Source organism: Aythya fuligula, chromosome 27 (assembly GCF_009819795.1).
Source record: "Aythya fuligula isolate bAytFul2 chromosome 27, bAytFul2.pri, whole genome shotgun sequence".
NCBI lineage: Eukaryota > Metazoa > Chordata > Aves > Anseriformes > Anatidae > Aythya > Aythya fuligula.
Genome location: NC_045585.1, coordinates 3336676 through 3566411, shown reverse-complemented (window position 1 = coordinate 3566411; position 229736 = coordinate 3336676). Strand labels below are relative to the sequence as shown.

At 59.8% G+C, this 229736-nt stretch overlaps 12 protein-coding genes across 16 annotated transcripts in view; 8 read left to right on the top strand and 4 right to left on the bottom strand.

The window, feature by feature from the left end:
- The window catches only part of BMP1 (bone morphogenetic protein 1), an 18229-nt gene extending 1295 nt beyond the window's left edge, over positions 1–16934 (top strand). Inside the window, exons 2-20 of the mRNA XM_032204190.1 lie at positions 5852–5965; positions 6049–6171; positions 6262–6379; positions 7123–7301; positions 7411–7516; positions 7838–7962; positions 9409–9524; positions 9736–9838; positions 10259–10375; positions 10450–10595; positions 11326–11521; positions 11613–11738; positions 11831–11991; positions 12156–12336; positions 15525–15650; positions 15758–15885; positions 15963–16176; positions 16303–16553; positions 16767–16934. Of these exons, the coding sequence (XP_032060081.1) occupies positions 5852–5965; positions 6049–6171; positions 6262–6379; positions 7123–7301; positions 7411–7516; positions 7838–7962; positions 9409–9524; positions 9736–9838; positions 10259–10375; positions 10450–10595; positions 11326–11521; positions 11613–11738; positions 11831–11991; positions 12156–12336; positions 15525–15650; positions 15758–15885; positions 15963–16176; positions 16303–16553; positions 16767–16901 (2765 nt within the window). The 3' untranslated portion in view covers positions 16902–16934. The remainder of the gene's footprint in view (positions 1–5851; positions 5966–6048; positions 6172–6261; positions 6380–7122; positions 7302–7410; positions 7517–7837; positions 7963–9408; positions 9525–9735; positions 9839–10258; positions 10376–10449; positions 10596–11325; positions 11522–11612; positions 11739–11830; positions 11992–12155; positions 12337–15524; positions 15651–15757; positions 15886–15962; positions 16177–16302; positions 16554–16766) is intronic.
- Positions 16935–18939: 2005 nt separating this feature from the next.
- PHYHIP (phytanoyl-CoA 2-hydroxylase interacting protein) lies at positions 18940–22191 on the bottom strand. The gene is made up of 5 exons (XM_032204163.1): positions 22136–22191; positions 20972–21169; positions 20008–20182; positions 19621–19738; positions 18940–19474 (listed from the first exon to the last, which is right to left on the bottom strand). Exons 2-5 carry the CDS (start codon positions 21134–21136, stop codon positions 18940–18942), a joined length of 993 nt encoding a protein of 330 aa, XP_032060054.1. The 5' UTR covers positions 21137–21169; positions 22136–22191.
- Positions 22192–23137: 946 nt separating this feature from the next.
- Positions 23138–27411, top strand: POLR3D (RNA polymerase III subunit D). Of its 2 annotated transcripts, none has more exons than XM_032204107.1 (9): positions 23138–23160; positions 24154–24316; positions 25303–25346; positions 25473–25624; positions 25714–25841; positions 25943–26108; positions 26221–26474; positions 26646–26798; positions 26992–27411. In XM_032204107.1, exons 2-9 carry the CDS (start codon positions 24155–24157, stop codon positions 27112–27114), a joined length of 1182 nt encoding a protein of 393 aa, XP_032059998.1. In that variant the 5' UTR covers positions 23138–23160; position 24154; the 3' UTR covers positions 27115–27411. The 2 variants fall into 2 exon arrangements, with proteins under 2 accessions (XP_032059998.1, XP_032059999.1); XM_032204108.1 differs by having other exon boundaries at positions 23145–23160; positions 24113–24316.
- Positions 27412–28305: 894 nt separating this feature from the next.
- PIWIL2 (piwi like RNA-mediated gene silencing 2) lies at positions 28306–35459 on the top strand. Its single transcript, XM_032204006.1, has 19 exons — positions 28306–28370; positions 29146–29256; positions 29529–29646; positions 29789–29913; positions 29992–30072; positions 30495–30608; positions 30742–30930; positions 31051–31135; positions 31216–31302; positions 31396–31536; positions 31634–31747; positions 32085–32273; positions 32382–32483; positions 32586–32705; positions 33050–33132; positions 33318–33423; positions 34366–34619; positions 34709–34816; positions 35303–35459. The coding sequence occupies exons 1-19, from the start codon at positions 28306–28308 to the stop codon at positions 35457–35459; spliced, it is 2349 nt and encodes a 782-aa protein (XP_032059897.1).
- Positions 35460–40315: 4856 nt separating this feature from the next.
- SLC39A14 (solute carrier family 39 member 14) lies at positions 40316–45657 on the top strand. The gene is made up of 8 exons (XM_032204005.1): positions 40316–40579; positions 40669–40855; positions 42775–42944; positions 43419–43541; positions 43858–44043; positions 44277–44484; positions 45062–45246; positions 45482–45657. The coding sequence occupies exons 1-8, from the start codon at positions 40316–40318 to the stop codon at positions 45626–45628; spliced, it is 1470 nt and encodes a 489-aa protein (XP_032059896.1). The 3' UTR covers positions 45629–45657.
- Positions 45658–50918: 5261 nt separating this feature from the next.
- PPP3CC (protein phosphatase 3 catalytic subunit gamma) lies at positions 50919–74519 on the top strand. 2 transcript variants are annotated; one of them, XM_032204152.1, is made up of 15 exons: positions 50919–51108; positions 60301–60498; positions 60740–60864; positions 64452–64563; positions 66044–66189; positions 66549–66688; positions 67239–67316; positions 67403–67497; positions 68165–68290; positions 69206–69283; positions 70085–70111; positions 71054–71135; positions 71463–71560; positions 73047–73076; positions 74255–74519. In XM_032204152.1, the coding sequence occupies exons 1-15, from the start codon at positions 51057–51059 to the stop codon at positions 74431–74433; spliced, it is 1566 nt and encodes a 521-aa protein (XP_032060043.1). In that variant the 5' UTR covers positions 50919–51056; the 3' UTR covers positions 74434–74519. The 2 variants fall into 2 exon arrangements, with proteins under 2 accessions (XP_032060043.1, XP_032060044.1); XM_032204153.1 differs by lacking the exon at positions 70085–70111.
- Positions 74520–79478: 4959 nt separating this feature from the next.
- On the top strand, positions 79479–86404 carry SORBS3 (sorbin and SH3 domain containing 3). Its single transcript, XM_032204111.1, has 19 exons — positions 79479–79627; positions 80953–81052; positions 81174–81418; positions 81495–81558; positions 81638–81670; positions 81770–81830; positions 81939–82032; positions 82136–82177; positions 82306–82392; positions 82878–82933; positions 83567–83694; positions 83816–83892; positions 83964–84010; positions 84138–84252; positions 84339–84464; positions 85182–85283; positions 85675–85754; positions 85826–85932; positions 86011–86404. The coding sequence occupies exons 1-19, from the start codon at positions 79589–79591 to the stop codon at positions 86070–86072; spliced, it is 1665 nt and encodes a 554-aa protein (XP_032060002.1). The 5' UTR covers positions 79479–79588; the 3' UTR covers positions 86073–86404.
- Positions 86405–87239: 835 nt separating this feature from the next.
- On the top strand, positions 87240–93366 carry PDLIM2 (PDZ and LIM domain 2). Its single transcript, XM_032204119.1, has 10 exons — positions 87240–87283; positions 88785–88891; positions 89293–89444; positions 89947–90016; positions 90102–90229; positions 90303–90360; positions 92005–92138; positions 92380–92525; positions 92624–92729; positions 92853–93366. The coding sequence occupies exons 2-10, from the start codon at positions 88799–88801 to the stop codon at positions 93028–93030; spliced, it is 1065 nt and encodes a 354-aa protein (XP_032060010.1). The 5' UTR covers positions 87240–87283; positions 88785–88798; the 3' UTR covers positions 93031–93366.
- A 6969-nt stretch (positions 93367–100335) lies between these two features.
- On the bottom strand, positions 100336–132159 carry BIN3 (bridging integrator 3). Its single transcript, XM_032204200.1, has 9 exons — positions 132109–132159; positions 123663–123711; positions 117338–117378; positions 116656–116717; positions 113497–113633; positions 113193–113233; positions 105239–105380; positions 103714–103848; positions 100336–101109 (listed from the first exon to the last, which is right to left on the bottom strand). The coding sequence occupies exons 1-9, from the start codon at positions 132114–132116 to the stop codon at positions 100963–100965; spliced, it is 762 nt and encodes a 253-aa protein (XP_032060091.1). The 5' UTR covers positions 132117–132159; the 3' UTR covers positions 100336–100962.
- A 6004-nt stretch (positions 132160–138163) lies between these two features.
- On the bottom strand, positions 138164–140766 carry EGR3 (early growth response 3). The gene is made up of 2 exons (XM_032204144.1): positions 140560–140766; positions 138164–139439 (listed from the first exon to the last, which is right to left on the bottom strand). Exons 1-2 carry the CDS (start codon positions 140711–140713, stop codon positions 138397–138399), a joined length of 1197 nt encoding a protein of 398 aa, XP_032060035.1. The 5' UTR covers positions 140714–140766; the 3' UTR covers positions 138164–138396.
- Positions 140767–153584: 12818 nt separating this feature from the next.
- PEBP4 (phosphatidylethanolamine binding protein 4) lies at positions 153585–209126 on the bottom strand. The gene is made up of 6 exons (XM_032203964.1): positions 208987–209126; positions 207704–207836; positions 185283–185381; positions 160556–160601; positions 159402–159518; positions 153585–153676 (listed from the first exon to the last, which is right to left on the bottom strand). Exons 1-6 carry the CDS (start codon positions 209124–209126, stop codon positions 153585–153587), a joined length of 627 nt encoding a protein of 208 aa, XP_032059855.1.
- Positions 209127–218266: 9140 nt separating this feature from the next.
- RHOBTB2 (Rho related BTB domain containing 2) lies at positions 218267–227806 on the top strand. Of its 3 annotated transcripts, none has more exons than XM_032204233.1 (10): positions 218267–218321; positions 223853–224054; positions 224193–224296; positions 224397–224582; positions 224683–225707; positions 226465–226583; positions 226675–226825; positions 226918–227006; positions 227144–227249; positions 227334–227806. In XM_032204233.1, exons 1-10 carry the CDS (start codon positions 218299–218301, stop codon positions 227570–227572), a joined length of 2244 nt encoding a protein of 747 aa, XP_032060124.1. In that variant the 5' UTR covers positions 218267–218298; the 3' UTR covers positions 227573–227806. The 3 variants fall into 3 exon arrangements, with proteins under 3 accessions (XP_032060124.1, XP_032060125.1, XP_032060126.1); XM_032204234.1 differs by lacking the exon at positions 218267–218321 and adding an exon at positions 219492–219717; XM_032204235.1 differs by lacking the exon at positions 218267–218321 and adding an exon at positions 221172–221227.
- The last annotated feature ends 1930 nt before the right edge of the window (positions 227807–229736 follow it).

The following is a 229736-nucleotide window of genomic DNA, read 5'->3' as shown; positions in this document are numbered from 1 at the left end:
CTGCCTTTACGAGCTCCTTATGTGCCTAATTCAACCCCGGAGCCTTTCCCCGGGGGGCCCTGGGTGGGATTGGGCACGGCAGGGGGAGAATTTGGGGAGAATTGGGGTGGGCGCCGCGTCCCCCCCCCCTCCCGGCATCCCCGGGATGTTTTTCCCTCGGGGATTTGGGCAGCGCCGGAAACAGCTGAGTGCCAAGGCCTCGTCCCGTGTCAGGGGAAGCAGCACCAGGAGAGGGATTTGGGGTTTTTCTGCACGTTTTTACACCAAGGGGGATCCTGAGGCCGCTCGTGCCCGCAGCCGCCCCCGGGGCGATGCCACCAGCTCGGTGCCAGCACCTCAGGTGCCCAAATGGGACAGCGGGGAGCCACGGCCCTTGGGGAAAGGGATTTAGCCGTGGCCCTGCTTCCAAAGCCAGCGGGATATCTGCGGTGTGGGGGGGTCCAACACCGGGGTCGCATCCTGCCCCTGGTCCCAGCGGGATGCCCGGGGATGGCACCGGTGTCGCTGCCCCTGGAGGAGCTGCTCCAGTTGTTTTTGCTGACCCCCCAGGAGCACCAACCAAACCCACCCAGCCCTGATGGCCGCGCTCGGCTACCCCCCAGGGACCCCCCCAGCACCCACAGAGCGGGGGCAGCGTGGGGGGGACTCGGCTAACCGCGACCTCCTGCCCCCTCTCATTGGGGTGGGGGCTCAGAGGGGCACGGGCACGGCACTGCCAGCCCGCGGGGTGACAGCAGAGCCTCGGGATGGGGGCATTGGGGTGATTTTGGGGGGGGTCACAGCACCGGGACGGGGGTCTCGAGCTTCCCAGCCGTGCCTGGAGCGCTCTGGCTGCGTCCGCCTGGGGTTTCACCTAGATTACACTTTCCAGGCGTAGTCAGCGGAGGCTACTGGTTGCAGTCACACTTGTCAGGGTGCCCGAGAATATTTTCCAGCCGTTATATGTCACTTATTCAGGCCGGCTAAAATCCACCCGCAGAGCCGGGGCCGGCGGGAGGCCTGGGCTTTGGGGCCGGGGGCGGCGCGGAGACCTTGTAAATCTCAGCCCGGTGCCGGGCTCGGCTTTATCCTTGTGCAGTCACCCGTTCGGAGAGGCGGCGGGGGGCCGGGGGTGTGCTGGAGGGGGGGGGGTTTAGGGGGCTGCAGCCCCCCTTGGGAAAGCCTCCCGCTGCTGGTTCACGTGGCGGGAGCTTCCCAAACGGGTCCGGATTCGGGGCTGGGGGGCACAGGGCTGTAGGGTGGGCGAATCCCACGTGGGGATGGCGAGGGGAGAAGCGCAGGAGGCGGCGAGCTCGGGTTCAGCTCGGGAAGGGGTTCAGGGGAGGCTGGGCTCCGTCCCGGAGGCTCTGACACGCTGGAGGTTTTAGGATTCGCCGAGCCCCGGAGGAGGCTTTCTCCTCGGCTCGCTGTCACGGAAGAGGAGCAGGAGGAAAATCTTCCCCTGCAGCGATCCGACCGTGCCTCCCGCTCCCAACCTGCCCCCAAACCCTCACGAGCTGTGTTTAGAAGGGGCCAGGCTCCCCCCGGAGCTCCTCAGGACCCCTTGCTCCGGGCTGTGCCGGCCCCATCAGCGCCCAGCCCCTTGGAGAGGGGTGCTGTGCCCGGGCAGGATGCGCTTCGCCCTGCTTCTCCCCTTCCTATGGGTGCTGAGCCCGGGGATGGCTCGGTGGCTTGGTGTCCTGCTGGCCCTACAGCATCCCCACCACCCCGGGGGGCTGCAGGAGGAGAGCCTGTGTCCCCCCCGTGCCTCAGTTTCCCCCCTGGCCACCGCGGGGCCGTGCTCTGGCCGGGCTCCCGGCGTGGCTGCGAGGCTGAATTCCCGTATTGTGCCCGCTGCGCTCTAGGAAGGTGCTCTGGGAAAGCAAATAATCCTCCCCCCGCCGCCTGCTTGGCCGGGGGGCACCGGGAGAGGGGCTGAGCACCATGCCCAGAGGGGACTCAAGGCTCAGGATCCGTCCCCCTGGGGTCCCTGCGGGGTCAGGGGGTGGCGATGAGGGGTGCAGGATGAGGCCTCGACCCCCCCCACCGTGGTGCTGCGCTCCCGGGGATGCTCAGCACCTCTCCCCTTCCCCCCGGCTACCCCAGCAGGATGAGACCCCGAGGCGAGGGGGTCCCGGGAGGGTCCCGAGGGGGTCCCGGGGGGGGGTCCGAGCGTGGCGCCCGCTCCTCCTGCCGCGGCCCCGGCGTGTTTTGCTGCTCGCTGCGGGTGCAGCTGGGCTGGCGCGAGGCAGCGAGGGGGAGGCGCGAGGAGCATTCCTCACATATTTAACGGCTCCGCCGAGCCAGTGGGATGCTGCCCCGGTGACTCCGAGGCTTTACGACCCCGGAGGCTTGGCCCAGGCCCGGGATGCACCTTTTGAAACCTCACTCCTCCGGCCGTGCCCCGGTGACGCCTCCGTGCGTGGCCGGGGCAGCGCGGCTCGCTCCCTGCCTCCGAGCCCGCTCCCAATTTGGTCCCCGAATGGCCCCGGAGCGATGCTCGTGGTCCACAAGGACTTGGAGGCAATGGGATGGCCGGGCTGAGCCTGCTCCTTGCTCCTGAGCACGGGCTGATTGATGCCCAACACGCCGGATCCGTGGCTCTCCGTGCACCGAGGGGAGCCCGGCCTCGCCGGACTCTTTTGGGGGCTTTTCGGAGCCGGGGCGCAGCGCACGGAGCCTGGTTTGCCCCAGACTGCCCTGAAACATGATCCCGTCCTGTTTATCTGCACGCCCTCCCCTGCCAAGGTTTCTCCCCGTCGATCTGTTTGCTTTTGCGCGCTCGCCAGAACATCGCGTTCGCGCCCCGGGCTCGCGGGGCTCCTCCGCAGGTTGGGTTGTGCCTGCAAAAACCTGGGGCTCGTCCCGAAATCTTGGTGATGCCAGCCCTTTGTTGGAAGGCCAGGGGGACCCCTTCCTTCTCCCAGCCTCGAATACGAAGGATGCTGAGCGCCTGCATCCCTAGAGAGGGGTGGTGAGGGGACGGGGGACCCTCGGGGATGACCACGGAGCCGTGCGCACGGGGAGGGGATCGTGCCCGCGGCGTCAGGATGGGGGGCAGAGGGGGCTGGCCCGCGTCCCAACGTCAAACTTTGTTTGTCTCGCTCGTCCCCGGGCTTACGTCACCCTCGCAGGAACCCAAAACCAAAAACACAGCGCAAAAAAAAAGTCAAACAACAGGGGCTGAGTTAGCTCCCCGCGAGGATCTGGCCCCGCCAGGGTGTGCGGGAGGCTGGGATAAGCAGATTGGGGGATTTTTTTTGGGGTGCTTGCTGTGGCACGGGGGGGAACGCCACCTTCTTGGTCTCCCCAGCAATAATATGAGGGGTGTGGGGTGCGTGGGGGGTGCCTGATGGGGACACCGAGGCTCAGGGCTGGGGACACGATGCTGGGGACACGGCGACACCTTGCAGGGGTGCCGGGGAGCTCGGTGAGACCCTCTCTGGCAGGTCCCAAAGGGTTTGGGAGCAGCAGGGACGTGCAGGGCCGGCCCTTTCCCTGCTCCCACCCCCGGGGACGAGGCTGGGGACATGACACCCCGAGCGTCCCCGTGGCCGGCGCACGGCCTTGGAGCCAACGCTCCCTCTGGCACCGCCGCGGCTCAGGACCTTGCCCCGAATTCTGCAACCCGGGGCGGCCCCCGCGGCACAACCACAACCTCCCGGGCTGGGGACGGAACCGGGGACACCCCGAGAGGTCCCCAAACCCTCGGGGGCCACGGCGGGGCGAGGGGGCGAGGGCGAGGGCGCCGTGCTGCAGCTCCCCGTTCCCCCAGCTCCTACGTGAGCCGCGCCGAACCTTGGCAGCTCCTCGCCGCCCGCGGCGCTGGGCTGGGGCCGGGCTGACTCAGGGACCTCTCCTGCCCCGTCAGCCCCGGCACGGCGCCTTCGCCCCCGCATTTATTTATTTTATTTATTTTTTTTGGGGGGGGGGGGGGGAAAGGAACAAGGAACAAGTCTCAGCGGCGGCCCCTCGGAGGGGTTAACGGGGAGTTTTGGCACCGCGGCGAGCCCCCTCAGCGAAGGGGCCACTGGGGACGGGGGGGGGGGGAGGGATGGGGTTGCCTTTTGGGATGGGCCCTGGGGAGCGCTGGGCTCGGCCCCGGCGGGGAGGAAGCGCCCAAACCCTCAAACCAACGTGGACGTTTCTAAAAGCAACGCTTTGGGCTGGCCCTAACGTGGCCTTAAAGGGATCGCGGCCGGGCCACCTCCACTCGCTCCTCCAGCCCCGGGGCGGAGACGGCCCCGAGTGGGAAGCCGCTTTTTCCCCCGGCCGGGAAGGGAATTTGGGGGGGGAAAATCTGGGGAATTTCAGTGGCTGTGGCTTTTTTTTCGAGCTCTGTCCAGGTCCAGCAAGCATCCGGGCTGCCTCGCGCCGGCTCGGAGAGCAGCCCCACGGCCCCTGCGCTCGCCTGCCCGGCTCTCTCACGTATCCCAAATCCCTCACATATGGTTTCTATATCACTTGGCTCCGCCGGCGCTTGCTCCGCCGTAAGCGAGCTTACTTTCCCTTGTCTTTCCATGCGCCTCTTGGCACGGGCTGCTCGTCCCTCGCGCGCCCCGGGGCCTCCCCGTGCAGCCCCCTCGGACACGGGTCCCCCCCCCGGCCCCGGATCCTCTCCGGGGCTCTCCAGGAGATCGGGAGATCTGCCCCTGGGCGAGGGGTTCCTTCTGTTGGGATGCTCCTACCGGCTGGCCAGGGGTGGAAATAGACCCAAAATGTGCCTCTTTCACCCCAAAGCGCTCCGTGCCGTCTCCAGGGAGGGGTTTGGGCAGGGTTGGGGTGTCGGGGCTCATCCCCTCGCCTCCCCGTGCCGGTGGCCGTCGCTTCCGACCTCTCCGCGCTCTCCTAATTGTCCCGCCTGGCTTTTGTAATTAGTGGCTCTTTTGGGATCCACTTGTTAATTGCTCGGAGCGCGAACTTGGCACCGCTCCCCCCCGGCCAGCGAGCTGCTCCAGCACCCAATTTCCCCCCCCTTTATCTCCCATTCCCCTACCCTCAACCCCTTCCCTTTGGGGGGACGCTACCAAGGGCAGGGGGTGCCCGAAGCCCCCCGCGTGCCCCCGCTGCGGCACGGCCCCGACCAGGATCCCGTTTCCACCTCTCCACCCTCATCCAGAGCCTGGCAGGGCGCACGCCGTGACCTCAGCCAGCCCTCGCGCCCGGGCCGTGGCGTTTCCGAAAAAGCTGGGTCCCTTGGGAGGGGGGGGGCAGTGCCGGCCAAATGCTGATGCCGGGGCCGCATCCTGCAGCGTTGACTCACGGCGAGGCCGCGGCGAGCAGGAGGGCTCTGAGGAGGAGGAGGAGGAGGAGGGGGAGGAAGGGCTGCGTCCTCCAAGCGGTGCTCCCCGAATTGCCGGTGCGGGCAGAGCTCTGCGCCCACGGGTGCCGGGGAGGCGCTGGAAGGACGCACGGCCCCGGCAGATGGCCGGACAGACGGACGCCTCTCGGGCAGGTCCGCTCCTGCCGGCGCTGCGGCTCGCCCCGTGCCAGGGCGCAAGCGGGGCCAGATGGTTTCACCGGGCCCTGGCAGATGCCCCGGAGGTTGTGCCGGCGTCCCGGGGCTGTGGCAGCTCGCCGGGGCTCCCAGGAGCAGCCTGGGGTTGGAGCCGTTCCATGAAGCAAAAAAAAATTAAAAAAAATAATCGTAGAAAGCCTAAAAAGTCCGGGCCTGGGCTTTATGGGAAGCAGATGTCGGCGTGGGGCTGGCTCCAGCTGCTGGGAGCGTCGGCACCGTGGGGAGCAGGGGAGCCCGGCCGGCACCACGCTCGCTTTGCAGTTAAAGGAGAAGGAGGAGGAGGAGGAAGAGGAGGAGGAGGAGGAAGATGCTCCCCCCTCGTGCCCCCTAACCCCTTGTGTCCCCCCCCCCCAGCCGCCTTCCTGGGAGACATCGCCCTGGACGAGGAGGACCTGCGGCTCTTCCAGGTGGAGCGGGTGGTGGACCTGGTGCACCGCACCATCACCCGCCTGCCCACCAACTCCTCAGGTACCCCCCGCAGCCCCTCACGGCCCCGTTCCTCATGTTTGGGGGGGGAAAAACCCATCCTCACCCCCTCCCCATCCCCGCAGGGAGCCCCCAGGCACGGAGCCGGGGCCGGCAGCGGGCACGGAGCCGCCGCGCCGCCACCTCGCGCCCCGAGCGAGTGTGGCCGGACGGGGTCATCCCCTACGTGATCAGCGGCAACTTCAGCGGTGAGTGCTGGCGCCAGGGCACTTGGGGGGGGCTCGGCGTGCCTCAGTTTCCCCCCCCAAAACACCTTGCTGACGGCTCCCCCCCCGCAGGCAGCCAGCGAGCCATCTTCCGGCAGGCCATGCGGCACTGGGAGAAGCACACGTGTGTCACCTTCCTGGAGCGCAACGATGAGGACAGTTACATCGTCTTCACCTACAGACCCTGCGGGTGAGCGTCGGGGGTCCCAGCACCCAGTCCTGCACCCCCCTGGGGTCCCCAACCCAAGCCCATCCCCGCGGCGGGGGTCCCTTGGGTGGCACCGGGGCGAGCAGCCGGTGCGCACACAAAAGGGGGCTCGTGCAGGGCTAATTAAAGGGGCTGGTTAATGAGATTTGTCACCCAGCTGCCCACGCAGCCCTTCGCCTGGGTGGTCACAACCCCTCGGAGGCTGCCGGGATGGGGCTGAGGGCTGTGGCACTGCCCCAGCCCCGGCACACGCCAAAGGAAACAGGGGTTTGGAAGAGAGCGCCGTCCTCACGCGGCCAAGCAGCTGGTGCCGAGGAGGCTTCCCCGTGCAGCAGGCTGCGGGTTTCGGCTCGGGGGTGGTGGTTTTCCCCCCTCCCAGGGCACAAATCCTGAGCCCGGTGTGGTAGATGGGGTTGGAAGTGCCGAGATGCTTGGGCTGGAGCCCACCGGGGGGCAGCCAGGGTGCCGTGCCGTGCCGTGCCGTGCCGTGCCGGTCTCCAGGCAGAGCTGAGGTTTCGAGGCAGCTCTGGAGCTCCAACGTGGGCAGGAGGAGGCAGGAGCAGGCAGAAGCTCCCGTGGAGGCTGCGGGGATTATTTCCAGATGCTCCGTGCCCAGCACGGGGGAAGCTGAGGCACCCACGTCCTTACCCAGAGGGGCCCCGGGCTGCGTGGGGCTCACCCAGGGTCCCCCCTTTTTTTTTTTTTTTCCCCCTCTCCCTCCCCAGGTGCTGCTCCTACGTGGGCCGCAGGGGCGGGGGGCCGCAGGCCATCTCCATCGGCAAAAACTGCGACAAATTCGGCATCGTGGTGCACGAGCTGGGCCACGTCATCGGCTTCTGGCACGAGCACACGCGCCCCGACCGCGACGACCACGTCTCCATCGTGCGCGAGAACATCCAGCCAGGTAGGGAGCAGCCTTCCTCCTCCTCCTCCTCCTCCTCTTTTTCTTCTCCAAGGGGGCACACGGATGAAGTGGGGGGGGCCTCACCATCCTGCCTGCCCCCCCCTTGCAGGGCAGGAGTACAACTTCTTGAAGATGGAGCCGGAGGAGGTGGAGTCGCTGGGCGAGACGTACGATTTCGACAGCATCATGCACTACGCCAGGAACACCTTCTCCAGGTGCGTGCGCCCGGGGTTCTTCCCCCCCTCTAAACAAGGCATGGCGACACCGGGACCCTGCCCTAAAAAATTCAGGCTCCCTCCCACCCGTGCCAACCCCTCACTGCCCCCCTGCACCCCCTCATTTCGCCCCCTGCTCCGTCCCATCCCTTGGGCAGCTCCGGATCCCTCGGGACAGGGCCGGGGCCACATCCTGCGCCCTGCGGCGCACGGCCCCGCTGACTCACCCCTTACTTCTTGCAGCCTTTTAATCACCCCCCCAGGCTGTTTTTAGCAGCCCGGTGCTTTCCAGCTCAGCCTCTCCCTGCTCTCTCTCCCCAGGGGCATTTTCCTCGACACCATCCTGCCCAAATATGATGTGAACGGGGTCCGGCCAGCCATCGGCCAGCGCACGAGGCTGAGCAAAGGAGACATCGCCCAGGCCCGCAAGCTGTACCGCTGCCCCTGTGAGCACCCCACGGGGTCTCAGGGGGGCTTCACCGGGGTGGGGGGCGCGGGGGGGGAGCGTGCACGGGGCTGTGTGGGGTGGGGGTGGCTCTGCTTTCACCCCGAGCCTCGATGAAGGAAGGGGTGCTGGTGGGGAGATGCTCTCCGGGGTTGTTTTCCCCATCTAGAGAGTGCAAAAATTGTTCTCTGAATGCAGTGGATTTTTTTTTTTGCGGGGGGGGGTGTAAGCAGGAGGAAAATGTGGGATCACTCCTCTTCCTGCCCGCTCCTCTGAGAGCATCCTCCAAGGAAAGAGCATCCCGAAAGAGCAGGGCATTCCCTGAGAGCAGAGCATCCCCAAAATCAGAGCATCCCTGAGAGGAGAGCATCCCCAGAATCAGAACATCCCCCAAAATCAGAGCACCCCCCAAGAACAGAGCATCCCCTAAAGAACAGAGCATTCCCCCAAAATCAGAGCATCCCCAAAATCAGAGCATCCCCCAAAATCAGACATCCCCCAAGGAACAGAGCATCCCCCAAAATCAGAGCATCCCTGAGAGGAGAGCATCCCAAAATCAGACATCCCCAAAATCAGAGCATCCCCCAAGAGCAGAGCATCCCAAAAGTGCAGAGCATCCCCTAAATCAGACATCCCCCAAATCAGAGCCCCCTGCTCCCCGGGTCCCCCAGCTCCGGGGGCTGCAACATCTGCCAGGAGTTTGGCGCCCCGCTTAATTCCAGCGACTAATTAGCAGCCTGGAAGAGGGACGCCTTGGTGAGAGGCCCCGGCAGCCAGCCCTGCCGCGGGAGCTCCTGCTCGGGGGCTGCGAGCTCCTCGCTCCAGCCGAGCAGGAAAAGTGATTAGTTCTTATTTTTTTGGGGAAAAAAAAAAAAAAAAGCTAAAAAAGCACCTCCGCAGCTTTCCCTTCCCTTTGTTTCCACTGCGAAGCTCGGAGGGGAAAAAAGGCAGCGAGCCCAGCTTTCGAGCCTCTTTTCCTCTCCGTTTCACCTCTAATCTCGCGCCCCCAGTGCCCCCCCCCCCCGAGCCCCGATGTGATGGGGAGGAGAGGGGGGGGGGTCCCGCTTTGGCCCCGCGACAGCGCACGGCGGCCGCGGCACCATGTGGCTTCCAGATGGCAGCGCTGGGCTGCAGCCAGCCCTACAGACCTGCTCCGAGCCCGGGCTGCGAGCCGGGCCCCCCCCCTGCATCGTGGCAGGGCGTGGGGGGGGGGGGGGGGCCCCGAGATGGTTCCCGGGGGGGGGGACGTGGCTCGTGCCGGGGTGCCCGGAGCGTCGCCAGCCACCGCCGGCACCTCCTGCGCGCACAGCGTGGGGGTTTTGTGGGGTGGGGGAAAGGATGGGGGGGGTTGTGTCCCGTGGGGGCTCGTCCTGATGCTGGGGGGGGGGCTCCCCCTGGTTTGCTCGGGGGGCTGATCCCATCCCTGCCTCCCCCCCCCTTCTCGCAGCCTGCGGGGAGACGCTCCAGGACAGCCAGGGCAACTTCTCCTCGCCCCAGTTCCCCAACGGGTACTCTGCCCACATGCACTGCGTCTGGAGGATCTCCGTCACCCCCGGAGAGAAGGTAGCACCCCGCTTCCCCCTGCGCCCCCCCCTCCTCCACCACCCCCCAGCTCCCAAATTTGGGGTCCCCCTGCCTTGCCGTGCCCCGCAGCAGCAGGATGCTCGCGGCGAGGTCCCGGTGCCGCCGCCGGCACCGCCGCACGGAGCGGGTGTGTGTGGGGGGGGGGGGGCTCACGCCACGCTTTCCTCTCCCCCCCCTCCCTCGACCTCAGATCATCCTGAATTTCACCACCCTGGACCTCTACCGAAGCCGGCTGTGCTGGTACGACTACGTGGAGGTGAGAGACGGGTTCTGGAGAAAGGCCACGCTGCGAGGTAACCGGGGCGAGGGGCTCCCCCTGCCCGTACCCCCTGCCCGGCCGCCACGTGCCATTGCCCCCCAGGGAGGGGGTGGTGGGGAAAAGCCGGCCCCCCGGGGGGGGGTTTATTGCAGCAAATTTGGGGCGTTTGGGCTCCCAGCTCGTTAGCCTGCGCTAATTAAACCAGCGTGGACGATCCGGCTGGCTGGCGCACCCCATCACGCGCCGGATGTTCCCCAGCACCCCTCCTCCCAAGCGATCTCCACCGATTTTTCCCCCCAAAAAAAAACTAAAAAAAGCATCGGAGAGGGTGGGGAGAAGCAGCTCTTTCCCTTTTTTTTTTTTTTTTGGGGGTGGGGGGAAGCAGCCCTGGGCCCCCCGGGTGTGTTGGCGGAGGGCGCGCGGCCGCGGCAGCCCAGCACCCCTTCGTCCCCAGGCAGGTTCTGCGGCAACAAGCTGCCCGAGCCCATCGTCTCCACCGACAGCCGCCTCTGGGTCGAGTTCCGCAGCAGCAGCAACTGGGTGGGCAAAGGCTTTTTCGCCGTCTACGAAGGTAAAGGAAAGGGTTTTTGGGGGTCCCCTGGGGATGCCGCGGGGTGCTCAGTGAGGGTTCGCCCGCCCTTGCAGCCATCTGCGGGGGGGACGTGAAGAAGGACAACGGGCACATCCAGTCCCCCAACTACCCCGACGACTACCGGCCCAGCAAGGTGTGCGTCTGGAAGATCACCGTCTCCGAGGGCTTCCACGTGGGCCTCACCTTCCAGTCCTTCGAGGTGGGTGAGCCAAAAGCCCCCGGGAAGGGCCAAATCCCCCCCCTGGAAGCGCCTCGATGCGGCGCGTGGGGCAGCCTCCGAGCTGCCATGGGGGTGTCCCTGCCCCTTTTGGGTGCCCAAATCATTTTGTGGTCCTTCTGGGTGCCCAAATCCTTTTGGGGTCCCTCCAGGTGCCCAAATCCTTTCGGGGTCCCTCCAGGTGCCCAAATCATTTTGTGGTCCCTCCAGGTGCCCAAATCCTTTCGTGGTCCTTCTGGGTGCCCAAATCCTTTTGTGGTTCCCCTGGGTGCCCAAATCCTTTCAGGATCCCTCTGGGTGCCCAAATCCTTTTGGGGTCCTTCTGGGTGCCCAAATTCCTGTGTGGTCCCTCCTGGTACCCAAATCCTTTTGTGGTCCCTCTGGGTGCCCAAATCCTTTTGGGGTCCCTCCTGGTGCCCAAATCCTTTTGTGGTCCCTCTGGGTGCCCAAATCCTTTTGGGGTCCCTCCTGGTGCCCAAATCCTTTCGTGGTCCCCCTGGGTGCACGAATCCTTTCGTGGTCCCTCTGGGTGCCCAAATCCTCTCCTGGCCTCGCCGTGCCTCAGTTTCCCCCAGTGGAAGAACCTTTCCTGGTAGCGCCCGGGTGCGGGAACAGGGTGGGAGAAACTCACAGGACATCGGGGGGAGGCAGAGCGTTTTGGGGACGCAACGTGCCCAAAAACCGACACCCCGGGGGCCTCCCTCCCGCCAAGATCGAGCGCCACGACAGCTGCGCCTACGACTACCTGGAGATCCGGGACGGCAGCAGCGAGGCCAGCAGCCTGATCGGCCGCTACTGCGGCTACGACAAGCCGGATGACATCAAGAGCACCTCCAACAAGCTCTGGATGAAGTTCGTCTCCGACGGCTCCATCAACAAAGCCGGCTTTGCCGTCAATTTCTTCAAAGGTAGGCGTCCAAACGAGGCGGGGGGGAGCCCAAAAAGTCGGGGGGGGGCATCAGCCTTGCCCACCCGCTCAGCCCCCGTCCCCGTGCCCAGAGGTGGACGAGTGCTCGCGGCCGAACAACGGCGGGTGCGAGCAGCGCTGCGTCAACACCTTGGGGAGCTACAAGTGCGCCTGCGACCCCGGCTACGAGCTGGCCTCCGACAAACGCCGCTGTGAGGGTGAGTGTCCAACCCTCCCAGTGCCTCCCAGTGCCTCCCAGTGCCTCCCAGTACGCGTGCCGGGAGGGTGACCCGTGCCTCCCGCCCTGCAGCCGCCTGCGGGGGGTTCCTCACCAAGCTCAACGGCTCCATCACCAGCCCCGGCTGGCCCAAGGAGTACCCCCCCAACAAGAACTGCATCTGGCAGCTGGTGGCCCCCACCCAGTACCGCATCTCCCTGCAGTTCGACTTCTTCGAGACCGAGGGCAACGACGTGAGCGAGCCCTGGGGGGGTCCCCACGCCTGCTGCTGCGCCCCCCCCCCCCCCCCGGCTGGCCGAGGAGGGTGGCTGGGTGGCACGGGCACGCCACCAGCCCCGTGCCCCCCCCCCCCCCCCGTTTTTTCCCTCTTTTCCCCCCCCAAATTCTTCCCTGGTAGGTCTGCAAGTACGACTTCGTGGAGGTGCGCAGCGGGCTGACGGCCGACTCCAAGCTCCACGGCAAGTTCTGCGGCGCCGAGAAGCCGGACGTCATCACCTCCCAGTACAACAACATGAGGATCGAGTTCAAGTCCGACAACACCGTCTCCAAGAAGGGCTTCAAAGCCCATTTCTTCTCAGGTAGAGCCCCCCCTGCGCTCCCCCCGCCCGCCCGCCTCCCCCTTTGCGCCCCCGCATCGCCGCTAACGCCCGCCCGCGGGGTGCAGTCCCCGCTCCACCCGGCCCGGGGAGGTGCTGAGGCTGTGCCCCGCGGGGTGCAATTCCCCGGGGGGGTCCCCGCAGCCCCCAGCTGGCTCGCCCCGAGCCCACACCCAGCCTCACAACACCTTTTGCTGCCCCCCCGAGCTTATTCTATTTCTTGGGTACCCTCGCCGTGCCCAAAATCCGGAGGGTGCCGGGCTCCGGCTGCAGCAGCAGAGGCCGGGGACAAGCTCAGCTTTTTTTTGGGGAGCACCAGCACTCCGGGACGGGCACTGCACCCTGGGGGCTCCGTTGCTGCACCCCCCCGCTACGCTGCACGGCCGCGGGCTTGCTCCGCTTCTGCCCCTGCGCCGCCAGCACCCTTGTGGCCCTCGTCCCGCTGCCACCACGACGCCTCGGGTGCCCTCCTGGAAACCATTCCCTGCTCCCTCCTCTCCGTTCTGTCCTCCTCTCTCCTCTCCCGGCGCCACCCCGCCAGGAATTTGTGTCCCCAGAGCCGGGTTTTGGGGAGGGAGGGACGGGGACGCGGAGCAAACGGCGTCGCCAAAGCCTCACCGCCCGCCCCGGGGCTGGGGGCTTCTGTGGGACCCTCGGGCAAGAGAGGGTCCCCCCCCTCAGCACGGCACCACCGAGGGCACCTCGGGGACCGAGCCGTGCGCTCGAGACGGGAGCCCAGGACCTCCTGCTGCTTTTTGGCCCCCGGCGAGGCCGTTCGGAGGGGCGGCACGGACGGTGGCCCCCCCCCCCCGCGGGGCTGGGGTACGGTTATCTTTGCTTTATTTTGTGATTAAAACCAAGGCAAACGAGGTTAGCCCAGCCTTCGGGAGCCGCCGCCGCCCTCCGGCAAAGAGACACCTCGGGGACGCCCAGCAGCCGAGCGGGACCGCGGGGCAGCCGGGTGAGTCCCCCCCCCTCCGCATTTTGGGCTCCTTCCCTCCCCCAGGGGGGGTCTCTCCACCTTTTCCAACCTCCTTTGGGGCTCGTGGCGCTTCCCCAGGGCTTGTCCCACCCCCTGGGGGCTTCCCCTGTCACCTCCGTGCCACCAAAATCTCCGTCTCCATCCAGGTCTCGGGCTTTCCCGGCGGCAGGACCGTGCTGCAGGACCCCCCCCCCCCAAAAAAAAAGGGTCTCTCGCAGCTCCGGGGCGCAGCATCCCCGCTGCGGCTCCTTTTTAACCACGGAGGTGTGTGTGGGGGGGGGGGTCCCTGCCCTCCGGCCACCCCGAGCCCCTCGGGGCCACCCTCGGGGGCAGCGCTCGGCTGGCGCGTTACGGAAGCGGTCGCCGGGGGGGTCCGCCACGGTGCCGGCACCAGGTAGGTCCCTGGTCCTTGGTGCATGCCCAGGTGGGTGTTTTTTTGGTGCTGGGGGGGGGGGCAGGCTGGGATAAAGGACTGCTGAGGACTCGGAGCCAGCGGGCTTCTTCCCTCTCTCGCTCTTGTCTCGCCCGCCCAGGCTCCCTCCGTCCTTCCTGCAGGGCAGTGCTGCGCGCGCTCCCCCCTTTTGCTGGAGCTGCTCTCGTCCCGCCCGGCCCACCAGAAGCCCCCCCCTCCCACCCCCCAAAAAAAAAACAAAAAAAAACACAAAAAAACACACAAAAAACGGGGCTATTCCGCCTCGCTTCCTCGCCCAGAAGCTGGGAGACGGCGGGTTCCAGGCGTCACCGCAGGGCTCAGGGGCGCGCGCACGGCTCCCGATGGGTGGGGGGCCAGCTTGGGGCAGGACCCCCCCCCCCCCCACCTCATCCACCGGCTCTGGGAGGGATGCGCCCCCCCCCCCACGGCATTGCCAACACCCTCGGGGAGCTCGGCACGAGCTCGGCACGGGGCTCAGGTGGCCGGCACCGTGGGCGAGGAGGGGGCTGTGACACCCGACCCCCCCCTTGGCCGGACCCCAAATCCGGCTACCGTGGTGCTGGGCAAGCTGTGGGACGGTGACCGAGCCCTCGGGCGGGTGGTGGCCACCGGGAGGTAAGTACGGCCAGCCCGGGGAGCTGCCCAAAACCCTCCCCGGCATCCCCACGCCCCCCCCCCCGAGCCCCCAGGCAGCGAGGAAGCCGACCAAAACCCATCCTCATCCTCCCCAAGCCTCCTTCATCTCCTCCTCCTCCTCCTCCCCGCAGCCCTTGGGCGCACGAGGGGCTCGCGGGTCCCCTTCGGGTGCCCCCCCCGTTCCCCGCCTGCTTGCCCGGCTGGCCGCTCTGCATGCCCACCCCCCCCCGCCCCGGTGCCCGCCGTGCCCCCCCGTCGCATCCCCTTTCCCCACGTCTCATTGCAGAGAAGAAGCAGCAGCTGCAGCCCCCGAAATCTCGCCTGCCCGGCCTGAAGTTTCGCCTCCAGAAGCGGCCGCGGGGCCCCTCCTGAGCCGCGCCGTCCTCGCCACCTTTCTCAGGAACGCCGCGGCCCCCGGGCACCCTGCGGGGGCCGAGCAGAGCCCCCCACCCTCGGGCCGGCCCCGGCAGCCCCTTGCTTGACAGAACTGGTCGTTGGCCTTATTTTTATTATTTTTTTTTTTTTTTTGGGGGGGGGTGGTTTAAGCCCCTACCCTACCCCACCGCGCCGCCCCGGTCCCGTCGTTTTTTCGCCTCCTCCGGTTCGTGGCTGAGCGGCTGACCTGGGGTTGTGTTTTTTGTTTTTTGTTTTTTTTTTTTTCTCCCCCCCCCCCCCTTTTCCCCGTTTTTATCGTGTCTGTGACATTTCCTGTCGATGAGTAAAGAGGGACTCCCGCGTCCTGGTCTTTTCTTGTGCATCTTTGGTTGTCACTGTGTGTTTTTCTGCCTCCCCCGTCTGTGCCAGCAGCAGGTAACGGTGGTGCCCGTGCGCGAGCCCGGGAGAGGAGGACCCCCCCCCTCCCTTTAACACCCCCTGGAAAGGACGCCCCCAACCCGCTTGCTGCTGCCTTGCTTGGCTGCCCGCAGCCCCCCCAACCCATCCTTGGCCGGGTTTCCTGGATGGGCAGCAACATTTCGGGGCTCACCGGTGCTTCGGGCACGGCCACGCGGCACAGGGACCCCCTCCCTCGCTCTCTGCAGCCCCCCCCCCTGTTTTTACCGGGCTGCCCCCTCGTTGTGCGCCCCGCTCAGCCCGCGGCACCCTCTGCTCTCTCCGCAGACAAGGACGAGTGCTCCAAGAACAACGGCGGCTGCCAGCACGAGTGCCTCAACTCCTTCGGCAGCTACGAGTGCCAGTGCCGCAGCGGCTTCGTGCTGCACGACAACAAGCACGACTGCAAGGAAGGTGGGTTTGCGCCCCCCCCCCCAAAAAAAAAAAAAAAACACAAAAAAAAAACAACAAAAAAAACAAATCCATGCGCCCACCCTGAACCTCCCCGCTCTCCCCCGCAGCCGGCTGCAACCACAAGGTGACGTCCACCTCGGGGACCATCACCAGCCCCAACTGGCCCGATAAATACCCCAGCAAGAAGGAGTGCACGTGGGCCATCAGCACCACGGCCGGCCACCGGGTCAAGCTGGTAGGGGCCGCGGGATGGGGGCGGCACCGGGGCCGTGCCGTGCGCCGCCCCGCTGAGCCCCCCACCCCGTGCCGCAGACCTTCACCGAGCTGGACATCGAGGCGCAGCAGGAGTGCACCTACGACCACCTGGAGGTCTACAACGGCAAGGACGCCAAAGCCCCGGTGCTGGGCAGGTTCTGCGGGGCCAAAGAGCCCGAGCCCATCGTCTCCTCGGGCAATAAGATGTTCCTCAAGTTCGTCTCCGACAACTCGGTCCAGAAGAAGGGCTTCGAGGCCACGCACTCCACCGGTACCGGCCGCGGGCTTGGGGAAGCCTCCTTGGTTTTGGTTTTGGTTTTGGTTTTGGGGAGGTTTGGGGGGTGCCGTGCGGGGCCGGGGGCCCTCCTAACCCCCCCGCTGTTGGCTTCTCCCCAAGTGTGCGGGGGCCAGATGCGTGCCGAGGTGAAGACCAAGGACTTGTATTCGCACGCGCAGTTCGGGGACAACAACTACCCGGGCGGCTCCGACTGCGAGTGGGTGATCATGGCCGAGGAGGGCTACGGCGTGGAGCTCATCTTCCAGACCTTTGAGATCGAGGAGGAGGCCGACTGCGGCTACGACTACATGGAGCTCTTCGACGGCTACGACGGGACGGCCCCGCGCCTCGGCCGCTTCTGCGGGTCCGGGGTGAGCTCGGGGAGACGGGGTATGGGAGAGGTGAGGGCGCACGCAGCCAGCTCAGCTCCCCAGGGGGGTTTTTTGGGGTTTTAAACGAGTTTCAAACCCCCTGTGCGTGGTGGGAAGGAGGCACTGCGATGCTTTTGCGCCTCCTGGTCGTGAATCCCAGCACCTCCCCGGGATGCTGGTGGTGCTGAGCGCTCCTCTCCCCCCTCCTGGCAGCCCCCGGAGGAGATCTACTCGGCCGGAGACTCGGTGATGATCCGCTTCCACTCGGACGACACCATCAACAAGAAGGGTTTCCACCTTCGCTACACCAGCACCAAGTTCCAGGACACGCTGCACACGAGGAAATGAGAGCCGGCGGCCCCGGCCCCCGCGCGGGCAGGGCAGGAGGAGGAGGAGGAGGAGGAGGAGGAGGAGGGCAGGGAGGAAGGCAGGGGCAGCGTCGCCACGCACAGACTGCACGGAGGAGCACACAGGCAACCTCAGCACTCAGACACGCGCGCACGGGGCGCCGGGGCTCGGGCGCCCGCGGGCACAAGGGCAAGGGGGGGGTCCCCTGTGCCGGTGGCCGTCCCCCGGGGGCCGTTCCCCTCCCTCGGGCCGGCCGCAGCTCTCTGAATGTACAAACCAGTAACCAGGAAGAGCCCGCCACGCAGAAGGTGCTGTCTCTCTCTTGTAACGATGAAATAAATACTCTTGTACGTGGACACGGGGCCGGCCCCAGCCTCTTTGCATCCCCAGTCCTCCCAGTTCTCCCAGTTGGATTTTCACGGGGTGCCGGCTGCTGGAAGAAGCCGACCCGAGCGCCGTGGCCGGACCCTTGCGCTGCATGGCCATCCGTGGGGCCATCTGCCGGATCCGGCACCGGCGGGTGCCACCGGTGCCGGCAGCTCCTCCGCCCAGCCTGGGCGCACCCGGCAGCACACCCACGGCCCCACCAAGCCCTGGCTCCTTCTGCGGGGAGGCCGGGGCCGTGTGGAGCCCCCCCCCCCCCGTACCCAAACCAGATGGCTGGTGGGGGCGGCACGGCCCCCGCGCCCGCCTCGCGCTCCCTCGTGCCTCGGCGCTGCGGCTCCAGGAAGGCAACCTGAAAGCGCGCCCCGGCGTCATGTGCTTGCTGCAAGAGGGGGGGGGTGGTGGTGGTGGCAGCAGGGGCTGCGAATTTCAGCTTGTGATGGGCACGAGGACGTCAGCTCCCGGAAGGTTTTGGAGAGGGGGACGCCCCGAAGCGCCGAGCCCCAAGGGCAGCGGGGTGCCGTCCCCGCGTGCCACCCCGGAGCCGCACGGGGCTCTCCGCAACCCTTCCTCCTGCCCTGCCCGCGGGCACAGAGAGGCGAGACACGGCCCCGTGGCGAGCGCACACAGTTTATTGATACACCGCCAGCACAGCACAGGGTTGCTCGGGGTCTGGGGGTTGTTCTCTTCTACCGTTACAGCGTGCATCGGGTACACAGAGACCGGGGAGCGGGCCGGCACGCGAGCGCCATGCTGCCGACGGCTCATGCTTGCTGGGGGCGGCAAATAGGGGGTGTGGAGGGGGACGGGGGCGCACGGATTTCCCCCCCACGCACCCCGAGCACCGGCCCCCCGGCTCCTCCGGCTGCCTCCCGGGCTGTGGGGCCGGGGTTTGGGGCGGCAGAGCGAGGGCTGGGGCACAGAGCGAACACGGCACAGCGCTGCACGACACCACTGCGGACAGGCGGATCACGGCTGCGCCCCCCACCCCCCCCCCAGCAAAGCCCCCTTATCCCCCCGGCTGATTTAGCGAGGGTTCCACTTCTCTGGCTGCAGGGTGAAGGCGGCTGGAGAGTCCCCGAGGCGCTCAGCACCCCCACGGGGGAGCTCAGCCGGGTCCGGGGGTCCGGGCGAGGGGCCGGGGTCCCCTTGTGCTTTTTGTCGGGAGCAAGGAGCAGTTCGAATCCGGGGCGCGCTTGGAGCCTTCGTGCCGGAGCTGCCGCCCTCCCCGGCGGGGTGACAGCGTGGGGCTGGGCTGGGCAGGGCCCCCCCCGCGGGCGGGAGGCAGGGCTGGGGCTCCCCAGGAGCTGCGGCGTGGGCTGGGGAGCCCCGGAGCCGGTGGGAGGGGGGGGGGGCTCCCCAAAATGAGGGCAGAGCTCGTGCCAACGAGGACGAGGATGGTCGGCCAGTCCGGGAGACGAAGGCTCCCTCCCTCGGGGCTCGGCTGGGGGGGGCCCTCCCCAAAAAGAAGCGGGTGCCGCCGGGTCCCCCGCAGCTCCATCCGGCCCCGTCCTCCCCCATGAGCAGCGTCCTTCGCAGAAGCACCCTGGGGTGCGGGTGGGCGCCGCGCTCCCCGTGCGCCCCCCACGCGCCCCCCATGCGCCCCCCATGCTCCAGCCCTGCCCGTAGCCGGCCCCCCCACCCCACCCCCAGCTTAACGCCCCACGCTGATGTTGCACGTCTTGCAGCTGGGGTCCTTTTTGGCGTTGGCGGTGGAGAGGCTCATGAGCTGGTGGCCGCTGATCTCCCCCAGCACGCCGAGGCTGAGGTCCACGGGCTCGGTGTAAATCACCTCCAGGATGCTGTCCTGGGCATGGCGGTACACCAGCTCGCCCTCCTCCACGCAGCACGTCAGGAACTTGTTGGAGGAAATGTCCAGCTGGGGCAGGCGCTCCCGGCAGAAGAGGTCCCCCGAGGAGCCCTTGGGTGCCAGGACCAGGACGACGTAGTGGTAGGCGGTGTACATGCAGTAGAAGTCCGCGAAGTAGAGGTTGGTGTTGGGGTTGAAGAGGCGCTGGGCCGGGATCTGGAAGCGGTAGCGGCCGTAGGGGGAGTCCTGGGGGGGCTGCCCGGTGTTGAACTCGGTGTTGCAGCTGAAGAAGATGCCGTGCAGCATGCCGCTGGTGGGCGAGCCGTGGCTGCCGCTGTTGTCCTTCAGCGACGGCTTCATCACGTTCCCGCAGTGCATCCTGCAGGGGGCACGGGGTTGGGGGCGGCGGGGGGCGCACACGCACGCACGCACGCACACGCATACAAGCAGGGTCAAGGGGATAACGGGATAACGGCCTTTGTGGGGGGGTACCGAGGTGTTTTGGGGACTTTTTTTTTGGGGTACCTGACGTGCTGGAAGTACTCCTTGTGCTGGTTGCGGTAGAAGACGGAGAAGCGCAGCATGCGCCCGGCGATCAGCTCGGCTTTCTCCTGCAGCTGGGCCAGGTGCTCCTTGGCGTAATCTGGCAGCGGGGACGCACCGCGGGGGGGGGACAAAAGATATCAAGGAACGACCCCCCCAACCCATGTTTCCCCCCTCCTTTCTCCTTTCTCCTCTCTCTCTCTCTCTCTGCGCCCGTCCCTGCTCGCAGCTCGCGCTTCCCACGCCGCCAACCTCCCACTCGCCAGCTGCCGCTCCGACCGGCCCAGCTTGTGCGAGCTCGCGGCTTCGCCCCCGTCCTCCTCGTCCTCCCCAAATCTTTCTGAGCCCCCCCCGGGTGTCCGTGCTCACCCCCGGTGCAGAACTCCACCGTCTCGCTCCAGCCGGACACCAGGTACTCGCCGTCGCTCTGCTTGACGGCCGTCTGCACCGCCACGCTGTACTCGGTGCGGGGGCTCAGGAACCAGTGCCCCCGCACCGTCATGGGCAGCGGCACCGCCTTGGCCACCAGCTTGGTGGGGACGTCCTGCGCCGAGGGGACAGGGCACAGCGTCACCTGGGTGCCCCCCCCTCGTCCCTATTTCCCTCCCTCCTCAGTGTCCCCGCAAAATGTCCCCGATGCGGCTGCCGGGGACGCGGCACCGCGCTCGCCACCCGGCTGCTGGCTTCCCAACCCCAATTCCACCGCGCTTCCCGGTGACCCCCCCGCGTCCCCCTCCTCGTATTCGCAACGAAAGCCCCCCCCGGGGGTGTCGGGGACCCCCATTCCCAGAGGATGCCGGCTGTGCCAAGAGGCCAGCGAGCGGCACCGCAGTGCAGAGCCGTTTCTGTGGCAACGGCAGATGCTGAAGTCGGGAGACACGAGAGGGGGGGGAGGAAAGGAAAAAAAAAAATAAAAAATATAGATATAAAAAAAAAAATAGCTTATTATCGGGGAGGAGAGAAAAAAAAAAAAAATGTTAAACATTAAATAGCGTCGCCGTGGCAACCGTGCTGCTAAAAGCGTCCTGAATTAGTGACTCGGAGCCCGAGGGAGGAGGAGCGCGGGCGGCTTGCGCCTCGGCTCCTCCGCGGGGGCTCGGGGGGACCCCGGTCCCAATCCCGGTCCCAATCCCGGTCCCAATCCCGGTCCCAATCCCAGTCCTCTGCACATCCCAGCTGGCAGGATCCGGGTCGTGTCCCAAACAATTCATTTTTGACCCCAAACCATCACGGGAGCAGGATTTATCGCGGTTCTCCCCCCAAAAAAAACCGTGGGTGGAAGGAGAGCGGGGTCCCGGCGCCCCGTAGCCCCCCTCCCCAAACCCCGTCTCACCCGGTGCTTGAACTTGTTGGAGTTCTTGTTCTCCTTCTTATTGAGGTCGATGAAGTAGTGGGTGACCCTCTCCAGGTCCCCCTTGTCCATGGCCCAGGAGATGCGGAAGGAGTCGCAGGTGATGTTGTTGATCTCGATGTTTTTTGGGGTGGAAAGCAGCTCCATGGCCGGCGGAGGTTTGGGGAGGGGGCCGAGCTCCTAAGGGGCGCAGCACCGGGGAGAGGGGGGGGGGCACGTTTGAGCACGGGGGGAGACGGTGGCACAGATGGCAGGGGGGAGGGGAAAAAAAAAAAAAAAAAAAAGCCCAAAAAAGCCAGGAATAGGCAGCGGGGAGCAAATAGGGGAGGGGGGGGGGGAAAAAAAAAAACCCGGCCGCTCCCCGGGACGCCGCGGGGGCCCCGGCCGAACGCCAGCGGGTGGGTCCGGGGTTTGCTCAACACCGGGTGGGGAGAAGAAAAACAAGGGGGGAGAGGAGGGAGGGGAGGGTTGGGATAATTGCACGCAAGAAGCTGGCACCGGAAAAGCTGGATCCGCCTTTGCCCTCGCCCGCGGCGGCGCCGTGCCTCAGTTTCCCCCCGAAAAAAATGTTGATTCGCCCCCAAAATGCCCAAAATGTAGACCCGCCGCTCGCCGCCTTTAGGGTAGCTTTAGGGGTGCGCCAAGGTGGTTTGGGGTGGACGCAGCCCCCGTGCCACACAAAATTCCCCCCCCCCCCGAAGGGGCACAGTGCTGGGCGCATTTTTGGGGAGGACAGGGGGACCCCGCTGTGCGCCGCGGGGTGGGGGCACGTGCCGCCAGCCCCCACCCGCACCCCGCAGCACCTCGCCCACAAACAGCCCCGAAACCCCCCCAAAACGCCCCCTCCCCAGCTCGGCACCCACGTGGGGGGGCACCCACGTCCACGCCCCCCCCCCCCCTCCCCACCCCCTTTCTCTTTGCGCTCCGCTTGCCCCCGCATCCCCACGGCGATCCCACCCTGCCACCCCCCCACCACCCCCATGGGACCCCCCCAGCCCCATGGGACCCCCAAAGCCCTCCAAAAATCATTAATTGGGGGGGGGCAAAGGGATAAATGCCCACCGCCCGGTGAGGGGGGGGGGCACGGTGGGTGCCCGCGCATCGCCGTGACCCCAAAATGCTGGGGATGGGGGGAGAGGCCCTTACCTGGCCGTGCCTGGGGGGGGGGCTGCGAGGTGCCAAGGGGAGGGGGTCCAAATGGAAAGGGGAAGGGGGGGGGGGGGGTCCGCAGGATGCCCCCAAAAAGGGCTGGGAGGGGAGCGGGAGCTGAGCCGGGGCTGCTCTGCGCCTCCGATCCTCCCAGGCGGCTCGGAAATAGCAAACACCCCTACGGAGGGGAGGGAGAAAAAAAAAAAAAAAAAAAAAAAAAAAAGGAGAGAAATGGGTAAAAAAAAAAAAATTAAAAAAAAATAATAAAATAAATCAAAGCGGCGTGGAGGAGAAAATGAGGGGGGGGGGGAACCAATGGGGCCGCGAAGCGTCAGGCGCCGAGCCCCCCGCGTGTGCCCACGTAAAAGGGGGGGGCGTGCGCGGGCACACGCGTGTGCAGGGCCGTGGGGGGGTGTGCACGGCCCCCCCCCGGGCATTATAGGGCTGGGGGCACCCCCGGGGGTGGTTTTTTTTGGGGGGGCTGCGCCCACCCCAAGATATGTGTGGTCCCCCGGTGGTCCCCGAAAGGGGTGTGGGGGGTGATTTGTGGGGTGAATTGGCTTTTTTTATTTTTTTGGGGGGTGAGGATTTTTAGGGGGGGGTCTGCAGCCCCCCCCCATAGCCCCCCATAGCCCCCCAGCACCCCCCATATGTGGGGACCCCGGGGTGGGGGGGCACCCCTGGCTCCCTGGTGCTACTGGGGGGCACTGGGAGGCACTGGGAGGCGAGGGTAAAACGAGGGGGGGGGCAGCGACCCCCTCCCCAAATTCCCCCCCCCTCCTTTTTTCCCCATCACTGCCCCCTATGAGCCCAAAGGCCGGGCACTGCCCGCCCCCAAGATGGCGCCGCCGCCTTCAGCGCACAGCCGGGCAGCGCCAGGCACAAAGATGGCGGCCCCCATAGCGGCCGGTTGTGACCATAACAAAGATGGCGGCGGCGGCTTCCTGCCGGGGACGCCAGGCGGCGCGACGCGCAGGCGCAGTAGGGAAAGGGGGGGGCAGCGCCGGCGGTGCCCGGGCTGGGTAAGGGCCGGCGTGGAGGGGGGGGGGGGCGGATTTTGGGGTACGGGGGGGGTGGGGGGGGGCTGGATGGGGCCTTTTGGGGGCTCAGCACCCGATTTGGGGTCAGGATGGGGCTTTTTGGGGCGTGGGGAGGGCTGGGGGAGGGGAATGGGTGCGTTTTGGGGGGGTCTCGGGGCACCCTGGGGTGGGTGGGGGGGGTTTTGGGGGGATTTTTGGGGTGGGGGGGGCAGGGGGGGGGTGTGGGAGTGGATGGGGGGACCTGGTTTGGGGTGGGGGGGTGGGGGGCTTAGGGTGTGGGGCTGAGCACCCTGGGGGGGGGGCAGTGGTTGGGGGGGCCTGGGGGGGGGGGCTCCTTGGGGTGGGGGTGCATGGGGGGGGCTGAGCACCTTGGGGTGCTGGAGGAACTTTTGGGGGGGGTTTTGGGGGGCACCTGGGGTGGGGGTACAGGGGGTCACTGATTGGGGGTGTATGGGGGGGGCTGAGCACCCTGGGGTGGGGGTGCAGGGGGGTCACTGATTGGGGGCGCATTTATGGGGTACAGGGGGTCCCTGTTTTGGGGGTGCATGGGGGGGGCTGAGCACCTTGGGGTGCAGGGTGTCCCTGTTTGGGGGCGCATTTATGGGGCGCAGGGGGTCCCTGTTTTGGGTGCATGGGGGGGGCTGAGCACCCTGGGGTGGGGGGTGCAGGGGGTCCCTGTTTTGGGGTGCATGGGGGGCTGAGCACCTTGGGGTGCATCGTGTCCCTATTGGGGGCACATTTATGGGGTGCAGGGGATCCCTTTTGGGGGTGCATGGTGTGTTTGGGGTGCATGGGGGGCTGAGCCCCCTGGTCTGGGGGTGCCGGGTGTCCCTGTTTGGGGCGCATTTATGGGTGCAGGGTGTGCATGGGGGGGGTGCTGAGCACCCTGGGGCGCAGGATATCCCTATCGGGGGCTCATTTATGGGGTCCCCAGCAGGGTCTCCGTGCGCTCACCCCATCCGTCCCCTCTGGCAGGATGGCAGAGGGCAGCTCGGGGGACGCGGGCGCACCGGGCAGCCTGCGGCCGGGGCTCCCGGGGGCACGGGGGCTGCTGGGGAGGCGCCCGGCCCCCCCCCTCAGCCCCGGCCGCCTGCCCTCCATCCGCTCCCGGGACCTCACCTTGGGAGGCGTAAAAAAGGCAAGTGCCAGGTTTCCCAAAACCTCTCTTTTTTATTTTTTATTTTTTATTTTTAGGGGGAGGGGGAGGCGCGCGCGCACCCCCCCGGGGGCAGCAGCGTGGGCATTTTAGGGGTGTGGGCACCCCAAAACGTGGGTGGCTCTGGTGGAGCTGGCAATGCGACCCGACCGGTCCTGCCCCGGCGTCCCGCTCCCGGGGACGGGGACACGGGGATGGGGACGGGGACGGGGCATTCCCGGGGGTCCACGGTGGTTTTGGGGGCTTTTTAGGGACAGGGCGCCCCCGGGGGAGCTTGGTAGTTAGGGGACTTTTTGGGGATGGCGCACCCTCGGGGGCGCACGGCGGTTTGGGGAGCTTTTAGGGGTGGGGTGCACAGGTTTGGGGAACTTTTGGGGATGTGGAAAGGATGGGGAACCCCCAGGGGTGCACAGGAGTTTGGGGACTGTTTGGGGACCTTTTGGGGACGAGGCTCCCCCAGGGGTGTACAGTGGTTTGGGGACAGGACACCCCTGGGGGGCATGGCAATTTTTTGGGGACGTTTTGGGGACGGGGCACCCTGGGGGCTCATGGAGGTTTGGGGTCCTTTTTGGGAACCTTTTGGGGACCTTTTGGGGGTGGGGCACCCCTGGACGTGCACAGGAGTTTGGGGACCTTTTGGGGATGTGGCAAGGACAGGGCACACCTGGGGGGTGCAGAGGAGTTTGGGGACTTTTTGGGGACCTTTTGGGGACAGGACACCCCCGGGGGCGCACAGCACTTTAGGAACCTTTTGGAGACAGGGCACCCTTGGGGGCACACAGCATTTTGGGGACTTTTTGGGGACGTGACACGGACGGGACACCCCTGGAGGCGCAGGGCGCTTTGGGAACCTTTTGGGGACGCGCCGAGAGCCCCGGGCTCGCCCTGCAGCCCCGCCACCCGCACGGTTTCTGCGGCTTTCTCTCGGCTCCTGCCTCGTGCCGTGACTTGTCCGCTCTCGCCCGCAGAAAACCTTCACCCCCAACATAATCAGCAGGAAGATCAAGGAAGAGTAAGTGGCATCGTAAGCACTTCCCTGCCTTCCCCGGCCCCGTTTGGCGTGCCGAACGTGCCCGGAGAGGGAGCCACGGTGCCGAGGGGGGGCTGTAGGGTAAATCTGGCCCCCTCCCGTGCCCAGACCCAGAGAGGATGTCACCGTCAAGAAGGAGAAGAAGGAGCGGGAGCGGGACCGGCAGCGCGATGGGCACGGCCGGGGCCGGGGCCGGCCCGAGGTCATCCAGTCCCACTCCATTTTCGAGCAGGGCCCGGCCGAAATGATGAAGAAGAAAGGTAGCGGGAGATGAGGTTTTCCCCAGGGAGGGGTTTTAGGGGATCCCAGGCGGCGTGGGGTGAGCCCAAAGGGGTTCCCTGCTCCCCAGCGGGCTCCTGGGACAAGGCGGTGGACGTGTCGGACTTCGGCCCCTCGCACATCATCAACATCAAGAAGGAGAAGAGGGAGACGGACGAGGAGACGAAGCAGATCCTGCGCCGGCTGCAGAAGGACGACGTGAGCGGGGGGTTTTTTTTTTTTTTTAGGGGGACGGGGCATCCCCGAGGTGCTGGGGCTGGCGCTGAGCTCCGTCCCCGTCCCCTCTCCCCACCCCGCAGTTCCTGGACGACCCGGGGCTGAAGAACGACATCCGCAACAAGCCGGTGCAGCTGCCCCTCGCCCACTCGGGATGGCTCTTCAAGGAGGATGCCGCGGAGGAGCAGGAGGACGCGCAGCCCTGGCTGCCCAAAGAGGACAAGACAGATCCGGATCCCCCCCTCAAAGGTGCTTGTGGGTCCCGTGGGCACACCAGGGGGGTCCCATGGGCGCAGGCGTGCCGAGACGGGGCCGCTGCCCCTCTCCTCGCGCCCACCCTGCTCCTCTCACCCCGTGGCAGTGAAGGAAGAGCCGTGCGACGAGGACCCCCCGGGTGCCACCAAACCCGCACGGGGCCCCCCCGGCTTCCCGCGGGACATCCCGGTGGCCGAGCTGCTGCAGCGGCTGAGCCTGGCGGCCGAGGACGAGCTGCTGTTCCTACAGCTGCCCGACACGCTGCCCGGCCAGCCGCCCACCCAGGACACCAAACCCGTCAAGACGGAGCTGCAGACCGAGGAAGGGCAGGTGGTGGTGGTGAAGCAGGAGAAGAGCCAGGTGATAGGGGCGGTTTTGGGTTTTTTTGGGGTGGTTCGGGGGGTTTTGCGGTGATTTTGTGGGTTTTTGGGGGTGGTTTTGGGGTGATTTTGTGGGTTTTGGGGGTGGTTTTGTGGTTTTTGGGGTGGGTTTTGGGGGTGGCAGCATGGTGATGGTGTTTCTCGGTGGCAGGAGGCGAGGCAGGCGGAGAACACGTGCACCCTGGCCGACCTCCCCGAGGGGCAGGTGGGGAAGCTGCTGGTCCGCAAGTCGGGGAAGGTGCAGCTGGTGCTGGGCAAGGTGACCTTGGACGTGACCATGGGGACCCCCTGCTCCTTCCTGCAGGTACTGGGGGGCGCGGGGATGGGATTTATGGGGCTGCACCTAAATGGGCACCTCGGTGACCCCGCTGGAGCATTCCCACACCCTACAACGGGGCAAAGGAGCCTTCCCCCGGGCCCTTTTTCCACCCTAAACCTGAAGAAGGGTTTTGGCCGCCCCGCTGGGCCACCCATGGGTGCTTCTCCCTCCCGGCAAGGAGCTGGTGTCGGTCGGCATCGGGGACAGCCGCACGGGCGAGATGATCGTCCTGGGCCACATCAAGCACAAGCTGGTTTGCTCCCCGGACTTCGAGGCCCTGCTGGAGCACCGCCACCGGTAGCCCCATGGCAGGGGGGGGGCGACGAGCCAAAGGTGCCCCCCCCCTGCCTGCAGTGCCCCCCCCGAGGGCTGTGGAGAGGGGTCTTCGGCAGCCGGATCCGACCTCGGTGCTGTGCGCCCCGCGGGGGAGCAGCGGAGGGGATGGGGGGTGCAGCTCTGCACCCCCCCCCCTCCAAAAAGAAGAGGGTTTGTGGGGTGGGGGATTTGGGGTCCCCCCTCCCCGGGCTCTGTGTGCGCCCTGGGGGCGGCGGGATGCTTGTTTTTGGGGAGAAATGCAATAAAAATGGCTTTCCTCCTGCGGGGGGGTCCTCGGTGTGGTCCCCCCTGACCCCAGCCCCCAGCTTACCCCATCTGGCCCCAGGGGGTGCGCTGGGGGGGCACAGCCGGGGGCAGCACCGTGGGGTGGAGCTGGGGAGCCCCCTACAACTGCCCCTGCCACGTGTAGTTGCCCCCTGCGCCATGTACTTACCCCTTGCAATTGCCCCCAGCCCCCTCCAGTTGCCCCCTGCCCTGCGCAATTGCCCCCTGGCATCACCTGGTGTAACTGCCCCCAGCCCTTTATAGTTGCCCCCTGGAATTGCCCCATGTAACTGCCCCCAGCCCCTTGCAATTACCCCCTGGAACTGCCCCCAGCCTCTTGTACTTGCCCCCCTCAATTGCCCCTATGCAATTACCCCATGCCCTTTCCAAATAACCCCTGTACTTGACCCCTGCCCCACATAATTGCCCCTCCAATTACCCCCCCCCGCCCCCTGTTCTTGCCCCCCTAATTGCCCCCAGCCCCTTACAATTGCCCCCAGCCCCTTACAATTGCCCCCAGCCCCTTACAATTGTCCCCAGCCCCCTGTTCTTACCCCTCTAATTACCCCCAGCCCCTCAAAGTTGCCCCCTGTACTTGCCCCCTGCCCCATGCATTTGCCCCTAGCCTCCTTTACTTGCCCCTCCAATTGCCCCCAGCCCCCTATAACTGCCCCCGTACCTCCCCCCCAGTTACCCCCCAGCCCCGACCCCCCGCCCCCTTTCCCGTAGCTCGCCGCGTGGCCTTTCCGCGCCGGCGCGCCGACCGCGGACCAATCGCGTGGCGGCTCGGCGGGTGCGCGGCCAATGAGAAGCGAGCGCGGGGCGCGCCGGCGCGCCCCGAGAGCTGAACCGCGTGCGGGGCGGCCTCGCCTCGCCCGGGGGCGGCCTCGCCATGGAGCCCCCGCCGCCTTTCAGCCGCCCCCCCGGCCGCATGAGGGGGACCCCGGCCCTCAGCCCGTCCTGGGCTCGGGGACAGCCGGGGCTCGGCAGCCCACGAAGCCCCGGGAGACCCCGGAGCCCCCCGAGCCTCCCCGGAGAGCCTGCGGTGCCCCCAGCCTCCGCGGTGCCCCCAGCCTCCGCCGTGCCTCCCGCGTCTCTCTCCTCGCTTTTTTGGAGCCTGGGTTTCGGCACGCAGCCCAGCCCCTCGCAGGAACCGGGGGGTTCACCCCTCGGTAGGTCACCGTGCCTCGAGGGTTTTGGGGGGTGGCGGAGGTCTGCCCGGCCTCCCTGAGCCTCCCCCTTTCCAGCCTCGCTCCTTCCCCGCAGGCCGTGGTGCTGCCAGCGCGGTGAAGGCTGCGGAGGGTTCCCCAGTACAGCCCAGTCCGGCGGTGGGTGCCGGCGATGGGGAGCTGGTGCTGCCCACGCGGGGCCGGTGAGTCGGGAGGACTGGGTGCCCGGCCTCCAAATTCATTGCGGGGGGTGTACAGCAAATTGGGGGGGCTGTGGCAGCGCCCCTCAGCCTCTCCCCACATTTTCTGGGGGGGCGGCACAGGATCCTTTACCGAGGCAGAGGGGACGCGCCACCCGCCGCCCCCCCCGGCAGAGCCACCGTGCTGCCCCTCACCAAGCCCACCCTGCGCCCACCCGGCCCCTTGTCCTCTCCGGAGCCCCCCCCGGCCACCAGCAGACAGTAAGTGACTGGCGTGGAGCCCCCCCCTCGGGGGGCAACCTCCCCCCACCCCTCCCCAGGACCTCGCTCGCCCTCCTGCCTCTGCGCCCTCCTCTCTCCTAGGGCACCCGGAGCGAAGGCGGCGGCGAGGGGCACGGCGGTGCCCGTGGGGCTGAACTCGGTGCGGATCCACTGCCAGAACGAGGCCGTCTACCAGTACCACGTCACCTTCAGGTAGCAGCAGCACTCAGGGTGGGGATAATTAATTAAACGCCACGGTTAATTAGCAGCCCCCCCACCCCCGGGACACCCGGCTATCCCCACCGCTAGATGGAGCGGCCGGCGCGGCCACGGCGCGCGGGCAGGGAGCGCCGCAGAGGGTTGGCTCCGGTTTTTCTCCCCTCGCCGGGTTCCCAAAGCCTTGGCAGGGGGCAGGGGGTGAGGGAAGAGGCCGGGGAAGGCGAGCAGAGGCTGGGTGGTGCAGTGCTGCCTCCCCGTGTCCGCAGCCCCGAGGTGGAGTGCAGGAGCACGCGCTTCGCCATGCTGAAGGAGCAGCGCTCGGTGACCGGAGACGTGACCGCCTTCGACGGCTCCATCCTCTACCTGCCCATCCTGCTGCCTCAGGTATCATTCTGGAGCTGTCACACCCCCCAGGAGGTTATTTTCCCCCAAATTGTAGGCTCGGGGATGTCTCCAACCTCCAACCCTTGTGTTGGGGCGCCGAGCATCCCTCCTGCCCAACTCTAAGCATCCTCTCACCCCGCAGCCGGTCAGCCTGAAGGCTCGGAGGAGGGCGGACGGGGAGGAGGTCAGCATCACCATCCAGCTCACCAAGGTCCTGGAGCCCAGCTCCGACCTCTGCATCCCCTTCTACAACGTGGTGTTCCGCAGGTGAGGCCGGGCGGCCGCGCTCCTCGAGCCCCAGCCAGCTCCCGTGGCCCAAAATTGCCTCATTTTCCCCCTTTTTAGGGTGATGAGGATCTTGGACATGAAGCTGGTGGGGAGAAACTTCTTTGACCCTTCCCAGGCCAGCATGTTACAGCATTACAGGTGGGTGCTGGACACGTTTTTTTGGGGGATTTCATGCTGATTTGGGGCCGTCCCTGTCCCTAGAGAGAAACACCACCCTGGACACGGCGCCGAGGGCTCCTGAGGAGCATCCTTGGGTTGGGGCTGTGGGAATTTTTCTTTGGGGTCTCACACCCGTCCATACAGCCCTGCAGACAGCTCTGCTGCGGCAGCACGTGGCTGGGAAGCCGGGAGCAGGGCAGCTCTGACCCTGCTCTTGGCCAGCTCTGGCGAGTGTGACCTCAGAGCGCCGCTTTCAGGGGTTATTAGCTGAGAGCTGGCAGCCAGCTGGGAAATTATTCGTGTGTGTGTGTGTGTTTGAGCACTCTTTGGCCAGCAGCACGGCCTCTGGCTCTGCTCTGGGTGTAACCCGGGTGCTGCTGTGCTGCTTCCCTTCGGCTCAGGCTGCAGGTTTGGCCGGGCTACTCGGTCAGCATCCGCCGGAGGGACGGCGGGCTCTTCCTGCAAGTGGACACCGTGCACAAGGTGATCCGCAGCGACTCCGTCCTGGCTTCCATGTAAGATTAAAAAAAAAAAAAAACAGATGGTGGGGAAAAAAACACCTTTCCAGGAGCCACGAGCCACCATCTGGCTCCCCGTGGCTCGTTTTTGAGTGCACGGCCCCGGGGCTCCTGCTCCTCCCCGCCGCAGGCACGCCATCTACAAGCAGAGCGCCGCCGGCTTCCAGGACGAGTGCACCAAGCAGCTGGTGGGCAGCGTGGTCATCACCCGCTACAACAACCGCACCTACCGCATCGACGACATCGACTGGGACAGGACCCCCAGGGACAGCTTCACGCTGGCCAGCGGCGAGGAGATCACCTTCGTGGACTACTACAGGTGGGGAGCCTCGGGACGCGCCGCCTTGGGGTGGCGAGGTGGTTTTTCTCGGTTTGGTGAGCAGCAAGGAAACCTTTTTTTTATGATTAATTTTATTATTTTTGCTGGTTTTTCCTTTAGCAAGACGTACGGGATCACGGTGAGGGAGCTGGACCAGCCGCTGCTCATCCACAGGCCCAAGGAGAAGAGGATGCCAGGGAGGAAGGTGAGCCTGGCACACAGGGATTTGGGCAGGGAGCTGGTGACGTGTTCCTGCCCCGTGGCACAGCCTGGCTTCTCTCACAGCCCCAGGTGGAGATGATCCTGCTGGTGCCGGAGCTCACCTTCCTGACCGGCGTCACGGAGATCAAGAAGGACACCCGGATGCTGAAGGTCAGCCTCGGGGAAGGGGGATCAGACCCCGATCTCACACGGGGCGGTGGGCGCAGCGCCGTGACCCCCGGCTTTACCACCCCGTGCCCGCAGGACGTGATGCGTGAGATGCTGCAGAGCCCCCAGCAGCACTACGAGTGCCTCTGCAGCCTCCTGCGACGGATCCAGGAGAGCCAGGAGGCCTCGCACGAGCTCATGTGCTGGGGTCTGGTGCTGGGCCAGGACATCCACAGGGTAAGGGCTTCTCCACGGCCACGGCGAGCGGCACGGCTCCGGGCACCCCCTGGAGCACCCCCTGGAGCTGCCCCCGTTGTCTTCTGCTCCCCCCCAGACCCAGGGACGCGTCCTGCCCACGGAGAGGATCAACCTGAGGCACAGCTCCTTCTTCCCCGCCGAGGACCTGAGCTGGAGCAAGGAGGTGTCCCGGGAGGCCTCCATCTCCACGGTGAGCGCACGCGCCCCGCGGAACAGCCTGCCTTTTGTTTTGGGAGCTGGGATGGGTCCTCGTGGCGCTGGCACCCCGCTGCTCCCGGCCTGTCTGGACACGGCGCCGCGTTCCAGCTGAAAACCTCGGCTTGTTTTTTTTGGCTTTGCCTCCTGGCCTCTTTTTTTATTTTTTTTTTGGAGGAGGTTGGATGGAGCAGCTGCTCTCCCTCCTCCTCCTCCTCCTCCTCGTCGGCTGCAGCAGCGCCCAGGGGACGCTCTCCCCATCCCCAAATTCCCCGTGGGAGAGGCAGGGCCGTGTTTGGGGATCCGTGCCTCTGTCCCTGCCTCTCCTGTAGGTTGCCATGAACTACTGGCTGCTCGTCTACCCGCGGCGCCTGCAGGACCTGATGAAGGAGCTGGTGGCTGCCATGAAGAGCGGCTGCGGCCCCATCGGCATGCACGTCAACTCCCCAGCCCTGGTGGAGCTGAAGGATGACCGCATCGAGACCTACATCAGGACCATCCGAGGCCTTTTGGGCAGCGAGGTGGGACCCGGGGATGGGGTCCGCCAAGGGTTGGGGAGCCCCTCGAAGAAGGAGGGGGGGTCCCCGGGGGGGTGCTCAGGGCGCTCCCCGCGCTGTGCCCCGCTGCAGGACAAGGTGCAGCTGCTGCTCTGCATCACCACCAAGAGCAAGGAGGATTTGTACAGCGCCATCAAGAAGCTGTGCTGCGTGCAGTCCCCCGTGCCCTCGCAGGTGGGTGCAGGACGGAGCAACCCCAGCCCCCGGGGCGGCTCCTCCAACCTCTTTTTTTTTTTTTTTTGCCTTTTTTCCCCCCCTTTCCTCCTCTTCTTGCAGGTCATCAACGTGCAGTCCCTGACGGGCCAGCCCAGCAGGCTGAGGAGCATCGTCCAGAAGGTTTTGCTGCAGATCAACTGCAAGCTGGGGGGCGAGCTCTGGGGGATCGACGTCCCCCTGGTGAGGCGCACGGCGGTGCCGGGGGGGGACCCTCGGTGCGCGTGGGGAGCGTGCAGGAGGCGTGCAGGCAGCGGGGCCGTGCGCCTGGGCTGTGTTTCGCCTGCCTGGCACGTGCGTGCACAGCAGCTCCCTTGTTCCCTGGAGTGAAAGGGGCATTCAGTCCCTCCCCGATGCCTTTGTGTAGGGCGAGGGGATGGGATTCCCTTGGGGAACGTGGATAAACCATCCACAGAGCTGGCCTGGCACGTTTTGTGCATTCAGCTTGGGGCTGGGGGCTCAGGCAGACACCAAAAGCGAGGCGCAGTGCTCATGCCTGACCTTTTTTTTTGTTTTTTCCCCCCCAGAAGCAGCTGATGGTCATCGGGATGGACGTCAGCCACGGCAGGGGGACGCGCTCCGTCATCGGCTTCGTCGCCAGCATCAACCAGTACGTGGTGCCCTCACCCCATCACCTCTTTTCCTTCCCTGGAGGGGGGAAAAAAAATAAATAGCGTGGCACCAGCGGTGCCAAATCCCTTGGCACCGGCTCGGGCTGGGGAAAAAAGGCTCCGTGCCCCCGTGCTGGGCTGGGTGGTGGCACAACCGCCCCGGATTTTGGCTCGCTGCCCGCAGGGTCCTGACCAAGTGGTACTCGAGGGTGGTTTTCCAGATGCCCCAGCAGGAGATCGCCGACAGCCTGCGGCTCTGCCTGGCCGATGCCCTGCAGCGCTTCCACGAGGTGAGGGCGAAACCGGGGGCCGGCTCCCCAAAAAGCCCCGAGGATTTCGGTGCCAAAACGCCTGAAATTGTCCAACCTGAATTAATTTTTGAGCGAGCAAACAGCCTCGGGGCAGCCTTTGGACTGGAGGTGACCTCTGCAGGAGGCTCGCCTTATCTCGGGGCCGTGCGGACCTGCCCACGGGATCGCTTTGCACCGGGGCGAGTGCCACGTTGGTGCTTTTGGTGCCACCGAGCCCCGTCCTGGTCCCCAGCGGGGGCAAACGGGGGAATCAGAGCGGCTCCCGGGGCTGCAGGGGGGTTTTGGCAGCCGGGCTCTGCCAGCTCTTGGTGTTTTCTGCCCCTCTGCAAGTGCTGGAGAAAAACCCCAAAGCTGAGGTTGCTGCCCGTGGGCAGTGCTGGTGCAGGCGGTGCGTCTTTCTGCCCCGCAAACCTCTCCGAAATCTGCTAGGAAATGGGGAAAGGAATGGGGAAATCTGCTTGGAAATGGGGGAAATCTGCTTGGAAATGGGGGAAATCTGCTTGGAAATGGGGAAATCTGCTAGGAAATGGGGAAAGAAATGGGGAAGGAAATGGGGAAATGTGCTAGGAAGTGGGGGAAGGAATGGGGAAATGTGCTAGGAAGTGGGGGAAGGAATGGGAAAATGTGCTAAGAAATGGGGAAAGGAATGGGGGAAATGTGCCTGGAAATGGGGGAAATCTGCTTGGAAATGAGGAAAGAAATGGGGAAATCTGCTCAGAAATGGGGTTGCCGAGGCCGAATGCCGCTGGTGCTCCAACCCAGGTCGAGGGCGATGGGTGGAACTGGCAGGGTGGCAGAAATTCATCCTCCTGGGGGCCGGTTGGGCGTCGAGCACCCAATTTCTGGCTGGATTTATGCCTGCCCCTGCCCCACCTTGTGCCGGGGGCGATGGGGTGACCCCTGCGCCCCCCCCCCCCTCAGATGAACCACTGCCTGCCCAAGAAGATCGTGGTGTACCGGGACGGCGTCTCGGACGGGCAGCTGGACACGGTGGTCAAATACGAGATCCCCCAGCTGCAGAAATGCTTCGACACCTTCGAGAATTACCAGCCCAGCATGGTGGTGGTGGTGGTGCAGAAGCAAATCAGCACCAACTTCTACACCGACACCTCGGAGAGGCTGGCGTGCCCCCCGGCGGGGACGGTCATCGACCACACCATCACCAGTACAGACTGGTGAGTACTGGGAGGGCCGTGCTGGGCGTTTTGGGATGGTTTTGCCTCTCGCAGACCTCTTTTTTTTTTTAATTTTCCTCCCCTTGCAGGCAGGATTTCTACCTGCTGGCTCACCGTGCCCGCCAGGGCTGCGGCGTCCCCACGCGCTACGTCTGCGTGCTCAACACGGCCAACCTCAGCGCTGAGCACCTGCAGAGGTAAGGACAGCCCTCCCGCAGCCAAAACCAAGGATTTTGGGGAAAAAATCCCGTGGGAAGGCAACGAGGGCCTGGCTGGGGCTCAATTGTCATTGTCATTTGGCTGGGACACCAATGCCATTTGATGTGATGGGCAGCGAGGGGGCGAGGAGGATTGGAGCCGTTTTGCTTCACCTCCAGGCAAGAAATGGGTTATAAATGGGGGTAAAAAGCTGCCTGGGGTGGTGTTGGGGGGGAGCTGCCGTGGTTTCAGAAGTGGCCCAAGCAGCAGGCGTGTAATTAACGCAATCAGGAGCTGGCAGAGCTCAGGCAGAGCCCGACCTTGCACCCGTGCGCTCGGGCGAAACGGCGCGGAGCGGCCACCCGGCACGGCTGGCGGCACCCCTCCTTGCCTCTTGATGCAGGGCTGGTTTTGGGAAAAAAAAAGGGAAAAAAAGGGGAAAAAAAGCTAAACGAGCACCGACGCGTCCTCCTTGCCGTCCCCAGGCTGACCTTCAAGCTGTGTCACCTCTACTGGAACTGGCCGGGCACCATCCGCGTGCCGGCGCCCTGCAAGTACGCGCACAAGCTGGCGTTCCTGGCGGGGCAGGTGCTGCACCACGAGCCGGCCCCCCAGCTCTGCGACAGGCTCTTCTTCCTCTGAGCCCCCCCTCCGACCCCAAAAGGGCTTCAGGGTTTGGTTTTGGGGCTTTTTGGGGTGGTTTTTTGTGTTTTTTTTTTTTTTTTTCCACACGCTGCTGGTTTCGTCCGTTCCTTTCCGTCGTTGCGCTCACGGCACTCGTCTTGGGGAAGCTTCTGGTTTTGGGGAGAAAAAGGGGGGTTTTCGGCCACGGAGAGGCTCCAGCCTCCGCTCTACTTCCGGCCTTACTGGTGAGCACTGGGACAAACCACCCCGTGCCCAGTTTGGTGCTGGGCACCAACCCCCAACCTCCATTTATTTCCCTCAGCTCCTGCCTGTGCCCCACGAAGCAGCTGCTGCTTTTTATTTTTTTTGCCCCATTTCTTTATTTTTTTTTCCTTCTTTTTGCTCCTCTTTAACAAATCCCGTTCCAGTTCGGCTGCTTAATGAGCCCCCCTATTTATTTATTTACTCCATTTATTTATTTTGTTTATCATATTTATTTTAGTCTGTACCCAAAATTTCAGCCGCCGGGCTGCTAGGAGAGCTCCAAAAATATCCCCAAAACCCAAAATTTGAGCATTTCAGCTCTTCCAGCCCCTCCCTCCCCGTGGCAGGAGCAAAGCGGGAGCCCTTTGAGCCTGAATCTGTTGGGGACCCCCCCAAAAAAACCCTCCCAATTTCACCCTGAGCCTGCCTGACCGCCCCCCCCCCCTTGAGCAAACAGGGGCAGGATGAGAGCAGGCACCAGCCCCCCCTCCCCCTCCCTCCGCCCTTCGTTCAGAGTTTGGAAAAGGAAAAAAAAGAAGAAGAAGAGAAAAAAAAAAAGCTATTTATTTTTCCTTTTTTTGGCTGTAATCGCAGGTTTCCCTTCGCTTCAATAAAGCTGTTCCTGGCAGCACCTCGGTGTTGGGGCTGGGGGGGGGCGCGGAGGGGCGCAGCGCCGTCACCTCTCCAAAGGGGGGTCCCCGCCTTCCTCCTGGCCAGGGGATTTTGGGGACAAAACCACCGATTTGGGGACAAACCCACCAGCTTTGGGGACACTTTGGGGACCGTGCCAGCACCCCCTGTGCTCTGCCCTTCTCCATCCCTTTCCAAAACCCTTTGAGCAAATATTTAGGTTCTGGGTGAGTGCTGGCGGTGCCTGGGGGGGCCAACCTTTTTTTTTTTTTTTTTTTTGGGGTGGGGGCTCGGGGTAGGTGCCCCCCCCAGTCCTGCCCCGTGTTTTTTTTTCCGCTTCGTTAATGATTTATCCTCATTCCCGGACTTTGGCAGCCCGGGCAGGCGGCAGCTGGTGCGTGGCAGGGTTTTATTATTTATCTTTTTTTTTTGGGGGGGGGGTGAATGGGTGCGTGGGACCCCCCCTTTGTCCCCCAGCTGTAATAGGGGGGCTGCCCCCCATCCCCTCCGGAGCCTCCCGGCCTTAAATTATAACCCGCTGGCTTTAATGAAGCGGCGTTAATTAGTGGTGGGAGCTGAAAGGCTCGCTTGTCCTTTGCTGGGGGGGGAAAAGGGGGGGGGTGAGGGGGCCCTGCCCCTTTTTTGGGGGGGGTCAATGGGGTGCCCCGTGTCCCCAGGGGATGTTTTTTGGGGTCTGGGGGTGTCCTGCGCCTTTTTTTGGGGGGGTTATTGGGATTTGGGGGTGTCCTGCCCCTTTTTGGGGGGGTTATTGGGGTGTCCTATGCCCCCAGGGGATATTTTTGGGGGTCGGGGGGGGGGGTCATTGGGGTGTTCCATACCCTTAGGGGATATTTTTTAGGGTCGGGGGGGTGCCTTGCCCCTTTTTTGGGGGGTTTATTGGGGTGCCCCATGCCCCACGTGATGTTTATTGGGGTCTGGGGGGGTCATTGGGGTGCCCCATACCCTTAGGGGCTGTTTATTGGGGTCTGGGGGTGTCCTGCCCCTTTTGGGGGGGGTCAGTGGGGTACCCCATGCCTTAGGGGCTGCTTGGGGGGGGGTCTAGGGGGCACCCTGCCCGTTTTGGGAGGTCTGGGGGTGCCCAGCCAATTTTGGGGGGGTTTAGGGGTGCTTTGTCCCTTCGGGGGGGGTCAACGGGGTACCCTGCCCCTTTTTTTTGGGGGGGGGGGTCTGGGGGTGCCCAACCCCTTTTGGGGGTGCTCAATGGGGTCCCCCATATCCCCAAGGGATGCTTAGGGGGGTTGCGCCCTGCCCCTTTTTTTTTTTGGGGTGGGGGTCAATGGGGGTGCCCTGCCCCCTTTTTTTTTTTGGGGGGGGGGTTCCGGGGGGTCCCCACCCCCTGGTGGGGGGGGTCGGGGGGGGGGGTCCGCGCCCCCCAGGGTTATGGGGCCGGGGGATGCTCCGCGCCCCCCCCTCCCGGTGCCACGTGTTTGGGGGGGGGGGAAATGGGATCGGGGGGGGGGAAAATGGGACCGGGGGGGGGCAGGGGGCGGGGCAAGGGGCGGGGCTTGCGGTGACGTCAGTGGAGCCTGCGCCGTGCTGGGGAGGGGGGGGGAGGAGGAGGAGGAGGAGGAGGAGAGGTAGGGATGGGGGCACGGGGATGGGGTGGGATTGGGGGGGGATTGGGGGGGAACTGGGCTGGGAAGGGGGAAATCGGGATGGGAAGGGGGGTTGGGATTGGGATTAGGATGGGGCTGGGATGGGGATGGGGTTAAAATGGGATTGGGATGGGATTAGGATGGGGGTACAGGGACCGGCACCCCATCAGGCTGCGCACAGCCGTGCGCCCCCCCCCCCAAAAAAAAAGCCGCTGCCCGGTTTCGCGATGCCCAAATGCAGGATTTTGGGGCTCACCCCCCCCGTGGGATTTTGTGGGTTTTGTTTTTTTTTTGGGGGTCTTTGTTGGGTTTTTGGGGGTTTGGGGTCATCCCCGCGCAGGGTGCCGGGAAGCGAGGCCTTGGAGGGGGGGGGGGGTTGCAATCGGGGTCGATGAATTTGGGGCGTGAATTTAGGGGAAATGAGAGGGGAGAGGGGATTTGCCCCCCCCCCCATCCCGTTATCCACCCGTGGGGCTTGGGGGGGCTCCGTGCCAGCCCCCCCAGAGGCTGTCCCCATGGGTTGGGGGGCCGGGACCCCAAGCAAAAAACCCCAAACCCCCGAGGGCGCCCATGAAGGTCACCAGAGGTGGGGGCACCGGGGGGGGGGTCCCTGTTTGCCACCCCCCCCCTGCCTTTTGTAGGGCAGCTGGGGGAAAATTTGGGGTCGGGAGGGTTTGGGGTGATGGCAGAGACCCCCTAAGGGGTCTCTTTGAGCCCTGGGGGTGGCACCGGGTGGCCCCATACCTTTTTTGGGGGGAAGCACCCACCCCAAAGCAGGGTTTGGGTCAGGAACGAGGGCGTTTGGTTCTTGTTGAGGGTTTAGAGTTTGGGATTTTTTTTTGGGTACCTCCGCGGAGGCACCGCCAGGCTGGGGAATTCGCCCCCCCTCCCTGTTTTGGGGTGGAGAAGGGGTTAAGCGAAGGCATCCAGGCTAAGCCTTGGCAGGAGGAGACCAAAAGCTCCTGGGCAGAGCTTGTAGGGGAGAACAAAGCCCCAAAACCCCATAAAACCCCATAAAACCCCCAGGAATGTGGGTGCCGGGGCGGAGGCGCCAGCCCCCGGTGGGGACGGGGACCCCGCGTGGCTCCGAGGCTCCCCCCGGGCTCGTCCTCGGCCCCGTGGCAGCCCCGTGCCCGGCAGCCCCGTCCCGATCCTACTATTTTCGGAAACAATTGTGGGGCCAGGCTGCGGCAACGCCTCGGGCCTGGGTTTTTTTGGAGGACACCGAGCCCCCGGCGGCGTGGCTGGAGCTGCGCTCGGGGCACTCGGTGCAGAAACCCCCCCAGGTGGGTCCCTTTCCCCTGTCCCCTGCTGGAATGGGGTCAAAGTTTAAAGTTGTGGGGTGGGAAAACCCTCACCCTACAGCCCTGTGGTGTTTATCGCCCTGCTGCTGCTGGCAAAAAACCCCAAAAAGGATCCGGGACCCCGGTGGGCGCACGGGGGCGGCGGATGCTGAATCCCAGGCTCGGCGCGGGGAGGGCAGAGCTGTTATTTTTTTTTTTTTTTTTTAATTTTGGGGCACTTTCATGAATCCCAAATCCGCCGTCCAGCTTCCAGAAGAGTTTTTCCAAGAAGGGGGCCGTGCCTGGCCCCCGTGCACCCGGCGGGTGCCAGAGGGCGAACCCCGGGCTCCTTTTATTGACCCTCGGCGCGGATGAAAGGGAGCAGCAAGGGCACGGGCTGGGTCCCCGCAGATATCCGAAAGGGCTCCTGCAGTTTGGGCTCGGAAGGAGCAGGGTTCGGGGTAATTAGCGGGGTTAAAGTACAACCTTAATGGGTTCGCCACCCCTGACCCCGTTCCTGGACCCTTTTTGGGTTGGCCGCCGGTCTCCTCGCCCAGCCCGGGGCTGTGGGAGCCGGGAGGAGCTGGCGGAGGGCGTTTGGCACCGGGGGATTTGCTGCTTGCTGAGCCACTCTGTGTAGGACCGGGCCCTTTCTGACCCTTTTCCTTCTCTCCCTGTAGGGCCCCCAAAGTGCTGCGGAGCTGGGGAGCCCCCGGGAGCCGTGTCCCAGCCCTCGGCACGCGGCTGCGGTGAGTGGGGGGCGCAGGGTGCTGGGGAGGTGGGCTCGGAGGGGTGGGAAGCAGCAGCAGCAGCGAACACCCAGCACCCGGTCCCTCCTCGGAGCCTTTGGGTGCTGTTTGTGCAGAATTTTCCCCCCTTCAGCCCTGGTTTTTGGGCAGAAATCTGCTGTCCTCTGCTGCCACCTCCTGCTGGAGCCGCGGGGCAGGAGGCTGCGTGCGCGCCCCTCTTTTTGGGGGAACCCGGCCAGCAGGAGGACCCCATTTTCAGGGCTCCCAACACAATTTGGGGCTGCTAAAGCTAACGCCAGCCCTCTCCTTCCCTTCCAGCCCCCCCCAGCACCATGAGCTGCCCCTCAACCCTACGGGGCTGCTGCCTGCTGGCGCTGCTCTGCCTCCTCCCGGCCCCTCGGGCGCTCGCTGGCGGCGATGCCGCGGCCCCCCCGGCCCTTTCGGCCTCCTCCTTCCTTCAGGACCTCCTGCGGCGCTACGGCGAGGGCGAAACCCTGAGCCTGAAGCAGCTCAAAGCCCTCCTCAACCGCCTGGACGTGGGAGTGGGGCACGCCAACGCCTCCCAGCCCCCCCAGCAGCGCGCCAACCTCTCCAGGGTAAGGAAAGAGCTTCGGGGACCCCCCCTTTCCGAGGTGGCCACCCCCGAGGGGGCTCGAGGCAACCTCTGTGTCTCCTTCCTCGGCAGTGTTTCAGCTCCTCGGAGCTTTTTGCCATCCACAACCTGAGCGAGGGCTCGGCCGTGGGGCGCAGCGAGCTGCAGGAGTTCTGCCCCAGCGTCCTGCAGCAGCTGGAGTCGGGGGCGTGCGCGGCGGAGAACCTGGAGAACGAGGAGAACGAGCAGACGGAGGAGAGCAGGCCCAGCTCGGCCGAAGGTGAGCAAGGAGCCCGAGGACACGAGGTGCCCGAGCTTCCCTTTTTGGGGCTCTTGACCGCAGCTGGGAGTCTCCACGTGGTTTTGGTCCTGTTGCATGCTCGAGCTGCGAGCTCTGCGGCTCGGCGTTGTCCCCGGTCGCACGCGGTGCGGGTCGGAGCCGTGCTTGTAACGCAGTTCCCCGGGGTAGCTCGAGGAAGGGGGCATCGCCGCGAGCCCCCGGGGGCTGCTTGGCAATTTTGGGACCTGCTGCCCTCCAGCCACCTCCTGGTGCTGCCCCACGCTCATTTTTCCCCCCCACAAGGCTGGGAAAACCTTTTCCAAGCAGCTCAGAGGCAGGGCAGGTTGGTGGTGGCTTCGTTTTCCCCCAACCCCGCACCAAAACCCAGGGTTTGTGTCGCAGTGGAAGCATCCGGAGCAAAAGGGAGAGATGCTCGGGTGCCGTGAGGCCGGCGCGAGCCCTTCCCACCCGCCCGGCTCGGGGGGCTCCGGACCCTCCCCGTCTCCCCTCGCCGAGAGCCTCGGTAATGTCTGGCCCTCGTTTCTTCTCGTTCCGCAGTTTGGGGCTTTGGTTTTCTCAGTGTGTCAATGATTAACGTGGCCTCCCTGCTCGGACTCTTCATCGTCCCGTGCACCCAGAAGGCGTTTTTCCGCCGGGTCCTCACGTTTTTCATCGCCCTCTCCATCGGCACGCTGCTCTCTAACGCGCTCTTCCAGCTCATCCCAGAGGTGCGGTAGAAAGTCCCTGCCTCCCTCCTCTCTCCGAGGGTGGCTCTCTCTGCCTCCACCCCGCCGAATCCAATCGACCCCTCCGTCCTCCGAGGCTGAGGGCTTGCCTCTGTCCCTGCACAGGGCTCCGCAGGGTTTTCCTCGCCCCTCCGAGCACCAGGAAACGCTCTGAGCGCGCACATCGGGGCGTGAGAGCACACGGAACAGCCCGGCGAAACGCCACCTTCACCCTCAACCCGAGGGCGTTTAAAAAAAAAACCTAATTGCCTCCTTTTGTTCTCCTTTTTTTTTTTTTTTTTTTTTTTTTCCCCAACGTCGGTTTACGAGAGCAACGTTCCCAGGAGGATTTGTGCTTACGCGAGGTTTCCTGGTGCTCCGACGGGCCCGACAGGCACATTGCGGGTTAATTGTGGCGTAATTAATTGCACGGTCCCGGAGTTGAAGCAGGCAGGCGGCTCTCACGCTGGGTACCCCCAAAAGCCTCGTGCTCCACGTTTCCAGAGCTGAGCCCACCCAAACTCCTGGAGATCCACCCCCAGAGCTCTGCGCTTGAGCTGCTCCCCGAGCAGAGCGCCCTTTGCTCTGCCGCGGGTTTGTTCTTGGGTTTGCTTTGCCCGTGCTGGCCGCCTGCCTGCCGGACCAGGAGCTGCTTTTCGAGGCTCCTTTTCGACTCCAGAACCGCCGCTTTTGTTTGCTGAGCCTCAAAGCCGAGCGCTGCCTTCGCTGCCGGGGGTGCCGAGTGCCGCGGTGCCGAGGCTGGAGCGCGCGAGATGCTCGGGGACCCCGGGGCTCTGTGGCACTGGAGGGACCCCCCCCTGTCCCATTGGGGGGGGGTTCAAGGATTGGGGACGGGTTTCTGGCCCGGAAAAGGGCGAGCTGTTTGCCCTGGGGGGGGGGGGGGGGGCAGAGATTCAATTTGGGGTTTTTTGGGTTTCGCTCCGGACCCTTCCCAAAAAGCCAACAAATCATTTCCAGAGCCACTCAGCGCCGGGTTCCCCGCTCTTGAACCAATTCCGGATGAACAAGCAATCACTAATGAATGTCCTCTTCTCTCCCCCCCCCTTCCTCTCTCTTTTCCTTTCGGCGGGGATCCCTTTCTCCCCTCCGCCCCTTCCCCGCGTTGATCTCCTTCCCCTTCTCCCCATTTCCCCCGGGGTGGGGTATTTTTTTTTTTTGGCCCGGCCGCCTCAGTCTGGGGTTACGGTTTCCTCTGCGTCACCGTCATCTCCCTCTGCTCGCTGGTGGGAGCCAGCGTGGTGCCCTTCATGAAGAAGACCTTTTACAAGCGGCTGCTCCTCTACTTCATAGCTCTGGCGATTGGAACTCTCTACTCCAACGCCCTCTTCCAGCTCATTCCCGAGGTACGGTGAGGACCGTCGGGTCTCTCCTCTTCTCCCTCTCTCTCTTTCTCTTTCTTTCTCTTTTTTTTTTGGGGCTTTTTCCTCTCTCTGGGCGCTCGCTGGAGGGGGAGCCGGCGGAGTCGGAGGGGAGCCAAGAGCGTGGAGAGCGAGGTACGGAGGCTGGAAGCCCCTGGGGATGGCGGCCAGAGCTGGGATTTCGTAGCCGTGAGCCCTCCTTCAGCAGGGAATCGCTCCCTCGGCTCTGCCTTGAGGTTTTTTGAGCCTGCTTTTAGCAGCCCTGCCCCAGAGCCGAGGTCTTGGGGTGCAGCCGGCTTGGCTGGAGGGTTAAGGGGGGAGCAGAGGTGCAGGATGCTGATTTTGGAGCCCCCGAAGCCAGGTAGGGAGAGGTCAGAAAGCAGCAGGATGGTCCCGGAGGCAAGGCAGAGGCAGAGGGGGGGATGCTGCTGGCCCCTCACTCGCCTCCGTTACCCGCAGGCCTTTGGCTTCAACCCCCAAGAAGATTACTACGTTTCCAAATCCGCCGTGGTGTTCGGGGGCTTCTACCTCTTCTTCTTCACCGAGAAGATCCTGAAGATGCTCCTGAAGCAGAAGGACCAGGTGAGGCCGGGCTGGGGCTGCTCGGAGCGATGTCCCCACCCTGAGCACGGGGCTGAAACCCCCAAATCCCCCCCCTTGTGCCCCCAGCTCTCCGCTGGGCACAAAAAATAAAACCTTCGCTTGCCAAAACCAACTTAGTTAGATGGAGAAATGGGATGCTCGTGCGATTTTTTGACAGTGCTCTCTCACATCCCAGCAATTTGGGTTTCCCCCTTTCGGCAAAATTAGTTAAATCGGCGTGATTTACACATTTTGGGTGGGAAAGAGCGGGGCCAGCCGGGGTGGCTGACCCCTGCGGATGCCCCCCACCCCGCAGCACCACCACGGGCACAGCCACTACAGCCCCGAGGCGCTGCCCTCCAAAAAGGACCAGGAGGAGGGGGTGACGGAGAAGCTGCAGAACGGGGACCTGGACCATATGATCCCCCACATCGGCAGCGAGCTGGACTGCAAGAGCCCCCCCGGGGATGAAAAAGTCGTCGTGGGCTCCCTGTCCGTCCAGGTGGGTGCCTCATTCGGGGAATATCCCGAGCTGGAAAGGGACCCGTGAGGATTATTTAATGGGGAGAGGGTTTGGGGAGAGGTCTCCGCGGCCACCCCTGGCTGAGCGGGTGGAAAAATTGCTTGTAAAACAAAAAATTGGTGGAAATCCAGCGGGATTTAAGCCGGCGAGGAGAGGGGGATGTGGGATGGAGAGCAGGGTGCTGAGCCCTGTAGTGTGGGTGCCCGTGGCAGGACCTGCAGGCGTCCCAAAGCGCGTGCTACTGGCTGAAGGAGGTGAGGTACTCCGACATCGGCACGCTGGCGTGGATGATCACCCTGAGCGACGGCCTCCACAACTTCATCGACGGGCTGGCCATCGGCGCCTCCTTCACCGTCTCCGTCTTCCAAGGGATCAGCACCTCCGTGGCCATCCTCTGCGAGGAGTTCCCGCATGAGCTGGGTACGTGGGTCCTCGGGGGAGAGGCCCCAAGGTGCTCTCAGGGCTCTCCTGCCCCTTTTTTAAGGCTCTCCCTGATTTTTTTTACGTGGTCCGGAAAATTTCCCGTTGATTTTTCGAGGAGGGTTTGTGGTGGGGTGGAATGAACGGTGCTGACGGGGAGGGGGGGGAGGCGAGGTGGTGAGTAATCGCGGGGCTAAAAATACCAAGGTAATATGATGTCTGAGCTTTAATTTTAGAGGGAGGCATCTGAAGGAAAACAACAACACCGCTGGGGAGGGCTGGGGAGGGCGGTTTTGGGGTTTGGGTGCTGGGGTTTGCGCCGGGAGCTGGCTCGGCCGTGGGCAGAGCTTGGCATCGGTGCTCGGTGGCCGCCCGCGGTGCTGAGCAGGGCAGGATTTTGAGGGATCCTCGTCATCCCCTGGGCTGTAGCGGCTCTGGAGCACGAGCAGGGGTGCCAAATCCTTGCTCGAGTGCCAAGCCGGGTCACCGGGGAAGCTCGGGGGGAATTTGGAGCAAAAAAAAGCTCCTCGGTGCCGTGCCGCGTGGTGACGGCGCTCCCTGTCCTGGTGTCGTTCAGGGGATTTTGTCATCCTGCTGAACGCGGGGATGACCATCCGCCAGGCCCTCTTCTTCAACTTCATCTCGGCCTGCTGCTGCTACGTGGGCTTGGCCTTCGGCATCGTGGCTGGCAGCCACTTCTCTGCCAACTGGATCTTCGCTCTGGCCGGGGGGATGTTCCTCTACATCGCGCTGGCTGACATGGTGCGTGCGGGTCAGGACCCCGAGGAGGGGGTTGTGTTTGGTTTTTTTGATGTGGGAGCTTCAGTTTGGCCTCAAAAAAGGCATGGGGGGGGGTGCTTGATCGCCTAGGACCCTAGGGTGTTCGGCTCAGCTCCGCTTCTCCTCCTGGGCTGGGGGTGCTGAGGACCCCGGGATGGGTGGGGAGCACTGGTGGGGTGATGCCATCCCCCTGACCCTCACTCTTTCCCCCCCCCAGTTCCCCGAAATGAACGAGGTGAGCCGGGAGGACGAGCAGAACGGCAGCACCCTGATCGCCTTCGCCATCCAGAACGCGGGGCTGCTGACGGGCTTCACCATCATGGTGCTGCTCACCATGTACTCCGGCCAGATCCAGATCGGGTAGGACCAGCCCATCCGGAGCCCTGTGCCAGTTTTCCCCCTTCTATTTTTTTTTTTTTTGTTTTTTTGGGGGGCGGGAAGGGTTTTTTTTTTTTTTTTTTTTTTTTCTTTTCCTGCTGCAAGCATACGACTACCAGTGCGGGCACGAAGCACTACAGCAGAGGCATTGCTTCCAAAGCTATTCCACAAACTTCATCTTATTTCGACTCGAGGCGGAGCGGGGCGACGTCCCCCCTCGCCGTAGGACCGAACTTGACCAGAGGATCTCCTTCCCTCCTCTCCTCACATCTCCCGGGAAGGACGGATTTGGGGACAGGAGCTCCTCCAGCTGTGCTGCTCCCCTCCTTGTTTTCGGAGAGGCGGGATGGGACAAAATGCTCCCCGAGCCTTTTTGGCAAGGGGGTGTGATGGGGCTGCGGGGACGGGGCTAGCGCTGGACGCCAGCTGCCTCCTGCTCACCTACAAGGGATGGATGCGTGGGGGCAACAAACCCCACCGTGCGTGGAAGGGGAACGCCTGGGGAGCTTCTGCTTCTTGGGGAGCACAAAGAGACCACGACAAAGCTGGCTGCTTCTCGGGGAGCTGATGGAGCTCACAGTTTGAGCAGCGTCCTCAACCTCTTCAGAAGCACATCTCTGGGGCCACGGCCGTTCCTGCTCCTCGTGTGACGGACGAGGAGGATGGAGAGGTTTTAAGCACACTGCGGGTGTCAGCGCTCGGAGCAGAGGACACCAAAGCTCACCCCGAGGCACGGGCTGCGTCGGGGGAAGGCTGGCAGGACGCCGTTGCCTCTTCGAGGCTCCCTGCTGCTGTAAGGAAAAACAAAAATCCATTTTGAGGGCGGCAGTGCTGGCAAGAAGGGCACAAGAGCAGGGACGGCCAGCCCTTAGCCCGGCCACAAGCTGCCCAGCCAGGGAAGAAGAAATCCTTGCACTGTGACCAAGCTCACGCAGACCCCTGGGCACGGACACCCGTTTTTAAACGCTGCTGCTGCCGAGGTGCAGAGGTTCAGGGTGGGGAGGGGAGGGTGGTGTTTGTTGTTTTTTTTTTTTTAAAAAAAAAAAAAGAAAAATAAGAAAAAAGAGACTGTGAACCTCTTTAGGTTGTGTGTTTGCAGCCTTTGGGAGTAGCCAGAGAAGGGTGTCGCAGGCACTTCCCAGCTCTGCTTCTGGGCTGGCTTTCCCCAGATTCACTAGGTGAATTGACTTATTATCATATTGATAATGTTGCCCACCCCGCCAGTGTCCCTTGAGGTTCCCCGCACCCCTTTTTCCCCTCTGCTTCCCCCAAACCTTGTCCCGCACCCGGCAGCCTTGAGTTCGTGGCCACGCTGGCACCGGGGAGCCGAGGCGGGCGGCTTACCCTCGTGGGTATGGCATCGGATGGGGGGGCCAAAGTGGTGCTGGTGGCTCTGAGCGGTGCTTTGGGGCACACATCCTCACCTTCCCTTCCACCCCAGGTGGCAGATAAAATGTGGGGTGCCAGGTATTTGGGCTGCCACCTCGGCCCCTGTGAGTGCAGGCAGAGCCAGCAGCACCCGGCAGCACCGTGACCTGGTTTGGTCGCTGGCTAATTAGTTCCTAATTGCCTCAGGTAAAAGCTGGGTGATGTTGCTGCTCTGCTCCTAATCGTTGTCAGCGAGTCCCAAGGTCTCTGCTGGTACCCTCGTGGATCAGCACCTCTGCTCTTGGGGGCTTTGGCTAGGCCGGTCCTTGACTGTGGGCTTCATCCCGAATCCCAAAGGTGAAATATCTGCACATGGAGGAGCAGGGAGCCCTTTTGGCATCCTCGAGGTGGTGTGGGTGCTGTGAGACACCGGGATCACCGATTGTTGTCCCGTGTGGCAGCTTCCCAGGACAAATTCTGGGCTGTGATTCAGAAACAAAGCTCCGATATTGATATCGGAAGGGAAGGCTTCTGCCTTTTCCCTGCTGAGAGAGCTGCAGCCTCATCTGAGAGACGATGTGGAAGAATTGGATTTTGGGGACGGTGTCCCATTTGGGGAAGGCCGTGTGTGGGGCTGGCGGCTTTCCATGGGGCACAGGGCAGTGCAAGCATTGCCAGGGCTAAGTCACGTTTGGCAGGAGGGTTTCAGCAATGTGCACGGATGGAAAAGCCTTTGGGCTGGGGGCGAGGGGGGAATATCCTTTGGCTGTCCCTTGGGGACCACAATGCGCTCACAGGCTGTGGCTAGGAGGTCCTCTGCGTCCTAGAGAGTGTAAAATGGGGTAAAAACCAGAGCTGGGCTTCCAGGGCTGGTCCAGACCCCTTGACACGCTATGAGGATGGTGAATCCGTGTTCTTGTTTCAACTTAACCCTGTTTTTTTTGCCGGCTGAATCAACCACAAGAAACGTGCAATGCAGAGAGCTGGGGGGAAGCCCGCAAAAAGGGTCCTCAAAAAGGGTTGCTGTGGGGTTTATAGGGCAGGAGACCTCCTCTCACCAAAGGTGGGAGAGGGCTCCAGCTTCAGGCAGGTTGGCACCAGGTCAGGGATGGGAGATCGAGGAGGGAAAGTGACCGAAATCGAGCTTTTATGTGTTTTTGTTTTTGTTTTAATCCGTCTTTCCCTTTCCGTGTCCGTTTAGAAGCTCACGTTCCATCTCAGTATTTTTTAATAACTCAGGTGTTGTAAGAAATACTTGTCGAAACAACGAGCGTAACTTATGTCACGTGGATTGTAAACTTATTTGTAAAATGCCATAAATAAAATATATTCTGTAATGATGGAGGACGGCAGGCGTGCCCCGTGCGGTATCCCCGGCCGACGTCGAGCAGCCCTGGAAACCTCCCCACAGCACGAGCTATTTCGGGACCAGACTCCCTGGGGAAGGGGTGGAAGCTTTGCTAATTCATGTTTTTTTTAAGGGGATGGGTTAAAGCCAACACGGGCACGGGCTACGGGGCGATGCCATCGGGCCCTTCCAGTGGCGATGTCCCCGTGCCAGGCAGGAGGTGGCACTGACACCCCTGGCTGTCCCCACGCTCCCACCTGTGTGGCTCCTGGGCTTGTTTTTGGGACAAAAAGCCTCCTTGCTCTATTTTTTATTCCCTCAAACACCAGCATTTTGCAGGAGGGAGGCTTAACGCTTTGGAGGTTTGCAGGATGTGGTGTTCCTCTCCGGCTCGCATGAGGGAGCCTGACTCAGAGCTGCAGCATTTGTGTCCTTGCTTCCCCCGCCTGGAGGAAATTAAAAACCATACTTTGCTTTTCTCCTCCACTTCCCAGGCCTTTTTTCTACTGCTGGCCTCGAGCTGCCAGCTCTGAGTGGCAGGCACAATTTTTAGAAAGCCCGTCCCAGCTCCGGCAAACAAACCCTGAAATTCTGCGGTCGTCTTTAAATATAAAAACGCTCCCCCAGCAAAGAAAGGTCGCCGAGTAAACCCTGCCTTGCTATTTATCCTCCTCAGCGCCGCCGCCGATGATTGAGCGCTGTTAGCAGGGCTGTCAGGCAGCGGCCCTACACGAGGCTTAGGTTTCCCTCTCCTCCCATCTGCTGCAGGAATACCCCACATTTTAATTTTTTGCCGCAAAATCCTCATTTTGATGCTCCCGTGCCACCTTGGGGCCCAACCGAAGCCAAGGGGTGAAGCAAAAGCGGTGCTACCCGGGGTCACCCTCGTCCCTGAGCCCAGCTCGAGCGTTTTGTGCTATTTATTCTGAGCGCCAGCAATTTTATTTAGGCACCCATCTGCTGGGGCCGCCGCGAGCTGCTGGGCTGCGCCGACTTCTCCCCGCGCCCCATTTCCCAAGCTGTGCCGCTGGGAGGGCGTGGTGGAGGTTTATTTTTATTTTATTTTATTTTTACCCCCTTCTGGTTTGTATTTTGTAGAGATTTTTACCCCTTTCCAGAATATTTGTATTTTTTTCTAGAGATTTTTACCCCCTTTGGTTTATTTTCATGTTACTTTTACAGAGATTTTTCACCATTCCCATTTTTTTTTAATAGAGATTTTTAACCGCTTCCCCTCTCAAAGCCAGGAAGGAGCACCCAGTTTATTTTTATTTTAATTTATTTTTACATATATTTTTATCCCTTTCATTTATTTTTATTTTATATTTATAGAGATCATTACCCCTTTCCAGTTCATTTTTTTACAGAGATTTTGACCCCTTTCCCCTCAAAGCCAGGAAGCAGCACCCGATTCATTTTATTTTTAAAGGCTCATTTTTATTTCCATTTTATTTTCACACAGCCTTCCACCCCTTTCCCCTCCAACCCAGGAAGCAGCACCCGGTTCATTCTTATTCCATTTTCACACAGATTTCCACCCCCTTCCCCTCAAAAAAAAGGAACCAACACCCAGTTCATTTTTTATTTCCACATTATTTCCATTTTATTTCCATTTCCATTTTATTTTCCCAGCCTTCCACCCCCTTCCCCTCCAACCTAGGAAGCAGCACCTGGTCCATTTTTATTCCATTTTCACAGATTTCCATCCCCTTCCCCTCAAAAAAAAAAAAAAAAAAAAAAGGAAGCATCACCCACTTTATTTCAATTTCCATTTTTTTTTTTCCCTTTCCATTTTATTTTCACACAGCCTTTCACCCCTTTCCCATCCAACCTAGGAAGCAGCACACGGTTCACTTTTATTCCATTTTCACACACAGATTTCCATCCCCTTCCCCTAAAAAGCAGGAAGCAGCCCTTGGATTATTCATATTTCCATTTTATTTCCACTTCCACTTTATTCTCCCATCCTTCCACCCCCTTCCCCTCCAACCCAGGAAGCAGCACCCAGTCCATTTTTATTTCCTTTTTATTTCCACACAGATTTCCATCCCCTTCCCCTCAAGAAAAAAAAAAAAAAAAGGAAAAAAAAAAAAAAGGAAGCAGCACCCTTTTCATTCTTTATTTCCATTTTATTTCCACTTTATTCTCCCATCCTTCCACCCCCTTCCCCTCTAAGTCAGGAAGCAGCACCTGGTCCATTTTTATTCCATTTTCACAGATTTCCATCCCCTTCCCCTCAAAAAAAAAAAAAAAAGGAAGCAGCACCCACTTTATTTCAATTTCCATTTTATTTCCATTTTATTTCAATTTCCACTTTATTTCCACTTTATCCTTCCACCCCCTTTCCCCTCCAACCCCCCCCCCCCCCGTCCATAATGGCGGGCCGCGTCTCCTTAGCAACGCCCCCTTCCCCTCCAAGATGGCGGCAGGAAGGGAGGGCGAGCCGCGCGCCCACGTGACCCCGCCCTCCGCGCAAGCGCAGTAGGGGCGGCGGCGGCGGCGGCGGCGGTGGCGGCCGGGGGGGGGGGAAGCGCCGCGGAGCCGCCGCCCGGGGCCGGAGCCGGGAGCGAGGCCGGGACCGGGACGCGATCGTTTGGCGGCGTCGGGAGGGGGGAGGCCGGCACCGGGACCCCCCCTCCCTGCCCCCCCGGGGTCCTCTTCATCCTCCGTGAGCCCCCCCCGCCCCCCCCCCGGCACCATGTCCGGGCGCGGCCACGCCAAGCTGCCGACCACCGAGCGCATCGTTAAGGGTGAGGAGGGGGGGGGGGAGTGCGTTTTGGGGCGATTTTTAGGGTTTTTGGTTGTTTTTTTTTTTTGGGGGGGGGCGGAGGGGAGAAGGAGGGGGTTTGGGGAAGCCTCGTTTTTTTTTTGTTTTTTTTTGGGGGGGGGTCTTGATGGTTTTTCTGGGGGGTTTTGTTTTGGGGGAAATCCGCGTGGTTTTGGGGGCGACGGGTTGATGGGAATCCTATATTTTTTTTTTTCGGGGGGGCCTCTCGATGGGGATCCTCGTGTTTTGGGGGGAATCCTCGTATTTTAGGGGCACCTTATCGTTTTTTGGGACCCTCTTGATGGTGCCCCTCTTTCTTGGGAGGAAATCCTCATTTTTTGGGGTCTACCCTCTTTTTTGGGGGGGAAAATCCTCATTTTTAGTGGGATCCCCTCTTTTTGGGGAGGAATCCTCTCTTTTTGGGGGTGACCCTCTTGATTTTGGGGGAAACCTTCTTGTTTTTTTGGGGGGGAGCCCCTCATGCTTTGGGGGAACCTGATCATTTTGGGGTGAATTGTATCGTTTTAGGGCAACCTGATTGCTTTGGGGGAACCTTATTTTTGGGGGGACGACCCCAGTTTTAGGGGAGCCACGGGGGGGGCTCTTGGTGTGTGGGGAGCCCCCCTCAAGGGGGTTTTGGGGAGATTTCCCCTTCTATGGCCAAACTGGGGGGGCTGCTCGTTTTGGGGGGGGGGGCACCTGGTTTTGGGGGGGCACCCCTGATTTTGGGGGATTTCACATTAGGGAGATTCCCCCCCCAAAAAAAACCACTATGGGGGTTGGGGGCAGCGTTTGTGGGACAGAATCCGTTGTGGAGGACCTGGGGGGGGGGGCTAGATTTGGGGGGGGAGGGCTCCATTTTTTGGGGTCTGAGCAGCGTCCCCCTAATTTTTTTTATAGGATTTGCTCCTTGTGGTGTGAGCTGGGGGGGGCAGGATCATATAGGGAGCCCCCAGCCCTATAACGAGAGCAGGGGGGGAGGTAATAGGGACAAGGGGGACAGCTGGAAGGGAATGACCCCATATTTTTGGGGTTTTTGGGTTTTTTTTTTTTGGGGGGTGTCGTGGCCGTGCTGGGAGGGGAACCCCCCCCCCCTTTTGGGGTCGTCCCCAGCCCGTGCTCCCTGCGAGGGATTTTTTTAGCCCGTCATGCGGCCGGTCACATGCGGCGCGTTAATGACCGGGGGCCCCAAACGAAGGGGAAAAGGGGACCGGAGGGTGGCTTTTTGGGGGCTTTTCAGGATCCCTTTGTGCTGCTTGGGGGTTTTTAGGTTTGATCCGTCAAAACCGAGCCCAGATCCCTAAAAAAAGCTGCAGGGTTTGGGGAATCGGGGTCTCCCACAGCAGGGTTTTGTCATTTAGGGCTCGCCGGCAGCCCTGCAAATCCCCTAAATCCCGGCCTCGTAACATCCCCGCAGCCTTTAGGATCCTCCCGGCTCCCCCACCCCGACCCTCCCCGGCATCAGGATGGCAGATTTGGCCCCAAATCCCTTTGAACGACGCTGGGGGTGCTCGGTTTGCCCCCCAATCCCTTTTGGGATTTGCTCGAGATCCCCTCGAAACCTCCCCGGGAAACCTCGGGGGCTGTGATTAGGGCCGGAGGGTGCTGACACGGTTATTAAAAACCGAAATTGGGAGAGAAAAGGCAATTTTCCCTCAACGGAGGGCGCCTGCAATTAGGTAGGACCGCCTTTACCCTATATATTTACATCTCCGGGGCCCTGCGGGAATGGGAACTCTAATTAAGGGGAAAAAATGATTTTTTTTTTTTTTTTCCTGTTTGCAGCGGTTTGATGTTTATCGATTTTTATCATTTTTCTGCGTAAAAGTGGATTTGGGTAACTCCTGATCCTGAAAATGCTCGTTTTTGGGGTGCGCTGAGGGGTTGTTCTCAATCCCCCGGTGCCTGGTTTTAACCAAAATCCTTCATTTTGGTTAAAAATGAAGGAGGTGGGGGGTGGTTTTTGTTACCCGTGTTGCCCAAAAAGCTCCAATTTTGGGGGGATTTGCGTATTTTTAGCATGATGCCCCAAAACTGGGGCTGGGTGTTATTTGGGTGTTATTTGGGTGTTATTTGGGTGTTATTTGGGTGTTATTTGGGTGTTATTTGGGTGTTATTTGGGTGTTATTTGGGTGTTATTTGGGTGTTATTTGGGCGTCGTCTTTCCGTGAGCCCCTTGGCTTTTTCAGGCTCATTTCTGCACATCCAACTTGGCTTTTTTTGCTTGTTTTTCCCCCAAAAATGATGCTTCCATGGAGCATCTTTAAGTGGGGAAGAAATAAAGACCCTGATGCTTTCCCAGTCCGTGCTATCCCATCCCCATTCCTGGGCTGCCTCCGGTTGAAACAACCCCTAAATACCGGGAAATTGGGGTTATTGAGAAAAATAAACATTTCTGAGCTGGAAATGGGGTGTTTTTGGGGGTCCTGCCCTGCGTCGGGGCTGCAGCGCGGGCGCTGGTTTGGCCACGTCGTGTCCTTTGGGTTTTATTTTTTATTTTTTTGGTGTTTCCCCTGAGAATAGCAGCAGGTGCTTTGGGTCGGAGCCGGGAAGGGTCGCTGGGTTTTGTGCAAATTGATTTTTTTTTCTCCCAGATATGAACCCGGGGAAGGTCAACCCCATTCCCTGCCTTCGAGGCCGTGCCTGCTGCTCGGAGACCCCCTTCTGCAGCAATTAGAGCAAACGAACCCCCATAATTGAGCATTGCCCCGTCCATAAGAGCTATTTAGGTAAATTTTGGGGTCTCTCTGGGGGCAGAGCCACCCTAAAAGCTCAAAATATTCCCCCCAGACCTATATTGCTCCGGGCTGCTTTTCCAGGTGTGGCTTTCCCAATGAGTCCCACAGTGGCCGTGCGGCGTTAGGATGGAATTAGGGCTCGTTAACGAGGGAACAAACGACCTGGAGGCATCAGCATTATCCTATAAGGCAGGGATCGGGGCCGGGCTGGTGGTGCCAGGCAGGACGGTGGCTCCAGAGGGGAGCTGCTCGTCTGGGCTGTGCTTGGACTCGAAGCTGGTGGAGCAAAACCTGGCAAAAATTCATCCTGGGACACAAATCCAAAGCGTTTTCCCCACCCTGACCTGATTCTGGTGGAAGCACGGGGATGAAATTCCTCTTAAATGGGGGATTCGGGCTCGGTTTCCTGCCAGCTGAGCTCTCTCCCAGCAGCCTGGCTCCGGGAGGAGCCTCCAGTTCCCTCGCCTTGCCCTAGAAAACGCTCCCTCCTACGAATTGCTGAAGAAAAGGGTTTTTTTTGGAGCAGCAGGAGGACGCTGAGGATCCCCATCCCCAGCTCCTGGACGAGGACCCCAAGCACGGAGGACGGGCGCCGCTGCGATAACACAACCGGCGATGCACCAAGCTCTGCAATAAGGCTTGAATTTATATTTTCAGCCCCATTTTAACATCCAGGATGACTTTACACCCGGCTCGAGGTCTTTTTGGAGCTTGGAGAAGCCCATCCACGGGGCTGCTCCCCTGGGCATCGCGTGCCCACCGGGCAGGTCCCATCACTGCCAACACCCAACGCTGCGCTCAACCCCTTCCAATTTTATTCCCCGTAGCTTTAGGACTACAATTTTGGGGTTTTTCCCCCTCGAAAAGAGCTGCTCCGTGCCCAAAGGGAGCCGGTAAATATTAGGGTGACCCCTCGGGGTGGCTGGAAGGGGGGGGAGCTGGTTTTACAGCTCCCAGCAGGTGGGGAATTCGCCTCGGCCACAAAGCCCCCGCTGTTCCCCCATTAATGAGCTATTAGTGGAGCCGCTGTCAGCTCGCTAACCTCCTGCAAACAGGTGGCGAGCTTCCCTGCCTGCTGACATCTAGGAATCCCCCTCTTGTCTCCTTGGGTGAGCTCCCTTTTTATTTATTTATTTTTATTTTTTTTTATAAGTCGCTGCAGCTGTTTGCTGGAGACCTCGGGCTTTTTTTCTCCTCCTCTTTCCATTAATTTTTAATTTTTTTTTTTTTTTTTACTCCACAACCCCTTCGGAGCCAGTGAGAGGAAAGTGCCAGCTCTGCGGTGCGACTGGAAGGTCTGTAGGGCTCGAGGGCCTCCAAAGGACCCTTTTTTTTCCTTTTTTTCCCTCTTTTCAGGCCACTTTTGGGCGCTCTTTTTGCCACGAGGCGGGTGCTGGCCGGAGCCCTTGGCTCGGGGGGCAGGTTGTCTCAATGACAACCCCAGGCAAATCCACGCCGAGGCACGGAGCTGGGGAACCTGGCACGGCTCAAACACCCTCCTTGATCCCAAAGAGGCCGCCGAAATAGGTCGAGCACGGGGGCTCCTGGAGGACAGGCACCCGGCTCCCCCGACGGGGAAATCCCCCGGGATGAGCAGGGCCGGCTTTAAGTCGCCTCTGCTCCACTTAAACACCCCTGGCTTTAATCCCCACCAGCTCCTCGGAGGTGTGTCGGAAACCTCCTTGAGTCCCCGCAGTTTACTTTGGCCAAAAACCACCTTTTTTTCCCCTTTCCCAGCCCGATAACGCTATTTAGATTCCTTGTTTTACCAGCGGAATAGCCGAAGGATAATTACGCCCTACCTGATTAATTAGGAGGTGCTGAGCACGGCTCCGAAGGGCAGCTGTAAGGCTTCCCAAGCCTTGTGGCCTCCACAAGGCACACGTGGAGTTGGTTTTGGGTAGATTTGATTATTTTCTAGCCTCCTGGCGCTGCGCTCAGCTTTGGACGGGGCTGGGTTGTGCCCCTGTTGGCACCCGGTAGCTCTCTGGGTTGTATTTCCTTGCCCAGGGCTGGCACTTGGAGGGTTTTTTATTTGGATTTTAATGCACCTGGCTTCTGCACAGCCCAAACGTGCCAGGTTTTGGTAACTGGGAGGATGCACGGCCTCAAAATTTGGGTGTCACTCCTGGAATTGCTGAAGGGCAGAGACAAATTCGCCGCGGCCGATCGCTGTCTCCATTTCTCTCGACTCTGATACCATGATGACTGCTCCTCCTCTCTCCCCCTTCGAAGAAATCATTTTATTTGGTAGGATTTGCCATACAATGCAGGTATTTTTAGGGCACGTCGCTGTCCTATAAAAAATAAATGGTTCAAGGTAGGGAGCTGAGCGCATTTTCTGAGCCAGGAGGCTGGCGTCAGCTCCAGCAGCGCGCTCTGGCTAATTTTGGGGAAAACTTTGGAGCTCCAAACCCCTGCAATTAATCCTACAGGCTCCTGTGATTAATCCTTTGTGTGCAAAGACTGATATTTCCTCGAATACGAGACCCTAATATTGAGGAGGGGGGGACCCAAAGCCCCGTGTGCCAGGCAGGGCTGCGCACCGTGGGTGCACGGCCACGGCTCCGTCTTTTGGTCTTTTGAGAAGCAAAACTCATTTCTTGCTCCGTTTTTGAGTGCTCAGAGCCTCGGAAAGCCGCGTCTCTTATTCAGAACGAAAAAGGAAGATCGCTGCCATTGGAAGAGCAGAAAGAACATGCAAAAATTTGGAGGAAAAACACAAAAATGGTGCGAATAATCGCTCCTGCCTCTCGCTGCCTTTACGCAAGGAAGGCGTTCGCTTGACTTGGTGACTTCTGAGCTACTAACGCTACTTCTGATGGCACAAACCGGTGTCGAGGGGACAAATTAAGTATTTTTTCAATTTTTCAGAGGCTGGAGGAGCGATTTATTGGCTCTGCTTGGTGGTGGCTGGGTTGCCACGCTGCTCCTGCAGCCGGCTCGGGACGGCCGTGCCAGCGCTGCTGCTGCTGCCTCCTGAGAAATGGCACAGATAATTCGTCAGGGCTCGGGCCAGGCTCTGAAAACTCGGCGTGGAGCACACATCTGTTTCTGCAGGCTCTCGTGTAAACGTGCCCGGAGGCGCCCTAGGGGAGGGAGAATTTCCTGCAGACCAGCTCGGGGATTCGTGCGGCGGAGACGGCGTGGCGTGCTCTCCCCAGGAACGTGTCTGGATCCCCAAAAATGGGGATTATTCCCTAGGAAATCAGTTTTTAATAGCTACTAGGACTCAGAAAAAGTTCAAAACTGGCTTATTTCAGCTTCTGAGCCTCAACCTGTCCTTGCTTTTGGGCACTTGAGGCCCTTTTAAAACCCGGTGGCTTCTGCAGGACCTGGTGCCGTGGCTGGGTTCTGATTTTTCCTCTCACTCAGCCCCCGTGCAGAGCTTTCACCTCCAATTTCTCCCCCTCTGGCAGCAGGATCCCACCCTCCGGGTGCCGCGGCTGCGAGACGGCTTCTGCTTGCGCTCAGCTTTTTCCTGAGCTGTGCTGCCTGCTGCAGAATGCCCCAAAACGGACTTTTTCCTCCCCAAAAATACATCTGTAACCATCTGTTCCACTGTAAGACTCGTTTGACAGAGAGCGAGCGGAGAAGGTTTGTGCGTGGAGTGCCCCTTGGATGCGCTCCCATCCCTTTTGGGAGCTTCTGGGCACTTTGTGTTGAAAATCTTTATTTTTGGGGGCATTTTCTGGACTCAAATCCCTGTGGATGCACCCAAAAAGCCCGGCTGGAAAGGGAGTGCTTTGACCACGCAGCGCTGGCTCCTTTTTCACCAAGGATCTCTCCTTGCTCAGCCTATAAATGACATCCTGAGGCTCTCCGTGGAGGTGCAGGGGTGGCAGGACCCCCGTCCTCCCCTCTCCATCCCCTCTCGGAGAGCTCCCAGCGCCTCCCCGCTCCTCCTCTCGCAGCCGTGCCCCGCAGCGAGCAGAGCTGTGACCCTCCTCTGCCTTTTCCTGAGCTCCTTCGAGCGCAGCCGACCTTTTAATCCGTTTTACTCCTCAAAAGTTCACTTCCATGGGTGCCCTCTGGCACGCGCCGTGCGTCCTGTCGGCAGGGCGAGAAGCGCGGCGCTTTTTTCCGTGTCGGATACCCTCATGAAACAACACCCCAGACCTCAAATTTCCACTTTTGGACCCATTTTAACCCAGCCTGGATGCTCTGCGTGCAAAAGGAAGGTGGCACGGAGGTCGCAGCCCACGAGGAGCTGGATGTTGGGAGCGTTTTCTGTGCGATTTACCCAAATTTTCGCACAGGGAAGGGTGCCCAAGGGCGCAAGGCTTCGGCACCGCTTCTTGCCCCCCCCCTGGCTGCACTGAGGATAAAATTGAGACCTTAAAGAAAAAAAAGAGCGGATATTTATGTCAGCTGCTTGCAGCCGCTCGCCTAAAGCCCTTACACAAGTTCTGCTGGCTAACAGGATTACTGGCTGGGACAACACTAATGACTTAAGTCTGTGTCCTCGTCCCCGGCTGCGGGGGGTTCGGGCGGCTTCTGGGGCAGGGAGGATTTCTCCTGCAGCCCCCACGAGGCTTTTGAAGCCAGATTGGAGAGCCAAAAAGCCCTTTTTTTTTTGGGATGGGTCAGCAGGAGGTGTAGAAAACGGGATTACTCCACACCTCCCATGTGTAAGGCGGTGTCCGTGCGGGGTGCGTGCGTCCCCGGCACGGTGCCGGTGTCTCTGGCTGCTCCAGAGCAGGGATTTCTCCCCAAATCCTTCTCCTGCCACTCCTGGCTCCACGCTGCTTCCTTCCCCTGCTCCTCGTGGGATCGGAGCCACGCGAAGCCAGCGAGGGAACTTACATAAAACCTCCGGGCTGCTCGCATCGGCGCGGCCCCGGGTTTTATCTTGCATAACTCCACTCGCACGGGCTACCAAGGAAAAAAAAAAAAAAAAAAAAAGGCAAGGCAGAGCAGTTTTCAGAGCAGTGCCAGCACTTTTCTCGTGGCTCTGCTCTGAATTGTGACGGGCAGCACTGCTCCTGTGGTCCCACACCTTTTTTTTTTTCAGGCTCAGTCCCAGCTCCTGGCCGTGGGGGTCTCTCTGTGCCCGGTGGCCGCGTTTTAGGGTCTGGAAACGGAGCCGCGCGGTTCCCATTTCTCTCTCTCTCCTCTTCCTTCTGAACCGTTTGACCTTCAGATGCTCCCTGGCTTCCTTGGGAGTCAGCTGCCAGGCGCTCGGACAACTGCCCGCTCCCCAGAAGGATTTACGAGCCCTTCCCCTGGCGCTGCAGCCCCAAAACCCTCCGAGTCCCCAAAACCCCCGGAGCCCCCTGGAAGCGCTTGCCCCCAGCTCCTCCACGTGCCCCCTTCCCTTTGCTGTGCAAATCCAGAGAGCGTGGCATGAAATTCCCTAAATTCCCTTAAATGCAGAGGGTTTTTTTTTTGGGGAAACCGAAGAGGTCACCCAATTTTTCCCCCCCCCCCTTAAGCTGCAGAGGTGCGTAATGGGGGCGCTCGGAGCTGCGTCCAGCCCCTGTCGGTGCAGGCGGGGGTCCTGCCAAAACCTCGTTAATTAGGGGCTGCTCGGCGTTAATTGGGGGCTGCTCAGCGTGGGGGCCCTTTCGTCGCCTCCGCTGCTGTCCTACATTCGCCGTGCTTCAGACCTGAGGTTGGGAGCAGAGGAGCTCTGGTGGCTCTGGGCTTTTTCTCTCCCTGCCCCGTTTGCATTTCAGAGAGACACAAATCCACAGGGCTAAAATCCGATCAGACAATGGGAGGTGCAGAGGATGTGACAGCTTAAAAATCTTTGCAAAATTGCTCCAAAACTGCTCCAAAATTCCTCCTCCATTCCCCTTCCCTCTCCGGGGGGATGCCCTGAGCTGATCTCCATCCCCATCCCCGCGCTGGGCTCTTTCTCCAGCTCCTCTCCTCTCCTTTCCCAGCACCCTGACCTTCCAGGAATCGATGCCACGCAGCATCCCGTAGCTATTACACAAATCTCATGTTTTCTCCTTTTTTTTTTCTGGCTGTTTAGGCAGTCCTGGGACGAGGTAGCTGAGGAAGGCAGATGGACCTGGTGCTTATTTCTGCTCCGCGCGCTTCCTTTCTGCTGGGGGTTATCTCCCCCTGCAAGCAGCACAAATTGGCCAACCTGAACACAATCAGGTTGTGCTTTTTGCCCTCTTTTCCCCCATTTTCGCGTGCAGTCCTGCTTTTGGGCAGCCTCCTGGCCACGACTCTCCTTGCTGAGCTCGGGGGCAGCCTCGGTGCCCGCGGTTTCTCCGGCTGCGGGTGGCATCTTGCCTTCACGGGGCATCTTTTTAAGCACTTTAAGTTTTTTTTTCACTCTCTCTGGCAGCTCAGCTTCCCACCCTTCAGGATCCCAGAGCAAAATTTCCCCCGGAGCAAGCTCGGAGCCTCCTGCCTCGAATCCCGCGGCTCCTTCCCCATAATTTGTGCCGTTTTCCTAACGCCTCCCCTTCCTTTTCCAGCCGTCCCCTTCCCTCCCACGCAGAGGCTCACCCTGAAGGAGGTGTTTGAGGACGGCAAACCTCGCCTCGACGTCCTGAAGAGCCACTTGGTGAAGGAAGGGCGCCTGGAGGAGGACGCGGCGCTGAAAATCATCAACGATGGGGCCGCCATCCTGCGGCACGAGAAGACCATGATCGAGGTGGAGGCTCCCATCACAGGTCAGAGAGCCTCCTGCCCCCTTTGTTTCACCCCGTAGCAGATTTTCAGCCTCTTTTTTTTTCCAACAGGGAGGTTTTGGAGTTGTTTTAGCTCTCGGAAAAGAGGGTTTGGCACAGGCTGGGTGTGAAGCGGGGGTGGCTGGGGGCAGAGCACAGCCGTGCTCCTCGGTGCTGTCGCGACCTTTCTTTTCTTAGCACGTAACTCTGCCTCTCTTCTGTGCTCTTTTTCCCCCCCCTGCAGTGTGCGGTGACATTCACGGGCAGTTCTTTGACCTGATGAAGCTGTTTGAAGTGGGAGGCTCACCCAACAACACCCGCTACCTCTTCCTGGGAGACTACGTGGACAGAGGCTACTTCAGTATAGAGGTGACAAACAAAAGCTGAACCTGGGGGGTGCTAATGCTAAGCCAGCGGACCTAAAAGCTTACAAACTCGCAGGATTCAGCTTAGCAGGGAAAAAAAAAAGCAGCACTTTGCAACCGAGCCATCGCTTCCTCGCTGTCCCCTGAAATTATCCACCGTGCGGTGCCAGAGATGGGGTCAGGAGGGAAGGGAAAATGAATTTTGGGGCCCAAAAGGTTGGAGCAGAGGCATTTAATGATGCGTTTAGCTGTGCTGTGCCTGTCTGAGTGCCTGCCTTGTCCCCTGGGAGGGACATGTGGTGGAACATCACGCACCCCATTAGGGTTTTGCAGCTCAGTGGGGTGCCAGGAGCTGGGGGGCACTGGGAGCTGCTGGTCTTAAAGGGTAAAGGGATCACCAAAAAGCCATGAGTGACACAGGCAACGAGGGAGAGTGGTTAGGAAATGCTGCAAAGCCCCAAACCTGCTGGAAAAGGAGCACTTGTCCCAGCTGGAGGTGACATCTGGGGACACGGCGGCACGAAAGCCATCAAGCTGGGTGATGGAGTTAAGGCAGGAGGAGCTGCGAAATCATTTCGGTTTCTGTTTGAGGAGGAAGGGTGCTACCACAGCGGGGCTAAACCAGGGGAAATTTTCTGTTCAGGACTCGTTAAATTTTGGGGAGGAGCTCTCAAGGCCAAGAACAGAGGCAGAGGCTTCTCTGAAGGCTCCTGCAGAGGGTTTGGGAGGCTCCTGCCACCAGCTTGTGCTTTGGCACCTCTCCGCCTCGTGCCCAGCCCTGTGCTTTGGTGTGTTCCTAAACACTGCCTGCGAGCCCAGGGCTGACAAGGAGCTGGTTTTGGGGCTGCTGGATTTGGGGTGGTGCTGGCAGGAGGAGCCCGGCAGCCCCTGGGGTGGAAGGGGACGAGCGGAGCCTTCGGCTGCACGGCTGCTGGGGGTGCAGTTTGGGTGCATTTACCTGGAAAAGAGGCTCATAGAAATGACACAACCACATGGCGAGTTGTTTCAAGGTGAGAAGTGGACTTTTTTTGGTGTTAAACCTTCAGGTGAGGTGGGTTGTACCTTCTGTCTAGGTGCAAATTTACAGATCCCAGGTGATGGATGCTGATCCCACTCAGAAGGGAGCACCGAGTTTGGGACCAGAGCCCTCATCTCTCCGTTCCCTGCTAGACTCCCAGGGACATGGATGAGTCTGGAGAGCAGATTTGGTGGGCAGAGGAGTTTCTTTTGTGGCTTTTCCCTCCCAAGAAGGACTCCAGCGAGCCCTCACCGGTCTGCACTGAGCCCTGCAGCAGAGCACCGTGGGCTGAGGACGGTTTTTGGGCTGAGAGCCTTTGGTTATCCCATGTCAGGAGGCTGTGAGCATACAAATCTCATTTTCTGCTGCTCTCAACCCTCCTCCTTCCCCTTTTTTCCCCTCATGCCTGCGGAGAGGAAAACCCCCGAGCGCTCTCCGAGCCCGCGATCGCATCGATGTCTCACGATTCGGGGTGGGCTTTGATGAGCACACGCGGGGGCTGATCCAAATGTCACCGATCAAGCAGCATCTGGAAGGTTTCACCCCCTTGTTCCTCTCGACGTGTGCCTTTTCTTCCCACCTTCTGCTGCCTGTGTGCTCCAAGAGGTTCCCACCTGGGCGTGCAGCAGCCGGCTCGGAGGATTTCTCCGAGCAAGGAGCCGGCAGCCCCAGATGTGAGACTTTTGCTTCATTTTTTTGGGGAGGATTTTTGCTCCCTAACAAAACTGGGGGGGCCGAGGAGGCGTTCAGGCAAACCGTGCCCCTTTTGAGCAGCCCAGCTCACCCTTGGGAGCCCTCCCCGTTGCTCCGTTGGGTTGTCAGGGTAAAAGGAGCAGTTTCTAGCTCAGATAAACCCTAAAAAAAAAAACAAAAATGAAAAAACCCCTGAAAGCCTCCGTTCATCAGCTCAGCTGGACGCCTTCAACAAATTATTTCTGGGTTTCTGGCTTGGGGAAGTTCTCATTTAGCAACATCAGTTCCCAGTGAGCGTAATGAGGCCGTGAAGAGTGTGGGGTTTTATTTTTTTGGGGTCCCTCTCCTGTTTAGTTGCTGTTTTTCAGAGGCAGGTAAGAGCCTGGCGAGGCAGCTGCCAGCTTCGTTTGGAGTTAATCCACGGGCTCAAACGAGGGGGCTGACAGGCAGCGAGGAAACGGGGCTAAATACCTCCGTTTTGGGATGCTGGTGAGCCAGCAGCTCGAGGAAGGGTTCCCTCCTTGGTCTCCGAGGGGGCACATTACACCAGGAATATGATCTGTGGAAAGAGCTTGTTAAGGACAGGGTGATCGCTGTCTAATTAGGAATTGCACACACCATAGTTTTCCAGGCTCAAACGTGATTTTTATCCAGAATAATTAAATATAAATTCAAAAGAGAGCTTAGAAATTAAAAGGGAGCTGCCTGTGCCGCTTCCCTTGGCTCTGCACCGCTGTGGTTTGGTCGCCACGTGCCCAGAAGGAGCCCTGGTGCCGAGTTTAACTTTAAAACACTTTGAATCCTGTCTTAAATAACTCTTAACTGTCTTAAATAAAGGGGCTGGCTGCTTTCCCCGATGCTTTGCCAGTCGTTGGTTTCATTTCTGGGGGCTTTCCCTTCCCATTTCTCCTGCTGGCTCAGGAACGTGACACTAAGGCTGCAAACGTGGGGGACTAAAGCTTTAAATCACAAAATAATTAGGAATATTTTTGTCGGGGGCACTTCTCCTGTTAGTGGATGTAACGAAACATTATTTTTGCTAGCCCTAAGTGCAGCTTGCATTACCTGCCACCGTCTCTGGCCCCATTTCTGCTCAGATGTAAAATTCAGGAGGTGTTATCAGGTTTTTTTCTGTGGGGTTGAGCTGTGTTGGGTGCAGCCGGGTGCTCTGCAGCTCCATGGGGTCCCCGCGTGTCGTTGGAAGGACTGATTTAGAGCTTACCATGGGTATTGTGGCATTAAAACACCGAGCCCCCAAGGTTATCGGTGGTGGAAACCAACCCAAAATGAAATCATTTCGCTCCTGGGGGCTGTTCCCATGCTCCTGGAGATCTGCACACCACATCAGTGACGTTTTCAGGATCCAGCACTCCCCTTTTCCACGGAGCCTCCGCCGTGCAATATTTCGGGCTCCTTTCGGTGCAGCATCTCTTGGCACGACCTCTTTACAGGTGTCAGGGCGAGGGGATGTGGGAAGCCCTCTTCAAAGCCAGCCAGGTTTCACCAACTTATTTTTTTGGCCAGGGTTTTCCTGTTTTGAACTCAAACTTCACGTGACAGTAGCGTAAGCAGCAAACCGGGTGCTGTGCAGGGAGGAGAAGCTGCCCCCACCCATCCCAGCACCGAATTGCGACCTCATTTGTCACTTCTCCAGCTCGGCCCTAATATAGAGAAATGCTCGGGGTGGCTTTTCCCCCCCCCCCAGCTGCCAAGGTTGGCCAAGATAAGATCTGCTGCCGATTATGGAGCTGGGTTTCTATCAGGGTTCCTCACGCAGCTTTTTGGGTGTCTTCCCAGAAACACTTCGGGAAGCCCGTGGTTGATGGGTGCCCTATAAAAGGTTGTCATTACACGCCGTCTCCTCCTTCCCTCTCTTGCAGTGCGTGCTGTATTTATGGAGCTTAAAGATAAATCATCCCAAAACGTTGTTCCTCCTTCGAGGGAACCACGAGTGCAGGCACCTCACAGAGTACTTCACCTTCAAACAGGAGTGTAAGTATCACCCGGGTAAGGATTTAAATCTGTTCACATCTTGCCCCCTTTTGGGGGCTTATTTTGGGGTGGGAGGCGACCACGAGTGATACCAGGTAGGTCTGGAGCTGTAAAAAAACCACATCTTTGTATCCTGTGTAGGCTGCATTTCTCCTGTTTCAGCTCTTGATAAAAACCAAACCCATTTTGAAGTCCCATGAAGTTCTGGGTGCCTTCTGGCTGCAAAGCTCCCTGGCTGGAGGGACCACGAGCACATCTCCCCTGCCTCCATGAGGCTGCACGCATCCCCCTCCCTGACTTTTTCAGCCCCAGCACCATATAATTACTGCCAAATGACTTTCAGCTCCAGCTTGTGCAGCTGGGATCGGTGATTACAACGGGAAGCAAATAAAGGATTTGCTCCTCGGTGTTTGCACTGGGGAGAATCATCACCTTTCAGACGATTTTACTGGAGTTAAGGAGAGTTTGGGGGCTGCGTTTACATATTTTGAAACTACAACTGATGAGAGGCTGGGGGATGACCCCTCTCCCCCGAGGCTGATGGTCATTATACTAACGAAGCAATAATCATCAAGGTCTGACCCAGCCTTGAGGAGTAGCTACGGGCACGGCACAAGCCCAAGCTTCAGCCCTGCAGCTCGGGATGCTGCTGGACAGGGTGAGGCTGATGTAGGCACTGAGATAACGAGGTCTGGTTGCCCAAAAATGAGCTGGAAAGCATCTGCCAGCTCTGCTGGATGCCGTAGCCATCAGGAGGTGGGAGATGAGCTCAGATAAAAATGTGTTTGATATCATTAATGGGGTTTTCTCCAAGATCTGCCTGTGTTAACACACTGCTGCCTTGCACGAGGACACACCTGATGAGCAGTGATCCTGTCCTGTGCTCTAAGGGAGGCATGGAGAGATGTTTGGAGGCTTGCTGTGAAAGCTGAGCTGCTTTTGGATTTTGGAGAGGCCACGTTGGCTCCTCGCTGTACAGGAACACAGGATTCGGGAGGTGCAGTGTGTGTAGGAAACCCTGGGATGACTTTGGCATCCCAAATTTCCTATCACAGCAGCACCCAGCGAGCTCCTTTTCTGGCTTAATCTTAGTGCAAGCCTTCTAGAAAATATCTCGAAAGGAAATCAATATTCCTGACCACGTCCAGACTTGGAGCCTTTTTATTTTCGTGCCCAATAAGCGTTTTTCCAAAGCATTTTCACCAATGCACGGGTGCAAAGTTTGCCTCGCTGGGGCACAGCCTCAAAATTCCCCCATCACCTCGGGTATTAAGCTCCCCAAACTTATTTATCAGCGCTTCAGCTGATCAAAGCTCTCCTTAATGCTTCTCACATCGTGTGGGTTGGGATACATGAATGACTCCCTGAAAAAGAAGAAGAAAAAAATTAAAGAAAGCTCTGCTTTCAACCTGAGCAGCCTTTGTTGTGCAAATTAATTCACTTTTCCCCTCTCTTCCTCCCCGTGCCCCCACCCCAACAGGTCGAATCAAGTATTCGGAGCGAGTGTACGATGCGTGCATGGATACCTTTGACTGTCTTCCTCTTGCTGCCCTCTTAAACCAGCAATTCCTGTGCGTTCATGGGGGACTGTCTCCAGAAATCACGTGTCTAGATGACATTAGGAAAGTAAGTAACCTCCACGACCTTTTAATGTTTTTGGGGTGTGTTGGGCATCCCAGCTGGGGTTCAGCTCCTTCTCGCAGCCCGTTTGCTGCTCCTGGTTGGCACACGTGGTAAAACTCTGGCTTTTTGGGGTGGTTAGGAGGGGAGCACAGCTTGGGATTAATGGTTTGGTTCATGGCAAGCTGGATTCACACCCGGGCTTCCAGGTTGAGGCTCCTGTGCTCTGCGTATCCACGCCGTGTGCCGCTTCTGGTGTGCACTGAGAGGAGGCTTAAACCTCGGGAAAAATAACCACAGGGCTAAGCTGGAGGCTGTCTCCAAACCTCAGCGTGTGCTGTCCTGACGTGGTGCACGTTTTTCAGTTAGACAGGTTCAAGGAGCCTCCAGCCTTCGGCCCGATGTGCGACCTGCTCTGGTCCGATCCGTCGGAGGATTACGGCAACGAGAAGACAGTGGAGCATTTCGCCCACAACACCGTCCGAGGCTGCTCCTATTTCTACAGGTAAGCAGTGTTTTAGGGGGCTGATAGACCTGAGGGTTTCATCTCCTTGTGCTGAGGTGTAAAGGGAGATGAATTGCCATTCAGATCTCTCTGTGGGACTCCACAGCGCGCCTGGCTCTGCAGCAGTCTTCTGTTGGCTCTAATGGACAAAATCTTGTTCCCTCCTGCAATATTCAGCTCTCTTTGGATCTGCTGCTCTGTGAAATTGTGATATCGGACAGCAGAGATGCTTCTGCTTGTTGGCAGCCTGCCCTTTGAGTGGTTTTCAGGCACTGGACAGTACCGGGAGCTCTAGGAAATAATCCTTTCCTGGCTAAAAGAGGAGCGTTTGTGCTGACAGACCACTTGTAGCCTGGCTGATAGGGAGGATTTGGCACCAGGGGGCTGTTCAACAGAGTGCTTCGCAATTAATTTTTGGGTGATGCAATAGATGCTGGCCTCGTTTGGGGATGCTGGGCACAAACTGAGCAGATGCTGAAAGTGGAAACCGAGACCTCGGGCGCTACCTCTTCTCTCTTGCTCCGTGCTAACGCGTGTTTTTGTTTTGCAGTTACCCTGCAGTTTGTGATTTTTTGCAGAACAATAGTTTGTTATCTGTAATCCGAGCTCACGAAGCCCAGGACGCTGGGTAAGTGCCCGAGCAGCCTCCCCGTTGCCTCCCCACCAGCCGCGCGGAGCAGGAGCGGCGCGTTTAACGCTTGACCTGCTTTCCAGGTACCGAATGTACAGGAAGAGCCAGACAACAGGCTTTCCGTCGTTAATCACAATCTTCTCTGCACCAAATTACCTAGATGTCTATAACAACAAGGGTAAGGCTGGCAGGGCCAGGGCTGGGCTGCTCTTGGGCTGTCGGTGCTGGCGTCACGCTCCCAGGAAATCCCTCTCCATCTTCTGCCCTCTCCTCTGCTTGCGTTTGCGTGCCTGAAACAAAAAAAAAAAAAGAGCTTTCTGTGCTAACCCGATGGCAGCTGGGGAGCTGGAAGTGGCTGGCTTCTCTGACTCAAAGATCTCAGCCGTTACTGTGGCAATTAACTGTCAAGTGAGAGCCTGGAATAATGCTCTCGTTCCCAGCCACATGACAGCCGAGCGCTCCTGATGAACGCTGCCATAAAAGAGAAGCTGCTTGTACAGGCAAGCTGTAACTTCCCCGTTCCCCTGGTACCGTGTACGTACTATGGGGAACTTCCCTAAAATGTATTTTTTTTACCCCTCCCTTTGGATCTTGGCTCTGTGCACAGCACTTCTGCGTCGATTTTAACAGCGTGGTTAAATTCACCTTCGTTATTATTACGAGTTTTTGATAGATCATCTGAAAAACACTGCTTAAGCTCTGGTTTTGGGTAGCTGGTGGTTTGATTCTGCATGAGTTCAGCCTCTTGTTGCTGTTGGTAATGAAGTTTTAATTAGCAGAGGTGCAACTCCCTGAGGCTGACAGCTCCTTTGGGCTCGTCTTGTGTCTCCTTGCTCTCTTCCCAGCTGCTGTACTGAAATACGAAAACAACGTCATGAACATCAGGCAGTTCAACTGCTCCCCTCATCCCTACTGGCTTCCAAACTTCATGGATGTCTTCACATGGTCTCTGCCTTTCGTGGGAGAGAAGGGTAAGAGCTGTTTGGATTGATTTTTTGGGGTTGGTCACAGGTTTGAACCCCCGAGTGTGCAGAACCCGTGCCACGAGCTAAGTGTGTTGGGACAGTGCCACAACTTGTAGCAGATACCACAGGGAGAAGTGCTCAGGTTCAAGGAGAGCCACGTGTTACTGGCTGAAGCTTTAAAATAATCATCGATACCTGCTTTAGAAAGCTTTTTCCAACAAAACAACCCCTTTTTCCTAATTCTGCCTGGCCGGTGGAGCCAGTCTCGGTGGGTATAGCCCTGCCTGGGGATTTGGAGACGTTTTCCCTCGCTCCTCGTGTGCAGCAGAGGAATGAAAATCTCCTGCTGGCTGGTGGCCAGAAAGGAAGCATTCACTTGGATGTAAAGGCTTAGTTCATTTTGAAGGAGGTGAGGCTGCTTAAAATACATCCGAGGCTTCGCCTCGCTTTCTGGGCGAAGGAATCTTTTACACCTCCTGGCGGCTTTTAAATTCCCCAGCGGAGCCGTGGGTTTCGAGGACGACTTTAAAGGCCCCAGCCAAAGGATTTTTGACTTTGAGGGAGCCCAGGGTTGAATTCCCCGCAGACCTGAGGCTCTCGGAGCCAGGTGGCTCGGAGCTGTGCAGGTTTGGGGTGGGGAGGCAGCGATGCTGGCACCCCGCTCCCCACGGCTGCTTCATCTGTGCTGTGCTTGGACCACAGCCACCTCCTTGGCAGAAGGTGCAGAGGATGTCGTCTGCTCTGGGTACTGCTGCGAGGCACCAGCAGCGAGCAGCTAAAAAAGTGGCTTTGGGCTCCCACTTCCAGAGGGAAAAACGACCTTGAAATCGCTCCTGTGTCCAGCTCGTCCTCCCGATCCCTCCTCCTGCCAAACGCGCGCGCACCAGGCCTCTCTAACCTTCCTGTCTCTGCTTCTTGCAGTCACAGAAATGCTCGTTAACATCCTCAACATATGCTCCGATGATGAGTTGATTTCAGACGGCGATGAGACATTGGAAGGTAAAAAAAAAAACTGCTGGGACTGAGCTGGTAACGGGGAGGGGAGGGGGTGACGGTGGGGACAGGTCTGGGACGCTAGCTGCAGAGTGCTCAGCACCTGATTTATGGCTGCCTGCCCTGCCAGGGGCTCCAGATCCTTTTTGGCCAGCCCTTGTGCAGCCAGGGGTGGGAAATTTTTTTCTTTTTTTCCCTTTGCTGCTCAATGACAGCAGAATTGAGTTATATTCCCTGTGACAGACGCTTCTTGCCAGCTCCTCTGGAGAACGGTTTCCTGCTCCTTGCAGAGACTGCTTCCCGAGCTGGTATTTTATTTTTTTTTCCCCCCCGAATCTAAATTTGCTACAGCAGAACATCCACCCAGTCTGCTCATCTGTTGCACCAAACTCCTCTCAAGTGGCTCCTTGTGGCAGCCCAGAAATGTAGCTCACAGCTTTCGGCCCTGCTTTTAAGCTGTGCGTCAAAAGGGAAAAAAGGCAGAGCCTCGGTGGCAGCTTGTGTCGGGGGGGTGGCAGGGACATCGTGGGGGTCTCGGGGGGGTGCTGCTGGCACAGACCTGCACAGGGTGGAGTAAAATCAGTAAAATCAGTCCCGCAGGGAAGCAGAACACCACGGGGCTCTAAAAAAAGGCGCCGCTTCGGCCGACAGGTTGACTTTAACCCGCTTCTCCCATTTGCATTTCGTTTTGGTTTTGGTTTTGTTTTTTTGGTTTTGTTTTTCTTTCTCCCTCCCATGAAAAATTAAATTTGTTTCTTCTATCTCTGTCTTCATCTACTTGTTTCTTGGTGTCTCCTCTCCCTGAAGATCACTACATTTCAAGCTATCAGAAAGGTACCCAGCTAGAATTTGCTACCGGCTTAATTTTTCACTGCCTGTGCCACCAGATTCCTTGGAGTGGATTTGAATAGCTGACTAGTTGGGCAGTCTCTTCATCCCCTTTTCAGTTTTAACATAAGCGCCGTGTGTTTTTTAACCCTTCTGCGTTCCTCCAGGAGCTCGAGGAACGGGGTTCACGTTTCTATCTGACTTCTGAATGCAGCCACCTAGTGCATGGCTGGGCCATCGGTGCATGCTAGACCTCCGGTTTGGCTTGTCCTGTCCTGATGTGTACTTGGGCCATGTGAAGAATCTCAGCCGAGAGGAGATGTGTCTTGTTACCTCGTTTACCTTGGTTTCTGTTTGTTTCCAGTTACCCTCCGTGCTTTTTCTCCCACGTTTGGTCTGTGTAGGGGCGAGGGGAGCTCACCTCTCTCACTCTGTGTGCGCGCGGGGCTCCGGCCAGCCCTTCGCTGCGTGCCTGGGATGCCCGAGCTGGTGCTTGCCTTGACACCTCTCCCCGCGGCGAGCACAGCCCCGGCGTCCTGCAGTGTCCATCAGCACTCAGCCCCATCCACGTTCTGCCTTGCACACCCCATGGCTGAGCCATTTGTGTCCCATCCCGTGTAGTGTGAGCCGACCCGGTGAGCTTCCGACGGCGCCTGTCCGAGCCCCTTCCCTTTGGTGGTTCTTTACTCTCAGACCTCTCGAGTCCGTGTGTCATCCTGTCGGTGTTGCCCTCCTCACTGCCATCCTGGGCGCTGTTCTCTCGAGAGCCTAGCTGTGAAATCTGCAAACCGTGATTTTATTTGATTTTATTTTATTTATTTTTTATTTTTTTTTTTTTCTTTCCCCGGAGTTCAGGCAGGGGCTTGGCGCTGCCGTTGCGCCTCCGAGGGGGAAACCTTAACCATGCCGGTGGTGTTTTGTTTTTGTTTGTTTGTTTTTCTCCCCAAGGTGGGACAACAGTCCGTAAAGAGATCATCAGGAATAAGATTAGAGCCATTGGGAAGATGGCACGGGTCTTCTCGGTGCTTCGGTAAGGGCGCAGCACGGTGCGTGGCGGCGACTCCTGTCTCGCTCCGGGTCTGGCGGTGCACGCGCGGTCCAGGCTGCTGCTTTAGGGCAGGTGGCAGAGGCTGTGGGTGCTCTCAGGCTTCTAAAAAAAAAAAAAACCTTGGCTGAGCTGTGCATGGCCCTCGTGGTGCTGGGATGTGTTTGCTGTGGCGGCGGAGGCAGAGGTGCTGCGCTCAGGAGGCAGGGTCGTGCTCGTTGCCAAATATCAGCTCCCCGCTCGTTGCATGGACCCGTCCCAACCCCGTGTTCATCTCTCAGTAACCCCTTCTGTATTTTTTTTTCTTCGCAGAGAGGAAAGCGAGAGCGTGCTGACCCTCAAAGGCCTGACTCCCACAGGTACCCTGCCCCTGGGAGTGCTCTCAGGGGGGAGGCAGACCCTGCAGACGGGTGAGTACGAGCCCGGCACGCTCCGTGCCGCGCCACCCCCGGCCCCTAGCTCTGCATCTGGCCCCCAGCTGTCCTGGAAACTGCTCCATCGCTTTCCTTAGGCATGCCTCGGGGGCCCGGGGGACCTGAGGGATGCTTCAGGCCCCCAGGGAGGAAGGATTCCCAGGCAGCAAGCAGCAGCAGAGGTGGGGGTGTGCAGAGCCTTCCGTGCACCCCGGAGGAAGGGAATACGAGGAAGAACAGCCAGCAAACAGCACCCAGCCCAGAGCACGCCTGTTCCTTTATTTTTTTAAAGATATTTCTGCAACAATCAGGCATTTCCCTTCTAACCCTGCCTCCTCAGCATCCTCTGCTTCAGCTCTCCCTGGCTGCTTCCATCTGAGGGCAGCGACAAACCCCACGCCTGCTCGTTTGTCCTTGGCTACCCAACCCCTCCTGGGCGGGACCCGAGGAAATCGTGCAGCCGGGCAGAGGAAGCTGAGGTTTAGCCCAAGCATCCAGACCCTCCGGGCCTCTGATGTTTCCTATTAAGACTCCTTTAGGCCCCGTGGTTTGGGCTGCTTTGGGATTTTTTTCTCTGCGCTCTGGCTTTCGTTGCTCCCACCCTCGCCAGCGCTCTGTGCCCAGAGTCAGGGAGGGAGTTCTCGCACCAACACGTGTCCCCGGGGGGGGGAATCCTGTAATTTTGAGGGTTTTAATCCTTTCCTGCCGCCAGCCTTTTGAGTGCTGGCATGGAAGCAGCCCGCTTTCCCCCTTCTGACCAGCACCAGGTGGTTTCCTAAGGGCTCGGAGGAGCTTTTGCTCCGGGATGGCCTCCGTGAAATAGTTTGCAAGGGAGGAACGTGGCAGCTCCATCCCTCTGCTTTAGCTGCAGCAGGGTCTCCTCCTCCCTCCCTCCTGCAGCACGGCGTGGCAGAACTGTGCCGCTTCCTTCCTCCTCCTCCTCCTCCTCCTCCTTTTTTAGCCTCTCGAGGACCGCGTGGCCTTCGCGTTGCGGCCAGTGCCAAACCGGCAACGTTTTGGGGCTGAAAGCGGGGGATCTGGTCAAGGAAAAGAAATGCCTGCTCCCAGATGTCGAGGCAGGGACTCGATCCAAACTTCTCAGCCTGCAGCAGCCCCGGCGAGGGCGGATAGAGGGGGGGATATTGCTCAGCTCCGTGGTGCTGTGGTTGCCTGGGGACACTTTGGGGCTCGGAGCAGGATTTGAAGCATCAGCCAGGTTTTGGTGGTGGAATTTAGGCCAGCTCCCTGCTTCTGCCTTCCTTCCCCTGGGGTTTATCCCCGTGCTGGCACCCAGGGAGCCCCCTCTCTGCCCCCAGCTCCTGTCCCCTTCCTTCTCCACCGCTCGGTTTCGGCTGCCTCCACCGGGGTTGGGTGGCTGCGGGCTCTGCACCCGCGGCGCTGATGTCGGATCACTCACTCTCACTCTTTTTTCTTTTTTTTTTCTGTCTCCATTTTTGCATGCCACTCTTCTTCTGTATTACAGCCACAGTAGAAGCGGTAGAGGCACGGGAAGGTATGGCTAGAACCCGGCGAGAGACTCAAATCATCTCCGTGTGTGTGTGTGCGCTGATTTTAACCAGCTTTGTCGGCCTCGTGGACGCTCTTTTTTCACTCTTGCATCACCAGAAGGGAGGGAGGAGACCCTGCTGGGAGGCAAAAAGCACACAGAGGGCTGGGGCAGGGCGATTTTAGCCTTTGTTCATACAGTCCCCGAGCCCACCCTGTCCCCTGGAGTCTTTGAGACCCCGGTGCCGGGGTCCTGCAACCTCGTGGCTGAGCTCACCCCCTGGAAAACTCAATCCTACAACAGCTTGACCCAAATCCTTAGGGTTCAGCAGGTCGCTGATGTCATTTTTGCCTTCCCCCAGGTGGGCCAAGACGCTCCCGGGGTGGAGGAGCAATTTTTCCCTGCTGTTCTTGCAGAAAGAAAGGCTCGGTCAGCTTTCTGCCCGGGGAGCTTCTCCCCTCCGTAGCTCCGATGAATGGGGCCACACATCTGCGGCCGGCTTGCCAGAGGAAGTTTATTTGCAAACCAGCCAAATCCTTGCGGAACAATTTGGCTCCAAACCCCCTTTTTTTTTTTTTTTTTTTCAACTTTATAAGTTGAACATTTGGCCTGTGTCATCACCGTGAGGGTCCCGGGCTCTGCTTGGTGGCGGTGACCCAGGTGTGCGCCCGTCCCCGGGGATGATTTTCATCCCCCGGGTGTCTCCTGGTCATGCAAGAAGCACTGCGCTCGTCATCCGAGGCCTTTTTCTGTGGTTTGTGCTGGAGTTTGAAGCCTTGCGGTGGTGTCCTCGTTGGTGTGGTGTGTGGTGTTGTTTTTATTTTAGTTATTTTTTAGCAGCGTGGGGTTTTTTTTTTTTTTTTTTTCAGCTTTTGAAAGTCCCCTGACGTTTCGCCGTCCGGGGCCGTTGAGCACTTGTCTGGTCTCCGAGCTCCTTCTCCTAAATCAGATGCCACCGGGGAGCAGAGCCAGGCCCTGCCGCCCCAACTGGCGCTGCTGGCGGCCCAGTTTGCCTCCCAAACTGGGAGAAACTGGGCGATACCCAACACAGAGCCCCAGACACGTGCTTTCGGCCGCCCCGGCGGCGCTCTGTGCGCCTTGCCGCGCGCCGCGGGGCTCCCGGAGGGGGGACCCCATTCCTCATCCCTTTTAACCCTTTTTCTCTCCCCTTTTTTCCCCCGCAGCCATCCGTGGGTTTTCGCCCCAGCACAAGATCCGCAGCTTCGAGGAAGCCCGAGGGCTCGACCGCATCAACGAGCGCATGCCGCCGCGCAAAGATTCGATGCACTCGGACGGGCCGGTGAACTTGGTAACCTCAACAAACTCTGCGGACAAGAACGGCACGGGGAAGAAAGCCCAGTAACGGGGCCGAGCGCCCGGTCTGCACCACTAAAGGATCCAAAACTTAATGAATTTTATTTATTTATTATTGGGGGGTTGGGGGCGGGGGCGGGGGAGAAAACCAACTTCACCTGGAGGCACGTTCATAATCCAGTTTGCATCCGTTCTGTAAGAGAGGTGACCATTTTGTAATTTTTTTATTTATGTTCGGTATATATATATAAAAAAAACTCCATCTTTTTTTTTTTTTTTAATTTAGAAACCAATCTAACTGCTAGAGCATTGTCCCGAGTGTGTTGTGCTGCGCAGCTCACCTCCGGGGGAGGCAAACCTCGGCAGAGAGGGGGGGGTCACCCCGAAACAAACCCAGTCCCAGGCAACTTGGGTCGTCCACTCCGGTACAAATCTCGGTCAGGCTGTGCTTTCCCAAGCAGCTCCTTTTAAAATAGGGTTGGTTTGGTTGGTTCTTTTTCTTTTTTTTCTTCTTTTTTTTTTTGTTCACGGCTGTCTTCTTCCCAGAGTTTGCTGTTTTCTTCGGCTTCTTCCCCACGCTGCGAGCGGCTCGGGTCCGGCCCCGTGCTTCAGAGGTGATTTCCCAGAGCGTGTTCCCAAAGCCTCGGGTGTCTCGTGGCACCTTTTCCTTCGGTAATTCCGTTTTTAGGCCAGCAGATCCCAAAACAAAAAGCAGCCTCTGGTTAGGATCAGGGGGGGGGGCAGGCGCATCCTTCCAGCCCTGGCTCTCCGACCCCACGTGGCTGCGGTCCCTTTGGGACTCCTCTGATTCACAGCAGAGGAATTATCTCCGGGAAACATGCGTGGCCCAAATTTTTAAGGGAAAAGAGGGTGATTTTTGACTCGTGGATAGAAAAACCCCTCTGCTGCCACCAGCACGTACCGTGGGGCCGGCGGCACGCTCCCCCACCCCAGAGCCAGAATCCCTCCCGGCCACCCTAGGTGAATTTTTTGGGGGTCTTTCACACGATGGGGGCTCGGGGAAGGGCTGAGCCGTGGTGCTGCTGGTTTCTGTGGAGGGATTTTGACTTGGAGAGGCTTTGCAGGAAGCTTTGAAATCCCTCCCTCGGCTGCGGCGCAGGGAGGGTTTGGCAGCAGGTAGAGGAACCCAGGGGATCCAGAGAGGTTTTTTGGGGGGCTGTTTGTGCTGGAGAGCCCCCCCCAAGGTGAAAAGAGGGCTGTGAGGGAACCAGAAGGGTTTGCAAACCCTCTCGGAGGGTTTTGAGGCTTGGCTGTGTGCGCAGAGCCTCGTTCTTTCGCTTAAACTTTGACCCGCAGCAAGTGTTGGGAAAGGCTTTAGCCAGGCGCCGGCGGGTCCCTCCCTTCCCCGCGTGCCACTCGAGCTGCAGCAGCTTTTGGGGCCGGCTTTCACTTCTCCTCCTCCAACTTTCTGCCTCTTGTGGCTTTCCCCGAGCAGGGCGAGAGGGTTTTGCCTCTCTGGGGAGCACGGCCAGAGGGTTTTGCCTCTCCGGGGGCTCTTTGCCGGGCACCTTTTGGCCCCCCAGGAGCCAAAAACCACGGAGGAGAGCAGCAACTTTGCAGGGAGCTTTCATCCCGCCCCGTGCACCACGTTTAACTTCACGCCAGCTCTTTAGGAAGCAGCACCCGTGAGCAGACCCCCGGGTTTTTTCACGAGAGACTTCGAGTCTCCGTGCCTCCACTTCTTCTCTTTTTTTTTTTTTTTCTTTTCTACACGCCCACTGCTTTGCAAAAAGTGCGAGATGTTTTGAGCAAGCTTCTCTAAACCCCATACGAGGCGTGGGGCCAATTGCCTTTGTCTGTGAGTATCTCTCGATTATTTTTTTTCTTTCTTTTTCCTTTTTTTTTTAATTTTGATGGCATCCTTTCCGAATCGCAGTGAGCCCATGTGTGGTATCTTCCTCCGAGAGCGCAAAAAAAACCGTGGCAAAGGTGCTGCCCGTGCATGTTTTTAGGGCATGTTGTTCTCACCCAGGCTGGGATCTCGCCCCAGCAGCAGTTTTGGGGTTTTTGGGGACGGGGACACGGCCCCTTAGGGGAGGGGATCCCCTCGTGCTCCTCCTGGGGCCTGCAGCAGTTTGGGGGTGGCAGGATCGGGTGGCACGCATGGATGGTCCCCATCCCCTCGCCACCATGATGGGGCGTGGGTGCTAATTACCCCCTCGATTATCACTCATTAAGCCCGGAGGAGCAGCTGGAGAGGGGTGGGCAGCGTTTTTGCGCCCCCCCTTTGCACCCAGCTGGGGCGCAGCCTCTCCTCCTGGCCACATTTTGGGGACGCAGCCGGCGAGGTGGGGCGAAAAAAACGTAAAAAAATCCAATTTCCACCCAATTTCCACCCAATTTCCACCAAATTTCCACCTCTGGCCGGCGCCTGGGAGCTGTGCGCATCCCAAAAGCCCTCATCTCAGATCTCCTCCCCGGCCAGCCCCCCCAAAAAATTAAAAACCAGTGAGCACGAGGGGAAGCCCAGCCCGGGGCTCGCTCCTTTGCAGGCTGACCTCGCAGCCTGGGTTGTTTTTTTTTGTTTTTTTTTTGCATGTTTAGAGCAAAGGTGCATGAAACAAGGAGGGGAGGCAGCGCCGCGTCGGGCACGGGGTTTGGTGGGAGAAGCCCTCGCCCCCCCCGTGCCAGCCCCCCCAGGGGAGGCCCCAAAACCCCCCCAAAAAGGGGCTGCGTGCTGGGATGGTGATTTATTATTTTAGGGTTCTCGATGCTTGAAGGATCTTTCAACGCCCGTTGCCTGGAGACTGCCTCCTTTATTTTATTTTATTTTATTTTAATATTATTTTATTTTATTTTTTTGTTTCTCGCTTTTTTTTTTTTTTTTTTTTTATTTACGTTTAAAGGAAAAAAAAAAATTACTGGTGAAAATGTTATTTATTGGCAGAAATTATTTAATATAATTTCTTTTTTTTTTTTTTTTTGTGAACAAGGAATGAATTTGTTAGAACTGTCTTAATGTAAATCGGAAGTCATCTTTAAGGAGAAAAAAAAAAAAGAAAAAAAAGAAAAAAAAAAGAAAAAAAAAGTTTAAAAAATCGACGCAGTCGCTCGGCTCCGCTGTGGTTCCTTGGGGGCAGCCCTGGGGGCTTGGGGAGGGAGGGGATGGGGGATTTTGGGGTTTGGGGACCCCTTTTTGGGCCCAAAAAAGGGACAAGGCGCCGTGCTGGTGCCTCCGGTGCTGCTGCTGCGCCTCGGCGCTTGGCCTCACCTCCTTGGAGAGCCCTCAGCCTCCTCTCCTCGCCCTTAAAATGGGTAAATAACGAAATAACGCTCTTTTTGGGGCCGGGGGGGGGATGCTGGCTCCTTCTTTTACCCTCAACATCCTTCTCCTTTCTCTCCAAGGCTCGTTGGAGGAGCGGAGGCGCTGCCTCCCGCTGTCGAGGCCACCTCTCCATGCGCTCTCCCACCTCTCCGACCCCCTCATCACCCCAATCACCCTTTTTTTTTCCCTTTCACCCCTTTTTTTTTCCCCTTCACCCCCTTCCAGAACCTCATCCCACCACCACCTCCTCCCCAACCTTCCCCCTGTTTGGGGTCAGCCTCCGGCCTCGCTCCCCTTCGGGGGTCTCCCCTTTGGCCTCGCCGTCCCGTGGCCGTCCCCCGGCCTCGCGGCGCGCTCCCGGCTGGCATCGCCGCGCTGAGCAAACAGGAAACACTCGCCCTTTGTTAATCCTGGCCCGGGCTGCGCGTTAAATATTTATCTGCCCGCGGAGGCTGGTGCTGGGAGCGGGGCGGGGGGAGGCTGGGACAGAGGCCGGTGGCACGGGGACGCAGCCCGGAGGCTGCCGAGGTGAGCGCGGCACCGACAGCGCACGGAAATGGGTCCGAAAAGGGGGTTTTTGGTGATGGTGAGGGGTCACGGGGGGGGTTTTCTGCGCTTGGAGGGCTGTGCAGGGGGAGGCTGTGACCTTTGGGGGACCTCTGGGTGGCACTGGGGACGTGGCGGGGTGAGCGGGGCGAGGACGGGATGGAGTCGCCAGCACCGCGGGGTGCGCCGCCTGCACCCCTAATTGCAGCCCTATAAATTGCTACCCCCTAATTGCTACCCCCCTAATTGTTGCCCCCCTAATTGTTGCCCCCCTAATTGCTCCTGTGCTGCCTCCCCGGGGCCGGACTCCGTTCCCTTTGGGGTTCCACGTCCTCCAGGAGCGAGGAGGGTGCCCTCTCCCATCACCTTTGTCCCTTGGGTGCCCCCACGCCCTGCGCCTTCGTCCCCAGCTGCGGCTTCTCGGTGGGGGAGGCCGGCACCGAAGCCTCCCTCCCGCTCAGCCTCCGCTCCTGGCGGGGGGGAGGCCGGGCCTCACGTGAGGAGCACGGGGCAGGGAAGGGCCGGGGCTGCCCGGTTTCGGGGCCGTCAGCAGTTTTGGGGAGCGGCGAAACTGGGAAGCGAGCGTGGTGGTGGGGAGCACCCGGAGGGAATGAGGTGGGCTCGGGGGGCGCGCGCCCACCCTGGGGCATCGGGGAGTTGGGGTGTCCAACGGGGGGGTCCCCAAATCCTGCCCCCCCAAAAAAAAAGGGATAGGAGGTCACTGTAGGAAACCAGGCAGCAGTGGGGACGGGGATTGCGTTGTCCGTGCGCCCCCGTTGAGGGGTTGTAGGGCAGCACGGAGCCCCTCTCCGCACCCCAGACCCCAACCGAGCCATTTTCTCCCCAAAACCCCCTTCCAGAAGCCCCCCTCGGGCCAGCAGGGAGGACCCCACGGGGGGTGCCTGCAGCGGGGAGCCGTCGGCGCCGGGCTTGGCCCCGTGTCGTCAGCGGGAAGGCGTGCGCGGGGCGTGGGATGAGTTCAGCCTCTTGGCTCTGCTCCCTGGATCCCGTTCCTGGAAATGTCACTGGAAACTCTGAATGGGCCGGCCCTGCTCCAGAGCGGGGCGCACTGGGGGTGGGGGGGGGGACACAAACGTGCCCCAGTGGGGGGGGGGGACCAGGGCACGCGGGCACCCGCCGGAGAGCTCGGGATCATCCGCGGGGCTTGGGGCTGCTGCTGGAGAGAGGGGGGGGCTCGGGGATGCTGCAGGGGGTCTGGGCTTGGGGGGCCTCTCCCCGCCACCCACCCGCTGCGTGCTGAGCTCGCGGAGAAACATCTCGGGCCGCTCGTTCCTCGCCCCTGCCTGCTGCTCCCCGCTCCCCCCGCCGCCCACCGCCTCCGTCCCGCACCCCGCGGGGCTCCACGGGCCCCATGCGCGGCCCCGCTGCCCGCGGGCCCCCCGCCGGGGAGGTAAGAGGGGGCTCCAAGGGGGTGCAGGGGGGCTGCAGGGGTCGGATGGGGTGCAGGGGGTGTGGGTGCCTGCACCCGGCTTTGCTCGCCTTAGGGTGAATGTTTCTCGGGGTGTTAATCCCGTTAATTACTGGTGGGTTCAGTGCGGAGCTGGCAGTGGTGGGACTTGGGGGGCCGGGGGTCCCACGTAGGTGACGTGCGGGGTGCCAGGGGTGAAAACGCACCCGGGAGGGGCTCCTCAGCCAGCTGGCTTTTTGAGGAGGGGTCTGCGAGGTGCTTGGGGCCCTGCCAGGATCCCCCGAGGCGCCCAAGACCCCACGCCGAGGGGTCCCACGGGTGAGGGGCGCAACGCGGCGCCGCCGTGCCCGGTGCGCACGGTGATGCTCGGGGGACTCCTGGGCAGGGGGTGAGCAGGACACGGGTGCTGACAGCACCCCAAAGGGCCCCCATCGTGCAGGAGCCACCCCAAAGTGGGGGAACAAGGGGGTTAAGGGGACGGGGAGGGGGTCCCATCCCCATCCTGGTGCGCCCCCGCCCCGTGCTGCAGCCCTGGCAGCGCGCTGCGGCGGTGACTCATGAGCTGCGCCTCTGCCGCCGTTCCCACTCCTCCCGCTGCTGCTCTCCTCTCCTCTCCTCCTGCTTCTCCTCCTCCCCTCCCTGTTTGCTCGGCAGGGTGGGGAAAAATACTTTTTGGACTTTCTGTTTCGTTGCTCGGCCCCGGGGGGGAGGCTGCGCCCGCTCTCCCCCCCCCCTCTGCCCCCACATGCCCGGGCGCGCTTCGCCCGGCGGCTCCCGGCACGGCACGGCGAGGACGTGGCTGGCACCAGGATGCCAGGATGATGTGCCACCACTTGGCCACCACGCCAGCCCTCCCCTGGGTGTCTTTTTTTTTCCCTTAAAAGGCTCACGGGGATTTTGTGGGCCCCCAGGCAGAGCCCCCCGAGTGGAGCTGGTGGAGCCGGGGGGCATGGGGCCGCCTGTGGGGGGGGGATGTGGGTTTGGGTGGGGGGTTCCCAAAGGTGGTGCCAAGCCTGGGGGGGCTGGATCCGTCCGTGGCCACGTGGAGAACAAGTGGGGGAGCCCCAAGGGGGCTGGGGGGGCACGGACCCACCGTGAGGGGTCCTATAGGGACCCATGGGGGGCCCTATCCTGCCTCTGAGCCCGGAGGCTGTGCCCCTGTGCCCCCCAGCAGGGTTATGGGGACCCCCCCCAGCACGTGGTGATGTGACTGAGTGGGGCTGGGGGCTGCGGGACCCCTGTGCCTGTCGAGGGGGGATTTGGGGAGCCGCTCCTCAACCCCCCCCGTTCGCCCCGTCCTCGTGCAGCAGGTGCCCGTCATCCGCCACCGCGGCTCCAACACGCTGAATTTCGACTTCCACGACCCCTCCCCAGCTGAGCACGCCCGAGCTGCCCCCAGAACCCCAGGTACCTGCCCCCAGCCCCCCTGGAGCCCCTGCCCTGCACCCTTGGGACCCAGCAGCTGCCCCCACGCGCTGCTCAGCGACACCCAGGGGCGTCACCACCCTCCCCATCACCTCGTCCCCAGCCAACGACTGGTACCAGACCTGGCCGGCCAAGGAGGCGAAGGCTCCCAGCACCCCAACACCCTCTCAGGACCCCATGCAGGGCCCGGGGGCTGCCGCACCCCCAAATCCCACCCCCAGTTGCCCAAGGCCACCGGGCTGGTCGGCCACATGGACCAAGGACAGCAAGCGGCGCGAGCGGCGCTGGGTGAAGTACGACGGCATCGGGCCGGTGGACGAGACGGGGATGCCCATTGCCTCGCGCTCGGTGAGTCGGGGGCGTGGGGCCGGGCTCTGCCACCCCTTTGGGACCCTTCCTCACCATCCCCACCGTGTCCCTGCAGAGCGTTGACCGCCCCCGGGACTGGTACCGCAGCATGTTCCAGCAGATCCACCGCAAGCTGCCCGGTGAGTCCCGGTGCCGCCGGTGCCACCGGTGCCGTGGCGCGGCACGGTGCCCGCTCAACCTCCTTCTCCTTCCCCACAGAGCCAGACTGGGATGCCCAGCACTGCCCCACAGGTAGGCGCTGCCTGGGGACGGCACCGCAGGGCTGGGGACCCCCAGGACCCCCCCCAGGAGCCCCAGCTCAATGTGGTGTCTCCGTGTCCCCCCCCTCAGAGCCGCGGAGGAAAGGGCTGCCAAAAACCGAGCGTCCCGGTGTGCCCAACGGGACGGACTGGTGAGTGTGGTGGCATGGGGTGGCATCGCCATGGGGGCACGGGGACGCTGTCCCCAGCACGGTGCCCGCATGGCACAGGGGGGCTCAGCTCCCCCCGGCTCCCCGCAGGGCCCAGTGGGGTGACCCCGGTGCCGACGCAGAGCCCGGCAGCATTTTTGACTACGAACCGGGGAAATCCTCGGTGCTGGAGCAGCCTGGGCAGGTAAAATGGGGGAAATTCCTCCTGAAACAGCACAAAGCCCCTCGGGGGGTGCCCACGGGCACTGCGGGGTGCCCAGAAATAACAGCCCCGTGCCCTTTTACAGCCCCCAGCTGCAGTGCCCCCAGCACGAGCTCAGCCCATCGAGGTAAGCTGCTGAACCCAAAGCCCTGGTGGCTGCGGGTGGCTGGGGGGGGACTGGGGGTGGCAGCGGGGGTCCCGCTGGCACAGGGCAGTGCCCAGGTCACACCCCACAGCCCCGTCCTGCCCACGCAGGTGCTGCTGCAGCAGGAGCTGGAGCAGCTGAGCGAGGAGCTGGACAAGGACATGAGGGCCATGGAGACGCGCCAGCAGCCCCGCAAGGTACCCCACACCCCTGCCACCCCCCTTTGGGGGTGACGGAAGCTGTCTGAGCACCCCGATGTGCACCCATCCGGATGCGTGCGCCCACCCAGAGGTGCACCAAACCCAGACGTGCACCCAATCCAGCTGTGCGCCCAGCCAGACGTGCGCCCACCCGGCTGGGCGTGCGCCCAGCGGACCCCGGCGGCGCACCAAGGGGGGCGCACACCCAGCCCTGATGCGCAACCCAGCAGGATGGGCGCACACAGCTGGAGCCCTGCACATCTGGACGGGCGCACACAGCTGGCCACCAGGACGTGCCCGTGGCCGTGGTGCCGTGGCCGTGGCGCCGTGGAAGCTAGGACCCAGCCCGGCGGCGCCGTCCGGCTGGCTGCCGCTGGCTGTGCGCAGCCGGAGCTGGACTCCCTCGCTTCCCGCGGAGACTCGGCCTCTCGGATGATTAATTTTTCTCTCTCCCACCCCCTTCCCGCTCCTCTCTCCGGCAGAGCTCGGCGGCTGCTCCCACCGCTCGCTCCCCTGCTCCGGCCTCTCCGGCGGCTCAGTGAGTACGGCCACCCGCTCCCCAAAACCCCCAGCCCCAAATCCCACAGCCCCAAATCCCACAGCCCCAAATCCCCCAGCCCCAAATCCCGCAGCCCCCAGCCCCTCTCCACCCATGGGATCACAGCGGGACGGGACCCCATTTGTGGCTGGCTCACTCCTCGCAGAGATTTGGCTACTTTGGGGTGCCCACCCTGACGTCCCCGCTCATCCCCACGTCCCCCCCACCACCACCCCGAGCCCCCCGTGGCTCCGCTGGCTGCGCCCTCCCCACGGCCGGACACGGGTGGGGAGCTCGGAGCCCGGAGCAGCTCCGGGGCTGGGCTGGCTGCCCGCTGGGTGGGACGGGGCTGGGACGAGGCTGACCCTTTCCCCTGTCCGGCCCGCGCGGGGACACCGTGTCCCGGCGCTTGGCTCAGCCCCAGGGGAGGTGCCGGGCGCTGGCTTCCCACGCCGCGGGGAGGGGACACCGGTGACAACAGCCCCTGGGGGTCGGGGCGACCACCCACACCTCCAGGACCCCCCCCCCCCCCCATGCACCAGGACCCCGGGGTTCAATACTGGGGGGTCTGTCCCCGAGCTGCGCCCCAGGATGGAACATTTTTGGTGGCACGTCACCCGCTGTCACCCGCAGGAGCCCGCTGCTGTCCCCCCGCCGGCTGCAGAGCCCCCCCGGTGCCCCCCACCCGCCCGCCAGCCCCAGCATGGAGAGGGGGGGGCTGGGGCTGGCTGGGGAGCGGAGCCGTGCGGCCCCCAGCAGAGGTGAGACCCCCCCCATAATTTAAGCCCAGATTTGGGGCACCCCATGCACCCTTTCCCTGCCTCCTGGTGACCCCCCCCACGCCGTGACACCCCCCCCAAAGTGACACCCCCCTCCTTGCAGACCTCAGGCCCGGCACCCTCCCCAGCCTGTCGGATTTTGGGGACCCCGCAGAGGCTGTCAAGAGGGAGGAGAAGAAGGTGAGGCCCCTTCCTGGGGGGGGTCAGGGATGGCCAGGGAGGGGCCCCCCCTTAACCCACTCTCCCCCCAGATGAAAGCTGCCCGCCTCAAATTCGACTTCCGAGCTGAGTCCCCCAAGTAAGTGATGACGTCCCCGTGTCCCCAAGGGTCCTTGCAGGGGGGGGGACACCAGATCTAAGGGGGGGGACACACGCCGGTGTCCCCCCCCCCCGGGGCTGGCGTCGCTGAGGGCTGCTGCTGGCAGGGAGCTGACGCTGCAGAAGGGGGACATCGTCTACATCCACAAGGAGGTGGACAGGAACTGGCTGGAGGGCGAGCACCACGGCCGCGTGGGCATCTTCCCCTCCAACTACGTGGAGGTGAGCCTGGGGGTGCCGGGGGGTTTTGGGGGGGATTTTGGGGAGCCTGGAGATGATTTCCACCCCCCTGTGTCCCCATCCCATAGGTGCTGCCCCCCACCGAGGTGCCCAAGCCCATCAAGGCGCCCAGCATCCAGGTGCTGGAGTACGGCGAGGCCCTGGCGCTCTACAACTTCCGCGGGGAGCTGCCCGTCGAGCTCTCCTTTCGTAAGGTATTGATGTGCCGAGCCGTGCCGGGCTGTGCCGAGCCGTGCCAGGCTGTGCTGGGTTGTGCTGAGCCATGCCGAGCCGTGCCGAGCCGTGCTGGGCTGTGCCGAGCCGTATTGAGCTGTGCCAAGCTGTGCTAAGTTGTGCCAGGCTGTGCCAAACTATGCTGAGCCATGCCGAGCTGCACTGAGCCGTGCCAAGCTATGCCAAGCCAAGCTGAGCTGTGCTGAGCCATGCCGAGCCATTCTGAGCCATGCCAAGCCGTGCTGAGCTGTGCCAAACTCTGCCGAGCTGTGCTGAGCTATGCTGAGCCATGCTGAGTCGTGCTGAGCTATGTTGAGCCATGCTGAGCTGTGCCGAACTGTGCCAAACTGTGCTGAGCTGTGCCAAGCTGCACCGAGCTGTGCCGAGCTATGCTGAACCATGCTGAGCTGTGCCGAGCCGTGCCAAAATATGCAGAGCCGTGCTGAGCCGTGCCGAGCTGTGCTGAGCTGAGCTGTGCCGAGCCATGCTGAGCCATGCTGAGCCATGCCAAGCTATGCCAAGCCGTGCCAAGCTGTGCCGAGCTGTGCCGAGCCGTGCCGAGCTGTGCCGAGCCATGCCAAACTATGCAGAGCCGTGCCAAGCCGTGCCAAGTTGAGCTGTGCCGAGCCATGCCGAGCCATGCTGAGCCATGCTGAGCCGTGCCGAGCCGTGCTAACCCACGTTCCCCCCCCCAACAGGGCGAGCGGGTCTGCCTGGTGCGCAGGGTGGACGAGCACTGGTACGAGGGGCGCATCTCGGGCACCAGCCGCCAGGGCATCTTCCCCGCCAGCTACGTGCAGGTGCTGAAGGAGCCGAGGGTCAAAGCCTCGCCCGACGACTTCCCACCCTCGCCCACCCCCGCCAGCCCCCGGCTCCCCGCCGTGGCCCCCTCCCCGCAGCACTCCCCCGGCCCCCGTGGCCCCCAGCTCCCCGCCGGCTCCCCCGGGACCCCTCGGCGGGTGCCGGAGCGGGGTCCCGGTGACCCCGGTGGGTGCCCGTCCTCCCCTCACCCCCTCGGGTTCGCCTTTCCCCCCTCCCCAAAGCTGCCCCGTGCTGGAGCCCCGGCCCCCAGCCCCTCACCAGCCCTCGCCTGGCCCCCCGAGCAGGTGAGTTGCCCCCATCCCCATCCCGTAACCCTATTAGGGCCGCGGGTGCTGCCCCATAACACCTCTCCCTTTCTCCCCCCCGCAGCGCCCAGCCGTGGGGGCACCCGCCAGCACCCCCCCTACCCCTTCCCCATCCTACAACGGCTCCGAAATCCAATGGACCCCGTAAGTAGGGCCGGGAAGGTCCCGGTGTCCCCGTGTAGGGCCAGCAGCCCCCTCACCACGGCACCCCACAGGTACCGGGCTCTCTACCAGTACCGACCCCAAAACGCCGACGAGCTGGAGCTGCAGGAAGGGGACCGCGTGGACGTGATGCAGCAGTGCGACGACGGCTGGTTCGTGGGTGCGTGGCCGACGGGGACGGGATGGGGACACCGCGGGGGGGTCACCGCCGGCCTCACCGCCTCGCCTTTCTCCCCAGGGGTGTCCCGGAGGACGCAGAAATTCGGCACTTTCCCCGGCAATTACGTGGCGCCCGTGTGAGCGGAGGAGCCACGACCCCACAACCCCCCCCCCTGCGGCCACCCACGGGGGCACGAAGCCCCCCCAGCTCCTGCCGCCCCTATGGGGTGCCTGTAACAGGGACCAATCCTCCACCCGGTGCCTTAACCCGACCCTTTTTTCGCTCTGCCCGGTGCCTTATCGCCCACAACCCGGTGGCCGTGCCTCTCCTTCCCTCTCCGGGTGGTGCCGGGGGGGGGTCCCCGGGGGTTCCCCGGCCCGGCCGTGACGGCTGCGACCCGAGACGCCGGCCCCGGGGCCGTGCCACGCGTGCCTTTGCTTCTTGTCCAGCATTAAAACTCAGCTCAGCCCCACCTGAGGCCCTGCCTGGTGATGTGGGGATGGGGATGGAGCCGGTGGGGAGGTGCCCATATGGGATTTGTGGGGGTAGAGACCCTGGGGGCTGCGTGGCGGGGACGGCGAGTGGCCCTATGGGGTCAGGGGCGATGCTGCGTGGGGTTGCAGTGGGGTGTGTGGGGCTGCGGTGGTGCTGGGGGGGGGTTAAATGGTGTTTGTGGGACTTGCAGCGGTGCATGGGGTGCGCCGTGGTGCTTGTGGGGCTGCAGGGGTGCTTGTGGGGTTTTTTGGTGATGCTTTTGGGGACGTGCAGCCGTGCTCACGAGGCCTTGCAAAGGCGCATGGGGGGGTTGCAGTGGTGCAGGGGGGGTTGCAGTGATGCAGGGGGGTGCATAAAGATGCATGAGGGGGTTGCAGGGGTGCATGGGGGGGTTGCAGTGGTGCATGGGGGGCTGTAAAGGTGCATGGGGGGGTTGTAAAGGTGCACGGGGGGGTCGCAGTGGTGCAATGGGGCTGTAGGGCGGGGGCTGCATTTATTCTCAGGGCACATCCCCGATGCTGCGGGGGGGGGGGGGGGATGACGGCCCCACGGGGCAGCGACTTGTGGGGTCGCAGTGCCTCCCCCACCCCTCCCCAAAAAAAAAAAAAAAAAAAAAAAAAAAAAAAAGGGAAAAAAGGGGGCAGGGTCCTCGGGCACCCCCCTCTCCACCGCCCCCCCACACCGTGCGCCCCGTCGGGGCTGCCGTGCCCCACAGACGGCGCTGCGGAGCCGCCCCCTCCCGGCCCGGCCCGGCCCCGCCGGGCTCCGCCGGCCCCTTCCGAGGGGGCGGCGCCGCCACCGGGGCCCCGCTCGGTTCCTCAGCCCCACGGGGCCCCCCCGGGCTCGGCCACCGCCGGTGAGTGCGCCCGGAACGGGGGGCGCACGGGGGGGGAGCGCACGGAGAGGCTGGGGACGGCGTGGAGAGGGGCAGAGGGGTCGGGGGGCTGAGGGGTCGGGGGGCTGAGGGGTCGGGGGTTGTGGGGTCGGGGGGCGCAGGGCGCGGGGGGGTGCGGGGAGCCGGTGCCGGGGTGCTGCGGGGCAGCCGTCGGGGTCCCGCTGGCACCGGCCCCGTCGGGGGGTGCTGGTGCCGGGGGGACCCCGGGGTTTTTGGCGTCGCCCCCCCAAGTGGGCTGCGGGCAGGGGGTCCCGCAGGTGTGTCCCGTTGCCCCCCATGTCCCTCTTTCATCTCCTGTCACCCCCTGGCGTCTCCTGTCACCCGCTGTCCCCCCCCCGGGTGGCACCGCCAGGCGCTGCGGCCACAAAGGCAGCGCTGTGCCGGCGGGGTGCGGGGGGTGGGAGGGGGTAACGGGATCGGATTTGGGGTGAAGGGGATGGATTTGGGATGAAGGGGATGGATTTGGGGTGAAAAGGACGGATTTGGGGTGGAGGGGACGGAGGGGGGCTCGGGGGCTGCGCGCGGACGGGTGATGGGCACGGCCTCGGGGATGCTGCCCCCCAGGCTGGGCTTGGGGAGGGGGGTTTGGGGTTTCCTCCCGCCGCCGCTGCTAAAGCCCAGCCCAGGAAATTCTTCCGGGCAGCCTCTCAAGCCCCTCTTTGTGAGCCTGGGATTTTTAAAATGCCTTCCCCGGCGGTTGCGGACGCGGTGCCCGGCTCCCGGGGCTGCTTTGGGACTAGGGGACGACGGGGACGGGGCAGGGAACGGGGCCGCCAGACCCAACCTTTAGGGCAGGGGCTGCCCCCATCCCACTGAAGCCACCAAACCCGAGGGTTTCCATGCTCCCTGCGCACCCCTCAGCATCCTCCAGCACCCGTTGGGCTGCAGGGGACCGGGTTCGGGTCTCCTGGGGTTTGGGTTCGTGCCTCCTTCCCCAGCTGGCCGTAATTTCCCCTCCAAACCCTGTTGGCTTGGCCCTGCTGCGTCGGCCTCGGTGCCAAGATCCCGATTTTCTGCCTCGCACGAGGCCCCTGGGGTGACCTTTACCAGGGATTGGGGTGCTGGGATGCGGGGTAAAGGCTTTAAACCAAGAGCAGGGAGATTGGGGTTGGAGATTGGGAATGGGTCCCTTCCAACCCAACCCATCCCATGTTTTTTTAGCCCCGTGATTCCTCCCCAAACTGATCCCCTGACCCCACAGCCCCACGAGCACACAGCTTGGGGTCCCCCTCGTCCCCACGGGGCCGCGGTGGGGAGGAAGCCACCGGCTTCATCCGGGGCTGGGGGGGCGGTGAGAGGAAGCGACGGCGCGAAGGCGCGGGTCCCCTCCCCGGAAGGAAGGCGCTTTTGGGGCCCAGCACCCCGCTACCGGGACCCCTGCGGCGTGGGGCCGGGGGTTCCCCTCTCCCCTATCCCTTTGGCACCCCAAATTTCCCCACGCCGCCGTCCCCTCTCCGCGCAGAGCCGCCCGCTGCCATGCCGCTGAGCGTGACCTTGGCCGGCCCGGCCCCGTGGGGCTTCCGCATCACGGGGGGAAGAGATTTTGGGAAACCCATCACCGTCTCCAAGGTAGGAGCTCCCCTCCGGGCCGGGGTGCTGGGCGGGTGCTGAGCGGGGCTGCCCGACTGGAGCAGGATCCTGTTTGCCCTCCTCGAGGGTTTGCGCTCTGTGGGAACGGCCGCCGGCCCCACACGGGTTGGGTTGGTGCCGGGGGGGGCCCGTCTGTCCTCGTCCTTTGCACCCCACAGTGGCGTTGGTGCTGTTTTGGGAGGGCTAGGGGTGAAGGGAGGCTGTGGGTAAAAGGGATTTGGGGCCGGATTTGGGTGGATTTGGGGTGGATTTGGGGCCGGGGCCGGCCCTGGAGTGCGCACCTTGGCCGCGGAGGTGCACGAGGGGCGCGGAGCCGCTGCCCGGCTGCTCGGTGGCTCTGATCCCGGTGGCTTTGTCCCCGTGTCCCCTTCTCCTCGGAGGTGATGGAGCAGGGGAAGGCGGCCGCCGGCGACCTCCGCCCGGGGGATATCATCGTCTCCATCAACGGGGAGAGCGCGGCCGAGATGCTCAACGTGGAGGCGCAGAACAAGATCAAGCAGAGCCCCGGGGAGCTCCGGCTGCAGGTGGAGAGGTGGGCGAGGGGACGGGGAGGGGAAGGGTCCCCAAGGCACGGCACAGCAGCGTCCCCACCCCGTGCCTCGGTGTCCCCTTGGGGGGGTTTTTGGGGTTGTTTTTCCCCTCTGGCATCCCCCGGGGCTGCGCCATCCCTGCGGGGAGCCCGTCGCAGCTCTCTAATTAAAGCGTCAGGCGCTAACGAAGCCGGGCAGCCCTGGCAGCCGTTACCTGGCCGACCGGTGCTGCCTCTCCCCGGGGAGATGGGGGGGGCATTTGGGAGGGGTACGGGCACATTTGGGGGCTCCCCATCCCCGTGCCCCCCTTCTCTCGCCCCTCTCCAGCAGGGTGGGGAAGCGCCGAGGGCTTTGGCCACCACCCAAACGCCACAACCCCGGCGGCATTCCTCTCATACCGCTCCCCCCGGGGCGCTCGCCAGCCCCTGAGCGACTCTTTCAGGGCGTGGGGGGGGGGGTCCTTGGGAAGGTGCAGGACCCCTCCCCACTCTGCCCCCTCCCCAGGCTCCCGCCGCCCTCTCCCAGCCACACCAACGGGGACAGCTCTCCGGACAGGCTGGCTGTGCGCTTCCAGGTGAGACCCAAGGAGTCCCCAAATATTGTGTCCCCCCCCCCCGGGGGTTATTTCCAGCTGCCAGCATCTCCCCTTCCCTCCCCAGGACACCGTGAGGATGCGGGAGGAAGGCTCCTGGAGACCCCCACCCTTCGCCCCCCAGCCCTCCAGCCCCATCTCCCCCATCCCAAGGCTCGCTGATGGCCGGGGCGAGCTTGGGCTCGGTGGCCACGGGTAAGGCTGGGGGTCACGGGCGGGATCTGGCCAGGATCGGCCCCCCCCTGATGGCCCCGTGCTGTCCCCACAGCTCCCAGTCCCTGCCCAGTGCGCCCGAGGAGCTGCCACCACGGCCCAGCCTGCCCCAGGTGAGCGGGGAGCTGGGGGGGCTTCGGGGGGCAGGGGAAAGGTGCTTGGGAGGTTGCTTGGGGTGAATCTGGGTGCTGGCAGGCTTTGCAGCCCCAAATCTTAGCTCTTTGCAGCCCCAAATCTTGGCCCTCTGCAGCCCCACACCATCATCCCTTGCAGCCCCTCACACGCCCCTTTGCAGCCCCAAATCTTAGCTCTTTGCACCCCCAAATCTCACCTCTTCGCAGCCCCAAACCATTGCCCTCTGCATCCCCACCCCGTGCCCCTTTCCAGCTCCAAACCATCGCTCCTGGCAGCCCCAAATTTTATCTCCTTATAGCCCTAAACCGTTGCCATCTTACAGCCCCACCCCCTGCCCCTTCACCTCCCCAAATCTTTGCCCTTTGCAGCCCCACCCATGCCCATTTACACCCCAAATCTGCCCTTTGCATCCCACCCCGTGCCCATTTACACCCCAAATCTTTGCCCTCTGCACCCGCCGTGCCCCCACACAGCCCCGTGCCCACCTTATTGCCCAGCCCCTCTCTCCCCCAGGGCCCCGCCGCCGGTGCCGCCGGCACCCCCAGCCCCTTGGGCACCGGCGCGCCGCCCTGGGATGTTTTCCTCTCTCCTACCCGGCATTTTTGGCAGCAGCACCGAGGCTGGGGAGGCCAAACCAGTTTGGGGAGGGCTTGTGGGGGGGGTGCCGGGGCGTTGGTTGGCAGGGGAGGGACCCGGTGCGCCCCCGGCTGCGTGCCGGGTGCCGCCTGGGTGCCCGGGGTGGGGGCTGTGGTGTCTCTCCCCCGCCTCCCCGACCGGTCTTAGGGTGCCCACGTCCCCCCAGCCCTCCTCCCCGATGTGGTTTCGGGAGGTTTTGCCTCCCCGCCTTCCCTTCCCCTCTGTCCCGGGGATGTTTTCCAAGCCCAAATCGGGAAGCGCGGTGGCCCCGAGCGCCGCCCGTTCCAGCTGCCTTTGGCCGCGGCCCCGGCCGCCCCTTGGCTCCCGCAGCCCTCCCGCTCCCTCCTTCCCCCCCCCTTGCTCTTTATTTGCTTTGGAGGGACCCCACGGGGTCCCTCCCTGCCCCAAAACCACCCCGAGGTGGCTGGGGCAGAGCATCCCGCAGCTGGGGTGCCCCTGGAAGCGCCGGGACCCCAAAGCTGCGGCGAGGGGCGAAGCCTCCCTCGGATCCTGCCTCGCCTCGCACCCTTGGCGCTGGGTTCCTCGGATGAGGCCAAGGCACCCAGCTCCACCCGGGCCTAATTTTAGCTCCTTCTTCACCCTCCCGTGGCCCTGAGGAGCCTCGGTGTCGCCTCTCTCCATCCCCACGGGGTCCGGGCAGGGAGCAGCGAGCGGGGCCGTGCGGGGTTTTCCTCGTCCCCGTCCCCGCGGGTTCCTGCTGGGGGTTTTGCAGCTGCTGCGTGGCGGCTGCTCCCGGGAACGTCGGGAACATCGGCTTCCACTTATCGGGGCTGTGCCTTTCCTGCCTCGCCGCTAAGCAGGAGCAGATGCCGGGGAGGGGAATGGGCACAGGCATAGGGTTACGGCACGGGGAGCAGCCCCGCACCCAGCCACGTGGCTGGGGGGGCGCACGGGCTGGAGCAGGGCTCCTACAGCACCCCCCGTGCCCCCTCGGTGCTCTCACAACCCCTCTCTCCCCGTGCCAGGAGCCAAGAAGCCACCACAACAGCTCCCCGGGGCCTCTCCTGCCTCCTTCCCCCCGGCCACCGTCGCCACCGCACCCCTGGGAGACGGGCAGGGAGCAGCGCCCGCCTTCGCCCTCCCCTGGCCCCCGCAGCAGGTACAGAGCAGGGGGGGTTTTTGGGGCCAGGACAGAGGCAGGAAAGCCCCCAGCCCACCCGGAGCGGGCTCAAACCTCTCCGAGGGAGCCCTGCAAAGAGTTAACGCACCTGCGAGGCAGGTCGGGGTGTGGGAGGATTTTTGGGCAGGCTGGGGCAGGTGCGGGCAGCGGGTGCAGCGCGGCCGATTCGGGTGCCCGGAGCGCCCCCCAGGTCCCTTCCTCACGGTGTTGTTCCCCCCAGCCCGGGCCCCGAACCGGCCATGAGGCGCTTGGAGGAGGACTCGGAGGTGTACAAGATGCTGCAGGAGAACCGGGAGCTGCGGGCGGCCCCGCGGCAATCCAGCACCTTCCGCCTGCTGCAGGAGGCTCTGGAGGACGAGGGCGGAGGTGAGGGGCGCGGGGAGAAAACGGGGAGCTTGGGAGGTGTGGGGGGAGCTGGAAAAAGGGGTTGGCAGCAGCACCCTGATGGTTTCGTGTCCCCGCAGCCGGCCCTGCAGCCCCCTTCCCCAGCCGGCTCTCGCCCAGCGCCCGCAAGCCGGTGGCCGGCGTCCAGAAGCTGCACACGTGCGAGAAGTGCGGCAGCAGCATCGCGTGAGTTGGGGGGCTCTAAGAGGGGGTTGGAAGGAGGCAGGGACGGACAGACGGATGGAACAAGCTCGGGGGGGACACGTGGGGTGACCCCAAGCCACCGCCTGCCCCCCACCTTTCCCCCAGGACGCAAGCGGTGAGGATCCAGGAAGGTCGCTACCGGCACCCGGCCTGCTACGCCTGCTCCGACTGCGGCCTCAACCTGAAGATGCGGGGACACTTCTGGGTGGGCGACGAGCTGTACTGCGAGAAGCACGCCCGCCTGCGCTACCAGGGTGCCCCCGCAGCCCCCACCCCATCCTGAGCCCCCCCACCACCACCCGCGTCCCCTGCATCCGCGGGGAGCAGAGGGCACCCGCGGCACCCCGGTGGCCCCGCTGCTTTGGTGGGGAGGGGGCGCCTGGGGGGGCATGGCCAGGTTGGGCGTGCGATGAGCGGGGTCGGGTCTCAGCCTGGCTGGGCCGTGGGGTCCCTCGCTGGCACCGCTGGCACCCACGGGGACGTGGGGGACACGGGGGACACGGGGACGCTTGAGCACGCAGGCACCGGAGAGGGGGCTGGCACCGCTTCGCACCCTGCCTTCGAAGGGCTGCTCCGAGGAATTAAAGCAGATCTCTATATAAATATAATATATACCTGCTCCACGCCCCTGTCCGGTCTGTGTGGGGCAGCTGGGGGGAGGGACACGCCTCTCTCCGGGCCCCCCCCGGGGGTTTATCGGCGTTTTATTGCTGTTATCAGAGGCCTTTGTCCCGCCGAGGATCCCGGAGCTCTTATCTCTGCCCCACGTGCCTGTTTGCACGGAGGGGGCTTTGCTCTCCCCGCCCCGTGCCAAAACCCCAAAGCGCTCCCATAGCTGGGATGCGGCACGGGCAGGGGGCGGCCAAACCCCCCCACACCCCTCCTGGCCGCCCCCGCCCCGCCCCGGGGCCGTGCCGCCCCACAGCCCGGCCCCATAAAGAGGCCGAGGAGCGGTGGGGCTGGCCCCTCTGCCCTCCCCCCGTGCGCCCACCCCCGGTGCGCCCACCCCCGGTGCGCCCTGCCCGGTGCCAGGGATGCTTCGGCGCCGCGGAGCTTTCAGCGTGGAGCCGCTCCGGGGGCGCGGTGAGCTTCTGGGGGAGGGTCCCCGATGTGCCGAGGTCCTGCCGGAGGGGGCCCTCGCTGAGTTATCGGCGCTGGGGAGGGACCCTGAGGGTTCCCAGCAGCTCCAAATTACGGTGTCTGTGCTGGGTGGGTGTTCTAGGGGATCCGACAGCACTAATTTGTGCTGGGTGGGTGTCCTGGGGGCCCCCAGCAACCCTAATTTGAGGTGTCTGTGCAGGCGGGGGGGGCCTCAGGGTGTTGGCTGAGCTGGGAGTTTGCCTTCAAGCCCGCAGTGCTGGGGTCAAGGTCAACGCCTCCCCCACGCTGGGCGAGGTCTCGCACCCCCAGCCCATCTCTGCATCCCAAAGGACCCCTCCCACAGAGCCGGTGGCGGGGGCACGATCCCCTTTTAAAGCTTCCCGGCGGGGGGGGGTGCTCAGGGGCTGGGCAGGTGCCCACGCAGTGCGCCGGGAGCCCGTGGAAGTCGGGCGCGTGGGAGCGGCATTGCTGGGATGCGCGTGGGCCTCGGGGGCTGCTGAAAGGCAGGATTGTCCCCAAGGCCACCGCCGTGTCCCCAGCGCCCTGCCGAGCCCCGAGGGACCCGCGGTGAGTGGACGTGGGGCAGGAGAGAGCCCCGGGACCAGGCGGAGAGGGCAGGGAGGTGGCGAGGTTCCCCCGGCACCCGGCTGTCTGCCTGCAGCCTTGAAGTGCCCAAATCAGCCTCTCGCCTCCCCGTCTGGGATGGGGAGGGAGCCCTAACCACCGGCCCAGCCAGTATCACCCAGCCCAGATCCCGAAAGGGAACCAGTTGGGAACCAGTCCGGTAATGAGGTGCCTCTGGATACAGGGCTCCTGCTCCGGCTGGGGCGGGTATAAAAGGCAGCGCCGGGGACGTGCGCCCGGCACTCGGCTCTCGGCGATGTGGGGTGGCTCCCGCGCCGTCTGGAAGAGGAGGTGCAGCTGCTGTGAGTGCGTGGGGGGGCTGGCGGGGGGTTGGGCAGCTCCACACCCCAATTTGGGTGCACGGAGATGGGGGGGGGAAGAGCAGAGGCTTCGCTCCCCACCTCCCCGAGCCCTGCGCCGGGTCCCGGTGGGAAGGGAGGCGCGGGCTGAGGCTGCCGTCGTGTCCTGGGGTGCAGGGTGGTGGCCGCAGGATGCGGCCCAGCTGGGGCTGAGCATGTAGGGCGAGGAGTTGGAGGTGCCTGGAGCCGTCCTGCAGCGGGGGAAGCCAGCCCTGCAGTCCAGCAGGGTGCTGATGTCGGCTGAACCCCCCCCCCGGTGCCACCCAGGGGCTCCCTCTGGAGAGGGGTCCCCAGGTGGCGACGTCTCCAGCAGCCTCAGGGCAGGGCATGGGGCCGGTGGCCACGATGGGAGCGGTGCTAGCCCACACCCAGCCGCGTGCACCCCTTCTGTGGGGTCAGCTGGCGCCGTGCCCTGCGTGTGGTGCCCCCCAGGGACCCCCATCCGACGCCCTCGCCCCCGCAGATGGTCCCTGGGAGACGGCGGAGAGCTGCGTGGTGCGCACGTCCGCCAGCGTCTACCGTCGGCTGCACGAGAGCCCCCGGAGCCCCCCAGCAGGGATGAGCGGCGAGGAATCGGGCTCTTGGGACCCCCCCCAGCCCCTGCCAGCCCCGGGCAGCCCCCAGGCGAGCGGGCGGCTCCTCAAATCGGAGTCAGAGGACTCCGGGGTGGAGATGGCGAGCAACGAGAACTCGCCCTCCACCCCGCTGGGCTCCGAGAGCAGCTTCTCCCTCGACGGCTTCCAGCAGCCAGCCCACGGGGACCCTCCGAAGAGCCCCCCAGGAGGGGAGCGTGGTGCTGAGCCCCCCCGGCCCTTCCGCAGCCGCTCGGCCAGCAGGAAGCCGGGGCAGCAGCGCAGCAGGAGGCAGCGGCAGCTCAGCCAGCGCAGCACCAGCGCCGGGGACCCCCGGGAGCTCAGCGCCGAGGAGCCCGAAGCAGCCGGGGTGTGTGCCGGGGAGCAACGGAGGGGGGGAAAAACAAGGGGGTGCCTCGGCCCCCACGCATCCCTGGAGCTTTTTTCTCACCCCCAGGTGGACGCAGCGGTGCCGGGGCAGGGGCTGCGGTACCTGGAGCACATCTGCCAGATGCTGGAGCGCGTGGCGAGGCTGCAGCAGGACAACCGGCTGCTCCGGCAGCAAGCGGCGGGCGCCCGGCGCGCCGGCAGCGTGGTGAGGGTTGGGGCTGAAGGATGGGGACTTGTGGGGTTTGTGGGGTGTGAGGAGGGGGTCCCTGCTCATGCTCTCTGCCTCTCCTCGCACACAGCCCCACAGGGAGCAGGATCCGGCCCCGTGGAGGGGTGAGAGGTTCCGGGCGCGCTCGTGCTCCGACAGCCATGCGCCAGGTGAGGGGGGCAGGTGTGGGGGTGACACCGGGTTCTGTTCCCATTTTGGGGGCTCTGTCCCTGACCCTCTCTCTGTCCCCAATGTGTGGGTTCTGTCCCTGACCCCATTTCTGTCCCTGTTTTCAGTTCTGTCCCTGACACCGTCTCTGTTGGGGACAACCCATGTTGGGGACCCCATCAATGTCCCCAGTGTGTGGGTTCTGTCCCCAATATACGGGTTCTGTCCCCAGTGGGGGCTCTGCCCCTGACCCCATCAATGTCCCCAACATGTGGGTCCTGTCCCCAATACACGGGCTCTGTCCCCAACCCCACCTCCATCCCCCCGCAGCCCCCGACCCCGCGCCGTGCCGCAGGAGATGGGTGCACTCCGCCAGCTCCCCCAGCCTGCTGGAGCCCTCCGAGAGCGGGTCGGGCACCCCCTCCCCAGACAAGGTAAGGGCTTTGGGGGCGGGTTTGGGGTCCCCTGAGCCCCCCCCCAATCCATCCACCCCCCTGGTGACCTCCACCTCCCCCCGCAGGACGGGCGCTCGCACTGGGGGCGCGTCAAGGTGCTGCTCACCCGCCTGGCCCGGCGCTCCCTGCGGGGTGGCCGCTGCCGGTAGGATCGGGGACCACCCCCCCACACCCCTCCCACTCGACCCCTGGATGACATCACACCCCGCCGGATGACGTCACGCCCCACTGGATGACGTCACACCCTGCCAGATGACTTCACACCCCTCCAAATCACGTCACGCCGCACCGGGGCTGGTCCCCGTCCAGGCGCACCCCCCCCCTCCCCTTCTCCCTAATTTTTTTTCCTAATAAAAAGCTTTTTCCACGATTTCTCCGCCCGGTTGCTGTGTTGTCGCTTGATGACGTCACACCTCCCCCTTTCCCCCCCCCTCCCCTACCGTGACGTCACGCCGGAGCTCTCGCCCCCTGGCGTCACATCCGGTGGTGTGCTCCGGCGGGCGGCTCGGGCTGCGCCGTTTCCGCCCCATTTGTCTGTGCCCCCCCCGCCCCAAAATCCACTCACACCCCCCTCCCATCCCCTGACCCCACTCCCTTTACCCCCTGACCCCAAAAATGACCCAATTAAAGTGGCAGCCACCCCCCAAAGGGCCCCTTTCCAGGTGCGCAGCGGTGATTTTTGGAGAGGTTTTGGGGACCCCCCAAAATTTTGGCTGAACCCCCCCTTCCTATAGGGCCCCCCCACTCATCCTCCTTGCTGGGGCCACCGCTGACCCCCCCGGTGCCTGCCGAGCTGCTGCAGGGCGCACGGCACCTGCAGGAGGGTGCGTGGATTTTTGGAGAGGTGGGGGGGACCCTCCCCAAAAATGAGCTCCCCCTCCCCAAAATGAGCCCCCCCCCGGGCACGAGGGTCTCCTCAGGTGGGTGAGAAGCAGCGGGGTCTTCATCGGGGTCGCCAGCAGCCTGCACGAGTGCTTCGGGGTGGTGGATGAAGAGGTCTACAGCCCCGGGCGGGCGGTGCCATGGAAGGCGCTCAAGGTGCAGACGCTCTCCAAGCAGGTACCCGCGGTGAGACCCCCCCGGGGGCTGCTCTATCACCCCCCTGCTTGTCCCCGACCCCGTGTCCCACCTGGTCCTGGTGATGCTCCAGGTGTCACGGGTGTTTTGGGCACCTCAGGTTGTCCTGGTGATGCTCTGGGTGTCACGGGTGTCCCCGAGCATCACAGATTGCCCTGGTGCCCCTACCTCCTCTCAAATCCCCCCCCCGACAAGGGGCTGCTGCAGACCTTTAGGTTTTCTGGGGACAGAACCTCTCCGCCACCTCTTCCTATTCCTGTTTTTCCCCCCCAGCAGTGAACTTCTTCCCGTTGCCCCCTCCATTCCCCTGAGCCACCTGGGGAGGCAGCCGGGGCGAGGAGCAAAGGGTGCAGGAGCGACTGCCTTCAGTGCCAAGGTGAGGTCACTGTGGGATGGTACCCCAAAAAAAAAACCACAGAGATGCTGCGGGGCTCGGTGCCCAGCTCGGCCCTCGAGGTGGTGACAGCCCCGATGTCCCCGGGGTGTCTGCTGTGCCCCCAGGTGCTGCTGCTGTCCTCCCCGGGCTTGCAAAAAATCTGGGGGTTCTGCAAAAAATCTGGGGATGGGGGCTTTGGGGAGGAAGGGGGGAGGTCACGATGCAGCCCATGCTCAGCGCCTGCCTTTTCCTTGTTCCTGCTGGAGAGGAAGGAGGACGAAGCTGTGCTCATCGAGGCCGACCCCGTGCGCTGAGCGGGTTCACCAAGTGGTGAGTGGCAGCAGCGATCAAGGAGCGCAGTGTGGGGTTAAATCTCCCTGTCCTGGGAGTTCTTTCAGCTTTGGGATCTGGAGGGTGGTGCAAGAAACCAGCAGGAACCCGCTGCTGCTGTGGGAAACGGGGCCCTCCTGCCCAGCCCCGTGCCGGGAGCGCGCCGGGCGCATCCCTGCAAGTGCGCAAACGCCGCGTGGCGAGCAGCTGCTGGCACTTTGGTGGTGTTTTTTTGGGATCATCCCCAGAAGCAGGGGGCTTACGATGCCTCCTGGGACCCCACTGCTGTGTGGAGGGCGAGGGGCAGCACTCAGCTCTCTCCTGGGCTGTCCCAGTGCCCGTGCAAAAAAAAAAATAGTGTGGCCCTCGCCCGGCTGCGTCGGCTCGGCTCGCCGCACCGCGGATATATTTTCTATATTTTTCTCTCTCTCTATATATATAGCAGTCCTGCTCCGGGTAACCGTGGCAACTGATTTTATTTTGCTTAAACCTGGCCCGGCATGTGATGCGGTGGGGAAGGAACAGCTGAGGGGGGGAGAGGGAGAGCTCGGTGCCGGGGGGAGGCTTGGCGCGGTCCCAGCCGCGCTCTGGCTTGGAGCCGTGGCGCAGGCTGGGCTGCGAGCGCCACGAGGTTGGGCTCTGTGTCCCCCAAAATGAGGACATCAGGTGGCCTTCGTGAGGCCGGGCAGGGTCTGTAGGATCTCTCCTGGGGCTGCGTGGTGTCCCTGGAGCAGTGGGAAGCCTCTGGCCAGCTCAGGGAGGAGAAGGGGAGCTCGCTGCCTCCGTCACCGGAGGACAAAGCCGCGATGGTGAGGCTGTGCCATGGGTTGAGCTGCCAGGGTTGCAGCTCGGATGTCCCCAGAGGTGGCTTTTCCTGTGGGTGGCCACGTTTTGGCATTTTGGAGAAGGCAAGAGGCCTGCCCAGCTGGCAGCCTCTTCATTTCCACCTAACCAGGGCCTTTTTTTTAGCAGATGGAGACCCCCAAACAGCACACAGACCTCGTGGCACTGAGCTTTGTCACCATCTCCTGCCCCATCTCACCATCTCCTGCCCCTCCAAAAGAGGAAGCCGAGGAGCTGGTGGGCAGCGAGGTGGCCACAGCCGGCGAGGAGCAGGAGAGGGCTAAAAACAAGGGCAAAGCAGAGCCCAAGGTCTCTCCAGATGAGCTGTGTGTGCTCCTGGCCTTCATCTCCTTCGACTGGAATTTCTGGGGCTGCCTCCACCGCCGGGACCTGGAGAGGATCCTCCTGGCGCCAGGGCATTGGAGCCCCCGGAGGGAGCCCTCCAACAGCTATCCCAAACCCAGCTCCCTCCAGGGAAGCTTGGGTGTTGGGGAAGAGGGGTGTTAGGGCAAAGAGAAAGCCCTCAACTCCGGATTTAATTCAGTTTCAGGCTGTAAAAGTGGCAGCAGCACCTTGTGTTTAACCGGGGATGGTTCCTGGAGCCCCTTCAGGTTTCACCCCGTGGCTGTTCCATCCCCTTTTCCCTCTCCAACCCCTCTCCAGCTCAGCGCAGCCCCTCTCTACCCCTTAAAACCACAACCCCTCGATAAATTTGGTCAATTTTGGGGCAGTGACAGCTCCGTGTCCCCCTCCCGGCCCCGCAGTGCTGCCTGCTGGCAGCAGAGGGCGGCAGCAGCCCGGCGCAGCGGCACCGTGCGCCCCGGTGCCTGCCCTGCAAAAAAACTTTTGGGAAGCCTCCCTCTGCTCCAACACCCCCCTCTGCTGCTCCGGGACCCTCTGTGCCCCCTGCTCCCTGCCCATTTTCCCTGGATTTGATGTTTTTCGCCCTCTTTTCATTTTTTTGCACGTTTTCAGCCCCGGGGTTTTGCGCTCCCAGCTTGGCACGGGGCCCCCCCAGCTCCAGGGCGAGCGATCCTCCAGCTGTAGGGTGGCCCCATGGAAATCAGCAGCCCCAGCACGGTGACTGGATTTAATCTCTCATGGATTTAATCTCTCCCGTCCATAATCTCTTTCCTTTAACAGTGTTTGGTCGGGTGAGGGCTCCACCGAGGCACTTTGCACGGCTCCTGCAGGGAACGGGCTGCATTCAGCAGGGAACCCCTCACCCTCTGGGCAGGACCCACGGTCCTCGAATGCTCAGCTCCCCAAAAATGCATCCCACGGGAATCTGAATGCTTCTGCCCTCCCCTTGGGGGCACCGGGCTCCTCTTAAGGCACCAAACCAACACCCTACAGGCAAGGAGCCTGGGCTGGATCCTGGCACGGGGAGCCAGCAGGGTGCTGGGTCAGGGCAAGAGGGCGCAGCCTGCTCCTTTTTCCATCTGAGCTGCCCCACAACCACCTATTTAACGAGAAACCGGGCTCCCCAAAATTAGGAGGGCAGAAATGGGATCAGGATGCCCACGGCCACCCCATCCTGCAGCCTCGTAGCGGCTGGGGGGGGGGCCGTGCTCTGCAGGAGCCCCCGTGGCAGAGCTTTAAACCCTCCACCATCCATCCCTGCACCCCGGGACAAGGCAGGGAGGGGGCTCAGGAGCTGGGGGGCTCCGTCCCCAGCCCCGTTACGGGTCCCCCCCTGCCCTCCCCATCCCTCAGTCGTCGGCCACGATGGAGAGAGCCCTCAGCTCGCTCAGCTTGGCTTCGTTCTCCCGCTCCCTCTGCTCGTCGCTCAGCCCGGGCTGGTCGATCTGCGCCGAGAGGTCCCCGAAAATTTTGTGCATCTCCGTGTAGTAGACAACCTGGGGGAGAAAAAAAAAAAAAAAGGGGTCAAGTGAGCAAAGCTGGGGGTCCCCCCTGTGTTAATGGGGTCCCTCCCGTGTTAATGGGGTCCCCCTGCATCCAGCTGGGATGTCCCCTCCCCTGCACTGGTGGCACTGTCCCCAAAACCTCTGGGGGACCCCACATCTCCGCCAGCAGGGCGCACGATGCCACGGGGTCAAATAAAGCTCGGGCAAATATTTTGGGTGCTGTTCCCCCACCCCAAATGAGGCTCTCCATGCAGGAGGCGCCGTTTCTCCGGGTCCCCTCAGGGAAATGCCTCTTCCAGTAGGACCTGGAGCCTTCCCAGTAGGGATTTGTGGGGTGGCTGCCTCGAACGGGGTCCTGGCCATCTGGGGGGGGCTACGGGGGGACACGAGCCCCCGGAGCATCACCAGAACCCTCTGGTGGCCCCGTACCTGCTGCCTGCTGGCGGCTCAGTACTTTTCCAGCCCTGGCTGCCCGAAGCTCCGGCCACATCCCCTCGAATCCCATCCCCAGCTCGCATTTGAGACGGAGCCAAAGGCCCCGAGCACACCTGTCTTGAACTAATTCTGTTTCGGGACACCGTGTTCTCCCCATTTTCTATAGATCCTATTTACAACGCGGCGGCGGCGCGCGCGTTACTGTAGGTCCTGCACCAAACAAAGCCCCGGGGCTGCTGCCAAAGGCCCCAAGCCCACCGTGGCCATACAGCCAGGCTCCAAATCCCCGTTTAATTCCCAGCTCCGCCACGAAGCCGGAGCAGGATCGCATCTAGCTGGAAAACAAAGCACGGCGAGGGGAGGAAGTGTTCCTCCAGCCGCCGGCGGGGCACCGGCGCTCCCCCTTTCATCTCCACGGGGCCACTTCAAAGCCCCCAGGCGGGGAAATATTTGTCTCCGTCGGCTCAGCCCGGGCACGTGGGTGGACAGAAGCATTTGGTGGGGGGTGTTGGAGGCTCTGCGCCCTCGCGGCACGCCGTCAGGGCACACCCGGCTCCGAGCTGTGCCATGGGAACCCAAGCGCCTGGCACGACGGCCCCGGAGGGGCTGCTGAGGGTCAAAACCCTACAGCTGCTGCTCTGGGGCTGTTTTTTTTTCCCTTTCTTGTAGGGGAGAAGCTTAGCAGCCAGTCCTTGTTCCCAGTCCCTGTTCCTAATCCCTGTTCCCAGTCCCTGATCCCAGTCCCTGATCCCAGTCCCTGTTCCTCATCCCCATTCCCAGCCCATCACCGTCTAATTTCAGCCCCGTACTTTTTCCAGGGCCATAAATAAAAGGAAAACTCAGCAGTTTCACACCAGATCTGCCTCCACGTGGCAGTTTTGCCCCGGGGATGAGGTCTCCGAGCACCACGGGGCCCGGCACACCCTGGTTCCTTGAGAGCTTTGGCCCCACAGGGCAGCCCCCGTGGGCTGTGCTCCTCGAGCGATCGCTGCTAGAGGTAGGGGCAGGGGTGGGGATGAAAATAGAAATTGCACCGAGCAATGAAAAAGCCCCAAAAAGCTGCTCAGTGAGGCGTGGAGGCAGAGCTCAGCCCCGGGATGGGATGGGATGGGATGGGATGGGATGGGATGGGGATGGAATGGGGACGGAATTGGGATGGAATGGGTTCAGGGATGGGTTTAGGGATGGGTTTAGGGATGGGGCCACGGTCCCAGCACCCCTGCCACCATCCCCCTGGCCAGGCCCCTGCAGGTGAGCAGTGACTCAGGGCTCCCGGGTGCTATTCCTGGCTCGCCACTGACTCATTAAGTTACCTTGGGCAAGCCACTTCCCTTTTCTTTTTTTTTTTGCCTTTTTTGCCTTTTTTTTTCAGCCATCTGCAGCAGGGGAAACGCTGCGCAGCCCCTGATGGGGTGAGGAACGGGGTGGGAGGGACAAATGAGGCTTGTGGGAGCAGCAGGGTGGGGGCAGCCCCGTGTTGGGTGCTGGGGTACCCTACACCTTGCTCTGGGCACCCTGCTTGGGGCACCCCAGCATCCACACTGGGCTCCCGACGAGCAGGAGGCAGAAAAAAAACAAGGAGGCAGGGACATTTGGGACATTTTGGGCAAGGCTGCTCTCCGGGGAAAGCGCCAGCAGCTCCCTCGCTGCCCAGACAGGGCAGGAGGCCGTTTGGGTTTCAAGGTCTGGGCCAAACGAGCCACCCACAAACGAGCGGCCGGGGAGGGTTGGCGTAGCTTGGCAGGGGGGAAAGGCCGGCGAAATTTGGCCGTGGCTCCAGGGAGTCTGCTCGTTTCAGCTGCCACGGCTGGAACACGGGGCCCCCTGCTCCCGATTGTGAAGGGAACGGTGAAAATGTGAAGGGAACGGTGAAAACAGCATCCCCAGCACCCAGCCAGGCGGCGGCAGGGCGAATGGGAGCCATCCCCAGGAGCAGCAGCCGGGATTTCGGGGATTTCGCCGCCTCCTGGTGCTCGGCACACGCTCGTGGCCGAGGGTCAGCCCTTCCCAAAGCTCCTGCAGCGGGGGAGAAGGGGTTCTGTCCCTGCCAAAATGTGCCAGCTCTGGTTGCCAGAGGACGGCTACGTGGTGCTCAGCTCGACAAAGTGGCTTTTTTAAGGGCAATTTGGGCCCAGGGGGGGTCCCTGGAGCTCATCTCACCTGCGCCCGGACCAGGGACTCGAAGCTGGGCTTGAAGTAATCGATGCGGCTGCTGTAAAATTTGGGCATCTCCTCCAGGAGCTGCTTGTTTTTGGCCTCAAAGTCCTCCTTCACCGGCCGCAGCTCCTCACGGGCCTGAAAAACGAGACGGGAGGGGGGTCAAAAAGCTGGGGAAAGCCCTGACTGGGCAGAGCCGCGAGGATGGTGACCAAAAAAACCAAATTTTGGGCCTCAGCTCTGCCCCAGGCCATCGGGAAAACCCAGGGCTGTGTCCCCCAGGGCTGTGTCCCCCCATCCTCACCCCCTGTCACCCCCAAGAGCATCGCCAGCTTCTCCCCCCCCCAACTCTCCTCTTTCGCCCGTGACCTTCAGCTGAGCGAGCCCACCCGGCTTCTTTAAACAGAAGCGTGGGGAGAAAGGGAAATGTCTCCGGGATGGTGTGGAAAAGGGCAGGAGGGGGTGGGCAGTGAAATCTTAGACCCGGCCAAGTCTGCCGCTTAATCCTGCCGCAATTCCGACGGGCGGGGGGGCACCGGGGTGCCAAAAAACCCATGCACGATGCCGGGTGGAAAGGAGAAAATTTGGGGTCGGGGAGGAACGGGGCAGAAAGGCTGGGACGGGGAGTGTTTTAATTCAGTGGGGAGGAGGGTTTGAACTCGTCCAGCGTCGAGCAGCATCACGTTTTGGGCTCAAAAAGGCACAAAACTCAACGGTGAGCCCTTGTTGAGATTCCCCGATTTGCCACCAAACTCGGGGACACGAATTTGGGGTTTCTGGAGAGCAGTGGGCGCCTGAGCTCACGCCGCGGTGAGCTGTCTTTGCAGAAGGGGGGGGAATTATATCACAGGGAAGTTCATTAGGGGGAAAAAAAAAAAAAAACACGAAATAACTAAAACCTGCTTAATCACCAGGACAAAAGCACTCGCAGTTTTCCAGCCGCAGCTTTAGGCACCGGGGCTAAGCAAAGTAAGCGGCTTACGGCTAAAGCTGAGGTCTCTTTTGTCAGCGCCGCCGGGGCTGTTCTTTAACACAAAACTTCATTTTTTTGCCATCAGAAAAATCCACGCTCTTTGGGCTCCCGGGAAAGCCACCCGGCTCCTTTTCAGCATCCCGCAAACCTTCTGCGGGAGCAGGGGTTGGGGCGAGAATTTCCGGAGAAAATCAGGGCGATCCTGCTCAGATTTGGGAGAGAAAAAGGGGAATCTGGCGAAGCTGCCTGGTGACCGATTACTGCGATTTTCCAGGACGAATTTTTTCTTTTTCTTTTTTTTTTGTGCAACAGGTGGCAAGCACCACGGCTCGGGAGGCTCTGCTCCCTGCCTCCAGCTGCTCGGGCAGGCGCGGAGGGCGAGGGGAATTCCTCCTGCTCATCCCAGCCTTTTTCCTTTTTTTATTTTTGATTTCCCTTCATTTTAAAACCAGAAAGCTCAGCGTGGCTTTGGAAGAGATCCACCCGAACCCATCGGGGCTCCCAAGCGGCCACGAAACTCGTGGCCAAGGTTGTCCCAAGGCTTCGGGGCCGTACCTGGTGCAGCTTGGCGAGGACGGGGCCGGTTCTCTCCTTCTCCTCGTACTTCTCCACCTTGGACTGCAGGCGCTTGTAGTCCTGCAGGGCTTGCTCGCGGCGCTTCACTGCCATGTTCAGGCTGGGGAAAACGCTGCTGAACCTGCCGGGGAGAAGAGCACGGGACGGGGTTGAGCGGGGACGAGGCACCGAGGACAACCTGCCACCCCAAAGCCTCCCCGGGGAATGTGCCACCCCAAAAACCCCCGGGGAAATGTGCCACCCCAAAGCCCCCCGGGGGAATCTGCCACCCCAAAGCCCCCCAGATTGCAAAGGGGTCGCTCGGTGGCCCCGCTGCTGTCCCTACAGGCCGGTGGGAACTGGGGAAAAAGTGCCCCTAAATCCCCACTCGGTCACGCGCCGTCGTTGTGCTACAAAGCCCTTCAGATCTCCCGCAGCTCCTTCCAACAGCTGCACCACGACGGGCCAGGAGAAGCCAACGAAGCCCTGGGAGGTGCTGAGAGGGCTCAGGATACGGCCCTGGCATGGCAAAATGCAGGGGATGGAGGAAGAGGAAAGCCGGGAGCTGCAATCCCTGCTCTGCCCTCGCACCGCCGGCCCCGTTCCTGTCCAAAATTCAGCCCCGTGCAGGGTCAGGATTGAGAAAATGCTGAATAAAAACACCCAGGGGGGTCAGCACAGCCCGGCCCCAACCCCAAAACTTTCCTTAGGTTCCTCCAGGAGGCTGGAAGAAAGGTTGACCTTATACACATACACGATTTGTGAGTCCTTGCCAAGGTTTTGGGGTTTTTGTTAGGGTCCATCCTCGTGTTTCGGGGTGCGTTTTTCAACAACTATTAGAAAAAAATCTCGCCCGATTTGGGAAGCCTGGTAAAAGCGCTCGGAAGCTCCCAACCTGCTTCTGGGCTTGCCTGCCAGCCCTTCTGGTTTTACCATTAATTCCTTATTTTTAACAGCTTTCCCCCTCTCTCCCAAAGCTGCCTTATCTGGGACAGGGACGGAAGCTGCCCCGGAGAACAATGCTGTTAATTCGGGCGAGCAAAGCAAAGAGGAAAAAAAAAAATTGCACTTTTTCCCCGTTTCCTCGTGCGTGCGCAGCTAGCTAACGTGTTTTTGTTTTTTTTTTTCCCCAATATTTTGCTTCGAAAAGCAAAAAGCAGGCACGAAGTGTTTAGGAACGTCCCTGCGTGGTGAAGGTGAAGGGAGCAGGAGAAAGATTCCCTGCTACGCCTCCCGTCTCCTATATGGCAGGGCTGGAGTCCTTCTGTTTGGGGCTACCCACCCCAAATGGGAGGACTGCGATGTGCCAGGCTAGGGGAAGCCTCCTGTTATTAAAAGGTGTCACAAATCGAGGGAATGGGAACATCTGACAGCAAGGACGGGGCCCCGATGGCTGAGGACGCCCACGCTGCCGCGCGCTCACCCCGCTGGCGTCCCCGCTCCCTGCAAAGCCACAAAATGCCCCCAAGCTGCTCCCAAAAACCCCCGAGAGCTGCTCCCAAACACCCCGACCTCCCCGGGCACCCCCTTGAGGACATCCCACGGGGGCAGCGGTCCCCAAAACCACCCGTGGGGGCAGCCCCCCTCGTCCTGGCAGCAGGAACGGGGGTGCCACCCGCTGCGTGTCCGTGGCAGGAGGCGCAGCTGGGAGCTGAATTTACGGCCCCGTGCAACCTGCAAAAGTCATCAGGGAGCAGGAGGCCGGCCGGGTGTCACCCTGCCATCCAGCTGGCCCCCCGAGTGTCAGATGCTGCTGCCCCGAGATGGCTTTTTATGGTAAACCTCACATCGGGATGCCACCAGCAGCCTGCGGGGGCTCCCGGCTGCGCAGGGCTCCGAGCTCAGCCTCACCGTCCCATGGGCTGCGGGGATAATTCCTCCTCCTTTTTCCGCATGGTGCCCCAAAACGTGCCCAAAAAGGGCTGGGAAGTGAAGGATGTGGCACGGGAACAAGGGGCTGCATGGAAAGAGGGGTTGGGGTGCCCAGGTTTCGAGGTGGACACGGTGCAAAGGCGCACGCGCTCGGTGCCGGCAGCACGACCTTGTCAGCAGCTCCTGGCTGCAGTTTCGGGAGAAATAATCCTAATTATTAATTAGCTGGTAATGGGGACGAGCAGTGCCATCAGGCCACGGGGCCACGTCTTGATTTTTGGGGTAATTCCCCAACGGGGGGCGCAGAACCTTGAACCACCGGGTGCCTCCCCGGTGCCGACGGGGTGGCCTCAACCCTACAAACCCAGCTGCTTCCCCGCGATGTATGGGGCAGGAGAAGCCAGAAATAGGGTTGGGAATGGTCCCGTCACCAGCTTGTGGGGTGGCAGAGCACCAAAAGCCACCTCCGGGGCTGCCAAGCATCGCGTCAGCACCACGCACAGGGTTTTAAACAGCGATTTTCCCCTCTTTTGAGAGCTTTCCCAAGCTTTTTCGGCACTTCCCCGCTGCTCACACATGAAAAGAGGCACCGAGAGGAGCGGAGAATTAGCGTGCAGCCCTTTTACATCCGACAAGCCCCGTCCCGCAGGGCGAGAGCAAAGCCTTTGGCTCCGAAACGCAGCGAGGGAGAAGGCAGGAGACCATCGGCGACATAGTTTCCACGCGCTTTGAAGTTAAATCTGGTTTGAAAGCGAAAAAGGCTGGATCGTTTTCTGGTCCCTAGCATCCACTTGATCATTTTTTTCCCCTTTTTTTTTGTCCCTAGCATCAACTCAATCGTTTTTTTTCCCCTTTTTTTGTCCCTAGCATCGACTCGGTGAGGTTTTGCAGCCGGTAACGGGCGGCCACCGTACTCCGGTGGTGCTTTAAAAAAATAAAACGGAGCTGCTGAAGCTGAAGCTCGAGGCTGTCGCCATGTAGGCACAGCAGCCACCGTCTCCCAGGGCCTTTTAATGCACGGATTATTTCTGCGTTTCATGGAGAGGGAGGTTTTGCACCTGTGACGCACCATGCCAGCTCCTCAACCCCTAACCACCGGGTCGTGGGGCTGAATAAAAGCCACCAAAACCCTGCTGGGTGCCAGCGTGGCTGGTGGCACCTCCGGCTGTGTTTCAGCGAGGTTTTTCTTCTCCCTGGCAGGAGCAGGAGGAGCTGGGTCCCCCTGGTGCACCCCGGACACCTCGGCGAGCTCATCCCGTGCCGGAGATGCTCACAGAGGGTGGCTGAGCCTCCTGGCTTCGTTTTTCCCTTGGATCTGATCAGCTCAGGCAGGGGAGCCTGATCCGCAGCGAGTCGAGGCTGCCCCTCGAAGGAATTCCTCCAAATGAATGCCCCAAAACCCGTGAGCGCTGAGATTCACCCGAAGGTCGGGGAGAATTGGGTTTCTTTGCCACCTTGGAGCCCTGCCCGGGTTTTTTCCTCCTTTTTCAGGAGGGAGCCGCGTACAGAAATGATCTCAAGAGAACGCCAGGGGTGGGAAACACAAGCAGAGGGCGAGGGGAGGATCCCTGCGCCTGCCAAATTATTCCCAGGACGTAACCAAAGGGTGAGTGGCCGCACAAACATCCCATGTGTTAATCACAAACCCTCCTGGTGGAAAGCCTGGCAGCCAAAAAAGCCCCCAAAAGCCCCCAGCACGTCCCCCTGCCTCCCAATCCCTGCCCCAACAACCCCGTGAGCATCCCAAATCTTTTCCCAAGTGCTTCGGAGAGCCAAAAACACGCCCAGACCCCAGCCTCTTGCTCCGTGCCCCGCTTTGAACACAAAGCAGCCAAAATTGGGGCTGGCTCCGAAAAAATTTAACGGGTACGGCGCTGAAAACACAGGGGAGGGGAGGTGAAACAGCAGCAGCACGGGGCATTAGGGCCCCGGCCACGAAAGCAGCTTGCAGAATAAGCTGCCGCCGCTCCTTGTCACTTTTTAGGCAGCGGATTACGGCGCAGGCAGCTTAGGAGGAGCAGGTGAGGGGAGATAGGAGGGGATAACCAAAAGGAAATCCGAATTCCTGCCTCCCCGCTGCCCGCCAGGGTGAGCTCCTCTTCGGGTGGCGGTTTAACCCTGAAAAAATAATGTATTTTTAATTTATTTTTAAGGAAAAAAATAAGAAATCACCCCGTTCTCTGGATTATAAATACCCTTGCCACCTCGGCTCCGCTCCAGCCTCCCGTAATTAAAATTGAGAAAAGGGCTCGAGGCGCAGGGAAAAAGGATGCTAAAATTTATTTTTCCTCCCTGTTTTGCAGGTGCCCCGAGCACGACCAGGCTGGCACGCACGGGCGCTCATCCTTGGGGCTTGGGAAATAAAAATCAAAAGCAATTGTGCAGGGGTAGCACCGGGTACGGGGGAAGAAAGAGCTACGGAGATGGAGAAGGGCTGGAGGAGGAGGAGGAGGAGGGCCGGAGAGGCACGAGGAAGGCTCAGCGAGGCCGAAGCATGCGGGCTATGCTGGGGGATGCCTGCCATGCCTCAACCCGTGCCCACGCCGTCCGTCGTGGGCCCGTCCGCCCACCAGGAAGGGGAAATGAAAAGCAGCCCTTCCGAGCCAGAAAAAAAATATATAAAATAAAATAAAATGAAAATAAAAATACCCCAAGCGGGCTGGGGATTTAGGCTAAGAGCCATGGGTTGTTGTGGGGGGTGTTGGGCAGCCGTGTGGCTAGCTTTGTGCGTGAAATCCTCATTAGGGGCTCGTAAGGACACGAAAGCTGCTTTTCCTTTTCCGGTCCCTGGCACCCCTGGGGCTCCTCGAGGCCGGCGAGCGCCGCTGCTGCCAGGGGGGGACGTGCAGGGCGAGGGCTCAGGGGGGCTGGAGGGGTGAGGAGCCCCCAGACCCTCGTTTGTGCATGGCCATGGGGGCTTGGCTGCTCCCCTCGGGGTGGTTTTTGCCTCCCCGGATGGGATTTGGGGGCGAAATGCTGGGTTTTAGGACCGGTGTGTCTGGCTTTAAGGGAATTGCTGCAGCAGGGGGATGGGGACAGGGGGATGGTGGCACCGTGGTGACACCGTGGCCGCTGCTCAGACGGATGGAGCTGGTTAAAGCGAGAGGCTGGGGGAATAAAAGCGGCTCCCAGCGCCAAAGGCATTAAAGGCTGGGGATCTCCAAACCACCTGGCCCCCCTAAGCCGCTTCCTTCCTCAGAAGGGACACCGAGGTGACGGCACGCGGTCTGCCCCCGGCCCCAAAGGCACCTCGCTGGGAACAGGGAGAGGGAAGCAAAAATCCATCTGCTTTCTGCCCGCCGTGCCCCAAAAGATGCCAATTCGGCGTGAATTTGGGCTGCAGGAGGGGTGCGGATCCCCCCTGACCTCCCCCAGCTCCCCCTTTCCCACCCTGAGCCCCCTTTAAATCCGCTGCTGCTTCCTTCTGCGTGGTTTAACCTAATATATTTCCCCCAAACCTACCAGCAGAGTGGAGCCTGCGCTGCACATGTGCCTCTGATTACAGCCCGGCTAATTGCTTGGCTTCTACTTATCTGTGTCTTTGGCTAATAAACCACAGAAGACCACCAGTGAAGCCCTAATAAAGCACAGCTGGCGGAGCAGAGCCCGTTTCTAGGTCAAAGCCAGTTTGGGAGAGGCTGGGGAGAGCCGTCTCGGAGCGGGGTAAGCCCTACCTAGCTGGAAATCAGAGCTCCCCGAGGCAGCTTGCATTAATCCCAAACTTTTATCCCCGAAACGTCGCCGGGTTTTCTCCGGCAGCGGGACAAGGGGAGGCGCAAGCTTTGCGTTTCTCTCCTGCTTCTCATCAGCCTCCGAAAGGACCCTTGGGCTCCTCAGAAATGTTCCTGGCTCGTCCACGCACGTACCTATGCTGCTGGAGGTTCAGAAAGGAGGGAAAAGGGAACAATTTTGGGTTCGTTTTCTGTTCGGCACCGAGGCGCAGCCTCTGCAGGCGGGGGGGCGGGAGCTGTTTAAGAGCACGCAGCAACCGCTCGCAGGTGCCAAAGGGCAGGAAAAGGGAAAAAAAAAACCACCACAGTGGAGTCGAATGGAAATTTAGGAAGTTGGAGAGGATTGCCAGGGCTGGAAAGGAGCCAGGGAGCTGAAGTAAACACCCTCATGTCCATTTAACCGAGGATGGGGCTGATAAAAGGCGACCTGAGTGCAAGAAAACCTCCCAGCGAAGCTCCGTGCCACGCTCAGGCCAACCAGCCCCGTGTCCTGCAAGGCCCTGACATTCCCCTGGTGTTTCCCTAGGGCAGGAACAACACGGCGTGACCCTACAGGGATGCCCCCAAAGGGGTTTTGCCCCTCCTGCGCCTCCGCCCCGAGCCCAACGACAGCGGCGACGCAGGAGCGGCTTCGGCACCTCGAGCTGAAGCTTGGCTGGGGTTTAAAACACAAGGCGAGGTTTGCAGGGAAAAAAAATAAAAGGTATTCTTGTTCAGTTGGGGGAAAAAAAATGAAAAAAAAAAGGGAAGATTTCAGACGCACGAGCCCTTCTTCCAATTTTAACAGAATGCTGGAAGAAGAAGTTAATGTATCTTTCATGAGGACAATCTAGATAATAAGCAACACAATTCCACAGCACAAGCCTGTGTTGTTTTTTTTTTTTTCTTTTATCTTCATGTGTGTTTTTTTTTCCCTAAATAACCGAGAATTTCTGGCCGTCGATGGGGGACCAGGGCGATGCTTGAGTCACCAAACATCCCCCGACCGGCGGCGCGGCGTAACCTCACGCACGGAGCGCTAACGCAGGGATTTTTACTTTCAGATTTGGGCAGAAACAACAACTTTAAGAAAAAAAAAAAAACAACAAAACACGCATAAAAAAACCTCAGCCTGTGTCAAAGCTAAACTAAAATTGTTATTCAGCAATTTGCAACACTTACTGTCATATTAAAGTCATTTTATTTTATTTTCGCTCGCCTGCTCCGTTCCCCCTAACAAAAGCAGCAGAGCTCTGGGTTTCAGGAGCTGTTTGGTGCAGCGGCGACCCTAAAATGTTTGGGGGGGACAGCCTGCGACACCGACACCGCTCAGGGCTGCCAGCACTGCTGGAAATCGGGCAGGCGGAGGTGAATTTTTTGTCAACAACCCGATTTTTTGTCAACTGGGTGGCAAAACCACTGCGGCGCCGAGGCACGAGCGAGCCGTGACGCACCGCGCGGCTGAAGTGAGCTCCTGATGGCAGGGAGGGAAAGGGGGAAAGGGGGAAAGGGGAAAGCTGCTCCCGGAGCAATGGGGTCAGCAGCTTCAGCTCGCACGCCCCGCTAAGGTTTTAGTTCCAAAACTGGGGATGGGCACGGTTTGGAGAGGGATCCGGCACCGAGCCTGGCTGGAGATGTATTGCCTGGGGAAACCCCAAAGCCCCCAGCCCCAAAGCCCTAAATCTCTGCAGCCCCAAAGCCCTGAAGCCCCCAGCCCCAAAGCACAGGGAGCACGCTCCTCCTGGCAGGGGGCTCCCTGCATGCCTGCAGTTTCAGAAGCATTTAAAGCATCGTGCAGAGGGCTGCGAGATGCTTTCCAGGGTCTCGGATATCCCAACCCTTCACCAGTTATTAGCCGGGGACTGGGAACGCCACTGGGTTTTCTGTCCCTATTCCCCACCTGCCCTTTGCCTAGCTACGCTGGCACTACGATGACTCTTCCCTTGGATATGCTACAAAAACACGGAGCAGCTTTCCCTTAAAGCAAATTAAAAACATTTCTGTGCTTTAATAAAACCCTTTCTATGCTTATTTTTTTAATAGAAAACCTGCAGAGGAACGGAGCTCGCTCAAACACTCGGTGCCCGCAGCGCTGGGCTGGGCCACCCCACCCCTACCCGCTGCCCATTTTGCTTTTTTAACCAGAAAAAAAAAGGTTGGAAGTCACCAACACACCTCTGGATGACCCAACGCACTCGTTACCACTCCTCCCAGGTGTCCTTGAAAGCACGGATAAATAAATTTGGCGCTAGGGCACGAGCTCTGCGCCTTCGCCACCAAGGGGGCCGCCGGTTTGTCCCGGGGGTGTGCACGGGGCAGCCTTAAAAAGGGGCACGGGTGTGACGAACCCCCGAGGAGAGGCTGGTACTTACTTTTTCAAAGGCTCTATGACTGTTTTCTGGATCTGATTCACCTGTGGGAAGGAAGAGGGAGGATTAGACGCCAGGCTGGTTGGAAAAAGGGTTTGCGCAGTGCCCGCTGTGCCCTTTACCCAAAATCAAGCAATTTGCCTCCCGTGTCCTAAAACCCCCGGCACAGGGTCAGAAAAAGCATTTGTGGAGATTTTGGTGGGGAAAACCCACCTCGGAGGCGAGGATAAAAAGGGAAGGATGGGGCTGGAAGGGGCAGAGCCACCCCCGAGCACCCCCGGTGCCTCCTCCCCAAAGCCACCCTCACCTTCTCCTGGTTGAAGGAGTCCATCCTCTTCATCGCCGTGTCGAAGGCCGTGACCATCTCCAGGAAGCCGGGCTCCTGCTCGCACAGGGGGTTGGAGAGCAGGTCCGAAGAGATTTTCACGGCCGATTTGGACATGGCTGAGCGTGGCCGGGGCCGGGGGCGTGCGGAGGGAAGCAGAGAGGGACAGGTCTGAGCGGCTGGAGCTGCACACCCCCGGGGAACCCAGCCCAAACCCTGCACGGGGACGGATTCGGGGACCTCTGCACATCAGCACAACCCTCCTGGGGGCATTCAGCACCGGGTGAGGGATGAAAAGGGAAAAAAAATAGCCCTTCATTCATGTAAACACCCCGAGAACTGTTTTTATATAAGTTAAGCCTGCACCACTTTGATGTACGGCTTGTGATGCTGCCAGAAATAATACCAGACTAACAAAACCGCTGCTCTTTTTTTAAAAAAAACAAAATGTAGATGTTTTTTTTTTAATGTCTTTTCTTGACAGACTATTAAGTGTCACTCTCAGGCTCACTACAGCTCTTCCACAATGAGAAAAATCACAGTCCATTAAGTCTTTCAAACAGCTTTACAAAAATATATATCTGAAGTGGATTTAGTGCCGGTGGAAAAGGACCAGACTGACAGGACTGGAAGACGAGGTTTCTCTCTTTTCCTCTCAAAATAGGCACTACACCAAGCGGCAGAGACACAAGCTTGCTAAGCACTTTCCCTCGATGAGCCTCATTTTTCTGCCCGTGGAAACGGACTCCAAAAGCGAGAGGAAAATGCAAAGACCCCGAGACGGCCACCAGGAAATCCAGGGCGCAGTCTGAGGGGCTTCGGTTCCTGCCCTGCCGAGCCCTTTTTTGCTTGTTTTCCATCAGACAAATCCGTCCTCCTTTAATTAAAGAAAATTAACCCCCCCCCATGATGGGGCTACCGGTGAAACAACCGAGGTACGGAAGGGGAAAAGATGAGCAAAAAGGCAAGCGTCGACGTGAAATGAAGAAGAAAAAAAAAGTCAATGCTACTAAAAAAAAAAGTAAAAATCGGTCTCTTTCGTCAGCACCGCTGCTGGAAGTTATTCAGTTGAAGATCAGAAAGCCAGATGCTTGAGCTGAGCTCTGGAAGGGCTCCTACTGTACGGGCTGAGATAGAGAAAGTTAAAGTCGGCTGAATAATGGGGCTTAAGATCATAAATCAGGGGGTTAAGCGTTCTGATTTAAAGGTTACACACAATTATCCGCAGCTCAGAAGCCGAACGGCCGGGCAGCTCGCTGCGGAGTAACAAAGCTCCCGTCCATCACCCCAACATGAAGGCTTTAGGCATTTCAGCCTTGAAGCAGAGGGGCTCTAATCCGTGTGTGCGACCACATCTGAGGAAGGATTTGTGCCAGGATGGGCTGGAGCTGAGCGCGGCCGAACTCCCTCGGCTGGAAGACAAATGAGTTTCCCTTCCCCGACCGTGTGCTGCAGCAGTACTTGGGGTAAAACATCCCTGACCTCACCTGCATGGCCCCAAAAAGGCAGCCAGGGGGTGGCGATGCCCCTGCTTATTTATTTCACCCATCTGCTGGGGACTCCATTTCCCAAGGAGAGCTTTGGTGTCCAATTTACGATCTTCCTCTGCTCCTTAAGACCCTATTTATTTCTTTTTTTTTGCAAAAAGGGGGTTATTGATCAATAGCCACAGCACCGAGTGCTGCTAATAACCCGTACCCTTTCCCCGGGCACGCTGAGCAGGAAAAATTTGGCACAGGAGGAGGAATCGGCCTCGCTGGGAGCTCTTTTGGCACAAGGAGGAGACTCCGGCCACCAGGTCCAGCCTGCTGGGGAGGGTTTGCAGGCAGTGAATAATCAGCCCCCTCGGCGCAGAGGTAGAATGGAAGAAATAAGACACTCGGGGGAGCACACAAAGCTGATGCACTGCTGCTTTGCTCGGGCACGGGGGCTAAATGTTAGCTGAGCAAGCAGGGCATCCCCTCCGGGCAGCCCGCAGCGCTCCATCAGATTTGTCTCCTGTTCCTGTGGCCGTCCTTCCTCGGGCTGCCTTCAAAACCTTCCCTTACGCTCATGATTTCATGCCTTTAAATGAGAAATCAGATCTTACTGGAGCTGGCCAAGGCTCGTTTTGTGCCTCTGCCATGTAGCAGAACGGAAAAAGAAAGTCCTCCCACAGCTCCTCCGGGACTTGAAATGCTCCATATAAACAACGCCCACTGCAAGGGAGGGGAGGGGAATCCTTCACAAGGAAAAACTTACCATGGAGCCCTGACAATGACCAGAGTCCCCAAAAAGGGCACTTTTCACCCTGGAAAGGACTCGTCCGGGTTACTGCTGCCTCTCCCAGTGCTGTGCTGGGAAGGGTGGGAGAGCACGGGCAAGAGCAGGGATTTGTGCTCATCTCTGGCTGAGCGCATACACAAAGGGGAGAGCCTCTGCTATGGGAAAACCCCAAATTTGCCATCCCTCCTGCTGGCACAGTGCCCTCTGGGGCTCCTGCCCGCTCCTCCAGCCCTCCGTGAGCCCAGCTCCCCGGAGATGTGCAGGACCAGTCCAGCCCACACCTGGATGCTGCTGCATCTGCCCCAGCTCCTGGGGCTGTGGGGGCCCAGGACAAACAGGGACGACCCCAAAGACCCACTGAGAAAAGCCAGCTGTGTTTAAAACAGCTCCTTGCTGCGTCTCAGCAAGCTGCCCTGCTCGTTTTGATGCCCAACACCCTCTGGATCCACTCCTCCAGCTGCCGTGGCTTTTTTTTTGGCTTCAGCTGGCACGAGATGCCTTCAGCTGAAGCACCTAACCGGGCACTGCTCAACTCTACAGGCTCCTCCTGCCTGCCCGACACGAGAACTGGAATCATTTCTCCTGGTTTTCAGTCCTAGAAACTGAGGCAAAGGAAAGAAAGCGACTCGTCCAAGGCCACACAGCAAGGCACAGCCCCAGAGGCACGGCCCCAGCCCCTAACACGCTGCCAGCTCCCTTGGTTGAGTCGCTGCTCGGCAGCCCTCGTGCAGATGGCCTTGTAACTAAGAAAACTGAGTGGGACTGAGATCTAGATTTGTTTTCCAGGCTTGTCACAGATTACTCATGTGATCTCGAGAAAGTCACTTCATCTCTTTGTGGCCAAGTTCACAGTCTATGTATCCTCCAGTCACATACCCAAGTCTGCATCTGTGCTTTTCTTCATATCCTTCTGAAGTTTTTTGGTCTGATCTTCCAATCTGAAAGATGGAAGAAGAAGGCAAAGTCTGAAAACTTGGAAAGAAACAAACCGGAGCGTATCATGCATGCAACAAATCATTTACGTGCTGAATGTGCTGGCTTCTGTCGGGAGTTAAAAATATCCAGGCAGGGCTCTGCGAAGTTCAGCGCTGCCCAACCTTTTCTGGTTACTGTCAGATGGTTTTCACCCTTTTTCGTTTGGTGATCTCTGGTTCAAAGCCACGTATTTTCCTAAGTCCTTACGATTTCTTACAGAGCAGCAAAGCCAAATGCTTCCAGATGATAGCTGCGAGCTTACGTGCCACGGTCAGCGTGGTAAAAACAATCCCTGTCCTCGGAGGTGTCGGGCTCTTTGGTAAGCCTCCAGCATCCCGGGAATTTTACACCCTCTGCTTCACAGCCGCCCTAATCTGCAAACCTCAACCCCACTGCAAAGACGGCTTAGGACACCTTTGGCCACCCAGCCAGGAGAGAAACCCCGAACAATTAGAAATTACAGGGCAGGGAACGAGTGGCTGGGAAGAGCGTAAGCGGCTAACATTTCCTGGGCAGATGCAAGGAGAGGGCAGAGAGGGAGGTATGCTGCTCGTCTTGTCGTACCGGTACGCTTCATACTTACTGCTGCAGCTTCCCATATTCCCTTTCAAAGTCTCTCTCCACCTGGGGGAAGAAGAACAGAAGGAAATCAGCTAAGAAATACCGCGGGGGGGGGGCAGCGACCTGCCTGCTCTGTGCCTGTGCCTCGGGAAATGCCCACGAGGACCCGGAGAGGCATCGGCTGTAAGGGGAGCTACGAGTCCGAAATAAATCGAGTCTTTTTTTTTTCCCTTTTTCCCCAGACTATCTCAGAGCAGAAGACACCGCCACCGGCTGCGTCAGCCCAGTCCAAGGACGTGCTCCAGCACACGAGCTGGGAGCTGGCGGCGGCAGCAGGAATGCCTTGAAAGCAGGGAGGTGGCGACGGCGCTGGCGCTCACACGGGAGCTCGGCTCCTGCACCCCCTGAGCTGCTCCGTGCTCATGGGCTGAGCCCGATTCCCTCTTCCAGAAATCCAAATCTCAATTCCAAATCTCCCCAAAGCAGCGAGGACCTCCTCCCCTCTGCCAGCATCGTGCTAAGAACCACGGCACCCAGCAGCCAGACCCCAGTAGCCGCTCGCTCCTTCCCCCTCCACTCCAGGACAACTTTTTCCCCCAAAAAAAACCCTCAATCCGCTCCCGAGCCCTCCAATCCCCCGGACTGCATCCTCCGAGGTGCCCCTAGGTATGCTCCTAGGACCTTTTCCTCCGTGCTCCTGCAGCAATTCCCTGCCACGAGCTCCTCCAGCTGCAGCAGGGCTCCCCGCAGCGCAGCTCAGCCTTCTCCCCGCGCTGCGTCGCCGGCGGCTTCCTCCTCCTTGCTAGCTGGCAGCGGCTCTCCAGCGACACGAGATATTTTAAGGAGCTTTCCTGCCATGCTCTCTGCTTGAACACGCGCTGAAACGTGCGCTCCCCACACCTCACAAGCTTTGGATGGGCCAGCCGAGGGGGAGCGCGCGCGCTGGGGTCGCCGTGGGACGGGCAGCGGGGTCGTTTGCCTTCTCAAGCTGCCCTGCTAGGAAGGAAATCAAGGAAATCCAAGCAGTAGGACACCGGCAGGACCTAAAAATTTGCTCCCAGCCCTCGCCCTGCCCTGAGGGTTTCAAACCCAGGCTAACAGAGGGGTGTGAGAGCAGACCACTTAGCACGGATATTTATTTGCTTTCGGATCAGAACTGCGCTAAGACCGATATTTTAAGAGGGAGCCCAGCAATCTTTGTCTTAAAACCTTCTTTCTGCAGCATCTTTTTTTGCTCTTTTCAAACCCTCAGGGTTTTCAAAACCACGGGGTGAAGTGTTTATCCCCGTGCCCAGCAGCCAGCTGTCCTCGCCATCCTCTCCCACCATCCCAGGGACGCAGGCTGGCTCTCCCCGCTGCCAAAAGAGCTCCGCCGAGCCCCAAATCCCCTCGGTGCTGCTCAAAACCCTCGCTGGAGAGCGGGCACGGGGCGCTGTGGGGGCAGCTCCCACCACGGCTCGGCGGTTCGGCAGCAGCTGGTGCCTGGAGGTCAGGTACCCGGCTTCCAAAATTAAAAAAACAAAAATCAATCACCCTCGGTTTTCTACGGCTGTTCCGGCTGCGAAAATACCCGCCGAGTATTGAGCTCTATTTATACGTCCTAGGTGTGAATTGTTGGGGTTGCGAAGCAGCGAGGGGTCAGGCGTGACTCAGAGAGATGTCCTCTGAAGGCTGCCCGTGTCCCTTCCCCGGCACGGAGCTCCAGCCCCCGACCCGAGGGGCCTCCTCGTGCCAGCCCCTCAAAAAAGCCGAGGTTTGGGCCGTGAAATGAGATGAAATGGAAAAAAAACACAGCCTCTGCCCTGTCCCTTTTGCTGCTCCCTTCCCTTCTTGCTGTGGAGAGGAATGAGAGTGAAGGCACCGAAAGGACGGGAAGGAGACCTCGATATCCGCACCCTGCCGAATCCAGGACCCCAAAAATTCCCCCAAAACACCCAACCCACTTTGCCTGCCTCCCTTCCACACAGGACCGAGGTGAACGTCCCTGGCAGCTCCTCAGCTGCCCGGCCTGCCTCCCGTCTCCAGCTCCATCTCTGCGGAGACAGCTGCCCGAGGACTGCTCTTTATTTTTCACGCCCACAGGAGCAACTGGCTGCCCGTCTGCGCGCTGCCGCGGCCCCCCCCGAGCCATCAGGAGCCCAGGGGATGCTCCAGGGGCAGCGAGGAGCAAGGTCCCCAAGGTGCTGCTTGGGTAAAAGCTGCTTTTATCACACAGATTTGTGGAAGGCAACAAGTGATGGGGGAGAGGCACATGGAGAGAGCGAGGAGGAGCGAGCCGAGCCATCAGCCGTGGCCGCGCAGCCCCGACACTCCCGGCAAAGGGCTACGGATAGGATTAGCACGTGAAGGGTAACGAGAAGAAGAAGCAGCAGAGGCATGAAAATTGCAATATCCCGAAGGGAAGTTGCTGTGGTGTTAAAATAATCCCACTTCTCTGCCGCCTCTTTCTGAAACCTCCAAATCGAAACGCGTTTCTGGACCCGACGCTGTTTCTTCCAGGCACCGCGGGCTCCTTGATGCAGAATTGCTTTCTCTGGCTTTTCCTTTTAAATCTTTTTAATTTTCTTTTAAAGGAATGATGAGTTCTTAAAAGCACTGAAGGGAAACGGGGCTCGGCTTTCTCACCCACTTATTTTTGGTTTGCAGACACCTGCGATAACCTCCCTCCGCTCCCAGGGCACTTTCCGAATCCACACCACGGTTACGAGGCGACGAAGCGAGCCCAAAGCCAACACTACAAAGAGATGGAAATAAGGGACTGTGAGGAACCTCCTCGCTCCCCTGAGGTTAATTTCTCTTCCCGGAGGAGGAGGACTAGCTGATTTCTACATGTTCCAGTGGTCTCAGCCTTTTCACGGGCCTTGGGAGAAAGCAGGAAGCAAAAGCTTCCTCCTCCCTCCTCTCCGAAAGAAGAAAGCCACAGAATTAGGGCACGAATTCTGCCATGACCTGGAACTTCTGCTGAGCTTTTGTCGTGTCATCAAACAAGGGGAGAACCAGGGCAGGATCCGTGCGAGCACCACGGGGGGATGTTCTCTGCAGAGCCCTGAGCCAAAGCGATGCCCCGGGCAGGGTCTGGGCGTACCTGGGACTCCAAGGGCTCTCCAAATCCTCCATCCAGCGAGCTGGAGGAGTGCACAGAGCTCCCAGGAAACGCTGGGAACGGTAAAAGGGGAAAAAAGCAGCAGCTCCACCTGCAGAGGTGGGTCACATCCTGCCGAAGATTGAATGAAAAGCGTGAAAAGGAGCAAAACGCTTGAACTCGTGTCCCTGGGTTTCACCCCACCGCCGTTCCCTCTGTTCTTTTTTGGAGATTTCCAGCTCTCTGGTGGGGCCCCGATGGAAAGAGGCAGCCGGCAGGCAGCTGCAGGCAGCGGAATCCTCCTGCTCCTGCTCCTGCTCCGCCACCCCTGGGGAGCCCAGCGCTGCCGGGATGAGTCAAGGCTGGGAGGCTTGGCAGGCTGGAGGGCTCAGCTCCGCTCCCTGCCAAGCTGACTCACCCCAGGTTAGCTCTCCAGCTGAGTCAGGCCGGGGTAAAAACCGGGTGAGACAGAGGGGGCTTCGTCCCCGCTCTGACCTCCCCCATCCCGAGCGGGGACGAAGCCCCCGGCTCATCCCCGGCCGTGGGTGGGATGCGGCGGAGCCGTCTCCGTGCCCCACAGGGACACGAGGCCAGCTCCTTCTCCCATCCAGCTGCCTGCTCGCATCACCCAGACCCCGGTGAGGAGCAGGGGACAACCTGGGGGTGACAGCGGTGAACTTCAGCCAGCCGGAGCCGCAGCGGAGCTCGGGCGACAGCCGCGGCTCCGGCGTAACCTCGGCGCGGATGGAAAGCGGCCTGGGGGAGGGCAGGGAGACCAGCTCTGCCCTAAGAGGCTTCAGCTTTACGTTGGGTTGGAGCGAGGGATGTTATGCACAAAGATCCAGCTCTAACAGGTTCAAGTCCTCTCGCTGGGCACGGGTTGAACCGGGCCGTGGCACCACGTCCCCTGCGCCCCTGCGCATTAAGAGCCCCCGCGCCCCGGTGACAGCTGCTCTTTGCAGGGGAGAGGAGGGGAGAGATTACGCTGTCTGCCCGTGGATTTGCCCAGGTTAAGGTGGAAAGGAGGCAGGGGCAGGGCTGGGGGGGGGGCTGGGAGAGCACTTCAGTTCACCAGCCGCCCGCTTTCCACCAGGGGTTTCCTTCCACCTGAAGAGCTGAGCCGCGGCTGACACCGTGCCCTTCTCCGGAGGATCAGAAGCGAGTGGGCACAGGGAGTCATGACTAATCCCCTCGGCAGCCCAGACAAATTGCCTTTCAGTACTACTACCGGCCTAGATCTGACACCAACCCCGGCAGCGTTTCATCAGAAAAAAAAAAAAGAAACAGAAAAAAAGAGAAAAAAAAATAAAAATGCTTGCTGGTGAGCTCAGCCTCTCTCGCAGAGCGATCCTCCCCTCTCCTGCGCTCAAGCTACGGAGAGCCAAATAAGTTAGATGCTAATAAATGCTGTTGTTTTTTCTTTTTCCTCTTCTTCTTTTCTTCATCCTCTTCTTTTGTGGCCCGATCTCCGTGAGTGGGAGATCTTCTCCCCGCAACCACTTCCCCTCGGACCGGCTCGGGACGCGGCGCTGGCGGTGCCGCACCTTCCCACTTCCTGCAGCGGGCTCCGGAGGCCGACATCTGGAACATCACAGGCCACGAAACCAGAGCTCGCCTGCCACACCGCCGCTCCCCCAGGCCCCCCAGGCAGATGGAGAAACCTCTCAGCCTGCAGCCGGGAGCTAAAACCCGGGGGCCTCGAGGTGGCTGAAAGCCGTGGAGCAGCCCCGACGCTTCCACGCCACGGAGCTGGTGCTGAGCGCCTCCTTCCCGGGGCGATGGGAGGTTTCCTGCCGTTTGTTCTCCTTGGAAGGGCTGCACTTTGCACTTACTGCGAGGTTACCAGGCTCTGGGCTTCCTATTTTCAGCTCTCCGAGGATCTGCTGCCTGTCGAGGATCGGCGTGATCCATAAACGGGGGGCACATCAAAACCGGCGCCCGGCTGGCACGAAAATTGCTGCTTTGGGGAAGGGAAGGAAAAGGCCTGGAAAAGCTGGTGCTGCCGAATGAACCCCTGCCTGCCGGATATTCTGGGCTGTTCTATTTAATACACACACATGTATATATATCTATATCTATATCTATAAGCAACGCCTGCCAACTGCCTCCCAACAGCGCACGGCAGCGGCTCGGGGGAAAGCAAGCTCCCCGAGGGGCTCGCGTGGCAGGGAAAAAACAGAAAAAAAAAACAGAGAAAAAGCCAAAGTCAAATAGGATGGGATGGAGACGTCTGAGGAAGATGTCCAGGTCACCCCGAGCTGCAGAGGAGGTGGTTATTGAGACAGCAGGAAAGGCTGCCGGGGTTGGAAATTGGGGGTGAGAGGCAAAATCTCAGAGCAGGGCAACGTGGGGGTCCCAAAACGAGCAGGATTGGGTAAATAAATTGAGTATGTAAGTAGATATTGAGTAAATAAATAAAAAATGAGAATTGAGACGTAAAGGGAGTGGCAGAATTAGCCCCCGGGGTGGGGGGAAACATCATGTCCCAAGGAGAAACTGCCCCAGAACCACGCGTGCCCACTCGCCCCCAGGAATTAGCGTTATAAGGACGAGGTCTCCCCCGTGCTCGCTCTGATTTTAGGGCAGGTACACGGGACGGCTTCCAGGGGCAGCTCCCGAGAGGTGCCAGAGCTTTGCTGCACGGGACAAAGGCAAGGACCATCTGCTCGAGGAGGGAAAACACCGCAGGCAGCTGCGAGGAGCAGCGCTCGGGATAGGAGCCTCGAAACGCCCGAGAATACAAAATGCTTTTTTAATTTGCTTTTAAAGCAAATGCTGCGCAGCACAAATTAATTCACGCCCGAGCACTAAGCATCTCGGCTTATAAGCCTTTCTTTGGAAACAGTTATATTCAGCGAGCTGAACCACTCCTCCTCCTCCATCTGCTCAGCAAGGCTGAACAAACAAGCCATTGCTGAGAGAAGGAAGGAAGGAAGGAAGCCCGCTCAGCCATCTCCGAGGAAAACCGTGCCAGCCCCTCCGAGCTCTCCAGCCCCTCGTCCCCCCTCCCCGGCCCCGAAAAGGGAGCGGATCCCAACCGAAATCCTCTCCCAGCTCGGGACTCCCCCTCACTCCTCGCACGAGGAGCCGGGCGCTGGTCAGAGCTTGCAACAGGTTTCTTGCTCGCTCCCATCTCCCTCCCACGCGCGCGCACACACACACACACGCGCGCGCTGGCAAAATGGGACGAGTCAAAGTGCTGGCTTGACTCATCAGCCACATGATCAAAGGCTGGAGCTAAAAAAGGGGGAATCGGTTTACTCACTGTCTTGGGTACAATCTGTTTCTTGGGCTGCCCGATCTTGAACGGTATCCTGGAAAAGAGAGAAGGGAAGAGAGGGGAGGAGAAGGGGTGAGCGGAGCCGGCCTCGAGCGCGGTGCAGCAGCAAAAGCCCAGCTCTGCCAGCCCCATCCTCAGCAAGGGATGGATTTTAGGGGCAAGAAGCCTTGTACAAAGCACGCTTCCCCCCCTAGAACCCCTTTTTTCCCTCCTGCTTGCTGCTCTCCAGCCGCCGCCGTCCCCTTTTCCCTGCCCCGGCGATAGGAAGCGAGGAGGGATGCTGCAGGCAGTCCTTGGCACGGCGAGCGGCTGGAGAACGCGCCACGCTTCCCAACAAATCTGAAGGGGAGGGAAAAAAAAAAACAACACACGCACACACACACACACACACGCAAAACACAACAAACCCTGTAAATATTTAGCAAGAGGATATTAAAAAAAGTAACAGCCCGAGTGTCTGGAGCTGCAAGCCGCTTCAAAGGATTTCTCCGGTACAACAGCTGTAGGAGCGGCTCACCTGCCAGCCTTCATTCTTAAAATCCCTAATAGGGTTGCTAGTCAAATCTGGGTTACCTAAATTGGTTTCCCCACGCGAGCTAGCTCGGAGGTGAAGAGTACTCGAAGGAAATCGCACGCCGCACGGCAGGGCGCCGCGGGCAGGCGGCCACCCTGGGAATAATGGGGTTTCTTCCCCTTATCAGCATCATAAAAAGCCAGGAATGCAAGTGCTGTCTTTAATTCAGTCAAAGAGGTTGAAACGTCGTGCCCAAAATCTCCCAATGTGTGCCATTTGGGCATTATTCTGCTTTAATTAACCAAAAAAATGGTCCCAAAGACAACGCCAACCTCTCTTCCCGGAGGTGCCTCAACGGGAGCCCTCCTGTGGCTCCTCTGCAGGCACATCCCAGCCCCAATTTTTTGGGGGGGCTCTTCCTGGAGGGCGTCAGAGCCCCCTTGGATCCCTTTACCCAAAGATGGGCTGCTGAAGGGCACGGCAAGACCAGGGTTTGGCCACTGGCCGGGCTGGCTCCTGGCTCCTGAGCTCGTTCCACTCGCTGCTGGACGTGGCCAACGAGCTCTGGGCTTTCCACGTGCCCCTCATCAGCTTCCCTTCCGAGTTCCCACGCACCAACGCTGCCACCTTGCTCCACCAGACAGCTGGAAGCCTTCCTCCCCGCAACCCAAACCCCTGGAAATCCCTTTATTAGCCGGCTGTTTTCTAAAAGCATCCCCGCGCTCCGCTAACGCCGCGCACCGGAGGGAAAGCGCTCGCCACGAAGCCCCACCGGCTCCAGGAAAAGCCAAAACGAGGTTAAAAACGAGGTTATCCGACCCCTCCTGATCCCTCCCTGCCTCTTTTCGACGAGCTTTGGCAGCGTTTGCCAACCAACGGTGTAATTAGCCGCCGGTAACGAAGCCGGCCCCGAACCCGTAGTGCCCAGCCTGAGTCACCGGGCTTAAATTTAAAAATTTCTGCAGAGCTTCCTGTTTATTGTCCTCCGGTTCGAGTGCGAGATAATTTTAGGGGTTTTTAACCCTTTCCAGCTCCCGGGGCATGCCGGGCAGCCGTGAATCACACTCCTTTTCTAAACAAACACTCGCCTGGCGTATAATTACCCCGTCGCTAACCGGGCGTGCGGTGCCTTACAGGAAGAAAGAGTGAAAAAAAAAACACAATGTAAATGAAGGATTTTTGCTTTCTGTTTTCCTGCACGGGTCAAATTTAAACCCAAATGAGGTAGCTCCCTTCTTCTCCCAGGCACAGGCTGTCCTGGAAGCCAGGTGCCGTCACTAGATGTTTTTGGAAGTGACTGCATAAACCCAGCTCGGTGGCAGGAGGAGAAATCCGCACTGGCTCAGGCTGGGAAAGAAGCCAGGACGAGGGAGCTGTGGGCTGCAGCCAGGCAGGGCCGAGCAGCGATTGTGGGGGGAAAAAGGCACGATTTGGGGAAAAAGAAAAGAAAAAAGAGACGGGGTCTTCAGGGTGAGGAGCCAAGGATGGAAGGCTGGAGGTCCCGGAGCTGCGGCCGAGTGGCGCAGCTTAATTAAGACGGTAATTAAAGCGTGGTGGGCGCGCTGCCGCTCCCCTGGGTGCCTCAAATCGAGGAAAAAAAGCAAAAAAAAAAGAAGGGCGAGAGGCAGAGCGATGCCACAAGCCCACCTGAAGCCGGGCTGGAGGGAGGAAGAGGAGGAGGAGGAGGAGGAGGAAGAGGGGCGCAGCATCTCCCCCGCGGTGCCTGCCCCTCTCCTCCGCGCCGCGGGATTTCCCGGTCCCCAAACCTTTACCTTGTCACACGGATCTGCAAGGACGAGGAAAAACGCACGAGCAGGAACAAAAGCAGCGAGGGAGAGGAAAGAGGAGATGATTTTAGCTCAGATTTTAAAGTAAATGATGGGCTGGGCGCTCAGGACCGCGGTGGCAGGGCGCTGCTGGCAGCGGGGACGTGGTGTCCCCTCGGTGTCCCCCTGGGGCTCCGTGTCCCCCCCACCTGCAGAATTGAGGGGACAGCAGGCACCCAAAGATACAACGCTGCAAGCATCCAAGGCAAAAAAATAAAGAATAAAACTTAAGAGGGGTTTTATTCTGGTTGGAGACCTTACAAATGGTGTTTTGTGACAAATCCCAGGGAGGTGGCTCGGTGCCGCGAGCCCCCCGGGGCGACGGGGGCTTTGCGCGCTCCCGGGGGGGCCAAAAATCACCCCAAAATCCGGCCGTGGGGCTGCACGCCCCCAGGGGAAAGCCGAACGGGCGCGTTTTTGGTTTCTGCTGAGCGAGAGGAAGCCGGGGCTGTGTTTGGGGTGTGAAATCCCTTGAAATCGTGTTCCTGAAGAGCGCGCGGGCTGACTCACGGCAGCGTTCCCCCCTCCGGTGGCAGCCAAGCCCCTCGTCCGTGTCCCCCCCCCCAAAGGGGCTGGCCGGGGACACGGCGGTGACTTCTGCGAGGCTGACGGGGCTGGGACGGGAGGGAGGAGGGCGAAGCACCGAGGGGAGGGGGTGGGAACGGCTGAAAGTAGGAAAAAAAGTGTGGGTGGAGAGAATCCTGCGAGCTTCTACTCGGGGATGTGCAGGAACCCCAGGGAGGGGAAGGTGGGAGAAGCTGTGGCTAATTTGCTCTGAAGTTTTCCCAGCAATGTCACATATTTACTTGGCTTTTCCATGCACAAACCCGTGCAAAGAAAAAAAGAAAAAAAAAGAAAAAAAAGAGGCGAATCCTCCCCGGGATGCACGAAACAAACCTCGCAGGCTGGGGGGAGCGCGGCTCGACGAGCTCCGTGGGGACCTGGGGATAAAAAGATGGAGCTCCCACTCCACCACGGTCCCCTGAAACGAGGCCGGGCAGGGACTGCCAGCCCCAAACTGCTTTAATTAGGGGAAAAAAAGACCTTAAGGCTGCGTCCGGCGAGCCACCATCCTGCGGGACCCTCCCCGAGCACGGCCGGGCACGTTGCGTTTTTTGGTTGGGTTTCTGTTGTTTTTTCTTTTCTCCCATCAAGAAAAAAAAAAAAAAAAACAACAAAAAACCAAGCGCCAGCAAAACAACGTAGCCTGGACTTCGGCCAGAACTATTCACTGCTTGAATTTCCACCAAAATTTCCACCAAAAACATCGATTTTTCGTACCGCAATGAAAGCTCCCTGAGTGCGGCCAGGCCCCCGGCACTGAGGACCCCAGTGAGGACCCAAAACCTTGACCTGTGGCATGCTGAGAGCTCCTAAAAATAGGATGCTCACCCCTAATCCCCCCCAAAAAAAACATTTTGGGATGAAAAACAGCCCTGAGCCACTCCAGGACCCCCTTTGTGGGGTCGGAGCTGTGCCAAGAGCTCCCCTTCTCCCTGCTGGTGCCCAAATTTTGGAGAGGGTTCGGTGCAAGGTGCAGGGACAGCGGCGTGTGAGTAGGGTGGAGGCTACCTGGGAGAGATCAAAGCGCTCCCGCACGCGCCAGCAGGCCGGGGGACATCATAAAAAATAGGAGAATGGAGAAGGAATGACTTTAATTTCTCACCAGCAGACCTCAGGCACCACCTCTGCATCCGGAGGGAGCTCTGTCCCCTGCAGCGGTGCCTCCTGCGCTCAGGAAAGCATCAGAAAGGAGAGGCAGAAACTCCAGAAAAAGGCAGAAATCGCCCCAAAAGCTCTGCTCCTGCACGGCCCCGAGGTGCCATCGGCGCTGGGTGTCCCCGTGCCACCGGCAGGGTTTGGCCAAGGGGAAGAGGAGCAGGAGCAGTGCCACCAGTGCCGGGTTCTGCAGCCACATCACCTCTCCCGCCAGCCAAAGCGGCGTTTTGGGATGCTACGGGGAAAACCAGGGCACCCCAAAGGCCTGGAAGTGTGAAGGCAGCCCTAATATTGCTCGAGGAGGAGCCCTAAGTTTATTATCGGGTCTAAAACAGGACCCAAAGAGAGAAAACGTGGGGAGAGCTGGTGTGAAACCCGCCCCCAGCCTCCTGCCCCAGGGGTCTCCAGCCTCGGGGCCGCCTGAATCCTTTCCAAATCCTCGAAAATCCCCTAAAAAGAGCTTTGTGCCCTCGGAGCAGGGGAATTCCAGCCCGGCACAGGTGAGGAAGGCAGCGGTGGTTGGAAGGAAAACCTCTCGCATGGCTCTGGCTGCCTCGCTGTACTCCGGGGTGTCCATGGAAACCGCATGCACCGTCCCACCCCGCTCCCCCTGCCTCGGAGGAACTCCTGGCAACCGCTCCAAACAGAGCCCTGATGCGCAAGGAAAAAATGATTCCGAGGGCTCACAAACAGCTTGTGTGCCGGGCGAGACGCTGCGCCAAAAACCGGCCTCGCTTCTCCCCGCTGGAGCCCCGCAGGAGGTCACGGGGTGGGGAAAAAGGCACCGGGGAGGGAGCGAAAGGGCGCGAGGAAGCGCGACCCTATAAAAAAAAAAAAAAAGCCCCGTGGCTGCAAGCACGGAGGCAAAAAGATACTGAAAGGTGGCGGGGTGAGGTCTTGTGGCACGGGATGAGGCCGCAAAGACCCATTTGGGGTGGATTTGGGGTGGATTTGGGGTGGGTTTGGGGTGGGTTTGGGGTCAGAGCCCTGCTTTTAGCCCGTGCCCGGCAGCGCGCGGGGCGCCGGCGCTCAGCGAAATCCAAAATAATGTCAGAACTCTCCCACCCGATCCGAGATGAGCCCGTTAAAAAAAAAAAAAAAACACATAGATATATATAAAAAAAAAAAAAAAAACAACAAAAACTAATGATATTTTACTCACCCATCAAAAGAAAATTACTCACGCCAGGCGCGTGGGCGAGCAGAAATTTTGCAAGGCTGTTTTAGGCCCTGCCTGCGCTACAAAAATATCCATTTTAAGCACGGTTGTGAAACACGGTTGTGGCTCAACTAGAACATTGTTTTTTTTTTTTTTCAGCTACCTGCACAAAGGAGAAGGGAAAAAATAATAATTAAGGGATAACCACGCGTGAAGCCCGCCGGGGGGGCGGCTCCTGAAGGGCACCCATGGGTGCTCCCCCCGGCGCGGGGTGCCCGGGAGCCTGATTCTGTCTGATTTTAGCCCGTTTTTATCTCCGGATCCTAATTTCTGCTGAAAGTTGGGAGAAGGGGGAGTGTTGCCGTCGACCCCAAGGCACGGCACAGCTCCAGGAGGTCTAAAACACGCTTAAAAACCCAGCCCGAACCCCAAAATATTTAAAACATGGCTAAAAAAATGACCCACACACCTGCCACAGCCCCGCTGCGCCCGATCCCCGTCCCCCCAACACCTCTCCATGAATTTCCCTTTTGGGGCCGCTCCCCCAGCCCCCTCACCCTCCAGCACACCCCCAAATATTTCGGGAGCAAAGCACCGCCAGCCCCCACTGCCCCTACCCTTTGACCCTCAGCATGAGCTCGGCTCAGCCCCACGACCCCAAAACCCACCCCAAAATTCCTCGTGCCGAGCGGCGCCTCGCTACCAAACATTCCCTTAACGTGTTTTTTGGGGTTTTGACCCCATAAATAGCAGCTCTAGCAGGCTGTCCGCGACCTGCAGCAGCTTTTTGGGTTCACAGGTTCCCAAAAACCTTAAAAAAAAACCCTTTGGGTCGCCACAAACTGCTTGGAAAACCCACAGAAAACGCAGAAAATCGGCACAGGGGCGAATTTTCGGACCCCGACCTGCTGAACGCTCGGAGAGGAGAAAAAACGGGATGAAAAGGCGGAATTTATAAGGCCCCGATTTATAAGGCTCGCAAACGGCCTCGTTGTACCAAAATCCCCGTTTTTTTGGCAGAAAATAGGAGGAGAAATAATGCTCAGCCTCGTGGCAGGGCGCACCCACCTCGGGTTCCTTCTCGCTCTGACGCCGCCCCGCGTCACGCCGCGCTCCCCCCCGTGAATAGCTCGATTCATCGGGGGGGGGGGGGCAGCAGGATTTAGGGGCAGGCAGGGGTATTTAGGACGCACTGAGGCCGATTGTGTCCCCCGCGGGGTCCCGGCCCCGCTCGAGGAGTGACGTGGGGGGAGAAGAAAGAGGAGCCTGATGGCGGGCGCGTTGTGGCCCCCCCCCGTTCCTCGCCGTGACCTTTTTCTTCCTCCCCGGGCGAAAGATGAAAAGGAAAAGGACCCAAAAAAGCCCGATCTTGCGGCAAAAGGCACGTGCGGCGTGTGCTGAAACCCCACTAATCCGTGAGCCACCCCCCAGCCTCTAAATCCATGACTTTTCCCTGCTCCCAGCCCCAAAAATCTCGCCTTTTTCCCCATCCCGGCCCCCAACCCTAGAGGTTTTTCCTCTCGGGGCCGGGCTGCGGTCTGGGGTCGTTTCTAAGAGAATCGGTAAAAAAAAGGCAATGGGAAGACAGGAGGCAGCAGGAATAGGGCGGTGGTGTCCGGACGGACAAATGCTGGGGGGAATTTTGGGGGATTTGGGTCTTTGTTTGGGGTTTCACAGCCTGGCCCAGGCAGCAGGAGGCCTCGGGTCCTTATGGGGTGCCCACGTGGTGGCACGGCCCCGAGGCTGCACTCACACAGCCTGAGAGTTACCCTGTAAGGCACCCCGTAAGCTACCGTTACCCTATAAGTTACCCCACAAGTCAGTTACCCTATAAGTTATCCCCCAAGTTACCCTGTAAGTTAGTTACCCTATAAGTTACCCCACAAATTAGTTACCCTATACGTTACCCCACAAGTCCATTACCGCACAAGTCAGTAACCCTATAAGTTACCCTGTAAGTTAGTTACCCTATAAGTTACCCCATAAATTAGTTATCCCATAAGTTACCCTGTCATTTACCCCACAAGTTAGTTACCCTATAAGTCACCTTGTAAGTCAGTTACGCCTCAAGTTACCCTATAAGTTACCGCACAAGTTAGTTACCGTGTAAGTTATCGCACAAATTAGTTACCCTATAAGTTACCCCACAAGTTAGTTACCCTATAAGTTACCCCACAAGTTGCCCCGTAAGTCAGTTACCCTATAACTTACCCCATAACTCACCCCACAAGTCAGTTACCCTATAAGCGAGTTACCCCACAAGTCAGTTATCCCGTAAATTACCCCACAAGTCAGTAACCCTATAACTCACCCTTTAAGCCAGTTCCCCTGTAACTCACCCCACAAGTCAGCCACCCCATAACTCACCCCGTAAGTTGGTTACCCAACCTGCACCCCCCGCACACCGGCTGCGCCCCCCCCGCCTGCTCCATACACGGACCTGCCCCCCCCCATTATTACGGACCAGCCCCCCCTCCGGCCCCCTATATCCATACACCATCCCCCATAGCTCATTATAAACCAGTCCCCCCCAGTCCATAAATCATCCCCCCCCCCAAATTATCACAGACCTGCCCCCCCCAAACCCTATCCCCCCCCCCCAGCCACCCATTATTAGGGGTCAGCGCCCCCCCTTCTATACCCTGACCTCCCCCAGCCCCCCCACACCCTGTGACCCCCCCCATTATCACAGACCTGCCCCCCCCAAACCCTATCACCCCCCCAGCCATACATTATTAGGGGTCAGCCCCCCCCAACGCCCCCCAAACCCTGTGACCCCCCCCATTGCCCCCCCCACGTCCCCCAATACCCCTCTCAGGCCCCCCCCCAGGCCCCCCATACCCCAAATGCCCCCCCCACGCCCCCAACGCCCCCCCAGGCCCCTCAGGGCCTCCCCCAGACCCCCCCCATGCCCCCAATGCCCCCTCAGGGCCCCCCCCAGGCCCCCAATGCCCCCCCCAGGCCCCTCAGAGCCCCTCAGGGCCCCCCTCAGGCCTCAAACGCCCCCCCCAGGCCCCCCTTAGGCCCCTCAGACCCCCCCCACGCCCCCCCCTCACTACCACACCCCCCAATAACCCCCCCAACCCCCCCGCAAACCCTCTCCACGCCCCCACCTCAGCCCCTAGAACCCAAAAGGGACCCCCCAGGACCCCCCCAGGACCCCCCCGACCCCCTCAGGACCCCCCCGGGCCCCCCCGGCCCCCCCCCGCTCACCAGCTCATGGTCCCCGCCGCTCCCGGAAGTCGCAGCCGCCCGGGGACCCGCCCCTTCCGGCCCCGCCGTGACGTCACGGCTCCCGGGGGGGGGGAGTTAACTCTTGCCGTGCCGGGCTGGGTGGTGGTGGTGGTGTGGGGGGGGGTGATGTCGAGGTGTGACGTCATGGGGGGATGGCGTGGGGAGGGTGACGTCATGGGGGTGCTTGGGGGGGGTGGGGGAGGGGGAGTGGAGAGGGGCTGCTGTGGTGGGCTGGTGGGGGCCCGAATCTCATCCCAATGGGACCCCAAATCCCATCCCAAATGGGATCCCAAATCCTATCCTTGTCGGATCCCAAATCCCAGCCTGGTGGGACCCCAAATGATGTCCTGGTGGGATCCCAAATCCTGTCCTGGTGGGACCCCAAATCTCATCCCAAACAGGACCTCAAATCCTATCCTTGTGGGATCCTAAATGATGTCCTGGTGAGACCCCAAATCCTGTCCCAATGAATTCCCAAATTCCATCCCAAATGGGATCCCAAAACCCCTCATGGTGGGATCCTAAATCCCATCCTGATGGGACCCCAAATCCTGTCCCAGTGGGTTCCCAAATCTTATCCTTGTGGGATCCCAAATCCCATCCCAATAGGGCCCTAAATCCTGTCCTGGTGAGATCCCAAATCCCATCCTGGTGGGATCCTAAATGACGTCCTGGTGGGATCCCAAATCCTGTCCTGGTGGGACCCCGAATCCTGCCCCATTGGGATCCCAAATCCTGGCCTGGTGAGATCCCAAATTCCCTCATGGTGGGACCCTAAATGATGTCCTGGTAAGATCCCAAATCCCATCCCAGTGGGCTCCCAAAACCTGTCCTGTTGGGCTCCTGAATCCCATCCCAGCAGGCTCCCCAGTGCCATCCTGGTGGGCTCCCAAACTCCATCATGATGGGCTCCCAAATCCCACCCTAATGGGTCCCTAAATCCTGTCCTAGCAGGCTCCCAAATCCCATCTTAACGGGTTCCTAAATCCCATCCTAATGGGTCCCTAAATCCTGTACCAAAGGGCACCCAAATCCCATCCTAATGGGTTCCTAAATCCTGTCCTAATAGGCTCCCAAATCCTGTCCTGTAGGGATCCCAAATCCTCTCCTGTAGGGCTCCCAAATCTCATCCTGATGGTTCCTAAATCCCAACGGGCTCCTAAAAGATGTCCTGGTGGGCTCCCCAAACCCTTCTGCTGGGCTCCTAAATCCTGTACCAACAACCTCCCAAATCCTGCCCCAATAGGGTCCCAAATCCCGTCCTGGTGGGCTCCTAAACCATGTCCTGATGAGATCCCAAATCCCATCCCATTGGGCTCCCAAATCCTATATCAGTGACCTCCCAATTCCTATCCCATTGGGATCCCAAACCCCATCCCAATGGAATCCCAAAAGGGGGAGCGAAAAGCATCCAAAGAAAAATCCCATGAAGCCCCCCAGCTGCCCCCAGACCCCCAAAAAACATCCCCTGGGGGTCCCCATCCCCTTGGGGGCAGGGGATGACCCCGTCCCGGTGCCACCACCCCAACCACCCCATAATTTCCCCCTCCCCACCCCAAAAGGAAAGGCAGCGCTCTGCCAAACCGGCGACTCCGCGCAGCAAAATAAGGAGGGGAAAAAGCAAGTGGGAGGAAATTATAGTTTGGGAGTTATTTTCAGAAAGGAAACTGAAAAAAAATATATAAAAAAATTAAAAAATATATATCCTCGGTTTCAATACAAAACACGGGAAATTCGGGAAAATAACTTGCAACAGGTTCTGGGGTGGGGTGGGGGGAAGCGGGATGGGGAAATTATCTCCCTCCCCACCCTGTGTTGGAATAAATAATAAAATAAAAATAAAAATAACATAAAAATAAAAAAATAAGAATAAGAAGAATAAAAATAAGAATAAAAATAAGAATAAAATAAAAATAAAAATAAAAATAAAAATAAAAATAAAAATAAAAATAAAAATAAAAATAAAAATAAAAATAAAAAAAGACACTCCCTGGGCGAGGAAGAGGAGGAGGAGGAGGGGAGGAAGGCTGCTGGAGAGGCTGGGAGCAGGCGGAAAGGGGGAAAAATGAGGATGGGTGAAGCAGGTTTTGGGGTGAAAAGCCACAAAAGTGGGGCTGGAGGCGGGGATGGGGGCGACAGGGGAGCAATGGGGTTTTTGTAGGGTACGGCAAAACCCTCGGTGCCACCAACCACGCTGTCCCCGACCCCTCTGTCCCCACTGCCAGTCAGGGAGGGAGGCGAAACCCCAAAAAGGTGTCGGTGGCACCGGGTTGGTGCCGGCACGTGCCCCGGCACGGGGCCACCGGGCAGGGCCGGGTGCCAAGGGTGGCTTTGATTGATTAGCAGCAGGTAATTACCCCCAAAAAAAAAACCCCACAGCAGGGTAATTACAGCCCCAGCTGATGCTGCTAAACTGGGAAGGTGTTAGCAACACCGGTGAGGACACGGGATTAGTGCACGGGGAGCGAGGGAGGTGACACCCGGGCAGGGATTGCGCCCGCCGAGGTGGGCACCCCGAGCCCGGGATCATCCCCTTGAGGGGGTGATGGAGGAAAATGAGGGGGATTTGGGGAAGATTTGGGGGAAAATGGTTAAGAAGAGCCCCCGGGAGAGGCGTGCGCGGCGTGGCGTGGGCGCAATTAGGTTCGGGGTGCTGGCAGGGAGGCGACACGAAGGGCAGAGGTTGGGGTGAGTGCCCCGGGGCTCCCCGCACGTGTCGGGGAGCGGGGTGCCCTGCTTGTTTTTTTATTTATTTTTTTGGGGTTGAGCCACCTTCGATGAACTCCCTGCTCTTGGCGTGGCCGCTCTGGGCACGTTTCGGGGCGGCGACAACCTTCCCCATCCATTTATTTTTATTTTTCTCAAGGTGGAGGCTGGAAAAGGACCGGGAAGAGAAGGGAGGACGGCACCACACGGCACCAGGAGATCCAGAAACACCCCGAGCACCCTTTTTGAGAAGATTCACCTCAAGATTTCTCCCATCGAGGCAACAGGAGAGGCCGAGGCGGAGGCCGAGAAGCCCCTAGGAGGGATCCCAAAACCACCAGAGCTCCGAAAACTCCTCGACACGCATCCCCCAGCCTCGGGGACGGGGACCTCATCTCCCAGTTCTCCTCCTCAAAAACCAATTCCCATCCCGTGATGCCCCAAAAAACCCCTCGGCGAGGTGTCGGCAGCCTCCTGGGGAGGCCGGGGCCGCGGCGGAGCAGGGGGGAGAAGGCAGCAAGTTGTGTCGCCGTGCCTGGCAAGCCCTTCCCTCCTCCCCAGAACGCAGCTAGCCCAGAACGGGGATGGCAAGTGCCGTGTTTCCGTAGCAACCAACATTTTCGTGCAAGGTGCTGCACGCACGCCGCACGTTTCGCCACCCAAGGGTGCTCCTCACCTTGACGGGTCCCCCCCCCCACACACCCCGTTAAGGGAGGACACAATGGGGCCGCGCTCCCCAACGCCGCCACGTCCCGTTGGGGTCAGGGCTGGAAGGGAAGGCCCGGCCCTTTTTATTTTATTATTATTATTATTATTTTTGGCCCCAAAAAGCACCAAAAGCAACACCGTGAAGGTTGGGGGCCAGCAGGGTGCTGGCACCCAAGGGTGCCCGCTCTTGGCCTTGTGCTGACACCTCTCTGTGGTCAACCCCGAGAGGAACCACACTGGAAAGGACTCCCTGGGGACGCGGGATCCGGCCCTACAAAGCACCTGGGGTGCCCCAAAGCCGGTTCCCCGCTGGCCCCGAGGTCCTTTCCCCATCGGGAAGGCCGGGCCGAGCCTCCCCTGAGTCACCCGGAGCCACCCCAAGGCCCAGCCCCGGGTGTCTCCCCGAAATTAAAGGCTCTCCGAGCCCAAACGGCAGCGACTGGAAGAGCCGCCCCGGCCTGGTAGCGAGCAGCTCCTCCGGGGCCCGTCTGCGGATGCAAATTAAGGCCAAAGAAGGGAAATCGGGTGACATTTTCCATCTCCCCGCGTCCCACCACACGTGGGGACCGCCGAGGATGACCACGGTGCCACCAGCACCCCGGGGGGGCACCCAGCACCTCGCCTCGTCCCGCTGCGTCTCCCACTTTTCCCTCCAGCCCCTATGGGCAAAAAAAAAACCCAAATTGGGTTATTTTTAATGGGGGCGACCCAGCCAGCTCGCAGCACGAAGAAAAATTCCTCTCCGCTCCGTGTCTGCAGCAATTTGACCAGCGAGAGGCGGTGGCGGGGGGGGGGGCATTAAGGGCTGAACCCCCCCCCAAATCCCCCTTTTTTAGATCCTCTTTTCCCCAGCGGCTGCGAGCGATCCCCTAAATCCGGCTGCAAAATGGTGCCGGGGTCAAAGCCGACGGCGAGAGCCCGCTGAGGGGGCCGAGGGGTGGAAAAACCACGCGGGGATGGAGCCGGAGGAGATGGGGCGAGGAGGAAGAGGAGGAAGAGGAGGCGGCCGTGGCGTGGGTCTGGGGGGGCTCGGAGGTCCCCAAAAAGCCGGGGATGGGGGCACGGGGACGGAGCCGGTCGCCGTCGGGGTCCGAAGCGCTGTCGCTGCTGCCACCGGGCTGTCCTGCGAACAGAACTGAAGGAGAGGGGACTGAGAAAAGGTCGGGTTATTTTTTAAAAAAAAAAAAAAACATACCAAAAAAAAAAAAGATTAAAAAAAAATAAATAAAATAATCAAATACAACACTAGAAAATGTACAAACAGATTTCAAAGTCATCTGTAAAGAGGCACAACGCCTACCATCCTACACATTCCAAGCAAGCCATTTTAACATTCTCCTTACATATTAGAGACTTCTTTTTTTTTTTTTTTTCTCCTCCAAACCAATATAGATATTTTTAAGCAAGGTAAAATAAAGATATTTACTACAGAATTTGATTGTCAGCAAACACAATATATTTACTGCATTAGCATTTGCTCACAGTGCAAATGGTACAACAATACATCAGTTCAATATTTCTGATTTTTCCCTTAAAAATGCTGTATGCATTAACTATCATATTTGCATTACAACATGACAAATGAGCAAATGAAATGTGTGTGAAAATTATCACCTTTTCACAATATCAAGCATAATTTTTTTTTTTTAACCTTAGTATAAGGTACTATAAATCCAAGAAATAAAAACATCCACAAAATATATTACATCTGGTATGATTTTTTTTTTTTTCTCTAAGTACTCAACTTTATACAAAAGTCTTTCAAAAAATATCATTCCCTTAGGTTTGTGTGGTTAAACCTGATTGTGTTTTTTGTTCCTTTCAGTTCACATAAATTAGACTGCATTCTTTCTCTTCTCTTTATTTTTTGTAGGTTTTTAAATTTTTTTTTTTTTTTCACATGCAGACATCAAACCTGGATAGCACGACCTTTTGGCAACAAAGATTTTTTTTTAAAGTCATTATTATTTTTGCTTAGTTTAGCTTAAATGTCTGAGCACAGTTTTATTAAAACAAAAGAAGAAAAAAATCAGAGCAGTCATGCAATGACATGCACATACCAGAAGGAGAAAGGAAAAAAAAAAATAAAATAAAATAGAGGACTAATTGATTCTTCTCCTCCGTAGTTGGTTTGTTTTAAAGTGACCAAATAAAATAAAATAAAAATATCTCACATTATAAAAAGTATTCAGCAAAATACTGGTTTGTTTTGTTTGTTTGTTTTTTCTGCATTTCTGTAAAGAATTTCCCTTCTGTTGGAGAGGAAAAAAAAAAAAATAAAAAAAAATAAGGAAAAGAAAAAGGAACAAGCTGCTGCCGGGACAGCTCCGTGCCGCCCCCAGCACCTTCTCGCCAGCCCAGCAGCAGCCGCCCAGCGCCCGGGAGCTCGCCCCCCGCCGCTGCAGCCCGCTTACCTCCGCCGCCGAGCCGGGGGGCTCGGGTGGGAAAAGCACGCGTGGGGCACGACCCCGCCAGGGCTGGCTGCCCGGGCACCCAAGGGTGCCACGGTGCCGCTCGCCGGCCCCCGCAGGGCTGGCTCCCAGCGGGTGGGATCCGTGTGTGCGGTGCCAACCCCCGGAGGCAGCCTGGCCGCGGGGCTTGGGGCTGAGCGGGTGCGGGCACCGGGAGCGCGGCCACCGTGCTCCCGAGAGGCTGGGAACCGGGTGCTGGGGTCGGATCCGGAGCGGGATCCCGGGCAGGTTGGGTGTAGGATCCACCGGATCCGGCCCACGGGGGGTCCCGGCAAGCATCCCGCTGGCGAGGACGGGGCCACGGGGGGCGAGCGGGACGCCGGCGAAGCCCCGATCCATCCGGCACCAGTGCAAAAAGGGTGTCACCGCGCCGTGCCATGCCTCAGGCGCACGTGGTGACGGCGGGGGCGAGGGCGACGGGGGGCGAGGTGGTGGCGGCGGCGGCGGCGGCGGGGGGCGCGGCGGGCGGGGGCCCGGCCGAGCCTTTTTCAGCCTTCTTCTCCTTCTGCTTGAGGTGGATCTTGGCGTGCCGCTTGCGCTCGTCGGAGCGGGCGAACTTGCGGCCGCAGAACTCGCAGGCGAAGGGCTTCTCGCCGGTGTGGGTGCGGATGTGGGTGGTGAGGTGGTCGCTGCGGCTGAAGCTCCGCATGCAGATGCGGCACTGGAAGGGCTTGTGGCCCGTGTGGATGCGGAGGTGGCGGGTGAGCTCGTCGGAGCGGGAGAAGCGGCGGTCGCAGCCCTCGGCGGGGCAGGCGTGGGGCCGCTCGTGGAGCGGCGTCTTGCTGGGCCGGTTGGGATACTTGCGGGGCCGGATGGGTTTGAGGGTGAGGGGAGGCTGCGGCAGCCCCCCGAAGCCCGGGTGGATCTGCTTGTCCTTGAAGGCCTTGATGGTCTCCAGCGGGGTGATGGGGGGCGGGTTGACGCGGATGGGGTCCAAGCTCTGGAAGGGTTTGTGCTCCGTGATGGTGCCCATGTCGTTGGGGTGGTGGTAGAGGTTATAGTCTGGGATCATGGGGAAGAGGTTGCTGTCCAAGGCGGGTTTGGCCGCCTGGTAATCCTGGGGGGAGTAGGTGAGGCCGGGGTTGCTCTGGGGGTCGTGGAAGGAGACGGGCTCCGGGTAGAGGTCACTGCAGGAGGAGTAGGGCGGCAGCGCGGGGTACATCTGGTCCACGTCGCCCTGCGGCGGCCCCATGCTGCCCGCCGAGCTCTGCGTGCTGGTGAGCGCGCCCGAGGACGGCGGCACCCCCAGGATGCCGGCGCTCATCAGGCTGATGATGTTGTCCTGGCACCAGTTGGAGGGCGAGTCGAAGGCGAATTTCCCCAGGTAGGTCACAGTCTTGTTGCCCGGGGCGGGCTGAAAAGTCCCCGAATAGGACAATTCCTGGCTGGCTTTTTCGTTCGCTAAGCCAATGTCCATAACATTATCTGCAGAGCGAGGGGGAAGAGAAGCGGGGCACGGTGAGCCGGGCGGGCCGCAGAGGGGCTGGGGGAGCGGGGATACGGCGAGACGAGCCCCCCCACAACCCCCCCCCAGCTCTAAGGTCGCCCCCCACCCTCTTCTTCCTCGCTTTTTCCCCCCCTCTCCCGGGCAACCGGCGCGGTGCCGGCTCGGCTCTCCGTGCGCTGCGGCGCTCGCTGCGGAGGGTCCCGGGGAACGGAGCCGGGCGGCCGCCCCCGCCGCCCCCCCCTCCCCTCTCCGCGGCTCCGGGCTGCCGGGGCCGCCCCCCCGGGCTCTGGGGGGGGGGGAGCCGGGGGGGGGGGGGGAAAGAGGGGAGGTACCTGCGGCTACAGGTAGGCTCCCAGCCCGGTAACCCCGGGCATCCTCCCCGCCGGCAGCGCCGGGCACTCCGCGGAGCACCCCCGCCGCGATGGAGGGGGGGGCACCGACGCCGTTCCCAACTTGGCCCCGCGCAAGGAGGAACGCGAGCGACTTTTAGCCCGGCTCGCCTCGGCTCGGCACGGCCCCGGCCCCCGGAGGCAGCGGGGTGAACCGGGGGGGGGGCTCCCCTTCCCCACCGCCGCCGCCGCCTCTCTCAGCTTTCGGGCTCCCCCCCCCCCCCTCAGGCTCCCCCATCTCGCCCCCAAAGCGCTCCGGGGGGACCCCACGGCACGGCCACGCGTGTCCGCGGGGGGGTCCCGCTCCGCCAGCGGGGCCAAGGGGTGGGCTCCAGCTGCCGGGAGAGGGGTGTATGGGGGGGGGGGGGGGGGGGGCCTGCCGGCCGCGTGTCCCCCCCCCTCTCCTCTTTTCCATCCTCCCCCCGGAGCCGGAGCCCCGGCCGCTGTCCCCGTACCTGCGGCGGCGGCTCGGCGGCAGCGCTGCGCGGAGCCCTGCGGCAGGGGAGGCAGCGATCGCGCGGAGCCGGGGCGAGGAAAGGGGTGGGTGGGCGCGGAGGGGGGGGTTTGGGGGGGCCGCTCCCCAACCCCGGCGCTTCCCCTTCCCTCCGAGGCTCCATGCCAGCCCGCACACGGCGTCCTCCTCCTCCTCCTCCTCCTCCTCCTCCTCCTCCTCGCCCCACCGCCTCCCCCGCCTGCCTTCCCCCTTTACCTGCAGCCATCTGGTTGTAGTGAGCCACCGAGTCGCTGCTGCCGGAGAAGATGTTCAAAGAGTTGGGGATCTCCTCCGGGTACAGATTGTCAGGCAATTGGTTCAGCAAAGTGTTCATGGTCCCCGGCAGCTTCTCCAGTAGTTTGCCTGTCATAGCACTGGAGGAAAAGGCAGGCTCACCGCGGCTCCGAGCTCCGCTCCGGAGGCGACAACATCCGAGTGGCAAATCCGGGCGAGGGCGAGCATGCAACGGGAGGAAAGTTGGGGCGGGGGGGGGGTGGTGGTGGTGGTGGTGGTGGAGGGGAGGATGGAAGGAGGCTGCGAAATTTGGGGGGGCTGCGAAATCGCGGGGAGGGGGTGGGGGGGGGTGGGGGGGGGCGTGGGCCGGAGGGGGGTGGTCCTGTGAGGTGGGGGGTTGGGGGGGGGGTCCCGGCGGGGTTTCCTCGTGGGGAGGGGGGCGATCCGGTGGGGCAGCTGCGGCCGTGGGCGGCTTTTTAACCCCCTCCGCTCGCTCCTGGCTTTGCTCCGCCGCCGGCCCCGCTCGCAGGATCCTCGCTGCTGCCCGACTGCTCCGCCGGGGACTCCCGCAGCCCGTTTTATCCGGGCGGAGGGAGCGCTCCGTGACGTAGCTGCCCATATATGGACAGACAAAGCCGCGCCGAGGCCGAGACGTCACAATGGAAGCTCCGCACAATGGAACATTAGAAAGCAGGAAGCGGGGCCGGCGCGCCACGGGGAACGGGCAGCAGGCAGCGGGAAGCGGGCACCGGGTACCGGGTACCGGGCACCGGGGGTCCTGCACCGGGCACCGGGCATCAGGCACCGGGAACCGGGCACAAGGAACCGGGAACCGGGTGTTTTGCACCGGGAACCGGGAACCGGGCACCGGGCATCATGGACCGGGCACCGGGAACCGGGTGTTTTGCACCGGGGACCGGGTACCGGGAACCGAGCACCGGATGTTTTGCACCGGGCATCACGCACCGGGCACCGAGTGTTTTGTACCGGGCACCGGGCATCATGCACCGGGAACCGGGTACCGGGAACCAGGAACCGGGCACCGGGTGTCCTGCACCGGGTACCGGGAACCGGGTGTCCTGCACTAGGCATCGGGTATAATGCACCGGGAACCGGGTGTCATGCACCGGGCACCGGGGACCCGATGTCCTGCACCAGGCACCGGTATAATGCACCAGGCGTCCTGCACCGGGCACCGGGCACCGGAAACCATGCACCGGGAATCATGCACCGGGCACCGGGCGTCCTGCACCGGGCACCGGGCATCATGGACCGGGAGTCCTGCACCGGCTACCGGGAACCATGCACCGGGAACCGGGCATCCTCTACCGGCAACCGTGCATCTCTCACCAGGCATCACGCACCAGGAACCGGGCACCGGGTACCGGGCATCTCGCTCCCTGCACCTACCGAGCACCGGCACCCAGCTACCGGCCACCCTGCGCCCTGCACCGGGCACCTTCCTACCGGCTACCGGGTGCCCAAATCCCCTCCGATGATGCTCGGATGGGGAGGGGGGGGGAAGCGCCCCCAGACCTATTCCAAAAGGAACCGGGTCGGGGGCGCGCAGGGGAACCCCAGAGGGTGGGAAGGGGAAAATGGGGAGGTCGGGGGGGGTCCTTGGAGATGCCCCCCCCGGGTGATGGGGAGCGAGGGGCAGCAGCGGGCTGCCCCCTCCCCATTTATTCTCCCTGGGGAGGGAGCAGCGCCCCGGCTGCTGGCAAACAGGTAACACTTGTTGGTCGCCTGCGATTTTTAACCTCGCCTTCTCCTTCTCTTTCCTTCCCCCCCCCCTTTTGAAAAGTTTGGCACTTCCAAGGCGTCGGTAATTAGGTGGTTTCGTGCGAAGTGTGCCAACTGATGCTATCTGGGAAAAAAAAAAAAAAAATCCCTCCGAGTTATACAGCGAAATGTATGGAAAAATGCTGTGTTGCAAGAGCTCCGCTTACCCAATTCCTGCAGGGCCGGCTGGGCCATGGGAGCTGCAGGGCTGAGCTGCAGCTCCAGGGGGGACCCAGCCCCCCGGGGGGGGCACGGGGGGGGTGCAGGAGGATGCCCCTAGTGTGAGGCTCTGCGGTGGGATTTGATATCTGGGGGGGTTTTGGGGGGTTTTGGGGGGTTTTGGGGGGTTTGGGGGGGTCACGGGTGCTTTGTTTTGTACAGGGCCCTGCGGTCAGGGGCACTGGAAGGGCCCCAAATCCATCGAGCCCCCCCCATCCGTTGAAGCCCCCCCCCATATAACGCAGTGACACCTATTTCATGCAGGACCCCGCTTGCATTAGGAGCGACCCCATCACCTGCAGAGCCCCCCCCACACACTTTGGAGACCCCCCCACCCCTTTTCAGCCCCCCCCACTCTTATAGAAAGCCCCCTATCCTTTTGGAGAGCCCCCCTGCCCTTTGTAAAGCCCCCCACCCTTTACAGAGCCCCTCACCCTTTTCCAAGCCCCCCCCCGGACCCCTTGCAAAGCCCCCTACCCTCTGCAGAGCCCCCCACCCCTTTCAGAGCCCCCTCACCTTTTGCAGAGCCCCCCCACAACTGCGGAGAGCCCCCCACCCCTTTGAAGAACCCCCCTCCCCGTTGCAGAGACCCCAGCCCCTTGGAGAGCCCCCCCATCCCTTTCAGAACCCCCCTACCCCTTTACACAGCCCCCCCCACCCTTTACAGACCCCCCCTTTTCTTTTTACACCCCCCCACCCCTTTTTAACCCCCCCCACCCCTTTTTACCCCCCCCAACCCTTTGCCACCCCCCCCTCTTTTACAGCGCCCCCCACCCTTTTGCACCCCGGTTCCCACGCCCTGCCCCCCCCAATCCTTTACAGGGCACCCCCTCTACCCCCCCCCCATCTTTAAATCCCCCCCCCCGCCCTTCCCCCTCCCCCCCCTCCCGCAGCCCTCCCCCCTCTCCCTTCCCCTCCCCTCCCCTCCCCTCGCCACCCCGCCCGTTGGCCCGGCGCGGCCCGGGGGAGCGCGGCGGCGGCTGCGGGGTTGGAAAGGGGGGGGGACAAGGAGGGAAAAGAAAGGGAGGGGGGGGGGAAAAACGGGGCGGCGGCGGGCGGGCGGCCGAGGGGAAGCGCCATACAAGGTCTGGATCCGGCCCCGCCTCTGCTGCCTTCTTTGGCCGCCGGTTCCGGTGCCCCCGGCGCGGAGCGGTGCTGGGGGGGTTGGATACGGAGCAACCCCGGCCCCCCGGCAGCAACGGGTTTTTTGGGGGGCCCTGCACCTCGCTGCACCCCCTCTCGCCCCCCTTGAGGGTTTAAAGGGGGTCCCCAAGCCGAGCATCCGCCCCCCCCCCCCCTTCTCCAGCATCCCCGCGGCGCGTTCCCACGCTCGCTGGGGGCGCGCAGGGGTCCCCGGTGCGCCCCCGCTGCTGCGCGGGGGTGGGGGCACAGCGGAGCTGCCCCCCCCTCTTAAAATGAAGCTCAGCCCCCGAGCGTGTGCGGCGAAAAAAAGGGAAACAACACAACAACAACATCAACACGAAACACCTCGGCTTACTCCAGGCTTCCTAGCGGAGGGGGGGGAGCGCGCGTTTGGTGCGCCGTGCCGGCAGGCACCGGCGAGCCTCGGGCTCGTAATTGCTGAGCCGGGGCAAGCACGCACTGGCCCAGCTCCTCGCCCCGCCACGGAGCTGCTCAGCACCCCAAAAAGGTGCCAGGAAGCCCAGCCCCACTCTTGGAGGGGCGCCCAAAAGGCACCAACCCTGGGCGGATCACCGGAGACGGTGCCTGCATCCCATGGGCAGCGTGTGGGGACCCCCCCCTGAAAGCATCCCGGGGGGCATCGCCGCCACCCCAAAGCCTCGCAGCGGGGTTGAGGCTGGGTTCAAAGCTCCTGAGTCATCAGGGCCTGGTTCGCAGGGGTGAAAGGAAGGCACCCCCGTGAGAACGGCCCCATCCCGCGCCGCCGCTCTCGCAGCTCCTCGTGGCGCTTCGATGCCAATGGATGGGGAAGGGCCGGCAGCCAAAATAAACTCGGGCAGCCTTCGACTGGCATGAAAACGGCCGCGTGGGGGTTGGGCTGGCTGGGTTACAGCTCGACGTCATGGGTTGGAGTGTCCCGAGCGGGGCACTTTACCCAAAGGGAGCGCAAACGCCTCACCTCGGATGCTCCGGAGGGTTTTTAAATTACAGCTTGGGCTTGGAGGGAGCTTGCAGCAGAAAGCTTTCACTTATTTTGATCATCCCACACGCCTGCCTCCCAGGCCAGGTGAGCCCATCCCGATTGGGGTGTCCCGGTAATAGGAACAATCATCGCTGCGGATCCAGGCGCACCGAACGCTGCGGTCCCATCCCCGGAGCTGATGCAGATCGCGCCCCACACCGCTATCACCGCTGCCCATCGGAGGCTCCTCGCCTTAATAAAGCCAAGGAGGCAGAGCTGGCCCAGCCTCGGGCTCGCTCAGCCCCTGCACTAACGGCAGGAACAACGCCGCGGTGCCGCGCACCCCGGGGACCCCCGTGGGGCTGGGGGCAGCCCGTGGGGCTCTCACCACGCGGCGTGCCGAAACCCCACGGTGCCCCAGTGGGGCCGGGCTGGTGCCCACCACGGAGAAATCACCTGATGGGTGATTTCTCCCCGCTCCTCTCGGTCTTGTGACCCCGGTGATTCATGTGCCGGGAGCCCGCAGGTGCCGCGGCCGGGCCGAGGAGCCCCGCTGCTCGCTGGCTCTCTCCGGGGACCGCCGGGGCTTTCAAAAGGGGAACCGGGCAGATTTTTTTCACCTAATTAACGGCAGCATAAAGGTGGTTAGAGGGGAGATAGCGCGGCTCGTGCGTCTCGTGGTGAGGCGAGCGGGCTGCTGCTTCCCACCGAAATCGCGCCCAGACCTCGGTGCTGGGAGCCGAGCCTGGGAAGAGCCGAGCAGCAGAGGCTGAGGACCATGGAGAGGTGCCCAGCGCCTGCCCACCGCCTTTTTGGGGTTCTCAGGAGCTCAAGGAGGCTCCGCACGGGGCTTAGCACGTGGCTGGGGACCTGCAGCATCGGTGCCTCCAGCCCTGGGTGACCAAGGATGCTCAGAAGCTGAGCTCGGGGCAGGATCTGGAGGCTTTTAAGAGAAAACAGAGGCTTCGCTCCCCGGCCCCTTGGATTTGCTGCAGATGCAGATCTGGGGCTGCGAAGGTCACCAAGATGTAAACACTGAGGCTGGTGGGGACCTCAAAAGGTCACCCCACCACGCTCCTACCCCCAGGCATGACTGTACCGGGGCCATGTGCGGAGGCGGCTGCAGGGATGGCCGACACCGCCAGCCCTCCTCCAGCAGCTTTGGAGCAGGGGAACAAATCAAATCGGCCGCCCGAACCGCGAGGTGGGTGTCGGGGAGGTATCTGATGAAGCCACGGCCGTCTCGCAGGGCTGCGAGCGTTTTGTTTGCAGTCGGTGAGGTCTCACGGGCGGGCTGTGGTGAGCCGGGGGCGTCAAACACGAGCTGCCCCCGACGTGGCTCCCGGGGCTGGAGCTGCTTCGGCAGCAAATTCGCTCTCCGGGCGGCCCCGGGACCTGGAGGTGAGAGATGCCGAGCACCTGCAGGGATGGGAGGCAGGGTAATTTCAGCCCTGCCGTCATTTCTGGAGGAGGAGGAGGAGAGACTTTCTCCTCGGCTGCTGTTGGGCGTGGGAAATCCTCGTTTCAGGCCAAAGGCTGGCTTGGGGAGCTCCAGCCAGGAGAAAACTGCCGGGCAGCTTTCCTGACCCAGCACCAACACCCTCCCCGGCACCGTCCGCGTCCTTCCAGGCGGCGGGCTCCCAGCTCGCCTCGGTTTTCCTGATTTGCCTGTGAAAACTACACACCCTCCTCCTCCGGAAATATTCAGAAACACTTGCACTGAACTATGCATGGCAAATGAGGCACACGTCTGCCTCATCCCACCTCCTTTTGGGGTGGGGGTGAGGGGACCCCGAGGGCAGGATTTGGCACCCTGGGATGTGCTGCTGCTGAGTGCTGTGCTGCTCCTGAGGGGTCCAGCTGGCTCAGCTTGAGCTCTGGTTTGGGGGAAAATAGGTGGAGAGGTATTTGGGGTGCTCCAGGAGGAGGGGGAGTTCTGTAGGAGCCCTCTCCTGCCTCATTTTCCCTGTGGCAAGGGGGGAAAATCAGCCCTGCCTCACCCCGCGCAGCAGCAGCATTAAAAAATTCAGGGGAGGGGAAGGTCCCCGAGGTGGAAGAGAGATGGAAACCCACCCCGATGAGCCTGGGGCAGCCGGAGGAACCCAGCCTGGTGCAGTCCCGGGTACCCAACACATCCCCGGGCACCCCGTGCGGGGAGATGGGTGCTGGGTGGCCGGGACCGGTCCCTGAAGGTGGCAGCACTGGGAGCCGCTGGAAGCCAGGGAAGCTCCGGCACCCGCGGCAGCACCACGGGGTGCTACCAGCAACAGCTCTGCCTGCACCCCAAACCTCCTCACCGCCACCTCCCCCATCCCAAACTGTCCCCTGGCATCACCCCAAAAGGACACCCGGGGCAAAGATGCGCTCGGGGGGCCCCGGTGGCGAGGGGCAGGTGCAGGGCACCCCGAACGCGGCCGCACGCTGCCCCGGGCAGCCCCAAGCTGTGTGGGTCAGCCAAGTACGAGCCCGGAGGGCTTTCCTGTTATTATCCAGAGCGCAGCGGGGGAACAATAGCGGTGGCGGCCGGCGCAGTGCGACCCGGAGATAAGGGGCCGGGGCGATCGGCAGGAAAACGGGGCAGTAGGTCCAGAGCGCAAAGCGGCCCCGAGGGAGCTGCACCGCTGGGAACGAGGGGTCTGAGAGGTGGGGAGAGGGCCTGGGGTGGTAGGAACACGCAGGGATAGTGGGATGGGGCTGCAGGGCCAGGGGTTTTCATCTTGATATTATCAGGTGAGCATGGGCCCCAAATTTGTGCCCACGGCCAGGGATCACGGAGTGCCCCAAAAGGCACCGTGGCACCGGCGAGGGGTTCGTGGGGAGCTGCCAGGATGTATTTTTTTTCCCCTTTTAACACGAAACTAAGAAGCAGAAGAGGAAATGGGTGCTGCGTCTCGGCTCTGAGAACCAGGCCGTGACACGAAACCTGGGAGATGAGGATGGTTCCCGAATCGGGGGCAGCGCCGAAGCACGGCGGTGGCCACGCACCCGCCGCATCCGATCGCGGCGCTGGGTGAAGCGCTGGCCCCGGTGTGAATTCACAGGAGGGAACCCAGAGCCTGACATCTGGCCGGCTCAGGATGCCGTGCAAGGGGGTGGACATCCTCCCGGGCAGCGAAAGCCAAGCCTGGGAAAGTGCTGCTCCCGAGAGCCGCGCTGCCTTTGGTCTAGCCACTGGAGGAGAAACTGGTAGGAGGCCAAAGGCGAGGTATCTCCGCAGCCATTGAAACCAACCCCGGGGGGAATTAGCCATTTCCTAGCAATGAGGAAATATCGGGTTAGCCGAGGACCTGCGGGCTCGCGAGGAGGGGATGAGAAGCGAGTCGGTGCCGACAAGTGAGGGCAGGCCGGGGGCTGCGGGCTGAAACTGCCCCGCGCCCTGCGCTGCCGGAGCGGGCGAGCCCGCGGCTCCCACCACGCCTCCCGCGGGATGCAAACCCCGAGAGGCATCTGCCTCACCCCGCAGACAGCCGGGCGTAAACAGGGCAGCGCCGGGCACCCGGCGTGGCCCCAGAGGGGCAGGAGGAGGTGCTGGGAAGGATCCGACCCGCCCGGTGAGGTCTGAAGCCGCTCGGAGCTCCCCAGCTCCGGACACACGCCCGGGGGTGCCCTGCGTGGAGTTTTCCCGGTGCTGCTCCATTTTCCCCGTTTTCCTCCCCCGTGGGGCAGGTTGTGCTTATCTGGTGTGGGTTTTGCTCGGCTCTCGATGAGGTTGTGGAGATGGGCACGGAGCTGCAGCCCTCCCCTCTCCTGGCTGTGCCGGCAGCACCGGTTTTGGTGTAGGTGCAGGGGGTGAAATCAGCAGCTCCAGTCTGGGGTCAGCTCCTGCTCGTGGCCAGAAAGCTGTGGGGTGCCCCATAAGCACCCCGGGCAGGGCAAGGGCCTGGCTCTGTAATTTTGGGGCCGTTCTCCCTCTCCTGAGCAGGAGGGAAGGGCAGAGCCAGCGAGTGGGGACCCAAAGGGGACCCAAAGGGGACCCAAAGGGGATTGGGTTTTCTCTGCAGGCAGCCCCACAAAGCTCCCCCGCTGCCACGCTGCAGGTCGGAGGCCTAATAAATATTAGTCATTATCACTAATTAATAAAAGCATCGTGCCACGACCGGCCCGCGTGCCCCTGCTGGCACCTCCGGCTGCTGGCGCGGCACGCAGGGGTAGGGACGTGGCCCCGTCCGCGCCTCGCCCGCCTTCCCCTCTTACTTCAGGAGCCCTAAATTCCTGCACAGCCCTGGCTTGCCGTTCCCAGGGCCCGCCCCGGCTGCAGGTCACCGCATCCGGCACCTCGGGGCCACGGGTGAAGCCGAGCACCCAAACGGGCACCGAGGGGGTGCAGGGGGCTTGGGGGGGCTTCGTGCGCCCATGGCACGATGCGGGGCGCTGGGGTTTGTCCCCTTCCTGCTGCTCATCCTTCAAATGCTCCGAGAAAGCAAGGGGGAGAAGATGAAATAGGGATCTCCAGAGCACGGCCAGCAAAGCTTTTCCCAAGGCAGAGGCTGCTCTGGATGCCTCCTGCCCCAAATCCCTCCAGGTTTGCCGCTGATGCTTGAAAAAGGGAACGGGGAGGAGTTGTAGGGGGGCTGCGGTGTCCCCACGTGCCCCCACCTGCCCCCAGACAGCAGTGGTGTTGTGAAGCTCTCCCTGCTTTACCAGGGAGCCTTCACCGTGCTCTTTTCCCCATTTCTCACCGGGAATCATGTCCATCCAAAACAATTAAGTTTTTATTTTACGCATTTTAAAAACCTATTAAAAAAAATGGGGGGGGGATTTGGGAATGTGCCCCTTTGAACGGGGACAAAAAACTTCATTTCCCCACCCCCTCAGCAGTGCTGGAGACTGGTTTCTACTGGCACGGGAGCAGCATCCCACCCCTGGGTGCCCCCATCACCCCACGGCACCGATCCGGAGCGCTCGCACCCCCAGACAACCTCCCGCTGGGGCACCCAAAACGGGCAGCGTTGTTTGTCCCCGTGCCGTGGCCTCCCCACCAGCAAATCATCTTGACCTATATCCCCGGGGGTGGGGGGGAAAGGGGGTGCAGCAGGGCTTTAATTCGGCGGGCGCGTGAGCGCGGCAGATAGGGCCATTAGGCAGCGCCAGCTATCGTTAATTAATCCGCAGGTTGATATAGTTATGCACTTAGATCATCAGCACCTGATCCTGCTAATCCCTTCTTGTGCAAGTGCCTGTGCGAGGGGAAGCTGGCAGCGCTCTGCTCCCCAAAATCCGCCGTGGTCCCACCCCGTCCCCACAAAACACCGAGGCTGGGGGGTGACAGAGGTGTCCCCGTCCCTGCTCCTCCCTGTCCCCTGCCCCCAAATCTGCCTTTTATCAGCGTGATTCCTCTGGGTGCTGGCTGGAGAGGGGGCTCTTTTCCCTCTCTGCTTCAGGGGATGGGACCGAGGGCTGCCTCCCCTCGAGCCAGGGGCTGAGATCCTGCTCATTACAGTAATTATGCCGATAATCGTTGGGAATAGGTAATTATTACCCTGTTGACTTGGGGCTTGCGCTCGGCGCAGGCTTCCTCTGGCCTCCAGCCCAGTTTGGGAAAGAAACACCCCCACGTGCGCTGCCGCGAGCTGCCGTCGCTTGCAGGAGGAGCAGGCAGCGCTCCCGAGCTTCACCTTACACATCCCAAACCCCAAACCCTCCTCTCCCTCGCCTGCTTTATGGCTTCGCTCCGGGAAGAGGTTGGAGACCCCACAGGAGCCTCCACCACACCAAGGAGGCCTCCACGGGGAAACTGTTAAATCTGTGGCTCTCGGATCACTGCTGTGACCCCAAAACCCTCCCAAGGATTGTGTTCTCTTAGGGATAGTGTTTTTTTTGTCCCCCAAGGTGCAGCACCAGGAGAGGCCGGCGGTGCCGCGGGCTCCAGGTTGTGCCGAGCCCCGGTGTTGTTTTCTCATCCCCCCCCTGCCTTGGACCCACAGAAGAGCGAAAAAAAGAAACAACAAGCCCCGGCAGTGGAAAGTCGGGCTAACAAATACAAATAAAACTTCCTCTGGATGCTAAAAATGACACACGTAGACAGAGAAAAAAAAAATGATATCGGTGACAATAACACGGCGCGGAGCTATTTCAGTGCCGCCTGTTCCATTGCAGCGCTCGGCGCTGGGGTTGTGGCTGCCGAAAACCAGCCACTTCCCCAGGGACGTGACGTATTTCCTTTCCATCACAAACTGATTTAGAAGCAAAACTTTCTACATTTAGGCAGCGAGAGACTCAGCTTCTCTTTTCTCTCTTGCACCAATGGTGAGCGAATGGAAGGAGAGATAAAGGGGGTGGGACCGGCGCAAAGTGACTGCGTGCGGCTTCCTTTCTTTCTTTTTTTTTTTTTTTCTTTCTTTCTTTCTTTGTAAATTATCAAAAAGCGAACAAAAAAACCACAATTAATATTTTCCACGCCGTGAGGGCCTCGCACACATCCCAGTGAGAGTTTGTGGTTAGGGGCTGGCCGACGCTGCTGCCCCGTGGTGCGCCCGGTGCCGCGCGCGTGGCTTTGAGCAACGCGGCCTCCACCTCTCGGTCCTGCTCTCCAAGGACTGTCCCCATCCCTGTCCCCTTCCACATCTCTGTGCCCATCCCTGTGCCCTTCAACATGCCCCATTCCCTGTCCCCATCCCGTCCCTATTCCTGTTTCCATCCCCATCCCCATTGTCTCCATCTCCAGCCCTTTCCCCATCCCTGTCCCCATCTCCATCCCCATCCCTGTCCCCATCCTGTTCCCATCCCTGTCCCCATCCTGTCCCTATCCCCATTTCCATCCCCATCCCCATCATCTCCATTTCCATCCCTTTCCCTATCCCTGTCCCCATCCCTGTCCCCATCTCCATCCCCATCCTGTCCCCATCCCTGTCCTCATCCCGTCCCCATCCCTGTTCCCATCCCATCCCCATTCCTGTTTCCATCCCCATCCCATCCGCATTCCATACATGTCCCTGTCCCCATCCCATCCCATCCCTGTTTCCATTCCCATCCCATCCCTATCCCCATCCCTGTCCCCATCCCAATCTCTGTCCCCATCCCATCTCTGTCCCCATCCCATCCCTGTCCCCATCCCATCACCATCCCTGTCCCCATCTCGTCCCTATTCCCATCCCATCCCCATCCCTGTTTCCATTCCCATCCCATCCCCATCCCCATCCCATCCCCATCCCACCCCCATCCCATCCCCATCCCATCCCCTCCGAGGCCCAGCTTGGTGGCACACGTGGGGGACTTGGAGCACCTGCCCGGCGCTCGCCCCAGGCGTGCTCACAGCTCTCATCTCCAGCTCAAATTAAACCCAAGAATGATGGCGATAATTTCCTCGAAGGATAAACATCCGATGGCTTTTCTCTCCCGCTCCACCAAAAATAAACACTCCAGCCACAAGGAATTAAAGGCAGGGAGGGAAGGACGCCTATAGTTTGACTGCAGGATGTCAACAAAGCGTGACCTTTCATTTACACCGGTCCCTCTGCATTAACCTAACGGCCCAATTACACCCTCAGCGGCGGGGAAATGTAAAAAAGAGAAGGAGAAATCCAACTTTAGCAGACTTCCATGACATCTCGAAGTGTCATTTCCTCCGCTGCTAATTTTAGCTGGCTGATGGCAAGCAGGGCAGCGTGTTTTGTATTTTTTTTTTTGTATTTTTTTTTTTTTTTCCTGGGCTGTGGTGTGTTACCCGGCTTCCTTTTTTTGTTGCTCTCCTGCCCTGCAGCTTCCCCCAGCGGCGTGTGCCCGGGGCAGAGCCGGTGCCGCCGGCCCCGGGTCCTGCTGTGGGGTGGCACCGGGGCAAACGGGAGGCGCTCGGTGCCTGCAGGCACCTCGCAGATGTGATTCAGCCTCCTCCTGCTGCAGGGAAAGTCCCGGCCACGTTTGAACCCTCCTGAAAAAATAAAGGTGAAAGCTGCTCTCGCAGCATCGTGGCCTCCGGAGAGCATGGGATGGGCGCAATTTGCTCCGGGACCAAGCTGGATCCAGCATGGGATCCATCACCAACCTCTCCGAGCACTTCCAGCCCTCAGGGGGGCTTCCTCCCATCTGCACGGCCACAAACGAGTCGTTTCCCTGCCTCAGTTTCCCCACCTGCAAATTGTCGCCCCCCCAGGGATGTGCAGGGCTCAAAGTGCTCCTGTGGCCAGCCCCGGGGTGTCCTCGGTGCCCCGGCACCGGCAGCGCAAACCCAGCCTCGTCGCTGCGAGGAGGACGTGATCCCAGCCTTGGAGAAACCCCCGAGTCTTAGCTGAGAGCCTAATTAAAGAGCTAATTAAAGGGGAGGTCCGGCTAAGTGGCCAGCCAGCAGAGCTCCTCTGATTTACGGCTTTCATTTCGGTTTTGCTTTCCAAGACGAGCTGGCTGAGGCAGCGCGGGGAGCGCGGGCAGGGCAGGGATGGAGCCACCCGGGGCTCCCTTGGTGTCCCCCCAGGGCCACCACGGTGCCACCGAGCACACGTGGCCGTCCTGGCAGCCCCCAAAATCTGCGGGGTGCTGGGGTTGTGCCAGGCAGCAGGCACGGGGGATGCTGGGCAAAAACTCTGATGGGCACGGAGATGCCCCAGCCAGGAAAGGGGTGGGAAGCGCCCCGTGGGATGGATTTGGCCACGTTTTGCCCAGCTCCTGGCCCCCCGAGGCCGTGCCGTGTCCCCCCCGGCAGCAAGGAGCATCCCAGCGCACTCCGTGCCTATTTTTTTATTTTTTGAGCCACAGGCAGCAAAGCTGAGAGCTGGGTGAGCTGGGACGCACTCGGGGTGCACCAGAAACCCCACGCCGGTGGGGAGCAGAGGGGAAGAGACCCCCCCAGGTTCTGGGGGAGGAGGGAGCTGGGCTTTCTGCTCCTGAATCCAGGCCGGTGGAAATTTGGGCAGCAGCTGGGAGCAACCCCAGGGCTCCCAGGGTCTCATCCGTGGCGATGTGGCCCCGGCTAATCCTCGTGGTGCTTGGTGAGGAACTGCGTCGAGGCCACGGGGGAGCCCAGGCGAAACCTCTCCACGAAGCTCTCCATCGCCCAGGCACCTGGGGGAGAGAGGATAAAGGGGTGAGCGGGGCCGGATCCTGCTCCTGGCTGCTGCTGTGGTGACGGGGCCGTGCGCTGCCTGCCCTGCGCCGGCTGCTGCTCGGCCCCCGACCACATCCTGCGAGCTGCGGCTGCTGCTCCCCACCGCCCGCCGGGCACCCTTGGGTGCTGCAGCCGCTGGGGAGCCCAACCCCGAGCATCCCCGGGCTGCAAAACTCTTCTTGTCCTCCCCCCTCGTCCGCCCCCGCTGGCTTCCTGCCGACCTTTGGAGCAGAGCTTCCCACCGCTTCCTCCAAGCCCACCCCGGGGTGCTTGGAAATCCCCGGCCGCCCTCGTGGGGGAGAGGCCAGGACATCCCCCGGCCCCTCGCCGGCTGCTGCTGCTGCTCCTGAAGGCTTGGGAGCGGAGAAAATCATTTTCCCCCACCCTGACCCCAAATTTTGCTGCCTGGGGGGGCGATCCACAGCCCCTCCGTCCTCAATTCCTGCTCCCAGGGGTGCGCAACCCTCGTGGACAGCGGCACCGGGGCACCTCGCGATGCCCCCTCCCTTGGGGACCCCCTCCCTTGGGGACCCCCCGATTTGGGGACATCCGAAGGGCCCCGGCCGGGGTGCTGCAGCAGGAGAAGAGCCCCGTTGTTTATCCGAAACCCGCCCTCCCTTCCTGGCACCTCTCTTGAATGTCACGGCGCAGCCTGGTCGCGCTTCTCCGCCCTCGGCGGGAGCTCACCGGCCCCCCCTCACCCCTTTCTTTTGCTCTTGCCAAAAAAAAAAAAAAAGTGCTGAGCAAAACCCCGGCTGCTTCATCATCCGTGGCGATGGCTCAGGGCCACGGGGTGCTGCCGGAGAGCCCGGCTCCCCCCCCCCTGCGTGCCCCCCACCACACCGTGAGTCAGCCTCCGGCCAAAAAAGCCCCCGCCGGGCTCTGCCTTTCTGTTTTACTCCACCCTGCGTGCTGCAGCCTCCTGGGCCAGCACCCAGGATGGAGTCACAGGGTGCTCGGGCCCGATCCTGCACCCTGGCAGGCTGCTGAGGAGGAGATGCTGGGGACACATCGGGGTGGGGGTCCCAGATGCCCTCCGGCACGGCCACCAGGCCTGGGTGCCCAAACAGCACCCTTCAGAGGAGGGAAAACTCTCACTTCGCTGCCTGAATCCCCCCCCCTAAACCACCTCTGGGGGCCCGGTGAGCACGGGGCGAGGGGATGGGGTCTCTTGGGGGGTCCCTGCGGTGATCCCACTGCCCCCACCTCCAGCGGGTGCCTTTCATCCGCGGGATTTCAAAGCCCTCGGAAAGCCCAAGCGGGAGCGCGGTCGGTGCCCCATGGGACGGGGGCGAGAGCGAGGCACGGCTGCTCCCCCCTTCCCAGGGGGGCTGGCAGCTTTAATTAATGCTTACGAGCCCCCCGAGGGGTGTGGATGAAAGCAGCTGGGACCAGGCAGAGTTACTGTGGGGCTGCAGGCAGGGAGGCGCGCGGGACGAGGGTTTTTCCTGACCTACTTTCCTACCTGCGCTCGCACCGGTGGTGCCCATCCCTCCCGGGGTGTCCTGAAGGAAATCCCCAAAACGCAGCCGCCCAGCCAGGGGCAGAGGTGTTGGGGGCTTCCCCAGGTGGCTCCCGGCCCCGCATCCCCCTCCCCAAAGCCAGCATCCCCAAACCAGGCACCCCGTCCCACCCCGACGGGGAGCGATGTCCCCGACCCAAAAGGGCACCGCTTCTCCAACTGGTCCCAGTGTCCGGGCGGCACTGGGAGCCGTGAGTCAGCGGGGCGAGCGCGGGGCCGAGGTCGCGGGGCCACCGTCCCCTCCCCGCCCAAACAATAAGACATTTCATCCGCGGCTTGGTCCACTTTCAAGCTCATTTCCTGGAGGATTATCTCATCGGGCTTTGCCCTTATCGCAGCGCTCGCCGGAGGAGGAGTGCGGAGCGCCCGGCTGACACCCCCGTGCTTGGAGTGGGGAAACTGAGGCACGGCGACCCTCCGGCCCCACGGGTGATGGATGCACGGGGCATTTCTGTGGCATCCATGCTCCCCTGCACCCCAAAAAGTGCTGGGTGCTCAGCCTCGGGCACTTTGGGGCCGTAATTTCTCAGCCTCGTCAGCGGGGCCGCTCTCCCCGGGAGATTAACGCTGCCGAGATTAATGATGGCCCAGCGGAGGTGGGCGGGAGGCTGCCGGCTGCTTCTTCACCATTAACCAACACCCGGCGACTTCAGCCAGGGCCAGACACTCATCTTCATCCTCCTCCTCCTCCTCCTCAGGTTGCTCCCTCCTCGTTTTCCAGCCCCAGCCCCAAACCCCGCTGATTTCCGAGCTCCCCGTGGTGCCGGCATCCCGGCGCACGGCGCGGCCTCTTGCTTTCCTCACCGGGGACGTGCCCGACGGCTCCTTCTCCCCGCCAGCGCCCGGCCCGACCCGATTTTCCAGCCGGGCGGATCGGAGGTGCACGAGGTCGGCTCATGAGTCAGTGCCGTGGCCCCAAAACGAAGCCGTGGCCCCGAAATGAAGCACGGGGGGGCGGCCAGATGGGCTCCCCCCTGCTCCCCGTCCCCAAATAACTCAGCAGAGACACAGTGGAGGTGACAAATCACCCTTCAAACACCCGTCTTCGGTGCACCTGCCTTGCCAAAGGCCCTTCTGGGGCAGGAGGAGGTTTTGGGGTGCTGGGGAGCTTCGCCCCGTGCGCTCCGGGACCGGTGGGCAGCTGGCACCGTGGCACGGCACGGCAAAGGGAGTTTGTGCCCCAGGCAAAGCCGGCTCTGGTGCTTCAGGTGTTTCTCTGATGACAGCACCAGGCTGCTAATGAGGGCCTGAGAACTGCTGCAGGGCCTGGAAATGCCAAGAAACCCCAAATAAAAGCTGGCACGCTGCAGCAGCCCGGCAGGGAAGCGGGAAGCCGCACGGGCCGGCCGCCTGCGCACCTCTCGGCAGAGGGTGGTGGAAGCAGAGGGAGCCACGGCACCAGCCAGCAGGTGCAATTAAACCTCGAGATCTCGCTCTAATTAAGCGTGTCCCAGAAGGGAAGGAAAAGGGGTGGAAAACGAAGGGGTCTCCATCCTCCTGCGGGATGCGCATGGGCAAAAACAATCCCTAAAATGTGCCCCACGGCTCAGCGCGTGCTCTGCTGGTGGCCGAGGATGGAGGGAGCAGGAAAATCAGGAAAAAGGCCAAAAACCAGCTCTGGAGCCACTTTTTGCAGCTGTATTTCTTCGCTCGGTCTCGCTGGACGCTGAATTCCCCCCCGCAGGAGGGAGTTTCCCCCGGCGGGGTGCAGCGGGCAGCCGGGGCTGAGCTGCCGGATCGAGAGCTCGAAGCGAGCGCCGCCGCCTCGGGATCTGATGAGTGGCTCTGACATTTCGCAGACCACAAGCTATTATCTCCCATCGCGTGAAAATACAAAGGCGGCTGCAAACCTTTGGGCTTGGAGGGGGGAGGAAGACAGAGGGGGGGGGGGAAGTGGAGCGAGCTCCTCGCTGCGCGGGGAGGAAAAACCTTCGTGCTGCTGGCACGGCACCGGGGCCGCTTTTGGTGCCCCCAAGCAGGAGCAGAGCTGGTGCCCGGTGGTTGCACGGCTGGAAAGTGGCTTCCCCGGGAAGGGATCCGGCTCTGGAAGGGGGAAAATGAGGCTCCAGGAGGGTTCAGCCCTTTGCCTGGGGTTGCAGAGCAAAAAGGATCGATCGGGAAGGCTTGGGAAGGGTCCGGGTGCTCCTCCCGATGAAACAAGCTGCTTTATCCCGTCCGTCTGTCCGACCATCCCGGCGTCTGCACAGCCACGCGTGCTCACACCCTTTGCGCCCTTGGGCTGTGGAGCCTCACCCGCTTCTCCTCGCTCAGCTTGGAAGCCATCCGGAGGGCTGGAGGAGCAGGGGGTTATTTTTAGTGCTCCCAATTTCCCCCCCCCCCCCCCTTGGCTTCTTCATTTCCCACGGCTCGGGAGAGCGCGGAGCTGGGCTGGAGCAGGAGGCTGCACGTGGAGGTCAGGGTTTAGTGCCCTCTTCTGGAGGCTGTGGCCTCTCCGTGCCTCCGCTGAGCGCCTCCAGCACCCTCCTGGCTGCTGCCTCCAGCAAAGGGCACCCAGTCCTCTGCAGGGTTTTGGACACCTCTCCGGCCCTGGGGTGGTGCCGAGGTGACCCTGGGTGCCACCGTCTATGCTGGAGGTGGCACTGCCACCTGACTCAGGACCCAAATAAAGCAACAAAAGGGGATTCTGGACCCAAATGAAGTGACAAAAAGGGGCTGCCCTAAGGCTGAGTGAGATGGAAAGCCCAGAGCCGGGCTGCGAGCTGTGCCAGCAGTGTCACCCACCAGGTGCATCCCACACCATGGGCATCCCACACCACGGGTACCAAAGGAGAGGACCACAGCAGAGCAGCACAGGAGCTTGCTGAGCATCTTGGCCACAGGATCAGGCCCTCCTTCCTTATTTTTACGCGCACCCAAAGGTGCTCTCACTTCTCCTCGAGGTGCTGCCTCCATGCCACCACACGAGATCCAATGTGCGGGTGGCTAAATCAGCGTTCATTCCTCCGCATCCCTGGGGATGGATGTGGTTAAAACCCTCAAGACACCAAAACCCAGTCCTGTGCTGGCTCTTTTAGGACTCCAGCCCTGCTCTTTGGGTGCCGGGGCTCTAGGATGGGCTGCCAGAGGGTGTTGGGGTCTGGACTGGCCAAGCTGGTGGCACAGCAGTGACGAGGATGAGGATAACCTTCATCCAGCTGCCGAGCTAACAGGCTGCAGAGAGCCACAGCTGGCTGACAAACTGCGACGCTCACACATCAGGAGCTGCAGCTCAAATCTCCTCTGGTGCATTCATGGGTGTCCCAGCCCCAGCACCCTGTGGTGGGGATGTGGCTGCGTGGCCCCGGTGAATGGGGCTCCTCCGACCGCTCCGCTGGCAAGGGGGTGCCTTCAGCGCATGTCATTAAGGAGCAATTAATGAGTCAGGAAAATGAACCGAGGGGCAGAAATAACCCTAGGAAGCAGCAGCCTGCACTAGACGCAGCCCCACACCAGGTATTTTTTTTGGGGTCTCCTCCAGGAGCTGCTTAAGGCAGCGCAGGGGTGCGCACCGACCTGCCCTGCCTATGGAGCTGCCGGAGGGGTCCCGGGTGGGAAAGTTTTGACATTTCCCTCGTGGGACCCTTGTGAGCCGCAGTGCCCCGTGCTCGAGCGACGGCTCTGCTCGTGCATTTTGGGGAAGGAGCTGCTGGTTTGTGGTTTGCAGCACGGCTCCGTGCCCGTGTTGGGCACCCCAAGCTGTAGGGTGTCCCAGGGCCCAGGAATGGCCTCTTTTGCCCCCTTGTCCCCATCCGTGCACCATTTCGGGACGTGTCCTTGCTCCGCAGCAGCTGGGAGTTGGCAGGCGTTGTGTCAGGGCCCTTTGAGCAATCCCTTGCTAAACCTCTCCGGTTCTGATCCCTATCTCTGCGCTCCGGCGCTGACGAAACTCCAGCAGCTCGGGGATGTGCTGGGGAGGACGCGCCCCGATTTCACAGCTGCCAAGACCTCCCCCTGCTTCCGATCCCGCTAGCCAGGTGATTTCCAGCTGCCTTGCCAAGCATTCCTGCCACCCCACCAGGACATCCCACCCCAGCCTCATCCCTCTAAGAGCGCACCGACAACACGAGCATCCCCAGCACCCCGGGCGCACGGCGTTTGGGCTGCAAATCCCAAAGTCAGCACCCGAAGCAGGGCTCCCAGGGGCACGGTTTGCTCCTTACCCAGCGAGAGCATCTCCTCGGGGCCCAGGGCGATGTGCTGGCCGGCCGGCTGCTCGTACAGGCGGAGCTGGTAGCGGTGGTACCCGCTGCGAGGCGGGGGCGTGGGGCGCACATAGTCTGGGGATGCAAAAGCAAAAGCATGAGCTTGGTGCTGAGCTGGATCACCACCCCCTTCAAGGCTGGGAGCCCCCCAAACCCATCCCAGGTGTCCCATCCTGGGGGCAGAGCTCAGTTTTGCCCCATAAGGCTGGGGGATCCAGGTGGTGGCCAGCCCCACGTCGGCTCAACGGGGCACAGCCGGCTCTTGAAGTCCTCTTGCAGCAAGTTTTGGCTGCAGGTGGATTCTTTTGGGGTTGGGGTGAGGGAGTTTGGGGTTATGGGCTCGCTTTGCAGAGGGGCAGGTCCCCTTCACAACCCCTAACACATCCCAAAAGGGAGCCAGACGTGGAGGGGACACGTCAGCGCGTTGTCACCAGCCGCTGTCCTCTCCGTTGGATCGGAGGCTGAGGGCACAGAGGACGTGATGTCCTCTCTCCCCACACCCCAAAAGGGATACAGCCTGTCGGGGTGTGAGCTGCATCGCCTCATCTGGCCCGTGTTGAACCCAAAATCTTTGTTCGTGCAACATCACAGGCGTTGTTGGGATTCACCTGCTTTTATCTGGGGTTTTTCTTTTTGATTGTCCCTCCACCCCCTTTTTTTTTAATTATTATTATTATTTTTTTTTATTTTTTGCTCTGGTTTGGAGCTCTTCCAGCAGCTGGGGAGTTTTTTAACCACTTTTGCCTCTAAAAAAAAAACCCCAAAGCCTGAAGTGGTGGCTGCTGTTTCAGCCAGCCCCCAGCTAACCACAGCTCGGCTGCGCTCTGCAGGACCCCGGTGCCTGTGCCTCGTGTCCAGCTCTGTCCCCGCTGGGGACAATGCCACCACCTCCTGTGGCTTGGTGAGGAGGTGAAGCTCTCCCCCATCACCACCACGAGACGTTCTCCATCCTCTGGGTCTCTCCATCGTTGCCCCAAGTCCCATGGCGTGTGGTACCCAGCCCCTGCAGCTCCTCGGCTTATCCAAAAACGTCCCCAGGAGAGCGGGGATGGCACCGGCGTGTCCCCCTGGCTGTGCCCACCCCAGGTGAGCGCAGCCCCCATCCCACTCACCCGTCAGCACGCGCCCTTTGAGGTCCCCCGTCCTCAGGTCCGTGCCCTGGAACGACAGGAGGAGGGAGGTGAGATGCTGCCGACCCCCAGGAGGATGAGGATGTTGGGGGCACGAAGCCCTCCTGCACCCCCCCCAGCTGCACCCACCTCATCCCAGGTCTTTATTTGGGGAAATTCCAAGCCTTTTGCTCACAAAACCCACCAGCAAGCCAACATCTCCTGCCGAGCATCCCCAACGGGGGCGCGAGGGGAAGGTTTTTGGGGAGGGGGTGATGCGACGTGGCCGAGGGGTCTGGATAAATGGGAAGGGGGCCCCGTCAGCCTCATCCTGCCCCTGCTGAGCCGCCTCACCCCTGACCTGCTGCACCCACTGCTCTTCCCAGCTGGCCCCCACCTCCCAGCACTGCTTCCAGCGCTCGTAAATCCTCGTCTGACTGCACCCGTTATTCCAGTCCTGCCCACACACACGCCGCTGCCAGGGCTCCTCCGTCCCAACCTGCCCTGGGAGTTATTACCCAGAAGAAAAAAAAAATAAAAATAAAAATAAATAATAATAATATATATATATATAAAAAAAAAATTTAAAGATGCATCAGATAACTGCGAGCCCAAGTGCACGTGGGGAACATGGCTGGCTCCCCGGCGTTTGGGGGATCAAAGCTCTGCCCTTCTCCACGGCTGCTTTTCACTGAGTCACGGCTGCGTGTGGCACGGCAAAGGGTTCACCTGGAAGCCAAACCCGCCGGGTCCCCAGCCCTCGGCAGCCAGAGCCGAAAATATCCCCACGGCAGCGATGCCGACCACATTTTTGGGCAGTGTTGGGTCCCTTGGGTGCCGGGAGAGAAGCACCCGGGGGCTCCTCCGGACACTCTCCCTTCCCAGATGCGCAAAGAGACCCAAAACCCAAGCAGCTCGCCCCAAAAGCGAGCCGGGCACGTCGCCAGCTCCCTCCTCTCCTTCAAAGGCAGGGGCTGAGGGTTGTTCTGTGCCGGGTAGGGCTGCTCCCGTGCGGGGACCTCGCTGCTATTCCTGGCTTTGCCCAGGGCTTATCGGGAGAGGCCGGGCCTCCTCCCTGTTTCCCTGCCTGCTAATGTGGGTTCCTGCTCGCCCCGAGCCGCAGTGGGTTCGCGCTAGCCCCGGGGGTGGGAGAGTCAAAGGATAAAGCTCCTTTTAAGAGGAGAGAACAGGAAGAGGGCGGGCGGGAGAAAGTAGGGACAAGCACTGTAAACCCTGCCTATTTTTTTTTTTATTTTATTTTAATATATATATATTTATGTACAGTAAACAGCTCTTTTAAAGGCAAAAGGGGCGCGTTGGCAGGGGGCTGCCCTGAGCCGCAGGAGAGGCTGGCGGGGTCGGCGCGAAGCCTCCCCGCCGAAGATCCCCGCCACGAGCCGAGCTAATGGATGCTGCTGAGCTGCCGGCTTTATTAATGCCCTTTTATGAGAGCATTAGCAGTCCCTAATGACACCATTTGAGCTTTTTTCTTTCCCTCTTTTCCCCCCGCCGAGGACAGAGAGGTTTCCAACTCTCCCGTCCGCGCGGTGCCGAGCTGCTCTGGGCAGCCTGCCCCGCGCAAACAGCCTCAAAAATCGGTGCCACGGAATTTTCTGTGCCAGAAATTCCCCTCTGGCCCCTTTTTCCTTGCTCAATAGGGTGGCGAAAACGCTTCCCCCCATTCCCAGCACCCTTGGAGGCGAGGCACCGAGCCTCCCCGGGCCGGCCCTCGGTGCTGCCTGCTGCACGCCGAAGCGCAGGGCGGAGGGGATAAATAAATACAAATTAAGGAGGCAGTGAGTCACATTTTGTTTTCCTCTTGATCTTTTTTTTTTTTTTCTTAATTCCCTTTCTTCCCCCTCTCCCGAACGTGTCTGATCCCATCGGAGAGGAGGGGAAAGGGCTGGGTGGCGAGCGCGCCAAGCGATTCGCCCGGGCGAGGACGGAGGGTTATGGAAAGTGGGTGTGGGAATCGGCACAATCGCTGGCAGGGAACCAGCACAAACAGATGACGGATGGGACCCGGGGCTGAGCAGCAGAGCGGGGCTGGGATGGGACGGATGGGACCCAGGGCTGAGCAGCAGAGCAGGGTTGGGGCGCTCCCCGGAGCGCACCCGGGGGACCTTGGGGACCTCGGGGACACCGGGGTGAGGGTGAGGGGCTCGGCTGGGTGCCAGGGGGGCCACGTCCCACGGGGGTGCCGGCTGCGCTGCTCTCATTAACCGCTAATTAGCCAAGTGGGGAAGTTAATCCCCAAACGAGCAGGGCGCCTCCTGCGCTGCTCACTTGCGGGGGCCACGGCGGCTTCAAAGCCGGCACAGCCAGGAGCCCAGATTTGTTCTTCTGCCTTCCTGTGATCTTCGTAATGAGGTCGGGATTGATGAATCGCCTCTCAGCATCACGGGGGGAGCAGCGAGGGGAGGGCAGAGCCACCCGGGTGGTGAATCCAGCCTCCTGCGAGCGGACCAGAGGCTTGGGAGCAGCGGTGGAAAATGCACGATAACCAAAACTTGGTGTGGATGGAGCTCACCATGTCCCTGCACAGAAACCTGCCCCTTTTGGGGTTTTTCCCGGTGCATGATCCCTGCTGACCCCAAACACCAGCAGGGTGGGATTGCTCTCATCCCAACCAGAAATGCTCGGGCTCATCCTGCTCCGAGCTTTATGACGGAGGGCATGGAAGAGAAACCCTAATCCATCAGGATGCCCAAGAGGGAGAAGGGCAGAGCCCAGCGAGCCCCCAGCACCCCCAGACCTCAGCATTCCCCAGCCCAGCTCCCGTCCACGTTTTGGGTTGCTTTCACATGAATCCCACCATAACCCCCTCTCCTAACCACCTTCTGTTTCTCTTTACGCACATGCAGAGGGCAGGAGATGGACCTGCTGCTCCTCACTGCACAAAGACAAGAATGGTGAGGAAACCCCAAATCTGGGCAGTTTGGTGCTCCACCACCACCATGAGCACCTGCTTGATGCTGTACAAGCCCCAAAACCATCCATTTTTACCCCAACACCATGCCACGGCACCATTTTCTTAGAGGGACAGCTCGAGGGGACACATCACCAGGCAGCATCCCCACAGCTTTGTGGGGTCAGCACCCCCAAGAATTTACCCCAATAGCTTTGGGGATCATTAGGCAGCGATTCCTGCTCGGCGTGGCCCTGCTTTATTTTCTTCTCGATCGCTATAAATGGGGAAGGCCACCATAAAAATATATTGAAAAATAAATATCAGGCACGGCTGTAATTTAAATTAATGCTCGCCTGCTACACCCTAATGCCCCAGGGAAGGACATGCTATAGGGTTATTAAGTAAGCAAAATAAACATAAATCACCTCGGCGTTTGGCCCTTTGCAACATTTTTTTTTTTTAATCTAGGAGCAGGAAAGCAGCCGAGACGAAGCGCTGCGCCGAACAACCCGCCTGGAGGCCTCCCTCCTGGAGGACAAGGGACAAAAATCCCAGCATGGGGACCAAAATCCCAGCACCGGGACAGGATTCCCAGCGCCAGGACAGGATTCCCAGCACCAGGACAGGATTCCCAGCACCGTTCCAATTGAGGGAGGCTCTGCTGGGTGGATTTCCAGCCGGCGACGACACCTGCCTGGCTTAGGCGTTGCTGGCACCCGCGATTTGCCTATCTGCCTCTTTCGTTAGCTATCTAGGTTAGGGGTCCACGCCAGCGGGGCGGAGGCAATGATGACACCCAGGTGGTTTTGAAACTTCAGCCAAAACATTTCTGGCGAAAAAGGAAAGGGGGGGAGAGCACCGGGCTGCTGCAGAGGTGGGGTGGGTGCCGCGAGCGATGATGGGCTGGGGACTGGAGGCTGCCACGAGAGCCTCCCCGCTGCGCCTTCACCCCTGGGACCCCGGCGGATAAGTGTCAGGGTTGGCTTAAGCAAGAAAATTGCCCCAGTTGAATAAAAAGGATGATTTAAATCAGCTTAAGGAAGGCTCTCCGATGCTCCGATTGCAGCCTGCTCCGGCTTTTCCCCACGGGCAGCGGCTGCGCACGCCGGGACCTGGCACCCAAAGGACCCCGAGCGCTGTCGCAACCCCCCCGAGCCGGGTGTAAAGCAGGATAAGAAATGATGGAAGCGATCACCAATAACAAGAACATGTTGGTAGCAACCCCAGCTCGCATCTGCCCGGGCTTTGTCTCGGGGTGTTGCAATTACCAGCGAGCTCCCGGTGGAGCTGGCACCCTGACACACCGACCCGGCTGTCCCTTAGGGTGCAGGGTGACCAAGGTGGGGATATTTGGGTGGGTTTTGCCCCCACTCCGCCTGCAACACCCATTTTCTGGGGGCTGCACACCTGCGACGCTCCCCAGGGCTCTTGGGAGGGCTGGGGCATCATCAAAGCGCTGCCAAACTCCAGGGGAAGGTGCACTGCGGGGAGGACAGAGAGATGCAAGAGCCAAAAGCAAAGCCCCCAAGATTTCAAAGCAGGGAAAAACCTCGAACCGGCCAGAAAAGAAAAAAAAAGGGCTGGGAAGAGCTGGAAAGGTCCTTTCCATCCCAAGCCTGTGCTGTTCTCAAGAGTGGAAAACTTGGTGCTCCTTGCGTGCGTGTAGCTTTAAGATTAGCTTGCTTTTCCAGCAGCAGATTTCCGGAGGATTCTTGGAGAAACACCAAATTTTGCCTAATTCAGACATTTAAAGGACCGGGAGCCTGGTTCTGAGCGGAGCAGAGCTGAGCCTGCACCGACACCCTGCCCTGGGGCGGGAGGGATGGAGGATGCGCCCGCGGGGTCACCGCAGCCTGTGGGGCCGGGGAGGTTTTTGCATCGGGGTTTGCAAAGCACCAGCACGTTCCCAGCCACCCAACGAGCACCAAACAGCACTGAGCACCTCTACGGGCACGTGTCACGCTCCTCCACCCGCACAGGCACTCGGGAGGCACAAAATTTCCTTTTTGGCACGAGGGGGCCCGAATTTTGGGGGTGACGCTGGCACGACCGCAACGCCTGGCGCTGCCTTTGGAGGCGCGACGCTCCAGGGGGTGCTGCCCCCGGGGCAGGGGGCACGAACACGGCCCCGCGTGCCCCAAAAAACCTCCCCTGCAAATTCCTCCTGCCCCGGCCGTCTGATCCCCAGCCCGGCACCTTCCCCGTGCGCGGGGGTGGATCAAAGCCCGCGCGTGCCAGCCCTGCAACCGCTCTGGGCCAACTTGGCTATTTCGGCATCCCTAATCTGATGGGAGCGCGGGGGAAGGAGCGTGGGGCTGGGGTTTTACTTTTTCTTTCTTTCTTTTTTTTTTTTTTCTTTTTTTTTCCCTTCCCCTTCCGCTGGTCAAAAAGTCTCCCCCTTCGCAGCTGGTGACGAAAAGCCAGGAGCGAGCGGCTTTGGCCCCTGGCGGCGCATCCGGGTGCCTCGGGCTCGGCCTCGCAGCCGCTTCCTGACAGCAGAGACTTGGCAGCCTGCAGGAGGAGAGTCCGGCACGGTCTCCCCCCCAGGGACGTGGTGAATTTGGACAGGAAACGTCTCCAATTGGAGCGTTTCCCCCCCTGCTTTTTTATATTTTTTTGCAGGGAGGGGGGGATCCTTGAAGGAGGAGAGCTTTGGGGTGGCCGTGATCTCTCTGGGTTGATTTAGGTGATGAGAAAAAGCCAGGCACACTTTTTTTTATTTTTTTTTTTCCCAGTGATTTCTGTTGCCAAGCATCCCATGGTCCCTGGGGTCGGGATTTTGGGATCTGGGGCTGTGGGACCCCCGCTGGCATCATCGGGGCTGCCCCATCCCGAGGATGAGGGGTTAAACGCGCTGCGGTTATCCGGCTGCAGCGAGGCTGCCAAGCTGCTCCGGTGCCACGGACTTCCCTTTTTTCCATAAAAGTCCACCGGATCCCGGATCCTGGATCCCACGGGGCGCTCGGGGCGCACGCAGGGCGCGGAAGGAGGGGGCCCGGCCGCCCCACCTGGGGCGCGTGCGAGCGCCGGGGGCCGTTTGGGCAAAACCCCCTGCTCCTCCCCAAAACCCACAGCGGCGAGCTGGGGGAAATCGGGGGCGAGTTTCCCCGTGGCTGTTTGTCGAGAGGGACCGAGGGAGAAGAGAGAAGAGAGAAGAGAGGGTGGGGGGCTGGCCCCCAGGCCATACGAGGGGCGTTGAATTGGGGCCGGGTGTTTGGGGTGAGCAGCCTGGGTCGGATCCCCGCCGCTGGCTGCAAGCCCCCGCGCTCGCAGCTGTATCAGTTACAGCACAGACGAGATGTCATCACCCCGTGCCTTGCATCAGAAGCGTCTTGCAACGAAGAAAGCCAAATTTTTTTTTTTTACAGCCGAGGTGCGCACGCACACACACCGAGCGAGCCTGGGTAATTAACTTAATAGCTTTCTTACAGAATGCCCCGTGAGTGATGCTCAACATATTCAAGTGTTGACAAGACGGCGCTGAACCCGACGCCTACACCATGGGCAAGCCAGGCACCGAGCGCAGACACACCTTCATTGTCTGAAACTCGTAGTAAAACCCCAGCCCCGCGTTGTGAAACGGCAGCCGTGCAGATGGGGCTGCAGCCCGCGGGGAAGGCGCCCGTAACCCTACAGCTGCCGGCACGGGGAAAGCTCTGGCTGGCCCCTTCCACCAGCCTGGATGTGGTGCTGGTCCCGTTGGGAAGGATTTGGGTTGTTGGTGTAGGGGAAAGTTGGGCACCCGTTGGTGTTGTGGCATCTCAGCAGGGCTTTGTCCCCATTCCCCAGCCCAGAGAAGCTGCTCAAGGAAAGTCTTTCCTATAAAACACACGATTTTGGTTAATCTCTGCGTGATGCCAAGGAAAAAACAGGGTGGTGCACCCCATCCTGAGCACCCGAGAAAAAAAAATAAATAAAATAAATAAATCCCTGGAAGAGGGATTTGTGGGGAAACCAGTTTGGATGGGGATGTGTTGTAAGAGGCAGCAGGGCTCCGTCTCCAGGAGACTCAGGGTGGGATCTTGAGTCAGGAAAGTTGCCCAAGAAAGGGTGGTCTTTCCGTACAGGTTTTGCCGGGTTGGGAAAGCGTTCTCCCAGCGGCTGGGACCCGCGTTGTACAACGCGTGGAGCAATCTCCAGCTCTGTCATCATCGTGCTGCTGAGCCCCGAAACCCGGCGGCCCCGCGGCCGCTCTCTGCCCCTCGGCGGCTGAATAAAAGCACCCGAATCTGACCCAGGTTTGCGGGGACCTTGGCCTCGTTCTGCTTCACCCACGGGTGTCTCGGGGAGCTCAGGACCACGGCACGTGGCCGTGCCCCACAAAATGCACGGATGCTGCACCCCATGTGCACGGTCACGGCACGAGCTGCTCGCTCCCGGGCCGCCGAGCGCTGAATTCGCGGGGCTCCGGTGTGCAGGAATTAAGGATTTAACTGGGAGTTAGCTCGGCCTTGTCAGGGAATTAAAGGTTTACCTGCCGCCTTGCAGACGGAGGCTTAGAGGTTTTACAACCGCCGGAGATTTACAGCTCAGAGAAATTTCGACACGGGTCGGTTTCCCCCCGGCAGGGAGGATTTTGGCCAGGGGCTGGGCGCCCTGACGAAACACGGGCAGGTGGGAACGGCGGCGAGAGCTGGGTCCCACTGTGTTTCCAACCAAATCTCAACCCTACGAGGAGCCTGCCAGGGCTCAAAAGGAGCACAAGTCGACCCTAAATTGAGCCTTTCCCTGCCTCGTAACACTCAGCCCTCAGTTCAGCGGGGGTTTTGCGCTCAGGTCCCTTTTCTCTCCGCGGTGGTACCGGGAGATTCAGCATCCCTTGCACTGATGGTGCCGGGGGTCTCACAAAACCAGGGCAGACCCAGAGGGGAGCAGAGGTTGCAGAGCACCAAAGCACGCTTCCCCAAGGGATTTGAAGGGTGAAAGCCCAGCAGGATGCAGGGCAAACCCACCCCAACCCCCTGCAAAGCCAGGGCTGTGCGCTGCCCCGCTATCAGCTCGGATCGGGACGGCGCACGGCGAGGAATTGCAGCCTGCAAACAGGCAGCGAGCAGGGCCAGGCGGAGGAGCAGGGGCTGTGCAACGCCCGGCCCGGGGCGAGCGGGCTCACCCACCCACGCAACGGGAACAGGCAGCTCCTCTTGCAGCGAGGACGGGCCCCGATGGCAGGATGGATAAAGCCGCCCTTGCGCAAGGCGCGGGGATGCGCGGCGGGAGCGAACTTGCTCGGGCTCGGGGCTGCCGGCGGCACGGGGATGGATGGAGGCCCAGGGATGGACCCAAAAGCTCCGTGGGGGATGCTCACGATGGATAGAGGATGGAGCCAGGTGCCGGCCCCTCTGTGTCTACCCGCAGCGGGGTTCCCGTGGTCTCGATCTCTGCTGAATTCATGCCCACGCCCGGTGCGCAAAATGAGGAAAACGACGACTTCTCCCCCAAAACGTGGCCACCCCGAGGTGATGCCAACCCAACTGAAGCAGTGAGGAGTTGGGACCCAATGGGTCAGCACCCACCCAGGGCAGCAGCCGGGTCCCAGCAATCAGAAAGCACCTGGATAAGGTGTTGGGAGCATGTCCGAGCTCATCCCCTCCCCAAATCTGCTCTTGGGGACCTCATTACAGTAGAAGGATGCTGCTGTGGGATGGAGCATCCTCAAGGAGCCCCAATGCTGCTTCCAGCCCCAAACCAAGCCCCTTTCCCCCCGTGCAAAGCTTTAGGAAGCCCGGTGCCACTGGAACCGAGCAGGAACGAGATCAGGGGGTCCTGTCCCCTGCTCTGCCCCCAGCTGGTGACTGTCCTCCCCCGTCCTGGCTGCGTGCTTCCCACTCCTTTGGTACCGGGAGGTACAAAATAGGTTGTTGTTCACGACGGGGCTGGTGATTATTAATAATAACTCTGCTGTTCGTGCTCCAGTTTCCCCAGCGCGCTGGCAGCGTGCCACCTGGGCCCGGTGATTTAGTGCAACTTAATTATTCCCGGCGTTTCATCACCTCTTGTTTTTGATGTCTGTGTCTCCGTCAGCGCCTCACCTTCGTGACTAAGAGAGCCGGGGAAGCTGTTGGAAAAGGGAGAGAAAGGGGGAAAAACCCCGAGCCGGAGGGTGTGGACTCGGCGGCGAGGCGGCTGGGGAGGTTTGGGGAGGTGTCCTGGGGGGACCCTCGGCACGACCCTTTGTGGGGGGACCCTTGGCACATCCCTTTGATGGGGGGACCCTTGGCACCCTAAACGGGGCACGATGGGGAGCCTGGAGCTCAATCCTACAGAGGATGGCTGTGTTGGCCTGAGCATCCCTTCCACCCAGATGTATTTGCACCGGGCGAAGCCGCTGTGCCAAGCGAAACTCCGTCGTAAATAGCAGCCCTTGGTTCTCCTATAGTATTTTCCATCCATTCATCCCGAAGCATGCTAGAGAAGTGGGTGGGTGTCAGTAACCACATTTTATAGGTGCAGAAGCGCTCGCTCAGCGTGCTCAGTCACTAAACTGGTGTCAGGGCTGCCACCGAAGCACCTCCCCGTGCCGCTGGGTGCCCGGTCCCAACCCCATCGCCGTGCCCACGTCCCGGTGTCACCGTCCCTAAATGTAGTGAGGTGGCTGCTGTGATGGATCAGGGGGCTGTGCTTAGCCAGGGGCACTTTCTGCTGCTGTTTTGGGGCATTTGATGAAATAGGGGGGCTTACAAAGGGATCAACACCAGAGGGCTTGGCAGAAAAGGGGAATTCTGCTTGGGATGGCACCTGTGGGATGCAGGGCCAGGACATGGGGATGGGATGGAGCACCGGGGTGCAGGATGGGAGGCGAGGGCAGGATGCGAGGTTAGGATGTAGCACAGGGATGTAGGGACAGGATGTAGGGCCAGGATGAGGATTGGGATTTAGCACAGGGATACAGGGACAGGATTTAGGGTTGGGATGGAGCACTGATATATAGGGCTGGGGTGCAGGAGGATTAAGGCGTAGGGTGAGGATGTAAGGTCGGGGTGCAGGGCTGGGATGCATGGATGGGATGTGGGGTTGGGATGTAGGATTGGGATGCGGGATGGGGTGCTGGATGGGATGTAGGGCTGGGATGGGGGATTGGGATGCAGGATGGGATGCATCACAGGGATGTAGGATGGGATGCTGGCTGGGATGCAGCACAGGGATGCAGGATGGGATGCAGGGTGGGATGCTCACCCTGGCGGAGCAGAGGACAAGCCCAGCAGGTGCCAGCCCCCACGGACCAGCCGAGTTTGGGCAGTGCCCAAAGGGCTTGGGGCCAGGCTGGATGAGATCCCCAGGAGGGCACCCAGCGGCGGGGACACCCGGGCTCCCCTCCAGGCCACGCAAAACTCCGCGAGGGAGCCAGCAAACCGGGGAGCGGGGGCCCGACAAAGCCAGGAATTTTCATTAAAAGGGGAGGGGAGAGAAAAATTTAAAAAAAAATTAAAAAAAAAAAAAAAAGGAAAAGTATTTCCAGTATTTCCCTCTGTGTCTTTGGCCTGGTGCAGCCCTTCTGCTCACTGCTCTGTTTATACATGATAGACAACTAATTAACATCCAAGCCTCTTGAAAGGTCTTTTCAGAGGTAATGTACTGACAGAGGATGTCAGTAAGGAGCAGTGATTTGTCTAAGCACTGATCACATTGTTTCAGACTGAATGAGGTGAATATTAAACTGCTTTAAATGCACTCTTCATAAAGCACTAATTACATACTCCCGGGGGAGTACGGGCAAGGAATACTAAACAGCAGAAAAGTCAACAGAGTGCTTTTTATAGTATGTTGCTGGGTTCTGTGTTTTTCTGTCTTTCTTTCTCTTGTGCGCTCTCTCTCGCGCTCACTCTCTCTCTCTCTCTCTTTTACTGTAAAATCACAGCACGCTGAAGAATACACATTTATAGCACAATGGTTCACATCTAATTATACAGCAATCATTAGTTTTAACCTGGGTGTATTATATTTTCTTTGATATATTGTGCCCCCCGGCATCTCTTCGCATAGAAGGCTTCCAATGGCATTTTCTCCCCTCCCTCGAAAAAAATGTGCTTTTTTCCATCATTAGCATTTGCTTATAATATTTCTTTTTTTTTTTTTTCTCCCCCAAACAAAAATTTTAAATTGGCAGGAATAAAAGGGGCAAGGAGGGGAGGAGGAGAAATCCGTTTAATCAAAATAGGAATCTGTTCCCTCCCTCCTGGAATCGTGCACTTTATTATTACCAAGGTAACTCCGCTGGGTTTTTAAAGGGAGAAGGAAACACAGAATGGGCCATTAATGAATTCCTGCAGATCCTGCTGCACTCCTGGTCCGGCTGGTCCTTACGGGGTGAACAACCAGGCTCCATGCATTATTTATGTCCTAATAGCACAGCGAGGGGTGTGGGGGTCACAACCCAAGCCCCCCCTGCACAGAAAACCCTGAGACCTCATCCTATAAGAGCAAAAAAGAGCAGCGAGAGGCAGGGCCCCGCATGGGAACAGCACAGCCAGAGCACCAGGAGGGGATGGTCGGGGTTATGGGGACAGGGATGGGGACAGGTCTGCCATCCTCAGGGCACAGCATGGGATTTACACACTGGTGTGGATCATACGTGCAAAATATGGCTCAAATATATAGGGTCTGGCTCAGATGCATAGGATAGGGTAGGATGCTTGAGCATGGAGAATGGCTTAAATGCATAGGGCCCAGTTCAGATTAATAGGGTCCAGCTCAGATTAATAGGGTCCAGCTCAGATTTGTAGGGTCCAGCTCAGATGCATAAGCTCCAGTTCAGATTTATAGGGTCCCATTCAGATGCGTAGGGTCCAGCTTGGATTTATAGGGTCCAGTTCAGATGCATAGGGTCCCGCTCAGACTTATAGGGTCCCTCTCAGATTTATAGGGTATGCCTCAAGCCCAGAATATCTAGGCTGCATCTCAAATGCAGGGCCTATAGCTCAAATGCATAAGAAGGGTTCAAACACAGGGGTATGGCTTAAACCTATAGGTTTGGGCTCAAACACAAGGAGTATGACTTAAAACTGTGGGTTTTGGCTCAAACATAAGGGTATGGCTTAAACCTATAGGTTTGGGCTCAAACACAGGGGATATGACTTAAAACTGTGGGTTTTGGACCAAGCACAGCAGGTATGGCTCAGGGTGCATGGGGTATGGCTCCAACGCACAGAGTTTGTAGGTTTGGGCTCAAACACAGAGGTATAGAGGAGGGCTTAAATACGTAGAGTGCATAGGTTTGGGATCAAACCCTTCGGGTATGGATGAAGCAAGTAGAGTGGGATTTGAGGGCATGGAGCGAGGCTCAGACCCACGACGCATGGCTCAGACCCACACCACAACTCCCAGACCCATAAAATAAATCTCAGACCCACACCACAACTCCCAAACCCACACCACGCAATGAAGACCCCAACCCTCCGCGTGCTCAGCACCCCGACCCCACAGCGCTCAGCATCCCCTACAGCCCCCGGGCTGAGCACCCCGCGCAGGGCAGGCGCACGGCGGAGAGCTGGGACCCCGCGCTGCCTCCTTCGAGGTGCAAACTTCCTTGGAAAGGAAGAGTCAGGCAGCCTTTAGATTTTTTTTTTCTCCCTTTAAAGAACATGAAAGAATCTGATAATTACTTCTATCTACCACCCAACTGTACTAATTACCAACCTATTTCTTCACAGTATGACAGACACAGGCTCTCCAAAACACATAGAGATAAATTAGCACTAATTGGTTTTCCTCTGGCTGTTTGAATTAGTATTTAAAGCTCCAATTACAAAGCAGAATAATTACTATTAATGTCCTGTCGCAGTACAAAAGGCAGATATCTCGCGAACAAGTCCAGGTGTATTATTACACTGATTACGGAATATTTAACCTGGCTCGTTAAGACAAAGACATGGGGAAACTTTAAAAAATAATAATAATAATAAAAAAAAAAAACAACAACCAAGAAAGTGGAAGAAAACCCCAGGTAGCTGCAGGGCCCTGCAGGGGATGGAGAGGGGCTTTGAACCCTGCGATGAGAGGGGAACTGTCACGCAGGGCTGGAAAGGGAGCAAAAAAAGGGAAAGGCAGAGAGAGGAAGGGAGGAATGAGACAAGATGGGCTTGTGCCAGGAAATAAAAAGGGATCAGGGGGTTTGAGGGGCTGGAGCTGGGCGAGACGGTGCCGGGATTGGTGCTCCCTGCTCCTGCCTTGGTGGCATTTCACTGGGGCTGAGCTGGGGCCCTGCATCCCAAAACAGGACCCCTCACCCCTTTCCTGCAGGTATTCCTGACCTGGTATCACTCTTCAATCCCATCCAAGCTGCCCCAGACCCCAAGCACCATTTGGCACCTCGTGGTGCCCCCAGGAGCGCACGGCCACGTCCCCTGTGTCCATCCTGGCACCAGGAGAGGGTCCGGCAGGGGCAGCACTGGGGAATTTGGGGGTCTCACCCCCCACCTTGTGCCACAGGGATGGGTGCCACAGCACCCAGGATGTCACGGGGAGGGTGGGAGAGTGGTTTCCAGGCTCACCCCCCCGAGATCCTCTCTGCGCAGCCAGCAGGGCGTTGGGCAACGCGCGGTGCCCGTTTCATCACCGGGGCGTACCAGCAGTGCCCTCTGCTGCTCCTGTCCCCTGCCACCGGCCTGGGGACACCCCAGGGGACACCTCAGGGTCCTCAGGGATCATCCTACAGCTCCGTGGCCTTTACAGGTGGCTCTGATCCGAGCCACTCTGTGGCTCACTTGGGATTTGGCAAAAGTTGTTGTCCCTGCTGCCAACCCTGGCCGTGCCACCGGCATCTCCGAGGGGTCACCGAGGGGGTGGCGAGGGTGACAACATCAAGCCCCGAGCTTGCAAAACCCCAAGCATCACAAGCAAACACCCCTGGAGCCGTGCAAACCCCCAAGGGAACCTCCCCTTGGCACGCGCCGGGCACGGGCAGGCTCCTCGGCGGCACCCATGGGTGCCCACGGAGCGGGGGCAGCAGCACCCATGGGCGTGGGGAAGGCACGGGGGGGCCCGTGGGTGCGGAGAGAGGGGCCGGGGAGGGGGGGGAAGGCCGGGGAGGGATTTCTTTTTAAGAGCTAAGGTGGGTGGCGTGCGGGGATGCCAGCTGGCGATGGGCTCTATTTCTACTGACAAGGCTTTACCCTGTAGGTGTGAGGAATTCCAATTAAATATTCAGCCTATTTGTCTGTGTGTGGGAGAGGGTTTGCTGTGCAGGAGGAAAGCCTCGCGTTCAGCTCCGTAGCTAACCATTAAGAGAGAAATTAGCTCAGTTCATCAAGGGAAGCCAGCGGAGGGTTTTCCTCGCTCTCCTACCTTGTTCCGGCTCTCGCTCAGGCGCAGCGGGGAGAGCGAGCGGCCACGGGGAGCCCTTTGGGTTGCCTTTTTCCAGCCAAACAAGCAGGAGAAGAGGCCAAAACGGGGGGAAAAAACCCATTCCTGGGAGCGCAATCCTGGCCCCGTGGCTCCCAAGCAGCGATCGATGCACGGGAAGAGGGGTCGGGGGGCAGCCAGGCTGACAGATTTAATTGCGCTCGCATTTACCGGCCACCTCCTTCCCCAGCCGCTCGCCGCGCGCTAATTAATCGGCTGCCACCCAAAGCTGATGATCTTTTGAAGCCGGCCGGCAAAAAGTTCAAGCTTTATTGATTAAAGGCCCTTTTGGCATTCAGGGAGCGGATCAATGGGGCTTAAAGGATCTCCGGGGGGTGATTTGGGGACGGGCTGGGTGCCCCCACCACCCCCTTTCCCTTGGCACAGCAGCGAAGCGCCCTGGGCTAAACCCCTCCGGGTGCACGCACTTTTCTGGTCAAAACACCCCTCTGGGGTGGTTTTGGGGATGTTTCCAACCAAAAATACAAAGCCAGCACAGGAGGAGCCACGGGTTTCGTCACTGGTTTTGGAGCTCGGTGCGTTTCTGCCGTTGTGAAATAACTTTCCGGGTTTTTTTTTTTCCAAATTTTAAATAGAACCCGAAGCAACCATAATTTAAAAAAAAAAACGGACTTTTTCACGAAACCGCAAATGATATCCTGTTTCCCTCATGCGCAGTGCCTGTATTTTGTGGAAGTAAAGTTGTTCGTAATGGGAATAAAGCCGTAATGGGAATAAAAAACTCTCCCCAACGAAAGCAGCCTCTGGCTGCCCCGGGTGATGGGCACCACTCGGAGCAGGGTCGGAGGCTGGGCACTGGCAAGAAACCGCCTTTAATCAGCTCCAAATCCTCCCTGTAAATTCCAGGTGAAAAATTTAATCCTTTCTGCCAACTCCTGCCGTGCCACCTCCAGGGACGGCCGGGGACTTTGCTGATGTGTCAGCCCCAAAACAAATCCGTGAGCAGAGCCTCAGCCCCCGGTCCCGAGGGGACGCTCCCTGCCCACCACCCCCTCTCCGCTGGGGCGCACAGGGTGACCCCTTCTGCTTTTCGGGATGCTTTCAGGTAGCAAATTTCCCCTGGTTTTACTGATGCCCTGCAAGCTCTGGGGGGCAGAAACCACCTCTTTGGGGCTCGAGCATCCCCATCTCCGCGTTCGGACCCAAAGATGCCGATGCAGCCCCACTCCCGATGCTCCCCTGGCAGCACCTGCGGGTTCGGGATCGATTTTACATACACATATTGTTGTCTTTTTTTCTTTTTTTTCCTCCCTTTCTTTCCTTTAAAATCCGAAGCCAGAAACTCCATAGCAACCCGCGGCTCCCAGGGTCTGACTCCAGCGCTGTGATCGCGCTGTCACTTCGTTTAAGGCTATACCCCTGTAGGTGTGAGGAACTCCAATTAAGCATTCAGCTGGCTTGCCTGTGTGGGGGGACAGGCTTTGCTGTGGAGGAGGGAAGCCTCGGCGCTCGCGCGGTGACTAATCGCTCAGACACCGCTCGTCTGTGGCACCAGGGGAGGGCAGGGAGAGGGTTTTCCTCCACCGTGCAGCTGCCTCTGCATTCCCTTTTCGGGAGATGTGCGGCTCCCCGCCGGGCTGCGGGGCTTCCAGGCGGAAGCTGGAACCAGCCCAAGCATCTCCCCGGCGCGGCTGGGGCTGCAGCGAGCTCTTCCCGCGACCGGTTGCTTCTTATTTTATTTTTTTTTTTTTTTTCAGGGAGAAATTGGATTTGGGAGGTTTGGGGATGCTTGTTTGCACCGGGGTGCCTCGGGTGGTGCCGGGCTCCCCTTGCCACGGAGCAGTGTTTGGTGTCTCCACCCTGGACTTGCCTTTACACCCTTTGGGTGAGCATCCTTAAATTTGGGTGAGCATCCTTCAATTTGGGTGAGCATCCTTAAATCTGGGTGAGCGTTCTTAAATTTAGGTGAGCATCCCTTTAACTTGGCCGAGCGTCCCTACATTTTGCTGAGCATCCCTAAACTTGGCCGGGCATCCCTAAACTTGGCCAAGAGTCCCTAAAGTTGGCTGAGCATCCCTAAACTTGGCCAGGCATCCCTAAACTTGGCCAGGCATCCCTAAATTTGGCCAAGTGTCCCTAAACTTGGCCAGGCATCCCTAAACTTGGATGGGCATCCCTAAACTTGGCCGAGCATCCCTGAATCTGGACTGGTGTCACTGAACGTGGGCGCCAAGCCCCTCTCCCAAAATCTGCTCCCCTGCAGCGTGCCAGAGCCCCCACGGGAAGCATCTCGTGCTTGGCCCTCTGCCTGGTCCCAAACACGATGGAGAGCTGGATCTGGCCCCACTGGGAGCCCCACAGAGTTTTTTCTCCTCTTGATTCCCACGGAGCTCCCCAAAAATGGCCCCGCACCCCAACGAGGACATCTCCCCCGTGCTGCCACCACCGCCTGTGCCTTCTCCCAAGGGTGCCACAGCCGAGAGCGCCACGGAAGGATGCCCGATGTGCCACCCAGGGGACGATGCCCCCCTCTCCTTTACAAGCCCCCAGGCACGGATCCGACCTTCCCGAGCCCCCCAAACGCTGGGGCAGCGGGCGGGAGGCGCGGAGCAGCGGCTTCGCCCCCGCTCCCCGGGGAGGTGGGGAGGGGGCCCGGCCGTGGGCAGCGGCAGGATGCGCTGTCCCTCCCCTGCACTTCCCAGCGAGCTCTTTACATAACTTCTGCTGCTTAGTCACAGCTTCGGCTCTTTTTTTTTTTTTTTTTCTTTTTTTTTTCTTTTTTTTTTTTCTCTTTTGGAGCGATTTTCTCAGCCGCATCAGAGCGCGAGTCATTTCGGCAAGGGAAGTCCCTTCCTTTCTTCCGTTCCCTTGGTAACTGCGCAAATTTGCCTTTCAAATGATTCATGACCGGGGTGCTGTAGGAGTTCCCTCCTCCAACACAACGCGCTCCCACACAGCCACACATGCCCGATTAATCACTGATCACAGCCCCTTCCGCCAGGTACACCCGGCGAGAGGCAGGATGCGACCCTCCCCTCCGCCCCGGCTGCTCGGGGGATGCGGATGAGAAGGCTGCGAGGGTTCCCAAATCTGGGGACATCCCGTGGGGTGTAGGGGAAGGGCCTCCATATGTGTCTAATGGGGTGGATGGGAAGATCCATGTGCATCTTGTGGGATATATGGGAAGCGCCTCCGTATACGTCTAATGGGATATATGGGAAGTGCATCCATGTGCGTCTCGTGGGATGCATGGGAAGTTCCTCCATATACGTCTGATGGGATATATGGGAAGTTTCTCCATGTGCATCTCATGTGCTGTATAGGAAGTGCCTCCACATGCATCTCATAGGATATATAGGAAGCCTCCATATACGTCTGATGAGCTATATGGGAAGTGCCTCCATGTGCATCTCATGGGATATAGGGGAAGTGCGCCCATGTGAATCTCATGGGACATAATAAGTGCCACCATATACATCTCATGGGATGTATATGATGTGCCTCTATATACGTCTAATGAGCTATATGGGAAGTGCCTCCGTATATGTCTAGTGGGATATATGGGAAGCACCTCCATATACATCTCATGGGATGTATGGGAAGGGCCTCCATATGTGTCTAATGGGATGGATGGGAAGGGCCTCCATATACGTTTAATGAGCTATATGGGAAGTGCATCCATATGCACCTCATGGGATGTATGGGAAGGGCCTCCATATACATCTGATCAACTATATGGGAAGTGTCTCCTTGTGAATCTCATGGGATATATGGGAAGTGCCTCCATATACATCTCATGGGATGTATAGGAAATGTCTCCACATACACCTAATGAGCTATATGGGAAGCTTCTCCACATGCATCTCATAGGAGGTAGAGGAAGTGCCACCTTATACATCATGGGCTATATAGGAAATTTCCATATACATCTAATAAGCCATATGGGAAGTGCCTCCACGTGCATCTCAGGGGCTATATGGGAAGCCTCCATCCATCCATCCATCACAGCCTCTACCCAGCGCCTCCACACCCCATTCACAGCCTATATAGGGTGTCCCCACACCCCGTGCACAGCCCACACGCGGTGTCCCCGTGCCCCTTCCCACCCTGTGCTCGCCGTGCCCCGGGCGGGCGGCAGGACGCGCGGTGCCCCGCGGGAATTCCCACGCGGGTGAAGCTGGAGCTTGGCCCCGGCTGGCTCCGAGTGCCTTGAACTTTTCCTTTGCGACAGCCTTGGCACAGCTTTATTTTTGACCTGATTTTTATTTTTTTTCTTCCCCCTCCCACTGCCTTAGACAAAACAAGCAGCAACGGAAAAGAGGCAGAAAAGTCCTTTTTTGGTGCTTTTTGGCAAGCGAGTTGCAACACGGCAGAGCGCGGATCCCTGGCGGCGCAGGTATCTGCACTCTGAGCTCGACTGGTGCTGCTCTGGGAGGAAAATCATCACGGTGCAAAGCACAAATGTCCCAAAAGGACACGATTTTGTCCCTTTTGTGAGCACCAGGATGCAGGGAGCATCTTGGTTGGGAAATGAGATCAATCCGCAAACTATCTCCGTGCCGTTTTGGTACGTTTTATCTGATTTATTCTCTCCTCGTTAAGAGGAGCTAATTAACAAACCATCGTTTAAATAAACAGCAGCACGAGTGTTTGTAACCCCGGCTTTATTGAGTTGTGACAAATTATTAGCCTTTGCATGTTAAATGAAATAGAAGCATCCAGGAAATCCTTAAATCCCGCCTGCAAGGAGATGATACCTGCTGTGAAAACGGAGGCTGATGAGCAGCTCCTGGGCAGGGCACCTCTATCAGGAGCACCTGGCATATACATATCCCACCAATAACCCCCAAAACCCCGTTTTGGGACATTTTTGCAGCAGCAAAAAAGGCACGGAGACCAAAGCACATCAGGCTCAGCGCCCCGGCGGGCGCGCATGAAGTTTTCTCTATTCGCCATCCCATTTTTGCTTCGCCCATGGAAGGCAGGAGCCTTCCTAAGTGCCAAAATCAGAATCCCTGCAAGCAGCTGGCTGCCTGCAGCGGCGGTGACAAGAACCTCGCTGTCGCCGTCACAGCCACCTCTCCCCTCGTGGATCCTTGGCAATATAATGAGAATAATCACCTAGCGCACGTCTGCACAGAGCCCGTCACCCCCGTGCTTTATTGCAGCGGGGGCTTGGGGATGGGGTGAGGGCAAGGACAGGCCGGGAACTAGAAGTTCTGGGGTACCCCTGCTTTCCCCTTCCCCCCTAGCCCCAAATGATTGCCACAAATTAAGATGTTTCCCTAAAAATGTCCCATCCTGGCGCAGCAGCGGGGTGATGGGGTTGGAGCTCCCCGAGGTGCCGCAGAGGCTTCGCGTCCCCCTTTGTGCTTCCCCTCCTGCTGCTTCCCAGCTTGGTGGCAGGTTTTTAGGGGGGGCTGGGTGTGTAATTATTTGGGGGCACTAATTACAAGGCAGGAGAGAATAAGCCCAAGCAGCAGCAATTGGAGAGTCCGGCCACTTGCTCAGGGGAGAAACCTGGAGGCTGCGAAGATGCACACCAAAAATGCACACTTGTGCAAACACATCTGTGCAAAGAGAAATGCTTGTGCAGACACACGTGCTCGTGCAAAGACACACTTGTGCAAAGACGTTTCTGCAAAGCCATGCTTGGGCAAAGGCGAGCTCTTGTGCAAATAGTCACACTTGTGCAAACAGGCGCTCGTGCGAGCACATTTGTGCAACGACGCGTGCTTGTGCAAACGTGTGCTCTTGTGCAAATATTCATGCTTGTGCAAAAAATAACGCTCGTGTAAGCACGTTTATGCAGAGATTCACACTTGTGCAAGCACACACATCTGTGCAAACACAAGCACTTGTGCAAACACGCATCCCCCCGCGGGCAGCCCTGCAGGGCTCTGGCCCGCGCCCTGCGCCGCGATTTTCCCCGACGCGACGGGAAGGCAGCACTTTGCCCTAATGGTGCCCGAGAAATTACCCAGATTAGCAGCTCCATTCTTCGGCGTTTCAGGCCAATCACGTTTTGGGGGTGTTTTTCCATCAGCACTAAGTTACTGCTGTCATATTGTTCCGGCGTGGCGGGCCCTAGGGCGGCATTGTGCCTTCCAGCCACTCACTGATCCTAATGCCATTGCCTACAGCCTGTGTTTAAAGGTAATGCAAACAGTTTGATCCGCAAAATACGTTTGATCTATAATTTCCAGACATAGTTCCCGAACTTTTATTTTACAACAATTAGCCAAAAAGCCCTTTTCGTGTGATATTTGCCGAGAGCCTGACAGTAGCGGCAATTAAACCCCATCTGTTTGCAGAGCATGAATAATAGCAGTTGACACTCAACTTCGGGTACCGCACACGGGAAGCCTGGTAAACACCCGACCTCGTCACGGAGACACGGGGCAGAGTCGGGACGGATCCTGCCCTCTGTGTTTGCACGGAGGGGGCTCAAGGGATCGCCGCCCTCTGTGATGATTTTGGCTGGGGTTTGCCCTTGCTGCATGCCCATAGAGCCCCCAGAAGCCTGAAGTGCGGAGAAAAATGACACCCTAACAGCCAGCTCCTTTTGTTTTTTTTTTTTCCTTTTTTTTTTTTTTTTTTCCTTTTTTTTTTTTCTCTCTCTCTTTTTTTTTTTTCCTCTCTCTCTCTCTTTTTTTTTTTTTTATTAATAAAGCTTTCATTAAAAGGCAGCGACAGAAACTCACACCGGGGGGAACCGAATATTCCAAGGAGCCAAGTCATCAATTAAAACAACATTTCTCTCTGTTCTTTTCCCTTTCAAACGCTCGGTTTAATCACCAAAAAGTAGACTATAAAGAGCCCCAGCAAGAGGGAACAATGCCGAGTCACTAACTATTACATCTGCGGCGCTGCTACAAAGCAGCAGCGGTTCCCACCGGCGCAGCAGGGACCGGCGAGCAAACGGCGCCTGCCAAACCTCAGGGATGGGCACCGGGATGCTCAGGGCCGGCGGAGGAGCCGGGATCAGGCCCTCCTCGTGTCGAGGTGGAGATTTAATTCTCCCCGTTCCCGCAGCTCCCAGGCACGCCGGTGCTCTGGCTTCTCCCGAAATGAGCATCCCTCCCGCTGGCAGCTCCCTGGGGCAGGTTTCCCACACCCACCACTGCCTGCAGGCAGGACTCGCATACCCAAAAGCTGATTTTTTTTTATATTTTTTTATTTTTTTCCCCCGCTACAACCCAAGCAGAAAGCTTCACCTTCCCTTACTAAATTTGCCTCCTCTCTCTGTGCCGCTCCGTGCGCCCTGATGGCTGCAGAAGTGTCCCCTGGTGGGCCCGTCCGGGGAAAGCTCTCCGTGGCATGGCAAACCCCAAATATTTGGGGTAAATGAGCTCGGCCCTGCATGCCAGGCGCTGTATGAACACAGCTTGGTGAGAAAAGTTTGCATCTGAGCTCTTGCATCGCTGTCCCTTTGGGTTGGGGACAGGGCTGGGGACAGGGATGGGAACCTCGCCAGGACGCGGGCACCCAGCCTGCCCGTCCCCCCACTCCTTCCCAGCCTCTCGTCATGCACAAATCCCTCAACTTTTAAGGTTAATAAAGCCCTTGTTTGCTTAAGATAGCACCTGTTTCTATGGTGACACTTGCAACCCAGAACCTGTTTATCAGCCAGCAAGGAGGAACGGTGACAAACGCAGGCGCAGGAGCAGGCACCCAGCCCCGCACAGAGCTGGTGACAATGATGGGACATCCAGGACCAAGGGCGCAGCGGTGACCCCACAACTGACCCCGTGATCCACACCCAGCATCATTTTCCCCTCCATGCAAAGCCAACCCAAGCACACGCAGCCGTAGGGCTGGATCCTGCCCATCACAGTGCCACGTGGCAGGGAGGAAAAGCGATGCAAAATGTTGGGCTGCGAGCGGTTTGCTCTCAAACCATTGGCACACGTCTCTTCCCTCTGACCCTACAGCCCTCTCCAAACTGCTCCATGCCTCAGTTTCCCCAAAACATCCCCAGGAGGACACGGGCGCGAGGGGTGGCGGAGGCTCCCCGCGGGTCCCGCTCGGCTCCAGCCTGGCGCAGGATCCCTCCCGGCTGGCAGAGCTGGTTTCCATAACGACTTTCTGCTACAAACATATTTTGATAAAAATAAAGTTAAAGCGGCGAGGCTGTGCCGGAGTACAAATTTGCTGCTCGCTCTCCCCCTCCCCGCTCCCCACGGAGGGGGAATAAGGCCGGGAAGCTTTCCTTTCCCAAGGGCAGGGTTTTCTTCCCTTCCCAAGGGCAGGGTTTTCTTCCTTTCCCAAGGGCAGGGATCTCTCCCTTCCCTCGTTTTCGCCACCGAAGACAAAATGGAAAGCCTTGTTTACTGGATTTCTCTGTGCGCCGGCTCCCACTCTGCCTAGCTACCTGATGCTCTACAGTATATACAGGATAATGTGATAAATTCATTTCCAATTCACTGCATTATCCTTTGAATATTTTAATGACTCATTGAATGGAGTAAAAAAAAAAAAAAAAAAAAAAAAAAAAGCTATTTCAAATGAACAATTATGCTGCATTAGAGTAAAGGCTGATTATATTTAAACACTGCTTGCATGGATAACGGGACATATCGACCTCCGCCTATAAGAGCTAATTTGGCTCTTATCTCTAAATAATTTTACACTGCAAATTACCATGAAAACCTAAAGGGCTTTAAAAACATTCATCAAAAGATATTATTCCACTTTGTAGCAACATTTTTATTTAAATTATTTTGAATGGGAGTGAAGGCATCTCTGGCGGCTGACAATCGGCGGAGCAGCGCCGCAGTCGCCGATAAGGAGCGGCGAGCGGTACCCAACGGGGATGGGAAGCTCCGGCCCTAAATCCACTTTAGGGACACAAATCCCAAGCTGTTCCCCACCCTTGGTGGCACGGCCGGGTAGGGCAGCGTGCACGGCACATGGTGCTCCCGCTCGCCTTTGCTCATGATATTAAATTGGGATTTTCCCAAGGGTCAATTTTGGCTCAGTGCCCTGCGCCCTGCCCACGAGGAAGGCGCTTTGGAGCGCTTTGAAGCACCAAAGGCACCGCAGTTCACCACGAGGAGCCACGTGGCCAAACACCAAAGGAGCTGGTGGCTTTGTGGGGACGCTCAGGGGTGGCTTTATGGGGACACGGTGTGGGTGGCGAGGTCCCTGGTGGCACCGCATGGCGCAAGGGGGGCAGATACGCAGGGGATGCGGAGGGATGCTTCGGTACCCAGGGCACGAGGAGGAAAATGATTGAACACTGGGGCTTGGGGCCAACAAAGATGTGACACCTGGTGATGGGAGAGCCGTTCCCATTCCCCAAAATCTCTTTTCTCTCCCCAAATCCACCCTTCTGCAGGAAGGGCTCCCTCCTTGTGGCCTGGCAAGGAGCTTTCTGTCCTCGCTACCCAAGCGCTGGGGAAAAAGCCACCTTCCTTCCATTTGTGTTGGTCTTAATCCCGCATCTTTGCTTAAAAGATCTTATGCTCCAAAAAGAAAAAAAAAAAAAGAAAAAAAAAAAGAAAAGAAAACCACAATAATTAGCAATAGCGAACGCCTCGGAAGGATCTGTGTACAGAAGGGAAAACAAGAGCTTGGGCTTTTTTTGCGTTTAGTAAATATTAAAATTAATGAGAGACTTTCAGGACCCTGTTGTTAGAAATGCAGAAGGGCTTCTGTGAAGGATTAAAAAAAAAAAAAACCCTATACACAAATCTCTGCAATTATTCTGAATGCTTTATATTTTTCAGCCAATTATGAAATTCATGGAAAGTATTAATATCTAATTTTAATTTGCTCAATATTCCCATTAACAATAAAAAGTCTAATTAAGGTATCTGTACAAAAAGCCCTTAGCAGTAATTTCAGAGAATAATAGCAGAGAATGACTAGATATTTCTTGTTAAATGCATGCTGCAAATTAATTGATATCTTAATTAGACTTTAGTACTAAGATTATTAGTTAGATTGATTCAGAGCTGAAACACCTCATCTTTTAAAAGACAAAAGCAAGCAGGAGAGGAACAAACTGATTTTCCAAAACCTCTCCGGAGGCGCAGCAGCGGCACACGGGGAGCTCACGGTCACGACCTTCCCGTCCCTGACCCATCGCGCTTTCCTCCCAACACGTGTTTGTGAAACCCAAGGGATAAACCCATGACATTTTCACCAAAATGGTTGTTTTACTCCCCTAAAAGAATGACAGCAAGCTCTCTGAAGCAGCTCGCTGTCTATGCAGATAGAACTGTCAGTGGGGAGTTTGCGAGGCGATTTTTTTTTTTTCCCAGCATTTCCTTAGAAAAGGGTAAAAAAAAAAATAAAAAAATAAGCAGCAGCAATATTTTTGGCCCAGCTTCGCTCTATATAGTCTCAGGAAGCGCTCCCCTACCTACACACCGAGCACGATTTACATTTCCCTTGCAAACGCTCCTCCTTTGGGATTTCACCCGCAGGCGCGCGCGCCCCGCCGGGAATCGCGCCCGCTGGGACAGCGCCACCAAACGCCACCTCCCGCTTGGGGACGTGGCCGGGGACACTCACGCGGATGTCGGCGAGCAGCCAGTGCCTCCAGAAGCGGTTCTTGGGGTTGGCTCTGCTGGGCGCATCGGGGTCCACCAGCACCAGCACATATTTCTTGCTCTGCAAGAGAAGGGAGAGCGTTTGGGCACGGCGCCTGGGACCACGGGGCACCCGTGGCGCATAAAGCATGGAACAACCCCAAAATCATCTAGGTTTTCACTCTTTCCCATGCATACATGCTTGTATTCATGCAAAATCTTGGATAATACAAGAAATAAGCATTGTGCATCATAGGGGGAATGCAAGGCATGCAGACATTCTCGGGACATCTTCCTCCCCGTGACCTAAATCTCTCCAAGGTGCTTGTGGAGGAAGAACAGCTTTATGGTGTCCCACCAAAAGGGCACCAAGGAAGATCCCCCCTGTGCACCAGGAGGAGATGCCAGGATATTTCCTGAAATGAATGCCCAGCTCCACTCATGGACGCCCTGGCCGCCCCGAGGGTGCCCAGCACCCAAGGGTGCCAGCAGCACGAGGACACAGGGATGGGATTTGGGTCCCTGCAGGATGGAGCTGGGTTTGAAGTGACCTCTGGAGGCTGTGGGTGGAAAACCTGCTGATCCCCGGGGATTTGGCAGGACCTCAGGCACCAGATTATCCTGCAAGCACCCAGATTAAGGGATCTCTATCCTAATGAGACCTCCAGGTGCATCTGTCAGCTCGCCAGCGGTGCCAAGCTCAGCTCCAGAGTGCCCCGGGGCTGCGATTTCAGGAGCCGCCGGGGGATTGAGCCATGCGGTTCCCATCCAAATTAACCGGAGCTCTGTGGCTAAATCCCCGTGTCGCTTGTGAAACCGGGCAGGGATTTTCACAGCAGGATTGCTGGGCCAGAGACAAGAGCTCTTACTCCATTTCACGAGCCCTGCTCTTGGTGCCATGGGTCTCCCCATGCCCGCAGAGCCCCCAAAGCCTCTTTGCAGCCCCCGGAGCCCTGCGTGGCTCAGCCCCTGCTACAAACACCAAGCAACACTTGTGCACCAAGAGCTGTTTTACCAGAAATCCATGGATTTCAACCCATTTAGCAAAGAGCTTGCAACAGTTGCAGAGAAAATCCCAGGCTGATGCAAGCGCCCTGCCCGAGAGCGAGGTGCCGACGGCGCCGTGCCTTGCTCCCAGCCCGGCTCAAACCATTTCATTCCCAGTGGGTTTGCATCGAGCATGCAGATGTGCACCCAAAAAAAGGGGCCACCCTAAGGGGGACGGGGCTGGGGACATAATGGCAGGGCTGCCACCTCCCTGCATGTGCTCTTGCAGCTGCACCGCCCAGAGCATCGCGGAGAAGCGGAAATCTTTCAGCGCCGGTGCCGAAAATGGGAAGGAGGAGGGAACAGGGAGGGAGAAGGAGGGGGGGGGGGAAGAAGCCCGACAACCCAAAAACCCCGCGCCGCAAGTGTGAAGGAATTTGAGCTCTAACTTTAGGGAGGGTACAGCGCCGAGCACGGCGCTTATGAATCTCTCGTTTCTCCTTCGGAGCCCAGCTGGTGGGAACAGAACGTGTAGTCATGGGACTGTCATCGTGTGCTGTCCAGGTTAACATGTAGCATTTCTATTACTATTAACAGACTTTCTGCTCCTCACTCCATCTGTTCTTCGAAATAATTGCAGTTGTACAGACCATGCCTTCGCTACAGGCAGGCTCTGGGGAGAGGATAGTGCTTTTATGCAAAAAAAAAAAAAAAAAAAAAAAATAAAAAAAAAAAAAAAGATTAAAAAAAAAAATGTTAAAAAATAACAGCAAACACGAGAATAGAGTGCAAGCGAAGTTAACAGCAGGCTCGCAATTTAGTACAGATTGTGGCCTAGAAAGGTGGCAGCGCACGCGGCGTGGGGCAGACCCCCGTGGGGACGGGCACCGGGTCGGTCCCGAGCCCGGCTCCCTCCGGGTGAGCCGAGACCCCGAGGATTTGGGGGATTTTCTTTTTTTGGATCACCTGCGGGATGGAGGCAGCGAAGCTCCCCCGTGACGCGCCGTGCGTGGTGGTGTGCCACCGAAAAATTGGAGGGGTTTGTGCGGGGCTGTTGCTTGCTCTGCTTCTCGCCTGTGCTCGCAGGGTGCCGGCGGGTTGAGCTTTAATTCCTCAATCCCTCCCCGACACGGGCTAACAGCATTAGCTGCTGCCAGGGCTCCGGGCAGGAGCTGGCCCAAGGTGACACCGGAGCTGCTCGGCGTCCCCGCTCCGAGGACTTTTGGGGAGGAGGGAAGTGGGTCCCCGTCCGAAAATCCCTCGCTCATCCAGCAGCAGGAAAAACGCATTTTTCTTATTTTTCTAATGAAAGAAAAAGCCATTTGGGGTCCTCACACCTGCACAGAGCTCCCCCAAAGAGCCCTCACCCCCCTGCTCGCCCTTCCCCTCCCAGCCCAGGCTGCCTCTCACACCCCTGGGTGCACCCCAGCTGCACGGGGCCACCCCCAAACCCCAAAAGGAGCCCAAATCACATCTCCACGCATCACCTTCCCCCTGCTAACCACTTCTAGAGGGGAAAAGCAGCGACGCACACGGTTATTGCTGCAGTTCTGCTTATCCACAGGTTGGGAAACTTGCTCGGAGCGGGCAGGGCTGCTGCAAGAGGCAGGGAGAGGGAAGCAGGCGGGCCAGAGGGGATTTGTGCGCCGAGATCGCGGGGAGCCGGGGCTGCACGGGAATTAAAGACTTATCCAAACGAGAGCAAACAGGGTGTTAAAGCGACACACATGTAGAGCGAGCAGTTTCCTTGGAAACGAGCGCACATGGAAGCGGCACACATGCAGACCCGGGCGGGCGGCAGCCTCTCCCCGGCAGCCGAAGCGGGGCCGCGGGGATTTGGGGTACGGGGCCCTGGGACGAGGGCACGAGGTGGGCTTTGTCCCCGCTGTGATGGGGAAGCTGGAGGTGCCCAGCTCGGCTGGCCCAGATCGTCTTCGAAATTCAGTCCCAAAAGGAAGGAGGCAAGGATGGGCAAAGCCCCAGCCCTGCTCCTTGCCCGGCGCATGTTTTTCGGCACGAGGAAAGGGTTTGGAAACCCCCCTTGAATTGGAAACCCCCCTCCTTGGCTTGGAAACCACCCCCTGCATCCTTCCCAGCTCCTCCATCCCTCCTGGGCCACATCCACCCCACGGCAGGCTTCCAGCACCCAGCCACACCAGGCTGTAGGGGACATTTCGCTGCGCCCTCACCTCTGCAACCAACCCATGGGGGCACGGAGCTGCCACTGCAGACACAAACCCCGGCACCGACACCTTAAAACTTCCCCTGCACTGCTTTAGCCCCGTTTTTTCTTGCTGCCACCCTCCTAGGAAGGATTTGGGGCTGCCTTTGAGCAGCCCCCAGCGCACGGGACGCGGTCCTGAGCACGCAGCGCCTGGCTGAGACCTCACCCCATGGCACGATGAGCAGGGGAGAGCTCGGTGTGAGCTCATTTTACACAACTACAGGACACCAAATGCAAATATACCCAAGGAGAGAGGCTCACGGGTGGGCAGGGAGCGGGACGGGGTGCCCGGCGTCCCCAAAAACATCGTCCTGGCTCTCCTGCACGGGATGGAGACCGCCTGTGCTGAGCGCAAGAGCCGGGGCGCTGCCGCTCCTCCTGCTAGGTGGAAGTGCTGCAAGCACCAGCTGAGATCTCAGAGTCAATCTGGGCTTTTTTCTTGGCTCGTCCCCAGTACTAAAAAGTTTCTATAACGGGCACGTAGTTAGCAATTCTGCTGCTGAGGCTTCGCCAAAGAGAAATTCTAGCTCCTTCTTCTGTGGCTAACGGCACCGGGAGGGGTGAGGCAGGCAAAAAATAAAATAAAATAAAATAAAATTGTTTGCAACCAAGTCGGTTGTTGTGACTTCGGGAAACGGAGCCGCAATTTTCGAGGTGGTTTTCACCTTCCTATTTTAAACCAGAGCCTCGCAGCCTTCAGTCCCCCCTCCCCTTCCCCTCATCTCCTCCTACAAAATAGGTCAGCAATATTAACCCTGCTCAGCAGGACTTGCCCAAGGGGACAAGCGGCACAATCTGAACGCTTGACCCAAGCATCTCGTCCCCCCCCCTGCACTGCCCAAGGGAACTTCATTGACTTTCTAACAGGCTGCCCCCCCCTGCAACGAGCCATGCAGCCAGGCTGCTCTCCCCCAGCTCCCCGGGGGCTAAGCCAGCCAAATATTTATGCAGCCTGATGTCCGAATAATAATGGATTAATCCGGGATCGTTACGGCGAGCCCGGTCGATCTGTTAGGTTTATTCCCAAACTGAGGCCTTGGGATGGTGTAAGAAACGGGGTTATTTGCTACGAAAGGAGAACATTTTGTTTTCCCACGTGGTGGAATAGACCCACAAAAGGGGTTTTAGGCTCTTGGTGTAAGGAAGCAAAAAGCAGGGTGACCTCCCAAGGGGTAAATATGGGTGGGCAGGATGTGCCCATGGCGGAGGCTGCATGCCTGGCACGTTTTGGGGTGGGATGGGAGCAGCAGGCTGTTCCTCCTCGCTCCGAGACCCCATTGCAGGGGTTTCCCCAAAACCGAGGTCCTCCCAAGTCACTGCCACCACCCGCATGGGATCAGGGGATGACCCCAAAGCGGGGACCCCTTGCTGACACCCAGGGAAGGGGGCATGGCAAGCCCACTGCTGCCCATTCTCCATCCAGGAATGGATACAATAAACAAAAAAAAAAGGGAAATTTTAATTCCCTGCAAAAAGAGAATTAAAAAAGCAAAGACCCCCCCCCAAGAACCAAAGCAGGCTGTGCCACGCATTCCCTCCGTGCGCCCTAGAGCTTGTGCTCCATCCCCGCCTTTCCCATAGCTATTTATTCCTCTTGGAGATGGGGACAGCTCTGGAGGCGAGCTAATGAGCACCGTGCTAACGAGCATCACGCTGCCGGCCCCAGGCCGGAGCCGGGACATCGGCCATCACACCGGGACCACGCTGGGTTTAACTGGGAAGCATGGCCAGTGCGAGGAGGAGGCGGCGGAGCGCAGCCGTCCAGCCCAATTACCGTCACGCACGGGGACACATGGGCTGGTGGCGTTTGACATTTGCTGCAAAATATTTTGATGCAAAATGGCACCTCCGTCACAAATTATTTTCCCAATCTTGGCTTGGGCTTCGGTGTGATTTTTTTTTTTGTTTGGTTGGTTGGTTTTGGGTTGTGGCTTGTTATTTTTTTTGTTGGTGGCGGTTTGTTTTTTTTATCTTTTTTGTGTGTGTGTGTGGTTTATTTTGCTGAGGAGGTGAAAGAAAAGCAGGATGGCATGGGGTGACTCTTGCAGATGAGCTCCATCACCTCCGTGCACGAGCAAAGAGCTCATGCCAAGAGTTGGCCAAAGCAACCAGCCTTATCCCCATCCCAGGAGACCCCATAAGAGCATTTTTCCCCTTTTCCCTGCATTTTTGAAAGGGTGCAAGGCCAGGATGGAGCCACAGCATCACCAGTCCCAGCCTGAGCACCACGGGGCTGCCCGGCGAGGCAGGGGTTACGGCGCTGGGAACTGCTGAACCTGGTGCCACCAGACACCTGGGAAAGCTGAAATGACTTTAAATGCCTAAACATTTTAAAACAAACCCTGGAACAATTCAGCTCCTAACTCCTGCCTGCTTTCTCTCGATCGCTCCCTCTCTCTCTCCCATTTTTACGGTTTCCAGAGCTGTTTTACGCCTCATTACCTGCACACTGTGAGTGATGTCTGTCGGTCCTAGAGCTGTAAATACCTTAAATCATGCTTCATTAAGAATATCTATGGTGCTATTAAAGAGCTATAATAGACAACGAGTTAACAGATGATTAAATATGAACTCCATTTGTGTCAGTCACCGGCGTGCAAGGAAGAGGCTTTAAGTTTTTTAAACTCGCTCTCATTATCTGCCGAAGCAGGGCTGGGGGATGCGCGGGCGCTGGCACGGGCGCGAGCATCCCCGCGGCGTGGATCGGTGGCTCGGAGGCGACGAGGCGCACAGCCCTTTGCTCGCCTCTTCCCCTGGACACAAACACATGCAACGGAGCAGGGCTCGGAGCTTTTGAAGGAAAAAAATATCGAAGAAGGGATGGAGGAGGAGGAGGATGGGCTGGGGAGGTCGATGGGGTACCCGTGGAGAGGATGGAGGTTAATGGGGTGGATCAGGATGCAAAGTGGGCTGAGCGCCGCTGTCGTTCCCAATAAAATAACACCACAACTGCGAAGGAACGGGGAAAAAAAAGCAAAAAAAAAGCACAAATTCAACAATAATTAATAGTAAAATCCCACGAGTGCACAAAATACTGGGGGAAATTAAATAATGAGCGCCGCGTTATTTTCCGGATTGATTTTTTTTTTTTTTTTTTGCTATAAAAATAGAGAGCCCTGCGCTCCGCCGGCTCCTCTCTTATTATTCCCCGACGCACCTCGACCCCTCGCAGCTCATCCTGACCCCGCTCGCTGCCACCACCGGCGTGCCCGTGGGGACCCCCGCCGCCCCCGGGGCTGTGTAGGGAGGCCGGGGGGTCCCGGGGGGCTGCGGGGGCCGATAATTGAATCTCGGCGCTTCCACGCGGCCGGAGCCTGCCTCGCCATTAAGCGAGCTGGAAATGCCATTTCCGACTCGTCCCCGGCTCCGAGGATGCCCGCAGCTCCTTATCATTTGCTGCCGTCCCCTCTGCTCCCTGCTGCCTGACCTCGCCTCCCCGCCGGCCCCGGGGTCAAGGAAGGAAATTAATCCTGGAGCCCCTTGGGAGCGGCGGCAGATTGCATGCGCTCCGCTCGCTCGCCGAACGCCGAAGGATGAAAGCACGTGGGGAGCTGCGGGTGCAGAGCCTCCAGCGTGCCCTTTCGCCTTTGGGAATCCACCCTGGGCATTTTTAATGGACTGCAAGGATCCGAAAACCCAGCCAGGGCCTTCCTCCCACCCCGGTGCACCATCACCACCTGTTGAGCGAAACCAAGACACCGCTTTGGCGAAATAATAACCCTCCCCACTACGCACACCGCTCTTGCCAGGAACAGGAGGGAGAAGATGCTCAGCTCAGAACTTCCCTCCCTAGTAAAATATTTAATAATAAACTCAGAAGAGAAGCCAACTGTCTCCCTTGGATGTGGTTTTCATTTGGAAGTTAATAGGATTTTTATTCCCATCCAAATCCCTTTTTTTTTTTTTTTTTTTTTCTCTCGCTAATGTATGTTTTGTTCTAATATATCCATCTTGTCATGCTAAATAAAACACAAATCCTACAGCCACAGCCCAACTGGGAGTGATGCACACCCGTGTTGGAAGGCATTTCTCTCCAGCACACGGACCCAAGCCGCTCTCCCAGCCCCGATCACTTTTCCTAATCAATCCCCCCTCAAAAAAAAAAAATACTTTAAATAACATTTTAAATCCGCCGAGCGAGGAAAGCGTCCACGTTAACGTGTTAATTTCCACGCTGCCTTGTTTCTTTGAAACCCCTGAAAAATGGGGAGCTTAAATGAATCCTATGAAAAGGAACAGTGCATCATTAACGCAGCCAGATCCGTATCACAGACTGCAGCAATTACCGGCCGGTGAAACACTGCAAGCTGTGAAGAGCTTTCATTACCAGGGGTTCTGCAGGTCGCTCACCTCTGTCCAATCTTACGCTAAAACAAGCATTTTCTGCACCGCAGATTCCAGCTTCATTTAAATCCGTAATTGCTTTGATTTCGCTACATATGGAGCGCGGGGACTTCATGACTGAGAAATCTATTAGGCAATAAGTTTGCTACTTTTCGGGGGCCGCAGCCGGCTCGCCTTGGCTCTGCCCGGGTGGGGGGACGGATGGGGAGCCTGATCCCCGCTGCTGCGTGCCCAGGTCACCGAGGGGCATGCAATCAGCGGGCCGGGATGCTCGCCAATAATCCCCTCTCACCTGCGGCCCCGCGTGGCAAATAGCACTTTTCTGAAGCCTGAACGAATATCTGGTGGTTTTGCATCATTTCTGAGGAGGGGGCGGCGATGCTCGTGCCGGAACAGGGCGCAATCCCCCCGGCACAGTTCGCCCTTATCCCACCTTGTCCTGCATGGAAACGCTTTGGGGAGGGGGATTTTTTCACCCCATTTCTATTCCAGGAGGAATGGGGGCTTCTCCCCATTCTCATTCCCTATTTTTTTTTTCAAATAAAATGCATTTTTAAGATTTGGGGGGGGGCATAGCCACCCCTGTGCACCCCCGGTTTAGGAGCAGGGCTTTACACACCCACCCAAACCCCAGGCGCACCCATGGGGTCGGCAGCCGGAGACAAAAGCCTGCTCTGCTCCACGCGGGTGCGTGCCCAGCCCCGCACGGCAGCGCCTTGCAGGAGCGCATTAAACGAAGCGATTAACGCCTGTCACGTGCGCCTCCTTCTCTCTTCCAGGCTCTCCCAGGGGAAAGAAGCTGCACGTGCAGAGGAAAGGTTTGTTTTGGTGGGGTTGCATTAGTTTAAAAAAAAAAAAACGTGTGGCACAAGGGTGAGGATTCATCCCCAAGCGCCCGGGCAGGGTTTGGAGATGGGTGCGGGCACCTTGTGGCTGTCCCCTTGCTCCCCGGGGCCAAATCCTGCTGCCAGTAACAACGCACGTTTCCTGCGTGGATCCGTCCATGCCCTGCTGCCTTTGAGCAACTGCTGATGGCCAACGTGGCCCAGCCCAAAGCCCCAAAACAACCCCAAATTCTGGCATCGTGCCGGTGCTGCTCCCTTTCCTGGTAGCACCCAGGGCGATGCCCGGCCAGCAGAGGATGCGGGTTTCGACACAGGGCAGGGGTGACACGGCCGGGAAGCTGGCAGCGATGATGCAAGCCAGTGGGGAAATTTGTAGGAAAAATGGGGTTAGGATGAAGCAGTTTGGGGTTTTTATTGCTTTTTGGCTGGGTAGATGGGAAGGGGAGGTTTGGGTGCTGCAGGTGAGAGCGAAACACAAAGGATGAGGTGCACCAGGATGGGATCGATGAGCACCCAAAACACTAAAGCCATCAATTTTGGGGGGTCACCGGTGTTGGGTGGGATGGAGAGCGCTCCCCCCACAGCCATGACCCTCCTTTAATTAATTTCCCTTGCTTTATTGCCCCCCTTGCTTTAATTACAACACAAATATTCGCTCATGCAACCATCGTGCACATGAATTGAAGCTGGTGGAGGGTGTCATTAGGTCTAATTTCTTCATTTCTTTTAGGGCACGTGAGGGAAAGAGAGAAGAGCGTTTCCTGCGCAGATTTCTGGTGATAAAACCTCGTTCCAAGGTGGGTTTCTTTGTGGTGCTTTTCTATTTTTTTTTTTTCCCTTTTAGTTCAATATACTGAAAGCAAAATTTTGCCTTCCAGCAGCTCATCTGGGGGTGAAATAATCCACTCAACATTAGATTATCAGCTCACGCGCATTTGCATTAGAATAGGACAGCAGAGCTCCTGGGATGGAGCGAGATCCACCCTGGGAGTTGGAGCTACAAAACACGCAAATTCAGCAAAAAAAAAAGGAAAAAAAAAAAAAAAAGAGCAGAATTATCCACCACTGCCCACCAGCAGTGCCAAAACACGATGCTCTCCCCAGGGCGTTCAGATCCCCGGTGTCCCCAAGGTCACCAAGCCTGAAGCCAATGGGTCAGGGGGCTGTGGAGGTGCCGGATCGGTGCCGGATTGGTTCAGGATCAATTCAGGATCAATGCAGGATCAATACAGGATCGGTGCAGCCCTTTGTTCCGCCCGGCCTGACGCTGCACCTTTCCCGCAGCTGTCAAAATGAAGCCGTCGCCCTGACGGCCGCCCGGGAGCCGTGTTACAAATGTGACGGTCCCCTTAGGCTACAGCGGGAGACATGGCCAAATTAATGAGGATGTGACAGAGTTTACGGGTCAGATTAGACTCCTCTCCCATGGCTCCGCTCGGCGCGAGGCTGAAAATTGACAGAGAAGAAGGGGAAGCGCGGGGCGAGGGACCGCGAGGGTTTTCGGGAGCGTGTGCGCTCACCAAAAGAGCAATCCTGTACTTGTCACAACCCATCAGGAGCTCGGCGGACGAGCGCGGCGCCCTCGGTCCCTCCGGTGGGAGAGGGGAAGGAAAGCCTCACCTCGCCACGGAGCCGAGCAGGCAGCGGGTCTCAAACAGAGCCTAGCAGCTCTCCGGCTTCACGTCCTCATTTAGAAAGGAAAAAAAAGCTTTTATTTTAATTGATTTTCCCCTTCCTTTGCCCGATCTGGAAAGCAAAATGCTTTGGGGCAGAGCAGAGACGTTTCCAGCTTGGAACAATTCGGCGAGGGGGCACCGTGCACGTGCCACAGCTGTAAGGATCCGCTCCACTTCTGCTCACTCGGTGTTTGCAAACACGCAGCAGCTGCCTAAAACACCGAGCACCCACGGTGCCAGCCCCAGTGAGAGGTGCTCAGGGCCTTTTGGAGACCATTAAAAATACCCAACAGCTGTGGCTGCTTCTAAAAGCACCCCTATATCATCCCCTATACGACCCTATAGCCTGTGCCCCAGCAGGGAGGCTGTGCCTGACCCTATATTTATACAGGAGGGCTGGGGGTTTTGGGGAGCATGGAAGGGGTTTATCGGAGGGCAGATCTCTGGGCTCGAACCCTTCGATCCGAAATCGAGCGAGAAGCAATCCCAAAGCAGCCCCTCGAGCCCAAACAGCAGCGAGTTTTTGGGAACCGGTCCAAGATCCGCAGCTTAGGCCCATCTCCAAATATCTCCCAACAAGTTTATTTATGGAAAATAAAATCAGTCCAAGACGTTCGTAGCTCAGGAATATTTAATGCTGTTTGGTGAGGGTGGATTTCTCGCGAGGAGGGAGCCCGGCTCCCCGGTGCCTGCAGCGCTGTGCCGGGGACCCGGCTGGCACGAACCCATAGATAGAAGCCCCAAACTGGTCGGGCTGGCTCAAAAGCCACTCTTTAATTTAGCTGATGCCAATCCTGCTTAATTAATTGGGGCTGGAGGCACAGAGATGGGCTGCCTGTTAACCCAAGCTGCAGAAATGCGCTTGGAGAAGGAGGAGCCCGGCGATGCTCGGGACTCCCGCAGAGGACAAAGGTTGAAGGGACGGATCCTGCCAGCCCCAACGACGCTCAGCAATGGAAATGCTGCCCCAAACAGCCCTATTGTGGCCCCGAGACAAGGGCAGGCCAGGCACAGCGGGGACAGGAGTCACGTTAATAGACACCTGCCACCTGATGGGGACGTTAATGCGTCCCCCTGCTCCCGCCGGACACGGGCGCACGATGGGGCTGTCACCCCGGGGAGGGGGGACACACGTCGCCGGGGCAAGGCCTGGCTTTTACAAACAGCTCTAATATCCCTGGAAGACGTCTCCGAGTCATGCACCGGGTTGGAAATGTCTCCCATTATAATTATGACTCATTCGTGACTCAGTGACATTTCTGAAATTAAAAAGCATTCGCTCGCCCAGCCCTTTGCTGCCCCACTTGGCCGCCGCGCCAGAGCTCCACGACTTCTTTATAATGCAGTTTTCCCAGGCAAACAAACCCCATCCCCAGCCCCGCTTGCAGATGGTAGGGTTTGCATCCACACCCTGAATCGCTTCCGTGCCAGAAAAGCCGGGATCTGAGCCCGATTTGGCCACCAGGGCTCCTCGGGGCAGAGCTGGGCACCGCTGCTGGGACACTTTTAATCCGGGAAGGGCCAAATCCGGGGCTGCAAGCAGGGTGCGTGTTGACCCCCCCACCTCTCTGCAGCCAGCTCCATAATTAAAACACTACATTTTACCACCGGGGATGCTCGGGGGCAGCGGGTGCAAGGGACCCAAACCCCAACATCTCCACAGGGACAAAGCCCGGTGGCACCAGCAGGAGAAGCTGGGAACGGCTCAGGAATGCGCACGGCTGGAGCTGGCAGAGCTCAGAGCAGAAGCAGACCCAGAGCCGTCCCCCACCACCACCCCCTTTTCTTTTTTTTTTTTTTTTTTTACTATTATGTCTGAGAAGCGCCGTCTCTCCTTTTTTTTTTTTCTTTTTTTTTTTTTTTTTACGATGATTTAATCGCGCGGTGATGAGGGCTGCCTGGCTGGGATACAAGCGAGCTCTGGGCATCGCCAAAAGAAACGAGGGATCTAAAAACGAGGAGGAAGCATCAGCAGCAGCGCGGCTGATTGACAGTGAATGAAATGAGGCGGCCAAATTTCATTGGCGTGCCTTGAAATCCCAGGACGATGCGGATTGTTGATGGATCCTTTCCTAGGGTTCTGCCAGGGCTGGCGTTTGCCTTTCATCCCGATTTCGCTCGCCGTTTGGAGGCTGCCACTTTTCGCGCGTGCGGTGGGGTTTTAATTGCACGGATCCCTCCCGGTGCACTCAAGCTGGGCGCATCCCACGAAGGCTCAGCACCAGCAGCTCGCCCAGCACCGCTCTGCCCCCAAACTGGATCTTTGCTGGGAAAATTAAAGCCACGCAGGGGTTTTTAGCGGGTGGATGGGCTGCGCACGATGCCTTCTGATGCGCTCCAGCAGCTTCTGGTCCTCGGCCCCACAGGTCCCTGCCACTGCCCTGCAAGCAGCAAGTGGCCTCGTTGCAACAAGAGAGGACAAAAAGGTGACAAAAGTCACCTGTGTCTTCCCACAGCCAGATTTACACCCAAATTCCCCATTTTTTCCCTCCAGCTGGGAGAAACCTTGCAAATCCATCAGTTCCATGCGACTCAGTCCTGTGCAGAGAGCATCGAGACAGAGCCCAGCAGAGCCATGAGCAGCACCCAAACCCTGATCCACGGTGCTGATGCTGCCCTGGGTGCCCACCACCCATAGGGGGCCCAAAAAAGCAGCCAGGTCCATGGAGGGGATGGTGGAAAGTGCAAATTTTCACTGAGAAAAACCTGCTTTTTGCAAACCTGCTGCTTGCACCAACCTCGGCGCCGGGTTCATTGCACTCTGCCCTCCCCACTGCTCGCCAAATATTTGTTCAATGAGGGGATTCCCACTGCTCCTGGTGGCACCCACAAGCGTGGGGAAGCCCCTGGAGACGGCTGGGAGCCAGGCCTGACGGTGGGGTTGGCACCGGGGCTGTCCCCAGGTGTCCCCACGTCCCCCCCAGCGCCAGCACGAGGCGCGAGCATCGCCGCCTGCAGCGCGGCCACTTTGATCCGCTGCCGATTTCTCCTTCCCATTAATTCCCCGTCGGGCTCTGAACCCTCGCGCGGAGCTGCCGAGATCAAATGGTTAGTTAAGAGACAGGCAGGTGCGGGAGAACATGAAAGGGAGAAATTTTGTTTAATAATATTAACCCCAGCGAAGTACGGTCTACAGAACAGCCGATACAGAATTTGTTTAAAGAGGCAGCCCAGGGAAACGGCATCACTTCCCAAAAGAACCCCCCCGGGACGGCAGAAAATCCGTGAGTTTGTATTGCCAGCACCAAATCCTTCGCTTGGGAAGGGAAATAAATAAATGTCAGGGCAGGAACAGGGGGAAGGAGAGCTCTAGAACCCAAAATAAAAGGGAAAGGGAAAGGAGCGGAAAATTATTATTTCAATTACAATGAAAATGTATTTTATTAGAAAACGCGGATTCATCTTTGATACTTGATACCAAGAAAAGCAATATCCAGGAATATAATACCCCATCTCCACGCCGGGAGAATGAGTTATTAAATCAGAAGATGAATGGCTTGCAGTACAGCTAACTGCTCAGGTTAAGAGAAAAATAGTTATAAACTTACTCTTTGCCCCAAAACGCATTCCTCCCCCTCATCCTCTCTCCCCTCCAGTGGAGCTCGCTGATGTGCCTCATTTCTACGGCTTATAAAAATTCAGGAGGGAAATTTTAATAGAAGTTTTTTTTTTAAAAAAAATCTGAATTTAGAGGGTTCTTTCCTCTCTTCTTCCCCCACCTTTAAAAAAAAAAAATACACACGAGGCATAAAAATAACCCGGTTGCACACAGTTCAATTGTGGGGAAGTGGGGAGGATGGAAATGAAGGTGCATTCTTATGTATAGCAGTGCATCCATCAGCCCCGTGGCAGGGCGACTCGCTCGGCGTCTCTGTTCTGCATGAATAAATATGTATAAAAATGTAACGCTGCAAAAGGACTAAAATCCGATAACTGCGATAGCGTTCCTCAGAGGCTGGGAGCAACACCAGCCACCGGCTTTTCTTATTCTTCAGTATTTATGTAAAGAAGCATTGAGATGATAATGCAGCGTGGTGCAGGAGTGTTCGGGGCCTTTTTGCAGCGGGGGCTGCAAGGAATTTGGGTTTCGGCGTCGCCGGTGCAGCCCCGGCTTTGGTGGCACCGGGGGACGGCAGCAGGGTGCAAGTGGGGACGTGTGCCGGAGAAAATGTTGTGCCCTGGGAGGGTTTTGGCTTGGTAGTGTGAGTGTGATCATTTTGGGACAAGAAGAGCGTGAAATTAGGCAGGAAGAGCACGAAGATCATAGCTGGGACAAGGGAGCCCTTGCGAAAAGGGATTTGTGCACGCTGGCATCGCTGCAGGACGGAGCTCAGGATGGGGCCGATGCCTTCCCTCCCTGACCTGCGCAGATCTCGCCGCCTCGAGCCCAGCACGAGCCTCTCCTCCCAGCAAAGTGCCCTCAAAGTGAAGCAGAGATGCGTGAAGCCACCCAAAATTACCCAAAATGTGCCGTTTATGCGAGCGGGGCACACTTGGGCACCCATCCTGCGGTCCCTGGACACGGTGCAGTGGGCATGGGGCTAGCAGCAACTCCAAGCTGCGACCCCTCTCCACATGAAACCATCCCAACTTCCCATCACACCACAAACCTTTCCCCTTCCCTCTCCCCCAGGATGAGGGTCCCGAGCCCCCCGGCATCACCAGAAAGCCCCCGGAAAGGGGACCAGCAGCAGGTCCAAGCCGCGGCCCCTCTCCACGTGAAACCACCCCAACTTCCCACCACACTCCAAATCTTTCCCCCTCCACCTCCCCCAGGACGAGGAGGGTCCCGAGCCCCCCGGCATCACCAGCAAGCCCCCGGCACGGCGCTGGCTGCTGTTACACAACCCTGCTCGGGAGATCCTACGTGGGCAGACGTGGGCTTTCCTCTGAATCGACAACAGCTCTCGCTGCAGCTCAGCAGAACATGAGCAGCTTACATAAACAGCGCTTCAGAGTTACCCTGCGTGTGGGCTGCACACCGAGGGGGGAGCAGGGAGCCGGCATCCCCCTCCCTCCTTTTTATTTTTTATTTTTTTCCCCTTTCTTTTTTTTTTTTCTTCCCCCCCCCCTTCCCTTCTCCTCCAAACCGAACAGCTTCTCCTTGTGGGGGAACGGCAACGCGAGAGAGAGAGAGAAAGAGAGAGAGAAGAGAAATGACTCAAGTGTTTTGTAACTTGTCACATTCGAAGCTGCAATTTTGGAGGCAGGAAGGAGCGATCCAAAATAGGCTCCCCAGCCCTGGCTTGTATAACCCAGATCCCCCGTCCCCTCCCTCCGTGGGGGGAACGAGATGGTGGGGACTTTTCTGCCGCAGATTGGCAGCTGGAAAGAGGCAGGCGGGCTCGGGGCTGCTGCGGGGCGGGGGAGCGCAGGAAGAGCCCCCAAATTGGGAAAAATTACTCATCCGTGTGCGGAAGGCTCCTGTGCTGGTGGGGAGGCACCGGGGAAGATGCTGCAGGGGAGGATGCTCCGGGGAAGGGGGAGGATGCTCCGGGGAAGATGCTCACGCTCGGAGCTCCACGGAAAGCTCCCCAGGATGCCGTCCCGTGCCCAAGATGATGCTGGGGAGGCGCAGCCGGAGCTGGAGAGCAGCAAGGAGCAGGTTTTCCTGCGAAATTGGGCACGCTGGTGGCCGTTTCTTAGCCCTCATAAAGGCACCAAGAACCCCTGGTGCCCTAAATCTCACCAAGAGCAAGCGCAGCACGTGGACTGGTGCGCACAGCTGCGCCCACAGCTACCCCAGCACGGTCAGAGCAGAGATCAGCCCCCGATTAATTATTATCTGAGATCCCCCCCCCCAAAAAAAACTCCTTTTTCAACCCACGAGTGTCCGCAGGAGCCTGCCTCATGCGATAAACCCTCCTGCCCACCCAAAGCACCGCTAATGTCTTCTGAAAAAGTCAAGCCGGGTCCTTGGGGGAGCAGGAGGCTCAATAAAAGTGACACGGCTCCTCGGGGCTCATTGATCTGCCATCGACCGTGCTGGTGGCACAGACTCGGAGGAGCCCCAGATGAGCTTTGGCACCCGTTTTGTGGGGGCAGCGCTTCCCAGGGGGCTCCTCAAAAAAAATTAAACGGGTGGGAGGTCGAAAGGAGGGGAGGGAAGGGCTCGGCTGCCCCTTTTGCTCCTGTCACCCCGCTGCCCACGCGCTGCAGGACGGCGCACGCTGGGAAAAGCCCAAACACCGGGTGGGGAGAAAAAAAAATAACTGTTATTTTAGCTAAATTCATCCGCTTCCATGATGCAGCCCAGCTTTGCAAACCCCAAAACCTCTCCACTTTATGACAAACCCACCCGCCGGGTGCATCACTGCAAATTTCGGATTACCGGGTTAAAAAACCCGCGGTGCCCTGCAACAGCAGGGACTTGCCCATGCATCACGGAGACAAAAAGGCAAATTCCTGACTCCTTGGCCAGTGCACGATCCGACGCTGCTTGGGACGATCCCACACAGCCCCCGGCATGTCCCGGCTCCGTGCACGGGCTCCGATCCTAAGACAGACCCGGGTGATTCAACACCAAGTATACATCTGCAGGAGCAACACAATTATCTCCCGGAGTTAAGCGTTGACGGATAGAAGTTTTAATTACCAAACCTTTTCATCCTCCCCCACGCACGCCAAAAAAAAAAAAAAAAAAAAAAAAAAAAAGTATATTTTCTGGCATGTTTATTTAATAATAATAAAATATGATCAAATTATATGTTAGTGGAATAAGAGCTCTGTGTGTGTAAAAGCACGAGATGAGATGAAGTCTGGTTTGTCACCGGCGCTGAAGATGCGAGCTCCTGTGATCTCTGCGAGGAGCTGGGGGCTTTGGGCAGGGTGGCATTTCTTCCCCTTGCAGATTGACAGCCCCCCCCTCTTTCCACACACGTCCCCTTCTCTCGATTTACCCCGAAAGCGAGCGCAAGCCGGCTGCCTTAATTGCCACGGACAGGGCCAAAGGGTGCCCCTGTCACCCATCAGCATCATTTAGGGCTTGGGATGCGCCCAACTCCCATGGGGAACGCCAGGCAGGCCTCGGTGCTCATATCAGCCTTCATTTCATCCCGGCCCCAACACCGTTGTCTCGTTAACGTGCCGGCACCGTGCCCTAACATCGCCTGGTCCCCTGCCACCAGGATGCGACCCCCTTGGGGACACGGGGACGCAGCCCGGAGCTCCCCAACCCTTTGGCACCATCACTTTGCATCCCCCTTTTTTCCCTTTCCACCTTTCAGCCCGCAAAGTGAGCTCCAGCAGGAATATTTCCCCTTTACCACCCACCCCCCCCCGCCTCGGAAATTCGCAGCCAACCTGCTAATGAGTCTTTGTGAACCTTGTGCCTTCTTACCTCTAATTTTACAGCCTGCTAGGATTTGAGCTCTGTGGACAGCCTCACATTTGGTTTCGAATTATAGGCTGAGTGGCTGTTCTCTCCTATTATTGTGCTGTCAATCTCGTATTAGCACATTATAATATGGTACACTGAATGCATCTGTTCTGTATATCACAAGTCCTAATTGTCATTTGTTGAATCACTTTGTCTTATATGATTGTTAAGCAATTATTTCATCCAAAGCGGCTTAAACTTTGATTACTGTATAGTGTTTACGGGGATCAAAGTAAAACCATCAGCTGCTTCAAACATTTTGCAGCGGAAACAGGCACGAGTGTCTGTCCTAGACGCGCTCGGATGCCAATACATAAGCAAGGAGGAGAGCAGACTTGGTGACCTGTGGGTTCGAGCCATCTCTCCAGCCATCCCTCTGCCTGAAGGGCAGCGCTATTTGTCCGGGGTGCTTAAACGTCCAGCAGAGGTGGAGGTAAGGAACCAGATGCGAAGCGACAGCTCTGCCAGGCTCGCTCACGCGCCAATGCTCTCATCCCGCGTGGCACCGGCTGTCCCAGCGGTCCCCCTGCGGTGGGGCAGCGCTAACACCCCACACATCCCACGGGGGATGCTCTGCTGGAGCGGCTCCTGCTCCTTAAAACGCAAAGAAACGGAGCAGCGGCTCGCTCATGGGTGCACGGCGGGGGCTGCACCCTCACCCAGCTCTTCTCCACCAAATCCCACGGAGGCAGAAGCCTCCGCAGCGTGCCAGCCCCCTGCTCCTTGGGTGGGCAGGGGATGGGGCTCACGCAGGGTGGAAAAACATCTCTGGTTTTGCTCCCCTCGCGCTCCAGCCCTCAAAGGGCACCCGGGTAGCTTGGGGGGGCTTCGCCCCACCGCTGCGGAGCTCTGAAGTCGGGTGCTGGTAGGGGCCAGGCGCCGTCCCAGGGCCTGGGAACCCAAAGCAGCCACAGCAGGGAGGGGTTCGCCACCGGGGGCTTGGGCTAATCCCCAGAATATCTGGCTGACAGCATGGGGAAGGAATGTTAGCCCATTGTTTAAGTAGCCTGGACAGGATCGAGAGGAAAAAAAAGAAAAATAAAAGGAAAAAAAAGAAAAAAGAAACAAAACGCTGGTGGCTCCTTAACCCCAGCTGGTTCCACGAGCCAGCGAGGATGCACAAACTGTCAAGAATATTCTGCTTAAAACCGTCTCCTTTAATGAGACTTGAATTTAACCTGAGCACCGCTCAAAAGCCCCCTCTTGCAGCCAGCTGCAAATCACGGCTTGACACAACTAGAGCACATCCCAATTAGGAGATTAAGCAGACGTTCTCCTCCTTTTGTTAAAGGCTAATGAATTTACTCGTACCACTAATTCTCCAAATAATGGGCCCCGGACCCTAGAGCGCAGAAACCTTTATAAATCAGGACCGGCCCCCAACAGGCCACCAGATGTTCACAAAAGAGGGAGAGTCTCAGAAGCAGAACGAGGACTTTGCCACGGGCTCCAGGCTCTTGGGGGAGGCTCTGTGCTTCTTGCCCCTCACCCTAAACACCGCCACCACCATCCCCAGTGCCACCATGGTGCAGGACATCACCACGGTCCCGGTCCCAGAGCACCCCATGGGTGCTGCTTGTAGGTTTGGGCAAAGAGCAGGAGGTGCTGCTGCACAGCACATCACCCCACGGCTCACGCAGCTTCTCCTGCTTCTTTTTCAACTCCTTCTGCCATGGAAATAGTTTTAAAGAAATAAAATACTACGAAGTGTACAGTTCTTTAGAGAGAAAAGGAAGAGGTGGTGATCATTTGGCTGCAGAAAATTGGCTGGCAGATGTCACCAGATAGGCACGGGCCGGAGAGGGCTCTTGCAAAAACAGCTCCAGCTTAAAAAGTTCTGGTTTGAGTAGGAACGGTGAGAAAAGCGCTTTATTTCCGAGCTGTCCAGGAGATGCTTGCTGAACCAGCTTCACAGCCCAGCCTGAATCCACAACAAGGATTTGTTTGACCTCAGACTGCTGGGTAAGGCAAAGAGTTAACCAAACCGAGAGCTTCAAAGCTCCAAAGTTTTGCCCAGCTCCGTTCAAGCTTCACCTCCATCACTGCTCACCCACCTCCAGAGCAAGCAGAGCCTTCATTCCCCTTAATCCAGAGAGGAAGCCCTGCAATTCCCCACACCTAGCCCCAAAAGAAACCTGAGGAAGTTGTCAAATGCTGTGACGAGCAGGTAAAAGGTAGCGCCGCACACCGCGGCTTGGGAACACTGCTGCGGGCAAATTGCTTTTTAACAAGCAGACAACTTCTATCAATAGCATCTACCGTATGTTTTTATAAAGTGCAGAAATATGTTTTTAAAAGGCCAGTAAATAAAGTTCCTATCGATTTGATCTCAAGCATAATCTGTTTTTCTGTCTGCCACCAACAGTGGTAATAAAACAGAATCATGTAATACGGCATTTCGGCTAATGCGACCATACATCACGGCAGGGGCTGCGTGCTCGCCGGCGATCTATCATTTTCTATTGGGATTGCTTAGCTGCAGAATTTATAAACCTGCCCCCAAATTGATGCAATGTCCAATTTTCTTTTCCAATTTATTTTTGGTTGAGCGAAGCAATATTGAGGCAGGACAAGGAGGGCGCATTTCCCGTCTCTCCAGATGTTGCGCGCTCCCGGGGAAGGGGCTGACAGCAGCTCCTCCACTGGGTTTTTGGGAAGATGCCACCCCCAGCCACCAGATGCTTTTGTCACCACAGTCAGCATTTGCTCCCCATCGTCTCCCTGCAGTGGCAGATAAAAGCTGCGTGGGGTTAACACCACAACTGATGCTCAGGGAGTTCCCCAGGAGCATCCCTGGCACCGCCAGGCAGCATCTCGCACGCATCCAGACCCCTGCAGCATGGGGAAGGACCAACAGGTCGCTGTGCCCCAGCACAAGCACATGGTGGCAGGACAGATGCCCCGTGCCACCCCATTTTCGAGGTTTCCACCCTCCACCAGGGAGCTCCAAGGCACAGCTGGGTACCCTGGCTGCGAGCGGAGGCTTTGAGCGCAGGCGCAGCGAGACGTGGTCCCACCAGACCCAGGACAAGGATAGGAAATGTCCCGTCCACACCAGTTTGGGAAACACAAGTATTTCCAGAGAGGAAAAACACTCCGCATTCGGCTTTTTTTTGTGGTTGTTTTTTTCCTCGAAGAGACAAAGTGTTCTAAAGAAAGCAGACACTTCCTACACGAGTTTTCATACCCTGAACCCGAGTTTTCCGCCACCGGTTTTGAGGGAAGGAGCTCAGGCAGCCCTTGGTGCTTGCCCAGTCCTCACCAGCTCCCCCAGGGGATCCTCGGTCACTTGAACAAAGGTTTCCCGTTCGCACCCAGGAATGGGAAGAGCTTCCTGACCTCGGGATCCCTATCACAATCCCATCACCCGTGCATGCCCTGCTGGGAGACACATCTCGGTCCTGCCCACTTCAGGGCGATTTGGGGGGCAGTGGGAATTACCCCAAAGCACCTCGAGCTATAAAAATCATCCTCACAGATTCAGGAGAAAGGCAGAGATGTGTGTATTCGATATATGCATATTCCTAGAGAAAACCCAAAGCAATCCAGCGCAGCTCACAGAAAACGCTGCTCACCCCCCCAGCGTGCACGTTGCAGAAACCAGGCACAGCCCAAGCATGCGGAGCCGGGGCTGGGTTAGGGCCAGGGGAGGGGAAAATAAACGTAAAACCGAAGGAAGCAGCAGGGCCCGTGTCCTCAGATGCCACCTGAACGCGCGATGCACCGAGCTGTCTCAGAAGGAACCCGTGCCAAAGGCGCCGCTGAGCCAAGCCGCCAGCCCCTGCAGCGGGCACCCACCCACCACCTGGGGCCAGCCCAAAATAAGCACCCACGAGGAGCCCGAGCCCCACGGCCGGCCCCCATTGCTCGTTTGCTCTCCGGGGGGGGGGAAAAAAAAATATAAAAATAAATAAATAAAACTAAAAGGAGGACTGGCTCCATCCCTGCGAAGCTCCCAACTGTTGGGAAGCGGCGCCCGAGTGACGGATGGTTTCTGTGCGGCATCCTCTGCCAGGCTTTTTTTTTTTTTTTCTCCCCATATTTTGAATAATCAGACATCTTTAAGGGAAAGTTCTGCTTCGAGCCATGTGATCGACAGGGGGAAGAGGCTTTCCAGCCCGCGCTGAAGCAGCCAGAGAAACGGATCCTGAACACTTCGAGGAAATCCAAGCCGCGTGAGAGCCGAGGTCCTCCCATCTCGCTGCGGCTGCTGGAGCTGTAGCAGGGATCAGGGTGCTAGGGGGGACCCCAGCAGGGATGGATTTGGGCACAGGTCCCTGCAGGACGATGCCCCCAGCCCCAAACCATGGCACGATGCCACCGTGTGCCCCCACGAGCCCGTGGTCCCCAAGGGATGCAGGTGGCACCGCGACGCACGGTGCATTCATCCGGAGGGTCCTGTGCCCTTACCCAGGGAGGATCTCGGGGTACAGCACCCAAGGGTGCCCGGCATCCCCCTCCCCAGTGCTCCCAGTGCTCCCAGTCCCGGCCGTGCCGAGCTCGGGAAGTTCAATGGTGCCATCTCGTGGCCCCGTGCGCGCACGGCAGCGCACCAGAAGCGCTCAGCACCATTGCATTAACCCTGCCTGCACACGGGGTAAATCCTGCACCGGCCGGATAGTTAATTAATAAATAACAATTAATTAACCCGGCTGAGCTCCTCCAGGCACTCACACGGACATGTGGAGAGCAGCTGGGAGCGGAAACACCGAGCCACAGCACGCCAGTTTGTGTTTAAAAAGCTCACAAAACACTATGTAGCGGCAAAAACTATGCAAAAACAATAAAATAGAGTTAAATTTCACCCACACCTCAGCCCCAGCCCCAAACCCTGAAGCAATGGGGAAGCATAGAAAAAAAGCTTAAAGTCTCCAATAATTTTGGGAAGGGATTTGGGGAGCAAAATGCAAGCCCTGAGAGCAGCACCAGGACCCCCAGCCCAGCACTCACCTTGTCAGCCCATGGGTAGCGCACCCGGGGGCTGCCCCACTCCCTGCTGATGCGCCAGCGGTACTGGTGGCACTGGGGGATGTAGGAGCAGCCCACGTCACCCAGCTGTGGGTAGACGACTTCTAAATCACCCCTGGGGAGAGAAAAGGAGAGGGGAGCAGGATTAGTGCCGCTCCCCAGCCGGGCTGGGGGTGCACTGAGGGGCAGGAGGTGCTGGATCCAACCTGCTGCTGCCATGGGTGCACAAAACCTGCTCTGACCGGGGGGCTGCCTCTTCTCCCAACTCTCCCCAGCAGCAATAAAACAACTCAAAACGCCTGTGAGGGCTCAGCACAGCTCAGCGGGTTCCCAGTGTTTAAAGTCATGGCCCGTTTATCTCAACCCAAGGCTTGAAGGCAGAGCAGGAGAACAAAGATTCCTGAAGCCTGGGCTCCCCATCAGTTGGCACGAGCCGTTTGGACTCCAAAAACCTTCTCCCACTCACATCATGAGCAGGGAAGAGCCTCCAGTGGGTTTTGGGCACAGATATCACAATAACGAGGTGCCTTGACACAGTACAGGCAGGAGGGGGCATTAAATCCTGCACACCCAGAGGCTGCCAAGCACCTGCACAGGGCTGGCCCAAGAGGTTGATGGTTCAAATTAAGGTACTTTTATTCCACCTGTGTTAATCTAGAAGTTTACCTAAGCTGCATGACATTTTGGGAGCATTTAGGGTACCTGGGAAGCAGCAGGAGGGGTGTGTGTAAGGCAGGAGGTCCCTGTAAGCCACCACCTCCTGCAGCCCACAGGCACCTCCGAGGGACATTTGGTACCAAAACACCCAAAAAAGGGCACGTGAGGTGCTTTTTCAGCTCACACCAGCCCAGCTGGAGCAGCATTACCAACCCCAGGAGCGAGAACCTCCTTTTCCCTCACCCAGCCTCTGCGACCCTTTACTCCCTGCAGGCCGGGTTTGAGGTCCGTGGGGTGTCCCGTTCCAGCTCTTTCCCTCCCCAAAAGCAGCCCCGTTCCTCCGAAGCTCCCTGCAGAAGCCGTTTTTCATCCCAGTTGTGTAAGGCACTGCAGGCAGCACCGAGGGGTGACCGAGGGCACCGAGATCTCAGCTTGCATCAAACATCAGGCACCGCTCTGCTCTGGCCCAGTTTCCCAGCGAAAGGAAGAGCTCAGCCAGTATTTATAGCCCTGGCGAGGGGGATACTGGAATTAACTGTCCCCTGTCCCGGGGGCTGACGTGTGACCGGCTGCACAGGGCTGGGGACACTTTGGGCACAAGTGCTCACCTGCAGAACTCGCTGTCCGGGCTGCTGAGGGTCTGGAAGAAGCAAGTGTGCGAGGGCTCATCCGGCCACGGTGCCTGTGCCCCCCAGGCAGTGGTGCCCAGCAGGCTGGCAGCCAGCAGCACAGCACCCAGCAGCTCCATCCTGCCCTGTGGGGACCGAGGGAGGGACAGGATCAGTCCCACGGGCACCCAGCACCACCGCAGGGTCCCCACCGCCACGCTCCGGTTCGTCCCTCCCTCTCCAGGTGAAGCACACCCAGTTTACAGGTTATTTTTCCCAGTTCTACCAGTTCCACGTCGTTAATCCTAATTATATCTGACGCAGTTTCCTGCTTTTGTGCCAGGGAGCACGGAGCCCCCAGCGAGACCCCAACTCAGAGGGACCCCACGCACAGAAGCCACCCCCACAGCGCTTATGGCACCGCACCAAGCGCCCAGCGCCAGCCCTGCTGCTCTCCCTCGGGTGCTGTAACACGATGGAAAAGAGGAAAAGCCAGAAAAAGGCTTGGCCACGGTCAAACCAAGCCCTGGGGTCAGGGAGATGAGGTTCATACACCCGCACCCCTTCCCAATGGGTGCTGCAGGCAGGCGCCCACCCCTGGGTGCTGGATGCGCCTCCCCGGAGCCAGGGCTGGGGTTGCCACGGAGATGGGAGGAGGGGAAGCAGGGACTGGAATCGGGGTGAAACAGCCCAGAAATGGGGATCCTGCCCCGTTGAGGAGCACAGAAGCAGGCAGTGGGGTTTCACCCCGCTGATCCCATAACCATTTCCAGGTCCCCCATGGGTTCGCGTCCTCGCCTGGCCCAGACCCCGCACCCTGGTGGCTCCCCGGCTGACCAGAGGGGATGCGACCCAAGCACTTGCAGCAGCCGATTTTCTCCATTGCCTAATCGCTTCTGGATGAGGCACACACCAAAAAAAAAAATCCCCTGTCAGCTGGGAATAGGTATTAACACCGCGCCGTGTCATTATATAATGAAACACCAGCACGCAGAGCAAACACGGGGAAGCGCCAGCACCGCTGTCATTACGGAGAGGAAAAAAGCGCTGGGCTTAACTAATTAGGAGCATTAACATATTGGGAATGGTCTGAAGGTTTAGGGGCGAGCGGCTCCCCGTTCCCACGCTACAAGATGGGCAAACCCCATAATTACAGCCCGCAGCCTGCAAACAGGCTCACGTGAGCCGCTCCTCTCCCAGCAGCGCTGCTTTGCATGAGTCAGGGTGCCAGAAGTGGGGTTTACATCCTCACACACGCTCCCAAAACCCCGGGGGGGTCACCAGAGTCCCGATCCCAGCTCGGCCAGCTCTGATCTTGGTTCATAAAGCTGTCCTTGTTCCCTACCCAAAGCAAATGGGGTAGGCAGCACCCAAAGGTGCACGTCTCCAGCGGTGCTGAGGACCCCGGGCTCACCCAGGGGCATCCTGGCGATGCGTGCACGGGGCCTGTTAATCATTACCAAAAAAAATCTGCCACAAATTAATTTCTTAGGAAAGCAGGGCTTCCCTAGAAAGCCACCAGCTCGGCTGCAAGTCGTCAGGAGGAAAGCAGAAAATTTTTGTCCTGTGCAATTCTGATGTGGACGGGCACAGGGGGTCACCTGGAGAGCTGCAGACACGGGAAGGGGATGCACAGGGTTGAAGGAGACTCCCCCATCAGATTTTTCACCTTTTTATTTAAGCACGGAGCTGGCAGGAGGCTCGCACCCAGCTCTCAGGGCACGGGGAGCAGCAGAGCTTTGCAATCGTCCACTAAATTTGGTCACTTTGCTGGCGTTTCTTTGGGAAACCCCAATAATAGAAAAGGGCAGCAATGGGATCAGCCCTGCAGAGGCCAAACAAGGGTATCATACGATATTTTTTTTTAGCCTGGGGGCAGGGAGAAGCCTTTCACAGAGGCAATATCAGCCTCTTGCAGCTGGAGATCTCCCGAGAGAGGATCGTCACCAAATGGGATCGGCACGGGAGGGTTCGCTGATAGACGAGGAGCGGAGAGCTCCCCGGGGAGAAAACCCCAGGGGAGCAGCAGCCTCGGGTAGCATCCCACATCAAACGAGCACGGCTTTCTCTCTAAAAGCTGTTTGCAGAGCAGAGATCCCGTGCCCAGCCCCGTGGAACAAACCCCAGCACCGGGGGAATAAAACCCACAGGGGAATAAAACCCACGGGGGAAAATCGGAGGCGCAGAGCCCACAGCTCCCACCTGCTGCTCCTGCAAGGGGAAACAACCCCTGGGCTGCTGGATTTTCTACGGACACGCACAGGAGAGGCTGATCCCACTCGTTCCACTGCCAGGTTGGGGGCACAGCACCCCTAAACCCACACCGGGGATGGGTTGGCATCCACCAGCACCAATTTTCTCAGAGCCTGCCTGGGAAAACGCAGCAGTGCCAGGTCAGGCACCAAGCAGGGCTCGGTCCCTGCAGCCTGAAGGACTTGCACACCCCCTCAAAGAGTTTCTACATCCCCTAGAAGGGCTTGGACATCCCCTCGAAGGGCTTTGCACGTCCTCTTTCCTGCCCAAGCAGAGCAGGGCTGCAGGAATCCCGTCCTTCCAGCTGCTGCAGCAAACCTTTCTGCCCAGGGCTGGCACCCACGAGACATTCCTTCCTCTTTAAGAGGCTTTTCACTTTTTTTTTTCTTGCAAAGCCCTCATTAAAAAGGACCACAGCAGAACCTTCTCCCGGTCCTCTGAGCGGCCACGACCTCCCCCCTCCAGCAGCAGCAGAGGTTTCCTCTTCGGTGGCTGCTCAGAAGAGGCTCGCAGCAGCGCCGGCTGCTTTCGTTTTGCCTCGTGCACAACGACTTCCAGCAGGAAATGATGTTAAAAAAAAAAAAAAAAGCCAAAAAACAACATTTAAGGCAGGCAGCAGGTCCAACCAGTGACTTTTATTATTTATTTTTTTGCCCTGGGAAGCCCAAGGAGGCCGAGTGCTGCCTGAACTTGCTGCAGCCACTTTGGTTACGCATTGGGGGGAGATGACAAATAATACAAATATTTCCAGCAGACCCAGTCCATTTGTCTCCCCAAAGCCTTTCGTGCTTGACAAAGCTAAGACCCAGGTAGGAAATCATCCTCTGCTATTCAATATTAATGATAAAAAGGCTTTTATTGAAAGGAAAATGGCTTGGGGGGAGAAGGAAGGCTGCAAAAACTGCAGGGAAGCACTTGGAAAGCCAAAGCCCCTGTGTTGGGAGCCAAGTGACACATGGGGTGCCCCACAGGGCCACAAAACGAAGGGTTTTGGAGAAAATAAAGCAATATTCTGCCCCCAGCATGGATGGTGCTGAGTCCCCAGCCCAGCAGGGCTCCCCTAACTTTGGGTTTTTAGCACAAAAAGCATCTCCAAACCAGGATTTCCCCCCCAAGTGCCCCCGCTCAGGATGAATTCTGCTAGGACCAGGAATTGTTTGCGAGCTCTGGAGTTCCCCGTGCGGGCTGTGGGCTTCCTGGAGGTGCTGGTTTAACATTAACCCATGCCACCCACGGCCTGCCCGCTTCGCCCAGCCCCACGCAGAGCTGGGGGATCTCTCAGCCTCGCTTTACCTGTAGCATTTTTCATTAATTAACCACGTTTATTTCTCATTAATTAACCACGTCTCTCACCAGAGAAGTGTTCCCGAGAGCTTTGCCCTAATGCTCACGCACAGATTTTTGCGCTGAACAGGCAAAGGCTTTTCTGTGCAGTAAGGGGCTCGTTGCACACCCACCAAGACCCCCCGAGCACCTGAGATTTGCATTAAAAAAAAACATTTCTGCAGTCAAATCCTGACCAAAACCTGACGTTTGGTGCAGGAGGACACAGAGGGCTTGGCAGACCCGGTGGCCAGGGGAATTCCCTCAGGCCGGTGGTGCAGGAAGCCCGTTTTCCAGATATTTCCCTCCGTGGCACGCAAAATAAAAGGAAACCAACCCACATCCTCTCCCCGTTTGCAGCCTCCTGCCGTGCCCTAACCACATCGTGCCTCTTATCTCCCCTTGCTGTGCCTCTTATCTCCCCTCGTAGGTGCTGCCCACTCGCTTTCCCCATGCGTGGCCAACCCGTGGCCCCTTGCAGGGAGCACAACCACATCCCCATCCCTGCACCAACCCCCAAAATTGATTTTTTTCCCCCGGAACGTGAGCCAGCAGCACCCTCACCACGGGTTTTGCAAAGCTTGGGGACAGGGCCACCCCCCTCTGCACCCCATCCCCAGCACCTGGGCACCCACCTCACCAAAATAAAATAAAATAAAATAAAACGAAATTTCCAAAACCTGGTTTTTGGGGAGGGTGGCGGGGTGGCTGTGGCACACCCAGCTCTCAGGGGGGGGTGACCTTGGAGCCGTGCGGCCCCGTGCGTGCTCGCAGCACCGCGCACCCACCTGGCACAGCCCCGCCGGCCACGGCGGGCACCTTGTGACTGCACCCGAGCCGCAGCCCTCCCCGGAGCAGCTCGGCTATTTTGGGAGCCGAGTTTTGCATTTGACCTACATTGAGCAGTCACAAGGCAGGCGCGGAGCCGTGCAGCAGCTCCAGCAGCTCCGCGGGGCCCTGGGGTGCCGACAAAAACCCAGCGGAGCCCCAGCCCCCTGCACCCACATCCACAGGGTGCTGCGGTCCAGCTGGGGGCTGCTCCTCCCTCTAATTCCAGGCTCCATTTTAAGGACAAATCCTTAAATTTCAGGCCCAGCTCCCCAGGCTGGGGACCTTTCCCATCTCCCGGAGCTGGGGGATGCTGCTGAGCATCACTTTTTAAATGCTGGCAGCAGCAAAAGCGTTGAGAAACCCTCAGGTGTGGCCTCTCCTGGAGCTGCCACCCACGCTCCCCGGGGACTTTGCGTGGGAACCAGGGCCACGGAGGTGTCACCAGCAGCCGGGTGTCCTCCCCTTGCTGTCCTCCTTCCCCTGGGCACCGCACAGCCTGGCAGGAAGGCGCGTGGATGCCCCACGCCTCACAGGACACCCTAATTGTGATTACAGCCCTTTAGGGATGCCGGCCACAAAACAAACCCTGCCCTGAGCTCCTGAGCCGGGTGATGCTCGTGGGAAAGCCCTGGGGCAGCAGCTTAATGAGGAGCTGGGGCTGCGGGGAGGTGCAGGCTCTGCTCTGACTCAGGGCAGGTTGATCCCAACCCCACAAGCGAGCCAGGGCTGGGGGGGGACCCAGCCGCCCCCCCCGTGCCCAGAGACCTGCGTGGGATTGAGGCCAGCTGGGCAGGGCATCTATAAATATCCCCGTGTCAGATTCAGCCACACGTGGCTCTCCTTTTTGCTTTTTTTTTCCTCCTTTTTCTCCAATCTCTGCAGCCCAAAACAAAGGGGAGCGCAGCCCAGACCTTAAATTTTAAGGTTGTGCAGACGCAGGGGGGGGACACGAACTGCTTAAACGGGCCCAAATCCCCGGCGTGGACGCACTGAGAGCAGATTAACCTGGGCAACAGGCGATCGAGTGACACTGAACTGGCTTAACCCTTCCCCAGATGGGTTTAGCTGCTCTACCCCGGGGGGCTCGGGCAGATTTAATCAAACAGAGCTTTCTTGGGGAGCCCTGAGCCCCCGTCACAGCTCCAGGATGTCCCCAAACCCAGTTTGGGGACATGATGGGAACCCCCCAGGCCATTCCCAGCTCCCCCCAGGCACTCAGCCCCCTTATTTTGCAGGGTACCTCCGGGTGACCCCAATTTCCTGCTCCCCCCATGCTAATAGGGGCAACACAGCCCCTACAGCTACCCCCCTAGAGGCTGCTAAGCAAGAGGAAAAGCAGCCCAGCACCCCCAGCACCCTTCAAACCCCCCTTTTTGTCCCCACCTACCCCTCCTCACGCCGCCGTGTCCCCGTTCCCAGAGCGGCCAGAGCCTGGCAGAGCCCCAGCCCCGCTGCCCAGCCCCTTGGCAGGGCTGACCCCAAAACCCTGCAAAGCTTTACACCCCCCCCGGGACGAGCCTCCCAGCTGGGGTACGAGTTAATCCCACAGCCTGCAGAGCACCTGAGCCGCACAGGGGCAGCAGCAGTGCTCTGGGCTCAGTGACCCGGCAATGTCACGGAGTTTTGGGCACGAAATCGGGCACGAAACCCCCGCTGCTTCCCTTTCTAGCAGGAGGCAGAGCGAGCCTCCCGTGAGAACATAGCGCTGGCATGAGCCAGCCCCGGGTGACAGCAGCAGAAGCGCCTGGGGCACAGCAGCATCTCGAGCAGGAGGTGAGGAAACACCTGCAGAGCCAAAAAAAAAACCACCGTGCGCACCAGGAGCAGCAGCGCGCTCCCCACGCTGCCCCTAAATCGACGCCTGCACGCAGCAGTCTCCACGCAAGGAGCTCCGATCCCATGAAGGGGATCAAGCTGAGTGCTTCTGGGTCTCTCCCAAGCCCCCCCGGTGCCTCCTGCCCCTTTTTGGAGCCCTCCTGCTGCCCAGCAGCTCCCTGCTTTCCCATTGACTCACCGCCTGGGCGCACTGACTCACCTCTCCGCCGCCTCTCCTTTCCGTGGCCCGTGGCCGTTTCCCTGGCCCCTGGGTTCCCATTGACTCACGGGCGCTTCTCCAAAGCTCATCCTCTCCTTTCCATTCCCATCCCAGTCCCTCGGCCTCATCCCAGCCCGGTATCCACCTTCCTTCTGGCCAGCACCGTGCCTCCAGCACCGCTGATGTGCTCGGAGAGCATCCCGCTGCAGCCCTCAATGATCCCAAATATCCACTTGCATGCGTGTGCCATTCCTAAGGCTGAGGGGAGATTTTAGGGGGATTTCCCCACCTTTCTCCCCCTGGGTGGGTTTTCTTTGGGGAAATAGCATGTGGTTTGCAGAATTTAGGTCTAATTAATTGGTCTTAACGTCCCTCCGTGCGCCTCTCCACCTGCGTGCTCCGGCTCCGATGTGGAAATATAGGAAGGAGCCTGAAAGATTATGGAAAAATATTGGGGAAAATGGGAAAAATTGCACTTTTTCTCTCTGGAAAATGTGGGGGAAAACGGGAAACGTTGCACTTTTCTCTCTGGTTCGCTCTCAGGCAGCGGGGTGAGCACAGGTCCCGGCGTGTGCCGTGCGCCGGGCGCGCCCGGAGCGGCAGCCCCAGAGTGGAAAATTCCTGCCGGCGGAGCGGGATTGTGGCTCAACAGGTTTCTTAGTCCCGGCCCCTCGCAGTTGTGTCAGTGCAAAAACTCATCCCTAGGGCATTTGTTCGGATCACATGGGCGAGAGTATAAAAATGGTCCCTACCTGCACCGGGCCAGCTAGCAGCCAGGGAGAGCCGGGGCACAGCCACCAGCGCCCGCCCGCCCGCAGGTAACCGCCGTCCGTGCGTCTGTCCGTCCCTCTGTCCGTCCGTCCTGCCTTCCCTAAGCTTTTGCCAGGGCCTGATCCCGTAGCAGCAACGGGGTTTGGCCAGGCCGAGGGTTTTTTTTTTTTTCTTGGGGAGGATGTAAAAGGGTTGGAGAGGGCTGCGGGGAGCGGGGGTGGTTTGCGCCATGGGGGTGGGTTTGGGTTGGGGTCAAGGTTAGGGTTAGGTTTAGGGGTAAGGTTAGGGTTAGGGTTCAGTTTAGGGTCGGATTTGGGGTTGAGGTTGGGTTTAGGGTTAAGGTTAGGATTAGGTTTAAGAATAGGGTTAGGGGTAGGAGTAGGGTTAAGGTTAGGTGCCACCATCTCCTGCAGTCCCGCCAGGGGTCTCTGGGACCCCAGAAGTTTTCCCCAATGCTTCCTACCCGTTGATTTTTCCTCTTCCGATGGGCTCCATCCCTACTGGAGACAGTTGCTTAGAAACAGGCTCCTTCCTCTTTGATTTTGTGGTGGTTTTTAACGTGGGGTTACGCAGCCCCCTCCCCACGAGAGGCCGACCCTGGGTCGTGCGGCGATGGGGCGTGGAGAGCAGCGAGCTGGGGTCCTTTGACCCCACCTGGGAATGGGCTGAGCCACGAAAAACATCCCCTAGCCACAAAAAAAATCCCCATTTATGCTGTGTTCCAGCCCCCAAAACTGCAGCAGCACCCCCAAAATGGGTCTGGAGAATTAATTCCTGGGGGTTGCTTGCTGGGGGGGATCATTTCCCTGTTCCGAGGAAGAGCCCAGCGTCGCTGGCAATGTCACCAGCCTATTTTTGCAAGAGCACGGGGAGGAAAGGGAAGCAGCAGCCACAGGATGCGCCGTTACAAGGGGAACTTTCCCCAAATAGAAGCTCTTCACAGCTTTTTGCACGAGGCGTCAGCAGCGCTTAATGCTGGGTGAAGCTGCGAACGCTGCGGGAGGAGCCGGGCCCAAAAATGCCCCCAGAGCCCAGAAATTCACAGGGGGAGGCAGCAGGACGGGCAGGATGGGAATCCTCATGGCTGCAGGATGGAAAAAGCCCACATGGGACCTTGGGATTTTGCCCCGGTTTTGGTTTCTGGTTGCAAAAAATGTGCCTGGAGAGCCCCAGATGCAAGGGGGGATATTTTTTGTGTATGTCACTTTTTTTTTTTTTTTTTCCTGGAGCGTGTGGCTCCTCCTGGGTTTAAATATTTATAAACTGAGTGATAAAGCCCTGAAATCCCACAGCAGTGTTGGGGCAGGATGAGCTACCACCCGTGGTATTTTGGGGATGGTAGATGGGATCCAGGCGGGTGTGCACAGGGAATTTCCAGGGAACCCCGAGCTTTCCAAGCCCCCCCAGTCTCCTGGCTTGGAGATAAGCCCCGTTGAGCCGGTGGGACAGGGGAGAAAAGGAGAAAAACCACTCTTTTTGCTTGTTTTACTCCTTCCCTTGTCCGGCGAGGGGCTCAGCTGGGTGCTGGAGGTGCTGGGGGGCTCCACGTGGATGCTCGGGGTGCCCACCCTTGGGCTCTTGCTGGGAAGGAGCCAGCAGCACGGGGAGCCCCGGAGCAACGTTTCCTGATCCTCGCCTGTCCCCTGCCTTTTCTCACCCCGCCTCTGCCCCGGACTCTGCCCGGGCTCCCCGGGAGGCTCAGCCCCAGCCTCCAGCACCGCGGGGCCGGCACGGGCACCGCTCAGCGGCCGCATCCTGCTCCAGCCTGGAGGGCATGGGCACCGCTGAGCCGGGTAGGGCAGCCGGGGGGGGAAATCCCTCACGGTGGGGTGCGTGGTGAAGGTGGCAGCACGGGGACGAAGGGACATCAGGCACGGCTGCTCTGGATGAGACCAGGTCCCCCCGTGGCGTCCTCCTCCTTTCCAGCTCGCCACCGGGTTGCCATCCTCGGGGTAGGGGGTGGCAGCGTGCAGGAGGACGTGGGTGGTTTTAGGGGGTAAAGGCGCCTTTGGGACATCCTCACAGCCTGTCCCCTTCTTTTCAGAGGCTGCCAAGAGGAAGAGATGGCCACCCAAGGGAAAGGCAGCCCCGCCGGGAAGATGAGCGCCGTGGCTCGCAGCCTGTAAGTACCCGCGGCCTCTCCAGCACCGCGCTCTGCCCGCTCCCTTCCTCCGGGCACGTCCTCGGGGAACTTTGCTCCTTGCTCCCTTGGCACCGTGATGGCACCGTGACGTCCCCGTGCCTTGGGCACAGCGGTTGGATAACTCACAGCATGGCTCCAAACGGGGCTGGGGGTCCCCTCGATGTCCCCACGGCTCCGGGTGTCCCCCACGCCGGCGGTGGGGAGCTGGGGAAGGGCATGGGGAGGCTGCAGAGGTCGCAGAGCATCTCCTGGCTGCTCCGAGGAGCAAAGGGCAGAGGATTTGGGGTCCCTGCAAGACCAGGGAGCGATGGTGCAAGCCGGGGTGCTGCCCCCCAGGCTCCAGGAGCAGCAGGAGGGCTGGGTGCTGGGAAGGGTCCCGTTGGTGAACCCCACAGCCAGGGGGAGCTTGCAGGCTGGAGAAACGTCTGCTGGGGTCTCTGGCACCCTGAGAGCTTCTCCCTTCCCTGCTGGGGTGGGGGAAGAAGAAAGAGGATGTTTTGGGGTGGAAATGGGGAAATGGGTGCTTGTCCCGGGGGGCTGAGCTCCTGGGAGCCCCCAGCATGGGGGTTTTGGAGCTGTTTGGGAGCAGGGGTGGTTAGGAAGCCGGGGGCTGAAATGGGAAAAGTTTGAATTATAGCAAAGCAAGGGGGGGGGAGCAGATGGGGCAGCGATGGGGCGCAGAGAGCAGCGAGTTGGGGTCCTTTGACCCCACCTGGGAATGGGGTGAGCCATGAAAACCACCCCCTAGCCACAAAAAACACCCCCTAGCCATAAAAAACCATCCCCTAGCCACAGGAAACATCCCCAAGCCACAGGAAACATCCCCAAGCCACCACGGGAAACATCCCCGAGCCACGGGGTCCTGCTCCCTGCCTTCCTTGGGGGGTCCGCAGCAGAGAGGGGGGGCTCCAGGCCCCCGTCCCCATCCCCTCCCCGGTGCCTCCCGGCGCAGCCTCCTGCCAGGAGAGAGGCCAGGACCTGGGAGGCTGTGGGTGTTTCGCCCGGCAGCCACAATCGTGCTTTTGTTTTGCATAAAAGGGAAGGAGGGAGGGAAAAAAAAAAGAAAAAGGGGGGGGGGGGGGGTTCCTTTGGGAACGGGGCTGCCCGGAAAGCCAGGAATTTAATTTTTTTTTTTCCTGCCACAATTAAAGCACCTGCTCCGAGAGAGAGCAAATAAACCAAAGCGAGCTCGCCGGGCGCCTTCCCCGTGAGCCAGGAGAAGGGAGGCGAAAAGCTTTGAGGGTGGGGGGGTAGAAGGAGCTCGGCTCGCCCATGCCCCCAAAAAAAGGTGGCGAAGGGTCCCCCCTTCCCCCAAAAAGCCACCCCGTCTCCTTTCTGCTATGGAGAGGGAGATCCCCGCCGTGCTGCGAGTTGGGTGAGGCGACGCCGTTTGGGGAGGGAGGAGGGGGGACGGCGGCGAAAGTGCGGGGTGGGCGCAGGGATTTGGGTCGGATTTGGGATTTTTGGCCTTGGGGAAATAATAACGGGGCAGGGGGGGACAGAGAACGGTTCCGTGAAGGCGAGGGGGGGGGGAAAAAAAGGCAGCCAAAAGGCTCCGGGGAGGATGGCGAGGCATCACATGATGCGGATATACGGGGTCAGGGCACCGCCAGCCTTCCCGGCAGCCCCGCTGCAAAGATGACTCTGGGGTTTTGGTTTTATTCCGCCCCGCAGATTTGGGGCTGGGGGTGAAGGAGGGGGCGGTAGGAAGGCAGTGGTGCGGGGTGAGGCCTGGGATCGGGGAGCAGGGGATTTCTAGGGGGGCCCCAAGGGGTGCCAAGGCGCTGCGCTTCTGCCCCCTGCGCCGCCGAGGGGTCCCCTCTGCAGACCCCGAGTGTTCCCCAAATTTTGGTGTCCCGATCCCGGTGCAGCAAGGGGAGGGGGAAAGGGGGTCGGAGGAAGGGGTGCTCGTGGGCACGGGGGGCAGGGAGAGGTGCTGGGGGGGCCGCAAGGAGCAGGGGGAGGATGGAGGTGAGGTGCAGGGGGAGGGTGCAGGAGATGATGGGGGCAGGGTGGGACCCCATGGAAAGGGGTTTGGGGCAGGATGGGGTCACATAGAGGGGTTAGGGGCAGGTTGGAGCCCCATGGAGAGGTTTGGAGCAGGATGGGACCCCATGGAGGGGTTTGGGGCAGGATGAGGCCCCATGGAGGGGGAGTTTAGGGACAGGATAGGGTCCATGGAGGGGGGGTTAGGGACAGGATAGGGTCCACGGAGGTGTTTGGGGCAGGATGGGACCCCATGGAGGGGTTTAGAGCTGGATGGGGCCAAATGGGGGGGGCTTAGGGGCAGGATGGGACCACCTGGGGGGGTTTGGGGCAGGATGGGACCCCATGGGAGGGATTTAGGGTCAGGACAGACCCCCCCGCAGGCACACGACGCCTGCCAGCTGAGACCCCTACGCACCCTTTCCCGGGGGGGGGCGCTCAGCCGCAGCCTGGAACCCCACTCGGAGCCCCCCCCACTCCATTTCACTCCCCCCCCCCGGGCTCCCTCTCAGCCAATGGGAGGCTGCGAGGGGGGGGGCAGGGGGCGTGGCCTCGGGGGGGCGGCTTGTTTTTGTGAATGAACGGCGGCGCGGCCCCGAGCGCAGCGCGCAGCGCCCGGCGCAGCGCAGCGCAGGCGATTTTGCGCGCAGGGCCGGTGCGCGGGGGCGGGGGAGGGTTGCGCGCAGGGGGTTGCGCGCAGGAAGGGGCTGCTCGGAGCTTTTCGTGCGCGGGGCCGCGGATGCGGAGAGCCGGGCGGCCGCCGCGCCGCCATGGGCCCTAAAGCGCGCAGCGCAGCGCGGGGGCGCGCGCAAGCCCAGCGCGCAATTTGCGCCCTGACCATGTCCGGAGGGGCGAGCCCGGCCCCGGCCCCTGGGAGCCGCCGCTTCGTCTGTGTTGGTGTAAGTACCCAGCCTCCCCCCCCCCCCAATCCCTCCTCGGACAGTAGGGGGGGGCACGACCCCTTTGCCATGCCCCCCGCGCCCCCTCCCGGCTGCTCCCAGCGCCCCCAGCCCCTTTACGCCGCCCCCAAACCACCCCCGGTGCCCCCCGACCCCTTTGCTCCCCAGCCTCGCTGCTCCCCGTCCCCTTTTGCAACACCCCCCACCCCCATCCTGCAGCTCCGAGCCCCCCCCCCGACCCCTTTTGCCATGCCCCACAGCCCCTTCCTGGGTGCTCCGAGCGCCCCCAGCCCTTTTACAACACCCCAAAAGCACCCCCGGTGCCCCCACTCCCAGCCGTGGCCTGTGCAACCCCCTGGGCCCTGCTCGCCCCCCATCCCCGGGGGGGTCCCGGGGTATTTTCGTGCACTGCCACCGTTCCGGGGTGCGTCCCCCACCAGTTCTAGGGGCTCTCCTCCCCTGGCGAGACCGGGATGGAGGATTTTTAGCCTGGGAGTTGCTAAGCGACGGCTCCCGGGGTGATGGTGCAGTTGCCGTGGCAACCGCGGGCTGCAAAAAGCAATTTTGGGTTCCCCTCCGGGAGGGGTGGGGGGATGCGTTTTGGGGTGGGGGGCCCGGCCGGAGCATCCCTGCCCTCTAGGGAAGGGTTTTTGCAAGGGGCAGCCCCGATGTGTCGGCATCCAGCCTCCCTTCTCGCTCTCTGGAGAGGCCGAGCAGGGTTTTTTTGGGGGGGGCACCGAGGTGGTGGCATCCTGCTGGTGACATTGGCCCTGCAGAGAGGCTCAGCACCCCCCTGGGGTGATGTCCTGGGGGTGGGGGGCTGTGTGCCACCCCCGCGAGTTCCCCAGCGTGCTTCTGCTTTATTCGGAGCCCGCATCTCGTGCCCGCTGCCTTCCCCCTCTCCCTCCCTCCCTTTTCCTCACTGCAGGCACTGATCCGGGCAGGATTTAGCCCTGAATTCCCTCGGGGGCTTTCCGAGCAGGGTCCCGAATCCCCTGGGGTTGAGCCCACCGCAGGGGGCAGGTATCCAAAAAAGCCGGAGCTCCGAGGCCGCAGTTGTCATCCCCACGTGCCTTCTCCCCTCCCCGCACTGCTTGAATGAGCTGGGCTGAATTAGGAGCCCTAAAAATAAGCACCGCAAAGCTCCCCGAGCACCAACAACCCCCCGGGGACCTCCTGAACCGACAGAGGAGCCAAAAACGATGCTCGGGAGGAGCTGGGGACCTGGGATCGGTGGTGCAGGAGATGGGAACGCATCTCCTGGGGCTTTTGGGGCAGCAGGCGAGCTGCCCTTGCACCTTTTTGCCGTGCCGTGCAGACCCCAAGCAACTCAACACCCTTCCCCAGAGGGCGGAAAGGATGTGGCTTGCGGCCGAGGAGCGTTTGGAGAAGTTTTTGCCTTGGGGCTAAGCACTGGCACCCTAAGCAAGGTGGCTCGGTGCCACCGTGCCATCGCCACCGCTCGCCCGCGGGGCTCGGGGACCCGATCCTGCGCCGTGCCGCGTCCCGGGGGGCTCGTGCATCCAGGTGTGCTCCCGAGCTTGCGCACGGGAGGGAGGTGCTAACATTGGAAAGTCCTTGCCACGTTGCTCCCCCCCGGGGAGCTGCGTCCGTGGTCCCCGCGCGCGGGGCTGGGTTGCCATCGTTACCGGGTATTTTCGCTCGCTCAGCCTGTGCGCCCGTGGTTTATTATAGCAGCTCGGGAGGCCCGTGCCAGGAGGGGGTGATAAGGGGGGAGAGAGCTGCTGCTTTGCGAAGTTCAGAGCGATTGGGTGTTGGTTTGTAATTTTTTCTCCCCATCCCTCGACCTCCCACCTGGAAATCTCCTCGATTCCAAGCTTTAATGCTGCGATGAGTTAATTTTGGTTGATTTAGACCCTGGCCTGCCCTGGGGCTTGGAGCAGGCAAAGGGTGCTGCTCCTGGATGTGCGTGCCCACAGGAGAAGGGCGCTTTGAATCACCTTTGCAGCACCCAGAGCTCCAAGCTCCCTCCGGGGAGGTTTCGGGTTGCACCTGGTCCTGGGAGGGCAGCGATGCTGGGAGCCTGCCCGGCTCCTGCAGACATCAGGAGCCTCTTGTGCTGTGCTGCTCAGGACCAAAGAGCTCCCCTGGGAGCAGGCTGGGGGGTGGAAAAGAAAAAAAGGAGGGGGGCAGGATGGTGCTGGGGGCAGAGCCCGGTGCTGGGAGGCAGCGGGAGAGGCTGGCGGTGCTGCTGTGCGTGCTCCCATCTGGAAGCTTCGCTTGCGAACGCCGGAGAGGGAGAAAAGGGAAGAAGGGAGAGGAGGAAACAAAAAAAAAAAAAAAAAAAGCCTCATCTCACATGAACAAGCATGAGCCAGGGCCGGAGAGACGGAGAGGAGGGAGAGGGGGGGGGGTGAACGCAACGCAACGCAGGGCATGTGTCTGACGCGCGGCAGAGCAACGCACGCTGCCACGGGAACATTAAATTTTAAAGGGGAAGGGCAGGAGCGTGTGCAGGGAGGGGAGGGCAGCTGCCTGCTGGTGCTCGCCGCGGCTCCGCTCGCTCACCAAGCTCCTCGGGGCTGGTGGCCGCGAGCATCGTTGGTGTTTCACCCCCTTCGTTATCCCGGCTGCGTTAGCTGAGCCCGTTTTTCCCCCCTCAAGGTCCCAATTAATGGATTCTGACATGGATTATGAGAGGCCAAACGTAGAAACTATCAAGTGCGTCGTGGTCGGGGACAACGCGGTGGGCAAGACCCGGCTCATCTGTGCCCGCGCCTGCAACGCCACGCTCACCCAGTACCAGCTCCTCGCCACCCACGTGCCCACGGTGTGGGCCATCGACCAGTACCGCGTGTGCCAGGAGGTGAGGGCTGCCCCAGAGCGTGGGGACCCCCTTGGGAAGGGTTTTTTTTGTTTGTTTTTGTGTTTTTTTTTGGTGGGCGTCCTCTCGGCGGAGCGCTTTGGCCTCGCCGCGGGGCTCACGGGGTTTTTCTTCCCGCAGGTGCTGGAGCGCTCGCGGGATGTGGTAGATGATGTTAGCGTGTCCTTGCGGCTCTGGGACACCTTCGGTGACCACCACAAGGACAGGCGCTTCGCCTATGGCAGGTAGGGCACGGGCAGAGCCGTGGCGAGGAGGGAGAAAGGCGCCGGGGTTGGCTCCGCCGTGACCTTCTCCTCCTCTTCCTCCTCCTCCTCTTCCTCGCAGGTCCGACGTGGTGGTTTTGTGCTTCTCCATCGCCAACCCCAACTCCCTGCACCACGTGAAGACCATGTGGTACCCGGAGATCAAGCACTTCTGCCCCCGCGCCCCCGTCATCCTGGTGGGCTGCCAGCTCGACCTGCGCTACGCCGACCTGGAGGCCGTCAACCGGGCACGGCGCCCCTTGGCCAGGTGGGACCACCACCCCCGACGGTGCCCTTGTCCCCCCCCCCAAGCCCCTTTCTCCGTGACCACGCAACTGGAGAGATCTCTTGGTTCTCTCTTTCTCCAGGCCCATCAAACCCAACGAGATCCTTCCCCCGGAGAAGGGGAGGGAGGTGGCCAAGGAGCTGGGGATCCCCTACTACGAGACGAGCGTGGTGGCCCAGTTTGGCATCAAGGACGTCTTCGACAACGCCATCCGCGCCGCCCTCATCTCCCGCCGCCACCTGCAGTTCTGGAAGTCCCACCTCCGCAACGTCCAGCGCCCACTGCTCCAAGCCCCCTTCTTGCCCCCCAAACCCCCTCCGCCCATCATCGTGGTGCCGGACCCCCCGTCCAACAACGAGGAGCGCCCGGCTCACCTCCTGGAGGACCCCCTGTGCGCGGACGTCATCCTGGTGCTGCAAGAGAAGATCAAAATCTACGCACACAAGATCTACCTCTCCACCTCCTCCTCCAAGTTCTACGACCTGTTCCTCATGGACCTGAGCGAGGAGGACCAGCAGAGCGCCGCGGGGCACGGCTTCGGGGTGGCCGTCACCGCGGCGGCCGAGCGGATGCTGCACCAAGAGGAGAGGCACCACGGGCGAGATTTCCTCCTCCGGGCCGCCAGCTTCGATATCTGCGAGAGCGCCGAGGAGGCCGGCTCCAGCCAGCGCAAACCGTGCCTTAGAGCCTCCACCAGTGACGGGATCCTGCGGGGGAAACGCTACGAGACCGGGGAGCGCGGGTTGAAGCGGGGCCGGGACCTCTCCTCGTGGAGCCGGGCCTTCATCAGCATCCAGGAGGAGATGGCGGAGGATCCGCTGACCTACAAGTCCAAGCTGATGGTGGTGGTGAAGATGGACGCTTCCATCCAGCCGGGGCCTTTCCGGGCCGTGCTGAAGTACCTGTACACCGGGGAGCTGGACGAGAAGGAGCGCGACCTGATGCACATCGCGCACATCGCCGAGCTCCTCGAGGTGTTCGACCTCCGCATGATGGTGGCCAACATCCTCAACAACGAGGCGTTCATGAACCAGGAGATCACCAAAGCCTTCCACGTCCGGAGGACCAACCGGGTGAAGGAATGCCTGGCCAAGGGGACTTTTTCGGGTACGCCTCCGTCCGCACCCCGTCGCCCTCGCGGGGGGCTCTGTCCCGTGCCCGTGCTGTGGAGCACCCGGCGCTCGCCTTCCCCGGGGTTTTGGGATACGTTCAACTACGAGCTTGGTGTTTTGGGGATTTCCTCTCCTCCTTGGCCCAGATTTTTTGGTAGGGTCACTGGATTCTTGTAGGGTTTCCCCAGCCACAGCTTTCCACCCAGCGTGGTGGCACCGTGCTGTGCCGTGATGCTGCAGGGTGGTGTTGGTGGCTTCCAGGTGACATCCCGGGGGTGCAAACAACATCCCGGGGGTGCAAACATCCCAGCCTCTCTCCGGCTGGGTTGGGTTCATGCAGAGGGACCTTGCTGAGGTCAAGGGAGAAACCCTTGTCCAGGAGAGATTAGAGGAGGGGACAGCCGTCTCCATTGTCCTTTCTGATATTCCCAAGAGCTCAATTTGCAGAAATTGAGCAAAGCATTCAACGCCAGGATTTTTGCCCTTTGCTTTTAAACGTGTCACGGGAAAACCCCTGGGCCAGAGCCGTGCACGGTGCCCTGGCTGCCGGAGCCCTTCCTGAGTTCCCCCGAGCTGGCGGAGGATGCTGAAAAACAAACAAGCCCGGTCTGGCACATCCTGTACCTTGCCCTCAAGATTAATTTTGTTATTTTTTCCTCCCGTTCCCTCTGGGGAGAGGTGTTTTTGCTGTGTGGAGATGACCAAGCCGGGGTTGGTGACCGGGTTTTTTTTTTTCCTTCTCCTTGCTCCAGATGTCACCTTCGTGCTGGATGACGGTGCTATCAGTGCCCACAAGCCCCTGCTCATCTCCAGCTGCGACTGGATGGCCGCGATGTTCGGCGGCCCCTTCGTGGAGAGCTCCACCAACGAGGTGAGGAAGACCCCGAGGATTTCCTCTTGTGGGAAGGCTTGGGGACGGCTGGGGACGGCCGTGGGGTGACGTTTGGGTGGGCACCTCGCAGGTGGCGCTTCCTTACACCAGCAAGAGCTGCATGCGGGCCGTGCTGGAGTACCTCTACACCGGGCAATTCAGCTCCAGCCCCGACCTCGACGACATGAAGCTCATCATCCTGGCCAACCGCCTCTGCCTGCCCCACCTGGTGGCTCTCACCGGTGAGTCGCTGTCCCCCCCCCAAAAAAAAAAATCTGGGGGACATCCCTGGTGCTTTAGGGCCGTGCCCTGAGCCCCGCCGTGCGTCCCACAGAGCAGTACACCGTCACCGGCCTGATGGAGGCGGCGCAGATGATGGTGGACATCGATGGGGACGTGCTGGTGTTCCTGGAGCTGGCACAGGTAGGGTGGCACGGACGGGACCTGGTGGCGGAAGAGGTGGCACTGCTGTGGCGGAGAGGGGATGATCCCTGAACGCCAAGGTTTGGGGGGAAACGGGGTAAATCCGTGCGTTTTGGTGACGCCTGCTCCGTCTCCAGTTCCACTGCGCCTACCAGCTCGCCGACTGGTGCCTGCACCACATCTGCACCAACTACAACAACGTCTGCCGCAAATTCCCCCGCGACATGAAGGCCATGTCAGGAGGTGAGCATTGGGGGGGTCCGTGGGGTCTCCATCCCGTCCCTGTCCCCTCCTCGCGGCACGGGGCTGACCCCCGTGTCCCCACAGAGAACCAGGAGTACTTCGAGAAGCACCGCTGGCCGCCGGTGTGGTACCTGAAGGAGGAGGATCACTACCAGCGGGCGAGGAAGGAGCGGGAGAAGGAAGACTACCTCCACCTCAAACGGCAGCCCAAGAGGCGGTGGCTCTTCTGGAACGCCTCCTCCTCCCCTTCCTCCTCTCCTTCGTCGTCGGCAGCCACAGCCTCCTCTTCCTCCTCCTCCTCCTCCTCCTCGGCTGTGGTTTGAGAGCCCGTCCTTGCCCTGGCTCCAGGAGACGGATGGGGAAGAGGAGAAGGAGGAGGAGGAGGAGGAGGAGGACGAAGGGTGGGATGAGCTGCCCCAGCGCCAGGCGGGTGCCCCCAGCTGGCACCCCGGGGAGACGGAGCGGGGTGCCCCCCACGCCGCAGCGCCAGCGCCGCAGGACTGGCCCGGAGCAGCAGGAGAAACCCACGTTTACAGGAGCACAAGGGTTGTCTTGGGTTTTCCTTTTTTCTTTTTTTTTTTCCTTTCTTTCGAACATCGACCGCATGAGGAAGAAGAAGAAACCCGTCCCCGTTCCACTTTTAGTTCTGAAGCAGAAGTTGCGGGCTCGGGGTGGTTTTGGGGGACGCCGCCTCGACGCCCCTTGGACTTGCAGCGGGGCGAGGTGGGATCCCGGCCCCAAACCCCTCTGGGCTGCAGCAGGGCTGATCCCACAGGATCCTCAAACCCCTCTGGGCTGCACCAGGGCTGATCCCACAAGGTGTCCCCCTCCGTTCCCCTGCGGGGGCTGTCCCCGTGCGGGGAGCTTTGGGGAAAAGGAGCCCTCTCCTCCCCGCACCTCCCCACGGGGGCTTGGCCCGCAGCAGCGCAGAGAGCAGACTTCTATTTTATTTTTTAAAGAAAATCTAAAGCAAAAAAATACCATAAAAAAAAAACAACACACACACCAAAACTCACCCCCAGAAACCACCCCCGGGCCCTACGGCTTGGGCTCGGAGCCTGGGTGGCTCCATTGTAATAAATGGTATTTTAAAAGCCCGGCGTGGTCCCTGTGTGTTTGGGAGGAAGCAGCTGGCGCAGGAGCATCGCAGGATCCAGCATCCAAAAAACAAAACCAACCCCAAACACCCCAAAAGCAGGAGGAGCAGGGGCTTCGCATGGGACTGACCTCGCCTGCTCCACCCGTGTCGCTTGTAGGTGCCCAAAATCGCACGGCGGGTGCCCGGTGGCACCCTTGGGTGGACCCAAACCTCTGCTCCCGTCCCCATCCCGGCAGGGGACAGCGAGGAGGACGCGGTGACACCCCTGGGTGCTGCTCTCATCCCCGCTGCCCTTTTTGGAGCTGCTCCTTTTGGATGTTCGTCCCCAGCCCCGGGTGTAGGAGCACGGGAGCGGATGCAGCGGGCGCACGCTCCGCACTGTCGCGCTTTGCAGCAGGTAGGATGAGTTTTGTTCCCTTTTTACAGCGGGTGCTCGCCTGTCCAGCACCAATCCTGCACCTGGGGTCCTGCGGGAGGTGCCCAGCCTGGAGCTGCCTTGCTGGGACCCCCGGTGCAAAGCGCCCCGCTGCCGTCCCCATCCCCATCCCTGCAGCTCCTGCTTTCAGCCGCTTGCCTCGAGAAGCCACCTGCATGTGGATAAAGCCTCGGGGGGAAGGTGGAGGCTGGCGGGCAGCTCTGGGTTGATTTTTGGGGTGAGCAGAGCCCCTGCCTCACCCAGCACCTCCTCGCCCAGCACCGCATGGATGTGCACCGCAGCTACGGCAGCGCACCGCCCCTGCCTGCGCCGGGGACCCAAATTTCAGCCTCCTGCTCCTGCCGGCGGCCAGGGTGGAAATTCAGAGCCTGGGTTTGCTGCTGAGGACTTCCAGCGGCACCAGCATCGCTGCTGGGGACACGGGGACCGTGCCCAGTGTGGCAGAGCCCCGAGATGTCCTGGCCCCACGCAGGGCATCTCTGCTCCTTCGGTGCCCGCTGAAACCCCGAACGGAGCAGCAGCACTGCAGCAAAAAGAAATGAGGAAACAGGAGGATTTTTTTTAAAAAAACAGTTTATTCCTACTTCATAAAATATACCTGTACAAAACTGGACGCGATGAGCTGGCTGGGCCAGAGTTCTGTACGAAAACACCCAATCATGCATAGTTAAAAAAAAAAATCAATACTATTTTTATATTAGCTTTTAAGTTAATATATGAACACGTTTACAATTACTAATAAATACATAAATACAAATGTCCTGCTTGTGTTTTTGAGGTGAGATTTCTTTTGTTCTTAAAAAAGTTGGCAAATTTTGGGGAAGGGGGGAGGATGGAGTCGGGGGGTGCAGAGGAGCTGGCGCTGCCCCTGCGCTCGGGCAGATCCCCAGGGGCTGGGCTGCTGCACGTTTAAGCCAGCTCAAACCCTGCAGGTTTCCAGCCACGTTGTCCC

Bases quoted from the DNA above. Each gene is read 5' to 3' on its own strand.
- PPP3CC (XM_032204152.1), top strand. From the start codon at position 51,057: ATGTCCGGGCGCGGCCACGCCAAGCTGCCGACCACCGAGCGCATCGTT. The intron at 60,499-60,739 runs GTCAGAGAGCCT...CCCCCCCTGCAG, and splicing joins GGTGGAGGCTCCCATCACAG to TGTGCGGTGACATTCACGGG. The intron at 71,136-71,462 runs GTAAGGGCGCAG...TTTTCTTCGCAG, and splicing joins CGGGTCTTCTCGGTGCTTCG to AGAGGAAAGCGAGAGCGTGC.
- PHYHIP (XM_032204163.1), bottom strand. From the start codon at position 21,136: ATGGAGCTGCTTTCCACCCCAAAAAACATCGAGATCAACAACATCACC. The intron at 19,739-20,007 runs GTGAGCACGGAC...CCCCGCTGCCAG, and splicing joins GGTGGAGTTCTGCACCGGGG to ATTACGCCAAGGAGCACCTG. The intron at 19,475-19,620 runs GTACCCCAAAAA...TGCCCCCTGCAG, and splicing joins GAGTACTTCCAGCACGTCAG to GATGCACTGCGGGAACGTGA.
- PDLIM2 (XM_032204119.1), top strand. From the start codon at position 88,799: ATGCCGCTGAGCGTGACCTTGGCCGGCCCGGCCCCGTGGGGCTTCCGC. The intron at 89,445-89,946 runs GTGGGCGAGGGG...CCCCCTCCCCAG, and splicing joins CTCCGGCTGCAGGTGGAGAG to GCTCCCGCCGCCCTCTCCCA. The intron at 90,017-90,101 runs GTGAGACCCAAG...TTCCCTCCCCAG, and splicing joins GGCTGGCTGTGCGCTTCCAG to GACACCGTGAGGATGCGGGA.
- BIN3 (XM_032204200.1), bottom strand. The intron at 116,718-117,337 runs GTAAGTATGAAG...TCCATCTTTCAG, and splicing joins GAATATGGGAAGCTGCAGCA to ATTGGAAGATCAGACCAAAA. The intron at 105,381-113,192 runs GTAAGTACCAGC...TCTCCCCGGCAG, and splicing joins GTCATAGAGCCTTTGAAAAA to GTTCAGCAGCGTTTTCCCCA.
- PEBP4 (XM_032203964.1), bottom strand. From the start codon at position 209,126: ATGGAGCTGCTGGGTGCTGTGCTGCTGGCTGCCAGCCTGCTGGGCACC. The intron at 185,382-207,703 runs GTGAGTGCTGGG...CTTCTCTTGCAG, and splicing joins GCTACCCATGGGCTGACAAG to AGCAAGAAATATGTGCTGGT. The intron at 159,519-160,555 runs GTGAGTGGGATG...TTGCATCCCCAG, and splicing joins CAAAGGGCGCGTGCTGACGG to ACTATGTGCGCCCCACGCCC.
- POLR3D (XM_032204107.1), top strand. From the start codon at position 24,155: ATGGCAGAGGGCAGCTCGGGGGACGCGGGCGCACCGGGCAGCCTGCGG. The intron at 24,317-25,302 runs GCAAGTGCCAGG...TCTCGCCCGCAG, and splicing joins CCTTGGGAGGCGTAAAAAAG to AAAACCTTCACCCCCAACAT. The intron at 26,109-26,220 runs GTGCTTGTGGGT...ACCCCGTGGCAG, and splicing joins TCCGGATCCCCCCCTCAAAG to TGAAGGAAGAGCCGTGCGAC.
- EGR3 (XM_032204144.1), bottom strand. From the start codon at position 140,713: ATGACAGGCAAACTACTGGAGAAGCTGCCGGGGACCATGAACACTTTG. The intron at 139,440-140,559 runs GTAAAGGGGGAA...CTCGCTCTGCAG, and splicing joins CTACAACCAGATGGCTGCAG to ATAATGTTATGGACATTGGC.
- SORBS3 (XM_032204111.1), top strand. From the start codon at position 79,589: ATGCGCGGCCCCGCTGCCCGCGGGCCCCCCGCCGGGGAG. The intron at 79,628-80,952 runs GTAAGAGGGGGC...GTCCTCGTGCAG, and splicing joins GCGGGCCCCCCGCCGGGGAG to CAGGTGCCCGTCATCCGCCA. The intron at 84,465-85,181 runs GTATTGATGTGC...CCCCCCCAACAG, and splicing joins TCGAGCTCTCCTTTCGTAAG to GGCGAGCGGGTCTGCCTGGT.
- SLC39A14 (XM_032204005.1), top strand. From the start codon at position 40,316: ATGAGCTGCCCCTCAACCCTACGGGGCTGCTGCCTGCTGGCGCTGCTC. The intron at 42,945-43,418 runs GTACGGTGAGGA...CGTTACCCGCAG, and splicing joins TCTTCCAGCTCATTCCCGAG to GCCTTTGGCTTCAACCCCCA. The intron at 44,485-45,061 runs GTACGTGGGTCC...GGTGTCGTTCAG, and splicing joins GGAGTTCCCGCATGAGCTGG to GGGATTTTGTCATCCTGCTG.
- RHOBTB2 (XM_032204234.1), top strand. From the start codon at position 219,683: ATGGAGAGGGAGATCCCCGCCGTGCTGCGAGTTGG. The intron at 225,708-226,464 runs GTACGCCTCCGT...TCCTTGCTCCAG, and splicing joins GGCCAAGGGGACTTTTTCGG to ATGTCACCTTCGTGCTGGAT. The intron at 226,826-226,917 runs GTGAGTCGCTGT...TGCGTCCCACAG, and splicing joins CCACCTGGTGGCTCTCACCG to AGCAGTACACCGTCACCGGC.
- PIWIL2 (XM_032204006.1), top strand. From the start codon at position 28,306: ATGGAGCCCCCGCCGCCTTTCAGCCGCCCCCCCGGCCGCATGAGGGGG. The intron at 28,371-29,145 runs GTCCTGGGCTCG...CCTCTCTCCTAG, and splicing joins GGGACCCCGGCCCTCAGCCC to GGCACCCGGAGCGAAGGCGG. The intron at 31,537-31,633 runs GTAAGGGCTTCT...GCTCCCCCCCAG, and splicing joins TGGGCCAGGACATCCACAGG to ACCCAGGGACGCGTCCTGCC.